This window comes from Danaus plexippus, chromosome 5 (genome assembly GCF_018135715.1).
Source record: "Danaus plexippus chromosome 5, MEX_DaPlex, whole genome shotgun sequence".
NCBI lineage: Eukaryota > Metazoa > Arthropoda > Insecta > Lepidoptera > Nymphalidae > Danaus > Danaus plexippus.
This window is the reverse complement of record NC_083539.1, coordinates 1,487,657-1,696,816: the sequence shown is the minus strand read 5'-3', so window position 1 is coordinate 1,696,816 and position 209,160 is coordinate 1,487,657. Positions and strand designations below refer to the sequence as shown.

The 209,160-nt window shown below is 35.1% G+C and overlaps 15 protein-coding genes across 50 annotated transcripts; 7 read left to right on the top strand and 8 right to left on the bottom strand.

The window, feature by feature from the left end:
* Positions 1-1,582: 1,582 nt before the first annotated feature.
* On the top strand, positions 1,583-10,452 carry LOC116768865 (transmembrane protease serine 9-like). The gene is made up of 6 exons (XM_032659714.2): positions 1,583-1,986; positions 5,498-5,657; positions 7,936-8,126; positions 8,490-8,581; positions 9,056-9,218; positions 9,650-10,452. The coding sequence occupies exons 1-6, from the start codon at positions 1,926-1,928 to the stop codon at positions 9,787-9,789; spliced, it is 807 nt and encodes a 268-aa protein (XP_032515605.1). The 5' UTR covers positions 1,583-1,925; the 3' UTR covers positions 9,790-10,452.
* Positions 10,453-10,724: 272 nt separating this feature from the next.
* Positions 10,725-21,503, top strand: LOC116768873 (polycomb protein EED). Of its 4 annotated transcripts, none has more exons than XR_004353410.2 (8): positions 10,725-10,877; positions 11,008-11,150; positions 11,521-11,692; positions 11,887-12,426; positions 12,702-12,854; positions 14,326-14,442; positions 16,263-16,410; positions 21,364-21,503. XR_004353410.2 is itself a non-coding variant. In XM_032659727.2 (8 exons), the coding sequence occupies exons 1-7, from the start codon at positions 10,854-10,856 to the stop codon at positions 16,350-16,352; spliced, it is 1,239 nt and encodes a 412-aa protein (XP_032515618.1). In that variant the 5' UTR covers positions 10,725-10,853; the 3' UTR covers position 16,353; positions 21,364-21,503. The 4 variants fall into 4 exon arrangements, 2 of the variants coding, with proteins under 2 accessions (XP_032515618.1, XP_032515617.1); XR_004353411.2 differs by having other exon boundaries at positions 16,263-16,416; positions 21,364-21,495; XM_032659727.2 differs by having other exon boundaries at positions 16,263-16,353.
* On the bottom strand, positions 18,865-27,498 carry LOC116768872 (solute carrier family 35 member F3). The gene is made up of 9 exons (XM_061529492.1): positions 26,871-27,498; positions 26,584-26,748; positions 26,041-26,206; positions 25,704-25,882; positions 25,302-25,430; positions 22,970-23,159; positions 22,027-22,116; positions 21,379-21,508; positions 18,865-21,147 (listed from the first exon to the last, which is right to left on the bottom strand). Exons 1-9 carry the CDS (start codon positions 27,186-27,188, stop codon positions 21,033-21,035), a joined length of 1,482 nt encoding a protein of 493 aa, XP_061385476.1. The 5' UTR covers positions 27,189-27,498; the 3' UTR covers positions 18,865-21,032.
* Positions 27,499-28,398: 900 nt separating this feature from the next.
* LOC116768998 (ankyrin repeat domain-containing protein 17) lies at positions 28,399-54,317 on the top strand. Of its 10 annotated transcripts, none has more exons than XM_061529469.1 (48): positions 28,399-28,764; positions 29,480-29,521; positions 30,018-30,141; positions 34,682-34,847; positions 35,133-35,394; positions 35,850-36,071; positions 36,398-36,655; positions 36,907-37,060; positions 37,377-37,587; positions 37,769-37,982; positions 38,245-38,470; positions 38,739-39,020; positions 39,100-39,275; positions 39,970-40,083; positions 40,417-40,501; positions 40,704-40,763; positions 41,140-41,228; positions 41,855-42,016; positions 42,180-42,302; positions 42,543-42,752; positions 42,870-43,021; positions 43,308-43,524; positions 43,658-43,876; positions 44,090-44,362; positions 44,545-44,713; positions 45,030-45,267; positions 45,513-45,645; positions 45,726-45,826; positions 45,981-46,197; positions 46,334-46,480; positions 46,716-46,841; positions 47,119-47,264; positions 47,741-47,893; positions 48,256-48,375; positions 48,497-48,646; positions 49,046-49,202; positions 49,438-49,546; positions 49,696-49,886; positions 50,007-50,222; positions 50,313-50,399; positions 50,600-50,725; positions 50,946-51,072; positions 51,149-51,237; positions 51,357-51,497; positions 52,069-52,188; positions 52,304-52,495; positions 52,812-53,024; positions 53,800-54,317. In XM_061529469.1, the coding sequence occupies exons 1-48, from the start codon at positions 28,576-28,578 to the stop codon at positions 53,824-53,826; spliced, it is 7,725 nt and encodes a 2,574-aa protein (XP_061385453.1). In that variant the 5' UTR covers positions 28,399-28,575; the 3' UTR covers positions 53,827-54,317. The 10 variants fall into 10 exon arrangements, with proteins under 10 accessions (XP_061385453.1, XP_061385454.1, XP_061385451.1 ...); XM_061529470.1 differs by having other exon boundaries at positions 41,849-42,016; positions 46,355-46,480; XM_061529467.1 differs by having other exon boundaries at positions 41,849-42,016; positions 52,815-53,024.
* A 386-nt stretch (positions 54,318-54,703) lies between these two features.
* Positions 54,704-58,784, bottom strand: LOC116769042 (alpha-2-macroglobulin receptor-associated protein). Of its 2 annotated transcripts, none has more exons than XM_032660020.2 (7): positions 58,481-58,784; positions 58,196-58,408; positions 56,602-56,815; positions 56,012-56,176; positions 55,833-55,930; positions 55,644-55,703; positions 54,704-55,024 (listed from the first exon to the last, which is right to left on the bottom strand). In XM_032660020.2, exons 1-7 carry the CDS (start codon positions 58,655-58,657, stop codon positions 54,893-54,895), a joined length of 1,059 nt encoding a protein of 352 aa, XP_032515911.1. In that variant the 5' UTR covers positions 58,658-58,784; the 3' UTR covers positions 54,704-54,892. The 2 variants fall into 2 exon arrangements, with proteins under 2 accessions (XP_032515911.1, XP_032515910.1); XM_032660019.2 differs by having other exon boundaries at positions 55,614-55,703; positions 58,481-58,782.
* Positions 58,785-59,313: 529 nt separating this feature from the next.
* LOC116768942 (E3 ubiquitin-protein ligase RNF19B-like) lies at positions 59,314-90,431 on the top strand. Of its 2 annotated transcripts, none has more exons than XM_032659870.2 (8): positions 59,314-59,975; positions 77,409-77,497; positions 83,890-84,070; positions 87,300-87,414; positions 88,478-88,801; positions 88,967-89,201; positions 89,443-89,635; positions 89,809-90,431. In XM_032659870.2, exons 1-8 carry the CDS (start codon positions 59,852-59,854, stop codon positions 90,120-90,122), a joined length of 1,575 nt encoding a protein of 524 aa, XP_032515761.1. In that variant the 5' UTR covers positions 59,314-59,851; the 3' UTR covers positions 90,123-90,431. The 2 variants fall into 2 exon arrangements, with proteins under 2 accessions (XP_032515761.1, XP_061384743.1); XM_061528759.1 differs by lacking the exon at positions 59,314-59,975 and adding an exon at positions 72,756-72,856.
* Positions 90,432-91,692: 1,261 nt separating this feature from the next.
* LOC116769080 (E3 ubiquitin-protein ligase RNFT2) lies at positions 91,693-97,002 on the bottom strand. Of its 2 annotated transcripts, none has more exons than XM_061528929.1 (6): positions 96,689-97,002; positions 96,065-96,304; positions 95,518-95,672; positions 95,063-95,333; positions 93,812-94,027; positions 91,693-93,597 (listed from the first exon to the last, which is right to left on the bottom strand). In XM_061528929.1, the coding sequence occupies exons 1-6, from the start codon at positions 96,887-96,889 to the stop codon at positions 93,364-93,366; spliced, it is 1,317 nt and encodes a 438-aa protein (XP_061384913.1). In that variant the 5' UTR covers positions 96,890-97,002; the 3' UTR covers positions 91,693-93,363. The 2 variants fall into 2 exon arrangements, with proteins under 2 accessions (XP_061384913.1, XP_032515952.2); XM_032660061.2 differs by having other exon boundaries at positions 95,972-96,304; positions 96,689-97,001.
* A 423-nt stretch (positions 97,003-97,425) lies between these two features.
* On the bottom strand, positions 97,426-100,056 carry LOC116769073 (uncharacterized). The gene is made up of 3 exons (XM_032660052.2): positions 99,550-100,056; positions 99,005-99,287; positions 97,426-98,598 (listed from the first exon to the last, which is right to left on the bottom strand). Exons 1-3 carry the CDS (start codon positions 99,712-99,714, stop codon positions 97,805-97,807), a joined length of 1,242 nt encoding a protein of 413 aa, XP_032515943.1. The 5' UTR covers positions 99,715-100,056; the 3' UTR covers positions 97,426-97,804.
* An 834-nt stretch (positions 100,057-100,890) lies between these two features.
* LOC116769232 (ADP-ribosylation factor-like protein 6-interacting protein 4) lies at positions 100,891-102,120 on the top strand. Its single transcript, XM_032660273.2, has 3 exons — positions 100,891-101,275; positions 101,375-101,480; positions 101,778-102,120. Exons 1-3 carry the CDS (start codon positions 101,017-101,019, stop codon positions 101,911-101,913), a joined length of 501 nt encoding a protein of 166 aa, XP_032516164.1. The 5' UTR covers positions 100,891-101,016; the 3' UTR covers positions 101,914-102,120.
* LOC116769234 (thioredoxin domain-containing protein 5 homolog) lies at positions 102,117-105,254 on the bottom strand. The gene is made up of 8 exons (XM_032660275.2): positions 104,968-105,254; positions 104,756-104,892; positions 104,552-104,676; positions 104,337-104,471; positions 104,107-104,262; positions 103,843-104,033; positions 103,648-103,774; positions 102,117-103,487 (listed from the first exon to the last, which is right to left on the bottom strand). Exons 1-8 carry the CDS (start codon positions 105,117-105,119, stop codon positions 102,927-102,929), a joined length of 1,584 nt encoding a protein of 527 aa, XP_032516166.2. The 5' UTR covers positions 105,120-105,254; the 3' UTR covers positions 102,117-102,926.
* Positions 105,255-105,756: 502 nt separating this feature from the next.
* Positions 105,757-112,534, top strand: LOC116768897 (serine/threonine-protein kinase Warts). Its single transcript, XM_032659774.2, has 5 exons — positions 105,757-106,079; positions 106,428-106,867; positions 107,636-109,733; positions 109,959-110,245; positions 111,142-112,534. The coding sequence occupies exons 2-5, from the start codon at positions 106,613-106,615 to the stop codon at positions 111,553-111,555; spliced, it is 3,054 nt and encodes a 1,017-aa protein (XP_032515665.1). The 5' UTR covers positions 105,757-106,079; positions 106,428-106,612; the 3' UTR covers positions 111,556-112,534.
* Positions 112,535-118,197: 5,663 nt separating this feature from the next.
* Positions 118,198-120,151, bottom strand: LOC116769190 (valacyclovir hydrolase). Its single transcript, XM_032660218.2, has 5 exons — positions 119,972-120,151; positions 119,552-119,809; positions 119,145-119,298; positions 118,678-118,933; positions 118,198-118,308 (listed from the first exon to the last, which is right to left on the bottom strand). Exons 1-5 carry the CDS (start codon positions 120,050-120,052, stop codon positions 118,215-118,217), a joined length of 843 nt encoding a protein of 280 aa, XP_032516109.2. The 5' UTR covers positions 120,053-120,151; the 3' UTR covers positions 118,198-118,214.
* A 2,815-nt stretch (positions 120,152-122,966) lies between these two features.
* On the bottom strand, positions 122,967-127,912 carry LOC116768979 (T-complex protein 1 subunit alpha). Its single transcript, XM_032659916.2, has 10 exons — positions 127,743-127,912; positions 127,277-127,400; positions 126,767-126,884; positions 126,415-126,596; positions 125,678-125,942; positions 125,134-125,386; positions 124,791-124,881; positions 124,451-124,643; positions 123,872-124,012; positions 122,967-123,638 (listed from the first exon to the last, which is right to left on the bottom strand). Exons 1-10 carry the CDS (start codon positions 127,813-127,815, stop codon positions 123,411-123,413), a joined length of 1,668 nt encoding a protein of 555 aa, XP_032515807.1. The 5' UTR covers positions 127,816-127,912; the 3' UTR covers positions 122,967-123,410.
* Positions 127,913-134,011: 6,099 nt separating this feature from the next.
* LOC116769311 (cubilin) lies at positions 134,012-187,462 on the top strand. 6 transcript variants are annotated; one of them, XM_061529295.1, is made up of 19 exons: positions 134,012-134,118; positions 147,408-147,460; positions 148,185-148,270; positions 176,074-176,136; positions 178,399-178,573; positions 179,426-179,452; positions 179,793-180,004; positions 180,392-180,599; positions 180,862-181,070; positions 181,158-181,293; positions 181,381-181,479; positions 181,564-181,778; positions 182,323-182,551; positions 182,652-182,850; positions 183,094-183,298; positions 183,438-183,567; positions 183,907-184,118; positions 186,214-186,304; positions 187,253-187,364. In XM_061529295.1, exons 2-19 carry the CDS (start codon positions 147,447-147,449, stop codon positions 187,257-187,259), a joined length of 2,517 nt encoding a protein of 838 aa, XP_061385279.1. In that variant the 5' UTR covers positions 134,012-134,118; positions 147,408-147,446; the 3' UTR covers positions 187,260-187,364. The 6 variants fall into 6 exon arrangements, with proteins under 6 accessions (XP_061385279.1, XP_061385265.1, XP_032516261.1 ...); XM_061529281.1 differs by lacking the exon at positions 186,214-186,304 and having other exon boundaries at positions 187,253-187,462; XM_032660370.2 differs by having other exon boundaries at positions 186,214-187,462.
* Positions 187,463-191,152: 3,690 nt separating this feature from the next.
* On the bottom strand, positions 191,153-206,847 carry LOC116769089 (heterogeneous nuclear ribonucleoprotein R). Of its 16 annotated transcripts, XM_032660078.2 has the most exons (17): positions 205,024-205,338; positions 204,399-204,604; positions 204,030-204,141; positions 202,384-202,577; positions 201,654-201,781; positions 200,459-200,700; positions 198,553-198,688; positions 197,601-197,734; positions 197,459-197,530; positions 197,239-197,388; positions 196,709-196,854; positions 196,128-196,222; positions 194,738-194,880; positions 193,988-194,101; positions 192,977-193,121; positions 192,375-192,420; positions 192,096-192,134 (listed from the first exon to the last, which is right to left on the bottom strand). In XM_032660078.2, exons 3-16 carry the CDS (start codon positions 204,138-204,140, stop codon positions 192,398-192,400), a joined length of 1,833 nt encoding a protein of 610 aa, XP_032515969.1. In that variant the 5' UTR covers position 204,141; positions 204,399-204,604; positions 205,024-205,338; the 3' UTR covers positions 192,096-192,134; positions 192,375-192,397. The 16 variants fall into 16 exon arrangements, with proteins under 16 accessions (XP_061385425.1, XP_032515962.1, XP_032515966.1 ...); XM_061529441.1 differs by lacking the exons at positions 192,375-192,420; positions 198,553-198,688 and adding an exon at positions 198,111-198,246 and having other exon boundaries at positions 191,153-192,134; positions 205,024-205,340; XM_032660071.2 differs by lacking the exon at positions 192,375-192,420 and having other exon boundaries at positions 191,153-192,134.
* Positions 206,848-209,160: the final 2,313 nt, after the last annotated feature.

Genomic DNA, 209,160 nt, shown 5'->3' with positions numbered 1-209,160 from the left:
TTGTATTACAAAAAAAAAAATATCTAAGAAACGTGTCCAATGACATCGACGAAAGCGCATCAAAATATAAAAAATGATTTAAACATGGTCAGTCATGGTCAGCTTAATAAAATTTCCATATCTAACGTCAAAACAACGAATTAGTAAACATAGAGTCCGAGAATTTAAGTAGAGATCTAGATTTGAATTCTCCATGTAGGTCACAGACATCGCATTTGCAGAAACAGAAAATTTTCGCAATACTATTTAATATATTTTGATATATAAACAGTTGGTGATAGAATCTTGTAATATAATATATTATATGCAATGTCATACTTTGGAACTAAAGTTATTCGATTCTTTATTACGATTTATTTTCTCAGGAAACGAATGAGGCGTATGTGTCACGTCTTAATCATGCCGAATAAATGCCCACGAGGAAGATGGTGAGGCTTGTCGCTAATTGCATCGTTTCCGTTACTTCAGTATATAATATTTAATCAGGTATCAGCACAAGTTTTAATATCCACGACTATAGACAGCCACTTAACGGCTCTCGATGATGAACGGACTATAATTCACGTAATAAATGCCCCCAAATAAATCCTCGAGTAACAAAGATATTGACACTCTAATAAAAACGACGCAATCCAACACAATCCAGCAATTAATTTAATTGCTTGATCGTTATTTTTTCTCTGACGAAACTTTCGAATTCAAAACAATCAAATTGATCCAAAGATTTGCGACCGCTTCTGAACTAGTGAATAAATATCAAGGTTACTATAAATAGTGCCTTAAAAGGAGCGTTAAAAGTTGGCCCAACATGGCCCAGCGTGATGGCCAATTACCGAATCGGCCATCTAAACGCTGACATGCTAACGGTAGTTTGTGAAGCAAATAGGTGCGATGTCAATTTTGTTTTTAATTAAAAAAATAAAACGCTCGTTTAGAAATGGGTTATGAAAAGGGACGTCAGATTTTTTTAACTTAATTTATTATATATGTATACATGAATTGTAGAACATTAATAGATCTTATTATATTGACTTACAGTAATTAATATAAATAACAAAAGTGTAAAAACTTATATAATCATATTTTTATCTATTTATGTTGATAAAAAAGTACAAGATTTTAACTAATTTACTTATATTAAGACTATATTTTTTATTTCAAATTAAAAGCTTTTCAGTAAACGCATATATATATACTTTATATTATTAACATTTTCGATTGTCTATCTGTCTGTTCCGGCGAATCTTAGGAAAGGCTAGACCGATTTTGATAGGACTTTCAGTCGCAAATCGTTAATGGCAAATTAAGTAACTTAAGCAACTGTTTTTGAAAACTTCAAAAAGAAGAAAATACTCTATCGTACAAAGAGTTCCAACTGTTCTACTAAAGTAAGAGTAAAGGGTTCTATTAGAACCGATTGTTAAAGCCTCAATGATTTGGAGAGCGGATACAATAAAACTCTCATTAATTAATTCCATATTAATACGGATGTGAAGAGTGATTTTTTAGACTTTATCATTATAGAAATTGTTTTAAAACTTGACACAAGATGAACAAATTTAACTTCCTATAAGTACATTTTTACGGCCACTTTTTTAATCCACAAACCACATGGTTATTACGTATACATCCATAATACTTTGAGAGTAATTTTATAGTGTATAAAATTATTCAAATTTAAACTGATAGACAATTTTCACATTTCCAACGTCCGTGTCGACGCATGAACGACGAACTCCTCTCCATCGAGTCCGTCAGTGGGGCTTTTCGAGACTGCGGTGTCATTCGCTCGGTCGCCGCGTATCAGTGAAGTGCTCCCAACCTGACCCTGGCCCTGAGGCCTTATCGGAGGCGCCGCCCGCGGCCTATAATAGCTGGGCCGGCGTCTCCTTTTAACTCCAGATTGAACTGTGACTCCGACAGACATGTTACTCAGCTTGCTCCTCCTAGCTGTGCTCGCTGCAGCCAGCGCTTGCAAGACATGCAGTGAGTGACTTCATCTAATACATTGTAATAAGTGCTTTAATTGGGCAAATGTGTCGTGCCGTTTGTACGTGTTTATAGCTGTGTATGTTTATTGTATGTGAGTGTTAAGGTAAGCATTCAACTGTATAATGAATACCCTTTCGTCAATTTTTCGTTCGATTTAAAATAAATGTTATTTTTCGTAATTTTTCGTTCGATTTAAAATAAATGTTATTGTTGAAATTATAATATATATTTTTTCCGAATTAATCGATATGAATTTGTTTAATTTTATTTATAAGAAAGATTTTTAACTAATATTTTTTTTATCAAAAAAAAAAAATTAAAATGAATCGCTTGCATACAATTAACCAAATTTTCACTCATTGTTAATTTTTATAAAGACGTTATTCATATATATGACACATTTAGTTTGGCGTACAGCCGACATCATGCCTTGAATGCTAAGCTTCGTAATTTATATCATATAAATTAATCTTATATAATTAAATCGGTACATCAACTGAAAACGCTTGACCATACAGATGCATACATTTCTAACTCTTTTGTTATTTTCAAATATTATGTCATTTTATTAACGTATTCAATATCGATTGAGTGTTTTTAGAGAGTCGACTCGTACACAAAACATTAGTGACCATAAATCCGCCTTACCACTTGTATACAGCGTGAAAGTGAACAAGACACTCGCGTATGATAGTATAAACTAAAATTGTTCAGTTTGGAGATGCGCACGCGTGCTGAGAATATATAAATGGAACTTATAACGTCGTTGCTTATAAAAGTTTAAAATATGAAACAATTTAATTCATGAAATTTTTACTTTTTTTAACTATCCCACTTAATATTACAATTGATTACATAAAAACTTTTTAGACGTCTATTTCATTCTAATTTTAATTCTTGTTCTAATTTTAAAAATTCATGAAACATTAAATTTCATTTATAATTGCGTGAGTTTTTTTTTTAAGCTATGGCTTCATTAATTGCGTGAGTTTACGCTCACGTCGTAACGGAATCGTTTAAATCTGAATAAGAGATCTGTCAATTGAATGTTGGTAATACAAAGTTGCGAGAATCACCAGTAAATTGTACGAGCTTTCCGGTTTGCTGTCACTTCACGGCTTTATATCTCTTACGAATGACCCATATTCGTTCGGAAATTTATGTTAATTTCGTACATTTATAAGATTTAATATTTTACGGTTGAAATGATTTAAATGTACACCAAATTGTTCAACTAATTATTATCGTTATAATATCTTTAAATATATTTTTTTATACCCATAGTTCGATATTTATTTAAAGCAACTTACATCTCCAATGATTACATCATAAAAAAATCAACATTTATATTCATTTTAAGTGCACGACTATCTCAGTTTGTTTTCTGCATTTTTTTATGTGTTTTCCTTTCTCAGTTTTTTTTTTATATTAAGGTTTATGAAACAAACATTTTCGTAAAGGGAAGAGAAATTTTATTTAGTTCAACTATAACAAGTAATTGGAGAAAGATTTTACAACGTCCAACAAAAAAGCCAATGTTAAGGTTACATTTAAAGAAATTATATGGTAAACGTCGATACTCTCCGTATTTAGTTTGTGGATCATAACTGAGACTAAGGTTAGACACAAATAAGTTATTTCACAAAATTTGTGAAGCCTACTTCCTTGCTCATTACATAAAGTGTTGCACAGTCATTGTTGTGTGTTTATCACAGTGTTAACTTTGCAGTAACCAGTTACTTAGCGTAGCGTAGTAGTATAGATTTAAAAGTTCAGGACACGATGGTTATTTAATTATATTCGAATAAAATATATTGAAAAAAAATTAATTTTACTTTCTAAGTGACTTCACTATTTGATGTACCGAAGAATGTTTATATTTAGTTATGTCTGTAGATGCTTCAAGCTTTGCCTCGTCACTACATACGGAGAACTAATAGTTTTTCATTCATAAATCTTCGCTCATAAAGTATTAGCGTAAGTTATTGAATTCTCATCCAGAAAGGCGTGTACAATGTAATTTGGGAAGATGTACTAAGCATACCCATATATAACGTAAAATATATATTTTATATTGAAAATAAGTTAACCTCATAAATAGATCCTCGATCAAAAAGTTTGCTATCAGTTATAAATTTAATCGACATCCGTAATCAAATGTACTTTATTTTCAATAAACTTCTGGTTTATTTTATTATAAAAAAAAATAATACCTGAAATAAAGAATCATCTCAATTTCATTCACATTATTGGTGATCGCTTTACCGTCATCAGCCGTTCCTTATAATATTTTCAGTCCGACACACGGACGTTCTCGATCGTGAATAAGATCACAGATACGCCAAAACTAAGAGCGCTCATTTTCTTTATCGCTGATAATTAACCCAAATATGCCGTTCAAACATTTCGCAACATAAACATGAATGAATATGTTATTTTATGTAAAAACAAAAGTCTTAAAATAAATGTTAGTAAAAGTCTTAAAGGAAAAAGTATTTGAATACATAAAAATAGAAGCCGGGCTCATTACCATATCAAATACAATATAAGGATGTACTTTTACTTGTTCACTTTTAAGCCTCAATTCGTTTAAAAAATTATATATATCCTATACAAGAACATATTTCTCACTTTTTCATGTTTTTGAAACTCGCGATTTTTTTTTCTTTAAATATAACTTTCACTCACAAATAACAATAAATAAGTGTTCCTTAACATATATTTTTTATTTAACTAAATATATATATATGTATATATATATATATATATATATATGTGTGTGTGTGTGTGTGTGTGTCCTTCCTTCTATTGTGCAAATATTGAAATATAGATGTGAAACGTATTAATGCATCGTAAAGTTTACTTGAGCTACATAAAATATATTACAACTATAAACTAAATAGAGTAACTGTTTCAGATATAAATAGTCAATTTTACCGACTTCAAAAAGGAGGAGGTTTTATTTCTTTAAGAAATCATCTCTAACATACATTACATAAAGAACAGTAATGATTTAAATTATTTATTCTGTTCTATTAAATTAAATATATCATTGAAAGCTCTGATTTAATCCACTGTAATAAAATTTACAAAAACCTACGACAAGACGTAAACAATCAGTTCGCCTACCTCAAGCACATGTTTACTCAAAACTACGTTTATAACAATTTCACATCTTGAAAGTATTCATAATACATAGAATATTAACTACATATATATATGTACCTATATCTATATTTATAACAAATATTAATTCTTTTTTACATCTGTAAATGCAATAACAAAGCTCCAATTAAGTAAATATCACGTCAAAGTATGAATGATATAAAACTATTGCATTTCATCTGTACCTAAAAGAAAATTAACCATTAAATTTGCTAAAAAACTTACCTTAATCATATTAATTAATATATTTTATATTTTTTTTTTTTTGTAAATGTTTTTACGGCTCTGGATACGAGTCCTTTTGAGCCTTATTTTATAATAACATACTTAATGTTGCCAGCCTGTGGGGTGGCCCGAGGAGCTCGGGTGGTAGGGGGTGGACCCGTCACTGCCGGGGAATTCCCGTGGCTAGCCGCTGTCAAGAGAGACGGCAAACTGATCTGTGGAGCAACTGTCGTCGCTCGAGACCATCTAATAACAGCAACGCACTGTGTTTATGAGTAAGTCACTTTTATGATCTAATTTTTCCACCAAATATCTGATTAATACCTTCGAAATTCAGCTTATCGTACCAGATATTTAATTTCACGCAGCGAAGAGAAATTATTTATTTATTTTTTATTACACTGCGACATTGCACCTACTTTCTGATTCAAATTTTATATCAATATAAAACCTTAAAAGTATTTGGGTCAGTGTGTTTAAGTTGCGACCGTGTTTCATAAAGCTGGGTCGATAACAAATTGACGGTACGATATATAAATGATCCGCTCGAAACTTTTCATTCCAGAGACCTTAATGGCACATTATATTACTCTCTGACACACGAAATTTAACGGGTTCTGAGTAATTTAAAAAAAAAAATTCACATGCTGATTTATGTGATATATTCATTAGCTTAATCATTATATATTGCGTACAACTCAAGAATTTCTTGTTCGTCCGAAAACGGGTCGCAATTTTTTTTTAACCGGCCGATAGTTTTGACGTACAAGAATTCACAACAAGTTCCACTATCGCTCAATCACACCTTATGCGGACGAAGTATAAATCTCTTTTGAACTTTCTTATGTTATTGTATGTACAACTATAACAAATTATTGAATCATTGATATTAATGAACAGATATTTGCTGTTTATGATTCATGAATACAAAACGTGTCACTTAGCCTGACATCTACAAACAATGGGATAGTGAGGCGGGGCCAGTGAAAGTTCAATAATTATTGACTAAAGAAGTAATTTCGATATGTAAATACATTTATGGACACTTAAATTTCTCTAGCGTCGTTTGTCATTATAAATCTCATCTCTGATTATTCATCCGTTAACAAAACAACTTCAATTAACTCATAAAAGCTCCGTATATAGAAAGCTTTGAACTAAATTATGCATGTGTGCAAACGTGACTTAAATAATCTGAAATGTATCCAGTTAAATCCGAATACATGTAGTTAGTTATAAAATAGATTCTTGTTCTTAATAACTTTAAATTGTATAAAAAAATAAACTAAGGTGAATATATATATATGTGGAAAATGCAAAAATTAAACATGAATATTTCGTAATTAAGCGTAACCCATATTTTGATTCACAATTATTAAAAGAAACAAAAACTTTCCAAAATAATTCCGAGTAATTCTATACATCCGCCTCCTTTTACCGCATACGTTGAACCGAAACGACCGTTCCATTTAAAAAAAGTCATCTTTTTTCTTATTATTTGATATATAACCAAAAACATGAGAAACCAAAAAATATCTTCTTAATTTTTTTTATCGTACGTGCAGTTCTGATTAAACTAAAATTATATTTTAAATCATTTACCACGTTATTCTAAGTAAAATTAAAATATTTAATATTAAGTTTTTTCCATCTAAGATTCGCCATTTATAAATGGATTAGCTTATTTTATTTGTTTAGCCCTTTAGTTGTGACCTACTTCTGTAGGACTCTAAAGTTACGTAAGTGACCTACAGTTGCATGAGCGCTACAAACGGCATACATAATGTTTCAGACATCTTAATTTAACATAAACACACTTAAATACAATTTAGAAAGTTCGATTACTTAAATCAATAAAAACATACGAGGAGCACAGTCACGCATTATATAATTATTTTAATAGTTGCAGTCCTGTGCAATTTATTTTTTATTATCTAAGTAGTGCCAAGGTCGCATTTGTCAAATCGGGTCTAGGCCGGACATATTGTAGCTGACAGCACGCCTTTTCACCGTTTCGTCACTGTCATTACTAAAGAGTTAAGTCTTTGGCGTGGCTAATTTAAATAAACATATACCTACTGCAATCCTAAGTTAACGGTAAAGGAATTTTTCTTTTAAATAATATTTTCATTTACGTTTTCATTAATATAATTTAGAAAGTGAAATATGTTAGACGGATGTTTAATAAATTCACCAGAATTAAATTCGTTACCGCCGAAATGAATTGTAGTGGATTGTAGGCCACGGTAATTTTATGATAATAATCGACGTATACATTTTATGCTAAACTTAATTTTAAACCTTTCATAATTTATATATTTTCAGGCTTGATTGAATCAGTAATATTTTTACTCACAGAATTTTATTAACAGAGAATTTAATTATCTGTATTTTTCACAAATTGCTGTCCCCTTGTTTCCCTTTAAGCTTTTTTTACTGAAAATGTAACATAAATATTCTTTTAAAATTCACCCGTACTGTCTTTTTAATTTCAAGAATACCATTATTTTATAATAAAATACAACAGTTTTAAATAATATCATTTGTTACCAGAGTGGAAGCCTCCCGCCTGACTGTGCTAGTGGGGGAATACAACGTTAACAAATCGAGATCCGAAGGCTACAGGGTGTCCCACGTCATCCAACATCCAGACTTCAACAGATACACATATGATAACGACATAGCTGTGCTGCGACTAGCGGAAGCATTGCCAGATCACCTTTATCGACCCGCGTGTCTACCTGGTAAATATTGTAATGAAGTAATTATTACATTTGCTTATCAACAAAATATAAAATTCAAAACAGACTGAATATTAATTCTGTTTACGAACTTTCATAAATCTTGAGTCACAGGCAATTAATATTTATGTTAATTACGTGTCACCAGGATATTCAGCAACTTGGTACCTTATTGAAATTATAACAGGAATGACTGATGATTATTAAACAGGTTCAAATATGTCATAATCGTACAGTAAAACTAAGATCATTAATAATTTTACCTACCTAACGTATTACTAACTGGTTTTAGAAAGTTGAACGAAAAATATTATTTAAAAATTAATTCATCGTTACAATATTTATGTATATTTTATGAATTTCTAGACGATGAAGATGCATTAGAGGGCGTGGACGCTATTGTCTCTGGATGGGGAAGTACCGTGGAAAAGGGTCCGCCTTCAGATATTCCTATGAAGGTGAGTTTACAAAGAATTTTATCATATTCCAATAATTTTAATAAATATCTGCTTTCTGGCAATAGTTTTGAAATACCCCACTTAGTGTGCACATCAGTAAGATTTTTAAGTATTTTTTTCTCCTAGTATATTTAATTTTATTAAATTTAATTTTTTATGCTGTACACACTCATAGCTGTAATCTTAACCTGATGGAAATTTATAACACATTCTCGCGTCGTGATATACACTAAGCTGGCTAATAAACCCTTTACTCAAAACAATTCTTTAAATTACTATATAACAACAAAAATCTCTGAAATGCTCGCGACCTTAACAAAAAAATATATCGTTAAAATTTCCAATTAAAATTAGCCCAGCTACAATAAATAATTTAAAAAAAAACAATTACTGTTACTTTAATTATACAATACAAAAGCTAAGCTAAGCTCGCCTCTGGAAACTTTTTTATCTCTTTGGTCTAATGACATGCAGGCGGAAGTACAAATCTGGTCACAAGAGGCTTGCACGGGCGCGGGCTACGGCCGCAGGAAGGTGACCCCTCGCATGTTGTGTGCTAACGCTCCAGACAGGGACTCCTGTACCGGAGACTCTGGTGGGCCGCTGCTGATGACGCAACCACATTATACTGTTGTTGGTACGTTGAAGGAATTGTCATATCTGTCTATGAAACTATGAATAGTTTCTAACTGAAACTAATATTTTCGGATTACTTAGCAGCAATCCTGATCATCTAGTCTGCCCATGATCACGGTTTCTGCAAAGTAACCGAAACGTCGGGATTATGACGTTTTTAAAAATATTAAAATACGCGTACTAATCCGAAAAGTCTTAGATGTCATTACAAGAAAAGCTTCGTTCAAAAACATATCCTTTATATTTTTTTAAGGAATTCAGGAATTAAAAACTTTTAAATTTATCGTATTGAAAATGTATTGTATTTAAATTTAAAAGCAAATATCGTAAACACATAAAGTTTTGAAAAAAAATTCAATGATAATGGTATGACTTTTCAAAATTATAACAAACTTAACTTTTATTGATGAAATGAATTAATATATGTGACAGGCATAGTGTCGTGGGGTCGCGGTTGCGCCAGACAAGGCTACCCGGGCGTGTACGCGAGGGTCAATCACTTCATGCCGTGGTTGCGAGTGGCGCTGAGACACGCTTGTACATGCTCACCTCCGAATATATACAAGAAATGAAAGAGGCTGTAAATGCTGTAATATTTTTTTAAATGCAATTAATTCTGTTTGATCTAATTTTAAAGCTTTGAAAAAAATTATGACAGGACTGAGTTATAACATATGTGAAATCTTTTGTAGTTTATTTTGTACAAAATATGGGCCAGTTTGTAAAATTTAATTATCTTTGTAATTTTATTATAGATAGAAAATGTTACCTTTAATCCGAAGTAATATTGCCATTTAAACCAAAGTAATATTGCAAAAGGAGTCTATTCTTAAGATTTAGGTTAATATCTTGTCTAAATGTATTTTGTATTTGTACCTATCAGTATTAGTGTAGGATTTATTAACCTATCATTTATACTTATAATTAAAACAATGGCTGTGAATTACGTAATTAGTTATTAATTATTATTAACATACATATTAATTTATTTTAGTAATCCTTTAACAAGTCACCTCGTAATAATTGTTACATTTCCACTGGAATTTTTACATTGATATATAATTTATAGTTGACTGATTTCAAGAATGTAGTCTGTGAAATTACTTCGTAATGTGGATGTAATTATAATTATATAAAACCAATCATTGCAATGTTATTTTCAGCACTTAGTTACCAAGTAATATAAATAAAAAAATATTTTAACAAACCGTATACAATTGTTACCAAGTTTTTATAATGACTAAAATGTGTTGTTTCTTAAAATAGAAAATAATGAATTAAAATTTGAGTATTATTTCTAACCCCCTTAATACCCTTTCATAGAAAACACAACGTGAATATTTATGAACTAACTAAAGAGTTATTGACAAATTTCTCATAATATATCCCATTTCTATTGCGTTTCTACCAAATGATATAAAAATCGAAACTAAATATACTAGTACCCATTCAACTAATCTCAGAGTAAATGTCATGGAGTCATATCCATCAACCGAGTCCCGCGAAAATATAACTTTGACGTTAGAGACGCTACTAACAGCTGATATAATTATTTCTTAGGCAAAGTAACTTTTTAGTACAACTTATTGGAATTTTGTGAGTGAACTTCAACTTGGATTAATATCAACAATCAAAAATGAATTTTTCTGACAATGAAGCAGTGAGTTCATTCATGTATATATCTGGAAGTGCTATTATATTGATACAAATCTAGTACTTTAAAGGATTTTTCTATCCTTACGCATTACTATTATGTCAAAACTAAATTTTTAATGATTCTTGTTTCATAGGACGACACTTCTAGTGTTGAAAGTACTTCGAATACCGACAATACTTCTCGCAGTGAAACTCCGACGAACACTCGCGTGAAGAAAAGAAGACGTGGTAAGAAAAAGGCCGTTACTAAACCAGTGAAACCTCCATATAAATTCAAGTAAGTACACGTTAATATAATTTAGAAGTCATTTTCAGATCAAGTTGCTTACGAAGAAGTTTAGGAAATTAATAAATATTGTTCTATACTTATTTGACTTGTGAAAAAGGCAAATGTAGTATAAACAAAAAATTTAACAGAATGTTTGGGATAACCTATTTTATATTTGTATCTATTTCCATTAGTTCTAGAGACTGGAAACATCAATACATAAGCAAATTATTGAATATTCAAAACAATGTTACTGTACAATTTTAATATAAATATATTAGTTTTTAAACTAATAACTAAATTGTATGTATGTTGTTGTAGGAAATAACAATTTTAACAATGTATAAAACATTTCAAGTAAACAAGTCTTATAATTCAGTTGCAGTGCAAAAGAGGATCATGGACAACCCCTTTTTGGTTGTCAATTCAACCATCATCTTAGGGAAGGGGAACCTCAAATATTTGCTGTTGTCGGCAGCAACAGAGTCTCTATATATGAGTGCCCAGAATCGGGAGGTTTTAAATTTCTGCAATGCTACGCTGATCCTGATGTGCGTAATCTTTATAACAAGCTACGGTTAAACAATACATTTGATGATTTTTTATAGCTTACTGGTGTTTGAAATATGTATATATTTTTTTTAATACAATATTGTAATGAAGTCTTTCAATATTCTTACAATAGAAAAATATTTATAACTTAATTTAATGTACATATAAACTGATTACTTTATGAAAATTTTAGGTTGATGAGACATTTTACACCTGTGCATGGTCGTATGAGGAAGAAACTGGTTTACCACTCCTAGCTGTGGCCGGATCCCGTGGGATAGTGCGAATTTTTCATCCCGCAACCCAAACATGTATAAAGCACTACATAGGCCACGGTCATGCTATCAATGAAGTGAAATTCCATCCTCGCGATCCGAATTTGTTGCTGTCTGCGAGCAAGGACCACGCTTTACGGCTATGGAATATCATGACGGATGTCTGCATCGCCATTTTCGGTGGGGTCGAAGGTCACAGGGACGAGGTCCTCAGCGCCGATTTCGACTTAAAAGGCGAAAGGATAATGTCATGTGGCATGGACCACTCGCTGAAACTCTGGAGGCTGGATAAACCATCCATGAACGAAGCCATCAAACAAAGTTATAGTTTTAATCCGCACAGAGCACTCCGGCCATTCAATTCGCTCAAAGAACATTTCCCCGACTTCTCGACCAGAGATATTCACAGGAACTACGTGGATTGTGTGAGGTGGATGGGTGATTTAATATTATCGAAGGTATGGAACATGTTTGAATATTTTTCTTAACTCCTACTTACATAAATACACTTTCGTAGTGATGTATTTTATTCTTTAAGCAAAAACAACTTAATGAATTTTGATGAACATTTAAGTAATGCTTTGATATAAGAGTGACATTAGTTATAATGGCATAGACTATAGATGGCGCTGTCAGTTGGTAACATGTATATGTAAAGTTATTTAAGTATACACTGTAATTTTTTTCCGAACCCAATGCAACATGAACCAGTGATACATAATAATTATTTCAGTCGTGTGAAAACGCTATCATATGCTGGAAACCTGGACGGCTGGAGGACACAGACTTAAGACCTGGAGATAACTCGGTGACGATCGTTCACAGATTTGACTACAAGGAGTGTGAGATATGGTTTATAAGATTTGCTGTTGATTATAGCCAAAGAGTGAGTAGAACAACCCAAGCACGAAGCCCATAATCCTTTACAGACACAGTTTTAGGGATTTCCGGATTGAATTCACTCCTGGTTATAGTATACTACTCACCTGCCCTAACGAAATTTTAAAAACTTATATGTAATCTTAATATCTGCACTAATATTATAAAGCTGCCGAGTTTGTCTGTTTGTACGCGCTAATCTCAGGAACCATTGGTACGAACTGAATAATTCTTCCAGTGTTAGATACACCATTTATCGAGAAATGCTATTGTATATATTTCAGTCCCAATATCCACTTTTTCTGTTAAAAAAAATATTAAATCGTCTGAAGTAATATACTACTTTTATCATAATATTATTCTTACCCAAAAAAATATCATTATCTTATCAAGGCCATTTATTTAGAAGTAAAATACTCTTTGTGTCATCCCCATTGGGCATTTCGTTTAGAAGGTATCTGGAGTGCAAGATGCTTAGAATTTTTACTTAATAATGAATGATTTGCCAAACAGTTTTATCAACATAATGTAACTAATATTAATCTTTAATATTCAATTGTGAACAAAATTGTCATTGAAAACATCAAATAATAAATTTTCCATTAGGTCTTAGAATAGTATGCTTACTAATATTATAGTAGCGGAAGTAACTCTGTCTGTTAAGCGTTCACACCTCAACCACTGAACCGATTTTGATGAATCTGAGTATACAGATAGGTGGAGCTCTAGAGAAAAACATAGGCTACCTTTTATCGCTCTCCCGATCCTGAAACCACACGGGTGGAACCATGACTATAGTTTGGATTCAGTGGCCGGAGTGGTCGAGAACAACTCTGATTTTCACGCAGACGGAGTGGCAGGCAAAAGCTAGTTGAACATGAACTATGTTTTATACGTTGAAAAATATACATATATAACTAGTCCTATAAAAATTACATTTCAGGTAGTAAAATATGTAGAATGATAAATTTATATTTTGGAATATCACAGCCATGACCATAAGCTGGTCTTAAAATAGTGCTAGATTACAACAAGGCCTGACAGATGCCAGGAAACGTTTTAGTTACTCATAACAAATTAATGAACTAATCTACTAAGGGCTTTAGTTCATACATATATAGTCTTGTGTTGCCAGTTTATGGAATCGCAACATTAATTTAGCTTTTCTTTTTTATCTACGCTTCCTTTCTCATGCCCATAGCAGAGTATTGGGACAGTTTTCCTATGCCTGTGTCCCCTCCCACTTATAATTAGGAGGCCTTAAAGGAAATAGTGAATAAAATTTTTACTTACCATCAAGGAAGTTATTGACAGTCAAGCTGTCTAACCATAATTTCCCATTAGAAAAAAAAATGGCCTGACAACAGGTATCTATAACAAAGTGTATATAGTTCCAAGCATACCAAATCCGCTGAGTCAGCCATATTATTAAAAATACAACATAATTAAGACAGCAGCTTCATATAAATGTTATTCAGGTTATAGCTCTCGGTAACCAGTGCGGGAAGACGATGGTTTGGGAGTTGGGCGGCGTGGCGGGAGGGTCGCGCGTGTCGCTACTAGTTCATCCGAGATGTGTGGCCGCCGTCAGACAGGTGATTAAAGACATCTGTTAGCTCAAAACTATTGGGAACTATTGGGTGGTGTGATGACGTCATAAGCTTTACTTCGATTCAAAATGTTCAATATAATGACGTCATAAGCTTTACTTCGATTCAAAATGTTCAATATAATGACGTCATAAGCTTTACTTCGATTCAAAATGTTCAATATAATGACGTCATAAGCTTTACTTCGATTCAAAATGTTCAATATAATGACGTCGTAAGCTTTACTTCGATTCAAAATGTGCAATATAATGACGTCATAAGCTTTACTTCGATTCAAAATGTTCAATATAATGACGTCGTAAGCTTTACTTCGATTCAAAATGTGCAATATAATGACGTCATAAGCTTTACTTCGATTCAAAATATTCAATATAATGACGTCATAAGCTTTACTTCGATTCAAAATGTTCAATATAATGACGTCATAAGCTTTACTTCGATTCAAAATGTTCAATATAATGACGTCATAAGCTTTACTTCGATTCAAAATGTTCAATATAATGACGTCGTAAGCTTTACTTCGATTCAAAATGTGCAATATAATGACGTCATAAGCTTTACTTCGATTCAAAATATTCAATATAATGACGTCATAAGCTTTACTTCGATTCAAAATATTCAATATAATGACGTCATAAGCTTTACTTCGATTCAAAATGTTCAATATAATGACGTCATAAGCTTTACTTCGATTCAAAATGTTCAATATAATGACGTCATAAGCTTTACTTCGATTCAAAATGTTCAATATAATGACGTCATAAGCTTTACTTCGATTCAAAATGTGCAATATAATGACGTCGTAAGCTTTACTTCGATTCAAAATGTGCAATATAATGACGTCATTAAGCTTTACTTCGATTCAAAATGTGCAATATAATGACGTCATAAAGCTTTACTTCGATTCAAAAATGTTCAATAATAATTGTTACTGAACGACGTCACCATGTCTATGATTTTAATCGACATTTTATTCCAATTGATTTTAATGACGGTTATTTTAAGTAGTTAAGAGATTGAATGTACGTAGATATGAGATATGGGATAAATAGGGAATTAACTAAAAAATATAGATGGTGAAGAATGTGAAATGAGATACAATGCGAGTACAGAGAGATGGAGATAAGTGAGATAGAAATAATGACAAGGAACATTGTATATGAATTTTTATCTATATTTTTAATATTGTAATTGATCGTAGGCGTAATGTGTAATATCTCAAATATGTTATAATTCTTTTATTATATTAGTGTAACGTTAATCGGAGCAAAGCTTATGACGTCATCGCTCATCCAACGTATCTTAACTGTGACAATTTGAAGATTTTGGGTGCACGAAATGTATTAGCTTGTAAAAAAAATAGACTAATTTCATTAGTCACTGACAGCCATTGAATCTACAACCTATTCTACGTCACCTCACCTTCACTTACGTATCTCCACAAACATGGCAAGGATACTGTGAATGATTTGTTAAATATTGATTATCGGGAACAGTTTTAATCTCCTAAACCTTAAATACCTTAAACCTCATACTTAATAAGGTAAGATTTAGCTGCAATTACAATTTACCTGTACTCATGTAAATAATTACCAACAGATCTTACCTTTAGAATCTGTTAAATTTATCATCGAACTGAAAATTACCGCTAATTTCCCAAAAAAGATTTAACTTTACACCACTTATGGTTATTTTATTATATGCTATGAAATTTTTCATCGCAATTATTTTTTACCTGCTTTTGATTTTTCGATAACCTTGTGTTTACCGAACACAAAATTTTATGGGCATTTCTCAAAATGCAGGTGACTCTGTCTCGAAACGGCAAAATACTACTGACTTGCTGCGACGACGGCACTATATGGAGATGGGATCGGGTCCACAACGGAAGCTGAGGTGATCATACTGGCAATATAAATGTAATCTGATAACGAACGTCTCACCAGGAGTCAGGTCAGGGTATGAACATATACTGTTTAGATGAAACTAATGTCATTCGGAATACTAACCGTATTTTATTATTTTTAAATACTACATACTCCCTGAAAATAACAAAACACGCGCAGTAATCCGAATAATATCAGTTTCATTTAAATGAATGCTCGCGAAAGTCGGCGACGATCTTGTAAATACGTTACAATGACTAATAAAAACGAAGTTAAGTATTATGATTTTGGGTTGTCATTTGTCGTGGCACGCCGCGGTATAAATAGCGCCCTCGAGGGAACGCCTTGCTGTGAATGTTTCGTTTAAGTTAGGTTTCCTTGTACGTATCAAATATGTCATATTTTCTAACTTTCATTCACAGAAATAGTTTTGATTTCACATCAACGTAAATATTGACCGAGGAAAGTATACGCAGGCCGATCGTTACTTCCGGACCTTAATTTTAATCGATTAGTGAAATAAAACAACTTTATTATGTCAAATTTTCATTTTAATGACCAACATATTACATCTACGTTATAACAAAATGAATCACAGGGGCCAATGTGTTATTGTACTACTCGCTTTCTAATCACGTGTCAATCTAAGCGACATCTTTTTAGGCTCTCGGCACAAAATTACTCTCCATTAAAAAGAATAAAAAAAGGAGATTTATGACCAAAAACCGCTTCACACCGAGCAAGTCTCGACGTGTTTGTACGCCGGCGAGGCGGAGAGCCAAAAAAGATGCATTGTTTCATCGAACACCTAAGACCTAACCTAACAATACGAGGCGTTACAACCTAACAACTATATTACACTTAAATATAAATGACAGCGTAATTGAATTTAGTCCATTCCTTTGATTTATTTCAGTCTTTAAAAATTTAACGATTCATCGATGTAATTATTATGGGGAACGAATGACGTCATAAATTATAAAATAACGGAGGAGATATGGCTTGCAGCATGCAGCATGAAGCATATCCTGGGGTCGAGTATAGTACAGAACTGATTCGCGGTGAAGGTAGAATCATAGCACTTTATCTTAAAACGAATTCAATTGAGCTCGTTCATACAAGTTCATTGTTTACAAATTATAACAACTTAATTATCTAAACATAAATAAGGGTCACTGACACGAACCGATCATACGTTCGTGTATAGACACAGTAACACGTCCCAAAGGCGCCGAGCGCTGTTCACAAATTCTCATATAATAGCCATAATAACAATAGGTGTAATAATTCATATATACATTAACGTACTATGTAAATAAAGTATTTATCAGTTATAGGGATGAACAGAGGGAGACTACGTTTGAAACTCGAGTCATAACAAAATTCCCGGTTATTGTATATAGAGAATAATTACTGACATCAGATTCCACCCCCGCAGCCGCCGTTGATATATTAAGATGGCTTCTCACACAAACCCCATAACGGAATTATCTCTGGATCTTTCCATAACCCCTCGGCCCCGCCCGCCCCGGACATATATGTTTATTATTCTCGCGTTAGCTATTGTTTACTATTCAACAATACCGGAAATAATAAATGAATCCTACTATGATAAACAGATATTAGAACTTTTTTAAACAACATTTTAAAAAATAAAATATCTTTTTATATCATATCTCCAGCTCACCGTGATAGCCGTTCCCGAGCCCGTCACTAGACATAACACGAACATGGAATTATGGAAAATCATTCACCGGATCGTATCCGCGAGCTTTCAAACGAACCGGTTTCTGGAATATTCCATTTTACTATTCGTCCTTTCGTTGAAACTCATAGTTTTCTCCTCCACAGTGGACACTGTTTCGCTTGGAGACGTCGCCCCCATGGGATATAACCACACAATAATTCCATCTTTAATATATAAATAACACTATGGAGATATGAAACTCTGACGTCATTAAAATAATATAAATAGAAAAATAATAATCAAACGAAAAAAATTTAAAAACAGAATACTTTTTTCATAAATGTCTATTCACATAGTATATGTATATATTGAAAAATAGAGTCATTACATGTGAAAAAATATATAGAAAATCGGCTATTACAGTCCTCGTGTTAACGAAAATAACCTTTGTAATGTGAGCTGCGATCTGACTCACACGATGTAAATATCTTAAGACGAGTCTGACAATACCACGATTTATTCTCAGAATAATATGTGACAATTGCAGTATGAACACGTACATTATTAAAATTTACGTGTAAAGTACATATACGCGAATAATTTTTAATATAAAATAAATAAATTTATCTATCATTTTAATATATTTAGTGTTTGTAGATGCAAAAAAGTTTTATTATATTTATCAAATATTTTCACTTATTTTTCATCTTCAAGTACATATATATTATTTTATTAATAAAATAACCCCCTAAGTTCTACACGTGAAAGGTGGACTTTTAAACATAGTAAAAATAAATAAATATGGGGAGTTTATTTGGAAAAAGTAATAAATATGGGGAGTTTATTTGGAAAAAGTAATAATGAAAACTAACGTATTTTTTGTTCTGCATTGATATACGTTGCAGTAAACTATTTGACAAAGTTAATCATATTATACGTTAATTTTATATATAGATATACATTTCTTTTCAGACATACAAAAAAAGAAATATTTCATTGACTGTCTGCAGATTTGTTTGTACTCAAATATCTCGTGTAAGTCAAGTCATTTTTCCTCCCCGTCTCGCCGCTTATTCCGTAGCAATAGGTGACTAGCATTAGCGAGGACTATAATAACGATTTTCATAAAGAACTATATGTATAACAAAAAAATACCTTTAGCAAAAAAAAATCATTATAAATAAATAATGTATTGCTTCAAAGAAAAACGCAAAAAAAATCAAGGATGGCCTATTAATGACTATTAAAGCAATCACGATACACGTCAATCGGTATTTAATAGAACAGAGTTGTGCCTTTACCGATGTAAAGTTTCCGATAGAAACACCATTGTGAATGTCATCGAGGCGAACCCGGCGCCTTGTGAACCAAGCGACAGATCTGACACCACATACTGTATTGCGTCTAACGATAGGGAGTTAAATACAGCGCGACCTCTAAAACATAACCAGTCTGTATTGGGGCGGTGTTTATATATACATATATATTAAAAAAATAAATACGAACCTAGTTCTAAACGCTAGTCTAAAGTGTTACCCTGACTAAAATTATATTCTCGTCATTTTAAATATCAAATTCGTTTATATATCCGTTGTTAGGAAGCCGTCATTCAATTGCTTTGTTTACATCGTCTCCTGTCGACTCCTCTCCACTCCACTCACTACTCTAGCTACTATCACAACATCGATTAGGAATCATTGAATTATACTTCATTACGTCCGAGTGACCGAGCCATCGCGTCGGCACTAAGACATCTAAGAGGCAGCTATTATTAAGAGATCAAAGACTATTATCGTAACCCGACGTCGCTCGCACCGACAGACAACTAAGCGTCTCACTGAACTTGTGCTTTCATACCTAAATACAATCTATGTATGTACATGGGTTCAAGTTAACCTCATACTATAAACCTCTTTGGTATGGTGTAACTGTTTTATTCATAAGTCCAATATCAATAAAAAAAAATTGTGAGTGCAATAATTTTTCTTGCATAGAATATTAGAAATTTCGTTAGAATTTAGTATGGAATTATATATAAGAATAATTGAGTATAGCTTTCGTGACACACTAGTGTTCATACAAACGAGAGAGATACGAAGAAAATTTTTACCGATCTAGAGAAAAAGGGTGTATCTAAATTTTATGTTATCTACCAGATACAGAACTTTAATAATAAGTTTGTGTATTTCTCATTTTATAAAATTTTTTTTATATGCGTAGTTCTTATATAGAGACATCATTTGACACGTGAGGACGGCTGAAATTATATGACAACCAAATTTAACTAATAATCGAGATTCAATACTACAAATGTGTGTTCGATAGGAACCGAATAGAATTAAAATCGATTTTATCATCGATTCTCACAGAAACTTCCGATTATAATAAAAAAAGTATATATAATCTGTATTATGTTAATTCGTAACCCATCAAAAGTTGCGATTATTGAAATTTTATCAAGTTATTTGTCGTGTGATGGCAGGGTTGCTTGTATATTATTGTATGTGTGTATCCTAAATCATGAGCACTAAGCGGGATGCGAGACCAAGTGTAATGTTCAATGATATACATAGGAACATCTCGTCAGTGTTCACATGTAGCCTAGAATAATCGATTAGAAAATGTATTGCTATAAAACCGTTTAAAAATCTGATATCCGCAGTACCAGAGAATCATAACCCGGCGATGGCGACATTGTACAAAACATTTATAAACAATCGGACACAAAACCGGTATGCGGTAATCGTAAAGTTAGTTTAGAATTAAACGAATGCCATCCGGGATGTTAGACACTTGCCAACATCTACATCTAACACGACACAACACTGTAACCAACTAACCATACAGGGCCACACCTTCCATCAGTACACAAAGTCTACTAACTCTAACCCGGCACTAACCTTTCCCTCCACTCTAATCCCCTCCCCGTTCTCTCTACGCCCCTCCCACTCTCCCACTCTCCCGCCCTCCTACTCAGGCTCCGCTTCTCCGTCCGTCTCCGGTCACCGCACCCTGCCCGAGGGCGACCTCAGATGTGACCGTATGTACCCCGTGCGGTAGTCGACCGCGTCCCGCCGCCGGCCGCCGGCCTGCGCCGTCTGGCGACTCCTGCTCCAGCTGGCGACCAACATACATATAAGAGAGACAACGTGTTATATAGCAATGCGTGATTTAAAATTGGTAACTAAAAGTTACTAGTGCGGTCCGGAAACAAAGAACTTAGGAGATTACAATACGTATTTGTTTGTCTTGTTCGTATTGAATCGAGTTTAATAATAATAATTAAACTTTGTCAATGAAATATTGTGTATATTCTCCAACGTATTGTCACAGTGTTCTGAGCCTCACCGTAGCAACCTCATGATGTAGTCGGGCCAGTTGTCGGGGAACATGACGAGGAAGAAGCCCACAGCTATCAGTATGATGCCCGCCAGTTTCATGCCTTCGAACTCGACTCCGTACAGCACCACGTCCAGACCTGCCACCAACATACCGAAGCTATTTGCATATCATGCCACGTTAATGAGATCTGAGACTACCGAGAGTGTTCATTTAAATGAAACTAATATTATTCTGATTACTACGCTTATTTTATTATTCTTAAAAACTACATAATCCCGATTTTTCGGTTACTTTGCAGCAACCGTGATCACGGCCAGAGATGTGAATGATCAGGGATGCTGCAACGTAACCGAAACGGGAGTATGTAGTTTTTTAAAATAATAAAATACGCGTAGTAATACGAATTACATTAGTTTCGTTTATTATGTTAGTCTGTCACCGATATCTTATAAACCAGTTGAGACGATTCAATTAATGATTAACATACAATATATAGTATCCGTTACTTTAGCACAAAATATCGACATTTGTGAAGATATTTTGAAGAAAAAAATGCTGTTTTATTTCTTAACCTCCTCAGTGACTACAAAGTTATTAAACTTTGACGATAATAATATACGAGTATTGTTTTTCCTATTCATTAGTTGTAATCACCAGCAGACACAGGCACGGCCGCTATGAGCCCCAGAGACACGAAGATGTTGTAGGTCATGAGGTTGCCGAACTGGAACACGAGGTGGAAAACTGAAACGAATGTTAAATAAATACATTATAATGACATTCACTTGATCTAAGTATGGACACGGTGGCTCAACTATCGAAACGACGGCAACTCGCTGCCGGTTGTGGCGGATTCGAAGCCAGCTCATTTTGGGGATTTTTTTTTAATATATATTTTATTTTGCTTTTTTAATTACCAATCAGCCTAATGATGGCGAAATTCTCAAAACAATTTGAGATATTTAATATTTAGTTATCATAATATCGCAGTAAGGGCTGTATTGCAACGCCTTTGTACATTCAGAATTACAGCTCACCCTCGATCATATTATATTTTTTTTAAACAGTATCATTATAGTATTTAAGTTAAATGTCAAATCTATCAAAATATAATGTTCATAAATAACATTTACGTCATAAATCGTATACGACGAAGTATTGCTTTACGCCAAATATACAATCCAGGTCAAGAGAAACATTAAGACATCCAACGATTTTGCTTCACGGCTATGTAACTCAGAAAACAAAATATATTTATTCGTATATATTATGTGATTTCAAATCCTAAGCCCGCACAAGATTTAATTTGTATCTTTCCCTTGACGTCGCTGTAAACAATGGTCTACTTTTGTCTTAATTTCTGTCAACCCTACTTGAGGCCCGTCTCTACTCTCTAGAGACGTCTCGGATAACGAACGACCTTGACCTATATACGAAATAAAACTGAAAAACTCCAATTATAAACAACGGCGAGAACACTATTAGCCTGAATACATTACGTGAACAATATTAAGTAAATTTTCACTACACTTTAGATTTAAACAAAACCCTAATAGCGGGAAAACTTGTTAGTACACAACGTTATATGAGAACGTACCGAGCAGTGCAACACTGGCCAACAACAGCGGCACCCAGGGCATCCTCAAGGCCGGCAGCTGTTCGGCGCCGGTCAGACACAGGGCCAGGCTCACCGGCCACAGCAGGGTCGCGTTCACCACGCCCAGCACCGAGAAGAACAGAGCTCGCTGGCCGCTGCTCACTTCACCCATCACCTTGCGGAACAACACCTACCAAGCGCACACACACGGTCACGTGACTGTCACCGGAGTCAATGTTCCAGTGCACTAATACAGCTAACATGAACCGTCACACTGCTTACGCAGTACCAGTTATTCTCACATTAATCTCAGTATCAACGTATGTTTTTGAATGTAATAAAGTATACAAGAAACTTTCTATGATTTTTTGTCAAAGATGTAATACTTTTTCAGACTCCATAACAAACGTTCTTATTTCTCATCTAATAAACTACTTTAATGCTATTATATACGATTTTATGTATGAAAAACTGTTAACCTTACGTATTATCGTTTGGAGACGACGCATACTGGGGATAACTATAGTGATGGGTGTGCATTTTAAAATAATTGCATACAGTTCCTAAGCTAAAATTAACACTAAAAGAATAATTCTTATGCAAATGGATCATATTTTTAACGTTATTTGGTTTTATTTAAATATGGAGGTCAATATAAACGCTTCACATGATATATATACATAAATATTATAATAAATATATTAATTGTATAGTAATTTTTTATTAATCTGTGCACGTTCGTGTAACACGCAGCTGTTAGTTTTTATATTGTTCAAAGTCAAAACATCTAAATGTATATTTCCTTGCGACACTATCAGCCCACAATTATCTTGACTTAATAGGACGTTATGAAAAACCTGCCACGAATTAAAATGGGCACGCAATAATTTGAAGTCAGTTACATTTACGATTTGTCGTCTCACAAAATAGTATTATGGTAATTGTATAACACAATAAAATTTAATAAAAAAAAAAATACATTAAAATTTTTCATATATTTTATATAGCAACACTTGTTGTCGTAACGAATTTGTGACTTAATATAAAGAACTTTATTTCTCATAAGAAATTAACATTCACTTAAAATGAGATACAATGAACATTTCTATACATTTGCAAGAAAACAGTTTTAACATCTGGGCCGTTGGATATAACAGGCTTTCTTTATTTACTATAGCGAGGATATTAAATGATTTTTTTATAACAGAGTTATGTTTAAAACAGAGTACATTTCACTTTGATGTACACAGAAAATATATTTATATTAAATTAATAAATCCTTAAAATACTTATTCAAGATTATTTTATTTTTTATCTATATTTTGTATAATCTGCACTGAGTACCGAAACTTTAATGACAGAATAACGTTTGATATTATTTAAACATAAAACAATCAGATAAATATCATAGTATATTTTTGTTAACATTTAACACAATCGTAAGCTATTATATATTTATTTTCTCGTGTAATCTTTAAAATATCATAAAATATTGAAACACGTGGTTTAAAATTCTTTACATAGATCGACGTTTCACGGTCTTTGTATTAAGTTAGTCTATATTATTACAACCTTAATTTCTCGCTAAATTATTGAAATATACTCTGTTTTAGAGCACTTTATAACAATAATATACAAAAAAAATGGAATATACAGAAACCTAAACATTCTAAATACTCCTTACTTTTCATTTATTATTTTTAAATCGATTAAATACTAAAAATCAACTTCTATGTTTAATTTGTCATAAAGATCATAAAACCTCCTTTGTGTTTACGTAATCAATATTTTTTTTATTATGAACTGGTTCGTCAATAAAATATCAATATGGCGCTATACTCGGTATCAACCCACGACATTCGTTCAACATGTTCCTAAACCACCGTAAAAGTACGTTGCCAACAAAATGTATGTTATTATTCTATTACTCCAAAACTAGTTTATTCTTATCTTACATTATAAAAAATTTAAATACACTAATAGTTTGGGAGTCTTAAAATTGTGAAATTCAAATATGTACAGTGAAATAATTGAAATGAGTGAGAATGAATTTTATATTTTTAATGACCTTCGTCTTGTCACGCCATTCTGCTTTTAATTTACGATAGATTATTATTCTGATAATTATTAATTAACACCAATAATATATATATATATATATATATATATTTAAATCACTTTATATTAGTTCGATCAGAAAATCATGCTACAAACAATAATATGAATAAAAAACAACAACATATTATTTATATATAAATATATATACATCTCTAAAATACCACTCAAACTCATAGCCAGTATGCTGTATGAAAAAACATGAGTACGTACATACCTTGAATATAGCAAACCCAGCAGCAGCACAAGCGGCGAGCACAACACCACCCAACGTTGAACTACCGGTGATACCATCCATATATGCTAGCAGGGCTATACCCGTGTCACACAGGATAGCCGCCACTATCTGGACATATAACAAATTAATTAACAATTTAAATAAAATCCCACCCTTACAATATCAATTTGAGAGAGCAAATATATGAAATAATTAAGAATTATTTAAAAAAATTCTAATATTGTGACATTTAAATATAGAGAACTTACTTCAGATTAATAAGCAAAACAACTGAAATGTAATGTTCTGGAGGAAGATTTGAATTGTGAAGAATTTTTCATTCTATATTACCAAAAATATTTATTTCATTAATATAAAAAATATAGAGATTTGTCAACTTACCCTCACACCAACAAACTGCTCATGAAGTATCACCCACGAGAGGAGATACACGCAGGATACATTAGTAGCAAACAATGCCACCACATCAGTAGATAGAAGTATCTTCAAGGCATATGTGTACATGTATATAGTGACCACCCACAACAGACAGAACAAACCGCAGCGACTCAGGAAACGGGCTGGAAATAATTTTAAACATTATAGCAATTAATTTATAATACTGTTTTAATAATGTACATTATAAGGTGACTTGTATGTTAAAGGAGAATTTTATGGTCTTTGTCTTATGTACACATATATATCTGTGTACGTGTACACAATAGAGATGTGTACTTACCAAAAGTGAATCCCTTTTCCTTAAAGTCCGTGAAAGCATCACCCACAATGGTATTGGCTGATTTACATTTGTTGTGAATAAGCATAATTATTAAGTAAAGAGGGTAGAAAAATATAAGCCAGTTTGTACAGAACCATGCAGTGAAGAACGGGGCATTGAAATGGTGCTGCAACAGATAAAATAAAAATTAAGATTTATTATATTAGAAAGGAGTTTGAACATGATGGAAATTGAAATAAGAACTTTTTGTTAATTTTTTTTAGTAGAAATTAAATAAATAAATAGACTTATTTTTGATAACAAATTATGGCAAATATTTAAATATTTTACAAATATTATAAAATATCCATGATGATATAATGTTTAAGCATATAATAAGAATATTACTTGTTTAGCTGCAATTCATTATATATAAAATATAATGGTAATAGGGATGAAAAAGAAAATTCATATAACTAGTATAAAATGATAACAAAATTGAAATTATAAGTATGCATTAAATTAAAATCTTATTTATCTGTAAAAAAATGAGTAATGACTTACATGTGTTGGAATTCTAGATGTATAATTATTATTAATTGGCGATTCTGTACCACCCAAAAAGATGTCCGCATGGGAGTACTTCTGAAGATACATGTATTTTATGGATTGGGTCACAGTCACCCAGGAAACAACAATGGTTGTTGTGACACAGAGGCCATAGTAAATCTGAAAATATTATTCTAAATTGGGATACCATAGAAATGAATATAATATTTTTAATTCATGAAACGGGAGTCAATTCAAATGCATATAATAATGATTAAACCGTGACGTACGATCTTTCATACCTTTTTGGCTACTTTGGAACAGCATGACCGCGGGCACTTTTTATCTCGTAATTGCCGCTCCTCATCTTGACTGCTAGCTGCAGACTCGCTGTAGGCCTGCTGCAGCGACGGTTGGGTGGTCAAAGGTGGGGCTGAAGACACCGAAGTCTGCGGAGTTAGCGGCGCCCTAGGACTTATCGGCGTCGGAGGCCCGTTTGGACGTTCGCGCTCGACATCACCACCCTGCTCGCTTTCCACTTCTTCGCTAGTTATTATAACAGACGGCGTGCGTACTCTCTTAGGATTGAAAATAGTAGGCACGTCCCCATCTCTAGCCATATTTCTTATTGGCTCACTATGTTAACATTTTTATTAAATCTTATATTTTACTCCGATACGTGGATTCAGTAAATTGAATTTACAGCGTTAACATTATGATGCGTAAAAACTACGCGATTTATGTAACTCCACATTTCTTATAAATGTAAAATAAACACTTAATATTTAACAAAATATAATCACCGAAAATTGGCTTCGATAATCAAGTTCACGTCTGAAAAACAAATATTTTCCGACCATTTTCCATTTTTCCATACTTCAATAATACCGTCAAACCGTCTTTCGGTAACAGAGTGAGAAAGACTAATTATGGATGTTATTTTACACGCAAGTTACCAATCTTAACTTTCGTTAGACCCTACTACTTCTTGGTCCTAAGTGCAATTGCTCGGAATTTAACAATTAAATATATATTTTTAATTAAACCAACTTTTTTTTAAATATTAATATTATATTTATATTACATGATAATATATTAATCCTTAGTCTTCTAATGTGCATAAATTTCGATTGTATAGTTTTAAGATATGTTTATAAAAAAATTATATAAAGAAATGTTTTGAAAGGATGATATTTTACGTTATTTAAAAGATGATCGTTTTTACAATACGGTATGTAGTATTTTAAATATGCCTCTCTTGCATTAAATTCATAAATGAGAGTTATATTTTTAACTAAACACTAAACTGTTATTTTATTTTTGTTTTAATTCATAACCGTTGTTAATAAATTTTTTAACTTAAAAACTTCAAAATGATATCGTGAACTATATTTTTTAACCCCTTTATTTGAATAATAACATTTACTACCGGTTTATTTTTTCTGTTTCATTCACCTTATTTGTATTAAACGGTTAACTAATATCATATGCTATTATTTATATTTCATGATAATGTTTACAGATTTTAATAATTCTATAAATTATAATATTTAATTTAAAATTTAATTTAAGGGGTATTCTAACATTAATCCATTGTTGCGATAATAATATATATTTTTTTATTTTATTATTTGCATTTAAACGGGAATATTTTATATATTACACTAAAATAGATTGGAAAAATGTTTTCTAACACTGCATAAATGTTTTAGTGTGTAAAAGTGCTAGTCTCCTTTCATAATAAAGAAAAAAGTTGTCTATTATTTAAAGATTGCATTTTTTACCGCAGATGGCAGCACAAAAAACTTCATAATTTCGTCGCCAGAGGGAGATAATTGGTTAGCCTACTTGAAGCATCCGGGAACCTCGCCATAGTAGTAGACATGGCGGGTATCAGCCTGGCTAAATGACGAAATAAATTTGTTTGCTAATATAAGAACGTGTTAATTTCGTAGAAAAAGTGTTGATACTGAAAGACTAATTAAGTTATATTGGATTAGGACAAAAATGCAGAATGTCGGACAGTCTGAAAATCGAAATATCGATAAGGTGAATGTGCAACTTGATGTGGTAAAATCATCCACTCCTCAGAGTTCGGCTTCGAGTCCGGCCAAATCTGAAACCGAAACGTATTCGGGAGCGCCTGCCAAATACATGACAGACTCTTCGGAAAGCGAGGATGACTCTGTATCTGAGGTAAAACGTGTTTTGTTTTCGGCTGAGGCGGTGGCAGTAGTAAGGGATTGTGATTATCTGTACCGCTAAATGCTGCTTGGACATTTTGTACATGACATGATCATACAATTTCTTTTTTATACAAATATTGCCATTTGTTCATTTATATTTCCTCTTAAACGTTAAAATCGCGATGCATAGAGAAATTTAACCATTCTAGTTACGGTACAAGTCGCTTGCCAAATATTCCGTAAAACGTCAGAAAGTCAAAGGTACATACGTCTCACTGAGTAATGCATGAAATTATTTATGCCCGTCGCTCCTAGACGATATTCAATTGATTCTTTGTAATTCTACGAGACGGGCTCAATTACCGTAAGACACTTTTCATTGTCTATTTGTGTTTTGGAGAGGGCTCATACTACGGTGGCCATGTTTCCTAAATCACATGCATAAGTCAATGCAAAGTGCTGAATATTGTGGTTTTGTGACGTTATTTCAACATGAATACGAGAATTATATAATTTTTGACTGGATTAGTTGTCATTATCTCGAACGATGTTGTGTTTTGTGTCTTCATGCGTACACGAGTCTTTCGCTGTGGCCGCAACGATTCGCGCAAAAATGTTGGCTATTGGTGAATTACAAGGACCATTTTCAGAATCGTTTAGTCGTAAGGTCGCCTACAAGCACCACATTGTCAGTATGTCTCAAATTTTTCTCATTGGTGTTATAGATCTTGCTGGCTTGTTTGTGCCTTAGCAGGCCAGACCTGTTGGTAAGTGGAAGATGTTACCGGGTGCAGATGTAGCTTCACCAACACCAATAGCTTGAGCAGTTGGAGTGCTTAACTTGCATAATGTGTGCCTCGGATACATTACAATATCATATTGTTTTGTTTTTAATAATGAATGGTCCTTGTGATTCTAACATACATAATATATGCATCAGCTTTCATTGCTTGTTTACAGTGCTCAGATTTTTTCCATGATTATTTTTAACGGTCTGTTTACACTACATTAAGATATGAATGATGACTAACATATGAAACTAACCTAAAATTTTTCATTGTTAATTATTAAACATAACATACAACTGAATTATCATATATATATAACAGGCACAATATATGTTTGTTTGTATGTTAACAAATAGCTTGGGTGTTAAATTTTGTTTGTTGACATAGTAAGTTCTATTTACAAATTAAGCATATGTAGAAAAATATCAAAACATGTTTATAGTTATAATACATCAGTGTGTAATAATATTTTAAGGCGGAGATGGAGGAAGAAGGTGGCGGTACAGAGTCGTCTAAGTTCCTTCTGTCTCACGATGACCCCGAAAGGGCCGTTGACCCTGAGATGCAGGCTCGCCTCGAAACACTTTTAGAAGTTGCTGGTGAGTTTTAATAAGTTATTTAAATTGCCTTGACAATGTTACACACAGCTAACACTATATACCAAATTATATGCATATTTTATAAATATGTATACACATTTAATTTTTTTCATATAGTATCTCTTCTTAGTAGTCGGATATTATTCAAGTAAAATTGAAAATCGGACTAAGTATAACTCCGTAATATGACATGTCTGAGGCAGATCTTAGAAAATATCTTTTTTAAAGATGACTCAGATCAACTTATTGCTGCATTCTGTTACTCTATATCGTAACCATAACAAAACATTCTCGATTAGAAAAAAATATATATTTATCATTCATAATATATATATATATATATATATTAGTTTTGTACATATAATCCAATGTCTAGTTATAACCTGATAAAGCAGTAACATGGCTTGATTATATTCGATGACCTCAGGCCTCATTTTTATATTGTAATCAAAATGTTCCTTTGTTAATTATTTCATATAGCACATGTTATTGTTATGCGTTGATCAAAAACAATTAAAATTTTGTTATAAATTTTCATTGACATGTACCAATTTCATAGACATTTTTTTTTATTTATTAAAAAAAATGATTCTTTTTTAGTATGCATTAGTATAAGATGAAATTATATACTATGACTGAAATATATTGCTGTGTATGGTCACGTAATGGGTTATTACTGATTGCATAGTAATTATTTTACATGAAATTGTCATAGTACTCAAAATTTTTATTCATAAACTATGTTTAAGGATTAGGTTATGCATGATTTTCAGTTTCATCTTAAAAACCTTGTCTTGTATATAATATTTATGTTATTCCTTAGACATTATCATGTATTGTTCATGGTATAAATCAACAGCCTTTAGGGTCCATCAAAAGATTAAGTAAATTTTGTTGGCAACCCTTACATAATAACACCTTGCAAACTCCTTGATTCATTGTTTCTTAAGAAAATTAGTTTCCTGAGACCTGTGAGTGTCTCACATTCAGCAGCTATCTTAAAGTACGTCTAATAACTTTAAATGCATATTTTTCATTTGGCATCAAGTGTAAAGAGTATATTGATTCTCTATTCTTCTTATATCAAGAATTTTTTTTAAGTCAAAGGTATACCAACATAAGAATTTTTGGCAATTTGCGGTGATCTTGAGGATACATTTCTTACGTTGGTAAGCCTTACATAATTTGACGATATGCCTTATGATGATACTCTTGAATGATATTTTTTAAATATTGATATACAAATTAGATTGTTTGTACCTAAAATATTAAATTCCTTTCACTTAATTTATGATAATTTTTTTATATATAAAGTTAACAATAAATTAACGCTTTCATAGTGTTACAAAGATTCATTCGTTCGTTGTTGTTCGTTCCCAATGATAATCCTGTCTTTATATAATTTAAGTCCAATGCGAGCCTCTTCATATAATTTTTTTTCTCTGATATTACAAGAACTTCTTCATTTGCTATATCCATATATAGACTTAAATCTAATGATTGGAATGTCTTATTTCTATTTTCATAAATTGTTGTCCCCATCAAGCAAAATTTTTATTAATTATATTCCATTAAATTTATCTATATTTTATTATTTTGCTGCACAAGTTTAGAATCTAATATACTCTCTAAATCCAGGATGGATGATAGGCAGTTCAAGTAAAAATTAATATAATATTAAAATTATTACTACTAGTAATTATATAAATTACCTAAACACAATGTGCTTTAAATTGATCAGAATTGGACGTAAAAAATTTACAAATTTTTATGTAAATAATGGTAAATACATAAATATATATAAAATTATTATAATATTCAAGGGTTTCGCGAGTAGTATTTCGATATGAAAATTATAATAATATTTATAATCTTTAATAGGAGTCTTATAATTATTCCGACAATTATAAGATAGTTTTAAAGTTAGTACCATTAAAGAGCGTCGAAAAACCAAGCCCCGTACAAAATCAACACCGCCACACACCCGTGGTACGTTCCACATCACGCCAGCCAGATGTTGCGCGCATCAGAGTAAACATTTTAGTACATATAACCTTATATTGTACATTATTTTCCTGTGATAAAAAACATTTCAATAGAAATACATACATGGTATAGTAAAAGAAAAAAAAATTGACGCTTAAAATTCTTAGAATAAAATTTAGTGACTTTTTTTTTTATTTACTAATACGTAAACTTACTAAAAGTATATATATATTTACTATTCTCGACATATTTTTATTCTATAATTTGTATTAGTGAATAACGTTAAGTATAATTAAAAATCGCTTGATGCGATGATGGCGTACGCCCTACCTTGACCTTATGCAGTTGCAAACTAGGCTCTATTAACTGAAGTCTGAAATCGATCGCTAAAATATACGTTCAGAAAACTGATCATATATATAATACCATTTTATTGCCATTATTAACTCGGATCTCTTGAGAGGTTAACATAAACCATCCACGAATTAGTGACGGTTTTAATAGATAAGTCTAAATGGTCCTTGAGGGCATATAAATAAGAGTCATGTTTGCTTAGCTTCTACCCAAGCTATTGTTTTTTATTTAGCACTGATAAGATTGCACTTGAAATATTTAATAGAAATAGCAATTTGGAAACTCTAGCTATTTATTGTATGAGAGTTAGTTTTCATTATAATCGGATAAAACACATAGTCAATGTCTTAGACTTTATCATAACGCATAGCAGAATTTTTTGAACGGGCGTTTTTATGTTATCGTGAGAATACGTGTGTCGTGCAGTTGTGCTTCACGTAGTCTGTTGGATCATTAAAAAACAAACTGGATACATCTAAATAAAGATTTTAGTATTTTTTATGTCTTATATGTTTGAGCATTATCATAGAAAAAAATATCTAGATATCTTAATTTTATAAAGTAAACAGGGTTCGAAAATATTATAATACAAGAATTTGTCGTTCACGTACGAATTTTTTTTTTTAACATATCACATAACGCGACCGAAGCCACGGGTGTGAGCTAGTTATATAATTGTAGCATTGTATGTAGCTTGTGTTCCGAGGTGCGGTATTATGAATGTATGTTGCAAGTCACTTTATTGTTTTTAATTACCAACAACTCATCGCACGCGGTTTTCAGTTATACAACTGCTGGCCGCGTCTTCGTCTGCTCGGATGTCGGTTGATCTGAATAAAGCATATCCCAACTAAGTTTCTAATTATTATTATCATAGAAATTGTTTTAAGCACTAAGTCTTATTAATTGTTCAATGTCCTTTCGTACGTCAGTTGACCTCTTTTTTGGCATATTTAACAAGGGATATAAAAGTTGTAAGTGACATCCGCCTAACTAGCGTCACAAGCTTGGCTTTGTTTCACCACTTATCAATAAATCAAGAATTGTATGGGGCCAGATGATATATATTGTGTAATTTCTTGAAGCATTTTAAATGCATTATTTGTGCAAAAAATTACGGACAATTTTTTACTAAAATATAGATTTTTTTAATTTTAAGTTAAATGTTATACAGATTTTCTATTACAAAACTGATCGTCGTGGGCTCACGTGGGTAATATTAAACTGCGAGAAGCAGACGAGTCCGCGGGCGGCGGCTAGTCAAATGACAGTTAAATCATGAGGGCGTTTATAACCGGAGTAATTAAGTTTTACAAACTTGATTGTTCCAACTTTGCCCTTGTAGTATTTCCTTTACACGGCTTGCATACTTTGATAGTGATTGGTGGCCGAGAATTTCTCAAATGCGGTGGACACTTCCTATATATATAAAGAAATGTCTACTATGCATATTATTTATTGATTGAATGAATCAAGTCTAGTATATATACAGTAAGACCGGAAGAAAAATTTTGTCATTATATTTTACGGCGATTTTACGTCAGTGGATTATAATTTTATAAGTTATTATTATTGTCACGTGACCTTAATGAATAATAAAAAGAATCTGCCGACACGTCTAAAAATATCCGAAGCAAACATAAGAATAAAACTAATGATATACTTTCATTAGTATGAAATTGATATATTATATTATAGATACATTGTATATCAGTTTGAAGGTCACGTTACTGTTACACTGCGCCCGTCAATTTTTTCAAATGTCACTCCCAACTAATGACATTTAACAATCATAGTGAGCGGAGCAGTGTTGACTTATTAATAAATGGACTTAACTGAATATGGCAATCCAATTGTAGTTAGTACTCACTGTTTTTGGTTACATAATCTGTGTATAACAGAGTAACTTAAAGATTTTTTTTTGTTGTTGCATAAATTATTTTTTAAAGTACGTTAATTTAATTGAATCGTTTTAAGAAATTTCTCAGACTACGTCGAATTGACTCTAAGTCATAAATCCAATAATACTTTTTCTTTTTGTCTTTTTTTTTCTCAACAAATGCAGTATGCTTATATGTTTATCAATACACTAGTAAGAACTGTAATAAATAAGCTTCTATAAACACATTTCTATTATGTGCCGATGTGGTACATTGGCTTTAATGTCACTTAACAATTTACAAAATAATAAATACCGCAGGCATAGGCAAGTTGTCCGGTGAGGGCAAACACCTAGCGGACCCCGAGGTGCTCCGTCGACTGACGTCTTCGGTGTCGTGTGCGCTGGACGAGGCGGCCGCGGCCCTGACGCGCATGCGCAGCGACCAGCCCCCCGCCCACCATCGACACCACCATCAAGATAAACCGTGAGTAACGCGATATGGGTGTGACCTCACCAGGATCGCTCCAGACTTCCGAACCCCCTCAACCCCTCCAACAGTTTAAACTGGATTGGACTATTCATCATGATGTTAATCCGAGATTGAGTGTTTCGTCTCTCGGTAGGTCGCGATCGAGTCGACGATTCTCGCACCGAGCCGATCGAGCGGACTCTGTGATCGTTGAAGCTTTGATCTTATCTGATTATAATGAAGCAGTTGAACGTACAAATATAGTGTACTGCCTGTTGTTTATGTGATTTTTATTTCCAGTACTCAGTGTGGATCCACGGCCACGGGGACTACACCGACGGCCGCGGCGTCCGTGGGCGCGGACGGGGCTCCGTCGCTGGCGGAGGCCTGCTCGGACGGTGATGTGGGCACGGTGAGGAAGCTGCTGACCGAGGGCCGGTCGGTTCACGAGACCACTGAGGAGGGCGAATCCCTACTCTCGCTGGCCTGTTCAGCTGGTTACTACGAGTTGGCTCAAGTTCTACTGGCGATGCACGCGAGCGTCGAGGACAGGGGGATCAAGGTGATAACGCTAGTGTCAATTAGAGAATTGTTATATTGCTCTGTAAGGTAAAACTTCCTAATTAAGAATGGATCCTTCCATCAACTTTTAAGATGCCGTTTGGTGTATACAAAATTATTATTAATTTAAATATCCTCAAGTATAATCACAAACAGAATCAATACTGCTCTCGACTTATTTTAGATTAACGTCGTTTTTATGAACATTTGTGTTGAACTAGTCATTTGTTAGTCACGAATACCTTAGTTGGAGTCACTGCTTATGTTATAACGGTATGCCTCGATCGCTGTTTTAAATCTAAAGAGTCAAACACTAACTATAAACTATTAGCCAAAAAAGTTTACTTGTAATTTTTAACATATAATCATTATATAGATGGATTGTATGTGATTATTGCATTATAAGTTCTTAGTTATAGAAGAAATGTAACATTTTAATGTAATTTGTATGTACAGGGCGATTGTACGCCGCTGATGGAGGCCGCGAGTGCCGGTCACGTGGACATCGTGAGGCTGCTGGTCGCTCACGGCGCCGACGTCAACGCTGTCTCGGGCTCCGGGAACACGCCCCTCATGTACGCCTGCGCCGGCGGACACGAGGACTGCGTGCGGGCGCTGCTCGATAACGGGGCCAATGTAGAAGATCACAACGAAAACGGTCACACGCCGCTCATGGAGGTGGGTGCTAGGGATCGATGGACAGAGATTAATTTATAGGAACTCGCCAATACCAGTGACTAAAGACAATATACACTTTCCGCTGTACATAACGCACTCATGTGCTCTGTCCGTAATACATGTCTGTTAAGTAACGCAGTCGTTATTGTCCTCACTGTATAATGTATATTATAGGATAATTAAATATCATATTGTCTGAATATATAGTTGAAGTTACTCAGTCCGTTCTAGCTTTTACACTACATCTGTTGGTTGTATTTTGCGAACAACAAAGCTAGTTAACAATAACATAGAGATCGTTTTAAGTAATAAAATCATTGACGCAGGCCGCATCAGCCGGTCACGTGGGCGTCGCGAAGATCTTGCTGGAGCACGGCGCCGGCATCAACACGCACTCCAACGAGTTCAAGGAGTCCGCCCTCACGCTCGCATGCTACAAGGGTCACCTGGACATGGTCAGGTTCCTGTTGGCGGCCGGCGCCGACCGCGAGCACAAGACTGACGAGATGCACACCGCCCTCATGGAGGCCAGCATGGACGGACACGTCGAGGTCGCCCGGCTGCTGTTGGACTCTGGAGCACAGGTCTGTCATATAAAGACCTAAGCATATTGATATTTACACATAGCATAATCAAATCGGTCAATTTTCTTTGCACTTCCTCCGTACTTGGGACTGTACATTGTAAAATTTTACGGTAGGTCAATGACATTAATCATATAAACTATTTGTCCAACAAAGATTTTAAAGACATAATTGATAGAATAAAAAATTCCTTTGGAGAGAAAAAAAATCTTCTAAAAATAATTTGAACATAATTTTTATATGATGACCAGGTTAACATGCCGACGGACAGTTTCGAGTCTCCGCTGACCCTGGCGGCGTGCGGGGGACACGTGGAGCTGGCTATGTTGCTGTTGGAGAGAGGCGCCAACATAGAAGAAGTCAACGACGAGGGATACACGCCGCTCATGGAGGCAGCTAGGGAAGGTACAGGACGAGAGCGTACTATATAAATATATATTGTAGTAACGAACACTCGCTATGATGATAAAGTCTTATCATTTGTGCGAGATGTGCAATCGTGTAACCTGCCATGGTGATGTGGCATAAGTAACTGAATAAACGAAAGATTTGACAGATGTCACCGAGACAAAATGGCCGCAAAAATCTACCCGCCCTTATTGGAAAACCCTTTATATATCTGTATATGAAAGTTTGATTCATATAAAAAGTTTCACCTTCACACTAAATACTGACAGTTTATAGTTTTTCATGGATATATATTTGGTTCATAAATAATAAGGTCACGAGGAGATGGTGGCGCTGCTGCTCGGTCAGGGCGCGTCCATCAACGCTCAGACCGACGAGACGCAGGAGACGGCCCTCACCCTGGCCTGCTGCGGCGGCTTCCTCGAGGTGGCGGACTTCCTCATCAAGGCGGGGGCGGATGCGGAACTGGGAGCTTCCACGCCGCTCATGGAGGCCTCGCAGGAAGGACACCTGGAGCTCGTACGGTTAGTCTGACGGTTTCGACCACTTGGATTCCGTAACATTATTAATCCATGAATATGAAAGGGTTCGCTTTATTTTAAAAGTCATAAATGCAGAAACTATGTTAGTACAACGGGATTATATGTCGAGTACTATCTATGTATATGGTCAGAGATAGTGTTGATAATTTAACACGGTCGTTAGATACCTGCTGCAAGCCGGCGCGGAGGTCCACGCTCAGACGCAGACGGGCGACACGGCGTTGACGTACGCGTGCGAGAACGGACACACGGACGTGGCGGACGTGCTGCTGCGGGCCGGGGCGCTGCTGGAGCACGAGAGCGAGGGAGGCAGGACGCCGCTCATGAAGGCCTGTCGCGCCGGACATCTGTGTACCGTGCAGTTCCTCGTGGGCAAGGTGAGGGTGACACACACAGCCACACACAATAATATATTCAGTTCAATAGGTTCAGCTGTAAATCTCTTCCGTTCCTACAAACTTTTCCTGTCATTTTTGTGTTAACTGACAGGGTCCGCTTTAAACTTAAGACCAAAACGTGTACACACACTTTATTTTGAAGTATTAGAATGACCAAATAATCATACCAAATTTGATGAGTTTCGCTTACCGACACCGAGGTTGAAAATCCTATATGAATATAAAACTGTCGTTTACCAAGGGTGCTGACGTGAACCGCATGACGGCCAACGGGGATCACACGCCGCTGTCGCTGGCGTGCGCCGGCGGACATGCGGACGTGGTGAAGTTCCTGCTGGCGTGCGACGCCGACCCCTTCCGCAAGCTCAAGGACAACTCCAGCACACTCATCGAGGCGGCCAAGGGCGGACACACCACCGTCGTGCAGCTGCTGCTAGACTACCCCCACTCCCTCATGTTGCCCAGAGGTACACAGATTATATATATATATGTATACTTGTAATATTATAAAAGTGAATGTTTGTTGCTCTTTCACGTAAAATATACGAGTAACATATAGGCTTTCCTATCGATTTCTGTGTAATTTGCACGGAAACGCATTACACCAGTTGTGTTTACTAAGTCTTGTGACACAGCTAATAGATGTATCTAATAAACACTCTTTTAGGTACATGATATGTAAATTAAACCGTGTGTCAGTAATTCATATGAACTAATGCAACCTCGTGTCTGTAGGTAACACGGGTACGGAGGAGAGCGGGGGTCTGAGTTCCGCACAGGCGGCGGCGCTCGGCCTGAGTCACGCCCCGGCGCCGGGCGCGCCCAGCCAGCGAGCGCTGCTCCCCGCGCACGCACCCCCCTCGCACCCTCACGCACATGCCCACCCTCACGCGCACCCCCCGCCGCACGCGCATCCCTCGCACGCCGCTCACCCCGCGCATCCTGCTCACCCCGCCCTCCCCGCGGCCGCGCCGCAGCAGGACGTGCCACCCAACTTCGCCAAAGTCTATTTGGACGGTGAGTTCGAGTCGCCATGGGTTCTCTCGCCTGTCCGTCTTACGACGTGATTCTGACCAGAGATATTTTAAATGATCAGGAAGAAAGAAACAGGCGAGCGGCAACGGTACGGTCCAGCCGGGCGTCCCCGCGCATCCCCCGGCCGGGGCGGCGGGCGCGGGGGCCGGCAAGCACAAGTGCGGCCGCAAGCAGCGTCCCGCCGCGCCGCACTCCGACCACCACCTGCCGCCGCCGCCCGACATACTGGAGGACCATGTACGTACCACTACTACTCGTACTCATACCGCTGTCAATGACAGGCCGACGGGGCCTCGTAGCCTAAGACGTCACGTGAGGCCGTAGGTGAAAACTTGTGATACATACACTTCATATAATATATATAAATCGAAGCGTCGGTCGGCCAGGACTCTCCGGACCATCCTTCCATCGTCACTTGCTAGGTCCGACCCGCCCCTCGCATGCCTTCTTCACTAGCCGAGTCCCCTTAGCCCTCCACCGCCGGCCCCTCCTAGTCGGTTACATCATGCTTTGGATGACATCGAGCTCAACCCTCGGTCGGGGGTCAATTTGTATGGAATTAGTTCTTGATTAAGTTCTTGATTAAGTTCTGCTCAGCTCTGTGCTCTGTGTTGGATACACCGCTGTATTTGTTTATGTAATAACCTATCGTTTTTGTCTACGGCTTCACCTGTATTCGTCACTTGGGACTAACTCTACGAAGACAGGGCTCTTATATGACTGGTCGATCTACTAGAATAATTTTAGTGAAGAAAATTAGTAAATACAATAAATTTAAGAAAAGTCTATTTTAGCCAAAAAAAATTATCCCTTTATTGTGATCCCCGTGAAATGTTTTCGTACAACGAACATACAAATTGACCAACGCTCGTCATATTTATTGGCTTAATATTAAAATACTATCATTCTGTGCTTGCTTTCCACGGTGTAGATGTGCAACCACGACGTGGTGCACAAGCATAAGCTATCCCTCCCGCCCGGCTTTACTTGGAAGGATGTTAACAAGAAATTTAAAAATAAAAACAAAGTCGAAAAAACATGCAATGTGAGTGGAAGCGTTTATACGATATCATGTGTAGTTGCTTCTTTAACATGTTTATTTTATTATTTGTTTGCCGATCACGTTGTTTGATTCACTCCTTGGTTATGTTCCGTTCTGACCGCTCCTTAGTATCCTTAGAGTCACGTAGAGCATGCCGGATGGAGCTATGAGCGGACTGGCTCCTCACCCCACGTCTGTTGTATCACGATTAGCTTGTATGGGATGTCTTGGATAACTGACCTTATGACTTATATCTATAAGGGCGTTATTGTTGTGTAGTTGGTAGAGCGACGCGTGTTTGTTTTATGATTATTTTAAACCTATTATATATTTCAGAGGGCGGACGCGCTCGCCGGTCAGCCGAGGAATGAATCACTGCCACCGACTGAGAGGACGATGCTGGAACTAGCCGACGCCTCCGGTAAGGCCCGCCCGTTCGTTCTCACAAGGAATACTTTATATACAACCAACACACTATAAAGTTTCCTATTTTACTGTCCCTGTCATTAAAATCCTGCCGAATAGTTTGCAACATCCGAAAAGTTTAGCCAATTGACTTCTAATACAAAATATTGGAAAGAGTATCAGATGTATTGTTATTAAATGAGTACTATATCACCAAGGTCCACCGACTCTCGCCTCGTCAGCTCTGCACGCCCTCGACCTGCAGTACTGCGCCCAAGGCAAGTCGCCGTTCACAATCATATACGTGTCTAACAAGTGACCCACGTGGCCACTGTACTCCATAATATTACGAAGCCATCAAAAAATATTCACCTCCACATTTCTCCTTAAATTCATCTCCCACGGCGTAGTCCATACTTTGAAGATAAATAAACATATAAGATATTGTCCGACACCATAAGTATTAAATAACCCCCACTCCGTCTCATCCATCTCACTGGACTATTGCTTTGTGAAACATAAAGCAATGAATTATACGCATTCTGATTATCTGTAACCAGCCAGGGGTCTAATTATTTTGGTCGAACATTTGATTAATAACACTACCTTCGTGTCGTCTGTTCGTATGTAATATATATGTATGTATATCCGCAGCACCCCCTGTGGCGGCGCCGGCGACGCCCCCGTACCCACCTCCTCAACAGCTGTTCCCGGTGCAACAACTCTCCACCAACCTCAACCAGGTGACCATTTCACATCATCACTATCACACCACCGCGGGAAGCGGACCAAATGTTTTGTGTCCGTATAGGTTTCAGAATCGTTCTTACCAAGCCACTCCACAGTAAGCATCACGATCTCGCATAAATTAATTTTACCAAATCCCAAAAAGCTGTTTAATGTTATCTAAATAGAGCACTTCAATACAAGATCGTCCGCGCGTTAAGGCGACTCGCAAGTGCGCTAAGTACGGCTGCAAGTTCTTTCTGCTAGAAGCCCTCAAACGACTCGGTGGACGTATTAGTGACGTCGCGGTAATTGTCGGAGACATACATACATACATACATAGTGTTATGAGTCTGTTGTATTACTGTAGTAGTCGGTCACTTTGAATTATGACATGTCAATAAATGTATGTGTAACAAATGCCATCATCGAAAAGTAGCCATCAGATAATAGATACAGAATAAACTCGTAATAAAACCACTTAGACGAACTAATTGATCATTCATTATAGAGTAGAAAATTTTTGGCGGGAAAACGTAGCTAGACATTAATTCATAAATTCAAAATCATGTAAAAAACATATTTTTATTAATGAGTTAAAATTATATATCTATTGATGAGTATTATTATATTCCAGCAACAGTTGCAAGAGCTTCAGCAGCAACAACTCCAGCAGCTAGCTGTACAACAGCAACAGCAGCAAAAGAAGCAACAACACCAGCAACAGCAACAACAGCAGCAGCAGCAGCAACAACAACAGTATGCACAGGAGATGCAGCAGAGGCCTGAAGCATACGTGCCGCAGGTATAAAAATATTGATAAGTATTTCTAATGTCTCGTAATTTTAAATTAATATATTCATATGTCAAAATTTTAACCAATTCATATAATACAGAGGCTTAATGTTGAGAGTTACATATTGGGACTGTGCTTTATATTGATTTAGTTGTTGTTTGATGATTGTCAGTCTCCGGAGGAGGGTGGGTCGGTGGAGGCCCGCGAGCTGGGCGCCGTCCTGGACTACCTGCAGCGGGAGGTGCCGTCCCTGGTGGCTCTGCCGCCCAACGAACTGCGCTCACTCGTCCTGCAGGTACACAAACACACACACACTACATGAAAGTTAATGCTTTGTCGTATTAAAAAATTTTGCAGATCAAGTTTGATCAATGTAATATTTATAGGTTATTTTCCACCAGTATTCACATGTGGGAGCGTTTGAAATGACATTACTTCCACATGCAATATTAGACCCATTCCTACATTCATCTTAATTTATTTTTTTTAATGTGTGGCCTAATTAGGAGTGATCATATAAAACGTACGTGTACAGGTGATGCAGCAGAAGTCCCACGAGATCCTGTCGGGGAAATGTGGCTCAGAGGGCACGGAGGGTGAGGGGGATGGGGAAGGGGAAGGCGAGGGAGAGGCGGAGGGCGAAGGAGAGGACGCCGAGCGTGACGAGAGACACGCCAGGAGGCTGCTGGCCGCCGCCGAGGAGGCGCTGTCCAGCGACTGGCCCGCTGTACTCGTCGATGTCACGGTACTATCACTCATACACGTTTGCTATAAACTAGTTTTTCTTACGAGATATTGTCCGCGTTGTATCTCTACCTGATAGTACTTATACAGCTATAACTCTAATATTACACTATGTCAGGGTGCTCCGGCCTGCCACTACCGTCCTCGGCCTCCGTCCCCTTCGCTGGAGTCGTGCTCGCTGGGCCTGACCCCGGCCCCGGCGCCCGCGCCTCTAGACAACCAGCCACACTTTGCTCTGCCACCTCCAACACTGCCTTACAACGACTATAGGTAGTTATTACACTATACGTAGGAATTTATATTTTGATTGTATACCGGCGGGTCAGAAGTATATGAAGAAACGAAAGTTTAAAACTTATAAACATTGAGTATAATATGCGTGACAAACATTCTGGATTATATATATATATGACGAGTGTTATAGAAAATTAGCTAAGATATGGTATTTATACTAAACATCATTTCAAAATTATATACATATTGACTCAGAGGAACAGGAGACGAGCAAGTGTGTTGTTTTTATTTTAACTAACGTTAATAACGTGTTATTGTATAGATCATCAACGTTCGGTCCCGCGGCGGGCGGAGCGTCGAGCGGAGTGGCGAGCGGAGTGGTGGGCGGCGTAGTGGCGGGCGTGGCGGCCGGCGTGGCGGGTATCAATGCGATCGGTCCCGCCGGCTCATACACGCCCGCGGGGACTCCGCCTCACACGCAAACCCATTCCAAGAGAGAACAACACCACCATGCCAACAACGCCGCGCTCAAGAAAAAGGTTAGAAACATAACATACAAGACATGCATGTGGAAAACGATAACAAACTATCATATATTCAAATCACTACATAAAACTGCCCCAGTGGATCTGTCAATCTACATTGTGCCTAACGATACTTGATACGTTGCAGGGTCGGTTCGCGGGCAGTTCCCGGAGTCGTGTGGAGTCGTCTCAGTCGCAGGCCGCGCCACCCCAGCCCGCGCCGGCCGCCTACTCCGCCATGGATGTGGACGGAGAAACGGACTCCAACCACGACACGGCCCTCACCCTAGCCTGTACCGGCGGACACGAGGACCTGGTGGAACTACTGCTGTCCAGGGGCGCGGACATCGAACACCGGGATAAGAAGGTAGGAATCAATGTTATGTTGTTTAGCCTCATCAAGTATTAGATCATATATATATTAGTTAGAATAATAAATAGAGGTAGCGAAGTCGTTGCTACAAATATATATCCATAACAATATGCAATTATCCAGTTAAATAAACAGGTATGAACACTCTCGACATACCTCGTCATGCATCTTTGATACTCTTCACTATATAAGAATTACGTTGTCCAGGGCTTCACACCTCTTATCCTGGCTGCCACGGCCGGCCACGAGAAGATAGTGGAGATCCTGTTGAACCACGGCGCGGATATCGAAGCTCAATCGGAAAGGACGAAGGACACCCCGCTGTCTCTGGCCTGCAGCGGCGGACGTTATGAAGTAGTGGAGCTGATCCTGAGCCGAGGAGCCAACAAGGAACACCGCAACGTGTCCGACTACACCCCGCTCTCGCTCGCCGCCTCCGGGGGATACGTCAACATCATACGACTCCTATTACACCACCAGGTAACAGAAGATATGACATTTACATTTTTTTAACCTGTGGTCACACATGTTTAACTAAGATGTTGGGAGCTATATAGATTTGTTCTACATTTTTTTAAAGTAAATAATTAATCAATGATCTCTGCAGCACACAGTTTGTATTATTTAATACTATATTGACTCATATCCTAACCTTTGTTCAGGCGGAGATAAACTCCCGCACGGGTTCCAAGCTGGGTATATCGCCTCTGATGCTGGCGGCCATGAACGGTCACACGGCCGCTGTGAGACTGTTACTGGACTGCGGCTCCGACATCAACGCTCAGATAGAAACCAACAGGAACACGGCGCTAACACTCGCCTGCTTCCAAGGTACAGCGCGGCGCATCATATGAACGTTGTATATAGGAAATGATGGTTGCTTACAATAATAATTCCTTTTGATAATAGATTGTTAAAGTGCTTGGATTATATTTTATCCATATTCATATAATATAGCTAGTACACAATCTCCTAAAATTCATTTTTTTTTATTAAAAAAAAATAACGCTTTAAAACTACTATATAATTTTGAAATCTTTATAGATATGAAAATTCAAATCTTAATTCAACTGCTTTTTATTGTTTCATCTTATATAATTTTCCAAGTAAATAATCTGTGTATAATTTGAACACGCTTAATGTTCAGGGCGTCACGAGGTGGTGAGTCTGCTATTGGATCGGAAGGCGAACGTAGAGCATCGCGCCAAGACCGGCCTGACGCCTCTCATGGAGGCGGCCAGCGGAGGATACGTGGAGGTCGGCCGAGTCTTACTGGACAAGGGCGCTGATGTGAACGCGCCCCCAGTCCCATCCTCGAGAGACACAGCGCTAACCATCGCCGCTGATAAGGGACACACCAAATTCGTCGAACTTCTACTGCAAAGGTAACGTATGACACACCAGTCGTTCACAAATGGTCTGTTAGTTATTACTAACACGTTTTATTTGTATACGAATAATAAGTAAAACAGTAAAAATAAAAAAAAGTATAATTAAATCCTCAAAGTTTTGTCACTAACTGTGTCACAAAAACTATTAATGTTTTAATAAAAAGCCATTACTCAAAATTTATTCAATAAATATATCAGTCATAAAATTTCCGAAAATATATATTTCAATAACTTGGCAGACGAGCGGCTGTAGAGGTGAAGAACAAAAAAGGCAACTCCCCGCTGTGGCTGGCGGCTAACGGCGGACATCTGGCTGTAGTGGAGATGTTGTACGCGGCCGGAGCGGACATCGACTCTCAAGACAATAGAAAGGTAATATGGATAGGCGCTTGGCTCGACTGGCCCGGCGATAGTCACGTAGGATGGTTGTCAATGTTTGTTAACTTTTAAAGGTATCCTGCTTAATGGCCGCTTTCCGAAAGGGACATACTAAAGTGGTCAAATGGATGGTCGGCGTCGTAACGCAATTCCCCTCCGACCAGGAAATGACCAGGTTAGTGGTGTTGGTGACGGACTCGCCTAGATTAATATCCTATGCTAATAGCACACATTAATTATGAGAGACGTCACTATTACTTTTGAAAGTCTTTGAGATGTACAAAACTAAAAATTTATAAAGAAGATTATTAATGCAAACTTGTGAACAGGTATATCTGCACGATATCGGACAAGGAACTGCTGGAGAAATGCCAGGAGTGCGTGCGGGTCATACGAGCGGCTAAAGAGACGCAGGCCGCGCGCGCCAACCAGAACGCCACCATACTGCTGGAGGAGCTGGACGCTGAGCGCTGCAGGGAGGAGTCCAGGAGGCAGGCGGCGGCGCGGCGTAGGGAGAGGAAGAAGAAGAAGAAGATGGAGAAGAAGGTACCTACCATCACTCACACACGTAGCTATACATACATGAGACTGTATATAACATAGGATTTAACACGATATAACCTTGAGTGGTTCTCAACTACTGATTGGTATAGTATAACACGTCCTGTAATTGTGATGTCAGGAGGAAAGGCGCAAGTTGCAGACGGAGAACGAAAAGAACACTCTGTACTGCGAGAAGGCGCTGGGAGAGTGTTCGGAAGGAGGGGAACCCGACGACGAGCCCGCGGCCAGGGAGGAGGGCGACTCCGGCATAGACGCCAACTCACAGGTATACAGGGTGTGGCAATTATGAAACACGGGTTAACACAGATTCAGATTCAGATATAAAATAAAGAAAAAAAATCATTGACTCCAACAGGATCAGAATCTGTTATATCCAGAAGTGAATTATTTTTTAATGTCCTTCTCAAACACTGTTATGAGACATATATTAGATACAAGTTGCGTTAAAGATAGATTAAATCCATATACAAGGTGTTTAACAATATGCTATATAATCGCAGGGCTCGTGCTCCTCCTCGGACGTGAAGGCGCCTCCAGCTCAAAGTGCCAAGAGCAAGAAAAAGAAAAAGGAAGAAAAGCCAGCGCCCGCCCCGACACAGCCGCCGCCCAAGAAAATACCAGACAAAGTCAGTGTACAAGCGTTTCATTGACAATTTACGTTCATGATTCAAAGTGTCAGTCCGACGATTACACTTTAAACTCCATACCAGTGAAATTCTGACTCAAAAAAAGCTACTACAGATTTAAATTAAAATCTCCTCATCGTGTACACGCAGACACAATTGTGACTACTGTTATTCTTCTTGAAGTGTCTCAAAAGATACGACTTCGCTTGGCCGCTGCGACTTAACTCGAAGAAGTTGAAATTATGAATATAATTAAGTCAATTCGTGTTTTCTTCAGGTGAAACTGAAAATAGACACAAAACCCGAGAAAGAGGTCCCGGTGAAGGCGGACAAGAAGCTGGAGAAAGAAAACGTGGCACCCATCTCGCCGCCCGCCACGCCCGCCAAGCCCGCCGCGGACAGGAGGCCGGACAAGAAGGACAAGTGAGTCGGGTTATACACGTATAGGCAATATATAACGACATTCAGCAGCATCCGCTGGAGATGGGTTTGAACCTGTAGCCTTAGTCCAAGCTTGCATCGTTACACTACTTACGGAGCGTTAGCCGTTTCTCATCCAATTACATCCTTTAGTAATACATCGTGCGAGGATTTATGAATAAAAAACTGTATAATATAACTGTCCGTATGTTGTCGAACGATGCAAACTTTACTGGGCATAGTAGAATTTCCGATACATCGAGGTCTATCCGGATATAGATTTTGACAGATCGAGATTGCTTTAATAATAAAATAAATAATAACATGTTAATACAAGGAACTTTTTAAAATTCGTGTCGTCTTTTTAAAACGTGAATCATATAGTACGCTAGTGTTTTGTATGTAGATTACAAAAGAGTGAAGTTTGATTACGTTCAATATGAATCGATACAAAGCGCCTCACGCTCGTGGTGTTGCAGGAAACCCGAAGAGGACGCCAAAAACATCACAGTACAGAACGTCAAGTATGGAAATAACTCGCGGAAGAGCCAAGTGTTCGAGTCCAGCAGACTCAACGTGGACAAGGACGACGACGCCGGCGACAAAAATAAAAAGAGTCACGCGGCGCTGCAGTAAGTCGCGGCGTTCATGACATCACTCGGCGGGGAATTGGGCAGGTCGTTGACCCGGTTACACGGGTCCGCGGGCGGGAAAATAAACATAATGTACATGTTTATCGTGTACATCTGTTTGATACTTTATGTACTAACAATATACCGAACGAATTCAGCTTTTTTCATAATAAAAATATGTTGATCGGTATTGTGAGACGTGTGACGAACGTTAAGTTGCATTTAGTACGACGCCGCCGGCCTGGAGTAGGGCACTTAATTATTTTTTTTAATATACGTACATTTTAATCATAATCATATGAAGTTTAGTGTGAAGGAAACGAAAGTTAGATGTGGAATATTAATATATTGTATTAATTCAGATGGGAGGGCGATAAGAGCACGTCTCCTAAGGCAGCCAGCGCCAGCGTACGGCGAGACGAGGGCTGGAAGGAGGTGGTACGCAAGTCCTCCGTCCAGACGCTCTCCACACTGGAGCCGGGGTTGGTTGTATTTTACTTTTAGTTCCGAACTTGCTGGTTATGTATTTTTTTCTGGATTGTAAATTGATTTATTTAATTAATGGTATTGCTATCTTTAGTCATCATTACAATGTTTTAACAGATGCAAGAAAGTATCAGTGGGCGCTCACGCTATATCCCGTGTGATCGGACGAGCCGGGACTAACATCAATGCCATACGGTCCGCCACTGGAGCTCACATTGAAGTAGACAAGCAGACCAAGGGCCAGGGGGAGAGAATCATCACCATTAAGTGAGTTGTATATATATGTATACGTATTTGTATGACGTATATGGAACTTACAAACAGCTGGCTTTAGTCCAGCTCTGCCCCCTAACCAATTTTTGAATAGGTCTTAACTATTTTCCTTACATTCTTATATAACAAGTACAGACATCGAAACTAGTGAATCCATGAAATTATAAGCATGGTTTTTGTCTTTGTAAAATATATTTAAAACCACGTTTGGAAATAACGAAGTCAGGATCGGACGGTTGACACGTTGTTGATGATCTTCATCAATGTCACACATGATATCTAAAAGAAATTTTGAACTTCAGTTAATGTATGTTGCGCTCTGTTCTGTGTGTAAGTATTAAGTTTGTATTACTGTAATAGAAACAAAATTGTAATGTCACGTGAATCTTCCAGAGGGTCATCGGAGGCGACGAAACAGGCTGCGAGTCTTATAGCGGCCATGATCAGAGATCCTGAGGCCGACATCTCGGCTCTGTTACCGCGGGCCAAGCTCCCGCCCCCGCAACCTGCGCCCGCGCATCAACCGAAGCCGAAACAGACCCCTGTTAAGGTACACATTGAACATTTAACCAATGAACTAATATCAAATGTGATAGATAGTGTTATAAGATACATGCTTTATCAATATAATGAAAGGAAATATTATACCAGTCTAAGTCCTTGACAATTTACGTTTCCTAACCGCTTAAATTTTAAACGATAATGTCTCTTCACTTCGTTAATTTTTACTCTTTGTTTAAAAATGTGCTTTGTGAATTTCTTTACATCAGCTGTGTATGTTACAGATGCCTATGACTGTGAGTTCGATTGTGGGCGGGTCACGAGCGACTCCGCCCAGCCGCTCCAAGCCTCACACCAGCACCAGGCCGCCCATGCCCAGACTGCATGCTCATGGTGGGCATTTATATCCATTTTTACATAGTTTTTATTGTTCAGCCCTCTAATAGCTACAGACAGCAACTAGGCTCTACCAAGTGTAAATCTATATGTTTGAAAAATTCATATAAAGTGATATTGTAATGAAAAATACTTCTCTATTTTAGCTATACAGCTGCCAGAAAAACGTGTTTCGAGCGCTCCAGCCGTCACCACAACCACGTGTACGACGGTGACCTCTATCAAGACCGGCGCGCTGTCCTACACGGGCGCTATCGTCGGCGCCAGAAGTCACACGTTCGCAGCCAAGTTGACCGCAACGCCACCCGCAGACAGCAAGCCGCGACCCACGCCTCAGGTACGCCAGGATCGAGAGGAAAGTCAACCCGCGTGAAATGTTGTTCATAATATGTCGGCAGATAATGTTAATACACGTCCTATAAAACAATGAAGTAACTTTTGCAATGGTATTGAGCAGGTGGTTCCGAGCAGTCCGGCGGCCAGCAGCAGCAGCACCGTCGTCTCCTCGCCGCTTAAGACGCGCGACACACGCGAGCCTCCGCCGCGCGAGGCCCGCGAGGTCCGAGAGGTCCGCGAGGTACAGGCCCGGGAGGTGGTGAGGGAAGCGACACCAGAGACACACAGACTCGACGACGAGCCAAGGATCCCACGCCCGCACGCTGATGCGCTACAAGTAACATTCGTACATTGAATCCTATGCCATCGGCACATCCTTAGTATCTCACAGTTTTATTTTTCCATTGAATAATTTTTCTATCAACAGTTGAGTCCCGATAACTCGAGCACATGGAGCAATGAAGACATCCCAGTCAATACATCCGCTGCCCTCCATATTAATACCACCCCACAGGTAGACCATGCAAATATTACTCGGCTAGAATAGTTGCATAGTGGGCAATCATTCATATACAAACCAACTACACAGCAGGATGAAAAAAATTATAGCTTTCACAACTATCATGACAAGTAGCCGAATATGTTTTGCCAATAATTAGGAGTTTAGTAACAATCTCTATATTATATATATTGTACCTTGTAACCTATGAGCAGGTGGCGGGCGGTGTGGGGGTCGTGTCGGGGTCAGGCGGAGCCCAGGAGTATTCCCTGTTCAAGGACCTCTCGGGAGGATCCGTGGCCATGTGGGCCGATCACAACGTTGACCTACCTCCGCCGCAGGTACGGAGATATATCTTATTCAGAACTATTAGAAAACAAATCTACTTCAAAGTGACCATCGACAACACAACTATGAAGAGACGTCCGTCTATGAACAGTATTATAATAAGACATCTGATATCAAACATTACATAGTCATCAAAATTATTCCACAATTAAAGATATATATGTATATGGAAATGTTACTTCTAATTTTAATGTATACTCGTTGTCGTTCCAGGCGGACGCCAGTAAGGCCCCCGGGTACCGCGGTGGCGGCGGCTGTTCTCCGTGTTCTCGCACGTCCTCGCACGGCTCCACTCCCCCTCCGCCGCCGCCGCCCCCCTACCACCATCCCATGCCTATCGGTACATTCACCGCACATACATTTATTGTATACCCCTTGTTACATGTTCCCAAGCCTTATAATCGATCTCGTTTCAGGCAACGCGGTCAATGCCATGGACATGAGCGGACTGTCAAGAAACGGGCCTATCTACCAGGACAACTCACGCAATGGACACAACATGATGGCAAGTGTATTGTATTGTATAAACAAGTTTACATTTAAAGTTCCTAACAACAGAACCTATCACGTGTCTGGTCATCATCTCGTCGATGGCTAGCTTATGATGTTTGCTCGTGTCGGCAGGTGGGTATGTCGAGCGGCGTGTCGCTGTCTGGTCTCGGCTACGTGGGCGTAGAGAGCGTGTCGCGTCTCAACCCGCGCGCTCCTGACTTCGCACAGAGACATCCTCTGCTGCAGCACCAGCAGCACAAACATGCCGCACAGGTTATTACATACGAACTAAAAACTTTTCCCTCGAACCTATACACAACGAGCCTTTGACATAATTGCCATCGTGCATGCTATTGACTGTATAATGCTACTAATATTTTGAAATTCCAAAGTTTCTGAATATGTTTGTATCACGTCTAATCTACTGAACGGATTTTCATGAACTTCCCAATTATGTAGCTCAGAGACATAAACCTATGACATAAAGGGTGTGTTTCGCAGTGACCAGAGGTTGCAGGAAAACTACTAAAACTTACGTATATGTATATTATAATAAGAATTACATATTAAAACTTATAACCTATACCTGATTGCCCCGATGCTAGTACAGCAATACCATTCCATAGCTTGCATGGTATCAGGAATCTCCTGGTTCACACGGCTTGGTGCGTTCCGCGGAGTCAGCGGCGTCACTCGTTATATGATATTTTATCCATACAACGATGTTGCCCCGGCGATGTTCCTATATTTTTTTTAATATGTTGTGTCTACGTAACATATTGTCAGCTATAGAGTGTTATAAAGAAATGCAGACAAATTAACATTTTAGTTGTTATATTTGCAGCAACTGTTTTCTGGAGCCGGCGGCACTAGCGGCGGGAACCTGAGCTCGCTGCTTATGTCGTATCAGCAGGGAGCGCCCAAGATGCAGCACGCGCCGCCTCACCACCACCATCCATACCAGGTACAATCAGACTTGATCGATCTACTCTCTGTATTATAATGAGAACATTACGCGCAATACAGGCTATATTATCTGTGGATATAGGTCACATGTATCACTTGATTGTTCAATATAGTCTCTACTGGACCGCGGCGTGGGCGTGAACTCGGTGGGCAACGTGAGCGGCGTGGGCGTCGGCGTGGGGTGGGGCGAGGAGGAGGAGAGGAAGCCGCGTCCCATCGGCACGGAGCGAGCGTGGAAGATGACCGCGCCCGACGACTGGCACCACCATCACCAGCACCACCGCACAGACCACGACAGATACCAGGTGACACATACTACACCCTCTTGGAAGAATATGAATCATTTTATACTATTGAATAAAAGTTAACTTTGTGAACTATACTATACTGCTCGGGTTCGATTCCCACCGGACTAAAATCATCTTGAAAACTGGTTGAATAAGTGAAACCTTTGTATAATTTCATTAATATGTGTCCCTAATCCAGACGACACAGGGCATCAAGCTTCAAATTCTTTATTTATTACGAGGTGGTCAAGAAATGACATACTTTAATCTGTTAATTATTTATTAGTTTTTTATTTTAAGTAATTATCAAGCTAAATGGCGTTACTTTGTTAAGCAGCAAGGAGTAAACATGGGCGGCGTGGGCAGTGTGGGCGGCGAGGGTGGTTACGGCGCGGGCGTGGGCGGTGGCGGCGCAGCCACGGCCGCCGCTCTGTCTCTGATGCACGCCCTGCCGCTCTCGGCCTGCCTGCCGGCCTACCTGCCGCCCGGCGGCCTGCCGGACCACCATCACTGGGACCAGCCGCCGCACCACGCCACTGATAAACAGGTACCACACTACGCTGGTACTCCAACCCTCAAGAGAAATGTCTGAGCTCCGATGTACTTACCATTCATGTAATTAATATTCTACATGATTAGCAGTCCGGCCGCTCGGGGTATGCGTTTCTGACACCTGTCAGGCGTGAAGGCCGTACAGTGAATGATAATAGTTATTTAAATAAATCTAATATTTTCCTATACACTACGCGCGTTATGATTTCTTCTCGCCTCCCCGAGACCGCGGCTGCTGTAAAGGAACCGAAACGTCGGGAGTATGCAGTTTAAAATATTCGTAATAGAGAACGCGCAGTAAATCCTAAAGTAATTAGATTTCAATGACTACTCTCGAAAGTCTTAGATACCATTATAATAATACTTCTATTTAATTTCATTGTTTATTGCCTTCTATTCAGTAATTTATTTTCATTTATCATATCATTATTAAAGCCAACTTCCGTCATAAACCTGTAAGGGCGCGGTTTGTAGCAGTCTTTTAAAGGTTGTTATATTTTTATTTATTAATCAGTTATTAAAAATATTATTCTAATATTGAAAGCTTTGATTGTAAGCCGGCGTTATTATAATAAAAGATATTAAAAAATTGCCTTAACCGTAGTCAATTCAAACTCATTCGCCCCTTCAAGAAAATGTCAGAAACGGTAATGGTCGGTCTATGGTAGGAACTGACCTCCGGGTCCACCGGGTCTGATATGATATGTGATGTAATATTTTTTTTCGATTCTTATTATACAGTACTTAGTATATGCATTTCGTTATTTCAGCAGGCCTGGAGCAAGTGGAGCCACTAGAGCCGACCGTCTCACTGCCTGCAGACCTATCCCACGAGGATTATATATAATTGTAACCCTTGGAAACGGTGTAGATATTAGTGAGAAAGAAATATATTATACAGATTATCTATATAAATAATAGAGAGAATGTCCTATCGAGAAGATAACTACTTATACTGTACGATCGACTGAAGTGAGCATTAAACGATTCATTATAATGAAACTCGTGAGGGGAGAGGGATGTAGTTTTATTTGTAACCGCCGTCGACGAGAGCTCGGTTTAGACAATTTATAGATAGAGTCGGCTGGCGTAGAGCGGAATGAGATTCCGCACGCGGACCTTCTATACATGTTTTACACTACATTATAGCGTAACACGGCGTCGGGGCCGACCGGCGCGCGCCCGGGGCCCGCGGCCCGCGGCCCGCCGCCAGCAGCGGACTAGTGAAGGTGTATTAATGAAATTGCTTGTACATGAAGATTAAATACCATATATTGATGCACTGTAACCAATGGTGTTTTTAATGCCACCTGTTTTTCAATGATTCTTTTTTTTTTATTAGGTTTATTTGGCTAATGTTTATATTTGTAAGTAAATTATTACCGAGGACTTGCTATGTCTCGAATATTATTAAAGCAAAAAAAATAATAATGCGGTAAGTTCTAGGCAAATAAACCGTTGAAACATACTTGGGTCTGTTCTTGAATAGGGTCTGCAGCCATGTTCACCCGATCATTGAGATATAAAATTATAAGCGATTGTAATATGAAATATATTTTATAATTATAAATACGAACTAGTTTTCAAACACTGCTAAGTTTCAATAACTCTTGTCCAAAAATTTCTAACTGTATTTTTAACTTCTTTTAAACTTTTATCCTAAAATGAAAGACCTTTTTCTAAGTAAAGAATATATTAATAGTATAGATTATCTTAAAACTGAAAGGAAATATAAATTTCAACCAGAGATTCATACATGCTGTATAAAATAAAACAATATCAATATTTCTTTGGGAAATACAACAATATCTTCACAACACTCAACACTACTTGTACGACCATGGAATGGTTTAGAGTGTTACGCTAGAGTTCAGTGTGACGCGCCATTATCCTGCTCTCGATGTCCTGGTGCAGCTTCTCCACCTTGAGCGTGTGTTTCTTTATCATCTGTTGCTGGTCTGCGAAATAGTCCATCTTGTCTCCGGCCGCAGCCACCTGACAGACACACACACACACACACATACAGTCTTGTAACCACATGTTTGTTTAATAATAAAAAAATATCAACCCCTTATAATGCTTCACATTTATATAAAAAAAGCAATAATTTTAATTTGAAACTAGTGTTACAAGTGGCGCCACATTAACTAATTAAATTATAACACAGAACCGTTTTAAATTTGAACTGGCAACATTTAAGTATCTACTTGTATTTACAAACTATAAGTACTGGCTTTAGACATTTTGTAGGACATTACTGGGAGTGGCGCTGGACATCGAGAATTAATACAAACCGTTCCTCGAACATTGGATATATGTCCAGTAACTTCAGTTACTTTAATTTCAAACATCCTCAGAATTTATTCAAAAATTTTCAATCGAACACAAGACGGCTGTGTGTACCGAGTTGGGTTCGAGCCCGAAACGAACGTTTTAATTTTTGAGTCGGACACTGCTTTAAAAAAACATTCAATAAATAAAGCAACGATTTCAATAACGGAAAAAATAATGGAATTTCAATCAGGAAAAAAAATAGGAATGAATTGGAAAATATGAAAAAACGATAAAACTGAAAAAAAGTAACCTTGCTATGATGCTTGCCGAGATTGCTTACATGATCTGCGTGGAGCGTTCGCAGCTTCAACAGACGATTTTCATAGTGCTGCAGCTCCACCTTAAAAAAACACATTCAAACAGTTTTTATTTGAATATGAAAACATTAATATAATTAGTTTTTAATTTGTAATGAGTAGAGCGTCACCATTATAAGTATAAATAATTTAAAAATAATCCATGAGCCAACCTTCAACGACGCCAGCTCGTCGACGGTGAAGTTAGCAGCCGTAGCTATCTTCCACAGCCCCTGGACCTTGGGCTCGATGAACTCTCTGTTGGTCGGACCTTCGAGTACAAACAAAGTGATGTGATTAAATTCCTTACAGCCTGTGCCTGTGCCACATCTGTGTCACCCGGGGCACGGACCTCGGGCAGCGATCCTCTGCAGCCTGTCGTATCCGTCTCGGAGGCCGCGGTGTTTCTCTCTCACCAGGTTCGCCTTATCCACGTAGTCCTTGTTGAACTCCTCGTTATTGTCCTTCTCGAAGTTGATCTCATTGAACTTCTCGATCTCGTCGTCATTCACCGCGTCTGCAGTATTTACATTGTTAACAAACAACGTGTTGCTTTACTTAATCACTTTTTCGGACTTCAAATCGACTGAATCTCTTTTGTGTTCGCGAATAACTCCCTCATTTATATATATTTTTTTTTCAGTTTGGAAAGGAGTTTTCTTTATTGGAAAAGCATAAGGAACGTTCTAAAATCATAGCTTATTTAAAAACCGCAATATAATTCAAAAATATTTTATATTTTCTTTTAAACCAAATCAAAATGCCTATTAATACGTAAACGTGAAAAGCCAATGCATGTACTGTAACTATGGACTTCCGTACACAATAAATCGTGTCAGAGACCACGCGGCTCCTTAATACCTTCCATTAATCCGAAAACAGCCTTAATCGAGTCAACGAGGCTTTTCCTTCGTGGCAAGTTACTGTTTCCTGTATACTCACTCTTATAGCCATCTTTCGGTTCGACATCGATATTGACGAGTAAGTCGTAGTACTGGTCGATTTTCTCCTGGTGATGCATGAACTCCTCCTTGAGGGCGGACAGCTCTTCGTTAGTGAAACCCGACGCCTCCGCCTTCGCCCACAGTATATTTAATTTTTTGTCTTTGAACAGACTCTTGTTCATTATTGATTCGTCCATCGCAGAGTTATAGGACTAAAATTATTAATTACAATTTAGTTCTTCTACAAATAAGCAGAACTATTTATAAGGAATTCTAGATTTTTATTTGACTCCATAGTATATTCGGATTGATTCATATAAGACAAAAACAAATGTACATTTAGTTATAACTGATAACACGTCACTATTTAAAAGCATCGTTTCTCAGGTCAATGACCCCAGATGATTTAATAGTTATCAATGACGTGTAAAGACATCGTTCTTTTTATTCTAAGCCTTTTAAAAATATTGCATTCGTAACTTTAATATAGCGTTACTGTATTAACCGAACCGCTGATAATTTAATGAACTCCCCACTCAAAGGATACGGTCATAGAATTGGTAAAATTTTTTCGTATAAAAATTTTGTTGTTTTTACTATCTAGTCTATAAAATAAAGACTATTATATAAATTTTTGTTCGTACTATATAAAAATTGTTTGAATAATGATATTATTTAACTGGAGTCAGGTTAAAGGCTTGCACAATCTAAAATAAAACTCAAAAAAATAAATGCTGAGAGTTTCGTCCTGCATTTCTTGTGATGAAATTCTTATTGAAAAACGTATTTTGTTGACAAACAGTCTCGGAGGAGGCAGAAGATTAGCGGACAGTCCGACCAAGGGATTATAATTTTGTTTATGGAAAAAGCATCACCCAGAATCCCTCATTTATCAGTGGATGCCTCAAGTAAGGGGAAAGTAAATATAACTACACCAACGCTATGCCTAGGTCTTGCCAAGACCATTGATCAGCTCAGGACTTCTCTCATAGTTACATAAGAGTATGAAGTTGGGCTGAACCAGTTCTTTTTTCATACACCCTACAGGATTAAAGGTCCAAACTCTTCTATCACCGACCCTGTCTATTTTTGATATAACCAGCAACATTGATAAGGATAGTCTCAAGCCAATGATTGGAAATATAACGATATACTTGTAGATATTCAAAGTTTACTCTCTGTTCAGAAAATTTTAAATGTAACTCAGTGTTTCGGTTCCTTTACAGCCACTGTGATCACAGGCTTGCAAGATGGTTTTGAAAGGGAACCAAAATGTCAGGATTATGTACATATAAAATAATAAAAACTCAGTCTCCGAAAAACTCGGTTCCATTTAAATGTGTACACAAAAAATCTTAGACACACATACACTTACAGAGAAATGGTCAAAATACTAGATTTTTTAAAAGGTTGCCATCACTGTGATGGAAACATTGTTGCAAAACTATTGGTTTGCAACAATGTTTACGTGTGAACAGGCCTCCACACTCAAGCAGAATGTAAAGTAACTTCTGTTCAAATGTTTTCTCTGATATCTAAAACTTAAGAATTCTCAAAACTATAATTGATTTATTGGTAAAGAATTCACTTACAGCATGTTCTTTTTGTTTGCCAGCTGGAACGTCTTCAAAATGATGTCTAAGCCCATAGGCATCCATAATGCTAGTGAGTTTGCGTCTTAATTCAGCTTCTTTGAGACCTTCTTTGTCGATACCCTCACTTTTTACCCTTTTATATGTAATTTCCTCTTTATCTTGGATCATCAAATCACTATAAAGTGATTTCAATTTCGGTTCTGGCAAGCGCTGTAAATTAAAATACATTATCATCAAGATAAATTTAAAAGTTAATTTTATTTCTACGGACAATTAGTGTACCTGTTTAGCTTTCGTCCATAGAAGATTTAACTTATTCATCCTAAAAGGTTTTTCTAAGGCTCTAAAGTCTACACCATTGCTTTTCTTTTCATTGGCGGACCGGCTATATTTGTTTTCGGTAAAAACATTACTTATTAGTACTGTAAAAATAAAAAACTGGATAGTGTATAAACGCATTGCAAGTAAACAACTATATTTACTGAATTAATTATTAAAATCAATTAATAGGTATTAGCTATAGAACAAAACAACAACTAGGTAGACAGTGAGTATCCAATTCAATAATTCTAGCAAATATATCGAGTAATGACAATTCACGATTGACACCACACGTCATAGTTCATTTTAAAGTATAAATCGGAAACGTGTACTTTAATTAAAAACAGAGATAACTTCGATGCCATAATGTTTCGAAAATTAGCATAGTACTATATAATTTCCTAAATATTTTACATGTATATCTAAATGTAATCAATTTCTATTTGAGAAAATAAATAAAATCATGTAAAGTTACTCAGTAGTCAGTTACCTGCGATATGGAAATTATTAATATAATTAAGTTTAAATAAACACTCTCATACATTTAATATTCTTGTAAGCCATCTTTCATGCTATTTATTTAAAGAATTATCAATAAATAAAAAGAACTACATATTTTATCTTTTTGGCAGTTTAGAATTTTGTTGTATTATTTTTTTTAAAAGTGTACATCATATGCTATTAACAAGAAAAATGTGTAATTTTTAGTTAAATAAAAATAGAATGAAAACATTTACATTTAGTAAAACTATTCAATTCAATTCGACAACCGAAAACTAACTTCAAGCTGTCTGTTCACTGTTGTCATCTTTGTTGTATTACTATTCGCTCTGCTGTGTGTCTACTGACTGCGACCGCTGGTCACACGAATCTACAGACGAGGGTATCCTGTGTCTTGTGCCTACTATGTATAGCTGGCATAGATAGTGTTTCAGTGTTCCTTGTCGCGCTGTTGACGTCTGCATATTACATTTTATTTCCATAATCATCTAATTGAAGCTGTAAATCCGTTTTATCAAATTTCTAAATATAAGTTGTCGTTTTCTATATCGGAAGTATTTAAGAATAATTCGTAAAACAGCGAAAAATAACAATAACAGCAGGCTACGGTCATGATAAAACTACATCTCATATAAGTAGTAGACGTGCACAGTTGTGACCATCGGCACTTTCTCTCGTGATGCGTTGCGAGTGAACTGTTACTCAACACTGATTGTGTAAAGGAGTCAGCGGAGTCATTTCTGATGATTTGTAACGGTAGTTTGTCGTCAACGGCGGTCCGAGGAGGAACCATTTGATGTTTTTGTGTAGTGTGATGTACAAAGTGTTGTGATGGTTGAACGTGAAGGAGTGCGCCGCGGAGGCTGCGGCTGGGGTGGCGGAGTCCTCGGTCGTTGGTCGCTGCGCCGTCTGTTGCTAGATAGCCCTTTAGTGGGCAGAAGACTTGCTCATTCAGGTATTTTCTCGAATATATTTTTAATTTTGCTTGTGTAATAATACAATAGCAGGATGACGAATGTTTATATCCCACCAATTGTTAGACATTGAAACAATAAGGACTCCAATCAAATAGGTCATTGCCATTAGCCTGGTGGACTGTAGAAAAAACAGCCTTTATTGTTACTATATAAGACTTATATTATAAGTAACATTTGGTAATTATCTTAAATATAGATCAACACTGACCTATGTATACATCATGTGTATACTAAACTCGCCCAATTTCTCAGAGCATGATAACATATTTCATCTCTCTCTATCTCATAAAGTGAAAAAAGGACGTACCTAGTATTTGTAATCAAAATATTTACTTAAGTGTAGTAATTTCCTTTCCATGTTTTTCTAATTGTTATGAGTTCTGTCTGTGTGTTAGAATGTTTTAACTACAATTTTAATGAATCATGATTATAAATCTAGAAATTGTATTATCTTTGTGATATATACAGTTATGATGAAACACATGATATGTTAATAAAATACCATGATAAAATATGATATGAGGTCAGATAAGTATTAAGTGTGATACAATAATAATTATTGAAAGTAAGCTTTTAAATTCTATACATAATTATTCATTGAACAAAAGAAAATGTATTATGTGAGAAAAAATTTTCTTATTGCCATTACAATAATTGAATTAATGTTTTTTGTAATAAACATGATTCTAGTAATTTTATTTAATATACATATTGAAATAACATTATAATTATAAAGAAAATCATTGACATTGGCTGAATAAGTTAGGCTGTATGGCTATATACATACATATAAAGAAAAAAAACATTTTTCAACAGAAATATGCATCTATATTTACACTCCATTTAAATTCCGGCTGTTAATTAAATCAAAACATAAATTTTCTATTTATGTTGGCTGTTGTGCCACAGTAACATCTTGGCTATGCGTCTGAATAATATTGTAAGATTGTATGTGTTAGAATTAATTTACTCTTATTTATTTCATATAATAATAAGAATTCAAAAGCATTTTTTCCTCGTAACTATGAGAAAAAAGACTTATGAGAAGTGTCTTATAAGATATACATTTTGCACAAAGATAATTCTACAATGAAACATGCATGAACAAAGTAATTATTGCTTTATTTTCGCTTTTATAATCTAGAACAGAAAATGTATAATTGCATGTTTATTATAATGAATTTGCTCAACATACATCAACTCTTAATACCTTAACCCAAATGCTTAAGGTCGCTTCGTTTTAATGGGTGCATTACTTTTTAATTCCAAGGGTAAGGAAGGTAAATATGTACTTCCTAAACTATTTATTTCTTAATTATATAACAAAGAAATATGAAAACGCAATGTAAATATAAGATTTGATGTCATTTTGATTAATCAATAACACAATGATATTTGTATTGGAATTCCCAAAATAATGTATACTAATATTTGGCGAAGTATTAATTCTTAACTCTATTTTTGTTACCAGTTCATTATATTTTATTCTGTATGCATGTATTAAAAATAATTATATAACCCTCACTAAATATCAAAGCTACATATTAACTTATATTTACTTAGTACTATGAAGTAATTCTTGAAGTTACAGAAAGAAATAAATTTCATTGACTTTGAAATTAATAAAATATATACTTAAAATTGTTCTAATATATATGGTTTGAATTATCTGAAGTCTGAAGAGACAATAATTCTTTATGAGACAAGTCTGCTTACCCAAAGTTTGTATTGTCACACTATATACAGGGTGTTGACAGGTATTAATTAATAAAACCTTGCAGATTATATTATTAACATAGCTTATTGAATAAGATATTATTAATGATTTGTATGGAGTGTGACGATGCAAACTAAATAAATATTCAGTTATAGTAAAAATTACATATCTATGTTCTATGAAATTTTAAAGGAAGACACTATTGCTTATAATCAATTTTCTTTATATAACATTGCATCATATTTCAAATATTTTATAATAACACGAAATAATAATTTATTGTTTATTTTTTTCTGGGATAAAAGCGTCTTTGTGATGGCCTTAAATTATATTAAATAGTAATTAAATTTATAAGACAATTGTTATCCCACAGCTGAGGATCTTTGAAAAAAATAATTATATGATAATTTTCAAATAGTATTAGAGTGTTAATGGGTGAACAATGAAGACTTTTTTCTCCCTTTTTCCCTATGAAGTATAATTTGCATTTATAATATTTTTAATCAATGCCGTGTGACCTTGATAAAACTGCAATTCGGCTATATTTTTTATCAAATCAAATGTCTTTAAAACTTTAAATATCATAAGTTTTGTGTCACGACATATGATATTTTATTTTTTTGTTTTTGTGTTATTTGGAAGCACAGTAAATATGTTTATGTACGTGACTCTCGGACAGGATGCGAACGGATTACGTGACCTCAACTCAAAAGAATGCGACATTCACAATTAACACATCTCATCTTACGTTGAATACGATTGCAACAGATGTCATATATTATTCGTAATTACTGTAAAATAATTATGTTTTGATAATTATTTTCATTTAATCAATCTAATTACTATAAAACGTCAAGTTTAAGTATTCTATTTGATATACAGTTCTAATGAGAGGAGATATTTTACCGTTCGGTATAAATCTTAGTTTACTTTCACATTGAGGTTGTCTATAGTGTTTTTTCATGGTCAGTTTAATCTGGTATATAATATATATAAAAAACGCCTCTAGTGTGAGAGAGCCTTAATTCACTGTTATTATAAATGAGGGTAGTTTCATGATCCACGACTTATTCTCTATATGAATAGTTTACACAGCCCAGTGGCAGATAATGTTTATCTGTTTGTTATCTAATTCACAGATAAACTTTGTAATTGCTCTCCTGTCAACGTTATTTATCTTGGGATTCCCTGTAAATAATAGTATTCTCAGTTTCTATCTGTTTGTGTACTTTTAAGGTAGTAATTTGATTATTAAAAAAACCGTATCCAGCTTTTGATATTGTCAAAATGCGTATCATGTTAAAATACATAAAAAGAAAAACATTTTTTGATCTATTTTTTATTTTATATGTATTTTTTTTTTAATATCCAATTTTGCTAATATTCACACGGCAAAGTATGATGACGTCATAGTACAACATTTAATAGCAAGTGTCTTCAAAACTATTGTTCTGTTTCACGTTTAATACGATTTCGATTTATTTTGTTTAAATATCTTTGGATATCTCGAAACCTAAACATATCTTTTATCTAGATTCAGACATTTTTGTTTTAACGACAAATATTTCGCATATTATAAGGCCTTTTTAAATATAAGAACTTTTCTGTCTGTATGTTTAAAAAATATACCCAAAATGATGAGATTTTGAATCTAATAGAATTTGGTTACAAATTCACCTTTGTATCTCTTTCCACCGTCTGTCTCTGTCGTCTGTATAAATATAATTTTTTGTCTAGACTTTTTGGTGTCTCTTATTTCTTAATTATAAACATTGAGAATAAGGTTTCGCTGATTTGACTCAAAGACTTATTGCGGAAAAACTTTTGAAAAGACTGATTGTTTATTGTGATCCTTAACTTATTGACCAATAAAAATAAGTACACTATTTTCAATATAAACTAAGAAAATGTAAAATTGTTAATTGGTTATAATTTGTCATAGTTCAACGCACGTGTACAATTCACAGAGTACGTGGGCAAATCACAGTTAGCTCCCGATTTTAAACCGGTTACTTGAACAGGCTAAGTATCAAAACATTTATAATGTGATAAATGTTCACTTTAAATTACACGACAAACAGTCTTATATACTGTCTGTTAGGTTTTATAATTCACTGTACATGATGGTATGTACTTGTTATAAATATCAGGGTTAGCGAGACAAGATAAAAAATGTAAATAAAGGTTTTTAACGGTTTTCTTTTCAAATTAACACGTAAGTATCCTCTTTGTATATTGTTTTTTTTTATTAATAAGGATAAGAATACGTTGTTAGTATAATTATTATGTTAACTGTACAGTAGAGCTATCAAAAATTATTATAACATTTTAAATAAAAATTATCGAAACTGAACACAGGTCGTATGTAAATTAAATAATTAAAAGAAAATGGCGAACCAGTTTTTATTTTTTAGAAAATAAAAAATACGTTATAAATAAAAACATAAAAGATAATTAAAATGGAATATAAATTTTTATATCTTAATTAAAACTAATAAATATGACCCTATCGACGGATACGCGAATGACTCGTCTTTACTCCACTTTTGGCTTTTCGTTTTACTATGAAATTACTACTTACAGAACATCGAACTACATATGTAATTTATGATAATTTTATTACAATTTTGCGACATATCAAATGCAAATAAGTAGAAAATAGGTTTACCGTATCTGTGTATTATTAATTAATTTAAATATTATGTTAATTACATTTTGCAGACTTTTCATATGAGACATTTATTTGAAACATTTTAACATACAAAACATCAGGTATACATATCGTCTGAACTCGGATTTGTCCGTTAGTCATAACACATTTAAGTGAAACAAATCTTAAATTTATTCAGGCAAGTTTTTTGTTAAATGAAACACAAAGAAATCGTATGAAGATGAATTACTTCATTCTTTAAGCCCATCTAGCTGCGGTGAAAGTGACGTTCTGAAATATCTCGCCTTCAACTGGGTTAGCTTTATATTTTTTTTTTCTATAACAAGCAACTATTGTGAATATAAAGCGATGTCAGCGCTTAAAGCGGACCTACTTTTTAAAGTACCACCAAACCGGATGTCATTTGAGCGATCTTTTGAATTATACTCTTATATTTATAAAGGCTGCCATTAAATGTAGTCTCCATGGACAATATATAATTAATTTATTGTTAATGCGCGTATAATATAAGTGTAGCGGTCCAAACAATAAACGCATACAAAGGTCATCCAATCAGAATTTACTACGGACAGAAGGACATTGTAATGACAAGGTAACGACTGCTTGTTATATATATAATTAAAATTAAAAATACTTTTACATAATATTTGTATGAGAAAATAGTTAATTTATTGTCTGATAGATGTCGCGTGCGGTTTTGTCCGCATATTAGATCCGGTTAAGAGTAGCCTCAATTATTTCTCGTGACATCACCTACCTGCGAGTGAGATTCCGTCAAAATCGGACCCAGTGGACACACAGGTGATAACACACGTTAGCCCAAATAAACAGACGAACAAAAATAAAAAATATGTTTACAGTTTTGATATAGAATATAGATAGTCATCATATGTATTTTCATATAGTTTTAATAAAAAGCAATTAATTTGAAATTACAAACAGACGTTTTAATTCTATTGTATAGTATGTATATATATATATATAATTAGTATATATATATAATTTTAAGATTAATGTTAAATTCATACAAACAAAGACATGATACTATTTCCATATTATATAATCTGTCTGTGTCACAAGACACAATATTTTCATGTTTATCTCAGTTTGATATCAAAATTATTATATATTGTAAAAATGCAATCAGTTTCTAGCAAATAGATCACTTGAATTATGTACAAATGAAAGAAGAAAATAGTCTTAAGAGATGCTGGGCGGGGTTTAATATCTGATTCAGATAAATGAATCTATTAAAACAATATTAATTAAATAAACAGTGATTATAACTATATATAATCATAGTCTCTAATATATAAAAGTGATTAAATTCATGAATACCATAAACAAAACTTCTGACTTTTTAATTAAATTAATTAAACTTTATAATTAAAATTTAAGTTAAACATTACTCTGATTCAAAAATATGTGAGATGAAAATTTTAGTACAACCTTTTAAGTCTAGTTTTGGGGACATTAAAGTTACATTTTCCTGTATAGTGTATCATGGCCGTTTCTTGTAAGAACTGGAAAATTTCAGTCAAGATCTTAAAAACTAGGTCGTCTAGATTTAAGCGGCCATTGTTATAGATTGGTACAATAATGCACCTGTTTCATTGTGAGTTTCTTTTCTTAAACAATAATTTCTATTCATATGTATACTATATATTTAGGCTCCTAACAAGATCATAAAAAAATATAGTCGTCTAAAGCCACTACTTACATAACAAATTGAATTTTAACCGGAACAAACTTGTCTTAAATAATTTGAACGAATTTTTACCTCAAACCAAAACACGTGAAATAAATTGAATTTCATTTTACAAAGACAAATCGCGTCGACAAATACTTTCCCGCGTAAAAGTGAACCAACCAAATGTCATTGTTTTAACGTCACTTCGGGTGCGTTCGGGAATTTAAAGGTTTGGTTCAAATTAAACGTAGGTGTCGGAAGTATATAATATATTTTCATTGAAGGAAATTTAAATACTTTGCGGATACGAAGAAGTTATTAGAAATTGTAATTTCATAGAATGACGTTCAGCGAACACCTGTTCACATAGGTGATGTGTAAGTATAGATTTTTTTATATTCTCTTCACTAACAGGTTGCATGTATCTATATTCAAATGCATTTGTTATCTTTCCTTACCTTATCTTTTACATCCCAGAGCCAAAGCCACATAAACCTTCATGACAATCGATTGCACATCTAAATATTCATTCATAGTTTTAAATATAATAATAACTAAAGTGGATTTCAATAATTCTATGGTTGATCTTGATTTATTTTTATTTTATATCTCGAAAAAATTGCGAATGTTTTTAAAATGATTCGTAATTTTATTAAAATGTTTGAAATTCGTCATACAACTGCCGGACCACAAATTAGCAATGTTTATGCTAATTTATATAATATGCAAATAATACTTACAACACGGCGGCCATTGTAGAAATATTTAATAAAAAATGTATAAATTTATATTACTAATAAAAAAAAAAAAGAAATAAATTTATATTTATGAAATCATAAAAGGAATTCCTGTTGATCGTTCACTCGCAAGGGATTTGTTACGGTCGAGAATATACAAGGAGTTAGGATTATATTTGGTATGTGTTTCATAAGAAATATACTGATTCACAATTCCTCTGAGAGCCATCCAACCAACCATCCATGTTTTATTAATTCATCCCTTATCGATTCCCGCCATTTATTATCTAACATTTCTCGTTATACCGACACGCCATTTTGATAATATTCGACCTCTCAAGCCATTTAATTCTCGTAATACTGAATAGAATATGAAATGTTGGCATTTCGTTTTTTTTTTTTATAAGATTTAAAATAGATCGAGAACTTAAAGACGACTCCATGGTTGAATAAGACAAGGTTTTTTATTTGTTCGATATTTTATATATTAACAATTTCTTATATTTTCCGCCATATTGCTATGTTATGCTCTAAATTTAAAAAGCATTAATATCTGTCATGTCATTGATGAAGTCCTACACGATCTTCGGTATAATTATCTACGCTAATATGTCTTATAAACTTATCATTCTGATTAATTTTCTTTATGCTATGCCATTGTCAGCGCGTGAATGTTGGTTAGTCATTATCACTGGAACCTGACATATAAATCACACTGCGTCCGCTGGATTACGCGTTTATACGTAACCACTGCGTTAAAATACGTGGATTATATACGTATGAAATCTATTGAACAACGCTTTAATTCCATATTGACTTAGAGTTATATTTTATTGCTTTACATAAATAATAGGGACTTCAAAGTGAGTTTGGCTGTAAATTAATTTTTGATTTAAATGATTAAAAAAAAAATGATTTTTTAAAGAGGGCGGTGTTTAATTCGATCGTATTATTTATGTTAATTTTTTGTGTCAATTTTCGTGTATACATTTCAATTAACCCACGTCTCTAATGTGCTGAATATAATATAAAAAAATATTTAAAATTTCACAAGTTTTACGTAAAAGGGGATTTTTTTTTAAAGTGTCATGAATCATGTTTATTTTTTACAATATTTTATGTGACAGATACTGATTTTTTTTTAAACTACGAGTGAAATTAAATTACATGTATGATTTTTTCCTCCACGTGCGACCTTCGGTGGCTGGGACGTTGAGAAGACTTATTTATTCAATAATAATGTTAAATAGGTGAATCTGATATGTTTGTTATTGCAAAATTTACGTGTCTTTTGGTTTGATACCAGAGGTAGTTAAGATCTGGTTGCCAAGTGATGGTGGGAACACCGAACAGGTATAGTAACAGAAATTATGAGAATTACTTACCGAAGTAATGAGACTTTTATATTGGACAATGATCTAGGAACATAATATGAGGTTATTGAGCGCATTGAGTTAGTAGATGCATATTATTTGTTGAACATTAAGGCAGTGCTGAGCTAATAGTTTCATAATATTACAAAGAATAAAAATTCATGGCGCCGTAACGGAATATAAAAGGAATGAAGATATAAAATAAATAAGAAATATAATATTAATATATATAATAATAATGAAACCGGTTTCGATGACTGAAATAAAGAAATTACGAGTAATATTCAAGTTAATTTGGGAGTATTAACATAATATCTAAATGGAGACTTGACTCCTGGCTATCTGTTTTAAGTTTGACGTTCCAAACTCTTACTAAGGTTTATTTATATTGAGACTGAACGTGATTATACAGTCTACAACGAGACATCAATGTAATGCATGAACGGTGTGCCTTGTTTAACAAACAGCAATAAATACCTAACTACTAGTCTCTGTCGATACTGTTCAATGATTTGTATACATTTGTTTAGTTTGGGAAATACCGAGCTTGAGGTAATGCTTTGAAATAAAAAAAAAACATTACTAATACATCATATGTTGTTATTATTATATTCTGTCAGAGAAAAATATTGTTATAATTCCTCATTATAGATAGAAATGTACTCGTATGTGTGATTTATTATTGCGTATTGTGGATTCTAAGTAAATTTAGCACATTTTAATGTATGTTTTAAATAAAGAACTATTATTTTAAAAGATCAATTTCAAACATTTAGTTCTAAGAACGTACTTCGAAGGCGCTTCTAGTAGGTTCGTTTCAAATTTGGTTAGGTAGAGAGAGGAGCTTGGACGGTGGAGGTAGGCGTTTAACACGCGTTTAATAGGGGTCCCTTAAACCTACGCCTGGGTCGCAAGCCCCAGGCACTGTCGACGCTCCTCTCCCTGCAACGCTATGGACCCGGTCCGGCACCCGCACTGTGAAACCATTGAATTCTGAGTGTCCATATAATATTATAGTATTATAATATATATATATATATATATATATATACTACAGGTAAATTTGAAAATTGTGTTAATATTTAAATTTTAAATATGTATATAGAAGGTGAAGTAGATTTTAGTAAGTACTGATTCCAGGTATAATGCTAAATCTTTTAAGTTATAACTTAAATGTACTGTACATTTATTCGTGTCTGTGTCATTGTTAATGGAATCTTATATATATGCATATGTACGTTGAAGTTTCCAGAAACCAGATATTTGAATGTGTGGAAGACGATTTGTAGAATCAAACAGCAAATACACAGATTAACAGACATCACGTTTCCTCTACGATGAGATGAATCCTCTGAATGGAATCATAACATATATTTAATGTCAGATATATTTTTGTAACGAGACAAAAACCAGTTGTTTAAGGTCGTATCTGAAGTCGTGAGACCAAGCGAGACAGCTTGTATCTCTTTCGAAGCGTGTTTAATTGTTTACCAGGTGTTTTTCAACGCTGAACTCAACACGCGCTGTTATCTGTTCATTCATTATCTTCTCATATATAATGATATAATGATTTAGTTTATATATTTTGGTACTGAAAACTATATGTGCTAAGTTTTAATGTGAAGTCTTATTGTTAGTAAGAAGCTGTTTTATATTTATTTATTTATCGAATGTGGAAATAGTGAAGACGTTATAAATATTAATTCTCATGGATGTAACGAATCTGAATTGAAGTTGTAACATCTTGAACCAAAGACTAATATCTATGAACAAAACTAGATTTCACGTAAAATATTAGAGAATGTTAACAATTCTAGAAGATTATGCTTAACATTAAAAAAATGAAATAATCTCAATAAGGATGTATTTAGTACTACACTCAGTATATTCTATATGTATTCAAACATTTAGTCATTCAGGCCTAATATTATCTCAAACTATACTATACGCATGAATCTATTTTCTCGTTAAATGCTCTGTATATCTTATGTTTCATCTCGAGGAAGTGGTCGCTTGGAATTTTAATAAGCACTTTATCGATTAATCCTACGTCGAACCTTGAAAGGCCCGGCCGAGTTATCAGTATGCAGTTTTTGCGTTACAAAATGTGAGTCACACACACTATTGTACCGTATGTGGATTGCTAGGCGACTCGAGTTGCAACGTCTTAAAGAAATAAAATAGTCTTATTTCAGCTACAGGTCCGTCAAGGCGATGTGATAAATAGTTTCATTTGTTTAATACATGGTAATCGTATGACACATCGAAATATCATATCAACTCGTGGTGGCGTGGAGGTTGAAGGCCCGCCTCTCATACGTGAGGGCGCGGGTTCGAAACCTGGCAAGTACCAATTTGATCTTTTCCGAGTCATATGTACTTTGTAAGAGTATTTAGACGCCACTGACGGACGGTGAAGGAAAACATCGTGAGGAAACCTGGTCTTATAATTTCAGATTATAAGATTGAAATCGCCAACACGTCTTGAGCAAGCGTGGTGATTAATGCTCTAACCTTCTCCATGTGAGAAGAGGCCTTTGCTCAGCAGTGGGCTCCGATAGGCTGATGATGATGATGATGACATCAAAATAAATTAAACAAACTGTTTCATATATATAATTATTATAATTTAATCAATGATTTGTATGTTTTATAGTGTTGTATGTAACTATTATTTAAAACTAACACGTACATGTCTTTCTAGAAGAGAGTATAACTCGATTTGGTAGTCAATAAATGTTAAACGCTCGTGCCTACAATCTTCATATATCTTGATAATACAGTCACGAATGTTTTAATTTGTGAAACTCATATTCTGAGTCCGTTTACTGAACATCCCTCTATAACCAACGATAAAGCAAATAGCAACACATCTTATCTTATTATACATAAATCTACTGTACATGTGTATGTCATTGACCTCTGAACGCCTGGACTGATTTCATTGAATTTTTTGTATGCATTACCCTGACGTCCCACGTGGCTAAGATCCACAAATCAGTCCGGCAGATGGCGCTGCAGTCGGTATTTAAGTTATTTAAAATAAAATGGCAGCAACGTAGCTTGTGTTATTATACCTTACACGTTTTATTCTCTGAGCGCAACTCCGATGTTCACGCGGACGTTATCGCGGGAAAAAACTAGTATAGGAAATATTTTTTTATTAGAAATTAAATTTAACATAAATAATTTGTATATTTAGAATATGACACCGTTACGGGGAGATAGTTTATATTGAAATACGTAATATTGAGATTATAGTATACTGTATATAATATCAGTTAACAGGCTATAAAGTTTAAGAGCAGACCAATAAACAGTCTGATTCAAACGTAGGTGGTAGGAACCGGAATACTAAAATCTTGTGCTGTCTGGTCTAGACTTCACCTGGTAGCCTGTGCTGTGTATATTTTCAAAAAATATAAAACCTGATTTACAATTATTATTTTAAAAGCAAATTAATTTATTCGTCCGAGTCGTTATAGTCGAAACCAAGATATTCTGGATGCAAAACATGTGGATTTAAATATTAGTATTTATTTTATATTTCACATATGAAACGATTTCTAATGTAACTGATCCCACGAAGCTTGCTGGTTTTTTTAATGCTGACGAAAGTCTGTGAGACCCGGCCCCACAGCCTTTGTCCGACGCAATTCGTATGTACATTATCTATTGATTTTTTCTTTCTACTGTCGGATCTGTGTTCAATTGCTATTGTCTTATATATGACAATATATATATATATATATATATTCATGAAACTTATCGCGTCCACTGACATTTAATTCGTTATATTAGTAAAATTATATTAAGCAATCATACAATAAAATTGGTCAATTATATTAAGGTCCAGTATTAATTTTCATAACATTTTATAGCGACCAATACTTCGGTAGTAATTTCGTATACTTAAAACGATTTATCTCTTAGTCCGAAATATGTTTTCGGACGGCTGTACCATTATAAATTAGTATCGTAACAATTTAGAACTACATACGTTGATTTAATGTGATTAGATTTATTAATGAAAAACTAAAAACGCTGCGTACGTAGTTTGACGATTGACACTTGCGTTAGGGTGCCGACTGCTGAACCGTCTTTTGTGAAAGTCGGTTGATATAGGCGTTTCTGGTTGTATTAGTAACAAATCATATATAAGTGCTATTTAACTCGAAATAAGGAAAATAATTATATTGTAAGCGTAATGTCTCCGCTTAGTCAGTCGTTGGGTAACAATAATTTAATTCTTTATTATATCGAACATCGATAATTATCAGAGGAATAATGTTTTTATATCGATAATACAAAAACTATTTCAGCTACTAACGTAACTACTGATATCCATATTTCATAAGTACATAGATATGGATGAAATAGCATCATCTACGCTTAATAGATAATAATCATCGAATTCTCATTACGTGAAATAATTCCTCCTAATTCTAGACGTATATTTGTTTGTGTTTTTTAGTGCTGTTTCTATATGAAACGAAGTATTTTAATCATATGATAAGTTATCACACGTCGAATAAAAGGTTCTTACATGTGATAGATTATTTTATTTTTTCTGGTGTTTTTATATAGAGTTGTTTGTAATAATGTTGGAAGTGCCGCATTTAGATCAGTTGAAATATATAATATCTCTGATATGCATAAACAGCGCTAAATGTAAGTTTATTTTTATTTTATACATATATATAGCTTGATAATTTGACTTATTTTTTTTCATTTTTCCCGAAAATCGATTACGTTCTCATACTATAGATATCAATGTACGTAGGGTTGACGGGAATTATCAGTACATGTTTATACATTTGTATAAGATTTGGTTTATAATTTTTTGCGAAAAAAGATAAATTTTGAAGTGTCAATGAAAATAAGTGCCGCTTGAGAGTAGACGGCGTCTAAGAATAGATTTGTCAGAGCGCGCCTTAAGAATGTACCGGTCTTTAGACATGTTTAATTCGTGGCAATACAGTTATTGTTGAAATGAATTTTATATTAGTTTAACATTATTTTATATTATTTATTTTTTAAAAACTCTATGCTTTTAATTTATTTAAAATAATTCGAAATATCTTAAAATTCGGATTTTATTTTATCATCTTAAATAGGTAATTTATACCGTTCGTATGTTAAAGTGAACAGTCGTATAGAGGATATTCACATTTTTTTAAATCGGTTAAAATTGTTTTGTATGCAATAGTTTTACTACGAGTTTGTTTATTCACACAACATACACAGCGTTTCCAGTTTATTTTTTTATTCATCGCACGTGATCGTGTAGACTGTTGACGGTTTTGTATAAATGGTACACTTTAAACTATCCGTATGAAGTAATGTTGAAAGGCTATAGTAGGATTAGTGATTACATCTGAAAGTACCTTTGTGAGACCTCCCGAGTAAGTGATATAATAGTGTTACTGATTTGGCAGGATACGAATCTTGTACTTCGAAGCTAACGGTCACGTCATTGTGTATTATTGATCAATAACGTCACCTTTTTGTTTTGTCTATTTACCGATATCTCATATATCATTATCTATCTGCGCTCCGTTATCTCAGAGTAAACAACACATTAATTATATATATTTTTTTAATCCAAATCAGATTTATTAATAATTTTACTATCATTGGATTTGTTTTTTTTTTTTATTTTTGTTCAATAACAATTCCTTGTATAAGGTCATTGTACATACAAGTACTTAAATCTTTATCGTCTTAATGCAAAAATAATAGGCTATTCGAAAATAACATATGATTCATTGTTAATCTTATTAATATAGACAAACATTTATTCTGATTACTCAAAGTATTATCCTTTCTTTTGGTGTCGCAGTCGGTTAAATTGAGATGATCTAACTAAGGTTAGTCATGTCTTAAAAATAAAAATATATGTATTTTGCTGAGCTCTGGCAAGACAAGTTTTCCTTATGAGCTGTCAGCTGTTCGAATAGTTGAACAACATCGAAGGGCTCCATCGCGGATGTTATACAATTGTTAATTGATATCGATTGTAACCGTTAGATCGCAATTGTATCAAATGTTATTGTTATTACAGCGCTGCATATCTTCACACTGTTACATAACAATGACATGCCATTATACAACTTATTAATATTCCAATGAAGTTCATTTTCCTGTGTTAAATTTTTTATAGAGATGATTTCATAATTGTCGACGATTTTATATTGGAAGGAAATGTGTTACTTGTATTTTGATTTTAATTTTATACTATTATGTAAAATTCAAGATGTTCCAAATTTAAACCGGTTTTGATTTTAAATCGGCGTCCAATTTAAAAACGTAGTTTTATTTTTAAATTTGTTGAGCGATTTCTATGGAAGTAATTTGTATAGAATAAATTTGTGTTATTATTAGTGCAGTGGGAGTGTAAGGGTTTTCGCGAAGCCCTTTACATGGATGATCAATAGGGGAGTGCCGTCTGCTTTATAGGTTTCTGTTCGGTCTGTGACGGCGTCAGTTCTTAATAATATTATAACTACCTTATTACGTATGTACCTTGTGTGTGTGTGTGTTCGTTACATCTAAACTCGAAAATATTTTACATGTGATAACAATTCTTTGAAATTTGTATGTTTGTCCTCTACAGGTTCAGCTCATTGATTAGATAGTAATTAAACCTTGATGGTATTTCCTGATGTATATATATTTATATGTAGATTCGTGTGATGAATGGGGAAACCCATACTGTGAAACAATTCGTCATTACAGTCCGTCTGAGCATCTGGAATGGCCCCGGTCATGTTTGAACTTGCTTTCCTCGTTATACTTTTTCTTTGAAATCAATTCTAAAGTTTTATACTGATGCATTTCGTAACAAGTATTTTTTAAACATTGATTTATGATTTTTTTTATGATGTAAATTTTCTTATAACTGGATGCCAGTAGTGAAAATTAAATGAAATAAAAACTAGCCTCTGTTTCTTAGAAATGTTTCTCCTTATTATGTAATATGATCGTGTTTGTTTTATTCCAACAATAAATTAGCATGAATTTATTGAGTCATATATAATTTAACGTAAATACCGATGTAAGTCGTATTGAAGGGTATTTACGTAATGATTTTCAACAAAACAACCCATTGACGCTAATTCCTCCGTACCAATGAACGATTTTTGAGTATTCTGTGATTGTTTTGTAATAAACTGGTAGCGGTTATATATATAGAGTTGTCCAAATTCTAAAAACACTGTTTCAATTAACGACACATATGCAATCTTGCCCTTCCGTTGAGATTTCCGTATTCATGTTGCTTGATGTTTTTTTTTAAATGACTAGTTTTCGCCCACGACTGCCTCCGCGTGACCTTTTAAATGTGCTCAGAGTGATGTATAATATGAATCTCCATCATGTGTATGTCGACTGACTACCAGCGACATCTATATCGTGTGCCACGTGGCTTCACGCGAAATAAAACTTTTACGCCGTGATCCCGCGGGAACTACACGAAATTCCGGCATAAACTATAGCCTATGTTTTATTGTTATGTCTAAGCTACATTACTGTAAAGTTTAGTTTTATAGAAATCAACTAGTTTTTGAGTTGACGAGTAACAAACATGCAGACAAACTTACGCCAATACAATATTAAAATAACCCTAAATTGAAAAGCGGTTATCAATGAGGGACATCAAGTTTAATTTTCAAATATATTTATATAAAACATCTATTCATTACGTCAGTAAATTTTTTCACAATTCATAACATAAATCATTATAATGTTATTATTTTGCTCTACAGATGATAACTCTCAACATAGTTTTAAATAGACGTCTTTGACATAAGTAATGAGATAAAACAGCTAGTCGTCCGGCTTTAAAATGAAACAAGCCTTTGTGTTGTAATTATATGTAAATAAAACTGGACTCGTCTCCTAAGAAGCCGTGCATGCGACCATCGGTTCTTGACGTGTTGCATGCATGGTATCCACATAAAATATCTTACTTATATTAAAAAACGCTTAGCGGATTTTAATTTAATATAGCTTAGATCGCAAACATCGTGTAGTTAAGGCAGAATCGCGTCTTAACCGTCGCATAGTGTTTGAAGTCACGGCCGCTGGCTAGGGATATGTTTTGTGTCGGGTACTATATCTATTGATTTTAATTCACTATACCAACATTTCTATCTGGTTAAAATTTCGCAAAATACGTTACTGTTAGTCGATATTCAATCTGATAATCGAGTGTTATTTAACTCATTAGTTTAAAGTGTAATCTGTAGTTAAGCAATGTGGTAACCTAAGAAATGAGTTCTGTCTCAAACATATTTTTCTTTATAACCCAATATACGTCTAGGAATAGATCTGTAAAGAAATAACATAATTTTTCGATACTAAATAAACGAGTACAGCAATATATTTGATAAGCCTTAACGTTATGCACGCCGATAGGTATCGACGGGTTGATTACCTCTAATAAACACGATGACATTTGATACGTTATATACGTAGATTGTAGCGAAATTTTGTAATGATACCAAAAAGAAAAAATTAAGTCCAAAGATCGCTGTCAATGACATCGAATAACAAGTGTAATGTGCATATATATATATATGATAAAATAAATATACGAAGATACATGAATAGGAAGGTCTTAGGTTAGTGCATACTTGTATAAATTTATATATGCGGGGCATGCATGAAATTCACGATAAGCTCTAGTCTATATGTAGAGTTTCATGAAAATCTGTTAATGATCTCTGAGTGAAAGACATACAAACTTGCACGCTCGCAAGTTTTATAATATTGGTAGGATATATTTTGTTGTAACGCAAACAAAAAAAAATACAGACGAATTATTAACCTCCCCATTTTTCGAAGTCGGTTGGAAAGTCAATCAGCAACGCACGCGACTGAGTCACACTTGTGGACCTTATCAAGCATTTAGATAAGGTATTTAATCATACACACGCGTGTATATATATATATATATATTATAAGACGATTTTTTTGGATCCAGGAATGCTCAATTATTTAATTAATTCCTTTTAAGTAATTTACAGGCTCACCATACCGAAACAAAATGTTTCTTATATGTTTGTGTTTGCGTTTCTACTTCGCCGTTTCTTAATAGATTTAAATATTACATTCAGTTAATTCAAACATATCGGTTTTGTATGAAAATTCGATAGAAAACTTATATGAAGTAACCATGAATGTATGAGGTATTTTTTAAGCGTTACATTTTTTGTTATAGTATTGGAGCAAGGGGAGCGAACTGTCAGAGTGGGCACGGAGCAGGCTCAGGCCAGACCTGCTGTCCAGTACATCGCTGAAGATGAAGAGGTAAGGCTGAGAACACATTTCACTATACATACATTATATACAACTGTGTAAGAACCATTGATGTGGAGGACAACGAGACGAGATAAATTATGTAAACAATATTGTTTTTAAAGTTATATTTTTCTGTAATTTTATAGAGTAAATTAAGTTGAATCATTAGATGAAGTCTAGACTACGTCTGGTAAAACGTGAATATTACATTCCCTGTACTTGAGGGTTACACGCCTGTAATATTTTTCTTGCACCAACTAGGAGTCCAGTGTATAGTGGAACATATATATTGTATTAAAATAAAATTTGCTCTCATCAATTTTCTTCAGTAACCAGTAATTGTAATAGAAAATGGAAATACAATAAATAGATTTATTTTAAATTCAAATCTCTTCAACATACAGAATAATTTTTGTAAAGAATATGTGTTTTGTAAATTTGTCAAAGCATAAATGCAGATTCTGCGGGTTCTTAATGATGTTTGTGTCTCCTTTACTGAAAAACCACTTAACGGACTCTGACGAAAGTTTAGAGTAATGTATTTTATACCAGAATAGGACATGGACTAACATTTAAAAAGTTGTATTTTGTATGAAAGTATTTTATTACATGTGTATAGCTTTAACACTCTATACAGTTCTCTCTGAAGTTTATCACGAAGTCTACGCGGACGGTGTCGGAGGCAACCACTAGTTAAATATAAACTATTAATACGATTTATTTGCAAAACGATATGGCTTCGTATTTAATGCCAATAAGTTAATATCATCATATTAGTTAACAATAATTATTGAAGCTATTATTTTCTATTATTTTTCATTGTATATTAAAATTAATTAAATTTCTAATCTACGAACAAGGTCAATTGTTGAATTATATCAATAGATATTTTACGATACATAAATTTAAGTACAAATCAAAATTAAAAAGTTAAGTTGCCTAATGATACGAAAAGAAAAAAATAAAATCGGATCGAGAACTTTCTTATTTTTCGTTGATAAAAAAAGCATACATAAAAAAAAATGTAAAATCGCTTTGTTATAAATATGACATGTGTGGTATTATTACGATCTATCACAGCGGCGAAGATATGTCGCGTGTCCGTCAGATCACTTTCTATGGCCTGTAAGAACGAAAACCGCTCACGCGATCACATCGCGGACTATACCGTCCAATACGAGTATAAACTGTTGTAGAATAAAATTCATATGATTTATGACGTGTTATGTACTTAATGGATCATCCTGGAACGATGATCGATAGGTAATTTATTATTTCATGTTGAATACTAACTAGAATTATATTATCATTGTATGACGTCCAATCACACACGCGGTGAGGAATCTCCACGGATTGAAGTGTGTATGTGTGTGTCACAATAGTTGTAGTGTGTGTGATGTCTATTCCAAATCATTCAATTTATTTCTATTTGATTTTATATTAAAAATTTGCTAAAACATCTCTCTATATGAAATTGGACTGTGTCAAAGACGTTTAAGGTTTTTGCTTCACGTATACACTGGAGCATTATAATTTTTTAACCAATAAACTGACTAACTGAGTTTCAAAACAAACACTATTCCATTCTATATAAAACATTTAACCTTCTTTTGAATTTTTTAAATATTTAATCTGTGATCAAATTTAAGATGTATGTACATATTTTTATTATTGCGTTCATAATAAATTCTTATCCAAGGTTTTGTTTACGTTTTCCGAACGCATCTTGAGTAAATCTTATTCCATTATTTAGCCAAGTTATTTTTAAATATGTTGTCTTACAAAAAATCCTTAAAATAATGGTCTCATATTTAAAAAAAATGGGATATTTGGTACATTTGGTACATGTGTGTGTGTCACAGTCCACCGCAGTATTCCCAACCGGATCACCTTAATGTGTCGTAACACAAACACCTTTCCCTCGCTCGAATCGTTATATACTTGCTATATAACACGCTCCTAAGACTTACATCATTTGTTTTCTGTTTTATAATAACATGTTATGTGAAATTAAATACATAATCTGTGAATATTAACGAACTGCCGATGTTATTGAAATAGTTTATATATATTTTTTTTTATGCTTAAGTTATTCGACTTTTTGATGCAGACTGGTTTGGATTCATAGCTAGCGTTTTTCTATTTTTATAAATTAAATTAATGTTAAATATATAATGTAATTTGTTTGTTATCTGTCAGATTTTAAGTCAGAAGGTTAACCGTCAAGGTACAACGCGAACGCTTCGATGCCGTAATTAAATTTGTTTTCTGTTGTAATCATTTGATTTCTATTGTCCGTAGAAATCCTTTATAACTACAGTTGTTGTATATTAAGAATAGTTTTTTTTTTTTATCCCATAATAGAGGCAACAGTAATCTATAAAACTACGTGTATTATAAACACAAAAGTATGTCGGTTGTAATGCACTGTTTTATTATAGCTGCTGAGCCGATTTTGATGTAGTCTTTCAGTAATGTAGTGTTAATTTGCGCAATAATTTATACTACAATTGTTTTTTATTCCATGGGATTACAGTATAACAATAGTGTTATAGTTTGCTATATTAATATATACTGAACCTAACTCGGGAGACCGCACGGTCGAAGTAGACGAGAAAAATTAGTGAAACGTTATCTCAAATGATTAATCGTTTTAATAATCGATCAGCGAACCACCGCTGGTGGGATGATTTCGGTGTAATTGAGGACAGAATTTTTTTTTTATATATATTTTTATTTGCTTATATTCGGATAGCGGAAGATAAGTATCTAACGATAACCCACTGACACGTTTCCATTACACCAATAGCTCGTAAACTCTGTGTTTTTTTTATATAATTATAGCATTATAATAATAATCAATAAATAATATTTTCATAGATAAATAAAAAATAAAATTCCTTTCAAGGAACTCTTGTAAAAAATCTAGAAGGTATAAGTAATTACAATGTTATTATAGGATTACAAGTTTTATAGAAAATAGACAAAATAATATATTGTTTCGTCGTTAGATTTCAACTAAGCGCAGATAAAAAATCGTAACTCGCAAAGTTGAAAGCTCTTTTGATCATTAGTGGACTTGACTCAACGACCCGCTTTGGACCTCGTCTTAAAGCGAGTCTTTCGACCTCACTCGAACTATCACACTCAACAACTCCAATACAATTAAAATGAGCTGATAAAGACATTTGAATATTTTAATTATTCTATACAATTATTCGATTTGATAATAAAATAAGGCTGACTGAGACCGGATATGATAGAAATTTATCTCACATGAAAGGGCAGATGTGTAGCCGGCCTTATTTATGGATATCTCGCAATTATCATAAATAGATGCATTAAATGTATATTTAACTTGTAAAGTTTGAACTATTGTTGAATATTTTTTGGCTTTGCTGTAAATAGAGTAAGTAGATGACAAATTTTTCCTTCGTATGAGTATACTCATGAATGAAAACCAGCGAACTGTAGGTATTTAGTTTGACTATGAAAACTCTCGTTTAACTCACGGATATGATCTGTAATGTTTATTTTGTGTACACTATGTAAACATGTTCAGTACATCGCTAGACAAACAATGGGTGATATTCATTTTATCCGAGTGTGTCATCGTCCTTACTTCTATGGACTGTAAACACGAAAACTATTATAAAATTCAAAATTTCATTATTGGACATATTTATATCTTGAGATCTAAGATTTTCGCGAGTTTTATTCATTTAAATGAAACTAATATTTTTCGGATTTACTACGCGGATTTTTATTATTTAAACAACTACATAATCCCGACGTTTCGGTTACTTTTCAGCAACCGTGATCACGGGCAGAAGAGATGTGAAATCATTCACGGACCGTCGGGATTATGTAGTTGTTTAAATAATAAAAATCCGCGTAGTTTATCCGAAAAATATTAGTTTTATTTATATCTTGACGTAGGTCAGTGATGTGTGTTAGTCACATTCCACGAATCCGTATATATATATATATATATATCGGCGCAATTTTTATTATTTGAATAACTAATAATTGAGGGTAGTTGAAATTATCAGGTGTCGGCCGCCCATGTTAAAAATTTTAAGATGTCTTTGTGACTGAAATAATTTGCCACTTGTTTTAAATTAATAATTTCCAACAAACCAATCGCCGAATTTTATGTTGTTTAAGAACAGATTGTTACATAATCACTGTATATTATCTGTGACAATTTTTTTTTTTCACGAAACAAATCACGAAATAACACTTAGTTTGATAACATTAAACCGTCTAACTGTAGTTTGAACGGAGCTGACGTTTAGACTTAAATATTATAATATAAAAGAGTTAATAAGTTAGTTAGTTTAATATAAAATTTTATACTTTAATATACGGTGTCACTATAAACCTGTTTATAACTGTAAATTATAAAGATTTTTTTTTTTATATAATTAAAAAATTAAAAAGAATTCGATTTTTAAATCGCATTAATATTACGTAATGTTTATATATTTACGTGATTGTAAAATAGTGTTCTATTCTGGTCAATTAGGAAGTTATATCAGTGCATTTGAATCTCTAATAGATTAATTTATTCTTGGGGAGAGGTGTTTTTAGACGGTCTGTGACGTCATGACCTAGATATGTTTAGCCTGTAGGTGTTGAATATGTATGGCTAGTTGGATAGTTTGATTATTATTATAACGCGATGATTATTGAGCGAATTAACTTATTTACTCTCGAATTTAAAGATTTTTTTTTTTGTAAAATTTAAAAGGTTTTTATTCTATCAATAGATTATAGCTGCACAAGTTGTCGGAACGTGAGCTTATATCTACTTACGCTTCGTTTACGGCTTCAGACAATTTTATTATGGACATTTCAATTGCTTGTTTATTTCTCTTTAATAATTAGGAACAAAAAAAAAATATTTCCCGTTAACCTCTATATTTTTAAATTAGTGAATGTTTAAATTTACCTATATAATAACGGAAAAATACGTATGTCGTAATAAAAATAGTATTAAATATGGCATTTCATATTTAAAAATTACGCAATCAGGAAGCGAAAACAGAGGAAAGGACTTGACTGACGCAATATATTTAAAAGGGCATAAAATGGGTTATACATATAACAGGTAGGTTCCGTGTGAGCATCGATAAAATTATGACGTAAAACGTATGGTTTTAAATTATTACACAAAAATATCTCAATGCATGTATTGTGATATGAATTTTAATTTAAATATAAGCTAAACATATTTTTTATGTTAAAAACCTTATTGCAGCAATTGAATTCCGTCCCATCTTTACAATGTTTCTTCTATACTGTAATGTTAGGAAATATTGATAAGGATTTTAGTAAGAAAACCTCCGTACTGATATGACGGTTAAATGTACAGAATGCTTAGTAATTACCGAGTCAAGTCAGGACACGACAGCTCAATTAGCAAGGCAACTGAAACCGGATATAAGGGAGGTAACAGGTTCGAACTCTGCTGGTGACGAGGAATTTTTATCTATATTTTGTAATTTAAATTCGTTGTAAATTGTTTAAAAATTTAAGCATTTATAGGGACAGACAGACAGACAGACATACGTCACATATCGTACACTGATAATATAATTCTATTATTGAACATTAAATAATCTATCACTTATCGAGTATCGATCTTAAGTTCATCTAGTAAGAATAGAATTGTGTTTTGTTTATTCCGTGATTAATTTTAATTCCATTGAACATGAATTTATTATATCCATCAGCCTAAGTTTGTCTGCAAGAGATCGTCTGTAGGAAGTAAGAGGACATTTCTTCGTAAATATCACAAGTTGTCTGAACGATGAAGAATATTTTTATTACATTTTTACATTAGAGATCACGCATCTGTTTATCTCGGAGGACATGAAAAGAAATCGAACTAAATTGCAGTAACATATTTGTGTAGTTGATAATTTTTTTACGAACATAAAAGAAAAAATACACAAAATAAATAATAGTTAAAAATACAGGCTTTTCTAGCTAAAAGCGTGTTTTTTAGTTTTTTGAAAGTATTATTCATTTTAAATTTTTTAATTTAATTAATTTTAAAAGCGTGTTTTTTTTTATTTTTTAACTATCATTTAACTGCAGACATGCGCAGACCGCGCACTAGCTCTATCTCTCTCACTCCACTACAGAGAATCTATAAAAAAATTATTAATCTTGGCGGTCCTAACAAGGACAATGGAAAGCTGTTATCAAATTGTTAAATTGTCATCGGTCCTTGATACGTAAGCAAAGTTTCAAACTATTCAGACTTCTAGAAATGGGTGAAAATGAAGCTCAAAGATTCCCTTACATACATACATAAATACTTACAACCCTAGCTGATAAAAGCGTGTTGAAATGTGCTTTGTAAATTAACTAATAGTTAGTATTCTTTTCAGGGCGAAGTCCTTGACTGTCCGCTGTGCCTGTCAACGTTTCCCTCGGCCAGTATGGTGAGGCTGGCGTGGTGCTCCCACAGGTGCTGCGAGCCCTGTCTGCGGCAGTACCTCGGCATAGAGATATACGAGGCCAGGGTCCCAGTCAACTGTCCCGTCTGCCACGAGAATATGCACCCATCAGGTGAGTGCTGGTGGCTTTTATATCGATTCTTCATAAGCATTAAACAGATGTAAGTCCAAAAACTAGTATAACTTTAATGCTATGCATATATACATAATCATATGTACATATATTCTATATATGAATAAAATCTATTCCTCGACAATTTCATCAAAACAATGGAACCCAGGACAATTATTGATACCAACGGTTACGCTGTCAAAGTCATTAAGACTAACAGCTACAGCCAAATCGAAGTTAAAAGAGTCTGTACGTCTATAAGATTGTGTCTCAGTGCCGATTGAACCGATTTTAACTAATATATTGTGGTCAGGTTCATTTATTAAATGAGTATTTTTTTCCAAGTACTCACTGTCATGATGCCACCAACGGAAACGGTAAATAATAAACTTCATACATACATTTGAATCTTAACCGGTTTTTATGATTCGTTTGTGCAGACCCAGGCTTCCGGATAACGGGATGTGAAACACACTTTTAGTGTATATACATACATATATATATATATATATATATATGTGTTCTATTTATTTCACGTCATAAATGTCGCGGTCTGTGCACTTTTAAAATGCCATTTTATACATTAAACACGTAAACTGGCTTATGACGTCATTGGACAGTAATGTTAATTTTATAAATCCTTGCCTCGTGTTCATTGTGATCTGCTTTGTGATTACCAAAAAAATTAAAGATAAAATATATTTATCTTAAAAATTTAAAAGATAATAAAAGATTTTTAAAGAATTAAGTTTAAATCCCATTACATTAAATGTTCATTTCTTTTTATTATTCATTCGGAATACTTCATTTCTTTATTCTGAAGTGCTTAAAATGGTTCTCATTTTGAATACAGCAGTGTGTTTTGGATATCATATTGTCAACAACAAATATAAATGGAATGGTTTCGTATGTCGAATGTTTGTCTGTTTGTTTAACAATAACACATAAACTGATGATATGTCGTTCATAAAAATACAAATTTATATTTTTTTGTCACCATTATAACAGCTAATAAATCAGAATGTCATAGTATATGTTAATATTTTCGTATGTTCCTTCATAATATTCGATTGTGGTTCAAAGGATGCGTATAACGAGCGGTATTGGCGACCTGCCCAGGATATCGTGCAATAGATATCACGAGACGATGCGACAATGCTCGCAATTTACGAATTATTAGACGACTCCCACTCCCGGGCCACTTGTCGTACGTTCATAACAGCAATTAACTTATATATATCTTACGGAAACACTCTATCCTATGTATAGTTAAGACGACCAATCATATTGAAATTAACTTAAGAAGTATGAGAAATATACAGAAAATATGTTCCTTAATGAACAGGAATGTTACATGAAAACATGTAATATGTTTATTTTTCATATATTTTCATCATACGTTGCGCATGTGTTACACGATAATTCCTATCGCCGGAGACGGTTTTAGTCCACGGCCGGGGCCGTTATTACGGGAATGTTTCGTCAATGAGAAATGCATTACTGACACATAAATGAATTACAATCACTCTCAGTTTATAGTTAATATAAATGTAAAAAAATAAATGAGTCTATATAAATTGCGTATCTACAACAGATACTTCTCACAGACTCTCTAATATCGTCGTGCTTAGTACAAGCTGGCATCGTCACTACATACGGAGAGTAAACAGTTTTTCCAATCATAATTCTTCACATATTTGTATTAACGTAGGATATCACATGAGACACCTGAAAGGCGTGTGTAGCGTGATCTGGTAAACTCGTTTTTATTTTTACTTAAACGTACCAGTAGAGGTTTTTCCTATATTAAGGTAGGAATGAAAGGTATCATACGTCGGTCTCCTGGTCCTAAACTACCCTCCCACCAATTTTAAGTAAATCCGTACACCCGTTCTTGAATTTTAAGTAGTGTAACTAACACGACTCTTATGTATCTATATATATATATATATATATATTAAAATTAAATTTTTTGCAATACAAACAGACAAATAACATTTCTATATGTATACCGTCCGTGTGAATTTTGAATATTTTCTTTGCTTCATAATTATTTGGTTTCGTCGAGAGATATCTCGATTGAGCAAGCTTATTTTGTAATATTTCATATATGGAACATGAAAAAGATCGGAATCCTCACGTAGTGTTGTTTAAACTATCAGTCTTAGGCCCTAGTACGTGTTTACAGATATAATGACAGTTTGAACGTTCGGAGATACTGGACGAATTAAATTAAACTTTCAATAGTAAATATAAAACGTTTTAAAGTTAAGAAGCGAATAAACTGTAGTAATTAAATAACGATACATTTTTTAAACGGTTTTGATTCAAATCAATTCATTATATATCATCTTCATTACTTTTTTATTATTACGTACGAGGCTATAAAGTAATGTAATTCAGGTAATTAACTCTATTATATTCTTTACCCTTGAAGTACAATAAAATATAAATGTATTCATACGCTTAAAACTCAATTAAAATATCCTCGAAAGGAAAACCCGAACCGTTTTTAATGAAATTTCATGTAAATAATATGTATATTCAATTTTATTAATTAAGAATCACATGTAAGATTTTTAAAGTTTCGTATTCATTTTATTGTGACAGTTAAAATCGTTTTGTTCAAGTACATACGGTTATATGACAGTTACTTTCACTTGAAATTATTAACAATGGCAACATCTCATGCCGATTCGTTTTACACAATCGCTAAATGTCATCGTAATTTATCTGATTCGATTCATTAAATTAAATTTTACATCTAAAATATATCGATTTTAATATGCGATATGTTTAAAAAAAAAGTAATATTCTGTCAAATTGACATTTAAATAGTCTTGCACACAGCATACTTCCAGAACTTTTTTTTTTCATAAACCGTCAAGATTAAACTAAATATTTGTAATGTATATAATTTTCTTGTCTCGCGTTGTATAAGAAAACTATTATTTATTGAAAATTCATTTTTAATACAAATAAGAAAGTTTTATTTCCAAAGTGACGTAATTCAAAGTCTAGTTTTAATTCCGGTCTATATTTGTCTGCGATGAGCACAAACCATTTTCTAAATATTTATACGTCAAAAAAATACAATTCTAATGTTAACCGTGACCTACATTCCGTGGACCTCGAATTGGTTGGATACGACCTCAGCGTATCTAAGCACCTCCATGACCTGGTTCTATCCAGAAGTCTAGATTATGCTATATATTAAATAATTTTCCAGATGTTCGTCGGATAGTGGACAATCCGACGTTATATGATAAGTATGAGGAGTTTTCGGTGAGGAGAGCACTGGCTGCCGATCCTGATACCAGGTGGTGTCCAGCCCCTGACTGTAGGTAAGAAACACTTACAGTAGTTCAAAATCGAGGTCTTAAAGTTCCCGCAAAGGTACAAACTATATAAGATCCAATTTAAATATAACCTGCTCTGATTGAAACCTTCGATACACATAAAATAAGCCTGCAAATACTTTGTGTAAACAAACCAATTACTCGAGTCAATTTAATGTAATTGTAAATATTATTGGCCTCAGTATTCCATCGTTTTAATATTTATTTCATCGTTCACCAATATGCAAACCAATATTACATGTTAGTTGTGACACTTGTATAGGTACGTCCCTAATCACCTAGCTATGACACGTCAAATGTGACACATTAAATGACATTGACGTGTTCAGAAATTGTAATTACAATATGTGGACATCGTTGTTATTAGTTTCATATTATTTATATATAATTTTCTATATATGTACATATATAAAAAAAATCATAAATATTTACTACAATAAAATTATTTCTTAAGTAATTTCTAGATATTATTTAAGTATTAACATAAACAATCCGCCTTATAAGGTCAATGAAATTTTTTTCTCAAGCTCTTGTTGGTGATTCGACTATAAATAATTCCATATTAACCTATTTTTCTTATTTGAATAAGTTTTGTCGTTCGCTGTAATGGTAGTGTTGACATTATTAGTTAAATCCGATATTTATAATATGATTATAACTGTATATAAAATGTTACAGACATACACAAAATTATAATACTTTATACATATAGCTTTACCTAAAGGTGTACAAACAGTGCCCGGGTTCGTCTGTAGAATATCTCATTGACAACTTAGACAGTAAAATATTAAATATTATTTAATAGTTTTATGAAAGATTTGAGGAATATAGGTACTTTTTTATGGCAATTAATTGTGATGAGTTTAAGGTTGTTTTATTTAGCAGTCTCTGTTAATTGTTGCTTACTTACAACTCCCACATCTCAAACTTTCCAGACAGTTCAGAAGTTTTAACGAAACGCTATCGAAAGTCATAGACGCGCTCTAAACCCAATACTACTGGTTAATTTTCTCAAAATCTAAACTATATTTGTTTCTTCTGTGTCTAGTTTCGCGGTGGTAGCCAGCGGCTGCGCTTCCTGTCCCAAACTGACGTGCCTGTCGCCGGGCTGCGGAGCCTCGTTCTGTTACCACTGTAAGGCCGCCTGGCACCCCACACAGACCTGCGACGCGGCGAGGAGGACCCGCCAGCAGCCGCCTCGTCAGCCGCAGCCTTCTTTGGACGAGCACGGCGAGGTGAAGCCCTGCCCGAGGTGTGCCGTCCTCATAGTGAAGGTGGAGGATGGTTCCTGTAACCACATGGTGTGCTGCGTCTGTGGGGCCGAGTTCTGTTGGCTGTGTATGAAGGAGGTGTCCGACCTGCATTACCTCAGGTGAGAATCAATCATTGTTATCATCGACGGCTGTCTGTTGAATGTTCAACTAAATAATGTTAATTTAATATGTTGTTAAAAACGCTTTGAGTTTTAGCATCTCGTTTGCTAGCAATAGAATGCTATTGTCTATCATGATATTGATCATATGAATTGTGAATCCAGCCCCAGCGGTTGTACGTTCTGGGGCAAGAAGCCGTGGTCGAGGAAGAAGAAGCTGTTGTGGCAGCTGGGGACCCTGGCGGGGGCTCCGCTGGGTATAGCGGTGGTGGCGGGCGTAGCTCTGCCTGCTCTACTGGTGGGTCTGCCGCTGTGGGCTGGGCGGAGGGCCCACAGGAGACTCAGGAAGGCCAGGCCCGCGAGACGCAGGGCCGCAGTCGCCGCCGCCGTTGCTGCTGCGGTATGAAACCTATCTACGAAATTAATCACTAAACTTAGTAACGAATACAGTATTTTTTAAATTTAAGTCCCATAATAGATCGTAAATATTCGTAAGAGTTGAATATTAACTTTTTGTCCGTTAGGAAAAAATTGTAGACTATATGACTACCCTACTAATTGTTAGGAAGGCGGTATAATTTTCAATCCATATTAATCCACACGATCTTTGTCTCACACTGTATAAGGCATGTTATCAACAGCTGATAGTCTCTCCCCTGGTGGCGGGGCTGGCGGTCGGGATTGGAGTCCCCATCCTGTTGTTCTACGTGTACGGCGTGGTGCCGGTTTCCCTGTGCCGCGCGGGAGGATGCGCCGGCGGGGGCGAAGCGCCCGAGCGGCCCGAGCAAGCCATCGACCTGGACGCCACCTCCAGGAGACTGGAGCCCAGCATCGGTGAGGATATCTGATGATTTAGACTCGACAGACAATAATGTATTACGTTTATATGTATTATGAATGTTCCCTTACAATAATGACGTCAGCCTGTCACAGACGGAACTCAGCCGCGGCTACGTTTTATTTTCATAAGTTCAATCCTCCTCAAGGCGTATCGTGTGTCGTTGCAGGTGACGCGTCTCTGTCAGCGGGCTCGGCACAGGCCGAGGCTCGGGCGGCGTCTCTGGCGGGGCTGGCGGGGTCGCTGGGGGGTCAGGACGCCGCCTCGCCCGCCGCGCACCGCCTCGAGGTCACCGTGGACGTGTTCAGAGCCTTCGCCTCGGACACCGCGAGCGCCGCCAGCTGGCCGGACGACCTGCCCTCGACCTCCATCAGCTCGGCGGCGCGGCTCCGCAACCTGTTCCTGTACGGAGCGCCCCAGCCCCCTCCGGACCCCGAGGCGGGCGGGGTCGAGCCGCGCCCGGACACTCCACCGACATCCTAACACGGAACCTCCCCGAGAGGAACGCCTCCTTTGCTCCCTGATCGGTTCCGGTGAAGCTTGTGACGTCACGCCGCCGACGACTTAACTAGTTGTAAGCCCCCGCCCCGGGCCCGGCCGCCCCTCGATAGATGCTTCGCGTCTCATATGCAGCGTTACTCTATCAGATATTTGTGATACTTCGATTAATGGATACTTGTAATGATCTAAATTATTTAATTTTTTCACGTTTGTAGGCGAAAGTTAATTGTAAGCGATGATATGTTATGTGAATTATAAATCGTAAACTATTATTAAAATGTGTTTAAGCATTATAGTTGTTTTATTTTTCCGACACGTTGTGATGCGATAATGAGATCGGGCCTGACACGGCCGCTGGAACAGGTTTAACAGAAAATTCTTCACTTTCGTAATTAGTACGATTAAAAATACGGCGGCCGTCCGACGAGTTCTCGACCTTACCGCCTGATGGCGACACCATCGGAGGAGTAATTAACTAGCCTGCAGGACATCTTCCTTAGCCGCTACTAATAAAAATACATGAGATTTTTGCAAATAGTTATATTTTCTTGCTTTTACATTCCATGGTGAAATTGGGAACCTTTTTAATAAAATTGCAATTACGGTCAGTTCTAGAATTCTTTTTTTAAATCCAAAAGCGTTGGAATGCTATATGCGATGATTGCTCTTCAATGGCGATCGTAAAAAATTTGTTTAACGAGTACCCACACGGTTTCCGAGGAGCCACGAAGAATCGGCCCAAAAACAGCCACCGAATAAGATAACATGTCAAAATACCGAGACCTCGTGCTTACAGACCGCCGATTGAAATCGAAAATCCAATTAACTTAGTTTTCGATTCCTGATCGTCCAAGCATCGTGTATTCCTTGGTACGCAGCAGCCAAAACCGTCCCATTTAATAAAAAGTATTTGTAATAAAGAAGTATAAATTAAAAATTTTACGAGCGAGGGGATTCTTGTGGAACGGAGGCCAAGACCCTAGTCCTTTAAAAAGCTTTCGAGTCTGGGCGTTCAGTACCGATGACGATGGACGTGTTTCCGATTTGAAGCAAAGATAATCTTTACTCAAAATTATACTTATTTATTGCTAACAAATTCTTACCGTGAATGTCAAGAATTGCATAGAAGAGATTCTACCACTGCGGCTCCTAAGAGCGACCAATATAGAAAGAATGCAGTACGATTATTCTTGGACTTTTATATAGTAAATTCTGTATTACAGATGTGGGTACTTGAACAAGCATATCACCTGAAATATTACTAAAATTATTAACATCGGTGAAGTGGGTAATTGGAAAACAATTATAATGAACGAATACACGAAAAGGAATATTTTCGATACGACAAGCCTCGGCGGACAACAAAATTTTTAAATTTCTATTTAATACAAGAAGCTTGGCACATTTATTCCAAACAGCTAAATTCCTAAGGATGTTCAGAAACTATAAGACTCCAACGATTAAATTTTTTTGAGAATATGTCCAAAATTCCATTCTACTACACCCTTCAATTGAACAAATATTCAAATTCAATCCAAATAAAAATAACCAAAATTTATTATCACTTTAATTCATTCAACATATAATATATAATTTACATTCTTTTTAACATTATACAAATACAGTTATTTGGGAATCAATATATAAATGCAATCTAGAATCTATTCAATGTTTGAATGTAAAAGATAAACGGAATCATATTCATTTAAAAATAAATGTAACGATAAAAATAATTCTATACAAATGAACAGCATCAATCGATTTGTATTTAGAGAACATTTCTGTCATTATGACTTCTTAACACATTTATTCTGAATTAATAAAAACTAGTGAGCACAGCAAGCTATGGAGATAAGTATATAGATTCAATGGATATCTGTTTGGCAATACTTTAAGTCTTAAATGTACAATAGATTAGAATAATTCTCTACACTAGATTGTCCTTACAATATCTACGTACTGATATTTAAAAAAAATAACTTAATTAATATTGAAACTATCGGTCTCAAGTTAAAGTTAACTCGCACTGGCAACTCTCGGTTATTTATATTACATTAAGCAACATCAAGACCAGTTAATAACAATTTCAAAAACATTATTTACATTTTAACATAAAATATAATTTCCTAAATAACAATTATCCTCTTTATTGTTTATTAACAATAACATTTTTTTACGAATAAAATACGATGTCCATAAAAATAAATGAAAAAAAAATAGTCTTTATATTATTAAATTTTAATGTGTGATTTAAAAATGATCATTGATAAGTTACGAAACCGATAGAGTTACAGAAAAAAAAATTACAAGGAACGTAATTTATTTTTTAATCAAAATTTAACTGACATTTGTTAATGTGAACTGATATATACATATATATAACACATGATGGGATTTAATATTCTATATTTATACCTACAAAACATTTAATATAACTGTTTTATAAAACACAATATCAAACACATAAAAAATAAACGTGACAGCATTTTATTAAAATAATTTTTTTATGCATGGGAATTGCAATATTATTTACAATCGTAAATTAATTCTTAACCAAAATTTAAAAAAATACTATACAATATACATATCTCATTATACATTAAATGCGCATACCATTTGTTATGGAGCTAAGGAATAAGTCGAAAGGCTGGAATGAGGCATGTCTTTTGGCGAGATGATATGAAATAGAAGTCGATCAAGACGATCAAAACCAAAAAAATATATTTTTTAAGTAACTGTAAGTGTTTAATACGCTATATTTTAATTTTATTTTAATAAAGATTAAATTGCTATTAGTTAGTATTGCGCAATCGGTTAACACAACATTAAACTATGACTCCGTCTCCGACGATGACATATGTCAAATGCATATGTGTCAAATTATATAATTACCATTTAAAAAAATATTTCTCTGCTTTTTACCGAATTATTATTAAAAATTTACAATTTAATTCTGCCAAGCCAAAATTACAGCAAGATAATTATATGAAAATCCAGACAAAACTTGTACATAACATTTCATTTTCAATTTTATGTATTTGTATGAGACATTATATGTGATTTATATCTTAATAGGCTGTATTGAATTCGCTATAAAGTTGCCGTCGGCAAAACTAAACAGATTAACCTCAGCTTCATGGTTGCCAGGTTATTTCTCACTACTTTGAAAACCGAATGTTATTCCAGTTTTTGGCAGATGCTATTATATACCTTAAATAACGTATTAACAGAGCTGGAAATCGTATGTGGTTGAACCGTCTCTCCAAGTCGGTTCGTCGGCGACCTTGGCACGGCACAACGGGCAAGTGTGCTCGCGATCCAACCACGCGGAGATGCAAAGCTCGCAGAAGATATGGCTGCAGGTCAACCTGACTGGTGTGGTGTAGTCGTCGTGGCAGATTGGACAGGAATCACCAGCGGCAACCATCTGCTCGCAAGTTGGCTTCGTGCCCAGACTCTGAACAATAACACATTGAAAAGAACAAACTAATATAATATAAACAACACAAAAATATCTAGTCTTTATTAGACTTGGTGCGAAGGACGTCGATTTCGTTGCACTTCTTATATATTCAGCTAAAGAATTCCTGTAATCGTTCCTTAAGACAATGAAAATATGAATCGATAGTTAAATCTAACAATTTCATTAATGGAATAGAATCTAAACTCACGACGCTCTGCAGCAAGGTCCAAGTGGCATTTTTCACCAGCCTCAGCCTCAGCAGTAACTCCACAACCTTGGAGATAACGTACAGCGCTGTGAGGAACATCCCCACCATACGCTCGGAGCCCTCGTAGGACTGCATCAGGTAGAAGATCCACGGCTGGATGGTTATTATGGAGCGGTACAGTTGAGACACCACCTCCGTGAACAAATACACTTTACCCTGCAATAAAGGTTCTTTATGAAAATTTTAAATTATTATGTATGATGTGATAACTAGTTCAGTTTTAACTATTATCTGTTTAAAACGCGGGTAGAGTTTTTTTTTGTAAGGAATTGCATTACATTTCGCATTTTAACTTTTTTTTTGTATGTATGTCTGTCGTCTTGGGGGGTGGGGGAGAGGGGGCAGTAATTAATCTTGTTTGTGCTGATGCAGTGCTTTCATGAACGTGTATGTTATTTATTCCTGCATGTAAAATAGTTTCGATAGCTTCGGTTGTCAATTCTAGATAACTCTTTGGTAGTTCTCAGCAACTATCTTTCGAGAAGAAATAATTTACCAAATGTTCACCTCACTCCAAGACCAGCACTACAAGAAAATCCACAGTATATGCAGTGTATAGTAACAATTCTGTACCAGGTTCATAGCTCGATGAGTTACTCCTATATAGTATATAGTTCTCATAGAAAATTAATATAGTTCCACTTCTTGACACAAACTATCGACGTACCAGTATCCCGGTATTTTAAGCGACCACTGACCAGGTACATCACTATTTAAAACAAACACCAAACTACTCTCTTCACCTTTGTTTCAAGACACAACCCGTCCGTGTATGTCTATTTGCTTATTTTCTAGCGACACACATTTTTCATCCTTGTTTCGTTATTGCAAATTTTATTCTTTAACTAACTTTCCAATTTCTTTACTTCAAGAAACGGTAATGTGAAGCAAATTGTGTAAAAATAAAAATATTTTCAAAATTTAAAATACGGGAAAATATTAACACTTTCGTTACTTGATTTTCTCTCACGCAACATGTGACTTTTAAAACGACATCGAAGTTTACATAGAAGCAAGCATTGCAAGCGCTTACATAGAATTGAAAAATGTATTACGTGACACCAAGCCGAAGGGGATTGAAAAATCTTGAAATATACGAAGTATACAAACTATCTCAATCGGGTCGAAAATTTTTTCTTATCTGTGACATCAATTAAATCACTAAATTAAAAAAAATACCAGTAAACTTACCCTCTTCTGGAACGGTAATATGAAAGCTGGCAACATTGTGATCAGGATCTTTATGTTGACCGTTATAATCTTAACAATGAGATCCGTTAATATGACAAGCCATAGCAGTTCCCAAACTGTGATCGGCTCCGTATAAACAGGAAACATCACCACATTTTCCAATAGCTTCCCATGACCGCACAGGAAGTGGACGATTAGTATAGAACTCGTAGCAAATACAAATTCACTAAATAATGCTAGTAAGCTCCTATTCATCTGCTTCCCATTTTCTCTGAAACAATTTATTTTAAGGATTATTTAACTTATAGTGTTATATCACATACTAACAATAATTCAAATCCGGCAAAGTTCCTCTACATATAACAATAGTCTATGTTCTGTGTTTAACTATGATTAAGAAAAGGCATTTATGTGATCTTTCTTGCCTTAATTTTGTCTATAGTATGTAAACCCACCTCTTAACCAAGCCATTTCCGTGTGAGAATGTGCATAATAATACCACAAATGTGAATATACCCTCACGACTGTCGTACATGTATTTAATGTATAGAATTATATAGAACGGAGCATAACGCAACAACAGGTTCAAAGTGGCTCTAACATCAACTACCTGGAAATAATAATGTATATATTCTATTAGACATGATTTTTTATACAAAATATTATCAGTATAAGGTGCAAAGTTCACAGATATGTGGTACGAAAATATATATGTATAGCATTTTATAACATTTTGACCATTTATTAGATATATATTGTAAATATCAGTTGAGTGAAAATTTATCTTAACACATAACAGAATAAAACATACATTGCTGTATATAAGAGAATAAAACATATATCTGTGATAGCTAAAATAAAATAACTTAATTGTAAGTAATGCATAGTAGAAGTGTAAATAGTTCCGACCTGCTGGGTTCCGTCTTCACTCTGACTATCGTTATCTGCATTGTCATTAATATTATTATTGTTTGAGGGATTCACCGATACATTTATGTCTACCTGATCCTGTGCTCTTTCTGATACATTTGAATCATTTGAAGCACTATTGCTCATCCCGTGATTCTGATGTCTCGGTGACATGGGAAGTCCTCTATCTGTTACAATGTATGTTTGAGCCGTAGAGCCAAGATTTACATGGGCTATAGAACTCTGTGGTCTTTGCGTCACCTCCCCGGATTGGTGGATGCCCAGTGAATTCCTCGGTAACCACGTTGGTAGAGAAAGTCTTGAATTGTTGCCCTAAAGAATATGTGTTATGTTTATAATATAATATCTCATTGAAGTTAGAATTAAAATTAAAAGTTTTAAATATAGGACCATTAAAATTTGTAAAAAAATAATAATTCAGCAAATATATTAATGATAAATCAGACTGATGGTTGATATTTGACTATGCCCCTCTCAAGGTCTTTCTACCATATCCACTTAAGGTTTATCAAATTATGATTCCATAGCTTCTATTAAACAAATATTCTAAAAACACATTGAAGATATATTATAAACGTCAACTGATACAAATTACATATTATATTTCTTTTACATATATAATTAAAATAAAAACAATTTAATTTCATCATTATTGCTTAAATTCTTTGTTGCGTCACACCACAAAAACAAACTTACCATTCTTGCATGTTCTACTAACGGTCTTATTTCCCTGAAAACACTATTAAGTCTGTCTCCGAGGCCTAAATTACTTCTATTTGCGACCATTGGTCTGGATGGAGGGTCCGTTCTATGGAGTGCATTATTAAGATTACTATTTTCCACTGAATCAGGGTTCTCATCCTCTATATTAAGAGTTACTTGACTCGGCTGAGCCATTGTACCACCAAAACTCGTATTACTTATAATAGTATTACTCCCATTTCAGTATAAATAAAAGAAATATATCGAAGGTCAATACTCAATTATGAAATTTGACATTAACATCTGTGTGACAGATTTTGACATTTAAACGACTGATTACAGTGTTTTTAGATTTGCAACCCTAATATCATTTAAATTTGTACAAAACACAGTATAGTATATTTTATATGGATACTTATACGGTTGTTTTATATATTTAATATATTTTATACTTGTTAGTGAAATGTATCTTTCATTTGTAGTATTCCATGTTTTAGGAATTGTAAATTCCACCGATTATATATATATGTATATAAAATAGTTAAAGTGTATCTCTTTATTATTTGAAAAATAAATTAAGTCACAATAATTTTTTATCAATTCAGCTGTCTGGTGGTCAATATCTTCTATCGAAATACTTTCAATGTCACATAGTAACATAATTTTCTTTATAATAAATAATAAAAGATAAAGTCTATTTGGGATATATTTTGTTATAATAAAACAGCATGTTGATACCAATAATAATTCAATTTATTTTGATCAAATAATAGTCAATAGACCGAAATGAATGTCGTATTCGATTAATACAATGAGCAAAAGTATACTTACAATAATATTTACCACTCTGTCGTAGATCTTAGACATGATTTAATTAAGTAAATTCAGTCTTTGATTAAGCATCGCTCCATATCTTGATGTGGTCGCGAGCATATCATGCGAAATCACTGATGTCACAAAATAACTTATACAAATAATTGGCAATCTCGAATACATCGACGTTATTTGTGCTTCAATTAAAATGATTAACTACGCTTCTGTTTTGGACTTAATAAACGATTAATTTGAAATAATTATTAAGATCATTATGGTTGGCACTTATTATCATTCTCACGCGTCTGTGTCAGCTTTGAGTGCAAGGATTCCCTGTGCGTGTAGATCGCGAACAGCTTCGAGTAACCGTCTTTCAGCTCGAGGTTCCCCCAAAGCTACATCAACGCTCCCAGCGCATAACAGTAAAGCACGCAATGCCGCCCTGGGCCAGTCGGGTTTTAATCCTTTTCTTACCACAGCACCAGCTGAAGTGACTCCCAATCTAGCACACTCCGCTTCTAATTTGTTGCCATAATCCTCTATCAAAGTATCTCCATAGGCTCTCCTCATTTCTGGAGTGAGAGACGATAGCAGCAGGAGTGCGACATCATCCATGGGCCTCCCGAGAGATACCATTTGCCAGTCCAGAGCAATACATTCACTTTCACCATTAATCTCCCTAAACAACAGGTTGCCACTCCAAAAATCGGCGTGGGCTAATGGTGCCGGTTCAGCTGGTCGTAGTAATGTTTCCAATAGAGAGGGTGCTCGCGCACTTAAAGCTGATACCGCTGCTGCTTCTTCGATACAATCCGTCCGTCCTCTTAGGAACGCTTCAAGTTGGGGCAAGCCCCGTCTCACTAGTCTTAAGTAGCCGGCAGCAGCTCTTTCGCACGGGAAGAGAAAGTCGAATCTTTGATCCAGTGGGCCTTCCCTCTCTCGTAGCGCCAGTGATAGTGCGTGGAGTCGTGCTGCAGCGTTCAGAGCCGAGCGAGCGCGTTCCACCGTCAAGCCCTCTGCGAAATCAGCCGATTCGAAGCCAACAGCTGTCACATCTTCCAAAACCAGTTCGCTGTCACCGCCGATTTCATCTAATATTAATAATAATTTATAAAATATTAACAACGATAGAATAAATGATTTTAGAACAACGTTTACTTTGTCAACGATTTGATATTTCGAAAATGCTATTTTGTTATCAAAAACATGACGTTGTAGACAGCTTTAGTACGTCATTATTCCAAGAAGCGAGTACGTGAGACCTTAATTCTTAATAATTCGTTAGTCTATTATTAGTATCGTAGTGTTGACTCATGGAGCAACGTACTAAAAAAGACAAGAACATAAAAGTCGTCTAACGTTAATATTATTTCCATATTTGGTGTAATTGGATAAATTAATGTTTAAATTTGCCAAATTGTTGTTCAGATTGAAATATTGAAAATACATTTTATATATATCTATATATAATAATTACCAATATAAAAATCTTTATACCTGGCAATCGAGCTTTGATACATTTGGGTACAGGCAGGCCTTGTCCTGGCCCTAGGGCATCTTCTGCCAATTTATTAAGTGCTGGTGCCAGTTCAGTATAAAATAGAATCTCTCTTGTGTCGAACTGAGCTTCTGCAACAAAAAGCCTGCCGAATGGGTCTCTTGGTGGCAGCTTCACTACTAGCGGTAAACACTGACTTTCACCGTCGCTGTCGTATCGAACAGTAACAGCTAGTACCCGGCTCAGAGCTCCGGCGACTCCAGCCTGAGACTCAACACGGATCTATAAAATATGCAGTTTCTAACATTAATCGTCATCATAATACTTTCATCTTGTTTACAATTAAATTTTTCTGAAGAATATATATCTATCCAATTATACCCTTAGAAGAGAGTAAACAAAGTAAATATTTCAATGTAGCTACGAGCTATTATAATTAACTGTGTATAATAAATAACTTTTGATAAAATTTGGAAATCTTAAAAAAAAAATGGGTAATTTCAAAGTTACCCATTATTTTGTGTATTTTTTATTTAGAATTCACCTCGTGAGGGTTGGCCACGCCCGATGCTAGAAGCAACTCTCTCGCCCATTCCTCGGTTAGGGCTGCGTCGGGATCACCCTCGGGAACCTGGTCGCAGTCCGAATCTTCGCTGCCACTGCTGGGGGCCTCAGAGACCGCAGTGCTATCCGGCCCCCCCGCTTGCATTTTATATAAAACACACACTCCCGTCTTTAATATTTATAACACGTGCATATTAAGTCGTTAACAGATTGTCGGAAATATATTTTATTAGCGCGAAGTTTTCTATCACTGATATATGGTGTAAGGTTGGGTGGAAATGTAATATGTGGGACTGTATTTTGCGCATGCGCCTTGTCCCCGTCAATTATTCATCGGGAGTCCCGTGCTACTGCCTTGTCATTCGGCGCAGCCCTCTCAAAAGCGAAATTGGGAACACTTTACATTGATATATATATATGCTATCCACCTATACCTCGACCTATTCATTTATCGCTTTCGATTTTACATGTTGTCTATTCAGTTGACATAGTCTAGTGTATGCGTCGTATCTTATAGGTTTCGATTAACCAAACGTAAAAATAATATTTCGCTTATACCTTAGAAGTATAAGTACGATAAAAATATATATTTAACAATTTTATATCGTTTTTTTGTATTAAAGTATTACTGTCATTCTAAGTATATAAAAGCAAACAGCATTTAATTTTTCTATGATATTGTTAAGTACGAAATTAAGTTTTCTTTATCATTATCAAAGTAGTTTTTTATTAAGATTTGACATATTATAGGTTCGTAAATTTAAATTTACTAACTTCGCTGTATAAATTGTAAAGATAAAGTAAGTTTGGAAATTTTTTCAAAAATTCTTTTATAACTTTCAGTAAAAACGTTATCAAGTTATCATTATCAAACGTTATCAACCGAATTTAAAATTATATTATAACAATTCGTCTAATTCGAGATGTTCGATCCGTTTTTTTTTTAACCGAGTTGCTACTTTTAATGGAATTTATTACATGTTTTTGGATATCGGTTAAGATAAGAAAAATAATATTAACAAAATAATTCAATATTCTATGATTAAGATGAAAAAAACCTATAAACCATTTCTATTACTGTATAAATACATAAAAAATAATATAATTATATTTACAAAGAGAGGAATAAATATAAATTTTCTTTATCGTTCTTCTATTATAGTTATGAAACATAAAAAAATATTTTATATATATAAAAAAATATATATATATTTTGGTATGAAAAAAATCTAAATATAATAATTAGTAGGGAGTATTTTTTTAAATTAACATTTTAATAATATGAGCGTAGACTTTATTTCCTTTTCTCGTTTCACAACCAATTTATGACATGTGAAGTATTGTTTTGACACCATTGATTATATTTTTGTCGTCTTTTTAAAATAAATTAAAGAGGTCAAAGATTATGGGTCTTAATTTCAAAATAGCTTAAAAGTGATTTTAAATAATGGGTAAAGAAAAAGCTAAAAAACGTCGACACTCCACATCCGAAAGCTCTAGCTCAAGTAGTTCCTCAGATTCCAGCCGGGAAAAGAAAAAATTACGGAAATTAAAAAAGAAATTGAAAAAGGAACAGAAAAAAACGGAGAAATTGTTAAAGAAAAAGCTCAAAGAGGAAAAAAAGAAACTGAAGCGCAAGCAGTCTGAAGAAAGAAGCCAAAATCAGGAGAAAACGAAAGATGAAGCGTCATCAGACATCCCCCTAGGTAGTTTTATATATTTAATTTTATGTACCAACAGTCGTATATAATAATGCATATATTCCCTTAATATTTATGAGTTACTGATTACATATTCTATGTCAGAGCTAATGGAGAAGTCCAAAGCAATGGCACCAATGACTAAGGAAGAGTGGGAGAAACGACAGAGTGTCATTCGAAGGGTACAAGATGAGGAGACTGGAAGATACAGGTTATCCTATCATTCTGATATAAAAACTAATGTTTTAAGGAAGGTCAAAATGCTATTAGGTATTCTGCGACACAAAGGTTTTACTCAAAAGGCTTTTAAATATATACAGACTTATGATATATTTTTTATCTCATGAGTTAATGGTCCAGTACTGATATAACATAATACAGCTTTTCTGTTTCTATTGTAAATATAATCGTTAATTTTTAAAAAGTCACTTTTTATTCACTTTAAAGTCACAGCTTAAAATATACTTTTAGATCCGATTACTGTGCCTCAGTGGGATATTGTTTTCAGGTTAATAAAAGGTGATGGCGAGGTGATAGAAGAGATAGTTTCAAGAGACCGACACAAAGAGATTAATCGTCAAGCTACAATGGCCGATGGCAATTTCTTTCAGTTACAAACTGGTCAAAAGAGAGATATAAAGTAGAATTCTGTCTAATTTTATGACTGTTATTTATTTTTTGTAAATATATTTTGATTTGAACAGGTGAGTCATGATCGAATAGATTAGTTGTCTAGCAGCACTTTAATTAGGAATTATTGTGCGAAATATTGTCGTAAATGTGACTAACCCCATACAACCTATTGTCAATCAGTTCGTAGGAGCTGTTCATACAATAAAAACATAAGAAAATTTGGGTTTATTTTATTTGGATAACCGTTTTCTATACTAAATTCCACAAATTTTTTTTATTGTCATATAGACCTTTTGAATTTTAAATATATTATTATAGTAATACTACATTATTGATAAAATTATTAATTTATTCAATAAATAGAAGTAAGATTAAAACAGACATATTCATCTGTGTCAACAATGTTTTGAAATAGTCGCCGCAGTAATTCTACGTAAAATAGATTGTCTTCCAAATATTTTGATAAGTACAGCATGTGGAATGCTTCCTTTCTTTTTATCTTTATCTTTTCTCCTTCAATATTTTCCTTTGGCTCATCAGTTTGACTACTGCAGTCTATTTTTGTCTGGAATACCGTGTGACTAGTTCGTTACAACCTAATATACTTTCTTATTTAGGACAATGTTCACATTTCACTCATGTGAACCTTGGAATTTATATATCTTTTCGTTCAAACCTCCGAGAAGCTTCGGCTTAACACATAATATAAATAACATACATATGTATTCATGAAAGACATGTCCATTAACTTATATGTCCTATTACATTCACAAATCTTTCTCAAAATTAATTCATACATGCAATTTTCACCATCTATTAAAATTTTTCGACCTTAGTTATTTTTATTCAACCTAATTCTGCCTGCCGGAGATGCAACTGTAGCAAGGGATATATTAATTTTATAACGTCTAAACGATATACAAATGAATTCTATCTTAAGGTTTTTGTAAATGTATTTAACATTGACAAGATAAGACATTACTATTTACATACATATAAATGGAAGGTTTAAATGATTTGTGACTTATAGCTCATCTTTATTTGGCAAAGGTTTTTCGGTTGACTCATTATTTTCATTGTCCAAATTTTCATTTTCCTTATTTTCAGTTTCCTTATTTTCATTTCCCTTATTTTCAGTTTCCTTATTTTCATTTCCCTTATTTTCAGTTTCCTTATTTTCATTTCCCTTATTTTCATTTCCTTTATTTTCATCTCCCTTATTTTCATTTTCCTTATTATCATCTCCCTTATTTTCATTTCCCTTACTTTCATTTCCCTTATTTTCATCTCCCTTATTTTCATTTTCCTTATTTTCATTTCCCTTATTTTCATTTCCCTTATTTTCAATTCCCTTATTTTCATTTCCTTTATTTTCATCTCCCTTATTTTCATTTCCCTTATTTTCATTTCCCTTATTTTCATCTCCCTTATTTTCATTTTCCTTATTTTCATTTTCCTCTAACGTTTTGTTATCATGCAGGTGTTCATTGACCAGAGTTATCAGACTTTCCAGAGGTTTGCTGCCATGTTCTACATTTACTATGTTTTTGTTCTTGTATAGAATCAGTGTTGGCAAGCCATTTATCTAAAAAAAGACGAAAAGTTAGTTAATTTAAAAAATATATATATATATGCGGGTGTATCATTTATTTGACTATATTTTTTGTAAATAGAGGTTTCAATAAAATATATGACATGTTTTATTATATATGACACAAACAATAATAATATTATTTAATAATCACCTTTTCAACTTCACAGATTGTTTTGGACTGAGCACAGTCTATATCAGCTATGATAACTCTGCTTTCATTTTGAAACCGTTCACCCAGCTTCAGCCACAGGGGGCTTAATTGCATGCAATGGGCACACCTACAAAAATCTTAATTCAATCATCATATTAAAAAAAAGTATTGCCATAATGTAACACAATATAATACCATGGAGCAAAATAGTTAACATAAACCAATTCGTTTTCCAAAAAGGTTTCAAATGTTTCCTCCGATATCCTGGCCACTGGTAAAGCTTTCTTTTTCTTGACAAATTTCTCTGGATCATGATTTTCGGTCAGCAACATCTTTTTTACATACTCTTGGAGTTGAGGTAATGTTTTCATATCGGTTTGTCCCATCTGGAACCATTATTAAACATCAATGTATATTATTGTATATTCTTAATACGAGACCAACATAACCTTTACATACAATCCTTCCGTTAACAATCCACAGTAGAAGCGGATACTGTTTTATGTCAAAGTTCTGACAGGTTATTTCATTGTGGTAACAATTAATCCTTCCAATCTGTAGGTATTCATTATTTTCATATATCTTCGCCATCTCTGCCCAGACGATTGCCAATTTCTTAAATTATAAATGCAAAGCTTACAATTGTATTTGATCGTCCGTTTTTCTGTACAGAAATATAATGGAGTTACCTGGGATGCTGTACACCACGGAACATAGAACAATACAAAATGCTGCCCCTTTGACACAAATTTCTCTATATTGTAATCATCCAAAGAAGCCATACCGCTATATATCTCCACATTAGGCAATGGCCTCTCTTTTGGCTTATGGAAAAGTATTACAGAATTAGTATACAATATATTTTAATTAAAATGGTCACATATTTGTTCACCTATTATCTTACCTTTGGTTTTTTATTTTTAGTGTACACTGCACTTACGAAAAGAGTGAGAGAAGGTAGGTCTCTTGTGCTTTTGTATTCTACGGGTGTAAATGAATTCTTGTGGTAATACAATAATGTAGGATATCCTGGAAAAATAGGCAATAATGTTAACAAAAGGAAGGATCAGATGTACAGTCTGCATTGGACCTATTTCATAAATAATACCTGTAATATCATTTTCCTTGCATAGTTTTGAATGTTTCATGCAATCTACTTGAGCAATTGCTATGTCATACTTTCTGGAATTTATAAGATTCCCTAATTCTGACCAAATTGGATGAAATTCTTTGCAATGCCGACACCTATAAAGAAATATTCTCATTTAGAAGATTTTTTTAATAGTTACAATTAATAATGTTCAAAAGGGATGTGCAAACCATGGCGTATAGAACATTATAAAATTTCCATCCTTGTTTACGATTTGTTTATAAAATTCATCTGGATCGTATTCAAATACATTTTTATCATCAGGAGTCACATATTGAGGGAATAACAGACAAAAAGTAAACATAAACTTGAACATATTCATGGCGGTTGAATTGTAAGAATATCTGCCTTTTATTAAATATATATAATTTTAGTAACTTTCAGTCTTAACACAATGTTTTACAAATTACAGCAAGTAAAGGTACATAGCAAATATGAAATATATATGCAATTTGATCGATGACGTTAATGATTTTTTATATTATAATGAGAAGGAAGACTGCCATTTAGCTCAGAAACGTTCCGGTCTTTTGGTTCTGTTGTATAAGTATTTTTCTATTTACCTATTTATTTATTAAGCACAGGTAAAAAAGCAATATAATAAAGATAAATAAAACTTTCAAAGCCAAAATATTTTTTGTCACATATACTTATAGTGCACAAAGAGAGAAAAAATGTTTCGCTACACAAAAAGCTTGTAAACTTTATGTCAAATTTATACGGTATTCTATCAAATTATGTTTTTATAATCATAAGAATAATGTAAAAAATGGGGATGATCATGTTTTAATGGTGTATTATTTTATTGTATATTTATTTTTAAACACATTGTTATACCATACTTATCTAATATACTACAGTTATAAAAAATGTTTTTAATATTATTTTTTACTATTACGATATTTCAGGAAAAGCAGTTGTCCATTTATACAAAGTCGAATCGTAAATGTCACTTTGGCGTAGCTTTTAGTTTTTAGGGACACACTATGGAATGTGGTAATTCTTCAAAATGGTCGCTTTGTATGGTTTGCCAACTTGCATGTCTGTGTATTAGAGTTCTTTGTTTTCATTATTTATTAATTATAATCGAATAGCAAGGCCAAAACACATTGTTATCATTATTGTTTTCTACGTACGTGAATATCAGTGCTATAATCTATATTTGTGGTGATCAAGAAAGATGTCATCGGTAATGTGAGAGCATTCGACTAGCATTTTTATTTCACGGGATTATGACGTTTAAGAATCTCATTTGGATTTGCAAGGATTAAAAAAAAATCAGGTAATATTATAAGTCTGTTCAACTGTATGGGTCCTTATAATTATATGCTAAAAAAGCTAACTCTAATTTTGGCATTCCTTAAACTCTTGTCAGATTGAATCGTGTCGAGTGTTAAAAAATTACATTTAACTGCAATCAAAAGGCTTACTTAAAAATAAATAAATTTATTTTCTGTAATTAATATCAAAATCCTTTTGTTACTAATAAATATTAATGTTAATAATCAAAATATTTACATCTATGTTAGTTTGTTATTCAGAAAACAAACGTACCTACCAAGTATTTTATTGCATAAAAGACGAAATGTTCTAATAGCCATGTCTCTTTAAACCAATGTTTTTCTTGCAGTATGTTCAGTTGATAAAATGTCAATTAAAGTGGAACATTAGCTGGGTACCGAAAATATTTGAAGGACTAGTACTAAAACAGTGTGATACGAGATTAGAGATGCGAACTGTGAGTTTGTGTGGGAACGTGATGGCCATGTGATGGGAGGCGTGGGGTGAGAGGTGAGGCGCACGGGCGCGGGCGTCATGAACCCGCCGGCGCCCGGCAAGACGGCCGCGCGCTCATCAGGGTACAACCAGAAAGCGCTCGCCGAAATCCGAAACTCATTACTCCCGTTTGCTAACATCGGGAGCTCAGAGCCTCCGGGCTCTTCCGCTGCCAGTACTGTCAGTTCGGGAGTCAGTTCTGGCTTCAGTTCCACCTCAGGGAATGGGCTGGATAAGGACTTGAGCGTACTACCTCAGTCATTAAATCAGCTTATAGCTCTGGGTTACGATGAAGTAAGTTCCTATAATGCTACCCTCTAAATTGAGTGTAAACAAAAAATTGTGATGAAAATGGATAAAAATATCTAATAGAATATAATTAGTAAATACATTCCAATAGTATAGTGCTAAACAACAGCTTGCCAATAATTCTTTATACGCCTTTGAATAAAATTATCATATGCATGCGTTTTACGTTAGTGAAGAATCTTGCATATATGAATTTGTTTAAGTATAATGCTGTTTAGTATATTGAAATGTCGTTTTATATCGACATGTTAGACCTCTTAAAATATCAAAGATATTTTATTTACCATCAAGTGACCTCTTAGTGATGAAACAAGCGAGTCAATTTATAGAGATAAGTTGGCAAATTAATTAACAATATGTTTTAGATGAAAAAATTTTCAGTCAAAATATATTGTGTAATGATTCCATAAAAGAAAATTAATTTTGCACTCTATTTATTATGAAGCAAACTATTCTGTGACTTTTTTTTTTTAATTCAATGTAAAGAAGTAACCTATAACCTTAAAGTGATTTTCATTAAAAAACAAGCCTGCAAATCATTGATTGAAATGTTTCAAAATTTTATACAAAGGTAAAGGTACGAGACAAGACACAAAATTTATTTGTTGATATTATATTTTTTTATGGCTCAAACAAATATACACATTAATGGCTATATAATCACACCACAGTTATGTTTAAACAAGTAATATCTAATTTGTAGTTAATGTTAAATTTTCATTTAAAAATTATAATAGACACCTTCTGTTTCAGGATCCAGCAGTCAAGGCGCTCAAATATGCCGGCGGTCGTTTCGACGCGGCACTCGATTATCTTTCGAAGAAGCAGGAGCCGCTCAACGGCGTCCTCAAGTCGAGTAACCTGAGCGCGCTCAGCACCAAATTAATAAGGAAACCAAGTTTAGAGCGCGAGATTAACCTCCACCGAGGCAGTCCGGCGCTCGACTCCGGAGCGGGGAGCTCACGGTCGGACAGTCCGAGGCAGTCGGACGCACCGCCTTTGCCCCATGAGAAGCTCAGTCGGCAGTACTCGCCGTCAGGGTTCTCGGAGCCTCCGCCGCCGCCGCCGCCGCGATGTCCCTCGACGCCGCCCGTGCCGCCTTCGGTGCAGCAATACATGAAGAGGATATCGCCAGCCCCGCCTCTACCGCCGGCAAGGGGCACGAGTCCTGTGGCTGCCGGGGCTCCGACGCCGCCCGCGCGGACCCCCATGATCGTCCAGAACGGCCCGCAGGTGCAGCAGCAGCTGACACAGCAGATCCAGGCGCTGAGCATCTACCAGACGGGGCCGACGGGCGCGGAGCTTCCACCGCCATATCCTCTCTCGAGCGTCCCTCCACCGCCTTCGTACTCCGTGTCCATGCAGAATCGACAGAGTCCCACTCAGTCCCAGGACTACAGGAAGAGTCCGTCCTCGGGGATATACTCGGTGGGGACGTCAGCGGGTTCTCCGAGCCCCATAACGGTGACTCAGTCGTCTGGATCTTCGGCGGGTATGACGCGTCCGACTCCCATCCAGGCGTGGACGGCTCGGCAGGCCGTCCAGCCGCCTATCATAATGCAGTCGGTGAAGAGCACGCAGGTTCAGAAGCCAGTACTGCAGACGGCCATCGCTCCGGTGGCTCCTCCGCCGGTGGCTCCGGGTCAACCTCCGCCGCCGTCTTACGCGAGCTCGATACAACAGAAGCAGTCCCAATCGAAGCCCGGGTACCCTCTCGCGCCGAAGCCGTCGCCCCCGGGGTCCACGCCGCCGGCGACGACCCCCGTCCCTACCACGGAGCCCCCCAGCTACGCCATCACGATGCAGGCGCTGGCCGTTCAAAGAGGGATGCACCCTATTCCTCCGCCGCCCTACGGCAACCAGGCCGAGACGACCACGACCGTCAACTCTCACCATTCTCCATTACATAAAAAGTTCTCTAATAACTGTGATGTTAAGGGTGAATCTTCGCATATGGAACTGAAGTGTTCGAATCAAAACTGTAGTATGATGAAAGATAGTGTTCCGTCCGGTTCCGATAAGAGTTCGAATGGCTCGACGGAGAGGCGGTCGAAGGGCGCCCCCGACAAGATCAGGCATCAGTCGCCGATCCCCGAGAGGAAGAACATCAGTAAAGAGAAGGAGGACGAGAGGAGGGACTGTAAGGTTAGGAATTATTCCCCGCAAGCCTTTAAATTCTTTATGGAACAACACGTCGAAAATATTCTCAAGGCGTACAAGCAGCGGACGTATCGGAGGATGCAGTTGGAGAAAGAAATGACCAAGATAGGCCTCAGCTCCGAGGCGCAGGATCAGATGAGGAAGATGCTGTCCCAGAAGGAATCCAACTACATCAGGCTGAAGAGGGCGAAGATGGACAAGTCCATGTTCGACAAGATAAAACCGATAGGCGTCGGGGCGTTCGGGGAGGTGACGCTGGTGAGGAAGATCGATACTAGTCATCTATATGCCATGAAAACGCTCAGGAAAGCTGATGTGTTGAAGCGAAACCAAGTGGCTCACGTCAAGGCCGAGCGGGACATCCTTGCGGAGGCCGACAACGAGTGGGTCGTGAAGTTGTACTACAGCTTTCAGGATAAGGACAATTTGTATTTCGTTATGGACTATATACCGGGGGGCGATCTGATGTCCTTGTTGATAAAGTTAGGTATCTTCGAGGAGAACCTGGCGCGGTTCTATATCGCGGAACTGACGTGCGCGGTGGAGAGCGTGCACAAGATGGGCTTCATCCACCGGGACATCAAGCCGGACAACATCCTCATCGACCGCGACGGACACATCAAGTTGACGGACTTCGGTCTCTGCACCGGCTTCAGGTGGACGCACAATTCAAAGTACTACCAGAGAAACGGTTAGTAGCAAACAGTGTATCATTTTTCTTGTTCAGCATTCTATTGGCTCGATACAAATATTCCCACGGAGTATGGACCAGAAACAGCTTAGTGTATTAAATTTTGTTGCCTTTTCTATATAAGATTGTTTGTTAAGAATACGTCAACAAAACTTGCTTGCGTTTGGTTTCATATTAACATGGATGTATATAATGTTTTATGAGACGTCCAAATATTTTCCTCAGACCACGGCCGACAGGATTCAATGGATCCCGTGGACGGAGAGTGGGGCGCGATGGGGGAATGTCGCTGTCACCAGCTGAAACCTTTAGAGAGGCGGCGGAAACGGGAGCACCAGCGCTGCTTGGCCCACTCCCTCGTCGGGACACCGAACTACATAGCACCCGAGGTTTTACAGAGGACTGGATACACGCAGCTCTGCGACTGGTGGTCGGTGGGGGTCATACTGTTTGAGATGCTGGTTGGGTCTCCGCCTTTTCTGGCGTCCACGCCCGCCGAAACTCAATTAAAGGTTTGTTATATAATTGCAATTTTTTATTTCACTGTCATCTGTACAAATATAAACAAATCCTCTTAGAGAGATGAATTCCTAAATCAATCAAAAAACCCCAACTTCCACCAGGAACTTTTTGTGATTTGTCCAAAGCCTTTAATTGCGTAGCTTGATAATGATTGCTACCTTAATAATATCAGTATCTATGTGCCGCTAGGAACTACTTTATTGCTTCTACCTGAAGGTAAAGATCTTTAGGACTGATGTGAATGTGAACTAATACACAGACCCTCAGAGACGAGTGCGCCACAAGGATCCGTTCCTGATTTTTATTTTGAATCCCATGAATGATGTTCATTTCAGATCATAAAATTTGGTTTAAATTGTTAACAGTTTGCTGATTTTTTTTTTTTAATAAATTTCACATAGTTTTTCTTTCTAAGCTATATATATAGCTAAGCGATGGACTTTCGCATTTTTTCTCGCTTTTCTCGAAAAATAGCTGTCGGTGCAAGATGGGTGAAGCGCCCCCAGCGTTTCGGTGCCGAACCGTTTTTTGGGGGTTCAATTATTATTTCTTCTATAAAACCACCCCCAGCCTATGAACCAAAAAACTTCGACTTGATGTGACATTCGGTTGCAGAGATCATCTCTATAGGTTGATGTCTGAATCGTCAGTATAGCGTTCCGCGAGCTTCACTAAAATATCATGAAATAAAACGTCCTAGAACGGCTAGGATCGATCACCAGACTCAATCTAGTTTAAAATAATATATATTTTTAGTGACACATATATTGTGTTTTTATTCATATTCGATGGTAACTTTGTCCCAGATACTCAGGAATCATAACTACTTGTAAATGTCTGCTTCAATAAAGCATATATATAAAAGGTTTTTTTTTATTATTTTAAGGTCATAAACTGGGAGAGCACGCTGCACATACCGGACGCGGCGAACTTGTCGCGGGAGAGCAAAGACCTCATACTACAACTGTGCTCCGGCCAGGAGACCAGGTTGGGCAAGGACGCCAACGAAGTCAAAAACCATCCCTTCCTCAAGAGCATCGACTTCGAGAAGGGTCTGCGGCGGCAGACGGCGCCCTACATACCCAGGATAGACTACCCCACGGACACCTCCAACTTCGACCCCATAGACCCCGACAAGCTGAGGAACTCCGGTTCCGACTCCAACAAGTCGGACAGCGAGCTGGACAACGGCAAGACCTTCCACGGCTTCTTCGAGTTCACCTTCAGGAGGTTCTTCGACGACGGTTACACCAACAAGATCAACCTGGACGACGACCATCAGGGACCTGTGTATGTGTGACACACACACGCACAACTCGGGGGCGGGGTCGCAGGTGGGGGCAGCTTCTCCCCTGGCTATCTCGCAAAACATGAACTCTCCTATATTCTTATCAAAGTGTAAACGGTGCCTTATCTGACGTAATAGCCGTACTCGCCCCCCTCGGCCAGAAGCTCGCTACGGCCATAGCCATTACTCTCTCTAAACTCTCTCTTAAACGAGTAGTTGTTGTAAACATAACGAATGTAACGTATATATTAATATATATATATTTATCTGTACATATAAATATATATATATTAAGACAGTATTGTTAATAATCCCGGTGATAATGTTGTAATATTGTATCGTTATGTATTTGTAAGTATAGAAGTTGTATTATATGTGGGCGGCCCGGCCCGCGCCCGCCCGCGCCGCCCGCCCGCGCCGCCCGTTCGTGTATACTATTTTTGTAACTAGAGAAATTATTTATGAGATAAGAACAATTAGCTTCGACGGAGGGTCGATATATTTTGATATGTATTTATGACACGGAGTCACTGGACGTGTAACACGGCGTGCCTCGGCCGGTGCAGAGCGACTCTCACCGGCGCGCGGGGACATGAGTTCTGGGATCCCTGCAGGCGGTGGGAGTATTTTTTTTATATAACTCGATATAATTTAGAGAGTGCAATAAATATTTATTAACAGTACGGCCTCGCGCTCCTCGGACGCACTCGCTCGAGTCGGATTCGTTGTAGACGTGATGTCTGCTCGCGTTTCCCGGAGGTATGTATTTATGTTTAAACTAACATCAAATTGTACGTAGTCGCAAATAACTGATATTGTGAACAAATGGCGTGTGAATAGGGTAATCGCTGATCGTCTGCGGTCCCCGGACCTTGTACAGTATGTTGAATGAGTCAGACAATCTTAAGTTATGTGTTATACGATGTATATTGTTTTATTCTAAAATGAGACATGCTTTTAAGTAATGAAAATAAAATATGGGAATTCTGTTGATCTTTTTTCTGTTTATCGCCTACCCTACTACCGGTTCAATTTGATCAGAGAAATGTTAAGGGAGTCTCAATAGAAATGGAGTATTGCAAATCTAAATTCTACAACGACGCGGTACCAGGAGGACGAATGACTTGAAGTCGAAGTTCGAAAAGTGGGTTTTTTGCGATTTAGCTAAAGCGTTGGTGTTGCCATAAGATTGGACAAATAGATAATTATTCGTGGTACAGTTTTAGTCTTTTTCAGTGTTCAGCGTTACTTTCAGTAATGTCCTTCAAAATGTCTGAAGCCAGTGTCTATAGTTTTCAAATACATGTTGATACTTGAATGTTGCCATTACAAAATTACAATGGTTGAATATTATAATCTATCGTAAAAATAATTTAAAGGATTAAAGTATATTATAATTAGCACGGCATGAATGGCGCCACTTGTAAGACTATTTCTGTAAAGATTAAAAAAATATATAATTAAAAAGTCACATTTGAGTGTAGGTAGTGCGTTGAGCACGTATCTATCAATGTAGTTATCCGGCGGGCCTCTTCAAAGAAAATGGCGTGATTCCATTTTAAAAACTGCAAGACTTCAAAACAATATAAAAACAGGAAAATTTATCTATTATATTTAATTCATCATAACCTAAAACTTCTGCTTCTTCTTGTTGTGCCTCTTCATCCCTAGACCCTAGTGCAGGCAAATCGCCAGAATAATGACAAATAATGCCTCAAATTACCAAAAAAAAATTTATTTAGACTACACCCTGCAATTTTTTTTTACACATTTTCTCTAGTCCTATAACTTCTCAAATTCATAGGTCTAACTAAAGGCAAAAGTATCTTTACTATAAGTTAGTATAGTGGCTGTAGATGAACAACTGTGAGATCTCGTTACATAGCTTGTCATTTTTTTTTTTTTTTGTTGACGGGGGGAAATCTTCGTAAGACTTCCGGCCGCGTGGGGGACGCGACCGGGGCATGTGGGATTCTTACCCACTAAAACCCCCCGATGTCCTCTTTCTGCGCTATCGCGGGGGACGTGGGAGCTGTTTAACTACCACGACCCCGCAGCGCTTGCCTCTCCCGGCTTCGTCCGGGCTTGGCTCTGCCCAGTGCGGCGGCTTGGTGACGTGCCGCCGCTTGCCTCTCCGAGAGCTCCCCGATACATAGCTTGTCTATGCCATCCCGTGGCAAGGCTACTTATATATAGGATTTCCGCGAGTGTCAAAATATTTCTTTTTTGTATAAATTACATGACTTTTTCATTAAATTTAGAAGTTTCCATTAATAGAATCAGGAGATTGAATGCATAAAAATGTATGCAAGATTTCATAAGCAATACGATTACCTTTTTTTAACATACGGAACTCTTATCACAAGTTTCCGCCGCGGATTTAAACGCGGATCGTTCTTAGTTGCTCTTTAATTTAATTCCCTCATTAAGGTATTAAGGTAGGTGCATTATTGAAAAATATTGAAAGTCTATATTTGAGGAGCGTTTTAGATTTAAAAAATAATATATGGGGACGAGATTACATCGTCAACATGAAAAACTGTTAATGATCCGTGAGTAGTGCGACGAAGCAGAATTGGGGTAAGCATATAATAGCAATAGTAGCAGTAAGCACCCTTCAGTTTTACAGACGCAGAATTATTTAATAATATCTTCTATATTACTTATACTAAGACTTTTATTAGTTTCTGTTACAAAAGAATAATTTTCTATTTTAATTTGTTTTGTTAATTCTTCTTGTTTCATAATTAGTTATTGAGTCTAATCTCGTTATAGTTTGACTTTTGCGTGGGCAAATACTAATTTCATAGAATATTATTTCCTTAATATTTCAAATTAAAAGGAGCTTAAAGATGTTTTATTAATAGACAAGTGAAATCATAAACAATTTATTTTAAAAACTATAGATAATAAAATTTATAGCGTGTTTTATTCTTTACGTTTTCAACAAACTATTTTTTACATAAACTCGGTGTGTTTATGAATAAATAAAATCCTATCGGTTAATTGTTTAATATATAATTTGTATTTCTGTTTTAGTGCCAATATTAAAAAAGGGATGGACTATTTTGGAACAGGGATGGATTATATTGGAATACGGATGGTATATATAGATATACTATAGGTAGAATAGACGTCAGTACTTTTACCTTTGAATTCGTTGACTTAATTATATTTTACTTTCTTAGGGATAGAAAATCAATTTCTATTGGTATTAATTTTCGCAGATGAACAATAGATCAGATATGGAGGGTACTTAATACTATCGACATTAAGTAGCCTCCGAGTACATCGTTATATATGCATCAAGTAATGATACAAAATATTAACAGAGTATTTATCACAGAAAAAACAAAAATTTAAAGTTGAAAGCTATAAAACTATAACATAACCCTTGACAACATTTCTTATGAGTATGTTATAATGTGCAACATTCGATGCTTGAAACTAGAAAGATATATTTTTTTTACATCCAGGAATGTGCTTATTTTTTTGTATATAAAGGGCGGCAAACGAGCAAACAGCCTACTTGGTGGAAGGTAGCTACCGTCGCCCATGGACATTTGCATTGCCGGCCTTGATTGTAGGAAAGGGTGGGAAAAGGGAGAGGGCAACCGGCTCTCTCACTCATCGGACGAAACGCAGCCACTAAAGGCTACTACACGCCGATCTTCTGTGAGAAGGTGGTACTTCCCCGGTCGTGCCAGCCCATGTTCGACCTGTAGTAAGTTGACCACAGCTAGGCTCTTTCATCTTTTGAACCAACATTAACTACTAATTATATTTTATAAATAATATAAATACACACTTTCTTATTTAGTTTAAATCATTCAGGTTTTGTATTCGTCTTTCAATGGATTTCTCAGTCGTTCTTATTTCTTACATTGGGGTTTTAGTAGGTTAATTTTTTTTTGTAGTATCGTTAGTCATATGACTAAGCTTTGGTTAGATATAGTTATGTTTTAAGAACTATCATTAACTTGGTTTGATTTTAACAGATTGAATTATTTTAACGTTTTATCTTAAGTGTGTCATGGATTCTTGTCTACAATAATTGCGCTATGTGACTATCTATTTATAAAATCCATAGACAAATAATTATCAACTATGAAAAAAAAAAATTTATACCTATACCTATGTATTAAATAATAATTAATAATATACTTTAAATTGTCGATAAATATGGTTATTTTTGAGGTTTCTGATATGATGTCGTAAATAATAAAAAAAAATCCGCTTACATTGCAAACGCAGGCTGAACCCTTCGAGATTGATCAAAATAATATACATTACTTTGTACACATTGAATAGGTCTAAAGAAAACTCCGCGATGGCATGTCTATCCCTTTTTTTGTCCTTTAATTTTTACTACAAATAATAATTTGCGCGTAGAGTACAGCGCGCGCCTCAAAGAGCCTTTAGATCACCACAGAAGCCCTAGAGCCGTTGCCAACCCGGGTTGCGGGTGCAAGCGCAATGATGTACCGCGGCCTAATTCGGAGCAAGTTAAGGTCCGGGGGATTTTAGTCAGTATCTAGGAGTCTGACACTCCCTTTTGCCCCACCCAGGTCACGATGGGTCATTTGATGATTTTCACCTTTATAAAAAAAAAGGCTGAACCCTACGAGATTGATTAAAATAATGTACTAAGTATTGTACACATTGAATAGGTATACAGAAAACTCCACGATGGCATGTCTATCTCATTTATTAATCATTTAATTTTAATGACAAATAATGGCTAACTTTCGAAGCGATTTTACCCAATACAGCACTAATCCTTATCCAAATTAATTCTTTAAATACATTGTTCATTTAATATAGATCTATATGGTCCTTTACAGCATATGATTTCAATTTTATACCCGCGCGAAACTGAAGCGGGCCGCTATGTTTTTATTTACAACATTCACAGCATTACAGTCGTGAGACGCCGGGGCGGGTCGCTAGTTTAATTTAAAAGAAAAGGGTATTATGTAGACATTATGAATACATATAATATTGATATTGCAAATCAACTAGATAAAATACATTCGCGTCCCTTTCATAACTGAAATTATCGCGATGTCTTTCGGGCGGACAACTCGTCGCGTAACCCCGTGTATGAAATATAACTAGACATGTATTTAAACTAAAGGCATAGGTCTGTTACTTGCATTTTATCCCAATAGTGCCCATAACACCGTGAGTAAGAAGAAACGTATATGGCCCGGTGCCAACTTCCTTATAGTTTATATTGTAATTTACAATTTCAATGAACTTATCCTAAACGAATGTTCCTGCCTACTTCAGGTTTCCCTCATCAGACTACATACGGACCTGACACCATTTTTCATTTATAAATTTTATATTTATAAAGCTTTTTTAATGTAAAGATATTTTTAGATACCTTCATACGCGATGACACATTCTGATTTACAATGAAATAAAATTATAAATAAAAATACTAATTAAATTTTAATTATTCAGAAACACGCTTTTAAATACACCGATAACATTAAATGTGACCTACCCAGGACGTCAGGTTAAATATCCTTAAGACAATATAAAAATAAATTAATTGTAATATAATGTTAACATATACCTTACTAGGTATGAAATTGACCTTTTGTCGGCGCTGTAAATGTAAGAGTATGTAACCGAAGTTTTGTTTATACTCGTAAATTAGTTAATTAACATAAAACTATTGGAGCTTTTTTCAATATAAGCATTAAGATTACGTAGTCAGAGAACACAAAAACAGTTTATCAATAATAAAGATTTCTATGTTTAAATTGCGATTCCATCCACAACTGCTTATAGCAACAAAAAATATACAACAATAGAGATGTGACCTTGGCAGATAGTAGAAATGATAAATATTAAATACTGGCTGGAAAATCATTCTGTTACTACACAATGACTAAATATCAGATACCTCGCACGTGCAATGTATTGAAAAAAACGAACTATACAATATCTATTCTATATGCGAGCTGTTACCTGTCTGTAGCTGCCACCTCGTCAAGGTAACAGGACGTTTCTCAGTTCCTAACCTTGGAGGAAATATAATTTTTCAAGTCGTAATATGTGCACTGAAAGAAAACATTTTCAGTGCACAAACGCAATCTTATCTGAGGTTATCTTTATGTCATCAGATAAGATTGCAGCATATGCAAATAGGCGGAAGTCTTTTTGTTTAATTCCAAGATATTTACGATCCTTCTGACTCTGAGAGTTACACAGTTTAAAATCAACGACATCCTATGGGCTAAGTCATGGCGTTTCTAGCTAACGTTCAATGATGTCCCTAAGCCGCAAACAAGGTAGTATACGAGCTGTCTCTAGACCTTTAACCTATAGCGTCAGACTTATATGAAGCGATACCAGGTCTAACTGATCTTCTAATCTGTTTCAATCAATCGCCTGGCAAATATCGGAAAATTGGAATGAGAGGCTGTTTTAAAGTCTCCGTAGCCAAAAACAAAAAGACATGTATAGTACTTTCGTCGTTTAACAAATAATATATTAACCTAATGACAGCAATTGAAAGGAAACCGTTTATCAGTTTGACAGCTGGAAGTCCTTTGGATTGCATTTTTCTGATGTCTTTTTTGAAGTATAGGGAAGATCTTTTACAGGAAATTATAATAAAACAAGTAATATATATATTTCAATATTTTATATATTATTTATGGCAGTAATAAAAACTCTTGGACTCTCTTATTGAAATCTTCTGCGTATCTTATATGTATATTGTGTTTCCCTTCAGGATATAAATGAATTCTGGAAAATAAGAAAAATATCATAAAATTTCTAAACTGGTTTTTAAATTCATCTTTCATTCTGGCAACACAGAAACAATTTTAATTTTATTATATTAAATCACATCTAATCTTATATAATAATTGTTTTCAGCAATCACTATTTTAATGTATAATTTATGTTAATATCTTTATATAGACACCAACATATGTAGAAATCAATTTGGCTGTATATAAACAAATATTTATAAAAAATAATTGTATTATCTGGAGTCACAAATTTTTGCATGTGTGTGTGTGTGTGTGTGTGTGTGTGTGTGTGTGAGTAAGTATATTTGTATGTGTGTGTGAGGATATCTCTACACAATTATTTTCTAGATAGTCCTATTACCTGGAGCCCGTAATGGTAGTATGTAAATGTGACACATGAACATGGTCCACCAGAGGATCCTTCTCGCCATACAATATGTATGTGGGACAGATAATATCTTTTACATATTCCGAACAAATATCTCCATTCCTAGTGTTGTAAATTCTTTCCATAGCGTCGACCCATGCCGCCCAGTATCTGGCAAATCTTTCTTCTCCATAAATAGCATTCATAGCTTCTCTCTGACGTTGTGACCAGTTGGTAACATCTCGGATTTCTAAGAAATAATAATTTGATATTAACATACATTCGAATCTACATTTGGCGAACAAATTTTATTATATAGAAGGAATTAATATACATATATAGTTAATTTTAAGGTGAAAAGTGTTCTTAAAGGAATTTTCAAACAATTATACTTATATATCTTTTTTATATATAATTTTGTCACAACCACACACCATAATTATTTTATTTATTAAGAGTACTTTTGTATGCTTCAAGCTCCTGGGGCAGTATAAATGAGTTGGCTCCCCACACTACCAGTTTGGAAACAGCTTCCGGATACTTGGCAGCCAGTATCAGACTTGTGATACCTCCATCACTGAATCCCATTAGAGAGAATTTTGGTATATTTAATGTCTAAAATACATGATGATACTTTTAAAGTATAAAATTTGTTTAGCTATTTATCAGTTTACTGTCATGTATGGACATAAAAAAATCTCTTTCATATATTTTCTTCTGGCTTCCTATTTGTAACTACTTTTTTTTTGTATTTCATAAGTTCATTGCCAGAACTCTGATAGCCATTTTTGAAATTTTTCTGCTAAGTTTTATACCCTGTTATTAGTACACAATCATTAAAATGTACCATTATTAGTACACTATTTACCTTCATTAATTCATGTGCGAGATCGGCATCTCTTTCAAGAAAATCAACAGTAAAATCCTTTTCGGGAGGACAACTTTTTCCATAGCCCGGTGGATCCCATACAATTAAACTAAATTTGTCTTTATTCAATCCTTCAACCTGCGGTTTAAATTCTGTCCAGATCGTGCCCAAAGCCCCGGGAGCACAGAAGACATTGTGGGGACCATTTCCTACCTTAAGGTAGTTAATTTCATATTTTCCGAGTTTGATTTTATCTTCCTACAAAAAAGAGAAATTTAGAAAAAACTTGCGACAAAAATATAACACGTAAAAGACGTACATATTCAAAAACGAATAGTGATAACTGATAAACATTTGAAAAAAATTAGATAAGTAATTAATATTAAAATTAGATAAGTAATTAATATTATAAATTGCTACCTTTGGAAGTGCTGCAGTAGAAAGGTATACACGAGAAATACGTAAATTATGTATAGCCCTTATAACTCTACTTGCTAACATTTTCCTTAAAATTATAGAAATTTCACCTTCACCGTACCGGAAATTGAAATAATACGCAAATACTGAAACTTATAGTACCTACTAGCTGTCATAACATTTGACATTGTAGTGATATTTGATAATGTCAAATAAAAGGAAATATATTGTGTTTCATAGAGTAGTCAGGATTAAGGAATATATTATTACAGTATTGTGCGGAGTTCCAATTGGTAAAATGATTAGGAAACAAATAAATGTGCCTTTAATATACCGTTCTACATTTATATACTTAACAGTGGGTTTAAAAAAATGTGATTAGTCGTTGGTACATATCTAAGATTTTTGCGTGTACCTACTAATTTAAAAGAAACGGTGATCACTGGCAGACGAGGTGGTTGTCATGTCAAAGAAATAAAAAATCAAAAATATGCCTTGTATCCAAAAAACCTAGTTTTATATTAAATAATTAAATGTGCTCATGCGAAAATCTTAGACTGAATTATAATTGATAAAAATAAATGCGAAGTCTTGTCCTAATATTACTGTATGTATTTTGGGCTCGGGTATTAAATCAGGGACAGATATTCGTGTATGGCATACATGGGTATATTATATATATAGTACGCACGTTTCAATATTAACCGTCCTTTCCTCTTTTTATGGGACGGTATGAGATGTTCTTAATGAGCATCATTAACTATATATGTCGCTGATCTGGTCGCTAAACGAGTTGCATCAGTAGGTACAAACTTAATGTGAGCTATATATAAACTAACTTACTTAACGTTTATAATTTGGGTTTAGCTACTGGTAATACTGGTCACTGACTTATCTTTTTAAGTTTTATTGACACAATCGCCAACGAATTTACAAAAATATGAAAATTCTTAAAAACATCATTTTTATCGGGATCTAAAAAATAATATGATATACGAAGAAAGTAACTGCTTACCGAAACTATAAAATAATTGGTCTCCAAAACGTGACAATGTAATGTTGCCATTAATATTGATTATACGTAGATTTAATATAAACATTGGTCGAGTACAAAACAGTGTGAGTCGTTTTCAAAAAGGAAAAATGAATAATTATATATGGCTCAAAGGTGGTGGACAAGTATACTTGTCATACGAATCGCACTTTTATCTAAAGAAACCCTTAATTCTATATCAAGATATTTTCGAGTCATTAAAATTTACGTTGAAACTAAAAATTTTAACAACAAATATTAATTCAATCTTATTTCGGCCTAAAATCTTGACTACAACGTAAATTTACAACTCGACTACTACGTAAATTCGTATAGAAATGAGAAAGGCAAATTAAATTATTAATAAGACGTAATTAGAACATTTATTGCTTATAACTTCATTATCCCTGATGTTTTTCTTCTGTGACTAACATTTGCATAAAAAGACATTGCAATTTTGTCAATTTTTTATTGAAGACAAAACTCTTGCAGCCTCGAATTGTATTTTCCCGTTAGGGTATAAACATATTCAGAAAATTATATATTTAAAATAATGCCAGCGTCATGATATTTCGCATACAATGTGACGCCGTGAATGTGTGACTTTTTTTTAAATCTGTAGATAACTCTTTTTTAGGATCGCTAAAGTAGGTATGATGTGTGCATGAATCAGGGATGCTGTAATAAGGAATAACGTATACCTGTGGTCCCTTTAGCAATACAGATTATAGCAGAGCAGACATAATGATCGTCATGAAAATAATTAATACTCCTAAATAATTAAACACCTGTCTTTTAATAAGGAAAAAATAATCTTAATAATAAAAATTATATTGAGCGGAACGCTATACTTGCTACTCAGGTCATTTATCCACGGAAATGATCTCGGAAACCGAATGTCTTTACGAGTAGAGTTGGTTTGAATAAAAAAAATAGTTCGGACCACCAATTATAGGGCCGAAAAACGGAACCCGGGTCTAAAACAAAGGTTCAGAACCGGAACGTTGAGGTCATTTCAACATCCTGCACAGAGAGCTTTTTTTTTTGAGAGCGAGAAAGTTAGAAATATAAAAAATATATAAAATAATTTTTACTATTGTGTCAGTGAATAAAAGTCATTTCTATCTTGTATTTTAAAATTACAACTATGTGAAAGTTTATTTAAACCGTATTTTTAATTTATATTATGAAGTATTTATGACACAAAAATACCAGTTAGTTTAGTAGTTGCATTTTTGCATTTTAAAGAAAGTTAAGCCAGCAAGTTGCTCATTTGGTGTTAATTTGGTATTGTCATCAGTGCTATTCTGTAAGTATTGTTATTGAGACCTATTCCTATCCTACATACTGTAGTTTATTATGGGATAGAGGCTTAGAGCTAAAATGGAGATAAGAATAACGGCATTTCTACAAATAGTACTTTTTTTCAACAGATTTAATGAGATAAATTACCCAGTTAATTATATTTCCTTCATATAATACGTGTATTTATTTTACTGGCAACAATAAGTTGCACGTGAAAAACTTCAGCAAGGGATAAAATTGAATTGTCTTTCGCTTTGTTAAAAACACAAAGACTTAAAAACGGCAAAGGACTTTGAAATTGTGGGGATAGCTTAACTGAAACAGTTAAAAAACCTTAAATACCATCATTAAAATTTTTTTTTGGTCGTATTGATCCGTAAGTACTAGCAGTTTTCCCGCCAAATCATCTTAAGCTAGTGTAGCTGTAAAATTTCCACTGAACAAATCTACTTGTCAATTTAGATATTCTTCATTAAATATTAGTACGGACGCTATCTGAAGGTCGAGTAGGCGTGTGATCATTTTAAATACGTTGTTAGTTACCTACTACCTGGTTCATAAATATCCCTTACTTATTCTTCTTTATTTATGCTAGACAGAAAAAAGGTACCTACTTTGCCATACATATTGTGTATCTGTTTATTTACAAATAAAACACAGTTATATTTAAAATTATTTTTATTAAGGTGCCAAAAGGCTCTAGCGAGAATACTAGCGGTTATGTTATAAGCAAAATAAATGAAAATTAAACGGTTACATACAAATGTAACGAAATAATATATTGTGACATCTTAAGCACCCCGCAACATGCTCGAGTTGTGGGTCCTAAGACATTAACTTCACAACTAGGTCCCGTTAACAAAGCCTATAAGGAGAAATTACTACTGTAATTACCAATGTAAAATACACTTTGGTTAACCGATGTCACTAACATATTCAGAACAATACCATCAAAATAAGAGCTCCGACTGTTCAAATTAAAAATTTAATTTTATATTGTAACAAAATAAAAACTTCCGTTAGCTTATAATATTAACTGGCTTGGTGTTGATGGGGACTCATCTGCCTTGTGTGTTAAGTGAATTAAAGCTAGTGCACAATAGTCTAGTCGAGTTCCCCAGCGTTGCAGGCATCTTCGTAGCTCTTCCCCTTCTGTTCCGGGTCCAGCTTAATCATGTCATCTATACGGAGGATGGTGATCGCAGCCTCTGTGGCGAATTTCAGTGATTTAATCTTAGATATCGCTGGCTCTAGCACTCCGGCTGTGAGGTTGTCACGGAGACTGCCTTCAATCAGGTCCAAACCCACCCATTTGAGGTTTGCGTGTTCCACCTGTAACGTTATATTACTTATTTGCTTCATCTCTAACTTAATGATCTTCTTCGAGATCTTTTTTCAACATATTAAAGTTTTAGCTTTAATTGATTGATATAAAATAAGTTATTTCAATAATTTGATGTTTTTAATATCAAAAATGATTATAGTTGGGTTTGAATAAGTATGGACGAATCTAAAACGTGTATTTCATGTTCTCAAAGTAAATTTTCACATAACAGCTGTTTAACCTTGGTCTGTGAAGAGTTGTGGTAGGCTCGTAGTTTAGCGACCAGGTCTGTAGCGTCCTTAGCAGCGTTAACGGCCAGAGTTTTCGGAATAACTAGCAGTGATTGTGCGAAGGCAGCGATTGCAAGCTGTTCTCGGGAGCTCTGGAATTATATGTACAGTTATCATTAGATATTTTAATAATATTTCCTGCGTATACCAAAGGAGGTCTTATAGCCGTATATTTCATATAAATATATCGTGTGGAGAGAGCGAGATGCTATATTGACGACTCAGGTCCTTGATCCGCGGAGATGATGTCGGCAACCGAATGTTAATTCGAGACTAGGTTTTTCGTTTGATAGCCCAGATATCTGGGGATGGTCTTTCAATTTCCATTTTAGGCCCGGAGTACAGATTCTGTATCCAAAAAAAAAAAAACAGTCCGGTATCGTAACGCTGAGGTCATATAGCTCAACTCGCACGGAGAAAATTTTCGAGAAAAATGAGAATAAAGATGGCAAGAAGGATCCCCTAGTTAGAATTATTGAATAATTTTTCTGTACTACATAGATAGAACTATAGTTTGGTATATAACTGACCAGTGTTGTGGCGAAGTTGTCAAGGTATATGGACAGCGCCGCTTCCACGGCTCCTCCTCCCGGCACCACCCGCCCTGATTCCATCACTCTGCGGACGGCACACAGCGCGTCGTGTGCTGACCGTTCCATCTCATCACAGTACGCGTCTGTCGGCCCTCTTAGTATAATTGACGCCGCAGTGCGAGCCGCTGGCCTGTGGAGTCATTGCGTGGTCAGAATAGTATGCTATGCAAAATTAATATTTAATGTCATGCACTGAGTATAGAATGAATTTAAATAATTCACATCAGTGTACATTAACCTTATAATAATAATTTCATTATTCGTATAATCAACATACCCCTTAATGAGGATCAGCTGATCGTCGCAAATTTGTTCCTGGACCACTTCAGCAGCTTCACCGATCATACTCGGTTCAAACACCTCCTCACCTGGCGAGTAGTTCAAATTCTTTATTTATCCAATACCATTTTGTCCTAATTAATAATCATGGTATTTTTTATACATTATAGATTGTTTTAATGCCCAACTAGAACTACATTCTCCCGACGTTTCGGTTACTCAGCAGCAACTTTGATCGGGGCAGACGAGATGTGAATGTCCGTTAGTTGGTCTTGTTATTTAAGTAACGCCGTAGATGTCATTAATCCTAGCATCAATCAAAGCTATTCTATTTTATTTACCTTCCATGTTTGTTAAGGAGGTCAGGAACGTAGCTCCTGTGGCCTTGGCAATTCTCTTCAGGTCGGCCTTCTTGCAGCGCCGGACTCCCATAGCGCCGCATTCTACAAAGTATTTGAGACAGAGGTCGTCGATGCCGCCAGTAGATAAGATGACATTCACCCCTGTCGACAATATCTTGTGTAGTCTTTCCTTCGTGATGTCGAGCTCACGAGCTCTGATGGCCTCCAGCTTCTCTGGGTCGGACACGAGAACCTGTCGAGAATATTACGAATTTAATATATATTTGTACTTATTTTGCAAATTATTTAATTCATGTCACAAGAGTTGATATGTAATTCTTGTCATTAATTATATAAGAATTCAATTTTTTTTTGTAACCAGTAATTTTTCTCATTTGGAGGAGACTGAGAAATACATAAATACATAAATACTATCGTATTATAAAAAAAAAAATTTTTTGTAGAAAGATAATAAATATAGTTTCAAAACATTTCATACAATTAAGAGCTAAAAAAAAAATTTTATGAAAAATTATGAACATACTTGCACACCCATCTTCATTTTGGTCTTCTGCAGCGAAAAATCGAGACAAGCAATCTTAGCATTCACTATTTTCTTAGGCATGGCCTGCGAGGCCACGGTACAGTTGAGGGCGTAGCCCTTAATCAATACACTTTCCCTTGCACTTCTGCCGTGGGCTTTGAGGATGTTCACAGCTTTAATGGGGTACACGGCATTCCCTTTAGGATCTGTCACCTTGATAGCTTGTGCAGCATCAACTATTATTTCGGAGAAGAAATCTGCATCACTGCATTTCAATGCTAAGAATATTATGATGAGAATATTCCATACATAGTTATATAAGACGGTCTGTTTAACATTTACATAAATTAATTAAATAGTATATATATATATAAAATTTTATTTAAATCATATTATACATGTGAAAGCTTATGTGGGTACATGGATGTTTGTTGGTCTTTCACAGGAAATATGCTGAACACATTTTGATTAGTTCATAAAGAAAAATATAGCTTTTATGTCAGAATGACATAACAGGCTATAAATTTATGCCGTCATTCCAGTCTAAATGAGAACACATAATCACAGTGTCTTGTAGTTTGAAGTCACATGACATAGACAATAGCTATCACTAATGGTCGGATAGCATACACCATAAATATTTTTTTTAGTGGAAGGGGAAATGGATAAGATCGAGTCAAGTCAAATACAAACAAGTAAAAATATGAATTAATTAAATTTGTTCTGTAAAAGGATACGCTCCAATGAGTTTTGAAGACATTGTGGTCTTAGCGGCGTTGATGATGGATGATCTGCCGATGGAGTCGACGGTTACAGTCAGGTTGTCTTGAATATATTTCACAGCCTCTTTGCAAGCCAGTCTGTAGCCGGAGATTATGCTCGTAGGATGAATTTTGTTCTTGACCAGCTCATCGGCATTCTAAAATAAGAAAAAAAAATATAAGCAGATCCTATCCTGTTATTTAGCACAATACACATGTTACAAATTTTATATAGTGTTATTGAATATTGCCCGATAAGTTGTAATTTTACTCGATGTTAATAAGTAATATAGTAGAAATAAAAAGATATTAATCTTCCTTAACATACCTTCAACAGTTCAGCAGCAATGATAACTACAGAGGTGGTGCCATCTCCGACCTCCTCGTCCTGTAACTGTGCCAACTCTACCAGTACTTTAGCAGCTGGATGTTCTACTTCCAACATTCTAACAATAAAAAAATATATGTATCAAAGTTGTAGAATTCATATGTTTTTTTCTGTCGAAACTTATATGGTATAAATGTTTTTAAGATGTCCTACTAAATAAAGCTTTACAGCATTATTTGCAAATTGGTACTTTAAAAACATTAAAAGACACCGAGATTTTCTCAGTTTGTCATGGATTCAGTGTGCAAGTTCCGTCTATCCCTTTGCAGGAAGAGGAGCTTCAACAGTGCCAGGGACAGGAACAGGTATAGGTTTATGGGATCCCTATCTTAAGCGCTTTAGCCAAATTCGAAACATATCAAAAATTTTGTTTCTATACTTTCATTATATCTATTTTGATATTTATAAACTGACACACCATATCACAGTAAGTGGAAACCTAATGCTTACTTAAGGATGGTTGCTCCATCATTTGTGACTGTGACGTCTCCAATGTCATCTACCATCATTTTGTCCAAGCCCACAGGACCCAGTGAACTCTTCACTATGTTGGCGATTGAGGCTGCTGCCATTACTGAAAATAAGATTATTTTTGTATCAAGATTATATCGAAATGCAATATTTAAACCTATAATGAATTTTTTTTCCTATGTAACCGCATTTTTTTAAGAATATTTACAATGGATGACTAACACTGGCACTTACTTAGGTTACTTTTATAAAAAATTGTTTAAAATCAGTCGTAACACAAGAACTAACACATAAAATCATAATTTTAGACTTAAATTACATGAAAAATATCTTGTTTGATCTAATTTTCTTCTTTTTTTCACATATTTTCAAATTTAGAAACCATAAGCATTGCATGTGATCTACCGGGGTATAGAGAGGCACTGTAAACGCTTTGTTATATTACCATTTTGTGTACGAACTGGGGCTCCAGAATGTCTTGTTCCCGCAACAGATAGTGCTGCAGCTAGTGTCGACATTTTATCAAGTTTTATTTATGAATTTATTAAAATAAACGCTCGTCACACTTTTGATTCTGGAAGAAGAAACAGTGTTGCTACTATTTTAATCTGACTGATGAATGACAACTGTCAAAAATTCCTTTGTTACCAGTATAAAATAAATTAATAGTAATGTTTAAAAAGTAATTCGGTCTAAAAATCATCTATAATATTGATGTTAAAATGTCAAAAAAAATTATAGATATGATATTAAAAATAGCTGTATATATAAAACAAACAAACGGAGCGCGTCAGCTTATACATTTATTTTAAACCTATGAAATTTTTACTTATGGCTTACGAAGATTTCTAATAATTCTATTTTGTTCAATTTAATTCTCAAGTTTAATTATCATTATTTTACTAATATATGGTGACTACTAAAACTTTTTGTGGAATTGCTGATATCCAACACATCTAAATAAGGCTCCCCAAAATAATTTAATTAAAATGTAGTTGAAGTTCATAAAATTGCATAGCAATAAGGATATTATCATTGGGCTCATATTATTTAATAAAGATTAAAAATACTTAAGAATACTGATTTATTAAAAGGTTTATTATTAATAATAACTAATAACTTAAGTACTTCAATACGTGACAAACATTTTCCAAAGATATGTTCATGAATTTTTTTTTAATTTCAAAATATTTTTGAGTTCTATGGTTAAAAATTAAACCATTAGACAAAAAAGGTTTATAAGGCATTTCGCTGTTTTATGCTGGAACCTTTTACATTTTCTGAGAAACAAGTAAACCTGTCTACCTAAGTAATGTCAAATACTTAAACCTGCACTCTTGGAGCAGTAAAAAAATCAAAGTACCTACCATTTGAATTCCTCTAACAAAACGAATTCACTCTTTTCTAAGGGAATTAAAATAAATTCTTCCTTTTACTCCATCTTAAACCATTTTAGTCACAAACCTAAACTATTATTTTAATGAAAAGTGTTTTTAAATAAAATTATAGTAAATAATGTAGGGTGTTCATGTTCTGAAATATAATATACGATATGTCGCGCCGACAGCCTTCTCGTATCGAAAATATTCCTTTTCGTGTATTCATTCATTATAATTGTTTTCAAATTACCCACTTCACCGATGTTAATAACTTTATTAATACACCAGGTGATTCGTTTTTTTCCAAGTACCCACAATTGTAATATAGAATTTACCATATAAAAGTCAAAGCATAATCGTATTGAATTCATTCTACATTGGTCGCTCTTAGGAGCCACAGTGGTAGAATCTCCGCTATACAATTCTTGACATTCATTGTAAGAATTTGTTAGCAATAAACAAGTATCATTTTGAGTAAAGACTATCTTTGCTTCAAAATGGAAGCCTGTCCATCGTCATCGGTACTTAACGCCCAGACTCGAAAGCCTTTTAAAGGACTAGAGTCTTGGCCAAGGTTCCACGAGGATCCTCGCGCTCTCACATCAGAAGTGGGATGTCTTACGCCACACTTTTAACCGCCGGATCGTCTACATGAAATCGCCTGGTTCAACATACAACTCTGCACGTTTTTGAAGACTCAAGAACCATTGCACCACAATTTTTGAGATGAAGACAAGACATGGGGCATCTTGTTTCCTATTGAGGAACCAGAATCTTTGAACGAGTAGGAAGTTCGAAGGAAAGTAACTTCCTTTCTTCAAGAAGTTCGAAAACATATGGCGAAGAGTTACCAACGACAAATGCCGTTTTTGGAAGCTGCTATTGAAAATACAGGTGACAAAAATTAAGAACGTAAGTACTCATTCCGTACCTAAACTGATTTTTGTAGCTGCCATTGCAAGATTAAAAAGTCGAGTTAACGATGGTTATCACAAGAAACCTCCCGTTTCACTTCAAACTATTATTAGATCTTATCATTTTATCATCGGATCGGGCTTATTTTGCTATAGATGCAAACAACGTCACCCTTAGGATGCTACTGCAACAGTAATGTCAATCGCTAAAGATATTTCCTAGCAATAAGTGAACATAGCAGTCCTACATTCACCACTATGGTAAAATAAGTTCAAAATTTATCTCTTATTGCCCTTTTTGATAGTGGTACTGGTTGTGCCGTTATTAGAGCATCTTTAAAAAAAAAAAAATAAAAAATAAAAAAAATCCTTGGTCGTCATTTACTAACGAACTAGATGGAGTCGGTTCGGTTCTGGTCATATTCCTTTCGGATAATACTATAATCAGTTTATTTGTCTTGTCAGTTCATGAGCTTTCCGTTGAGATGTTCTTGGGAACAAATTTTTAGAGAAAAATGGCCTCACCGTTATTGTTACATATGGGGCTGGTATTGGTTTCGTTCTTAAATATGATCCATTTAAAAACTTCAACGTAGTCATTCATAAATGTTGATTCAGACTTATAGACGTAATAAATAATACTTAATACCTTAGACGAAAATAAATCATCTGCTTGCTCTTTTTGGACAAATGTTCGTCGGTGGCTTCGGTAGTTTTTCGAATAATATTGAGTGCTCTTTCTTCAAAAAAGTATGTTGAATATCTCTGTAACTTAATTTCAAAGGGAAAAGTGCGTCCCGGCTGACAAAAAGTAAAAAATTCTATAAAATCTCCCTATTTCCACAACCATTAACCAAGAAATACAATTCAACGGTCTTGCAGGGAGTTTTAGAAAGTTTATTCCCAATTTCTGTATACATCATAACGCCTTAACCAAGAAAAGTAAAATTGGAATTCGATTCACGAACAAGAGATGACTCGTAATATGATAATATAATTCCTAACAGCTGAGCCTGTTTTCCCCATATTTCAAGAAAACGCTTCTATAGAAACATATGTCGAGGCAAGGTCTCTTGGTTATAGGGCAGTACTCATTCAAGTCCTAAAACAAAAGACAGCATGCTGTCGATTATAGGAGAATACGAACTACTGATGCTGAAAACGGATACCATTTGTAGGAGCTTTAAACTCGCGTAGTGGTCTTCGTAATTAAATATATTCACTCTTTCTTTTATAGTTGATAATTCAAATCATTAACAAGACTTTGACTCCTTGAAAGCATCTAAGTATAAACGAGTTCTTCTTTCACGTATTCACCGTTGGTGAGATTTCCTTCATAATTTTGATTTTGGTGTTGAATATAAGAAATGTGATAGACTACAGAATGCTGACTTCGGTCCGAATCTTGTCCATTTTAAAGAATCACTGGTGAATATTATTACCCTCGGGTCATAATATGGATGAAAATGTTTAAGTTTGTCAGTATCAAGACAACTCAGATTGCTTCCCATACCAAATCACTCTTCGGCATTTGAAGTCATCCGCGTGTACGTTGCGAGTAAACTTGGTATACCAAAAGAAATATAATCGTTGACAGGGGAAGTGAGTTGTTAGGAGAGGTTAAAACTTTCTGTGATCGTTTTGGAATTAGTATTTACTCCGTATAGCCAGGTATTAGCCGAGCAAATGGATCAGTAAAGTGTTTCAATCCATCTTGAAAAATTGTTTCGTGTTGATCAAGAAATTGGTAACTTCTGAATGGCATATTGCATTGGACTTTAGCTAACGTTAAAATTTTACAAGTCATAAAACATTAGCATTTCTCCATTAACTTTACTGACACGACGTCATCATTGCTCCATTATCATCACTGCTCCATTAGAATATCTAAATTTTATAAACATAGATGGGAATATAACATAAGACCTAGGTCTTGGCGAACCCTAAGAGATTTAATAATAACCGTTATTTTTCTAAGCATGTTACAGGAAGAGGAAAACCACGAAAAATTGCTAAAAGCAACTAACCCACACGAACGGATGGCAGTGTCGCAGATTGATGAGTTTGATGACAACAAGCTTACGAATACCAACTGAAACAACATCTACCAAATTCTCCAAAACTTTACAGGTTCTCTGACACGTACAGGATATGCGCATCTGAATCTACAAACTTCTACAAAACGATGGCATGACACGTGTAGTGTATGCACATCACATCTACAAAATTCTACAAACCGATGTCATGACACATAGTGCATGCACATCACATCTACAAAATTCTACAAACCGATGGCATGACACGTGTAGTGTATGCACATCACACCTAAAAAGATTCTACAAAACGATGTCATGACACGTGTAGTGTATGCACATCACATCTACAAAATTCTACAAACCGATGGCATGACACGTGTAGTGTATGCACATCACATCTACAAAATTCTACAAACCGATGGCATGACACGTGTAGTGTATGCACATCACATCTACAAAATTCTACAAACCGATGGTAAGATACGTGGAGTGTATGCACATATAGACGTCTCCAAAATTCTAGTCGCATCCTTACATCTGAATATTTCTAGAAATTACTTTAGAATTTCGATTTGATTTCGAAGTCACAATATATTATGAGAACTAGACGTTGGCGCTGAGCACGCACCAACCGTCAGTATGGCCGTGTCGCGCCGACAGCCTTCTCGTATCGAAAATATTCCTTTTCGTGTATTCATTCATTATAATTGTTTTCAAATTACCCACTTCACCGATGTTAATAACTTTATTAATACACCAGGTGATTCGTTTTTTTCCAAGTACCCACAATTGTAATATAGAATTTACCATATAAAAGTCAAAGCATAATCGTATTGAATTCATTCTACATTGGTCGCTCTTAGGAGCCACAGTGGTAGAATCTCCGCTATACAATTCTTGACATTCATTGTAAGAATTTGTTAGCAATAAACAAGTATCATTTTGAGTAAAGACTATCTTTGCTTCAAAATGGAAGCCTGTCCATCGTCATCGGTACTTAACGCCCAGACTCGAAAGCCTTTTAAAGGACTAGAGTCTTGGCCAAGGTTCCACGAGGATCCTCGCGCTCTCACAGATACAATACTGGCACGTAAAGAAATCCTTATCTGATTATGGCAGGTTTGTTGCAGTGTAATGTCGGAAAAATATTTTTTCAACGCAATAACTGCATTACAGTGTGTCTTTGCCAAGATTAAAAAAAAAACAGTTTTCCTATATATTGTTTCGTCAATTAAATTTTCTATTGTTACATTTTTGTTTATAGGTATCTGGTTAGAACTCGATTATTATCCAATCCGTTGAAAAGTGGAAATGAATGTCTGAATGGTAAACGCACTATCCTATCAAAAGAGCTTTACTCTTACGTTAAAGTATACACGGAGTTCATATTCTGTTAACATTTTCTGAAAAACATATGCAAGCCTTTCAGTTTTATTTGTAGACTTGTCGATTAAATTGTTATAATGTACAATTGCCAAATAAATCAATACTAACTTTATAACTCCATTTTAACTTTTGTGTCTAATAAATGAGAAGGATTTTGCTTGTCTTTACATTGCTATATCGTATAGTAGAACAAGTTTGAATAAGTTTTGATCACATTATACATAGATCATAGCGCTGTTATTAAAAGGGAGGCAATTTCAATGCCGCATCAGTACGAGTAATAAATAGTGATTGAAATGTTTCAATCGAACTTCATCCGTAAATCATTTGTTTATTCAAATGACACGTAAAATTTCGTATATGAAATTTATATAATATGAAGATATTTCAAATATTAAAGCAGGGTAATGTTGTGTGAAAGGGAAGGACGATAATCATGATTAATCTCATACGTTGAGTACATTTCGTGTGATAATTATAATGCAATAGAAACTGCATCACTGCAAAAGAAATATGTAATAAGGAGAAGAAAATCGAAAGAATAAATATACATAGTATTTTTGGATTCCACAATCAAAAACGCTGGTAGGAGATTTAGGAAATCGTCTTAGAATTCGTAACTCGCTTCATCTGTAGTAACAAATAGTGAAAAGTAAAAATGTGTCATTCACCTAAACTGTGAATTAAGCTAGATTTAAAAACGTACCGTGACTTTAGAGCTTTAATAAATTAAGACTAAACATATCTTTTATATGTCATTTTCTACACAAAGAGATAAGTTTTAACTCGACTTGTATTATAATATAATAGACAAGGACCTTCACAATATCCGAGAGATATCCTCATAAACATCTAAAGTTTCCACTTTAATAGTAAGGCCCCGCAGCGTGTCGCATCTCTATCAAGCGATAATCTCATTTTCTTGCACCGATAACTTGCAAAACAAATCGTGTCGGGGATCGCGCTTGCGCCCCACTGACGCACGCAAGCGCTCAACAACGACGCGTCAGTCGCGCGCTGGCCTCTGCCGCGTACGGTACGTGCAGTAGGTTTTGTGTCGTCGTCACGCGATATATGGCGCCCAAACAGGGACCACGTTATTGCGGGTAAGTCTTCATTACTTATCATATCAATGCTACCATCCACTAATTAAATATAAACTGGCCACGTCCGGTCCACGCAGCTTCTTAGCCCGTGGGCGTGGTAGCGGTAGGGCGGGGACGTATCGAGCTGATAAGAACTGCCACTGTCAACAAACTCTATTATTATATAAAGTGTTAAATGGAGAAGTAGAGTCATCTCTAGATAGTTATTGATTTTCTCGGCAGCATCCGTCCGCTACACTTGTATGTAGAGTGTATTCACAGGATAAGTCTTACTTGTTCAGTCGCTAACATCATTTTCCAATTTGTCTTGCGAGCGTATTATTATCTCGTTTCTTTATTCCCTCTGTCGTGACCGAGTCTATATATAAAATTTAATGATTCTCTATTGTACGTCTCTATTCCTTTCAACACCAGTAACCTACATATACAGATTATTCTTAATGTATGTACATATATATTGAAAGTCAATTATGACCAGTTTTCCGAAGCGGACATTTCTTTAAAGAAATACAGTTGATGTGGGATGCGATTAAACTAAGTTCCTAGTACAACATTTGTTTTATAATGTATACAAATATTATAATTTCTGTACTAATTAGCCGATTCGGTTTCATATGTGGGTTAAGTTCGGAAATTATGTAAATTTTTTTTCTCTTAACTTACTCATTCTAGTTCGCTTCCGTATTATTTATTTGTTTCTACGTATTTTAATTTTAAATGTATAATAATAAATATATAGGATACATTTTTTTATAAGAGTATTTAATGTTACATTTTCATTTATAATATTATAGAATTTTATATGTAATGATTTTATAACTTAAAATAAAAATGTCTTCATATTAAATAATTTAAAATGAATTTCTGTGTAATAAACTAAACGTTCTTCTATTTTAATGTAAAAGAGTTTTTTTTCGTCGAACCTATACGCCGCTGTAATACGGATTGGTGGGTTACTTATAACCAACCCAGACTAGACCAGACCAGACCAGAACGCTTATACAATTCAGCTAATACACGAGATGGCAATGAATGATAGCTTTTTAATAAAATAATGACAAAGACCTATTTTGTATAAACGTAAGTAGTTTACAGTATTGTATTCTAGTAGACGCAAATGACGTTATACTGGTACGTCAAAGGAGCTGCGTAATCACACCAAGGAGTTGCGTAAAATTTATAACATTCTTAATTCCGACCATTGGTTTTTATAATGAAGCATTAGCTTAATTCCGAATTATATAACAAGTTAACTATTATATGTTTAATATAAACTGCATTAGAATTATGTAATCTGTGTAGATGGTGTATCAATTGTCAAAACAACTGACAGACAACTGTCATACAACTGACAGCTATCTCAGACGCGCTCAGCATGTACATTATAAAACTTTAGGATAATGTTCGTAGTTACGGTTTTTGTACATTATCTGTGCAATTTTCTTAATTTTTTGATGTAAAAAGTTTCTGCGAATAACTAGAATACATTTTAAAAAGTTACATGGAATCAATAAAATCATTTTCCAGTTATAGCGTAACCAGGCAATATAAGGGTATATACGTATACATGAGCAACAGCAAAACGTCTACTGTGCTGAATGTAAATATATTATTATATTAACAACAAAAGCACATTTTATCAGAGTTAAAGAAAATATAAAGAGAGAGCTAAATACAGGGCCAGAAACGTTTTACAATAACACCACACACAACCACACACACGCACGCGCACACACACACACACACACACACATACACAAACACACGCGCACACACTTATATATGTATATATATATGGACAGACGCCATGAAAATGTCTCTCAGTTGGTCCTGTTATTTGTCATAATAAATAAAAATTTATATTTATTGTGCTATCGCCATGTCTATCGCCATTTATTTAAAAGAGTACTCGCTAAAGCTATCATTATATAACAAGTAATCTATAGATTTAATGATTTAAAGATTTCATCTGTAGTCAGTTAAAGCAATCGAACCAAATAAAAAAATTTCATGTTAATTTTATGCTATCTATATGTTTACCACAAGTTTTGAATCGAGACATTTTATATGCAATAATAGTCCATCACTCATAAATCTTTGAACATATAGTACTAACTGAGGTTATTGAATTTTAGATTTTTTCATTTCGTCTGCCCATGATCACGGTTGTTGCAGAGTAACCGAAACGTCGGGAGTATGTAGTTTTTTTAAAATAATAAAATACGCGTGCGTAGTAAACCGAAAATATTAGTTTCATTTAAGTATAAAATGTAAATTTCTTGGCAATTGATGCATAAATTAGTATTTATTTCAGAACCTGTAATATTTATAAGATTGTGTACTATTTGAGATATCATGTTAATGTTTAAAATCCACAGACCTCATGAAGAAATCATTTCCGACAGGAACTTTTTATTCAAAAATGTCGAAAGTGTTTTGACGTCATTGCGTTTATTTGTTTCCAGAAACATCAAAGAAGTTGGTTTGTAACAAGCATTTCCTTTTAAACAATATGGAAATGTAATTAAGTTGTTGAAAAAGTTATCAGGAAGTTTATGAATTGTTAAGAAATACAAATTTATATTAAATAAGGATTCACGCGATTGTTGGGGCAATTCACGGGAACCCATACAAAGTATGAAATATTTTCTTAGCTATATAAATGTATTTCTTTTTTGATCCATTGTTTGATTGTTTTATAACCCAAAACCCTGTAGAAACTTGGCTCTGAGTGGTTACTAATTGACATAGTTGATTAAAAGTTTTGCCTTGACCTGGTGCTTAGGCATCCACTGAGAAAAGGTATTCCAACTTTTCTTCAATTCATGTGTGTTAATATGTTTAAGTTTATTGGTAAGTTTTATTTACGTACTGTTTAGGAAATCATAGGTGAAAAAATTATGTTCTGTCCAATGAAACAATTTTTTTTGATACACGACTCTTCAATCTATGGAATATTGTAATATGACATGCAGGTGAATACTGTAAACAACTAAACACATATTTAGTGTTGCCATAATAATGACAAAGAAAAGGATATTACTTCATTATACTCGTATGTAACATTTATTACTCTTACAGTGTACAACTAATACGTAGTTTGATCCATTGGCTGCAGTGAATTTCTTTAAACGTTGAGGCGAGTTATCCATACGTACGTAGTCTTTTTTTGTCAAAATTTTTTCAATGTTATTGATCGTTTTACAGAATCCAATTTCTCACCAGTTTGAAAGCAAGCCTGACTTTCTTAAAGTGACAGTTAATCATAATTCAATGGTTCTTTTCTAGACAAGTTCAGGTCACATTTTCCTAAAAGAACCATTGTTGCTTACTTACCTTGGTGCCCGTAAAGAGCTTAACTACCTTCTCAAGAACGTTGTCTTGATCAACACGTGCCGAATTTTTTTATACTTTTTTCACAGAAATATGCCACATTCATTCCTTCGTAGTTAACAGCCCACAAAATCATCACTGAAGTCGGGTAATGCCCAGGCTGTATTCGATTGGCTAATCGGGACGCTCCTTAAGCGATTTTACGATAAAAAACAGACGTTTTTCTTCTTAAAATATTGCTCAGTTTTTTAAATATTTTGTTCTTTAAAGTATTTTTTTTTATATTGTTACGGTTTATACGGTTAGACTAATTATATAATGCATCTCTGCAAAATAAATAAAAATTAAGTCAATGTTTGTAATATTTAAATTTAGAACTTTTTATTGAAAGAATATGAAGGTATGTAGGTAACATATAAATAAAAGTTTTAAATTCATTGCCGCTCTGTCAGTCTGTCTGGTTTTTCGTCTCATATTTAATATAGCTGGACCGATTTTGACGCGATTTTCATTCCGATATAAGTATAGTCATAAGGAGAATGTTGAGTAAAATTTTTAAATGGCTTCAAACGGGGGAAAGTTCGCAATCGATGTAAATGTTTTCAACGCTATTACTCCTTTGATTAATGGCTGATTTACAAATTTCGTTTTTAATCTAAAGCATATTCTCCTGATGTGGTTAATTTGGCACTACGTCAAAATGTTATCTGAAGGTATCTTGGAGAAACCTTGGAGAAACCTGTAACCTGAAAAATCGAAGACAACTACTGGAATAGCATAAAAATGTGGACTAACTTTATTAAATCAAGTGAATCTTCATTCAGATCTTAAGGATTGAACTTAATTTTTTTTTCTAATAATTTGAATGAAAGGATTTGCTTTTTTAAAGCCTAACTCAATAATTGGAATATAGGATTGGGATAATGAAAAATCAATTGATGGAAAGATGTTAGTATACATTTTAATTTCGTCGTCATTATAGAGTACGGTATACATATATTTAGAAAATCAATAATATTATAATATAATATCATTGATAAAAAACTCAAATACGCGGAACGCTTGCTAGTATAGTGGGTATAAATGCAACACGTTAGGATGAGTCAGTCGAGTTTCACAGAGCTCCTTTATATTTACCCCCACTCCGAAACCGACTGTAATGATAGGCGATAGACAGACTAAAAAAATATACGATAATTAACTGTAATGTATTATTAAAGAGGATCAAACTAAAATAGGAATAAGTATAAAAACTCTAATTACTACGAATTTGTTTGGCGATATTTCTTTCATTTATTCTAAATTTAAATCTACCATCCAATATTAATTTTTCTGTCAGTTAATCTATCTTCGTATAAATCTTAAGATATTTTATTCAGTGTGTAGGTATTTCGTAAGCGGTTAGGACGAAATCGACGTTATAAAATTCCCATTAACCTGTGACTTGCAAACCTCCCTGTTACAATAGTTTTTCTGGAAGTTTATTCTCAGACACAGGCTATATTAGGTAAAGTCGTACATTTTACATTGGCTGATTGATGAGATGTCGGCCTTGGTATCGAATGTGAAAATCTAATTTCATAGTTATGGTTTTTCAATACTTACTTTTTTTGTCTTTTTTATATTTTCTATAACGATAATTCGATAATATTGTATTAATGAACAACTTAGATATAAGTTCTGGTAAAAAGTGAGTAAAGGTACTAAATAGATTTTATGTTTTATTTATAATTTATAGGTTTAGATTTTTTCCAAACATTAAATAAAAATGGAATATAAGCCACTTTGTTTTCAATGATTTTTATAATATAATCATTTTATTTTATATTATAATCTAGATATTATAGTTAACGGATAAACTTAAAAGCATTTGTCATTTATTTATCATGATTGCAGCTATTAATTCTTATTTACTGTGAACGCTTAATGCTTTTTGTAATAGAAAACAAATGTTTCAACAAAGATAATGAGAGGACAAGCGAAAATATTGAAAGGGACAGTGAAGCGAACAAAAAGTCCAGAGAATGTCAGGCAATTTCCATTTTCATTACATTTCAGGAAGTGCTTAGCGGAATACTTCCTGTGTTTAGATTTCTTTACATAGAATAATAAAAATATGTTATTAAATTCTAATATTGAAACTGTTTTTTTTTTTTAATTTTAAGGGTAAATATTTTTTGTGATCTTTTTTTTTTGGTGAAATGCACAATACCATGCTTTGTGACGTGACTTCATATATCTATTAAGTTTATTATTTTATAGTTTACATCTATGAAGCATCACGTCGTGGCGCTGGTGAAGAAGGAAAAGGCTTTTAAGTTTTTGATAGAAAAAATTCGATTAATTTTTCTTTTCAAATATTGTGAGTCGTGTACTTCTGACGAATATCATTAGAGCTAAGAGTTCGGACATTCGGAGATTTCCTCAATTCATACCAAAAGAGAAACAACGATGGAGAAGTATCTCGGATTAAAACTAATCTGGCATGAACCATAAGAGTAAATGACAAAACAATTATATATGTGTTGGTAAACTCTATAGATTATATTTTATCAGAAAGTCTTTTGCCTTTAATGCTATGATTGTTGAAAGTAATTGCAAAATCTATTCAAAAATACGGCAGCACTTCAAGCTGAGACGGCTTTTTTGTCTCTACAAAACAGAGGACCACTTTTGGAACACCGCTTTCATATTTGGGCAGGTGTTACCAAATGCTATCTCACGGTTTCCGACTTCTGGGAGAGACGTGTAGGGCTTAAGGGTTTATTGGTTACCACGATATAGTTAAAATCAATCGTCTGATCTTTGAGTACGGACATAAACTCTGTTTTTTTATAGAGTACATTTTGAAGTGTGTCTTCTTACCAGAGGACGAATGGACGTATGGAGAACTTCTATATTCTCATTCTAGACCATCCTCGTATTCGGACGAAGCGATAATATTCTTTCATTAATTTGCACACCCAAGGATTGGAATAGTTTACCCGCGTCTATGTTTCCCGCCGCTTAAAATCTGGTCGTCTTCAAGATTGTATGGGCTATAATTAGGATAGTACGTTTACCATGATAGTCTTCGTTTTCACATACCATCAGATAGAATGGTATTCAAGGGCTGTTCAGTTTTTATTTATAACAAAAGCTATGTCGATATTGACCAAGCTTAAAGGAGCAAAAATTAATACCGGGAAGATAAATATTACTATACATAACTATTTGTAACATGTAACAGGTTTGTTGAATTTAATTTATGTAAGTTATATCAATTATAAGTTTATATAAAAGTAATATTTTCGGATTACTACGCGTTATTATATTATTTTAAAACTACATCCTCCCGACGCGACGTTTCGGTAACTATGCAGCAACGGTAATCGCGGACTGAGGAAACGAATAATTACAAGTTGTTGTTTGAAATTTGTTACCGTCACTATTCTCAATTTTTAAGTCCAAAAATATAATGATTTTTATTAATTTTAAACTCTATATAGAAACGAAATTATAATAATATGAGCACTCTTCCCCCGCTTTGCAACAATACTCGGATGTTATAGCTAAATAATATTTATACTATCTATGTGTGAACCTGATTCTGTAGAATAATATTTTTCTTTTTTTCCTTTTTTCTTTCTTTTTTTTTATTATTATATCACATATTTTTTCATGTATACAAAAATTTTGATACCTGGATTTTTATTTATGCAAAGCTAATTTCATTGAAGGGATGTAAGTTTGTAGAGCGAGGCTAGCAGTCTAGTAAAAAGGCTCGCTTCTTAACAGATGGTACTCAGCCTCACAATGACAACATCTTACAACTAGGTCACGTCGCCAGCACTCAGATATTCCATAAATTATCATTAGCACAACACTAAAATATAATCTTTTAGAAGAGCTATAGTTATTGTTTGAAGGAATTTGAAAAAAAATGTAACAATTTACAAAACAAAAACAAACAAAAAACTATATTAAAATTGAATAAAAACATAGGAATAAATTGCGAGAATTTTTTTTTTTTGGCTCAATTTCTTTTTATACGCTTTTAAAATACCAAACATGTTCAGCTAACGTGGCTTGCAATTAACGATTTTATCAATGTTTCAAATATATTTTACAATAATTTAATAGGAGATGAAGGGAATTTAAATATACATTTCGAAATATTAGTCTGTAAATTGGGCAGAAGATATGTTTTATTCGGGTTTACGATTGTTCTTATTCCAGTCGTAATTCAACCGTCCTCAGACCACAAATCCTATGGAGAGATAAGGCAGTGACGGTGATATTTTTGGCTACGTTTGAATGAGAAAATCTTTTCTTACAGATACTTATAAAGATAGCTTCGTATTCCGTAATCTTTCTGAGCCCTGCACGCTTAGTACAAGTTTGCCACAACAGGATACATACGCTCTACCCGTTTTTCATTTAATACGTTAATACTATAACGTTAACTCTCCGTATGTAGGGACGATTTGAACTGTTGGTAAAAGTAACATTATAGAGTAATGCCATGGAATGCAATTAATTAAATCTCAAAGACCCGCTTTAAAATTAATCAAACATTCCTACATTGTTATATAAATATATAATTATACATGTCGGAGTAGGAATCACTTTATTGTTTTTTAAAAGAGAGATGTCAGCATAACTGACGTCATCAATGACGTTATTCTTGACTGTCAACAGGCTCTGAGTTATTTAAAGAGATCCGATCCCTGCAACGGCTCGAGCGAGACTCCTTGTCATCTGTACTCTTGCCTCTATTTGTACTAACTGACACTCATTGTTGTGAATTAATAAGCACGGGTGGCTACGCAGGTGGTTATGCGGGTGACACCTGATAATTTCAACTACCCTCAATTATTAGTTATTCAAACAATGAGTGTCATTTTGGTATAAATAGAGGCGAGAGTACAGATTACTGATAGTTTCGCTTGAGCAGTTACAGAGATTGGACCTCTTCGAAGTAAGGGATTCGTCAAACGAATTATACAGCCCATACCAAGCTCCCCATCCTTGGTTTAAAAAATATCTTTGACATGTCAGGACAATGCCAAACTGTTCGCCTAATATATAGTAAAAATCATTATGAAAGACAAAAACGAAAAAATCTCGCAACAATATTACGAATAATCATTAATCTCTTTTAATATACTTAGCGCGAGTCTCACTGTCATAGCGAACTGACAGTTTAAATGTTTTTAATAAATAAAAACAACGTTGTTAATGATTATGTACAAAGAATTGTGAAAAATGTAGTACATTAAAGTTACCACAAGTGCGCTACGTACATACAGAGCGTTTTCAGTTTTCGATTCGTTAATCTTCTCGGATTAGTAACGTGAAACGCTTCGTATGTAGTGTGTCTATGCAAACTTGTGCCAAGCATGCAGAAATTGGTGATATAGCTTCATTACAGATATTTAACTCAATGTCTATTAATATAATATATCGTACTGTAACGAGATGAACGGAACGTCATTTTGTTAGGCACGACATTATCAAGAATATTTGTTCATATCGGAGCGAACACGTTTTAATTACATAATTAATAATTGTGAATGGTTGAATTTGACAGATGTCACCTGCATAAACACATGCACAGCCACGTGTGCAAGTGCTGTCACAACAGTTAGCGCTGGCTGGTATCTCTATTTATACCGAGCGTACAGATTCAAAACACTGTCGCTCGAGCCGCTGTTGGGATCGGACCTTTTCGAAATGATGAAGAAAATATTAGTAAAACCCTTTGACGGAACGTTGTAATTTGACTGTAAAATTTATAAAATATTCGATTGACGGCACAAAGTTTTCTATACGAACTTAAGAATGAAAAACAAAAAGCAAACAATATGTCCAACAATACATTTGACATAGCGTTTAAAAATTTTGAATATGTACATTATAAATTTATCGAAATCATAGACGCACATTAACAATTAAATACACTATTTTTCAATTCAATAATAAAACAAAAGAAACCGGGAGAATTGAGCAACTAATGTGAAAATCGATACTACATGGACTACTGAAGCGAGCTATTTGTGCTTCCTCTGCTATGAAACTTGCTGTAATGCGACATGCGATAGATGGTGATATTAAGACGATGTTAAAAAAATTATACTGTATTATACAATAAGTAATAAGTTGTACGACAAATTTCTGTTTTACTATGATTTTATTTCATTGCTACAGAAAGTCAGAAACGTATGATGTTTTTTTAAAGAGAATAGACCATTAAATATTTTATCACATATTGTATGTACCAGAAGATATTTTATTTATAAAAAATATTAAAAATTAAAACTAATACTATTAACAAATTGTGAGCTTCAACGATAATTTAAGTTAATCATTAAAGTCTAATTGTTTCAAACGCCAAACATTCCGAAAAAAGAACATTTTACAAATAACTTGAGTCGCATTAACAATAGGAATAATTACGCATAAGATTTTCATGTAATAAAAGATAATGCTTCGTTAACTTACGCGGCAGTGTATTAAAGATTTTCATTCATATCGTGTACCCGGATTATAATCATTAGCATGCATATGCATTATTCAATGTGTGCAGAGCTCAGAGTGCATGCATTGCATGAGATACAATAGAAATGTAAATGGTAAAGTTGAGCATGATATGTGTAAAGCTTTAATTTCATATACATAACTTAAATATTTATATGAAATATACAAAATATATAAAAAGCGTATTTCATATATCAGCTATGTTTTGCTCGTGACTTCGCTCTTGGTAATAATATTTTTTTCATTTTCTTGTAAAATTTGTCTATATAACTTGTATTTTATTTATCTAATCAACAAAAAGTGTTAAATTGTATATATTTTTTTATGTTTTTTACAAAGAAAATTCGGGATTTAATTATTTTGACGATTACTAACAAATAGGAAGGGGATAGAAAGAGACAGAGGGATTCGTAGCAATCACCGTAGCAGCGTAGCAGACATAGCGCTACGCAGTGAATCGTAATGGGAACCAATGAAGTGGAAAATTGTCTTTGATTTTGAAATAGCAAATGGGGTAATCAATTATAGTGAATAAAAAAATGTATATTAATAATATTTATATTAAAATATTAAAGAAGTTGTTATCTGTTTTTGTTGGTTTGTGAATTATAAATGTTCAATAATTATTATTATTATTAATTTTTATATATTTTTAACGCTCACCTCCACCGTCCAAGCTCCTCTCTACCTAACCGAATTTGAAACGATCCTACTAGGACTGCCTTCGAAGTACGTTTTAAAAATGAATTGATGTTAGTTCTAGACAGGTCCAAGTCTTTTAGCGTAGAGAGATTTGGCTGTTATACGGTGTGGTTACGGACATGGGATTTTATATTTTTGATGAAGGCATTCCGGGTGTTGGATAACTTCCAGCCATTTTCTCAGTTGGAATTAGGATGTCTTTTCACTCCGATGGCTAAATTATCCTCGGTATATAATTGTCTTCGGGTGAAGATCTGTGGTCTTTAATACTGGATGCAATAATGTTGTTTTTCCAAAATTTTCTTCATATTGAAAGACACAGAATCTTTGAATATAGCACAAAATTCTTAGTCTAATATAATCAGGTTTTTTTACTTATAACTTTTATATAATGACCTTTTTATTCCTACCATAATTCCTACTAACATCAAAGTTACCTCAAAGATCAAATTTTTTATAGGATGGACCATTGTATGAAAATGATCTTCAGTCCCCCGTTCTTCCTCTCGGTGCCGCTGTCACAGCCAATAGGGCTAACAGCTACAAACAAGTCGAAACTAAAAAAAAAAAAATTCCAACTCCTGGTCTGGACTTTCCATCACCAGTATCCAACTGATGTGGTCACCATATTCATCTAAAGCATTCCCAAACGCCTCTCTTTCTGTTTAAAGCTGTTAATGTTTGGTGGACTTTGGCTTTTGATTAGAGTTTTATTAGAATTTGAAATTTCCAAAACAATACCACTTATGTATATTTTAATATTCATTAACAAGAATAATAAACATATTTTATTAAATATTTTTGCGTTAGATAGGGACGCCTTAAACCTACACCTGGGTCGCAAGTTCCAGGGACTGTTGAAGCTCCTCTCCCTGCAACGACGTGACCGGCACCCGCTCGGTGAATCCATTGAATGCTAAGAAGTTGTGCCTACTTTTTATATATTATGATCTTATTAATGTAAGATCACATTCCATATCGGCACTGAGAAACAAACCGATATTCGATATGTTACATAGTTAATTAATAAATTATTATATTTCTGTCGACAGTCGCCATCGGAACTTAGCACTGTAAACTCGTCTCAATGATTAATTTATAAATTATAATATTGCAATACATATATATACTAGATTGCCCTTTCATTACACCAACTGCAAGACTATCAGGCAAAAAGTTTCGTCTCATTTCGTCTCTAACTCTAGCTGACCAAATATAACCAAACCAAATACAATAACCAATAGCATGGTCAGTTCAAACGAACCTGTGCGAGGCTTCAGCGTATAATAAGATACAGCATAATTATCTTTGACCCTTAAAAAATATCTATAATGTTGGATTAAAAATTTATCTTATTAACTATCTCCACTTTCCATTTCTTTCATATTTTTTATACCGAATTTTCTAACCCTAAAATTCTCCTTAACCTTTTATTTATGTACTATTTGTTGTGTTGTTTGTTGGTAGTTTAAAGCATTTAATGCTTATTACCTGGATATAAATGAATCGTATTATTGTAAACCAATCAATACTCTTGGCCTTTCAATTCTTTTAGGATAAAAGATTAGGTCTTAAACTAAGTTATAGATATATCTTCAGGCAACCACACACACACCCACACACACACACACACATATATATTGTTTAAATTTATTTGTATCACTATCTCGTAATATAAACAGTGTAGGATAGTAATACTTTCGTTAGGTCGCCATTAAAAAGCGTATATTTATAAGGGTAACTTTTGAATATAATGCAATAAAACTATATATATTGTAGGAATATGAGAGGGTAGGAGAGAATCAATGTAGGAATATGAGAGGGTAGGAGAGAATCAATGTAGGAATATGAGAGGGTAGGAGAGAATCAATGTAGGAATATGAGAGGGTAGGAGAGAATCAATGTAGGAATATGAGAGGGTAGGAGAGAATCAATGTAGGAATATGAGAGGGTAGGAGAGAATCAATGTAGGAATATGAGAGGGTAGGAGAGAATCAATGTAGGAATATGAGAGGGTAGGAGAGAATCAATGTAGGAATATGAGAGGGTAGGAGAGAATCAATGTAGGAATATGAGAGGGTAGGAGAGAATCAATGTAGGAATATGAGAGGGTAGGAGAGAATCAATGTAGGAATATGAGAGGGTAGGAGAGAATCAATGTAGGAATATGAGAGGGTAGGAGAGAATCAATGTAGGAATATGAGGGGGTAGGAGAGAATCAATGTAGGAATATGAGAGGGTAGGACAGAATCAATGTAGGAATATGAGAGGGTAGGAGAGAATCGATGTAGGAATATGAGAGGGTAGGAGAGAATCAATGTAGGAATATGAGAGGGTAGGAGAGAATCAATGTAGGAATATGAGAGGGTAGGAGAGAATCAATGTAGGAATATGAGAGGGTAGGAGAGACTCAAACGACATATAAGCAGTTGTCAGAGGACATCAGGGCTCTTTTTCGTTCGTAACGCGCGTTGGTGTGATAGTTTAGTCGTTAGTAGATTTTAGAAGTGTGTTTAAATCTTTCGATTGTGTTATATTCGGATTTCATTTAACGATTAGTTTAAAATCAAGATAGTTGAAAGTTATTCATTTAGAATTGTTTTCATTTTTGTGTAAATTTAATAAATTAGCGGTGGAATTGTATCGAATGTTATTTTTTAAAAAGTCAATTCTTACCTTGTTTCTAAGAATATATATATATATATATTTCTAAAATATAAGCTTTATCGTTCCAGGTAATTTGAGGTCAACGAACTACCGCGGCGAAAGCACTCATGTTGACGATATGGTACGTAGAAAAAAATTACGTAGTAGAATGTAAAAATATATGTACTTGTTTCCTAACTATAGGTACTACGTGTCATTTATTAAATGGCATAAAATAATATAAAAATGCCTACACTGTGTGTTATTAATTCCTTTACCCTCAAACTAATAAGATATTAAATATATATGGATATATTTATTCATCTTTTTCCTTATTAATAATATTAAAAATAAAGAGTATGTTTTTAATAGTTTGTTTTGAGTTTTTGAAGCAAAAAACCTTTTATATTAAACTACATTCACTGAAGAAGGCTGTAGTCAATGCAAGATAAGGCAAAAACAGAGAGAATTGTCATTGTGAGATTATGCTGCTCACGAGACAAATCCAACCTTAACTTTAACACTGTGACGTACTTAAAACAGTTCCTAAATATATTTACAATTTACATTTAAGTTCAATCTCTACGAGAAAAAAGTTGCGGGCGAAAGCTTAGAAAGTTAACCATTAAAAATATGTTTAAAATGATAGAAAATTCGTTTACCATTTCAACAGCACCATCTATGTGTTTCACTTAGAACTAAAGGAAAAGGCTTTCCCTAATCTCTAAACGTAGTTGTTCCACCCCTCGTTAGATGGCGCTGTTGATACCATACGATTTGTTTTCTAAAAAACTAAAGTTAATTGCTTGTAACATTATATTTCATTGCAGATTTATTTGCAGTTATTTGTTTGTTGAAGGATACAGTATGGCCGCGGCACATTGGCTCCAGTTCAGATATTTGTCACTATCGCTACTATGTCTCCTCGCCACCACCCTTCAGGTCACAAGCGGTAAGTCTTAGCTTAATGCGGTTATTTTTGTGAATATAAGATCTACTTACTTCATTGGTAAAACGAAGACGGAGCGTATACGAATATACGCGTATTAATTGAAAACTTACATAAACTATATAAAATAATAATATTTCCCTTAATTTAATATAAAATGAGTATTATGTTTGGTTGACATAAACATTGTTATTAAGCATGATCAACCTCATGTTAGGCCTCATGTCAGGCCTCATGTCAGGCCTCATGTCAGGCCCGCGACGTTTGTTAAGCACGAACGTATTTAGGTATTTTTAATGACTATCTTATCTCGATTGAGTTTTAGGTAGTTCTTTACGAAAAAGTTGCGATTATCAATATATTATATCTTAATTTCATATAATTCAATTATAATAAATTTTTTAATCAAAATTTACTTTAAAATTACTTTTGCGATTTTTGTATTTCAACTTATTAATTTATTCAATTCAATTCATTCGATTATATATAATGTATAATATTGTCAATAACGAAATTAAGCAACAATAAGTGTTTAAATTAAATAATACAAAATATATAACACGGCTAACGAATACTTTAAAACGTATTTAAAGCAACTCTATGTACGTCAAATATCTAAGTAAAAAGATCGCAGACCTTACGATTATTGTCAAAACTTAAGACATTTGTGAATTAACATATGTATTTTTTTTAATTTGATATTAAGTTGTCAAATATCTCCCTTCCGTTTTTTTGCTATCTATTCAATGCTTTATAAAAAGTGTGGTTTGTTTTTCGTAACCTTTTCTCTTTAAAGTTATATAAATTAAAAAAAAAAACTTTGCAATATTTGATTCATTTGCGTCATAATGTATGAGCCATTTTATTTACATTCTATTTTAACACCATTAAATTTATATTTTGTGTGAAGTTGCACGGAACTGACGATAGAGAGCGCTGCTGGTTGATCACCATTATTTTTTAAACCCAAGTTATTATCCTCTTGAAACCTAATTCCTGAGTAAGTGAATTTAGTTAGCAAAAATATTTTTTGTATATATTAGATAGTCTGTGACTAATGCTCAATGAACCTCAGTTAAAAAAGCTTTCCTTATAATGTTACCCTGTCTATAGTTCATCTTGAAAATTATTCCACAAATTCAGCAAAACAAATGACATTAGTGCAGTAAATGGCCTGTTATTTCTTGCATTATATACAGCTGAGGATGCAATCGAGAAAGATCTCGGTAAAGTGGATCGCAGTAAGGACATAAATATCCTCTTAGGGAGTTTGTTTATCCTTGTCTTATGTAGGTAAGGACATTCTCTCTCCCGCTCTACGATCAATAAGGTTTCAGATTCTAAATTCGAGGTCTCCTGACTAATGATGTTTTATAGGTTTGCCTCCGAGGGTTGTTTTTTTTTGTGAAGCCTTTAATATATATAGTTTATTTATAACTGATAACTTTACTTATTTTATAACGTGACCATGTTCAAGACTAGAAAGCAGAAGCTTTCGAGTCGAGTACCTTTGAATAGGTCTTATGAAGCTGATGAGAGATTTGACACAGTTATAGTATAAAAAAAATATTAAGGTTCTAATATAAGAAAAACTCGTTTGCATTTTTGCGAACCGAAGTGTAGTTAGCTGATATTATCACATTTTTCTGTAACGTTTTTATTATATTTAATTAAAGGATCGATGGTAATCGAAAGCTTCGATCAGTTATCTTTCGATTAAACAATCAGTAACTGACAAGTTTAAAGTTAATAATATTGAATTTTTCGTTAGATGTATCGAACAAAAGGCGTAGTATAGTCTTTGTTCCGTGAGAGTCGTGTCACATCTGGCGTGGACTGTGGCGCACGAGGAAGTTCGTGAAGATATATGATATTAAATATTACTCCAGTTTCTCAGTTTATGAATATTCAATGTCATTCTTAAAATACTTAATTTAAAGAGTAAAACAAAATTTTACTTAGTAAAAGTTATACGAAATATTTCTGTGATTTCATATAATGATAATATTGATTAATTTCGGCAGTTAGATTGAAATGCTAAGAATTTTTATTAAGAATTTTCAGTGAACTACATTATTATGATAATTTCTTTAGCTATACGATAATCTGTGAAGACGAGAGCCGGCTACGGAATCGCCTTTCACACAGTATTTTGACTTTTTGCAAAACCATCCATTTGTATGGAAATTTATAGAAATAAAATTTGTTTTTATTACATTGTCATAACTTTTTTTTTCATTCAGTAACGATAGTTAACATTCCTAAGTTTATTAAGTAATTCATTATAAATACACATTTTAAACAAACAAATATTTATGCAAAGTACAAACACAGCCAGTTCAATAATATTTTATAAGTTTCTGATTAACAATTACAAATATAGATAATAAAAAAATTAAACAAAAATAAACTAAGAGCGAGTCACGAAACAGAGTATGTAATGTCCAACTTTTTTCAACTATAACAGAAATTAACCGAAGAGTTTTTATTAAAAATTATTTATGTTTAGTAATCTGTAATTTTTTTTTTGTTAATATATTTTTTGAAAGTAAAATTGGCAAGAGTTGTGCTAAAAGACCGTCTGAAACATTTTGAATGAGCTATCTAGGTCAAAGATCAAAATAATGTTTTGTACATCGCGTCTTATTTAATAAAAGTCATTTCTATTACAGTCGATCTATTTCGAAGACACCACATCAGGTTTTCGTTATACACCCGACGGTTGAGGTCGAACTTTGAACAATTTACTATTCTGGTGCAAAACTGTCTTTATTTGTCGAAGACTTGAAAATATCTGAAACATATTCTAGGTAATTCTATATTCGTTTGCAAATATTTTTCAGCTTTAATATATATATATATATATATATATATATATATATATATATATATGTATATATGTAAAGGGATAACCGATTATTTATTTTCTTAAGTCATTATTTTTTATTCACATTAAAAATTGCCTACGAGTTGACATTATTGCTAGGTCAAGAAAAATTAAGAAAGACTACGAAATAAGGAGTTAAATATAAATAGTGAATATACTAAATAAACGATATCAAAAAGGGGTGCATACGAAAAACATTTTTTGTATCATCGTGTTATTTTTACGGCTTGAATGATTTTCATAAATAATTAACTCATTCTAAAGTTCGTGTATCACTATAAAAAATAAATTTCCGTTTCCTGTTGGAGACCGGTAAAAAAATATGTCTCTTTACACACACATATTAGGATGTCTGTATATATCTTATATATAAAACCTTGCACTTTGATATATTTACATAACAAATAACAAGTCAGTTGGTTCGACTGTGAACATTTGTCATTTATTACGTAACCATGTAATATGAATGTTTGTTCGCGTGTAAATAACATAAATTTAACATAAATTTTGTTAACACTAATTAAGTCATATTTAATTATGAGAAACGTGTCTTTAAATATTTTTAAATCGATACATAAAAAACTAATTATCCCTGTTACGAACTCCCCAGAGGAATGTTCCCAGAAAATTCCTCACTGTATTGAGGGATATGTAATAAAATTATTGAAGTGGTTTATACTCGGCATATTTATAATAATATATTTCCATTCATTCAAGCACGTTGACAAAAAACCCACAGTATAAAAAACGGCTGACGATTTGGTTTTATTTATAAATGTCATTTCATAATTTGAATATAGAATTAAAAAAAAATCAAACGTTCGGAATTCGGAGCTAGTATTACCAGGATATTTCGTTGCTGTCACTTTGCTGAACAAGCCGTAGCCCTTACTTGTATTAAAAGTAATCGTATCGGTTATTTGGAATGTGCTGTCATAATAAATAATTATAATATAGAAAATTTTTACTCGAAATAACTTAAATTACCTTTTCACCGAATACAAAGAGTTGAAAATTTGAAATAAACTCAAATAATGAACTAAAATTAACAGAACGACAAACATTCTTAAGAGAATCTTCTTAACTCTTAAATAAATCAGTTGTACTCATCAGTATGTCGGCTATAGAAATGTTACACGGAACACAACTTGTAAGAGACTTACAGAGCTTTATAGAACATTAAAAGTTGCAATGGCTTCACTTACTTGGAATCATAGTTTTAATCAGTGCAGCTTCTGACAAAAAATATTCCTTACTATTAAGACCAAGTAATAGCACAGATAAGCCACAATCAAAGGTATATACATATATGTTTTTTATAATTGAGCATGGTTTTGGTTATAATGCCATAAATTTATATTAACATATATACAAACTTTTTCTTTCAAAACTTCTTTTATACATATTAAAAAAAATTACGTGTCATTATTATTCTATTGATATATGAATCACGTTTTAGTATATTATTTACTTCATATTTAATTGTAGGTGATTAAGTCTATATTTCTGGCAGAATATACTGTGCACGTCTTTGCACGGATGATGAATATGGCCTATATTATAAAAAAAAAGTCTATATTTAATGGTAAACCTTTATTGTTATTTTATTATAGGTAGCTTCAAAACTGTGACGAAATCAAACTGAGGGTTATTTTTTATTCAAATTTTTAATTACCAATTGTTATATTCCGGAGTTCTATGGATGGCCCTTAACATAAATTCCATTGAAGCGATGTTCAGCATCACTTCGTGTTGTTTGTAACCAATGTCATGATAAGTATAAAAAATATAGCCACGTTACAAATGTAAGGGACGTGAATGAGGTTTTATTGTGTAGTTTTTTAGTAATAATTTTCAACTAAACCGACTACAAATATTTGGATATTGACATAGGATTCCTTAAATAAATAGAAAATATCTTTTCAGATATTATATAATAATGTTTAATACGTTACTACATCCAATATATTTTACAATTATAAAATATCAACCGTAACCTGGTAAAGTCTTTTCATATATATAGCGAAGTTTTATGAATCCCATGAACATAACCCCTCATTTTCATGCCACAGTCGGGAAAAATTTACTGAGTATTAGCATAAATGTTATCAATAAATCGTTTTGTGCGAAGCCCGTGATATCCTCGTGTAATTCTGTAATCAAAACAGCTCCGTCGGCTGAGATTGATGGTTACAGGTAATGGATTCTTGGTTCCAAAGCGGAAAATAACGTAAATACCTTACATTAAAGATAACTTGTATTGTGATCATGACACACGACACTATAAACTATAAGTATAACTTTGACCTGCGGTTCCACTCGCTGATGAAGCGAAGTTTCTTAGAACACTAATAATAATCAAGCCCAAGTTTGATTCGTAAAGTTAAAACGTACCTCTTATTGTAAAACTATGTACTCATCGAATGTGTTTTTTTCAAATAAAAATGCTATTCTCTCAGATTATTTTGTTCAACCAAAGAAATTATCAAGTTAAATAATCTTAGTCCAGATTAGAGTTAAAAGGAACGAATGTTTCGTTTATAAGATTGAAATAAATGTCCAAACATATTTTCAATAGACTGTATAATGATTTGAAAGCAAGGAATAGGGTAAAGCAAGAATCAGACGGCAACATAGATAATATTATAGAAGGTGTAAGAATATCGATAGATGGTAAGTTTGTTTTACGATAAAAATATATACTAATATATTTTTATCATAATTTTGCTGCTCCACAGCTTATATACTATACTATTTTATTATATATTTATAATAAATTAAATTAAATACATTAGAGATATATTGTTCAGTATTATAATAGTTTATCAGAACTTCTCAAAAGATCTTTCTTTTAATTTTACGTCAAACATCAATGTCTAATGAGGAACCTCAAAAAGTATATACAAAAAAAGTCTTTACATATGTCAAATAGGATCGAAATAACATTAAAATAAGAATTTTATTTAATATGTAAATTGCTCATTTATATTATCACAACGAATTTATTATATAAGTACCTAAAATAGGAACTTTATTATGTATAATGTTTGAATTATAAATGTTACAATAAAAAAAAAAATTTCATACCTCACCTGGCATTCCGTTTTCGATCTATGCCTCAAGTGAATAGCGAATTTAAAAATGCTCCAGTCGTATATGTATATATGGACGACAATTCATCCCATGAGCTACAGATGCGCGGAGGTCGCGTACTGAAGCGCTCGGCTCAGTTTGAGACTGAAAGATCGCGGGGTAACACGTTACTGAAAACATGTTATTAGTTATGTAGTTATATAGAAACGTTATTTGTTTATCGTGCTCAAATGTGAAATTATTTATTATTAGTGGTTAGATGTTTTATCGGTGGTAAATACTTGTTTTATACATCAAAGTATATACAACATCATTTATAGCTTTTTGAGTGCATAGTTTTAACTGTTCGATATTTAAAAATATTACAATAGTATTGGTTTAAAAAAATATGTATTAAAATTGTTTTGTGTTCTGGAAAAATTATTAATATGAACCGTTGGTTTTTATAAGGTTATTCGCTGATAATCTTGGTTACAATCCACCCCTATTTCCATTTAATAAGGGACGCGGTACGAATACTCTACTCTCTCATTATTTTATACTAACATATATTTATGTTGTTAATATTATATATAATACGGAAAAAGTTAAAATTCACGTCTATTTAGATTTAAAAAAAAAAATTAGAAAGGACAAATTACACTTATAACGCTAAAGAGGTAATTAGCACGCATTTATTATTGACTATATATCGGTTGTACTATATATAAATCAATTTTGATAATATTTTATATTCCATCGTAACCAAAAAGTTTGATTACGGTGAATCGTTTGCTTGATTACGATGAAATGAATTTTGCTTTGATAAAAATCAAAGCAAACTTTTAGTAAAAAACTACGAAAAATCCTATGAATGCTGTCGATTGCTGTACATCAAGATTTAAACTAACAGAGCCAGAACGCGTCTATAAACGATAATCTATAAACGATACGGTTAAATAAGAAAAAAAAAATATGTAAGAATCAATAAGCAGAAAATCAATGTTTTATAATCAAATTAAAATGTGTCAATGGAAAATATGCTTGGGGTTGAGAGATATAGAATGTTATGAAACTTTTTATGTGAACAATTTTCCGTAGTCATCTCATTAGAAGCACGTTTGAAGAGCCTACACATATAATGAACCTTTCTCACCTAATCTTTAGTTATAATATATATATAAAACATATATATATATTAACATACGTAAGTCTAAAAACAATACGCTCACCCCGAGTATGTATCGTAAAAGAACACGAGCGTTAACAATTTGTCATTCATAAATCTTAACGCAACATTGTATTAATGTGGATTATTTAAAGAGAAACGTCAAACGCTTCGTGTGTAGTGTAACGATTCGGACTCGTACTACGTATGTAACATTAACTAAATACAATACCTTTATATACGTAGATATGTTATGAGTTCTAAGACTTCCGCGAGTATTCATTTAAATGAAACTAATATTTTTCGGATTAAGTTTTAACTACATACTGCCGACGTTTGATTGAACCGTGATCACGGACAGACGAGATGACATCTCATGATATCATCATAAAATAAGCGTAATTATCCGTAAGATGTTAGTTTCCTTTAAGTACACATATATTTATCTTATCCAAGTGTGAATATATACGATAAGGACGCTGAGTGGTGCAAGAGAGAACCATTGACAGCGACTTCGAGGTTTTTCTCATGGATTTCATAGGATTTTAAATTAAACTACGCCTTAAATAAATGAAAGACTGGCGTGTTATATGGGAATTATAGCAGTAACCATATAATGAGTTATATTAGATTAGTTAGTTTAATTATATATATATAATTAAAGTCATTGTAATCTTAACCGTTGTCTCCGGATTGAAATATCTATTTTGTAACTGATCTCGAATACAAATGATGTTGATTAAATTTAATATAATTTTCGTAATTACTTAATTTTTTTTTTTAATTCAGAAATGAGCTGGGGGATATTGCAATGGTATTATAAGAATATTATTTTTTTTAATACGAACTCCTTACTTCATTTTACAATTTCGTTTCAATTAAACTAATAATTTTGTTAGGTTCTTCACAGATAAGTTTCATGGTATGAGCGATAATATATTTAAAACTTACTCAATGTGATTATAAAGTTCAAAATTCAATGTACATCACTAAAATATTATTACAAGTTAATGGCCCATTTGTTTAATGCGATTGTCACGCTCCAATACCTTGTTATTTGAACGAAAACAGACGAATTAAATTATTGGTAGTACAAAAAATTATAAGAAATAAATATTCTAAATATGTCAAAAGTTAAAATTGATATATTACATATATTTACAACCTTCATACGGAACCATTAATTACTAACTCCCACCGATGTTAGGATGTTAACGCGTTGATTACATTACCGGACGTGTTTGCGTATAAAATAAGACAAAGTAACTTAAACCGATATCTATGGCGATGAAATAAAATACATCTTTCGTTCCTAATAGAATTCTCAAGTCTATAGAACTTTGTAGCTTATATTGAATGTCAATGTTGTAAGAATTAAGGAAGAATATTCTAATGGATCAAAATTATTTGAATATTGAATCCGAGGAAGCTGAATCACAGTCTCTATATGTTGTCTTAGCTAATTCTCACTAACTTGTTTGTTCCTTTAACTGTTTTATGAAAACATAGGAATTATAATAATCTATATATAAAAATTTCCTAACAGATCTAACGGGGTCTTATAAGTTAAACAAAACAAATCGATTTCTATGTAAATATATATTATACAGTATGGTTGATTCATATAAAACTCCCCCGGCCATGAATAAGGCTCTGAACTATAGGAACTGTACCTTCATATCAACGGTTTTCGCATTACGGATTTCTTTATCGAATCTGAAAAGAGGTCGGATTAAATACTTCCGAATATTTTATTACTCGAGTAACGTAAAAGATTATACTAACGGCTTTATTTAAATCACATAACTTACATTATAATGTTGAGATGAATGCGACAAATCATTGCCATTAAAAATAGCTTAAGCACAACATGGCGTCCATAGACTAGGGTAATCATTAAAACTTATATGAAATTCAGGGTAAGTCAGTGAGATATGCGGCAATAAAATAGTTTCCGGACCTCTGAACATAATATAAGTGTGTATTTTTCTTATACTCGGCTGTTTGTATTCGATCCGCCCCACCAATATTTTCATTCGGGCCGTTGCGACGCTATTTATTCGTAAATCGGGTCCCTTAAATTCAGACCATTACGGATTTTCAACGGTGAATCAACCACTAGGACGTTAATTTTTAATCTTATGATCACCGAGTTCGTTAAAAAGCGACGTTCAAAAATGTTTTTGTATACAAATAGATTGAAAAAAAAATGTCGTCCTATTTAAGTAGAACGTTAATTTTGTATGAAAACCTCTCAGCATCTCAACGGGTGTGAACAACGAACTGGCCGGGGCACGAAGCATTCATTTAAAACAATGATTTTCTGTGAAAACATAATGAAACACTTCCAAATTATATTTACTAAAAAAAAAAAAAACTCAAATCTGAGGTCAGAATTTAAAGAGGGCGTGGTGTTTTAGTTCTTGGGAATTTTATTCAATTTTAGGATTCCGCTTAACTGTTACCAAATATTTCAAAAGCTTTAATGATGATGTATCCGAAAATCTGTAATCATTATGTCGATTCGTCTTTTAATTTCGTTACAATTGTTCTAGTTGATATTTAGTTATTAAAAATTTGACAATACTGGAAAGATAGAAAGACTGAATGTAGGCCTGACCAACAAACCTTTTTGCTATCACGGTATAATGTGGCGGGAATTCGTATAAGAAAATAAAACCTTTTTCGTTTCATTCTGCTGGCTGTAAAGAAAAAAAGAAAAAGAACATAGCTGAGAGTTTTGAATTGTGAAAATCGTCGCGGCATAATCAGTGTGCGGGTAGTCGGGGAAACGTTAACAGCGGCGCGAACGTGCGCCGCGAGAGGAGGCAAGCTGGGCGAGCACGCTGCGATGCTGGCGGTGGCGATCTGCTGCATACTGGTGCTGCTGCTCGTCTTCATCATCCTGATCATTGTGGTCGGGCAGAACATGGAGGTGAAGGGCGGCTTATAGCGGCTGAGAGGTAACATTTACATTGGTTACAGACATTACGTCATACATAATTTTGGACTGTTCATAATTTCACCGGTGCGAAATTCTGATATTGTGATTAAATAAACAATAAGGGTCGCATAAAATATCCATACAGTGACTTTTGTTGTTCTAAAAAACTCGTAATTATGAAATTGGATAAATAACAAAATTATTTCACTGTGGATCCCTCTTACTACAAGTTCCTTGTGTCATAATCAGTGTCATCAAAGTCTTTTATTGTAAGTGTTAGTTATTACGGTGATAATTTGTTTTAATCCCAGCCGATTTTGTGACGAAGATTGTCTGTCGTGTCTCAAAATTAGTCCAATCAAAATAGCAAAAAAAAGTCATAACTTCGGAAAAATTTTGGAAAAACTGTGGATGTAAAAAAAAAATATTTCACAAAAAATAAAATTAACCATTATTTTAATAAATTATTTACCGACTCAATGTAATCTTGGTTTTAGTAAAAAAGATTTAAAAATAATAATGGCGGTTTAAACGATTCGGATCGGACTGGCCATCGGTTAACAAGTACGGAACTCTCAACAATTTGATTGCTATCAATTAATTGATTAACAAACTTCAATGACGCAGTTAACTGGACCTTTATACCTTATAAACTTTTTGTAACATTGTTCCATTATGAACGGGTGTAGTCGTCTTTGTTTACAATCTGTATTGAGACTGACGAAAGTTTTCAATTATACTGTGCTCATTTAAAAGTTTGTTCCTTCAGTTTGAAATAAAGAAACGGCTTACTAGAAAACGAGTTATTTTATTCGACTATATAATTACATCTAATATTTAAGACTACTAACGTCAAGATATATATCGGAGCGAATACCTTTTATTAACGTAATTAATAATTACGGTTGGTTAAAATGATCAGGTGTCACCTGCATAAACACATGCACAACCACCTGTGCAAGTACAGTCACAACAGTGAGTGTTAGTATAAATAGAGGCGAGGGTACAGATTAAAGACATTCTCGTTCGAGCCGTTGCAATGATCAAATCTCTTGCAAATAAAGAATTCGTCAAACTGTCTACGAGGTTATCTTCAATAGCCTGAGACGCCTACGACAGTCGAGAATAAAGGCATCCGTGACACCAGTAATGCTGACGTCCCTTTTATTAAAAACAACGCGTTTGTACTAACTCTAACATATATTTTTTTTTCAGTTTCTTGGTACTGCATACGTGTCGTTAGTTCTTTTAGCAGTTTTAATAACATGAGTATATAAAGTGTATTTTTGCAATGTCTGAATTAATTGAAGACTGGTCAGAAAATAATATCCACTGTCTAGAGAAAGGTATTCCTATATATCAATAATAAATACCTGGTATATTATTAATATAGACAATCAAATTAATTTATATCGTACACAAAAAATAATATAAAATGTAATTTAATAACAAATTAAAATGTCAATATGAAAATTACTCAAGTATTGCTTTTAATCTTATTAATGCAAAAATAAAAAATAAAAAAAACAATAAGTTAAAAGAATTATTGATTATAATTAATATATGTGTGTAAATATTTTGAGCAGAAGTGTAAAATTTCACGAACCTCTATATCTTATAAAAAATAAAATAGCGATTAATTTTAGTGTTAATGTAAAATTTTAAATAGTTTTTAATATTTTACTGTTTAATGACACAAGCTTACTTGTATTACGATTAGAAAGAGATAGATAGAGAGAGAGAGAGAGAGAGAGAGAGAGAGAGAGAGAGAGAGAGAGAGGTGATTTTTGAAAATAAATGTACATGAATTTATTAATAATTTACGAAATTTGTTTTTAATGTTTTCACAGTTCAGACATAGTTCAAAATTACGGATCATCGATATACTTTACGTTATATCAAACAATTTTTAAATAAACGCTAACAAGTAAAAGACCTTTTATTTATAAAATTTTCGATAAATTTATTATAATTAAACATAACCTCACACGTTACAGTGATTATTTAAAATGGTGACACGTTGGCGCTTCAAAAAATTTACGGTAATATATTAAACAAAACAGATTACATCACGCTTTGCTTGTTTAAATTTTATTTATTAAAAATAATTTATTAATGTATTCGTCTTGACATAAATATCATTTTAAATAACACTCAATGAACACACACGCACTTAACTTTCTTATAAATCCTCCCAGTGTCGGTACCGTCACGTTTAGTCTCCAACATATTTACTTTCTGGCAATCAAACATTAACTTTACTTCACACTTAATGGCCTTAATTTCATAATTTGCGAATCGCTAATTGACACCAAATATACTACGTTGAAGACTATAAGGGAAATGAAAATTAAAAAGTCTAACATTTTGATTGAAAAAAAAAAAACAATCTTCATGTAATGAATCACAATTAAGTATCGTAACTAGTTTTTCCCGCGACTTTTTCCGCGTGAGCATTCCGCTTGGATTTAGAGAGAAATGTTTAAAGTTTGAACTTTGAAGTATGTTAAAATAACTGATGTAGGAGGTACGACTGGCAGCTACGTTATATATGTATACTGCGTGTCTCGTGACTTCATTTACAATGATTAAATACGGAGGTGGCAGGAAAACTACAAAACTTACTTATATGTACATATATAATAATAAGAATTACATATTAAAACTTATAACCTATACCTAAGACAGCATGATTGCCCCGATGTTAGGACAGCAATCCCATTCCTTAGCTTGTGTGGTATCAGGAATCTTCTGGTTCACACGGCCACGTGTTCGTTGCGTGGAGTCAGCGGCGTCACTAGTTATATGATATTTTATCCATACAACGATGTTTCCTCGGTGATTTTAATTTATTTTTCTAATATGTTACGCGTACGTATCATAATACAACATATTATTCCGTTATCACGTTGAATGTACACATGAATAGAGAAATAATATACATAAATAAAGTACACTACACTGGTAAGTTATTTTAATTAATTATTTTGATGGTTACGAACATATACCGTTGGCGACAATGTGGAGTGAAACCTAGACAAAAAATCGAGTCATACTTATAAGTAACATGGTCCTGCTTTCATTATAAAGACTCAAAATCAGTTTGACCTTATAACACGACGTTATAAAATATTACTAGCGCGTTTTAGGATTTCACGTATCAAATAGTAACGCCATTAAGTTCGTCATAGAGTTACTAAAAATGATAATAAATTAACTAGTCTACAGCGTGAAAGGGTAGATAACATTCATCCGTACATTCGCGCCGTAATTTATTTTTAATCTGTTACAATGCAGACAAACCTATAACGACGAGTTGAATAAAATAAAAAAAAAAAATTATGCATCTCTAAACATTCTTCCATTTTCAAAAATTTCTCTGACAACGTTTTATCATATATATTTTTTAATTGAAATTCGTGAATCGCGTCACATTAGTCATCACGTTAATGTGATGAAAAAGCTTGATTAAAACATCACGAGATGCATCAGTTTGTTTGTGGCAAGATTTTAATTAATACGTGATACATAATGAGTTCTTAGGTCACCTACTTATATCTAACTGTCGTTTAATTTTGGGAATATTTTAATGATATTCAAGAATTCGTGGGAAGACTTTTACTTAATTAATTTAATTTATTAATAAATTAATTTACTTTATTAATAAATTAATTTACTTTATTAATAAATTAAATTAATGTTTGTAATGTTTTAAATGAGAATTTGTACTAAATGCACGAGTTTGTTCTGTGTATACGGTACATCTGGTAAATTAATATTTCTTAATGTTTGTCTATCTGTCTTATTGTTTGTTTGTTCCGGCTAATCTCTGAAATGAGTTTATCTAGTTTGGAAGGAAACTTACAGTTAGATAGCTGACATAACTTAGGATAATTTTATTTAATAAAATTTTATTTATTTTTATTATAAAATTTTTTTATGCAGTTATTGCACTATCACTTAACATGGATTCGCAACGGCATACTCGATACAGAGAGTTTTGAGTTTTTCGATTCGTACACATACAAATATAGTATTAAGTGTAATTAATTTATATTATGAATACTTGTGGTGACATCATAGAAAGCAGACAAATAAATAAAAATTATATATAGTTATAAAAAATCGATATATCTCCGATGAAAGAGCATTGCGATTAAACATTTAAAATACTTAGAAAAAGTTATATGTAAAAGACTCGATATAAAGAATAGGAACTTGAAGTATACTTGTCCTCAGTATCAAAAAGACAGGAAATCTTGGTTCATATCTCCTATAAACAGTCTACAGACTAAAAATAATAAACTATAGTCTATATAGTCATGTTCACACATATCGTATATACAAGCGTAAACAAAACGCGACTTTAAATCGTGCTGCTAACTTTAATGGAAGGCATAACTCCGAGGTGACTTAACAGGTCGAGCACGTAGCGCGGAAATAACTACGTTATAGCTTTTATTGATGAAGCCTTATTGTACAGAATAACTATGTATTATAATATGATATTAAGCAGGAGGAAGATTGAAGGGGTCTTAATATTCAATGTTACATTTAACAAGAAAATTAAGCAATGTATAATGTTTGTGTATAAATATCTTTGCGTATGCCTATAATGTTATTTGTAATATACAGTCTGATACTACAATTACACTCTCGCCTCGTACCTCGTCTTGTGCTTCGCCTCGTATCACAGCTCAGCTCACAGACGTGAAGCGAGCCGCAAACGACTACTTACACTCTCACCTTGTGCTCGGCTCGTGAGTCGTGTCGCGACTCGTACGCGAGTGTAGATACCAGATAGTTTGTTATAATTATAATCACAAGATCACTTGTGTTACCTGTAGTTGAACATTTTTATCAATCGAATTCTTTTTTTTTATGGCCTTCATAATCTTATTCTTTTTAGGACTTTATATGTCATTTTGACAGCATTAATGTCTTGTAACTAACTAGGACACTGGCAGAATATTTTTCAATTTTTTGTATCAAAGAAGCCCACATTCAAAACAAACCAGAAACTTTATCTTAGTTATAACTCAGTTTAAATAAGAGTCGTCATAGAAATGTATAAATTTCAGCCTCTTAATATAATTATTTAAACAAATAATGTAGATATTCCAAATACTTACTTATTAAAGGCTCTTTTAAAATTATAAGTAATATTTTCTTTATAATGGAGCAAAGAGCATAAGAGCATAATGTATTCGTCTCCGGAATTATCTAAATAATGTTGTTTAAAAGGAAAGTAAAATATTCATAGTAGTCAGGATAAGCGCTGAAGGCACTCATTTACTGCTGACATTATATGTACGTATGTTGTGTGTTTCCACAAAATCGTAATTATTATGGATTGGAAATATTTAAATACCTATAATTTAATGTAACATTCATTTGATAAATAAATTTCTATGTTTATAAACAAATTTCCTTTGAAATTGTTTTTGTTTAAAACCTTAGAAACTATCATGGAAGCAAATTAAAATTCCAACAACACTTGCTTTGGAAAATGCAATGGCTAAAAGACACTCATCGGACGCCATTTTGTCAAGCTTCTGACACACCCAAAATACCTATAGGTTTTTGTGAAAATTATGCTATTAATTAACACTTTAAGATTCATTTATAAATGTGGAGAGATTTGCTTCTTATAAAATTATGTTGAAAATTCCTAAATCTCTCACAATTATTATTATTAGTATCTAAGGCGACTTTGAATCATTGCTACTTGGGGGCGAATACATCTAACTATTAGTGCATATTGATGTTAAAATCATCGAAACAATGAAAATGGAATCGTTATGCATCATCAACGTTACCGTCCGTAACTTCAGCAATAGTCGTAAAATCAACGTGGCACGAATGATTTGAAAATTAACAAACACGTACGTGTTGTTTTGCAAATTAAAATTTTGTTGATATGATAACAACGGGATTGGTTTGATTAAATGACAATATACGTTATCGCCCCTGTGTATATACATTTATGGGACAGTATTTTTATACTCGTAAGAGGAGATTCTTATAGCGAGACATTCCTTCGAATTTATATTGCCATCAACACTCAAGAATTTTAGCGTTCTCGAGTGGGGTTCTTATTTGACAAACAAAAGTTCTCCGATCTCCATCTTAAAATCTACAACAGTTGTTATACTATTCATGTAGTTATATATAAAGGAATGAACTGAACGCAAGTCGAAAACAGTTTTCAGTTAGAGATGCAGTCTCTATAGATCAAAAAGTTTAAAGCTATTTCTGCAATGACTGTTAAATGAAAGGAAAACAGGTTAATCTTCAAGAATTTAACTATAATTATTAAATTAAATATTAAAGTTCCCAAACTACTTTATATTAATTTAAATCTTAACGGAATTGAATTATTCTTGTGGCACGAATCGGTCTCCCGCTGTCAGTCCTGTAAGGATCCTAACAAAATGATATAATTTCATTATTAGTTTAAATCAGCGTGTATGTTACTGTGAAATCTTCGGATTTATCTTAAGATTTTCCATTAAAACCTAAGATTCACCAACTCTTAATGGCAATGTCCAAAACATTATTATGTTAGGTGAATTGAAGTAAATAAATAAGATTGCTTCGTTATTTTATTACTAAAACCAACATCTATCAGCTGACAGCAATAAAACCTGGCGTGTACTAATTCGAATGGTAAATGGACGAAAAAATTATCTTATTCTCAACATTTACCAAACCGTTACTGTGAATTCCAGGTTACACTGGAAGGTCTTAAGATTTACCGTACTTCGACCTTTTACAGTGACACATATACAAGTTTACAGTTTACAGTAGTACAGTAAGTAAGTAAGTTTACAGTATTACAGTTTTGTACATAACTATGTGGTCTCATATAAGTGTGGTCTCGTGACGTAATATTTTGACCTTGTCAGTTTTAAGTAATACAATCACACATTAATATTTAAACAGAGCGCTAAAAGAAATATCCTAAGTTAATTTTTTACAGTAATTCGTGATTAACGAAGACGATCCTTTTCATTTCATTCTTAATGAGTCGAGATTTCAGCCTTGCTAGTGGTCTCTCTGGTTTTTCTTTTGCATCGTGAATACAGACGTACAAAGACTTTGAGAGCCGGTTAGCTTTTCATCATCAAGTAATTAGCCTTTACGATTGTGAATTTAAACGCTATCAAGCCATTTTATACAGTAAACATTGAAGTTTGTTCACAAAAAAAAAATAATGATACAATAATAAGTACGAACAATTTAATAGCATTTAAATATGAAAAATTATAGAATTCCAAATTAATTTATTTTACATTGAAATTGATTAACTATTTCATATTTAAACCTCAATTTAAATGTGTTATTTGTGTTAGCAAGAAGTTTGTTATAGAATTTAAACAATAAATTTGCTATGTTCTATATCTTAATTAATTGAAAATATTGTATGTATTACATTAACTTTTATATACCCACGTATATACGTAATTTAAATTTTAGGATGACGTCTATCACCTATCAGATATTTACGAAAAAAAAGTCCAGGATGAGGTAAACCGATTCTCGCCTATACAGTCAGTGCTGATCCGAGTCATCGTCTATTGATGTATGTATATATTTCATAGACAGTTGTCTTCAAATTTATCTTTACTGAGATTATAATATATAAGCGACTTCTTACCGTTTTAATCTTCAATTGAGCAAGCCAGCTTGTTCCTTTGACAGCGGAGTTGCTCTCGAATCGAGTGCTAAACAAAATGAGGCATACAATGACATCGATAGACCTCGAGATATGCTCAAGATATTTTTTTACTGACCCAGTTATTTTATGGTAGAGTATCTAAAGTTCTGACCGAGAAACGCTTATTATGAATAATCTAAGGGGAATATTAATCGAGGCTGCGACAAATATGTTTTGAGAATTAATAACTCGCCGACTCCACAGTGATCATTTATAACGTTTCTAACTTTAAAGAGTTAAAAGAGAGAGTGTTGTTAATGTTTGATTTAAAAATTAAATAGAAAAAATAGTATGGAAACTTGATCAATATAAATCGAACTTGCAATCTCAATGATATAGATTCAGTTGCTCTGACTTTTCTATATTTATTATCTCTACACCTGCTGAACAAATTGTCTCTACTTTCTATCATATAGCACGATTTAGTTACCGCTTCAATATTCATTCGAAATGTCATTTTGACATGTTAATGTCACTATAAATACATACATTAATCAAAACTTCATATTTAAACAAATTTCTATACCAAAGCATAACAGTAAGTATTTTTTTTAATTCGACTTTGCCAAAATTTTTCACGATTCCCGTGCGAGTGATGCCACAGCATAAATTTTTTTTTTTTTAACTTTCGAATAAATTCTACGCTACCGTTAACAAAAAAATAACCTCTTTAGAGGTAATGATACTGGAATAGCAAATATTAATCCGATTTAAAATGTCCAGAACATCTTGATACTAAATTAAACCTGAACTAATCTGTTGTTGACCTAATAACATTCACCGGGCTGGGGTCGAGAAACAAAAGGCAGGCGACAATAGTGTTGCCTTGGGTCGAATTTACATCTTATGATTTAATATTTTTAACTCCGACCTTGATAAGTCTTTATGTAAAATATTTAAGTGTTATCCATCAAACAGGAATTACATTTTTACATTTGCTATCCCATGTTAAAGTGTGTAGTAAAATAATGACGTAAGCGCTGTTGGTTATTGGGTATTAATCAAATAGCCAATGTAAGTGATAAGATAGTCTTTATCGTCCAATTTCAAATTTCTGCTTTATTTTTTTCTGATAATCGACCAAACGCCCACATTCAATACTAACCCGACTAAATATATAGCTTTATTAAGCAAGCAAGATTATTGAGATATTTTCGAACGTCTGATGGAATGTTTTTTAATTTACATAAAAGTGTTGTAAGTCTGTCTGTTTGTTTACATTAACATCCATTACTCTTTAACTTTATGTTGTCCAAAATTAGTTTTCTCGAACGTTAAGCGTTTGAGGGTAGTATGAGTTTCATATTTACAATATAAATACCTTGTTTGCACATACATTAATACATCATAACTGATTGATAACCGCTCGCTGGAAGTGTTTTCCAAAATAAAAATAAATAAATGTTTATTTCTATTTCTAATTAATTTAGGAATTCTAATTAAATTTCTTCTACCGGGTAAGTATGTGGTGCGATGTGATTTGTGAATAAGTATAAAAAAATGCATTAAGAACATTAAACATTTTGGGTTGACAAATATAAATAAAAACTGTAATGTGTTTCATATAATTGAAAATTTATGTTAAAAGTATAAAACTATCTAAAATAAACAATTCGCATGTAGTTATTGTATCAGCTGTCTGAAAGTGTAAGACGAAAGTTTTGTATACAGTATTGGTATATAAATATATATAAACATCCACATGTATTAAACAAACAGACTTATTTCTTTACTAGTATAGATAATGCAACTTGAAATATATCTACAATGTTAAAAACCGGAATCTTTCAGCTATGCCGTATTGAATGATGGTTTCTATCTTCACCCATATAACCAGCATTAATTAAAAATCGATGCTGGCTGTATGCGCTTCAACCATCCGTCGCTGTCAAATAATTGTTACGTCATTGTTTATGTCAAACCAAAGAATATCAATATATTAACGTCTTCATAATTTCTTCCGTTCATGTTATTTGTCGAACTATAATGCATTAAAATGTACTGCTAAATTAAATCTGAATTATAGAAATTATGTTTAAAAAGAAAAAGTATTTAAACTATTTGTGAAGTGTACGACTAATTTATTTGGCTGTTTATTTGTGTCTCTGTACTATTTTTGTTTAAAAAAATCTTATTGAGAAGAAGAATGTCTTCATATTCAAACCTTAAACCTTTATTTTAAATAGTAATTTATATTATAATTGTCAATATATATTATGTAATAAGCATAATAATAGCATTCCGTTTGGTATGAAATCACTTATTAAAAAAATCATTTATTGAAAAAAAATATTTTAAATTACATTTATTTCTGACGTATTGCGTACTTATATATGTATTAAGAAAAACAACTAAAAGATTCAATTCTTACACTTTGTTAGGTATTTAATTTTAACAGTTTCTAGAATATATTTTTTTTAAAAGGAAGCATTTTAATTTCGCTATATTTATAACCGTTGCTAAAATTAGGGCGCATTACAAAATCAACCTCGCTCCCAAAAATCACTTACCACCACTCAATGAATATCAATTTACATAATGAAATCCATTACATCCGCGCTCCCCAGAAAATCAAATTGGAGTAACGTCTGTAATTCTTAATATGATGAATATTTTAACGACAATTCTTGTCCTCAATAGTTCCTAGTCCTAAGACGTGGCTGTGGGATGCAATACCTTTGCCTTTTACTTTCGTTAAAAAAAGCAAGCTGACCTTCCCGCTCTTATACATTTTTTTAGGCTATTATTTACATATACGATTAATTATAGAAAGTTCCAGACAGTCCAATGGTGTTAAAACCGAAAAAATACTTCATAGGCAAAGAAATTATTTTCATTTTGAATAAAATAAAATAATCTAAATAATTTTAAGCTTGTGCACTTCTTCGTTTTACTTTAATTACACTTTTCCCTATCCACCCCCAACCTTTGCCATTTTCTATTGTTTGAATGAATAATTTCAGAAAAAAGTATTTTTCTATAGACGCCATTGTTTTTGTTCTTACGCCTTAATTAGTGGGTACAAATCCTTTGTTTTTAAGAGATTATATAATGAAATATTCCTTACTTCCACATTTTTTGATGAATTAATCTAAACTGTTTTTCTATATAGGAACATTAAATTGTTTGTTAGTTATTTTGACTCATGTACATATAAATATCGAGTGAGTAACATCAACAGTCTCAAACTAAAATCATTTCCAAAATATCATCTGTTCTTAGTAGATTTTAAATGAATATAAAATATACAACTCCAATCCAAAAAATACATTCCCTTCATGTTTATTTTTCCCGTTTTATATGTTTTATGCTTACATATTAATTCGAAATTAAACACGCTTTTGAAATGAAAGTGTTGAATTAAGTTCTAATAATGCGTATAGGAAAATTCATTCATAATGATATCTTCGTTTTCTTTTACTTTCTCTTGGGAGGAAAATTTTTCTTATACATTTCAGTTTTCATGAACAACGAGGAACCCACAAAATAATTAACGAGAATCAGGTGTGCTCTCGAGATAAGTCATGGACCATTTTGGAGATTCTGTATTATGTAAGAGACGGCGGTAATGTCCTCGATCTACTTAATGACTAACGTTTATAAATATATTAACCTACTGTTTTTTTCCATATAAATTTTTGATTTTATCCGATAAAAAACCTCACTATAAAGTATGAAACGCTTTGTTCAATCGGCGATCAGTTTGAATTGTTTGGAGCAATTAATTTTTTGAGATTATCTTAATATTGGGTCCTTAAAAATGAAATTGTCGTTTTGTCGTACTGGCCACTTTGATCTCAAATGTCTCCTCTTTAGTAAGGAATCCCAAATGTCAAATGAATACAGCTTTTCTCATACAATTGCTTTTCAAAACCCGTGATCTTTTCTATACGTCACTAAGATAACAAAATGGAAAACTAATAATTTTAATAAATAATAGTGTGTAGATTGTAATAGTTTGTTATATCAATCATTGTTATTAGTTTCAGTACGGCCATAGATAATAATAAAACTTGTTAATCTACAACGTAGGTATTTTGTTATCTGCAATGTTTTTTTTAATAGTCTGTTTAAAACTAAAATACAGGTTACATTTACAGATAAATTAATTTTAATATTGTTGGACACAGATATTGACCGGTACCAAATTACAGGATTACATTTTTTCATTTAATTCAATATTAAAATACTGAAAGCTAGTTTAGATGGGAAAAGAAACGTCTTTCTTAAAATGTTACCATATTTAACCACATACAGTGGTGAATTAAGAAGATGCGAGATCTAATATTTTTTTATTAAACCACTTTTATCTGCTGTGGGTCCTTGCATTTATAACAGACTTTAAGTAGGACAATTCCTACAATTTCATGTTTCTTTTTTAACATCAAATATATTACTGTACTATATTTTAATATATTCTGCCAAATGTTTTGCTTATACGTAAATTCGAGTTCGTATTATAAATAAATGAATCGTAATTATTTCGGAGGTAAACGTCAATTTAATTATAAGAATTAAAAATAGACAAAAAGTTTAATATATATCGAAATAAATTATACTAAGATATAATGTATTAAATATTTGCTTGTCCGGACACCTATGTTAAAATTAATCTTGGTTTCCGTGTAACTTTTTTGATTAGGTAGACTAACTGAAAGATTTTTTTATATACGTACATTTAAAATATCGAAGATATAGAAAAAAAATAGCAGTATTTTAAGGTAATACTTCTAAATATAATATAATCTAAGAGAACACTGAGTTTGAAATAAACATATTGGAAGAAATACCATGTTGGTAAGTTATTAAAAGATATTAACAAATTAATTCAGTGATGGACTTCGTCGTAATAGTTTGGGACAGTTCCTAAATAGTTTGACCCTCACAAATACGGATCAAGATCGACCCTCGTGAGACAGGTCATCGGTCGGTCCAGCTGACATCAGAGGTAGACCGATACTAACTCAGAGCTGGTTTCCCAACAAGAAGAATCGATAGACATAAAACTTATATTCTTAAAGACGAGATCATCTCGTCTGCCCAAGATCACGATTGATGCAAAGCAACCTTAACATCGTGAAGATCTCGTTAAAAATGATTGTAAGCGCGTAAAAAATTATAAAAATATTAGTTTTAATTCGATGTATACTCGCGAAAGTCTTAGATCTCACGAGGATCACTGGATATAATTAACGTGACTATAGTTTATTTAACATTATAAAAGACCGTAGATCTATGATCAGGAATTCAGTAATTTATACAAAAATTACGAATATTCCGATATTTTAACTGAAATTTATAAATTAAATTAAATATACGTGAAATGTTTTATAATAACTTATATGTATATATAATTAATCATTTAATTTTTGCCATTTTTTATACTTTTGTGGCCTTTTTATTCTCTGACCAGACATTGAAATGAAATAATTTTAAACAATACTTTAGTAATGATAGTCATCTGGATATTGTTGAAGAAATCGGTAGTGATTACAACAGTCCTTAAATAATCACTTATACAGTTTGTTTCACTTTAATTGTCTGATAAAAAATTCAAAGGACATAAGTGACAATAGAAAGTTACAAAATTTACGCAACATTTGTTGAATTTATGATCCTTTTTACGGACCTCTGTAACTTGCCTTAATTTTTTACTTAAAGAGGTTATCCTAAGACATCTTCTTCAGTAAAGTAGTAAGTTTAAATTCAAATTAAAACAAAGTAAATGATCGAAAGAAAGTGTAAAATATTTTGTAATAAAATTCATATAAATTAGTCCGGTATAGTTTTATTATAATAATTACTTTCGAAGGTAAAAAAGACACGCAAGCAATCAAACATTATTATTTATTTACCTACCTTGTTAATAATATCTTTGTAAATATTATTTAAATATATATGAAAAAAAAAAAAACAATTAGCACTTCAGATTGGAACGAGACAAAACGAAATGGCGATATAAAAAATAAAATTCGAGTTATATCCAATTAACTGTCCCTCGTTCGTTTTCGTTAATAATTTACAATATAGAACTAAATGGAGTGTAACATATGCTCGGAGACTAGGAAATTAATCCTTATCAGTCGGAAACGGAAATCATATTCACACACATGCACACGGGCCAATTAAATTCCCGTCCCACCCTCAACATCCCGAGACAATCATGGCTTCACGTCCGGTCCCCCTGTTTGAAATCACTAGACACTCTACGCGTTACTTCTATCGGAAACGGAGCAACCGTTTCAATGCCATAAACCCCGTAATTATCACATAAATACAAGATACATATAAATATATTGGATTAATGTTGCAATTATAATATCATTTTCAAAAATTATTGGCAAATCTAAGATCAGTTCTATTGAAAATTAACCCGAAAATATTTGTACGTTAAGAATGCTTACCAAAAGCTCGCATCTTCATACAACATACGGAGAGTTGACAGTTTATATAAATGTTCGCACATTATAGTATTAACGTATGTTATTGAGTGGCAAAACTCAGAATACATGGCATTTAGTTTTTGGTTAGCAGAAAATTTTATATCTTGAATATTTTCCATTTGACCTAATTCTGCAGTCAGACGAACGCAGGCCGTTTGTTGTTAGTTAATGTTATATTTGTTATGCGTAATATAAAGTTGTCCGAACAAACAGAAAAAAAACTCATCACAGTTTGTATTATTTGCTGAAACTGAGTGTTGCCTATTAATAAAAAAGTGCGTCCCCAGAGCTCGCATGTCAAGTGCCTTCAATATACAGCCATACATTATTAAGCTCTCATTCAACCCCGAATTTACAGAGATTAAAACCGCGACTCTTTTATTTCATCCTGAATCATTAATAACGGTCACTCTATTTTATTCTTTTCGAGAAATAGAAATTACTTAGCTATGTATTTCGCAATAAGGAGTGTTTGTATTAAACAACTGTAATATTTTTCACACAATACAAAACCATGGGGATACTGAAAAAAATATATTCATTCGTCTCTCTGAAAACAAATACGGCATCTCAACCCCTGGCTTCTCATTTCACATCGACTGCACAGCTTTCTTTATTTCCATTGTCTCTAGTATCTTAGTATAGATCTGTGGCTACAATATTTCTTACACCCTCGTTTCTAATATAGATAACTAACAAGGAACTATAGATAAAAATTTTATTGAGTACATTTAGATCTGTGTTGGGTATATCAATTATAAATGCTCTCCTTTGTCACTTCCACAGATTAATGAGCATATTCTTCTGGGATAAATACATTAATTTATACATGTTTTTATCACAATATTCTGATATATTTAATTCAGTGTCCAATAGATGAATCGGATATGACAATGAGTAATGAATGTGTTTTATAAGAGTCGTTTAATTAATACGAATAGGAGACAATCTTTGACGGTCTAAAGAAAAATATGAACCAATTACGTTAGACAAATAAAATAAACAGTACTGCTAACTGTATTCTTCTTTACCAACAAATAAAAAAGTTGACATTGGCATAATATTCCATGACTCCAGTGTGAATGAAGCCATACCTATAAAAAAAGTATTACTGTTATTTAAATCATAGTATTGTAACGTCAGTGGATTGTTCCAGAAGGGGATCGATATCCGATATCCGTGGCGTTTTCGTAAAGTTATAGAACTCTTGATGATGAATGACTTCTTTTGTGGACACTTGGGCTTCATTATGGCCGAGATTTGTTACCAAGTTTTCGTCTCATTGTCTTGGATACTATTCTTCTTGATATTAAAATTGGATATTTATGTTGATTGGACTCGAATCGAATGAAATAAGCGTATTTAATGTAAACAAATGTAATAATTTTATATTCGAATCGATTTTTTACTTCGATTCATTTTCATTCATTTTTTGCGTGTTGTATTGAGTGATGTGGAAATTCAGATTATTTAAATCAGAGACAGCAGTTAATACCAAAAATAACACTCGTAAGAATTACTTTTACTCAAATTAATGAATTTCATATGTGTCTGTATGTAATTATTAATAATAAATAATACCTTATTTTGTCATTTGAATCTAAATAGAGACACTTCGAACTAAATATTTAAAATAGTATGAATTTGTTCTTATGTAACTTTAATTATAAGATATGGCTTAATAACTAACAATCAAAATAACAGCAGTGAACACTTTAAATATTAAATAAACAAACACTTTATTAGTTTCATATGAGAATGAGATATATAGATAGAGAATGAGATCGTTTATAGAAGTTTAAATCACGAGAAAATAGATCAGGTTGAGGCTAGACCTTCAGCACGTTCTAATGTCTACTCTTTCATACACAGATAAGGTTTACATTCGAAAGTTATCCAGGACGCGTCTAAGTTGGAAGCTATGTGTAACACAGGAAGCTGTCTACGTGTGAAAGTAAAAATGTGTTTCGATATACCATAATTATTGGAAATATTTACTCTGGGAGTTATTAATAACGGGTAACAAAAATATAGAACACGTCATACCAAACAACGATATGAAAACATCTGACTTATGTCAAGATTCTGACTAAAAATATTTAGAACTTTCAAAAGAAACTTTCATATATATTCGAAGTAGTATATTATATTCTCGAAACTATATTTATCACCTTGTTCTTGTTTCTAAAACCATTAGATTTCGTTTAACTTGAATTGATTTTGAAGTAAACGTCTACACAAGACGAAATGAAATTAGCGTCCAAAATCGTAATCGTCTAATCTAAATATATATTAATATATGACAAATATTTTAAATATAATGTGAAATTCAACAGAATGTGCCAAACAACACAAAGTTAGTTACATTCTTGAAAGTTTGCTAACAACGTCGTTCATAGTACACGACCAACTTCCTAACGTCCAACTTGCAGCTAAGAAGACAGGAGACGCGCCTGATAATTAATACCTTAACAAAATACTTACTGGAAATTTATTTAATTAAATTTAATCAATTTTAATCAAACGCAAAAACTCTATCTTTGTGTACGTGTATCTGCCTGTGGCGTAATAGCTATCAAACAGATCGTCCGATTTCGATGCGATTTTTTGATTTGCCAGTCAGTGTCCTTGAGGTTCTTAGCCAGGTTTAGTTAAAATCTGTCCAGGAGTGTACGAATATCAGTTTTCTATAATGATTTACGACATTTTTGTCCTTAGACAGCTGAATGAAGCACCTCACACATGCCAGTGTAATGATTAAATGACAAATATTTAATGTTTCATAAAATATAGTTAATTAAATTAAATAGAATAGGCATTTAAGGCGATATTATTATAATACGATGTATTATAATATGATACAATTTGTACATTATCATGGACAATTGTTAGCGCTTCAGATAACTTTATCCAGTGACAAAGCACACGTCGGCATAATCAGGTCACGTAAGGAATGTCTCAAATGATTTTTCATAAACCTAAACTGATACTATAATGTGGGAATTATGTATCAAATACTAAATTAATTTATTGTGAGGGCACAAAACTATTTTGTCCTGGTGACGTTACGACCTAGTTTCAAGCATAATTATGTAATATTAGGTATTACTACGCTCTGACTTATTAAAGACGGCGTGTTTAGGAAAAGAGAAAATATATATATTAATTCCATTTACTCAATGAATATACTTCAAACGATTTACGGGTGTTTGTCTTTGACGATTTTATTACAGAATCGGAATAACAAGAACAACACTAAAAACTGTGAATGAGCGAATTAAAAGTTATTAACACTAACGAGACTCAATCTAAAATTGAGTTTTACAAATATATTTCCCGCCAAAAAAGTCTAGTAACGTACGAAAGGGTTAGTATCAGGGCTTAGTCTAGTCACGACCTCGGTCATTCATTTATCGCTCGTTACATGGTTCAGTATAAAATTGACACATGACATTGGCGAAATCCGTAGGGAAACGCCAATAAGTAAGAGAGGGAGAGAGAGAGAAAGTGAGAAAGAGTAAGAGTTAATATCAAAGTAAAGTTATATATAACTGGTAATTATTTCTGTGCAGTGCTCGCGACCACGGATGTGTCGAGTGCGCCGCTGCCCGTTACCACGCCAACTAAACTCCCAAGTATGTCTTTCACATTAAACGATGCTCTAATAAGATCTCGTTAGTTGGCGGATAATAATATTGATATATTGCAGACATTAATTCATATAAAGGTCGGATTTAACTGTTGCAGAGATCTTATTTAAGCTTTTCAACAAACCGTTCGCTTTTTTGACGTATCAGCACTTTATTTGCCCGAGCACTCGCCATATCCTTACATTATCATTGACAAATACATTTGATTCTGACCGTATACATTATCGTTTTGTCGCTATTACATTTTTAAGTCGACGGTTAATAAAAAAATGCTATTTAGAAATGTGTCATAAGAATTTGGCATTGTTAAAAAGAGTTGGCCATTTTCAGGTTTTAAAATATTGTTAGTTCACCCTTAACAAAGATAGTCGTGACGTGAAATAAGTGGAAGACACTTTTGTACATAAATTACAATTGATATTGAAATATAAGAGAATAATATTATCAAAGCTACACAGATAAAAGACATTTAAGCGTATTAATTTTAATATTGCGTATAACATGAATGTATTTCACACAACATTATAACATGCCTAGCCATTTTGATTTTAATTCACTCACAAACTCTGAAAGCACATTCTTAAAGCGCTGTTTTTGTTCAGAAGGTGAACTTTTTTACTTTGACATAAATACGAACAGGTTCTTTTCGTTTGATAAACAGTTTTGCCTTTGAAAGATTTGATTTAACTCAACAACGAGCGAAAATCTAAAGCACTGCCACGAAACTTGAACAGCAAACGTATGAGTTCTAAACATGTTATTTAAACCCATTTATAACTTATAATATGTGTATAGTATAATACATTTTATAAATTTACTCGGTATATTTTAATATTTCTAAACTTACGGTTCGACAGTCGACCACCTTAACCCATACTAAACTTTCGGCGGTCAAATAAAGAGGTTTTAAATTCAGACGGTTTAATTTTATCTCTGCCGCTCAGTTACACAAAAACTGAAAACAAAAGGCGGTTTTGTGCTCATTTACGTACAGTTCGGAGTTTTAAACATTTTTTATTAAACATAGCATGCGACCGCATTTCCATTTTTAACTCACGTTTCCCTAATTGTATTAAATTATTAAGTTATAAGGATACGCTACTGTTGCATTTTTCGACGTAAATAAATTGAATTTTGACTTTTTTTTTAAATTAACATAACATCATTGCATAAAGTACATTATTGTACATGTTTAAATTATAACAGACTAACGTTACTGATTCTGAAACAGACGGTTCTGTTAATGATAAAATTAGAATAGAATTATACGAAAGAATTTACTATGTAAGAATTTAGAATGATTTTAAGATATAATCTCATCACTTCTATTCATGATATTGTTAGATAATCGGAACACTCAGCTCAACACGAGGCTTTCCCACTCTCTCAACGAATAACCTACCTAAATAATCTATTGTAATAAGATCTATTATATACAAACTATGGGTGAACTTGCCGAGATAGATCGTGAATCAGAAAAAACATCTGAGCTTAGACAATGAAGAAAAGAAAGACTATTAGTTAAACGCGTACTTGGAAAAACCTTATATACATAAGTATTATTAAACTTAAGTGTATTAAAAGCCTTGGTATGCTGCATCCTCGTTTTTCACATCAACCATCTTACAACCTTTATAAGCATTATAAATTTATATTTAGTCACATTTGGTATTAGACTGTATTTTTAACAATAACTATCACCAATTATTAATCAGTCATAATTATTAATTAGTACATTAACATATTTTATTTAACATCGACCCAAGGGAATAGATGACATTTCATTTTGCATACTTTTTGTTTATAAGTGCTCATAACGTCAGTTAGGAAATATAATTACGTATTGAATTTTTAATATTTCAAACTTCAACAATTGAAAAACAGAATTATACCTCCCGAACCCGAACACTGTAAATGAGAACTATATTATTTTTTACTTGTTAATTTTTCGAAGCCCTGTATTATAAAACTAGCTGTCACCCTTGGATAATGAATTCGTCCTCTGCATTTTCTAAACCACTTCGACTATATTAGTCGAGATTAAATCACTAGTAAGTTTAACTGTTAGAAAGTCTATCAAAGTTATTTCTTTCATAATTTAAAAACATATAGAGAATCTGAAATTATTTTTTTATAAAATGAATAACCAATAAACGTTGCAAGCAGACACTAAACCATGTATTTTGTATTCCTCTTTCTCAAACCTGATTGGTCAAAATTAAATAAATCTGTGCCGTATGTTTGTAGAGTGCGACCGTACCTTCGTGAGTCGCGGGGGAGCCAACAACGGTACATTCCACGCCCCGGAGCTGCTGAATCCCAACAACCACAGCCGGCAGTGTCTCTACACCTTCCTAGCAGCACCAGGGCAGCGCGTCCTCGTCGAGTTCAGAACCTTCGACCTCAGGGGCAAACCTCCAGAGTGAGTTACACGACCCACCTACACATTCCTACTATCATATTTCTTTTCATCGATCGTTACCACCTACTTTGTATTCTCAATACATTATATATAAACTCAAAAACAAATACAACGTTATTTTCATAAAAAAACTCGATAGCATTAAATTACAATAAATTATAATTATTTCACATTAAGTTTCACTGATATACTTCACACACATTGTTCCTGCCGTCTTAATTTTATATAAAACTGTACTCTTCAGTTCATATAAATAAACATTTAAAACTACTTCATTCGAGCTTTTGTTATATCATTATCTTAGCTCGAGAAAAATAAACAGAGCGAGAGCAATTTAAAATAAATAGACTTAAGTCGCGCTAAGCTTTTCTGTAATCGCTACCAGAACGGACATCTATAAAGTGATCCAATAGATACTAAACTTTAAGGTTTAAATGTAGAACAATCTAGAGCTAGAACGTACAACCTCCTTTATTACTGACACATTCACCTCATTTTAAAGAATGTAACATCCAGATTGGTAATTTACAATCCGAGGGTACTGCGATTTAATTTTTGGAGGATTAACAAAAAATCTTTTGACCTTTCTTGCAATAATTTCATATAATATGAGAGAGTATGAAGAAAGTTTTCAAAAAACCGATCGATCGAGAATTCACAGAAATATTCTATACTTCAAACAAAATTTAAATTCTATACTTTAACAAATAAAAAATATATGTTTAATAGATATAGCTTGGATGTCTATCTCAGGACAAGATGTTTCCTATACAACCAACGTTTGTTTCTACTAGAAGAGCTTTCCCCAATTCTCGGACTTAATTTTTTACTATAATATTATTATTTTTTTAGTGGAGCGGCAGTGGGGGAACTCCCGGCGTAAGTAAACTCCTCATAATATTTATTAAGTTTTAAGAGTTACAAATTATTCACGTTTTTGGTTCAAGATAATTTATTATTCCTGTGTCACATTCAAATAATTTAATTAGCTACGCTCAAGTCAAAACTGTTTAACAGACAAAAGACAGAGCACTTTAAAAATATTTCTTTCAAGAGGCCTTTGTGCCTTTAAAGAGCGCCAAATGTATAAGAAAAAGCTAGGTAAAAAAAAGCATCTATAATTTTCCACCACCGTATACTTGCCATCGATCTAAGAGGTGTAATGTATGGGTCTGTACAGATATAAAGTGCAACATGTATTGCTTTACGTATTGTGCAGATGCATGCACGAGTACATGGACATCTACTCGGAGATGGCGTCTCTGGAGGCGGGCGAGTTAGTGAACTCAGCCTTCGGTGGACGCTACTGCGGCCCGATCCCTCCTCGGAGGCGGGTGTCCCTACACCGGGCGGTCGCTCTCGCTTTTTTTACAGATCACACTTACACACCACCAACTCTGTTCGCGGGAACGTATCGTTTCATCAACGCCTGTGAGTTGTAGCTTATGTTTCCTAACGCTATCTGATGGCAACAATAAAATAGAATTTTGCTCGTTGTGAACTATAACTTCGACAGGTTCTCGTCATTTTCAATAGATCTGGTTGTCAATGCATTCGATTTATACGTGTACACATCTCTTTATTCCTATATGTCAGCATGAAGAACTGAAATCATTTTAAATAGTACTCGGACGATACTAAAAAATATAACCTTAAGTCCTTATTTAAATCTTAACAAATCGCAACTAAGGCTTTTTATTTAAATTAAAGTTATATTCTTTAAAATTATTTCTTTAGCTGGTCCTTACGAAGGTTGTGAGGTTACTCTTCGAGGGTTGATCGATGTGATTAATCTTATTGATTGACGTATTGTTCCAGCGGAATACGAAGTGGGAACTCCGGTACCCAACACACTGTGCTCGTTCGTGATCGAGGCCAGCAAACGCAAAACTGGTCTCCTTTTGTCGCCTACGTATCCGGGACTATACCCGAAGGACACCACCTGCAACTATCAATTCGTGGGACAGCCCGGCCAGCGAATACGACTCGAGTTCAGAGACTTCGACCTGTTCTTCGGGGGTCCCCAGTATGATGTTTATATTATATTGCGTCTACAGTGTAGCGACTACATGATGCGATGTGGACAGTCATTGAATTGGTTATTTAATATCCCACATCATGAAGCGCTGTAAAGCGAGCAACAAAAACACTCAAACTTTGACACTATTTAGTGGTCTAAAAAAATCCGAGCCGTAATATATAACACATTGAATTGTCTAATCGTTACTTCTAAAAATAATGGGGTTAAGTATTTCCTACTCCTTTCACCCGACGCGCTCTCATCTCAGTTGCCCGTTCGACTGGGTGCGCGTATACGACGGGCCCGACAACTCCTCGGCGGCCGTGGGCACGTACTGCGGACAACAACGCAACCTCGTCCTCTACTCCAGCGACGAGAGGCTGCTAGTAACTTTCTTTACTCTGCCGCGGTCAGCCAACACCCAGAATCGAGGGTTCAAGGGTATCTTCGAGTTTTCAGAGAGTTTTGTTAAATTAGGTGAGATTGTTTAGGAATTAAATCGTAACATATCATTGCAATTTTTATTATTACGGTATTTTGTTAATGTGATGTTGCTTTTTGCAGATTTTATAAGCAAACACGACGCCGAGCACATCAGGGGCTCGGAGTGCGATCAGAAAATACTTAGCAAAAAGGAATCGACAGGATTCGTTTATCACCCAAATTATCCGTTTCCTTATATACAAAAAGTTGTTTGTAGGTCGGTTACAAATATAGACAAATGGAAATTTATATTGATATGTTTTTTAGAGTTAGCTAAAATCTAGCACGTCATTGTTTTTCGCAGATATTTTATATATGGTATGCAAGACTCGCAAAATTTAGAAAGAGTTCGATTGGAGTTCCAGAACTTTTCGATACCGAAGGGAGAAAATCCTAAACCGGAGTGAGTTTGTGCATAATGATATAATTCAACTCTTTAACTTTCAAGCTAACGCTTAGTTCCTACAAATTATTATATATTTGCCAGTTCGTGTCCCGATGGTTACCTGAAGGTGTATCTGCGCGGGCAGGAGGCGACTGATTCCTACGACAAACACGACGCGGAGCTGTGCGGCGAGGGCTCGGCCGGCCCGCCCGCCTTCCCGCCCCCGCTGCTGTCTGACGGACCGAGGCTTGTCATGGTCTTCAGCTCCGGAGAATTGCAGGGCAGAGGATTTAAAGCCAAATATACTTTTGAGACTGGTGCGTGAACCATTACATATTATACTAGCTGTTACCAGCGACTGTGTGTGCGTAAAAAAAAAACAAAATATAATTTAAAAACTTTTAAGCGCCGCATGAGCCCACAACACACGCGCGCGTGATAACGCTTAATGTCGAAATCGGGATACAGAGCAGCCTACCTTACTCCTTATTTCATCAGCTACCTGCCAATAAACGTCCCAACAAAATTGGTCCACCTATTCCAGAAATTAGTGGGAACAAAGAGATAGATAGATACACTGACAAAAATTGTAACAAATGATAGTTTTTAGTACATACTCCATATGCGGTACATACCGTATATATATTCATATGCATGCAGTAAAAAAGTTTATTTTAATATTACAGACAGTCCAGTTTTATTAATACATACGTGCATCTGTTCAGATATAACAAGTTTTGATATCTCTTACAAGGACACCTCAACATCTTGTTTTGCAAATCTGTTCAGATGAAACAATTTCTAATTGACATAACCCTGCAAAAAATATTTTCTGTGACTTAGGGGTAACTTAATTTTCAGAATATCGAGTTCCAGGGACAGCGGCGCCGGGTGGCGAGTGCGCCTTTACATATCGATCCGAAGCGAAGAAGAGAGGAGAGTTCAACTCCCCGCGGTATCCCTCCAACTATCCCTCGCGCACCAACTGCACCTACACCCTGGTGGCCACTCCCAACGAACAGGTCACGGTCGTGTTCGATCACTTCAAGGTCAAAGCGGACACCTGGAACGCTACCGCGGGCTTGTATGGGTAACGCTTATTACTCATCGCCGTTCCTAGCGATTCACTCCTACTGGATCTGGACATAGCGAGTTTGTTTATAAAAATTTGTTTCACATTTTTTTCGCAGCGGCGCAACATGTATCGAAGATTGGGTGGAGGCGTGGTGGACGGGACGGGAGGGCTCGCGAGTCCCGTTGGGGCGCTGGTGCGGCCCCGCTACCCCCGGACCCTTGCAATCACCTCGCGGAGCCCTGGGCCTGCTCATCGCTTTGCACACCGACTACGACTCGGTCGCTTCAGGATTCAAGGCGAGATATGTATTTGAGGTTAGTTAAAGTTTTTTTAAATCAACAAAATTCTTATGTCGCTGTACTAGGAACATCGTGAGCAGCGTTGCTCGAGGCGAGCTACTACATAGCTGATGCAACGTCACCTAGTATCACAAGCGCTAGCTTGTCGTCGCGTCTCTATCCCGTACTTAGCAAAGATGACCTGAGGAGTTCTTAGTCATAGTGAGACTGTCTGTATTAAACTTCATTATATCATAAAGTGTACCTCTCTATCGACAGCCAGCCAAATCAATCTTCGGCGACTGTGGCGGCAACGTATCAGGATCGGCGTGGGGGGTGGTGTCTTCCCCGCGCTACCCGTTACCGTACGAGGCGCCCTCGAGAGGAGCCGCCTCCAGGGTGTGCAACTGGTTCATCACTGCACGTCCGGGGAAACGACTACTCATCAACTTCGACCAGTTCGCCGTTGAGGGACATCTTACGGGTACGTCGGATAGAACGTTATTATAGGAAGAGAAAGTTATACGTTTGTATTCTCTTTAGGACCCTTTGCTTGTCGCCACAAATATATTCTGCACTAATTCCTACTCTATGAGTAAAGCGTGTGTGTAAAATGTGTGTAGAGCGTGGTTGTCCGGCGGCGGTGCTCCGCCTCTGGTACGAGTCCCCTGGCCCGCCGCTGGAGCTGTGCGGGGAGAAGGCGCCCGCCGACCGCTGGCAATACCTCTCCTCCTCAAACTCCATTAGACTTTCGTGAGTTATTCAAACACATATCATTCTATTGAAAGTTATGTTCTGTACATGTATAAGACAATCCTCTCATTTATCGGATAGGTTTTGATCGCCACACCATGTTGGGAACACAAAATTATTATTAGGATTCAAGACTCACGCGGGAACTTAGTGGGGACGCTACGAGGGCAGGATCTCACCGTTTGTTAGACGTCTGGAACTGATGGGCGTGTTTTGGTCCGACCGATCAAAACATATAATAACCGTGCCAACAGATAGTAGAGTGTTTGTTAACATTAACAAAAGTGTTTTCTACGCAACATGAGTTTCAACACAAATGAGAAGACCTGTTTGTTCCAGATTCATCATAGCCGACAAGTCAGTAGGCGCCGCGGGGTGGCGCGCGATATGGACCGAGGTGACCGTGGGCCCCCCCGGGGGATCGGGCGTGTCGGGTTCGGGTGGGGGAGAGGAGTGCCCCGCTGTGTGCGGGGGGGCTTGCCTACCACCACGCGCCGCCTGCTCCGGCTTGCAGCACTGCGCCGGCCAGCCCACCACTCAGCCCTCATACTGTTAGTATCACTGTCTGATAGTTGAGGACGGTATGTCTTTTCTGTTTAGCCTTAAGGTTATAAGATCCAATATTCATAATAACATATTATTACTAACCATGCGAGAGACGAATCGCCTGCGACGAGTGTCCCTTCAACGTGCCAATCATATTCTGCAGGTGGCTAGTGTAGGCGTGTTGTTGCCAACATTAATGTCATCAACCAGTTCTTGTCATGTTAATGTCAGACGAGTTATATTTGCGGGACCGTTTATTCATTGCCCAAGCATTGTAAAAACAAGTACCTGTTACAGAACAATTCTAAAGCATTATAGTCCTTGTATAAATTGTTTGCCGTATTACACTTCAAGCAACAAAGTCCAAGCTTTCACAGTAAACTTAAACCGGACGTGCTTATAAACTGAGTGACAATTCAGGCTTATGCATTATCAATTGCATCGCTGGAACTGAGGCAGTTCGCAGTTAATACACATTAGCGCTGAACGACACACGACTGCAGTAAATAGCACAGAAACACTTGCACAGTATGGCACCTAACTACCGATGACGAACGACAGCATTATGTAACTTCACGTTGAGAATAATATAAAGTCGGAAGAGAGGCAGAAGTTTATTCTTTAAGAGAACCTTACATTCTGCAATAAGACAGAGAGTAGTTGAATAGGATTCTCATCTAAGTCCAGTCCACGATGATACATCTTGAAATAAAACGATGTATTCCGTATAACAATATATATAACGAGTCTGTCTTATATGTAATATATTAAAAAATTTACTAGTTAAGAACGATATTGAAGTACAATATTTCCTTCACTTTTCCTTTCAAAACAATGTATGTACATGGCGCCCAAATTGGGACTCCAGGCCCGCGTTGGGCGCCACTTGAGTGTAAAAACATAATATGATCTGATTACATTTAAATAAAAAATATATTCACATAAAAAATAATTGTAAAACGTATGAAGAATGCACTTTAATGTCACGTAAATTAATATTGTATTTACACTATTGCATTGTGTGGTTGCAAGAAAATTATTATTTAAAGTTATCAAGTAAAATGTAGTTTTTATACGGAGTAAGCAGTAGGTACGAATTTAAAAAAAACTTTCATTGTATTCAAAAGCGAGGTGTTGTCTAATACGTCTCGATAAATAATTTTGTTGTCTCAAAGCTGTAGCGTTTCTGCTTACTCCTGCTTTCTTCTATGAATTGTAAAATACTGCATTTAAAACTGTAGATGTGTTAAAAATATTTTCTAAATAACGTAAATCGTATATATAATATGTCACTGTACTGTTACCTTCTCAGTATAGAGGGTTCAATGCAATCTTTGTCTCAGAGGATTCTCGTTCATGTTTAACATTGGTAGGTTTTTTTCTTGGATCCATTTTAAATTGTTGATAAAATAATGAGATTAATAGCTTAATATATTGACGATGTTGAATGACTGGTCTATTTTATTTACGAACTGCGTCCCTTCTGAAACTTTTCTTTTATATTCTCTTCATTAATCTGCCATTTCAATGTACCTACATTCATACTCTTTTTTCACTAAATTCTTTTCCTTCCTAATTATATTGTGATGACTCAGGAGAGTTGAGGAATGACATTGTTAACAATACATTACATTGTGTTTGTGTTTGTAATAGAATTAATACCAATGGGACGAAGCTTGCATTGAGTCATCGCACTATAGGGCCCGGGGTACCACGACCGATATTTGAAATACTTGGACTAAAAATTCATGGACATATTTTTTTCATCTGTCCGTCTGTCGAATACTTAAATGCTCATGTAACCAAGTATTTCGATTATGTAACTCGCTAAAATGTTCTCTAAAATGTGAATAACTACCTAAACTAATAATAACGTATACATTTATATCATTTTAGATAGCATTGCTTCAGAAATTCAATCACCGCAAGGACAAATTACATTTTGTTAAGGAGTGATCGAATTTCTAACTAAGTTAGTGCTTACTTCCGTTCGCATTCCACGTCAATCGAACAATCGCTGTCTCTATGTGTGATTGTCGTGGAATCGTTCGGGAGGGGGTGGTACGGGCCGGGCCCGGGCTGACGCGGCGGTGTGCGCAGGCGTTGCGGCGTCGGGCCTGTCCGGGCCTCGCGCGGCGCTCGTCGTCCTATCGCTTGTGCTCGCCGCCCGCACTGACCGGGCGCTGCACACGTGAGTCTCTACATACCACCCTCACTCCTAGTCCTCGCGTCCCTCTGTCGCTTAGCACGCTACCGACTTCAACCCGCTTGCCATAGAACTTCCTCGTGTGATAACTTAACTGAGACAGAAAACATCTTTGCTGCTTCGTAGCTTCATCACAGTATTAATACAAATCGAAAGGAAAATTCGAGGCATGCTTCTGCCTTCTGCGGCGCGCATAGTCTGATGCCTCAATATCAGAACTTCGGAATGTTTTTGGGAATAAATTTTTAATTTTCGAGTTGTCAATTGAAATGTATCAATATTATAATTACCACATCGGAATTTATCTTGCATCAAGAGTGAAAACTGTAGATAATAGTGTCGTAACTTGGCGTAGTGAAGAGATGTAAGTATTAAAGAATTTTCATGGAGTTATTTAGTTTCCGGCTTTCATTCGTGCTAATCACATGCTCAGTTTTATTTGATTTCAGCTCATATAATATTGATGGCTAACTCATAGTTACCTTGCATACGAGACGGTCCAAATCTAAGTAGCTTTGTTAGATCTGCATGCAGTAATAAAATACAAAAGTTAAATATATAAATAAATATATCTGGCTCGGTCTATCTATAAGAAACTGATAAATATTACACCTAATTTCTCGATAATAAGCCCAACCTACAGGCCCCTGAGACCAGGATAATAAATTTGAGTTTCTTGTAGATAGCAGTCTAAATAGTGCTCAAGAAAGATAAAATTAGATTTCTAGTTACCACCCGAGTTTACGACAGATGAAGGCCGTAGTTTTGTTAAAAAGGATTTAAATAAAGGCAATTAACTTGGTAGATTTATACTGAAACAAATTGGATATAGGCGTTAAGTGTTCTCGTCGAAATTTCGAACTACCTACAAGCCAGTTAGCTGAGCGACAGTCAAGGAACACTTTTCGCCGTATAACAAGAGTGGATCGACAGGCTCTAGCTCGGCAGCGGAGGCGAGCAGCAATCTGGTGTGGTGGGTGGCGGGGGCTGCGGCCGGCGGGGTTGTGGCGCTGGCCGCGTGCTGGAGGCGCCGCCGACCGCGAGGACCCCCGCCCCCGCCGCGACCCCCGCCGCACACTCTGGCCGCTAGACTCGCCGCGCCCACGGACACCGTGTGACCGCAATACACTTTACATTGTATAACGACTTTCATTCTATATGCCCCCTATATAAACGTTACCCGTCATTAATGTTATAATTACATCTACACTAGATGAAGACATCCGATATTAAATCACTAATAAAACAATAAATTAAAATACTATGTTTATCTCAAGAATCTTTTCGCTAAAAGTTACAGAAACCTTTTAGGTGTTCCTAAGATGACAATTATGTAGAATCAGGGCTTGGATCAGATTATTTTTATTAGAGATGCCTACTGTGACGGATGACGTGAATCCATCAGGTATTCCTAGAATTTGTAAATTGATATTCCCAAGGAAATTGTTAGTGCGGCTAGTAGAAAGTATCATCTGTAAACTGGAGATATTATTTCATTTGTTTCGTTTATTGGGCTAACTGCGAAAGACAACGCACACGGATACTCCAAAAATGTAGATATCTATTGATGTTTTTTAACATAATTTTATTTTTTATTTTTCATACACATATTGTATATCATAGTTATTATGCTGTGCACCGCTGACGGACTTGTTCCCATTGTCAATAGATTGAATCGTAATATTACTGTTTAGGATTACAGTTATAGACATTGATATGAAATGGTACTGGTTTTTTTTTTGTTATTTAACAAATGGGATCAGTTTTAGATCCATTAAAAAAGTTTTGAAATATCCGAAGCAATGATAAAGTTCAATGAACCTAGATATATCTTGCAAAATTCTGAATGAGCATACAATGACTCGCAACGCAATTTTATTAAAGAAAAAACACGTCATACATCTAGATAAAAATGTAACAAAGATATATGTATATGTCTTCGTAACAAGTTAGGATTTAAAGGACATAACCCAACATATAATAATCGATAAAAATCCAAGATTCTCCTTTGAATATAACCGGGCAAAGTTTGGTATACCCTCATTTCTCAAACAACGTCCTACTATTACGAGCAGCGAATATGTTGCCCAGAAAATATATCTCTACATTTGACTCGATTCAATTTTCATATCCCCTGTCAGCAACAAATAATCAGAATGTCACTGATTCTTCAAAAGGAATCCTAACAGTTCCAGGTCTTATAATAAAATTGATTCAAAATCCCGCAGGTATTCATATACCGGTGGGTGGATGGTCTAAATAACTTAAGTTATCATATACAATTAATTAAGTAGGTAAGTTCTGCTCCAGAAACTAATAACGCAAATCTCGACGAGTCTTTTCAAGGAATCCAAAAAAATTCTACTTTATCCCTTTTTCCATAAGTTAATGATTTTGAAGAAAGCGCCGCTTCCAATTCAATTATTTAATCTATTACAGATTTATTTTTACTTAGTTTAAATACACTTGGACCCGCACGTATATGCTTGGTACAAGAATATACCTACCTACTTGGCTCATGTTGATTGCGTTTCAATATAACTTAAGAACATGTTTACCCAATCGATTCCTCTTTCTTAAAATGTTTTCTAATACTTCATAAGACTTTTGACAACAAGCAATTGCGAAGGTAGAAAATGTAATAAAACTCAGCGATCGCCTGTTTTATGTACATACTCTTTAGATGTAATCCACTCCAGCGTAATACTATTTGCTAAGCACGTTTATGATCATCGTTTACGAACATAGCACAATCCTAGTAGCGTTATGTTATCCTTGAGGAGGTCGCAGTCAATCTCGCAGTTAATGTTAAGAACGAATAACTACAACTAAACTAAATTCCTTTGACGGTTTAATTGACATGACACATTCGTGGGCTACGCTAGCAATATGAAAAATGCACCAGAGACAGCAGAAAATATGGTTTACATTTGGTAGATTCAAATAAAGAAAGTCGTATTAAAATTTCTATTTCTTTGTGACCAAGTTCTTGGCAGACGGCAAACTGTTAGACGCCATCAAGGTTCATCGAGACGATCGATTGAATTTAACTACCTACCAACCTACTTAGTGAAAAACCCAATTATTAAAGACAGCTGTAGGGAAACTTTGCCCACAACAATTATTTAACTTACGAGTGGAACGTTATCTTTTCTTTGTATCAAGTTCATAGCTTTATTTCACAAAAAAAAACAGGATATTTATATAAATACTTGCATTAGAGTGCCCTAAAAAAGTAATAAGAATCCGCAGATTTTTTTTTAACCCTTAATCAGGCATTAAAACATTTTCAATTATGATGTGTCCTTCATTTTTATCTGTACATCGTATACCTAAAATCTAATTCTTAAAAAAAATTATGGTGTTCATGCCCGTTAAGCTCTCTGTCGTTTTATCATTTGTGTCCATTATCCCTATTTTTAATTATATTTTCAACGCTTTGCCACAAATGGATACCTATATCAATATTGGAAGAAAACATAACACAATTTGTTGATGTCAAACGCGGTCCTGCAACGGAATATTTTATTGTCAACGTGGTACTGCGGCAATAAACGAACTATTTGTGAAAACTGTAGTGGTCACATTTTTTAATCAATAATTAATTTTTTTTTTCTACTAGAATGCATGAATTTAAAAAAAAACGTGGAATATATATTTTTTAAAAAACGAATGTTATTTTTGTTATAAAAAACCTTGTAATCTACAATTATATTTTTTATTTCACAATCTCTTGTATATTGGAAACGGTGTTTACATACTACCCCCAGACGGGTATAGAGCATATACTGACCACTTTCTTTGAATAATGATTTTTTCCAAAATGAGTTGTTTAGTAAAAAATGTTTAACTTCATACAAAAGATACTACATGAATATTAGTAATCAAAACAGGTTTTGAATTAAAAAAAGGACAAAGATTACTTTAAAACGCTAACACATAGATGGTCGATAAATCTTACTACACCTGATTAAGGGTTAAACAAGGCATCATGCTTTATTCACTTTTGTCCAACAAAATAGACTGAAACGAACCGTTATCCTTGTAACGATTTAGATTACTAAAGTCGACATGCTCGTCGAACAGCATTATTTAATACACTACCGATGAGCACAACATATGGAAGCAGCTGCCTAGTAATAACGACTTATTTTCTTACTTCTATATATAAGTAACCAGAATTTAAAAAGGCTTTAAAAAAGCTACATCTTAATTTATGCATACACAGACCTACACACGCACACGCACACGCCCACACTCACACATTCGCACAGTGCGATTCTTGATTACTTAATACTCAAGTTACGTTATATTTACACTTTTACTGTAACTGTAATCCTGTATTGGTCTTAGTATCGTTAAGTTATTGTCTTTACTGTAAGCACGGTTGGTTTACCGAAATAAATAAGGCGCAGTACGTACTAGTAGTAAAGACATTTTCGTGTTTAACAATTCAATGTAATTATATTTTTTATGTTTTACACCAGATTAATGAAAAAAGTGAACTAGATTAGAAATCATCATCTTATTCGCCATCTTGCCACCGTCTCCAGGTCAGAAGACTGATGATGTAAGGGCATCATGTTCTTAGTTCACGTTTCTCATTGCCCTTCAGCGACATTCTTTTGTATAATTTTCAGAAAGACCATATATCCGCTTATATATATATTGCTAACATTCTTCTATAGAAAAATGCAGATGTTACACACATTCCTCTATGGAAAAATCTTCGCAAACATCTCGGTACGGTCATGGCACAGGGCAGTACCCAAGCCGCTCAGCCTCGCCGATGACAAATTAAAGGTGGTTGGTAAATAAAAGAAAACAATAGGGTAATAAGGCAAACACAGTTTTGCAAATTTATTCCACGTATTAAACTGATACAATTGATACAAGTCAGAGTTCTAACAGTACGGACATGCTATATTGTGGTCGAAATACAAAAAAAACCGTTTAGTAGTACAGCGATAATAAACATTGCAGAAATCCTGAACTTTACGATACTACTTCCTCACACTAATGTATTTTAAGGGGTACTATGTAATAAAAATAAAGCAAAAAACTAAAGCAGGAACACAGTTGGGAAATGTTATCGATTACAGGTGTTTTCATTTTAGCCGCGATTGCTAGACGTCGGTTCAATTCATTCCATTAAATTCATTCTCGTGTAACCTAAGTTGTAAGTTTGTCAAAAAACAACAGTCAAACTCCTTATAATATAATAATTACTGCTAAAATACACATCACATCGCAAAATGCGTTCGCAGGAATAAAATATATCGAATAACATGTATTAAAAAAAACAGACAGTCGAGGGGTCGCCGACCCGACGCGCGGCCGCAAACAGGCAACGGCGACCGCGCGCCCCACAAACATAATGTATATACTAAATATACACCGGCCGATACGACAGAAAAAACATAAGCATAACGGGAAACTTACATTCGAAACATTTCATAACGTCCTACTTTAAGATTTTTACGGAATCGTCGCGATACAAAATCGAAAACGTGAAAATCAAATAAAAAAAACACATATATAGAAAAAAGTGGAACGATCCCCGCGTGATCCGCTGCGGAGCGCGCGAGCCGCGGCGCGCGAGAGCTCCCCTGCGAGCTTGTAGTGCCTCCGGGACAGGGGCTCGCCTGGGCGCGGCGGCGCTAGCTGGCGGCGGCACCTTCGGACCCCATGGACCCCATCGATCCTACCCCCGCCGACCCCCAGCCGCGCGCCGCCGCCGCCGCCGCGCCCAGTCGCCGCTTGCTCTCCCGCTCCCCCCCAGCGATCTGCTGACCCCCGTCGAGTTTACGTTTACCTGCAAGAGTCACCGTCCGACAGGATCACATCACACGCACTGCACAGACTTTACACACTACACGCTACACACTACACGCTAAATATACGACTACCTTCTAATTACATACGACTCCCGGCGAGAGGCGCTCCACAAACTTCCACACGACATAAAACTTTGGACTGATACTTCGATCGAGCTCTTAAAGTTTGTGGACTACCTCACCGAGCTTACGGTGTTAGGATGGGAAAGGATAGTTACCAATAAATAAATAAAAATCCAGATTACACGCAAACCATTAAACAAGCTGAAAGGAAACAGAAAGGCATCAGATGGGGTGGGGTTCAGTTAAGAGGCCGACCGAGAGAGTCCAAAATTCTAATACAAACAAAATTTTGAATTTGGCTTATGGTAACGGATAGGTGGTGGGTGAAAACAGAACAAGGTATATTATAAGAAATAATGAATAATTGTAGCTGTCTGTGTCTCATAAGGATATCCTTCAATCATTTAAAGTCTCGCAGAAAACATTTCTAATAAAATTTCGTTCTTGGAATATAAATTTTAGGAATGATACTCGTATGTTCACCGGAACGACAACAGATTGACTTCCTCTACCTCTGGTCCAACTAATACACCAAGACAGTGTCCTGTCTGTACGGGCTTGATAAAAAACCTTCACACCTGTCACCTTGTTAAATGAAGGATGTTCTATTCTTAGTCTGTCTTTATAGAACTCAGTCTGTTCTTAAAACCCATCTTATTATAATGGCACCCCTACGATACATCAACACTCTTAATACAAGTTCACATTGGTTCTCGGTGAACGTACGTCGTGTCTGTTCCTGTGCCCGTGTACGTACCTGGTAAACTTGGCTTGGCGCGCGGGTTGCCACGCATGCCGCTGGGCGTGCGGCGGCCACGAGCGGCGCGGCGCGCACCACCACGGGCCCCAGCCGCGGCCCCGCGCCGCCCCCAGCGCGCGCCCGTCCCACATGACCCAGCCCCCTGGACATCACACACAGTGGAGTCAGCTCGGCCCCGGACATCGCTCGCTCTGAACGACCGGCCGTGGATACTACTCGCACACTCTCAATCACAATTCTGTGCTGACTTGTTAGAGTTTAGAAATTTGAAAAAATAATCCGTTTTGCCAGAAGCATTTTACAAATCCCATCCCAATTCCCATGTGAGGAGTATCCACGAGTATACCGGAGTGCCGAGAGAATGTTTACAGTAACATTATAATATCCAGCCATTTCAACATGCTGCTCTAAATAAAAACTCTAAATACATTATAGAATTATAACTCTCGAAATTTCCAAGACTAGATATTTTTTTTTTTACAAAGTACATAGCGACAAAAAAAACTAGTACTTCAAATCAAAAATAATTGCGCACTCGACTGATTAAATGAGTTTAAACTTAATTAAAAATAATAAGCATCGTGATATAAACATCACTAGATCACAAAGACCTCGGCTAGAGGTCCGTACAGTTATGAATACAGTGGGTCGTAAGGCTACCTGTCCAGCGTTATGGCCCTAAGAGATTAATCAAAGCAAAAGATCTACGGCGCATATCAAATACAAATACAAAACATGCTACATACAGAGACCGCGGCGCGGGCTGCGGCCAGCGCGTTGAAACATCGAGATAAAAAATATGCTAAAATACCTACTGAACAATTACATAGGAACAATCAGGTACCTACAACTACTGAATAACATAGCCATCCGATAGCGCAGAGACCGGACGGGCGCAATAAACAGTCTATGATAGGTAATAAGGCAAGCTACACTTCGACAACATCGATAGTATAAACAGAGGCTACATACTCCGATAGTTTTATCAAACACGGCCTGTACTGGTACCTGAATGCCTCCAGTTAGATCGTAGTAAAGCGAGTCGGGCCCGAGAGCGAGCTCGTCGTCCTGAGTGAGGCATTTACCAAGCGGGTCAGTGAGTCTTCTTAACATATTCTCTACCTCGTTACAACAACGAGAAAAACGTTACACGAGCGGTCCAACTAACGACAGGGGAGGGGACAGTACAGAGCGCCGGGGGCGGCCGAGCTCCGAGCGGGTTACAGGGTTAGTCGGGAAGCGAGCGAAGCAAAGCGATACTAGCCACTACGTGATGGGGTGTCAAGCGCGGGACAACACTAGGCGACGCAAACGTGACATGATAACAGGACAGGGTGGACCGGCCGAGGGTGAGGGACGGGGGAGGCGCGGGAGGCGGGCGCCGCAGCCTGCAGGCCTGATGGTGCGATCGCCGCCTCTCAACCCGACTCGCCCTCCCCGCGGCCCCTCAGCCTCGGCCCTCCCCCGCGCCGGCCGCGACCCGCCCGGGCCGTGGCGCCCGGAGAGGTCCCGGCCGGCGCACGATGCCGCCGCCGCTAACGATCACCACCGTCAGGCCTACACACTACTGTCTTTACCGAGTCACTGACTCCATTCTAGGATGGGATTCAACCAAAAAAAAATAAAACAAAATAATAGTGAAGAGTAGATGAAAAAAATTTGGCAAATCAAAAACCGAAAGGTAACAATGATGAGTACAGCGCGTCTAGTGACTAGTAACATAATATGATAACATTAGTTAGTGTGTGTGGGACCCACCGGCTGCGCTCTGTTGGGAGGCTGGCGGACGGCGGACGGTTGCGGTGGCCCCGCGTAATCAAAATAGAACTCATCGTACCGGTAAAATGGCTCATTGTAGCCACCTCGGTAATCCCCGTACCCGTAATAGTCGTAATCATAATCTATAAACACACAACACAGGCCTTTTAGAGGCTAAGCTAAACTAACGCTAACTTACAAGCTACCGTAGCGGGGCGAGCCGAGCTGTCGACAAACGGGAGACAGCTCGCTATGGCGGGTCAAGGAATCGCTCCACCTGCAGCACTCCCTCACACCTCCGACAAACCGACACACACGACAAAACATGCATCCTCTATATCTTCGTTCTCGTCATCGACCCGACACCCGAGACCCGAGAGCCCGAGACCCGGAGAGCCCAAGACCCGAGACCCGAGAGCCGAGACCCGAGAGTCCGTCGCCCGTCACCCGAACCTATACTGGAAGCGTCGTCGGGAACACACATCACAGTCACCGCTATATAAGGAACCTCCGGCCGACGCGGCGACAGATGACAATGATTACTTCATGTTCCCATCATGCAAGGGGAGCGGTGGGGTCTGTTATTACGTTAAGACGAGGCGGCCCTCCCGTACGTAGACTTTACTCAACAAAAAAAACTCCAGTATCTTCTACGTCTTTAGTCCGAAACCATGCAGAACCTACTTAAACTTAGCTCTCATTAATACTAGCCTATGTATAGCGTTATGAAACATGTAACCGGTTGTGAGAATATAGCGGGCCGAGCTCCTGCCGCGCGCCGGCGGTATATTGACACAACCTCTTGTTAGTAGGGGATCAGTAGCGAGAGTTGCTGTGCGCGTGGATACCACACCGTGTACATTGTTCGTGTCGACTCGTACCCCGCGACACGCCGCACGGAGCGGGGCGACGCACTGCCTCCGCTCCGTGCGGCGTGCGCCAGCGGCACCCTTGGATTGATTTCTCACGAGTTATGGTCTTAGTGAACAGCAGCAGACTCGACACTTGTAAAGTGTCTTTTATAATATTCTAAGGAAAGTCTGAGTGAACATGGTGGCGCGTCTCAGGGCCGCAGGTGTTGACGTCACGATGGAACAGGTGTGACGCATCGTGACGGCGCAGACCTCTGGACGGCTCGCCAGCCCGGGGGCGACGTCCCACGGTGGAGCTCGCACGATAACACTGACTATGTTCAGATTCAATTTCAGCAGCGCTTTGAAAAGATTTTAAGTTCGAAGACATCACCAAGAAGGTTTGCCAAAAAGTAAATGTCTCCGAGCGGTGTCCATGTTACAGAAAAATCAATCCAAGGTCCGTGTCCGCGTGTGGTCAGTGCGGCGTGTGTCTTCCGTGGTGGGTGGCGGTGGTCGCGGAGGTCCGCAGTACGTACCGTAGTCCCCGCGGGCCTGCGGCGGGCGCGGCTGCGGCTGCGGCGTGCGGCCCCGGAGCGCCCCGTGCACCGGCGAGCAGCTGCACCAATCAAATCTGACATTACACAGCGACGTTACCCACCGCAGCTACTCCACCCGCACTCGGCTCACTCGCACACAACATACATCCCTCGTTCGTCACTTCCGGTATCATAGCCCTCCCTGGTGCAGAGTCCGGTGGCTTTGGTTCGGTCATGTATTCCGTAAACCAAGCATTAATAAACACATCGCTCTCACACACATTCCAACATCCTTTCCTTGTGTTCCATTCCGCACGACATCATTCGATAATACAAGTCGAGGTAAGAGAAGGTCTGTTTATATGAATTATTATATCAAAGTGGTTATCTTACGTTTCTAAACTAAAGGTAAAAATTATTTCAAATTCTATAGAACAAAAGTGGTAACGAGGCACCTTCAAATTTAAATTCTACTATTCAAGTTACCGAGAGCAAAAAAATCTTTGACATGTATTTCCAAACCGGTGCCATACAATCTATTCTACACGTGTGCATGTGTGTGAGACAGCGCGTCCACTCACCCGCCCCGTCCGTATATCATCTGCGTCATGCGTCTCTCCCTCGCCCTCAGTATCTCCTCCTTCTTCTTCTTGTCCGAGGGTGGCTTGGCCAGCGACACCTCGAGGCGGGCTCCACCCAGCTCCTTGCCGTCTATCTCCTGCATCGCCTGCATTCAGAACGCTCGTGTCAAGGACGCGAAAATGTATGGGGCCAAGATACCTCGAGGGACACCTAGTCATTTCTCAAGACAATCAAAAAGTTTGGGCACAAATCGAGCTGGTGCACAAGTCATTAAAATTAATGTAATCAACTTGTAAAGCGGTGGTTTTAAAATCCCAAGACCTGAATTAAAACCTCACGGATGAAACAAAACCAACTTGTAATAAATCTGCAAACTATCAATAGCTATGATTTATTAAGATTCTTTACTGCTAATGTTTTGTCCCACATTAATTTATTGTACACAGAGCGCCGGTCTGAGCCGCGCCAGCACTGTCTGGAGCCACGTGTCGTTCTTGTAACCGTTTACCGTACACGTGCTTGAGGTTACCTTAACGGCACAATCCCGGTCTTCGAAGTGTACGAAAGCGTAATCCTTAATTTTCTTAACTCGTTCTACATTTCCATAACGTTCGAATTCTTCTTTAAGCGCTTCTTCTGTGATTTCTTGGGTCAGGTTCCGAACGTACAACACCTTCACCTGTAACAGAGCCACGGTCAGTCGCCGTCTCTCGGAGTCGCAGCGAGCAGCGCGTCCAGTCTGTACTCACTTTGCTCATGGTCTGCTCGTCGGGTTCCTCCTGCGGGTCCGCCCAGTCCACTATAATATCACAGCCCCAAACCTGCACAAACAACGTCAGTTAAGGCCCTCCCGCAGCGTCTCCGCCGGTGTGTATGTATGTCGGGACTCACTTTAATCCTGCCGGTGCCCAGCCGACGCTTGGCTAGTGACGCCGCTTTGTGAGACTCGTATTCCAAAAAACAAAATCCTCTATTTTTCTTCTTGTCATCGGGCGAACTATATATAATGACTTCAACGAGTCCGGCTGCAATCATACAAGTCCGATGAAAAGCCCGCCAGTGGCCTAAAGGCTCGGAATTCATAATACAAAGCTCCCTCCAACCCTCGCTTAAATTCAATTTCAACGCTACGAAATATGAAGCAAATCAAACGATATTCCAGGAGAACATATACGGTACTGAAGAAGTCTAGAGAACAACAGCGAGATTCTCCAGTCATTACCAGTGAGCATTCTCGAGGCGGAGGCCAATGTCATGTTAGCGACTACGGCGGGTCGGCGGGGCGCGGGCGGGGCGCGGGCGCGGCGCGGACGGGGCGCGGGCGTGCCGGGGACGGCCACCGCTCGCGCCGCGCCGCCCCGTCACTGAATATCACTTATTATGAATTCGACAAGGACTTACGTGCGTGCCTAGTAAGCTCCTCAAACAAATCGTCCCGATCTCGATTCTTTGGGATATTTCCCACGAATAAACGATGATTGTTAAAGGAAACCGTAACGCCAATCTTTTTCCCCTTTCGAATTTCATAATCATTCAGCTGCAAGAACAATTCGAGGGAGAATAGCCAGTGGCCCGGGGCGGGGCGGCGGCTCGCCGCCCGGCCCATGACTGGAGAGCGGGACGGCGGGACGCGGGACGTTGGACGCGGGACGGCGGGGCGCGGGAGGGGGAGGGACCGGGACGCGGCTCCGGTCCGGGCCGGGGCGGGGCGAGGCGCCGGGCCGGACCGGGACCGCGGGACAAGCGGGACGCAAGCGGGGCACCCTCAGCGGTCCACACCAAGCCCCACGCAGTCAAAACCCAACAACTATCAACAGTTTAATTCATTCGGTTCAAACTTTACCTGTTAATTTACCAAACTCTTCCAGTATCTCCTCTTTGCCTTTAGACTTGGGAATGTTGCCGACGAAAAGTCGAAGGTTCGGTACGCTAATCTTAATTCTCAGAGTCTTCCCCGGTTTTATTTCGTGATTATCGAGCTGTGGGAAAAATAACAAGGGAACAATTTTGAAAAATGGGCATCAATTTGGAATCGGTCGGGCCGAGCGTTGTTCGCGGTCGGGTCCGGCGCGCGCGTCATGTCTGTTAGAGCCAATCGTGATGAGTTAACTGCTTTTGGATGATAAGCCGAGAGTGTTGTATACGGAGCAAAGAGGAGAGCCTGAGATATATTAACATTGTCAGCTCGACAACTTTTGAAGCCAATCGAAAGTTAACCCTGTAAGTGGACCGGTCGATGAAGTGAAGATAAAAAGAAGCGAGTACAGTGTCATGGTGACGAACATAATAATCAAAGCAACTTAAACTCAACGAGGTGCATAGTAAAGAACGGGGTGATATCTCAGGACAAGCGAGGCTTAGATCAGATTACGGGTGTTACGTTGCACATGTACACAAGATCAGTGATTACAGTGGGGACTCCGGCCATAGATACGCGCGGCGCCGCGCCCGGGGCCGGCCGCCGGGCCGTCGCGACGTCACACTCCGCATATTTATGGCCGAAGTCGATGGGGATATTAATGACATGCTTTTAAATGAAAAAAAATAAGCTTAAGTCTAAATCTCCCAAATGTAACTGAATACATGATGTAAATTAAACTGGCAATGACCGCGTCTTGCGAGACTACCGTCGCTGGGCGGGCGGTAGGCCTGCAAGACGCGCTGCAGTTTGGAGACTTCGGTTTGCGAGTGAAACCATCCACGACAGCGAACGCGACCAGTGCCCCGAGCGCGCGACACTGAACGTGTGGAGCGGGCCATGTCTCGAGCCTGAACTGCAAAACCGTCGCGGTAGCGAGCCTAAGCGAGGCCTCGGACGTCGCCAATGATTTCACTCGAGGGTAATGTACAAGGAGGCGAGTCCCCAAACCGCAGTCAGCTATCGTGCCGGTTACTTTTCAAGGGATTAATTACACTTAAACATTCGGCGAGTTACCTGCAAAGTAGATGTCAAATTAGAATTTAGGTATGTTTCATTTATCACCAATCAATCAATATTATCATGTGTTTTAGTGTTCCCAATAGTACTTTTAGTTCCACGATAACACCGTGCGAGGGCGCTTCGCATACAGAAGTGCTAACATCCATTCTCGTCACGAAGGTTGGTGGCGGCAATTGTATCGTCCGCTTTAAACTATGTACGTGTTCGCGCGGAGGGGCTCCAGGCGAGCTTCATCAACTATTGATATGCAGTTGCAAGCCGACTTGTATTAGTTTTTAACTTTAGCCAATCTTCGTGGACATCGGAGCGTTAGATCACACGACAGAAACGTTCAGTCCGAGGGTTCGAGACGGACGTTAATGTTTTGGCCCAAAGTATGAGAAGCGTTCGCTGCGACACTGAGAAAGCTGAGCGAAATAAACACGTAGCGAGTTAACAAGTCTGCGTTACCAAAGCTGTTATAGACAAGGGCGCGGGACGCCACCAACCTCGCCACGGTTCGAGAGTCCAATAGGGAACGTAGGAAGTGGTAACACAGCGGCCTGTCGCGCTCGTTGGCTCGAGGCCTCATGGGGAGCGCGACTTCCGTTTACCACTTCCTACCAACAACACCGATTTCAAATGACATTTCAATATAGTGGTCTCCGTTCGGACGGGATTATTACTGTATGGGAGCAGCTGGTCCGTCCCCGGCCACCGTGTATCTGGGTGTATATAATCGTAGTAATCCCGTCCCAGTCGGAAGTCTCGTGTCTGTGTGTGTGTGTCCGTGTGAGCCTGTGTGTGTGTAGCGTGTGCGGTCACCAACCTCTTGCACGGCTCGCTGCGTGGCCTCGCGGGTGGTGAAGGTGACGAAGGCGTACCCCCTGTTGGCGCCCGACATGGGGTCCATCATGAGCCGCAGGTCCCAGATGGTGCCGCAACTCTCGAACAGAGGTATCAGCTCGTCTTCGTACATATCCTTGGGTATCTTCCCGCAAAACACCTCGCAGCCGGCGCCCGGCGTGCCGCCCTCCCAGCCGGGCGGCGGACCGCCGTACTTGCGCTGGCCTGCACATACAACACACGCGGGGACTGTACAGGGTGTTCATAAACCATATAACGAGTATATAATTGTTACATAAGTGCCTGTCTTTATACCGTTACTTAAACATATATATATAAGTACTCAGGTAATTAGTCCGTTTACTAAACCTTTAACATTAGCAGTAAATAGTAATGTGAAGTTAGAGATGTCTAAATAACCTTGTCTCACCAGAGGTGCTCTCTATTGCCTAAAAATGTTGCTGTGCAAAATTTTAAATCATTTAGTGAATTCATAACTGAAACTTGAACTAGGAGAACAATATATTTGTAGATAATACAATCAGGGCATCAATATGCAGGGAAGAGGATAGTATATATAGTAGTTATTTTTTCTTAGTGGCATCTTGTAAGACATATCAAACCTCGAATTTAGTAACATTTGCAGCTTATTGGAATCTCATAATATAAAACCCATCCTGCCTTCCCTCCAATACTGTGTGTTCTTAAACGCCTGACTGTCTCCAGTGCCGTGTTAATGTGCAACAATATATTATTATGCTGATATTCTGACAAGTGGGAATTTTTGTATTTAGTGCAGTTTTTATCAGATTATTGTCTTTAGTGATAAATACAGATAAAATACTTAACCTACTGCATTGTATCGCGTAACGTTAATAGATAAGGTACATGCGAATTGAAAAAAAAACAGAATTCTTGCTTTCCTTGGAATAATCACTACGGCAAACATTATATGAATGCTCAGAGACATCAAAGTGACGAGGCACAATTTGTTTCGACATGTAAAGCTAACATCACCAATATGAATCTGAATAATAGTAATTGGTCCAGCTGTGTCATACTCGGGCCAGCGACATCTGACACACCAATGTTGCGTCCCAGATGAATCGGTCACTTTGGCCATAGCTGGCCCAGTATGCGCCACGGTTTGTGGATACATGTCATATACGCCATCATACCGGTGGTAACGTCCAGCGTGTAACCGGTCCTCTGCAGGATCTGGCGGATCTTTTCCTCGTCAGGCCCCTTGACCTGGACAGCTGCCGCCAGCGCCGGCGCGCCCTGCACGCCCGCACGGCTTTTCTGTCTGGAATATTAATCATTTAATGTATTCATGTGTATCTTTTCGTTACGCAAAGTTTTGTTTGAGAATTTTTATTGGATATCTTGCTGATATTGTTTTGAACGCTATGTTACAGACATCTAAAGATCTCGAGTCCTCTAAGACGAAACGGTTCTAATATAGTTAGAGAAACTAAGTCCAAACGGTGACAATGATCACAGCTATTTTAAATTCCATAATTAATCAATGACTAATATAGCTTGATAATCTTGCGCGTTGCCCTCTCCCGGCTCACTAGCGTCGCCTGTTCCCAAGAGTGAACAAGCGCGTCAAGAACCTCGAAGGATAACGGCCGCGTTATCTTTTATCAACTAAACGCGAAATGTTGCGATATTAGCAACACGTCAACTCCACCCCACCCCGCAGCACGCTCGGCACAGTAGCCCGAGTCCCGTGCGTGCCAACTAGATGGCAGCACTTGTCTCATCTCGTCGATTCAAACTGCAGCCCGCAACGGGCGATAAGTGACAAATCAATTTTTACCACGACCCACATACGGAACCGCGACCTGGCCGCCGTCCAACGGCCGCGGACGGGGGTTGTTAAGTTATGGCCGCTCGACTCACCTGTACGTCTTCATGACTCCACATAAAAAAGCACTCTTATTGGATACATGCTCGAGATTTGAATCTAAAAATTGTCCAAGAACACTTAAAGCACCGTCGGATGGAAATTCTTTTAAGGCATCTAACGCACGCTCGTCCAGCTCCTCGTGCGCTAGCTTTCCAGTCTTATAAATGTCGTCGAGCTTGGTCGCCACCTGAAAAACACGGAAAACGACTGAGTCGCTAATCCTTATGGTCACACGATATATCGCACAGCAAAACATAGTGAAATAAAGTTTGTTACAAGCCAACATATTTGGACAGTAATAATCAGAGACAGTCCTTTTATGTACGAGATGTAAACAAAAGGTTTAAATCGGCTTTGTATAATTAATTGAAAGCTTTCGAGAATCTTATGCTGTAGGTAGCGCGACCCAAGTACATTTTCTAATTATCTTAAACTGATAGTCTTTAATGTAACAATTTAAAAGATTTTAAGAATGTCATTTTTCTCTATCAAAAGTAAGATGTACAAAAAGCGTCACTCAATGTACAGCATCACAACAGGCATAATTTCCAATAAGAGCAAACTGGCCTAAGTGAAGGCAAACCTGTTTTAAGATTTAGTAGCATGAATCTTAGTCCTTGCCAGGAGTAATGTTTAATTTAATTTATAAAAAAAAATTCTGACAAATTATAGCAAAATAGTCTTTATTACCAACAGCATAGAGTCAAGAGGCTTGGCAACTGTAAAGGGATGACTAATGTTATAAATGTGGAATGATCTCCACATATACATATATACACATATATATATATATATATATATATACATATATCATTTATGTACATGTATACATACACCTAGTACATTGAGACAGTATGTAAATACACAAAATAGTTTGTGTTATGGCAACAGCAACATATTTTTATTGTCATTTCTCTTCATGATAATAGTATCAAGGGTCAGCTGGGTGGAGAAAGTCAAGATAGCGCAATCAGGTAGGTCAAAAGAATATGAGACACAGGTACTCGATTCAGGGCAAATATTACTAAAAATGTGTCATCAGTGATGATTATAAACTATGAGCACACAACAAAATTCTTAGAAAGTAAATTGTAATAAGTTGCAGGAATATTGTTTATACTTTTATTATTATATACATATATATATCTTGCAATTAACCAAATAGAAAGACCGATTCAAAAAATCCATGATTTAAAAAATCCAACTGGAGTCATGGCACACACAAGTCACATAACAAAAAGATTCTTATAAGAATTTAAAAAAGTTTTTTTTTAGTTTTTTTATATGTGGTGTATAATTAAAAAGCTAGCTGTAAAACATTTATTCAAATTTGAAATTCAATATACTACAGATATGAATATACAGTAAGCAGACTCCTAGTTGATCGGATCTGAGACCGAGCAAAAATTTAAATGTTGAATGCATATTTATAACACCATTTTTTTTAAATGAATCAAATGTAATAATATATACCTCAATGAATAAATTAGCTTTTATGTATTACATTTGAAATGGATGATATTAAGTTTCTAAATTTGATAAATTTTTTCATGTGACCGACCAAAATTTCTAAATAAACTTACTGCTAGCTAATATCTAAATATTACATTAATGGAATATATTACCAAATAATTCTTACCTTTGGGTCCAAGCCATAATCTATGAGTTTGATGTAATCTGGTGTCCGGCCAGCATCGGAGTCCTTCCCAGGGACCTCTTCAATGGATATTTCTCCATTACCTTCCGCCATTCTGCACAATTATTAATATTTTGTACACGCACTGCACTCATACACAAACGTCCCGACTTCACTTGCAATACTCTCAGACTAACTCCATAATGACCAGCCTACTCTCGGAGCGAGCCCTCGCGAGCTTGACTACAGATGATGTCATTTGCATATCAGAGAGCAACGAATACGAAACAATGCTAAATATTATCTCTCGCTAAAAATGTTATCTTACTCGATTAATATAACTAAATATTAAGATGGAACAACAATATTTACCTTATTTTACAATTTTTTGTAATTTTGGAAGAAAATGACAACTCTCTAATTGTCCGAAAAACAAAAAAACAAATGATGTTCAAACATAAGAAACTGTAAAACAATAGGATTGTGCACTCCTCATTCCATCCGGGTAAAGCGAATTTCAAAAAGCGAATGCGCGGGTCATCGCATTCTTCTAGTGATGTGAAATTATTATTTTGAGCCTAAAAATTAAAATCGAAGTTATAACAAAAAAGTTTATAGCTACATATAACATAAAGGATATGCGAAATCCGGCGGTCAATGACCGAAATAACACAGAGTATATTCCAATGTTCTTTAAAAATTAAAACACACAACACTTTCAACGAGTAAACACTTTAAAAACACTTTTAAAGTCCTCCTGCATCAAAATACAAACACTAGTAACTTTCCGCGCATAAAACTTTGGCAAATGCAAAACTGCAATAAGTTGAGAGTGCAACTGCATTGCACTAGATAAGAACCGGCCGGCGCGCGCCTGAATTTCCAAGAAGAATCCAATTGGAACGAGCACATACGATGCCAGAAGATAAAAAACACTATAACACACAATCACTTTACAATAAATCTGACCTGGAACACTGTACACGAAAATAATTACCTATTAATTTTGCTAGTTGGTGGCCGAGACAGATATGGCGGCACCGCGCGACGTCAACGTGACCGCCAGTACGGGGTTCTCATAACGACGCGCGCGGGACATGCAACGAGGAGTGCATTCAAACTTTTAAAAAATATAAACGATTTGTAAAAAAGACTTTTTTAAAAATCTCTCTGTTTTCAGAATCAACGCGACCGCAGCGACCGATGAGATATTTTTATTGCACAGAGAGTTTTTGCAATGATTGCGAATAATTTTGAATGTGAAAGAGCGCGGCGCGTCGCGCAAGGCTGCCGGCCGCGAGGTGAGACAGGCTAGCGGCAAGACGGCGGCGAGTGAGAAGCCGAGAGAGAAGGGGGGAGGGTGTTGCAACCGGCGGTGCAAGCGTGCAGCAGCGGCGACGCCGCACCGAGCCAGCCTGCATACTTGCATACACACTCACACGAGCAAACACTCTGACCTTCGTTACTGTACAGTGTACACTGTACACTACGTCGTCACCGATTCACAATAAGAATTTTGTCTTTGTTACGGATATTTAGCTAAAGAGACTGTTCATACTTGTCACCGGCCGGTCATTCGATTTGCGAATCTCAATAATTACATGTTGGCCTCGTTCGAGAGTTCGCATGACCTTATTGTTATAGAATCCTAATAAATTATCTTATCTAGTAAGATTCCTATAGATACGGAAGTGTAATGAAATAAAATATATAGATATATATATTTAATTCAAATAAGAAAATCATACATCGAGTGGAGCACCGAAAGTCTTAATTCGTACGAATTCCGCTACAAGTTTGCTCAAAACGATTTTAAAAGATCACATGGTTACTAATCGACAACGGCCAATAGTGGAACAAGGTTCATTACTCTTTGATATGGAAACGAAGGGATAAAAGAGTTAATCGCAATAACCCCCTTGCTTTAGTTCGCTTCACCTGCTGATTATTGAAGCCGTATGTATTCGCGACACATACACAAAACTGGCCTTCATATTTCGCGTGTATGTGTAAGTAAGTTGGATCTGTATCCGCCGCATAATGCATATGTGGGTAGATACTAAGATAGAGCGGCTACTGCGGGAGCCTCGCTTTGTGCGAACAGACTTCTAAAGAGGCCTTTCACTGCGAATATGAATCTTACACGAGGCCTATGTCGCGTCGAGAATCGCTCAGGACTTACACAGACTCACGACATAAAGAAATCGCGTGTAGTATGTATGGTGTAGCGGCACGACAGACACACTTCCTTTCTCACATTTTCTTGATATCAATAGCGTTAAAATACAAGCTGTAAGACGAACTCTCGCCGAGTTTCCGGTGGGTTAAGTCTTCTTGAGAAAGGTTTCACCTCACACGTCTGTTTTATTCATATCTGATGAATAAGTACGACGCATTATGTTATTCCATAAATGCATAACTATATGTGTATGACACAAAAATCTTTTGAGAACTCATAGGTGCCCATCCCTATTATAGAGGTTTGACAGTTTTTACTTTTAATATTTTTGTTTACGGTCGTAGTATAGATGCTAGTATTAAATATGTAGATACACCACCAAAGAGAATATTATATACAATCTTCAAACAACAAGTGTTCTTTAGTTTTTTCTAATTCAAAACGATTAATTTAAAAACTATATATTTGAATAAATGTCAAACACACAAGTCTAGAAAACAAGCTCACGCTTACCAATATCCATCAGGAGCTAAGAAATATTTCGAATCATCCGTCACGGACATCTATAAATACCCATTTTGCAAAAATATACATAGCATAACATCGCCAGCCGCGCCGCGTACTACATTCGCGATAAGGCACTTAATGCGTATTTTAAATACGTCAACAGTTCATCGACCCGGTCGGTTTCTCACCGTACGTTGTCGAATTTATTGTGTCTGTAGATTTGTGGGTCGACGTCGTCTCGTTCGACTCACTGCACTACCTGACGTAAGACGAGGGCCCGCTGATTGTGACGTCATCCCGAATCTAACTAGCCGGTGTTTCTAGTTCTAGTTAATATAATAAAATATTCAAAAGACGCGTACTACATTATAATACATGCCCTAATCTAACCTGTCACTATGAATAGTGAAGCAGTATTTCTAATCGCGAACGCCACATGTGTGTCGAGGTCGTCGCTATTTGTTTTTTTTTTTTCATTTCAAGGGCAACAGTTTTCGCAGTCAATAGCGTAATATAACTAGCGTAATTCGAAGCATTTGTCTCTGCTATAGAATGGTATGACATTAAATTAATGAAATGAACACGTAAGAGCTTGGTTTTTTAAAATCGGTTTGTTTGTGAACGCAATGATACCTAGGAGTCCTATTGATTTTATATTAATGACGACTGAGAATTTCAAAATGGCGCATGCTAAAGATTTAAAATTGCAATTAAAGCATGGAATCATCTCATCCCATTGTCATCGAGGTTCTCGACCTTTGCGAGCGCGTCGCCGCATATTTAATAGACATTGGATTGTTTTTTTTTTGTGTCTGGTCGTGTCATAGGCTAAATCATGGCTGAATGATTATGTAGCAAAGACTTATTTTAACCAGCTCATATTAAAGGAATATAAATTTAATAATGTACAAATTGAACATTTTTGAACATTCAATATTATTGACTTTGCTTATAATTATATAGAAAAAAGTTTATTTATGTCTTACATATATTTGAGTGTGGAAATTTAATAATTATTTAGACAATTTTAGTCCATGAGAACTTTAATTATAACATCGGACATAGGTTAGAACATTTTACTATCTACAAATGTTATGTATCTTAACCCTTCAAGCGATTGTAATATTGACAAATAATATTTGACAAGTTCATAGTTACAGACTGTATTATTATCTGTATCTTAAGTATAAAATAGCAAATATTTAATCTAGTAATGAGTAAATACCTCCCAGCCTGCCATATGGCGCGAAACATGCTGGGATCACAGGAAGAACCATAATTTAAAAGAAAATAAGCAGCTTGTTCGATTGATGTAAATTTACTATAAGATTTTTTATTAGTTTTATAATTTATCATAAAACCAAGATTACGTTACTAAATTTATTTCATTAATTTTTTAATAAATACAGGATGAGACTTCAAACTAAATTCAGAACAACTTAAAACAAAAAAAGTCTCTTTAACCTTCTCCAAGGACCAAATCTTTGTAGAATACAATCGGTTGACCTTTAAAGGAGGTACGAGTAAATGAGATTTGAATTTTTTTTATGAGATGAAGTAAGAAACGAATGCAAACACATTTTTAAACGATAAATAAATCGTATATAAAAAATATATGCCTAAACAATGAACACAGACAAGAAAAGTCCTTTAAAGTATAATATGGTAACAATATCCAACCAATTGATTCTTTATTGACAGCCGAATGGTCTCTAATTATTCAAAAAGACAGAGGTCTTTGAGTAATATTTTGTCATGTATCGAATGGTAATTTCAATTAATTTTAATTATTTTATGACTCGTTGTTCACTGGAAGCCACTTTGTTAAATTCTTGTTGATAGTTTTATCGTATAATTATTATCTTTTTGATATAATTGTTTATTTTCATATTCGACCATAGACAATAAATTAATCTAATATCCTTTTTTACACATGTTGAATTGTAATTGTTTTCAAAATATATATAAAAAAAAATATGTACAAAAATTTGAAAATCACGCTGATAATAAAATCATCTCGCCAGATTCAACGGTATAAACTTGAACTAAATCACTATTCAAACTTTTGGAGAGAGTTACAATACTTAATTAAATTAAAAACTTCTTTTTCTTCCATTCAATGGCCTTAATTGGAACAAAAGCTAGAATTGAGTATATATCAATGATAATTACCTTTATAATATTATTAACAATCCGATCATGTCTATTAATATATTATAATTAAATATAAATAATAATAATACCTTATCACATAATCAAATACATGTCACCTGCGTCCGCTTTTTTAAAATTTTGACCATGGGAGATTTAAACTTTTATCCTAACAACCTTTCAGATATTTAAAATTATTGGCTTTATTTACTCCAAATATAAAGTAATCGGTAAAACTGAAAACATGAAGGTAACAGACGACAAAATAGCCAACTAGTCTTGTGAAAATTATCAGAG

Bases quoted from the DNA above. Each gene is read 5' to 3' on its own strand.
- LOC116768865 (XM_032659714.2), top strand. From the start codon at position 1,926: ATGTTACTCAGCTTGCTCCTCCTAGCTGTGCTCGCTGCAGCCAGCGCT. The intron at 8,127-8,489 runs GTAAATATTGTA...ATGAATTTCTAG, and splicing joins TCGACCCGCGTGTCTACCTG to ACGATGAAGATGCATTAGAG. The intron at 9,219-9,649 runs GTACGTTGAAGG...TATATGTGACAG, and splicing joins ACCACATTATACTGTTGTTG to GCATAGTGTCGTGGGGTCGC.
- LOC116769089 (XM_032660073.2), bottom strand. From the start codon at position 204,140: ATGGCGGAAGGTAATGGAGAAATATCCATTGAAGAGGTCCCTGGGAAG. The intron at 198,689-200,458 runs GTTGGTGACCGC...TTTTTCCCACAG, and splicing joins CGCAGCGAGCCGTGCAAGAG to CTCGATAATCACGAAATAAA. The intron at 193,122-193,987 runs GTACCAGTACAG...TGTGATGTCCAG, and splicing joins ATCTAACTGGAGGCATTCAG to GGGGCTGGGTCATGTGGGAC.
- LOC116768897 (XM_032659774.2), top strand. From the start codon at position 106,613: ATGAACCCGCCGGCGCCCGGCAAGACGGCCGCGCGCTCATCAGGGTAC. The intron at 106,868-107,635 runs GTAAGTTCCTAT...CTTCTGTTTCAG, and splicing joins TAGCTCTGGGTTACGATGAA to GATCCAGCAGTCAAGGCGCT. The intron at 110,246-111,141 runs GTTTGTTATATA...TATTATTTTAAG, and splicing joins CCGCCGAAACTCAATTAAAG to GTCATAAACTGGGAGAGCAC.
- LOC116769042 (XM_032660019.2), bottom strand. From the start codon at position 58,657: ATGCGTTTATACACTATCCAGTTTTTTATTTTTACAGTACTAATAAGT. The intron at 56,177-56,601 runs GTGAGTATACAG...TAAATACTGCAG, and splicing joins ACCGAAAGATGGCTATAAGA to ACGCGGTGAATGACGACGAG. The intron at 55,025-55,613 runs GTTACTTTTTTT...TGTGTCTGTCAG, and splicing joins TCGGCAAGCATCATAGCAAG to GTGGCTGCGGCCGGAGACAA.
- LOC116768872 (XM_061529492.1), bottom strand. From the start codon at position 27,188: ATGGCTAGAGATGGGGACGTGCCTACTATTTTCAATCCTAAGAGAGTA. The intron at 23,160-25,301 runs GTATGTACGTAC...TGCGCTTGGTAG, and splicing joins CTGGGTTTGCTATATTCAAG to GTGTTGTTCCGCAAGGTGAT. The intron at 22,117-22,969 runs GTACGTTCTCAT...CATTCGTTTCAG, and splicing joins GGCCAGTGTTGCACTGCTCG to TTTTCCACCTCGTGTTCCAG.
- LOC116768873 (XM_032659727.2), top strand. From the start codon at position 10,854: ATGAATTTTTCTGACAATGAAGCA. The intron at 12,427-12,701 runs GTATGGAACATG...TAATTATTTCAG, and splicing joins GTGATTTAATATTATCGAAG to TCGTGTGAAAACGCTATCAT. The intron at 12,855-14,325 runs GTGAGTAGAACA...AATGTTATTCAG, and splicing joins CTGTTGATTATAGCCAAAGA to GTTATAGCTCTCGGTAACCA.
- LOC116769232 (XM_032660273.2), top strand. From the start codon at position 101,017: ATGGGTAAAGAAAAAGCTAAAAAACGTCGACACTCCACATCCGAAAGC. The intron at 101,276-101,374 runs GTAGTTTTATAT...ATTCTATGTCAG, and splicing joins GTCATCAGACATCCCCCTAG to AGCTAATGGAGAAGTCCAAA. The intron at 101,481-101,777 runs GTTATCCTATCA...TATTGTTTTCAG, and splicing joins GAGGAGACTGGAAGATACAG to GTTAATAAAAGGTGATGGCG.
- LOC116768998 (XM_061529466.1), top strand. From the start codon at position 28,576: ATGCAGAATGTCGGACAGTCTGAAAATCGAAATATCGATAAGGTGAAT. The intron at 49,547-49,695 runs GTGGGCATTTAT...TCTCTATTTTAG, and splicing joins GCCCAGACTGCATGCTCATG to CTATACAGCTGCCAGAAAAA. The intron at 51,238-51,356 runs GCAAGTGTATTG...TCGTGTCGGCAG, and splicing joins GCAATGGACACAACATGATG to GTGGGTATGTCGAGCGGCGT.
- LOC116769234 (XM_032660275.2), bottom strand. From the start codon at position 105,119: ATGAATATGTTCAAGTTTATGTTTACTTTTTGTCTGTTATTCCCTCAA. The intron at 104,677-104,755 runs GTATTATTTATG...CTATTTTTCCAG, and splicing joins CAAGGAAAATGATATTACAG to GATATCCTACATTATTGTAT. The intron at 104,472-104,551 runs GTAAGATAATAG...CTTTTCCATAAG, and splicing joins CTAAAAATAAAAAACCAAAG to CCAAAAGAGAGGCCATTGCC.
- LOC116769311 (XM_061529281.1), top strand. The intron at 176,137-178,398 runs GTATGTCTTTCA...GTATGTTTGTAG, and splicing joins CACGCCAACTAAACTCCCAA to AGTGCGACCGTACCTTCGTG. The intron at 183,568-183,906 runs GTGAGTTATTCA...TGTTTGTTCCAG, and splicing joins TCAAACTCCATTAGACTTTC to ATTCATCATAGCCGACAAGT.
- LOC116768979 (XM_032659916.2), bottom strand. From the start codon at position 127,815: ATGTCGACACTAGCTGCAGCACTATCTGTTGCGGGAACAAGACATTCT. The intron at 124,882-125,133 runs GTAAATAAAATA...ACTACTCGCCAG, and splicing joins CTCCTTAACAAACATGGAAG to GTGAGGAGGTGTTTGAACCG. The intron at 124,644-124,790 runs GTATGTTGATTA...ATGACTCCACAG, and splicing joins CAGCTGATCCTCATTAAGGG to GCCAGCGGCTCGCACTGCGG.
- LOC116769073 (XM_032660052.2), bottom strand. From the start codon at position 99,714: ATGCAAGCGGGGGGGCCGGATAGCACTGCGGTCTCTGAGGCCCCCAGC. The intron at 99,288-99,549 runs GTGAATTCTAAA...CATATTTTATAG, and splicing joins GCGTGGCCAACCCTCACGAG to ATCCGTGTTGAGTCTCAGGC. The intron at 98,599-99,004 runs GTATAAAGATTT...TATTAATATTAG, and splicing joins TATCAAAGCTCGATTGCCAG to ATGAAATCGGCGGTGACAGC.
- LOC116769080 (XM_032660061.2), bottom strand. From the start codon at position 96,889: ATGGCTCAGCCGAGTCAAGTAACTCTTAATATAGAGGATGAGAACCCT. The intron at 95,673-95,971 runs GTCGGAACTATT...TATTATTTCCAG, and splicing joins GTGAAGACGGAACCCAGCAG to GTAGTTGATGTTAGAGCCAC. The intron at 94,028-95,062 runs GTAAGTTTACTG...CCTTTATTGCAG, and splicing joins TATTACCGTTCCAGAAGAGG to GGTAAAGTGTATTTGTTCAC.
- LOC116769190 (XM_032660218.2), bottom strand. From the start codon at position 120,052: ATGTTAGCAAGTAGAGTTATAAGGGCTATACATAATTTACGTATTTCT. The intron at 119,810-119,971 runs GTAGCAATTTAT...TCTTTTTTGTAG, and splicing joins CTACTGCAGCACTTCCAAAG to GAAGATAAAATCAAACTCGG. The intron at 119,299-119,551 runs GTAAATAGTGTA...CATGTATTTTAG, and splicing joins TCGCACATGAATTAATGAAG to ACATTAAATATACCAAAATT.
- LOC116768942 (XM_032659870.2), top strand. From the start codon at position 59,852: ATGGTTGAACGTGAAGGAGTGCGCCGCGGAGGCTGCGGCTGGGGTGGC. The intron at 59,976-77,408 runs GTATTTTCTCGA...TTTTTGTTATAG, and splicing joins CAGAAGACTTGCTCATTCAG to TATTGGAGCAAGGGGAGCGA. The intron at 77,498-83,889 runs GTAAGGCTGAGA...TATTCTTTTCAG, and splicing joins ACATCGCTGAAGATGAAGAG to GGCGAAGTCCTTGACTGTCC.